Raw genomic sequence first — 288,358 nt, 5'->3', positions numbered from 1 at the left:
CATGAACAGGTTCCAGTGCCCCTTCTGCCCTTTCCTCACCATGCACCGCCGCAGCATCTCCCGGCACATAGAGAACATCCACCTGTCCGGCAAGACGGCGGTGTACAAATGTGACGAGTGTCCGTTTACTTGCAAGAGCTCGCTCAAGCTGGGGGCCCACAAACAGTGTCACACGGGTACGACGTCCGACTGGGATGCCCTGAACTCCCAGAGCGAGAGCATCGCCGCCTCCATGAACGAAGGGGTCGTGTCCTACGACAGCCCGAGCATCAACGGCAGGAAGTCGGGAGTCATGCTGGACTCCCTGCAGCAGCAGCCGCCGCCGCCCCCACCACCGCCACCACCGCCGCCTCCATCGCAGCCTCAGCAGCTGCCGCCGCCGCATCAGCTGCCCCCCCAGCCCCAGCCCCCGCCGCCGCCGCCGCCCCCCGTGCCAGCCCCGCCCCTGCACCCGTACAAGTGCACCATGTGTAACTACTCCACCACCACTCTGAAAGGGCTACGCGTCCATCAGCAGCACAAGCACTCCTTCTGCGACAACTTGCCAAAATTCGAGGGGCCGCCCCCCGGCCTCCCGTTGGAAAGCGAGGCGGACGGCCACCCCTCTTCCAGCAACACTGTGAAGAAAAGCCAGACCTCAATCCTCGGGCTGTCCTCCAAGAACAACTTCGTGGCCAAGGCCCCCCGGAAGCTGGCCAGCGACTTCCCCCTCGACCTGTCGCCCGTGAAGAAGCGGACGAGGATCGACGAGATCGCGAGCAACCTGCAGAGCAAGATCAACCAGAGCAAGCAGCTGGAGGACGCCGTGATCAACGTCGAGGACGACGAGGAGGAGATGGAGGAGGACCACGAGGTGGAGATCGAGGTGGAGCTGGACCGGGAGGAGGAGCCGCCGGAGCCCCCGGTCCTGGAGGTGCCCCCGCCCTTCGCCGCGCAGCCCATCTGGGTGCGGGACGCCGGCGGCGAGCCCCAGAAGGAGCCCCCCGGCTTCCGAAGCGTCAGCCACGACTACAGCGCCACCAACGGGGCCGAGATCGAGCTCACGCTCTCGGAGGACGAGGAGGACTACTACGGCTCCTCGGCGAACCTGAAGGATCACCAGCTCCCCGGCACCGCTCTGCTCAACGCCCAGGTCCCCCTGTACGGCCCCGAGCACAACAGCGAGAGCACGGACTTCGGCGACTCCGGGAGGCTCTACTATTGCAAACACTGTGACTTCAACAACAAGTCCGCCCGGAGCGTCAGCACCCACTACCAGCGGATGCACCCGTACATCAAGTTCAGCTTCAGGTACATCCTGGACCCCAACGACCACAGCGCGGTGTACCGGTGCCTGGAGTGCTACATCGACTACACCAACTTCGAGGACCTGCAGCAGCACTACGGGGAGCACCACCCCGAGGCCATGAACGTCCTCAACTTCGACCACTCGGACCTGATCTACCGGTGTCGCTTCTGCTCCTACACGAGCCCCAACGTCCGGAGCCTGATGCCGCACTACCAAAGAATGCACCCCACGGTGAAGATCAACAACGCCATGATCTTCTCCAGCTACGTGGTGGAGCAGCAGGAGGGGCTGAGCGCCGAGTCCCAGACGCTGAGGGAGATCCTCAACTCGGCGCCCAAGACCCTGGCCACGTCCACGCCCGTGGCGGCTCGCAGCGGCAGCGGCCTGGCCTTCGGCAAGGGCACCCCCCCCAAGACCTTTCCTCCAGAATGTGAAAACCAGAAGGACCCCTCCGTGAGCACTGTGGTCGTCTACGACTGCGACGTGTGCTCCTTCGCCAGCCCCAACATGCACTCCGTCCTGGTCCACTACCAGAAGAAGCACCCCGAGGAAAAGGCCTCCTACTTTAGGATCCAGAAAACCATGCGCATGGTGTCTGTGGACAGGGGCGCCGCCCTTGCCCAGTTGTCGTTTGAGGTGGGTGCCCCCATGTCTCCCAAAATGTCCACCATGGGTTCCCCGCCTCCCCCCCCGCCGCCCCCGCCACCAGACCTCAGCACTGAGCTTTACTACTGCAAACACTGCTCCTACAGCAATCGGTCCGTTGTGGGAGTGCTTGTCCACTACCAGAAAAGACACCCCGAGATAAAGGTCACTGCCAAGTACATCAGGCAGGCCCCCCCGACGGCCGCCGTGCTGAGGGGGGCCGAGGGGCCCCAGGGCTCCCCGCGGCCGCCCGTCCCCATGCCGCCCCTGGGCGGCCGCGGCGGGGGCAGCTCGGAGAGAGACGGCCCCCTGGCGGCGGCGGAGACCGAGATGTTCTTCTGCCAGCACTGTGATTACGGGAACCGGACGGTCAAAGGGGTACTCATCCACTACCAGAAGAAGCACCGGGACTTCAAGGCCAACGCCGACGTGATCCGGCAGCACACGGCCACCATCCGGAGCCTCTGCGACCGGAACCAGAGGAAGCCCGCCGCCGCCGCCACCACCGCCGGCGGCTGCATGCTGGCCGCCCCCTCGGGCGCCGCGGAGCGGGACAAGGCGAAGCTGCGCGCCCTCAAGTGCAGGCAGTGCTCCTACACCTCCCCCTACTTCTACGCCCTGAGGAAGCACACCAAGAAGGACCACCCCGCCCTCAAGGCCACGGTCACGTCCATCATGCGGTGGGCCTTCCTGGACGGCTCCATCGAGGCCGGCTACCACTGCGAGTGGTGCATCTACTCGCACACGGAGCCCAGCGGCCTGCTCCTGCACTACCAGCGGAGGCACCCCGAGCACTACGTGGACTACACCTACATGGCCACCAAGCTGTGGGCCGGGCCGGACCCCTCCCCGCCCTCCCTCCTGATGCCCGCCGAGGCCAAGACCTACCGCTGCCGGGACTGCGTCTTCGAAGCCATCTCCATCTGGGACATCACCAACCACTACCAGGCGTTCCACCCGTGGGCCATGAACGGGGACGAGTCCGTGCTGCTGGACATCATCAAGGAGAAGGACGAGAACCCCCTGCCGCCGTCCGACGACCTGGCGGGCCCCGTGAACTGCGAGGGCAGCCTGCCCGCCCCCCTCGCCGCCGAGCAGGACGCGGAGTGCCCCGAGGACGCCCGCCTCACCCCCGAGAAGGGGCTCCAGCTCTCCTCGGCCAACCCCGCCATCAGCTCCACGCCGTACCAGTGCACCGTGTGCCAGTCCGAGTACAACAACCTGCACGGCCTGCTGACCCACTACGGCAAGAAGCACCCGGGCATGAAGGTGAAAGCCGCCGACTTCGCCCAGGACGTCGACATCCACCCGGGCGCCGTCTACAAGTGCCGGCACTGCCCCTACATCAACACCCGCATCCACGGCGTCCTCACCCACTACCAGAAGCGGCACCCGGCCGTCAAGGTGACCGCCGAGGACTTCGTGCACGACGTGGAGCAGCCGGCCGACCTGGCCCAGAGCGACGTGGAGGAGACGAGCCGCATCTTCAAGCAGGGCTTCGGCGCCTACCGCTGCAAGCTGTGCCCCTACACGCACGGCACGCTGGAGAAGCTCCGGATCCACTACGAGAAGTACCACAACCAGCCCGAGTTCGACGTCTTCTCCCCGTCGCCCCCCAAGCTGCCGCTGTCCCTCGCCGAGCCCGACATCACCACCACCACCAGTGCCGCTGCCACTGCCGCCGCCGAGGCGAGCCCCTCCCAGGTCTCCGCTGCCGAGGAGGAGGTGGGGGGCGAGGAGCCCGTGCCCGCCGCGCACTTCTCTACCTCGCACCTGGCCTCGCACACGGTGTTCCGGTGCCAGCTCTGCAAGTACTTCTGCTCCACACGCAAGGGCATCGCCCGGCACTACCGCATCAAGCACAACAACGTGCGCGCCCAGCCCGAGGGCAAGAACAACCTCTTCAAGTGCGCCCTGTGCTCCTACACCAACCCCATCCGCAAGGGGCTGGCGGCCCACTACCAGAAGCGCCACGACATCGACGCCTACTACACCCACTGCCTGGCCGCCTCCCGCACCATCAGCGACAAGCCCAGCAAGGTCATCATCCCGTCGCCGCCCAAGGACGACTCCCCGCAGCTCAGCGAGGAGCTGCGGCGGGCGGTGGAGAAGAAGAAGTGCTCCCTGTGCTCCTTCCAGTCCTTCAGCAAGAAGGGCATCGTGTCCCACTACATGAAGCGCCACCCGGGGGTCTTCCCCAAGAAGCAGCACGCCAGCAAGCTGGGGGGCTACTTCACGGCCGTGTACGCCGACGAGCCCGAGAAGCCGGCGCCCCCGCCGCCTTTGCTGCTGTCGGAAGAGGAGGAGAGGGGCGGCCCGGAGAGAGCCGCCGAGGTGGAGGGGGGAGGAGGAGGCGGCGAGGCGCAGGAGATGGAGTGGCTGCCGTTCCGCTGCATCAAATGCTTCAAGCTGTCCTTCAGCACGGCCGAGCTGCTGTGCATGCACTACACCGACCACCACAGCCGGGACCTCAAGAGGGACTTCGTCATCCTGGGCGGTGGCGGCGGCGGCCCCCGGCCGCAGGGCGCCGCCTACCAGTGCAAGCACTGCGACAGCAAGCTGCAGAGCACCGCCGAGCTGACCTCGCACTTGAGCGTTCACAACGAGGAATTCCAGAAGCGTGCCAAGCGTCAGGAGAGGAGGAAACAGCTTTTGAGCAAGCAGAAATATGCAGATGGTGCTTTTGCAGATTTCAAACAAGAGAGGGTAAGGATATGTTTTGATTCCCCTTCCCCCAGGAGGCCTCTCGGCGCTGGTGCCCACACGCACGTCTCCGCTGCCAGCCAAGCTGCCACGGGCTTCCTCTAGTGACTTAGCTTGCCAGAGAGCTCAATAAGTCAATTAAACATTTCGAGCTTGATTATCCCCATTCCGTGCTCACTCTTCTCCACGGTCCTGTGCCCTGCCCTCTCGCTCCTCCGGAGGCTTCCTCCCACCCCCCCGGGGGAGGGTTGGGGCGGTTTCTCCGTGTCTCTCCTCTCTGCCAAGCGGCCCTGTTGGAGGCCCAGGTCCACGGCGACGCCCGCCCTCTTTTCCCGGAGGCCGCCGTGGGCTGGCTCTCGGCCTCAGGAGCGCTTCTCGGCCGTGTCTCACCCGGGTCCGCAGCGTTGCCACGTGAACCTAACATCTCCAGGAGTAGAATTGAATTGTGTGTGTGTATGTGTGTCAAGAAGCTCACTAACGGCGTAGCTATGCAACGTTCTCACCTGCCGTAGTCGAAACGGGTTTGCAGACCAGATCCCCTTGGTGGCCGTGACGATGAGGCTTCTCTGCACAGGAAATCTTCTCTCACAAGTCGTAAATGCACGCGGGTTCCAGAGACTTTGCATAGCAGGCAGTGTGCCACGACTCTGACGAATTCGTTATGTGTTAAAAAAAAAAAAAAAAAAAGTCCTCATTCTCTCTCTCCCTTGGTTTTTTAACCCGCTAATCTGCTTTAAAAAAAAAAATAAATAAAATCTGCTATAGTAAGCTGCAAGAATAAATGCCGACCGTTGCGGGGGGGGGGCTCCGAGTACTGACGGCTACCACTGTATTTTGCCAGCCTTTTGGTCACTTAGAAGAGGTGCCAAAGATCAAGGAGCGGAAGGTGGTGGGCTACAAGTGTAAATTCTGTGTGGAAGTGCACCCGACGCTCCGGGCCATCTGCAACCACCTGCGGAAGCACGTCCAGTATGGCAGCGTCCCCGCCGTGTCCGCCGTGAAGGTGAGCGAGGGGGAGCCCTGGAGGAGCGTTCCCCTGTGTGTGAGCCGTCCGGGCGCGTTACTCATTAACCCCGGGGCTCCGAGTGGCTCCGGGGAGGGCGGCCCCGGGCTGTGTGCAGCCGTCGGTCCGCCTTGGTTTGGTTTCTTTGCAGGTTGGACCTCCCTCGTCTTGCGTGTCTCTTGACCCGGTCGAGTTCCGATCTGGTTCCCTTCCGCGTGGGTAGTTGGGCGGAAACGGGAGATCTGGGCCTCTGGGCTCAGGAGCCTTTGGGTCGCCCTTCTCTTCCGCGCGTAGCGCCACTAGGTGTAGGCTCTTCATTGTGGCCTGAGCCCCTGAGAGCAATGGAGTGTGTTCTGTCCTGTCCTCTTGGGCTCCTCCCACTGGCCTGGCCTCTCACTGTTCTTTCTCGCCGGGCTGGCAGGTGCAGAGAGGACTGGGAGAAGAATCTGTCTTTCACTTCTTATCCTGGGTCCTCGAAGGAGTGGCAGAGACATTAAACCTAAAACGAAAAGCCTTACGTCACAGTTGACCCTGAGAGCCTGTGGCCTGATTTGTCTCCCGCCTGCCCCCTCCCCTGTTACTGACACGTGCAATCCCTCCCCCACTCTCACCCCCCATCCCTTAACCTAGGGGTGTCGAACTCAATCAGAGAAGGGGCCAAAATCTAAAATCCAGCCTAAATTGCGGGCCGAATGGTTTACTGAACAGTCATAAACTGTCATTGTGATGGAAACGCAGCGGAGTGCAGTGATGACAGCGCGGTGCGGGCCACATTGCAAGGCCTGGCAGGATGGATTTGGCCCGCGGGCCTTGTGTTTGACACATGTGCCTTAACCTTTCATAGGCTGCCTATTGCGAGCATCATGGCCAGAATAGATGCCGCTGTTTGGATAACCACACCGCCACCCCAGCCTTCAGGGACAGGGCTAGCCTGCCGAGACAGAGAAGTTGGCTGAGGGCTTTGTGCTCCTCTCCTCCCTGGATATGTGACGGTGTATTTGTCGTCAGCCCCGTCTGATCTTGTCCTGCTTTGCCCACGTGGCGTGAAGGCAAACCCTGTGCTCTTCTCCTCTGAGACTAAAACTGCCTGGCTGCGGGCAGTGCAAGGGCAGCGGTGGTTGGCGTTGTCCCAGCCTCGGACTCCCTCAGGGGAGTCAGCGGCTCTTCTCATAATCAGTAATCCAAGGAGCCACCTGGAGACATGAGTGACTTCAGACCAAGCTGCTGCTTAATTTCTTGAATTGATTATTCATCAGCCTTCAGGCAAGGGCTGAAGTCCCCGTCTGCGGGGCGGGCTGAGCATGAGGGACAGAGGGCAGGCTCGCTCCCTTTCCTTGATTTCCCAAGGACGCCCAAACGACTCGGCGTGGTATCCCTTCCTTTCCTGTTGCTGCTGCTGGTTTTCCTCTGAGCCGTAACCCTAACCCTGCTTTATGTCAGTTTTAGGTGAGACCACAATTTTAATTTTCTTCTTTTTTAAAGATGGGTGATAAGTGAGCAAAACCGTCTTCCGTGTGGGAGAACCCCTCTCTCAACTTTTCCCAGGCCCTCGCCCCCTGGGACTGCACACATTGCCCTAAAACCACCACCAGTGGCCAGCAGGTTTGCCATCTCCTCTAGGGGGAGCTGGAGAGGCAGGGAAGGAAACTGTCAGGAAGGGAGAGGAGGAAGGCCCGGACCAGTGGCATGGATATTTATGTTGTCGGTGGGGCCTGTGTGTGTGTGTGGTTCTCTTAGCAGGAGGCTGAGGACCCTGCCCACTTGTTCCTGGACGGACTGGACGCAGCCAAAGATGCAAGTGGCGCCCTGGTGGACCGGGTGGATGGTGAACACTGCTTGCTTGATGGAATGTTGGAGGATGATACCCGGCCGGGGGGATACCATTGTAGTCAATGTGACCGAGTGCTGATGTCCATGCAGGGGCTGCGTTCTCACGAGAGGAGCCACCTGGCCCTGGCCATGTTCGCCCGCGAGGACAAGTACAGCTGCCAGTATTGCTCCTTTGTCTCCGCGTTCAGGCACAAGTAAGTGCTCAGGGAGTGGTCGCGTGTTACCTGGGGGGAGGGGACCTCACGGAGGGCAGCTACGTGAGGGTGGGACAAGCTTGGAGGAGTCAGCAGGCACCCCTCGTGGGTCACGCCTGCTGTCTAGTTGGCAGTTACCTTCAACTTGATCTGTCAGATGGGGCTAAGAGCAGGAGTTGGCTTGGTTGATAGAAGATTTGATTAATGCAGGCTTTTTTTCTTTTTTTTTTAATGACAGTTTTGGAGGTATGGCTCTGATGTACACAAAGAAAGATCAGAGTCTCGATAAGTTTACTGGTACCTAATCATCATTTGAGGAGTAAGTTCCATTTGGGAAATGGAGTGACTGGGAAGGTAGAATTAGGACTGTTAACCCATGTGACCAAAGGCTTATTCTTGATTCTTTTAAAATATATATACATATATTTTTTATTTATTTCAGAGAGGAAGGGAGATGGGGAGAGAGATAGAAACATTAGTGATGAGAATCATTGATGGGCTGCCTCCTGCACACCCTCCACTGGGGGTGGAGCCTGCAACCCGGGCATGTGCCCTGACCAGGAATCGAACTGTGATCTCCTGGTTCATAGGTTGACACTCAACCACTGAGCCATGCCGACTGGGCATCATTGCTTGATATTTTTAAAAAGACCTTGAAAGGTAGATAAGTTGCTGGAACCCAGAGAGAGGCTTGCAGTTCAGAGTGGTTGAAGAGTGGGAGCTTTCCATCGTTCGTCCCGGCTTAGAAATTGTAAACTTGGAGTTTTTACGGAAGGCTTTTTGGGGTGAGGAGAAGAGGGATGGTTCTGAGACGGAACAGCATTTTGCTCCCTTTCCCTGTTGAATGTGCGCCAGAGAGAAATGTTCCGTAATGTGTTCTGCGGTCTTGTATGAAGGTGACTAATTGTAAGACTATGACATGCTGTTTATTTTTATGGTAATTGGAAATAACTGATGGGCTGTTTGCTTCTTTAAACAGACAAAGTGCTAGTTAGTGGAGGTGGAAAGGCGGGAGGAGGCAGTGCTTCTGCAGCGTTTGGGATGCCTAAAACTATTATCATTATTCGGAGTCAAATATCTAATCTTTGTTGTCGGATCCAGGCATCAAATTTGTTTAGTTCTCATCAATTCCAAAACTATTTTTTTGTTGTTGTTAATCCTCACCCGAGGATATTTTTAATTTTTTGGGGGGGGGAGGGGAGGAGTGTGGAAAGGAAGGGGAGAGACAGAGAGAAACATTGATGTAAGAGAGACTTTTTTTAAAATATATTTTTATTGATTTTTTACAGAGAGGAAGAGAGAGGGATAGAGAGTTAGAAACATCGATGAGAGAGAGTCATCGATCAGCTGCCTCTTGCACACCCCCTACTGGGGATGTGCCCGCAACCAAGGTACATGCCCTTGACCGGAATCGAACCCGGGACCTTTCAGTCCGCAGGCTGACGCTCTATCCACTGAGCCAAACTGGTTTCGGCAAGAGAGACATTTTTAAAAAATATATATTTTATTGATTTTTTTACAGAGAGGAAGGGAGGAGGACAGAGAGTTAGAAACATTGATCAGCTGCCTCCTGCATACCCCCTACTTGGGATGTGCCCGCAGTCAAGGTACCTGCCCTTGATTAGAATCGAACCTGGGACCCTTCAGTCCACAGGCCAATGCTCTATCCACTGAGCCAAACCGGTTTCGACGTGAGAGAAACATTTTATTGGTTGCCTCCTCCACGTGCAACCTGACCAGGGCTTGGGATCGAGCCTGCAACCAAGGTACATGCCCTTGACCGAAATCAAACCCGGGACCCTTCAGTCCATGGGTTGACACTGTATCCAGTGAGCCAAACCGGCGAGGGTCCGAAGTACATTACAACAGCACCTGTCATCTAGCAGAACCTCAGGACATCGTTGTGAATAAGCAAGTTTGCCCTTGTGCTCGGCAGTGTCCTGGAGACTTCGGGGCATGTGAACATGAATGGGACGTGGTCAGTGTTTTACAGGAGTTTAGGGTCTAGCCGGATGCTAAATAAAGCAAGCACACCAACGACTTGCCATAGAAGGCACACTTCTTTAAAAAATGTGTGTCAATAAAATGCTATGAAGTCTCAAAGAGAGGGAGATGTTAACCTCACTCTGAAAGAATCAGTAAGGTTTTATGGAGTCGGGAGCACTTGAGTCCGATCTTAAAGTAGGAAGATAAGACCTGAGTGGTTTGGAAAGGGTGTGGGACGTGGGGTAGTGATACACATTAGGGCTTTTCCCACATCTTGCTTGGTGGATGGATTTATTTTCTTTAGAGTAATAATGATGTAATGCTGGGAACGCATATCATTAAATAACATCCTTGTAAGATGCTTCTGGAAGACGGATGTACAGTAGACGTTGTTGTGCTTGTCAGAGGGATGACCAGCCTCTGGACCACGGGGCTTCCCGTAATCACACCTGCGTGTTTACAAAGGCTTTGGAAACAAGCCGCTCATTGCAAGTAGTTCAACACTTTGAAACCCTTCTCTGCTCAAGTGTTATCTCCTCCTTCCTTCAGCTTCCCCTCCTTTTAGAGTAGGTGGCACTCTTGGCCTTTTTTTTTTTTTTAAAACCATCATCATTGGAAAGTAGCAAAATGACTTGGAACAGCGTAGAAATGGGATTTCTGAGAAAACGTCACACGCAGTTTTTAACCCTGTCTTTTTGTTTGTTCGTTTTTCTCCTACGTCAAGTTTGGATCGCCATATGCAAACCCACCACGGACACCATAAACCATTCCGATGCAAACTCTGCTCTTTCAAGTCCTCCTACAACAGCCGCCTAAAAACACACCTACTCAAGGCTCATGCTGGTGAGTTGACATCGGGGATGGCCACGTCTGCTGCGTTTGAAATCCTGTGGTCTTCACTGAGTAAACTAAAAGTCTCCTGTCCCACACATGAGTATAAGTTATTCCTGAGACGGTTGCACATTTAGTTTTGTTTTAATCGAATAAAGAAAGACTAAGGAATTGCCTAAAGCCAAAATAATACCAAGCCCGGTGTCACCCACGTCACAGTTGATGCATGCTGATGGTTTTTGCTGGTGAAGAGAAAGTTCTAAACTCCCTTGCCTTTCTAATGGAAATGCAAGAATTGTTCCATCCACTAAGGATAATCCCCAAGTAAAGTAATGTTGTAGTCTTGAGGAAGTTCAAAGGAACACTTAAGAGATCTCAAGACAAGCAGTGAGATTCTTGGGGAGTTGCCTTAGGTACCTTTCCAGATACAAGATAAGCAGGGGTTTGGGGTCATGCATGGGTCTCTGACCCTGTATGGTCCATCTCCCTGTGCTTGCTTCATTGAACAATTTACCTACAGTGCTCTTTACTGAACATGTTATATTCATCGTTGCATTCATCCTCATGGCAGGCCTAAAGGGCAAGTTATCACCCTCAGTATCAGGTGACCTGCTCAAAGCCATGTGGTTTACTCACTGAACTTGACTCCAGAACAAGCACATCCCTGTCACTGATGGGATGCTACCTCCCTCCCTCCCTCCCTCCCTCCCTCCCTCCCTCCCTCCCTCCCTCCCTCCCTCCCTCCCTCCCTTCCCTCCCTCCCTCCCTCCCTCCCTCCCTCCCTCCCTCCCTCTCTCTCTCTCTTTCTCTCTCTTTCTCTCTCTTTCTCTACTTTGCATATGATAGGGGATGCTCACAGGTAGATAATCTGAACTCGAAAGAAAAGACGCCTGACGTAGGAAAGGCAGTGGGGAGGGGACTGGGGATGTCTCCATAAGCTACTCAGTCACTCTCGGAACCCCAACTCGGCAGCAGCCTGGGTGTGACCCTCTCAGAGCTTTTGACTACCTCAGAGGAACTCACATCAAACCCAAAGGGAAACTGGGAAATGGGGGCCTCAGGACACCCAGCTCTGCCACCAGATTCTTTCAGAAGTCATCTCCTCCCTGAGTTTCCTAGGCTGAGAGATTTAGATCCTAGTTTAAAAATTGGCAGACAGCTAGAATCCTCCTCATTTTTTTGGCTCCCCTTGGGTGGTTATAAAACCCACCAAGAACCTGAGTCCTTCCTTCCAACTCTTTGCTGTCTCCTCATTGTCTGTGGGAATACACTTGTCACTTTGCTGTCTCCTCCTGACTGTTGGGTCCCGTTGAACTGGCTCAATGCAGTGAAGCTATTGAAGGCTTCCAGATGCCCTGGGCCCCACGGCGGGCAGCAGGGTGGGGGTGGGAATGGGGGACCTGGGACAGGGGAGATTAGCCCAATGGGCTTGTCTCTCTCTGTAAGTATTTTTATATCTCTAGGAAAATTCCACTGAATTTCATGGAGAGGCTCCGGGGTTCAAGCCATTCTTTCCTAACTGTATATTGTAAATGATTCAGCTGGGGTCCCTGCCTGGTGTTTTTCCCATAGGCCTCCACCTTGTCAGAAGCGCTGTCGCAATGGGAGTTGGGTAAAGATTCGGCCTGTAGGAAGGGCTTTGAGGGGGTGCCAGAGGCTGCACACTGGCTCCAGGGCACTGAGCGGAAGTGTAGGTTCTTGGAGCTGGCAGGCAGACTGGCCTTCAGTGCCCACTGGTTGGAGGGAAGGAAGCATTCAGATGGGGAGCCAATGGGAGCGGTGTAGTTCAGCTCTGTGTGCACCTGGGAGCTCTGGTGTCCACAAATGGCCCTCAGCCACTGACAGTGGCCCGGCTAAGGGAGAGCCAGTACATTTTGCAAAGGACTGTTGACTCATCTTGTCTATTGTATATGGATTATTTTAAAGGATAAAGAGTCATGTAGATGAACCAAGTGACCTGGATTTGAATTCTCTCTCCAGTTGGACTATTTACAACCACTAAACAAAGTTCGTTAACCAAAGGACTTGTATGCATATATGCTTAATCCATGGACATAGACAATAGGGTGGTGAAGGCCTGAGGTGGGGATGGAGGCACACTACAAGAGGTCAAGGCGGGGGAGCGAAGGAGAGGGGGAGGTGGAGAAGGTGGAGATATAAGGGAGAGGGGGGACATATGTAATACTCTCAACAATAGATTTTTTTAAAAATAAATTTTACTGATTTTTTACAGAGAAAGGGAGAAGGATAGAGTTAGAAATATCAATGAGAGAGAAACATCGATTAACTGCTTCCTGCATACTCCCACTTGGGATGTGCCTGCAACCAAGGTACATGCCCTTGACTGGAATCGAACCTGGGACCTTTCAGTCTACAGGCTGACATTCTATTCACTGAACCAAACCTGTCAGGGAATAAAGATTTTTTTTTTTTTTATTGAAAAATGGAATAGGGAGAGCCGTGGTATTATATATAATGTAATATAATAATTATTGTAATAATACAATGATAATACAAAAGTAAACTCCATATTTTGAGTACTCACAATTATAAACCTACTTTTGCCCCACCCTGTATTTGTAACAATATGCATATAATGTGTATATATTATATATGTACATATATATGTGTGTGTATATATTACTTATATAGGTAGTAGTAATAAAGCGCATTGCTCGTGGCCCAGCATTACCTGTAACTCCTAGGTAACTATGGGGGACCATTGATGGATGTTGTTTGTTTGGATCCTCTGACCTCTTTGAATGTCTGTTCTGCCTCGGGCTGTATCACGTTGCTTAAATCCAGGTTAGTTTCAAGACTTTCTTGGAAATGCAAGCTCTGGGGTCATCAGTGGTGAAAGGAGACTTATGTAGAACTTGGGCTGGAGGGTCACCTCACATGTGAAACCATTGGGTGGCAGGCGACAGCCCTTCGCTGCATGAAGCGAGGACAGTTTTCCCTTCCAGTTCCTGCTTCACTTACTAAACTGGATACATAAGCTTGGCCCTCAGCTCCGCCCTCAGCTCTTCCGACTGGCCCAGACAACCTTCATAACCATAAAGCCATTCTTCTCTCATTCCTTTACTTCCTCCTCTTTCATCTCCTCTGGCTTTTAAATTTCACTTAAAAATAAATTTTAAAAATACATGTTGATTATAGAAAATTTGAAAATGAAGGTAATATAGTCAGTCCTCTATAATCTTGTTATCTCAAGACTATGGTGGTTAACTTTTTTTTTTTTTTTTTAAAGGATGTTTTCATTGATTTTAGGGAGGGAAAGAAACATCAGTGATGAAAGAGAATCACAGATTGGTTACCTCCCACACGCCCCCTACTGGGGATCAAGCCCACAACCCCAGCATGTGCCCTGAGTAGAAATTGAACCGTTACCTCCTAGTTCAGAGGTTGCCAACTGGTGGTCTGTGAGGTCCGAAAGGTTGGCAACTCCTATCCTAGTTCATTGGTCAACGCTCAACCACTGAGCCACACCAGCCAGGCAGCTGTTGTTAACATTTGATAGTTTTTCCTTTCAACTGTTTCCTCTATAATTATTTTTAACAATTGTGGTTATAATTTAATCTAAAAGATATTATGCTTTCCTATCTATTTTTCGAGTATCTTATTTTCCTATGTTGTTATAGACTCTTTAAGAAAATGACAATTCATCAAGAAGATAGGGCCACATTTACTGAATCATTTTCCCATGGTTGGAAATTTAGGTTGTTTCATCTTTTTCAAGCATAATTGCATGTTTATTTCTAAATAAAGCTTTCTATATACTAAAGGATATTTCCGTAATGTAAACTCTCAGAAATGGAATTACTGCATTATAAGCATGAACATCCAAAGCCTATTGTGCCAAAAAGCAGAATTGCTTTCTGAGTTGATTGTACTAGGGTAACATAACATAAGCTTGCCCATTTCACACCCTCGCCTCTGAAAATGCAGTTAATTGAAAAACTGACTTAGGGCAAAGGTAAATCATACTCTAATTTAATTTAGTCCTAGTGATTCGTCCTGCATTTCAGTGGTATAAAAATAATTAAAAAGAACATTCTTATTTTAACTGAAATATCCTGATAATTGAAGAAGGTGGAGATATAAGTATAGCGATACCTCTTTCGGTTAAAAAAAAAAAAAGGACTTGTTTTTACCCATTTCTGTATTATTGATTACATAGGGAAATGGGGTTTTATCCTGAGGTTTGTGAACTGGTCCAGAAAGAAAACAAAGCCCCCTGAGATGAATGGAGTCGGGAGGTGTGGAGTCAGCAAGGAAGTGGTGAATGAGACTAGCACAGTGGACTGGCACGGAGGGACGGGTGATGGAAAGCCACCGAAAGGTCATGAAAGGAGAATTAGGCATGTTTTTTCCTGATGACCATATAAGGGCAGCCTTGACCGGGAAGCATTTCTGGCGGGGGCATCTTAGACATTTGGTTTGGCTCCCTGAGGAGGAACAGCCCATAGGCCCCTCCACGTCAGCAGAGTGTGAAATGGGGAGGAGCCAGGTCATTTGAATAAGGAGTTCCTCCAGGGTTTCAATCCCGGAGGAGAGCAGTGGCTGGGGAATGGGAGGGGGTTATAGACCCCGAAGCTCAGGATGCTCCTTCATCGAGTGATTAACCGTGTTCTGGTCTCCACCCCACCTGTGCCCTCCTTCTCCCTTTGTCCCTTGCCCCACCTCCCAGGTGAACATGCCTACAAATGTTCTTGGTGCTCCTTCTCCACCATGACAATCAGCCAGTTAAAGGAACACTCCCTCAAGGTCCACGGGAAAGCCCTGACGCTGCCCAGGCCTCGGATCGTCAGCCTGCTCTCCTCCCACAACCACCACGCCGCCCAGAAAGCTGCCCCGGCAGAAGAAGTGGAAGACTCCAATGGTAACATGGGCTGCCCGGCCAGAGCTAACCGCCGTGGGGTGAGGGAGTCTGGGGGTGATTGCCAAGCCTTCTTTCTAGAAGGAAACCTTACGCAAACACGTGGAGGTTCAAGTGAAGGAAGAAACGTGAAAGGGTTGAAACTATAGAAATATGGGAGTTGGGCCCCGGCCAGTTCTTGGGTAGTTAGAACATCTGGCCTGCTGACCGAAGGGTCCCGGGTTCGATTCTGATCAAGGGCATGTACCTGCATTGCAGGTTCAGTCCCTGGCCTGGTCAAGTTACATGTGTGAGGCAACCCATCTATATGTCTCTCTCACATCAATGCTTCTCTCCTTCTCCCTCTCCTTTACTCTCTCTAAAAATCAATTGGGGGGGGGGGGTAATCCTCAATACTAACAAAAGAACTAAAAAAAAAAAAATGAAATTGGAGTTGGAAGGTGTTGGGAACTCGGGGAGCGTGTGTTGAGTGCTGACGTATGTGAGCTTTGCTTGTGGAAAGAGCACGATGTGAGGGATGGGTTAGTGTTGGTTCTTTCACTGTTTGGGAGCCAGAAAGAGGATGGGCTACCAGACAGATGTATTTCTTGGTTTACTTATTTATATTCTGTCTTGTTCTAAAACAATATACGTGTGTTTTGAAGTGGTTGGGGTAGGAGAGAGGTATGTTAACGACACAGAATTCAGGGTAGGAATGGAAAGGGTGAGAGGGTGGGACGAATATGTCCGATTGGATCACAAGCTGCTTTCGGGGTAAGGCAGTGATTGTGATGTAGCTGAAGGGTGTTGAGAATGCATCATTTGGGAGGAGGGTTTCGACTGCCCAAGTTTGGAGGCCATGGAGGGGTCTCCTCACTGGCAATGTCACCAAAGCTGCAGGGGAGGCAGGGAGGGAAGGAAGGAGGGAGCAAAGGGATCGATGGTGGTTTTGGTCACGACAGGAAATAGAAGGGTCTTGATGACTCAGCTCCCCTCAGGTGAGTGAGAATCGGGTACTTAGGAGAGGAGGATGTCGGAGCAGGGCAGGAGCCTTAGAGCTGCTCTCCCCCAGATCCCTCTAACGCCCAGATTCTTCCCACCCCACCTCTAGTACCCAGTTACCCCCACCAGCTTGAGTACCAGATCGGGGAGAAGGTGTTTCCCAGCGTCTGCCGTGGCGTTCTGGGGAGGAGCTCGGTGGACTGGAAGGAACATTCACGGGGTCTCGGGGACAGAGGCTTGGCTTTGAATCTTCCTTCTCCCGATGCCAGTTGTGTTTTCCTGGGCCACCTTGGTGTGCTGTACCCACATATAAAACTGGGTCAGAGAGTAACCGTTGGCCTTGAGAGATTCATGAGAAAAGGTACACTAATGAGAATGAGGTGGGATGCCTGATTCAACATCAGATGTGTGATTTGTATTTAACAAGTGGCCGTTTTGTTTCCTGTGATTCTCATCCTTTGACTGAAATGCTGGCCTTTGGGACCTTCTGTCAGAAGCATGAAGTTGGGGTTATTTTTCATGTTAAGGGTTTAAAGATATTGACCCTTTGGGTAACGTGAGGATCTGACGGCCCAGCATGTCCACACGGTCTAATTACCAGATTATCAAGGAGGTAAATGAGAGGTCTTTATTCCTGAGGTCTACCAGAAGGCCGCTGCAGGAGGGGGAGGAGAGGTAAGCCCTGAGACTGGCAGCCGCCCCTCTTGAGTTGTAGAACCCGGGGGCCTTTCCTAGGCAGACCATTAAACACTGTGGTCCCCCAATAGCTTCTTCCTGGTATCCTGCCTTAGAGGACTTCCCTTTCATAAAGCAGGTTTGTTAGGACGATTGTGGCTTGCAGCGTGGTGAGCATGCTCTCTCCTCAGCTGCTGTGTGGTAGTTTGAAATGCAGGAGAAAGCCTGTGTTGTTGTTTTCCAGGCAAAACTTGCAATCTCAATGCCAGGGGCAGTGGCTAGGGCATGTGAACGGTACAGAAAATGCTCCCCTGGCACCTTGAGGTTCTGCGCGTGGGGAAAGACTGGTATGTTGCAACAAAGGGCAAAACACAGTGTCAGGTACCAACCCTTTGAGTGCGTTGTTTTCATCTGAAGTAGAAGCTGCACCCGTGGAGCCATTAGGGTAGGGGTGTCGAACTCAATCAGAGAAGGGGCCAAAATCTAAAATCCAGCCTAAATCGCGGGCCGAATGGTTTACTGAACAGTCATAAACTGTCATTGTGATGGAAACGCAGCGGAGTGCAGTGATGACAGCGTGGTGTGGGCCACATTGCAAGGCCTGGCGGGATGGATTTGGCCTGCGGGCCTTGTGTTTGACACGTGCATTAGGGTGAAGCTGATCCAGCCAAACACCATTTCCAGCAAAAACTTGACCCAGGACACTTCTCTCGATGTCATAGCTTCCTTTTCCTTCGTCTTTCTCACTTGAAGGGTGCGTCTCCTCACAGGACACAGGAATCCCACAGACCACTCACTGCATGGGGTGCACTAACAAGGGTTAAGTTCAGGCAACTTCTGAGTCTGTTACTCTATACCAGTGTTTCCCAAAGTGTGGTACGCGTACCCTCAGGGGTACAGGAAGAGTTTGGTGGGGATATGCACTGCACCGTGCTTAGCTACGCCTAATTCTACGTTCTCATGAGTACCAGGGGTACTCAGCTTTACGAAAATTATAGAAGGGGTACACATATGTCAAAAGTTTGGGAAACACTGCTCTATACTGATAGCTACACTGTGCACAGAAGAATCAGAAACGAATTGAATGCTGGGCTGGCGTGGCTCAGTGGTTGTTCATCGACCTATGAACCAGGAGGTCACAGTTCCATTCCCGGTCAGGGCACATGCCCGGGTTGCAGGCTCGATCCCCAGTGGGCGATGTGCAGGGGGCAGTCAATCAGTGATTCTCCCTCGTCACTGATGTTTCTGTCTCTCCCTTCCTCTCTCTGGAGTCGCTGTATTTTTTAAAAAGAGAGGAAGAAAGTACTCGAGTACCAGTTCCATTCTATTCCTGCAACAGCTTAAAAATTCAGATGTTTAGAAGGAAGTATCAGTACCTACATCTGAACTAATCACAACCCTAAGCCAGAGACTTAGCCTTTTTGTGGGTGATTTCAGGTTCTTGGAAGCTAGACTAGGTTGGGACCTTGGGGAGGGTGGTCACAGAGTCACGATGGCACGGAATTGAGTCCCTCACTGCGTGGCACAGAGAGTCTGCCTTGACTCGGCCGCAGGAGGGTCGTTTGCAATCAATAGAAGTGGCGGGATTCTTTTTCCTTTAAAAGAAAGAACATAGTGAGTGTGAAAGCCCTGGGTGGCATGCATCTACGTGGGGAGGCCCGTGCTGGTTTTAACATGTAAATAGCCACTATCAATGGGTCAGAAGCGATTTATTTAATTTGACGAAAAAAAACAACACTTGAAAGTGGGGGGAAACAGAAAGAAGGCATCGAATCAGCTCTTGTGGCGAATGAGAAATTCCGTGGAAAGAGAACTTTCGTTTATTTGTTCAGTAAATATTTTCTCGGATGCTTACTGTCAGTCTCGCATAGTTCTGGGTGCTCAGGGGCGATGGAGGAGGTCCAAGGTGAGGAGGCTCTGTGCTGGGGAGCCAGTGGTGGATCCCTGTCAACAGCTAAGCCTGGGGGTGAGAAAACAGCTGCGGGGCTAGACCGTAGCCAGTAAGTCACGCCCCGGATGGTGTTTGCAACGTGAATGTGAAATCCAACTGCACATTTTAACGGGGTGAAGCTGTGGGGCTGTTGGCTCTCAGCTGAGGTTTCCCACACTGGATGCCAGGACGCTGGTGAGCTGCTGGTGAGCTGCAGGCCGGGGGGGAGCGGCGGAGACCCATAAAACCAGGGAACTCACCACTGTGTCCTTGGCTTTCTGGTTCCGGGTGAGGGATGTGAATCAAACGAGCTGACATGCTCGCTGCTGTCTGCAGTTGTCAAACGCTTGCTGTCTTGAGCACGAGCCAGCCTTCCCTGGCAGAGGAAAGCCGCCTGAGAAAGCGGGTTCTCCCGAGGCCGCTCTCCCTCCCCACCCAGAGGGAGGCCTGCAGGGGCCGGGAGCTGGGAAGGGCAGGGAAGCTGGAGGGGAGGTTTCGCCCCAGCCGCCCGGCCACACACCTGTTCTGTGCAGACACGGGGCTCTTGGGCTCTGGGCTGTCCACCTTGACGGGTTCCAGCAGCACATGATGGTCTCGTCTATTCCTCCCGATGGGTGGTTGGAAAGGAAAGCCACGGCCGTGCGGTGCGGGTCTCGTGTAGAGGATAATGGGAAATGACACGCCATCGCGATTCCAAACGGCGCGTTCAGGGGAAATCATAAGCTTGTCAGCCAGAGGAAGCGCTCTGCTCTGTTAGTGTTTACGGGCCCCTCCTCCTGCCACATAAAACACGGGGCTGGGTTCTGTCAGGGTTTTCCCACAGGCCTCTGCCGGCAGCACAGAGAAGCACACACGCACACACGCGCACACACACACATCTATAAAATAACAAAGAAAGCAGAACATGCAGTTCGGTCGGGAGGTTTGTTTAAATCGGAGAGGCAGTGCAGTGCACAGACAGTGGATCATTAACTTAACCGTCAGCCGGGTCATTTGTAAGAAGTCAGGCCAGTGGTGACGTGCCACCTCCTTACTCCCCGCCCCCCCCCCCACCCCTCCCCACACACCTCTGGAAGGATAGGCTGTTTTATTTCTCTTACCCACTTGTGCCTGTGGAATTGTCTGCTCTAGGAAACAGCTGCCGTGATGTGTTTAAAACAAAACATGAGAGAGACCCTAAGACCAGCTGCAAGTGAAATAAGGTGAATGAGGGCAACAGTTTTTTCATCCACATCCTGGGAGGACACAAGAACCCTCTTGTGATGCCCTCCCACGTTACTTGTCGGTCTCAATCCTGGCCACCCAGTGGGGGTGTCTTTACTGTTGTGGATTAACAGGCAAATGTTCTAAGGAGCATTAATTGTGTGTGTGTGTGTGTGTGTGTGTGTGTGTGTGTTTCTACATGTGTGAGACTTTCTGTTATCCTCAGTTGGCTTTTCTATTCTGAACTCTAGCATAATATTTGCTACCAGCACTTTTTATCAAGACACCTCTCATCAAAGGACCACAGGCACTTGTCACCCTATCAGAGCCGAAGCCCTCCTCTTGCACTCAGAGTTTGCCATGCAGGCACACCTCCCCCATTCCAGAGCCTCACTAGCAAACCTGATGCCGCCAGCCATCCCAGTATTTGCTGCCACCAGCATCCTCTTACCGGTTTCTCCTCCTGGACTTCCGAAGGAGCACTGCTGGGCGTGTGGGAGAATTTCCTCCCTGTCGGCTTCTCTCTCTGAGACTCTGGCTTTCCCTTTCTCGGAAGAACAGCTTTTACTGCCTCTGCTCGGTTACCCTTTCCCCTCCGGTCTCTCTTCCCTGTCTGTGCTTGTGAGTATGATATTGTTCCTGTCCCCTCATTTGCCAGTGGGGGCAGTTCGGTAGGGACTGACTCAGTACTGACTCCTTTGGACTGGCCAGCGAGTTCTCGGAGTCAGCACCGTTTCTCACACGGTTCGTTGCAGAGAGTGCTGCTGGCGTTTCTGAACCCACAGAACCCAGCTGCACCAGAGTAAGCTTACTGCATTTCCATGTAAGTGACAGGTTCCAAAGATGACCAGTCCCAAGACGGAACTTTGGGGACTGTTCTAACAGAAATCTTCTGACACGTGATTCCGCCAAGAGGGAAAGATCTTTCTTGATGAAGAACATTGTGGACATTGTCATTGTTCCTTGCATCCCGGGGCCTTCTGAGGAGCTGGGAGACGGAAGGCCGCGATGGGGTGGAAGTCTTCGCCGCTCTCAGGAGACAGTAGGTGCTGTGGGCACGGCCAGTATGGTCCCCTGGGGGCAGAGCCCTTCTGGAATGAATGCACACGGGTCTGTCTTCATCCAAAATCCCACAGTGTTTGGTTGCAGTTCAGTCCACATCGATAGAAGCTCTTGTGTGAAACTGAACAACAAAACGGATAGATGAATGAAATTTCCGATTCTGCCTGACAATTTTACCGACTGGGATTTTAACTTGATAATATGTAGGTTAGAAGGAGAACTGCTTTGTGAGATTTATCCTGGTCAGTTTCTGCAAATCCCAAGTCAAGGATTGGGGGAAAAAATTTTCTGTAAAGCACATGTGTCAAACACAAGGCCCGCGGGCCAAATCCGTCCCGCCAGGCCTTGCAATGTGGCCCGCACTGCGCTGTCATCACTGCACTCCGCTGCGTTTCCATCACAATGACAGTTTATGACTGTTCAGTAAACCATTCGGCCCGCGATTTAGGCTGGATTTTAGATTTTGGCCTCTTCACTGATTGAGTTCGACACCCCTACTGTAAAGGATCAGATAGAAAATATTTTCAGCTCTGTGAGCCACATGGTCCATGTTACAGCAACTCAGCTGGAACTCTAATGTGAAAGCTGCCATAAGCACAGAGCGTGGTGGCGTTCCGATAAAACTTTATGCACAGAGACAGGGGAGGCCACATTCAGCCCCTGGGCAGTGCGTCACTGACCTTTGCCGAAGATAATTGGAGGGGGGAAAAGTGCAGTGATAGCCACAAAACTAGTCCCGTTTTAATCAATGTCATTATAGACCTTTATATTTGACATGGTCACTACTCTCTTTTTATAATACTCTAGTGACCTGGTGCACGGATTTGTGCACATTGAAAGGAAATTAATTAGAAGGTGGCAGGCAGGTGGTCCTACCTACCCCCCAGCCCCGGCCAGCCATACCTGGGGTGGTGCCGTGGCTCCAATGTGTCTACAGAGTGAGCGGGGTCCCTCCGGCAGGTGGGGTCCCTAGGCCAGTCCTGCAGGGATCAGGCCAAAACCAGCTCTCCGACATCCCCCAGGAGGTCGGAGTGCAAGAGGGCACTCTGCAAAGTTGCTATTGTACAGGGTGTGGAACACAAATGCAAGTGTGCAGTAAACCAGATTTGGGGTGACAGTGCCCCTAGCAACAACATAACCCACGGCCGAAGGTGGAATCGTGCAGCCCCAATCAAGCTCCCTCCTCTCTGGTTTCAGGGTGGGTCATCCGAGAACCACTGTTGCCAAGTCACTGCAGCTTGGCAGCTCCTGCGTTGAGTGTCTGCCTCCTGGTCAGTGTGAACCATAGTGACAGGTAGAAGGACACTTAGCTTATTAGCTTTTTATATATATTGATTTTCTTATTGATTTCAGAGAAGAAGGGAGAGGGAGCAAGAGGTAGACAAATCAGTGATGAGAGAGAATCATTGATCAACTGCCTCCTGCATGCCCCTACTGAGGATCAAGCCTGCAACCCAGTCATATGCCCTGACCGGGAATTGAACCATGACCTCCTAGCTCATAGGTTGACTCTCAACCACTGACTGGGCACATGTGGACGGACCACTCTTATGTATCACTCAACATATAGCTCGACCTGAACATGTTCTTTATTTTACATATGTAGGATATGAGACTTCAAAAGCGTTAGCATGTAAATTACATTTAAGCTTAAGAGAAACTGTTTTCTAAGAATCACATTGTGTCTAGCACTGAACTGTCAATTCATTTAACCTTGACTCTGGCAACTCTAGACACTTAAAAATCAAGATCTGAAGTGCCTGCTTTTCAAAGAGAAGCTTGTTCGATTCTAAATGGGTCAGACCTAAAACTCAGCCTTTACAAGGAGCCAATTAGTTGCCGGGGCATCAGACCTTCCACACAGGTGCCCACCGCAACCAGATTTCTCTTGGGTGAGAGAAAGGAGAGGTGGTTTCTCTAAAAATGACAGTAATGAAATGGAAACTCTTGAGGTGAATAGTTGTATAAAGAACAAAGATGTACATGTTTAGAGCACGTAGGATACAAGGCATAATTTTAATGGCCGGACCAAAACGTTTAATGGGTTCTGCTGATCTCCAAATTATCTGACCTGAGAATGCTAGCCTCCTCTTTACAACACCCGAATTTCTACATTAAAATATGACCTGGAGTTTATTTTCATGCTTATTGTGAAGGTGGCATTTCTGCTCTCAAGACTTCGAGTTGGTAACTGCAGTGGAGCAGAGTGGTACAGGTGACTCTGCATCCTCTGTTAGATGCCTGGGTGTCTTTCAGAGGTTGCTTTGTTAGAATTTGTCTTCAACAGCAAAAAGGAAGCTTCCACAATGACCACCACCCTGACGGTAAATATCACATTCTCTCTCCTTCCCAAGAAACCCACCCACCTGAGATTCCTGGGGCTTTTTGAGTTAGCCACAGTTTCATGTGCCGAGGATTAAAAAAACATTTCAAGTGTAAGCTTTCCATGTCCTGGGAACTTAGTCAACTAACCATCTCCCTCTTCCCATGCCAAGAAGAACATTTGTTAATCAGAAATATAAGCATAGCCTTAGTTGGTGGATAGGGCACCAGCCTGCGAACTGAAGTGTTCTAGGTTCGATTCTGGTCAAGGCCACGTGCCTGGGTCGCGGACTCAATCCCCAGTTCTGAGGGGGGGCATACAGGAAGCGGTTGGTCGATGATTCTCATCATTGATGTTTCTGTTTCTCCCTCTCCCTCTCTGAAATAAAAAGTATACTTAAAATTCTATATAATAAAGAGGTAATATGCAAATTGACCATCACTCCAACACACAAGATGGCCACCCCATGTGGACACAAGATGGTCACCACAAGGCTCTCAGGAATTGGATTGTTATGATGATGTTCCAGAAGATGATGACATGATTGTCATTGAATAAATGAGTAAATTCTTGATACTGTAGGATTCACAGTTTGTCTTGACAACTACCATACTACCGTACCGTATACAGGTAATAAATTTCCTTTATTTTCATTTAACAGTAAATGTGTACCGTATTCTTTTTCATGGAAAAATAAGAGATCCCCTGAAAATAAGACCTAGCGCATCTTTGGGAGCAAAAATTAATATAAGACACTGTCTTATTTTCGGGGAAACAGGGTATTATGACCCCCCGGTCCTCTCCTTGCTTTCAAATACTGTTCTGCATTAGAGGGTTTTACACAAGCAGAAAGGAGGTTTGGATTCAAGAGAGCGAGCATGCAGGAGCTGACACTGACAGGTATAGACCCTGGGACGGCCTTGTTGCAGGAGAGACTGTGTCCTGGGCAAGATGACTGACTGCGTAAAAGAGGTTTTTAAAAAATGTTTTACTGATTTTTAAAGAGTGAGGGAATAGAGAGAGAGAAACACATTGATGAGAGAGAAACACCAAAAGAATTTCTTTTTAGTGCTGAGATGAGAAGATGCCGGGAATAACCTTTTAGAAATAACTTACCATTTTTTTTTTTTAAATAAGTTCCATGAGGTCTTACGGTTTTGCCCAGAAGAGCATGTCTAAATCATGTACACATTTCGTTGTTAATGTATTCATAATCCTAAACAACATCCTCTGGAAAAAATCCCACTGGTGGCGGTTAAGGAAAAATAGCGAGGTGAAAGAATGGCCAGGGTTCGGGTAGGAGGATCCGCTGGCTTGTCTTCTGCTGGGTTCAGTCCCTCACTGTTTACGCCCAGAACGAGAGAGGCTCCTGCCGTAGGGGCTTTTCTCCTTTGCAAGCCGTTTCAGAGTCCTCGTCAGGCTCAACCCAGAGGGCATGTTTGGCCGAGAGGGCAAGGCGAGCTAAGGTTTTAGTTACCGGCACATTGCTGTCCGAGAAGTCATCCCGGGGCTAGGTTCCTGAGCTCCCTGGGAGCATATTCTTAGATGGCTGGTGCAAGCCACGCTCCTTATGTCATCTTTATTTTCATGCGCCGTGAGCCCTCCAGAGCCGCAGGGACAGCCACGGGAAGCAGAGCAGGACCTTCTCAACCCTTCCTCCAGCCCTTGATATTTTTGGCATTGCTAGCTAGTTTTTTCCTCCCTGACCAGAGTGAAACTCATCCATTCTGGTTTTTTACAAGAATGCTGCATCTGTTGAATTCCTGAGTGGTAAAACAAGCATTGGTGGTGGTGGTGGTGGTGGTTTTAATTCTGCTGATTGCCTTAAACTTGTCATCTGGATCAGTATGTCTCATAAATCAGAGGTACAAATTATCGGTCACATTTAATAGAGAAGGAAACGGAGCCCCTGAGGAATGAGGCGATGAGTCCCAAGATCACAAAACGTGTATGTGGTGCAGCTGGTCTGAATCCAGAGCCGTGTTGGGAGTGTTTGTGCTATCCCATTGAAGACTCTGAGCAGAAACACACACCCCTAAATGATCCATGGCAACTAGGGCACAACCTCGTCTTTTATGTTTGGGGATCCTGGAATTTTCCTTAGGAAATGAATGCCAACTTTTTGTTGTGGGTCGATAATTCTAGAGCTTAAGTTAATAAACCTACAGGTGGTGTTACGTTGTAAGAGCAGAGTAGACTGAAGTGAGGAATTGGGCATTTGGATTTTAATCATTGTAACCTTGGAGGAGAAAAGGGCTTGGTGAGTCCCGGAGGGCTTCTTGGAAGAGGTGGAGCTCAGGCTAGGCCTTGGCAGGTGAGTGGGATTTTTACAGGGGCTGAAGGACGTCCATAACAGGTGGAAGGAGTATCATAAATGAGCAAACTTATAGGAGAAGGGGTCTTGGAACAGCAAGGAGACCAGTCTGGCTAGAGGGGTGGGTGTGTAGGGAAGTTAGTGGGAGGACAGTGGGGGTGAGGAGAGGTAGAGCCAAACAACAGGAATACTTAGTACCAGGAAGAGGCCCTTAGATCTGTTAAGCCGACTGAACAAGGAAGAACAGCAGCAAGGTGCCTATCGCTTTAAGAGGCCATGGGGTGCTTTTGAGCTGGTATCTACAGGTCTTCAAGAATGAATTCATCTGAATGACATTCTGGAAAAGGCAAAACTATTGACAGTAAAAAAAAAGAAGTGATTGCCAGGAGGTTGGGGGTGGAGGGGACAAGTAAGAGGACTATGGACGATTTGGGGAGTATAGACATCCTTGTATGACATTCTAATGATGAATATATGTCGTTACACATTTATCCAAACCCATGGAATGTACAACATCAAGAACTCTTATGTAAACTGTGGACTTTGGGTGATGATGTGTCCATGTAGGTTCATCAGTTGTGACAAATATACCACTTTGGTGTGGATGCTGACAATGGGGGAGGCTGTGCATGTGGGGGGGACACGTCATCTGTGCGAAGTCTCTGCACCTTCTGCTCAATATTATTGTGAACCTAAAGTTGCTCTAAAAAATAAAGTCTATTAAAAGTAAACAAAGAGACAAAAAAAATAGTCATGGGTGGTAGCTACCCCTTTTAAGATGCTTGCTTAGATTTTCCTTCTGATTAGAAAGGTAATCCCCTTTCATGATTAAAGAACAGCTCTATGTCCATGCCTAATAAAATGTAAGGGCCACCCATAATGACAGCCTCTCTCTGAGCACCCAACCACTCCCGAAGTCACCTCGATTTCTTCTGTGCATACACACACAGGGTCTGTCTTATTTAAATTTTTTTTTTAAACTGGGACCGTAATACACAGACTAATTGGTTCAGGTTTTTGCTCTCCCTTGAAAAGTTCTCTCACTATTGGACTCACTGTAGTTTTAAAACATGAGGGTCCATATCTCAAAACAAAACAAACGATTCCCCTTCAGGTAATAGATATTGAGCCCTTAAAGGCTTGCATGTTTGTGTATGTGATGCCTACGTTTAAGGCGAGAAGTCACTACTTTATTTCATTTTAAGGCTCATTCATCTCCTTAAAAAATTACTTAAGCAGCATGTCTTTTCTTACTGCTTCAGGCTTAATACATTTGAAAATATTGGCAAATGTTCTGTAAGTTACATGACCAAATCAGGATTTCAGACTGTCTAGACTGTGCAGAGTAATGAGCTGACAATGAGATTGTGCGAGGGGAAAGGCATGAAATAGGCTGGGTGGCTTCTGGCCCTTGCATTCGCTTCCCTTCCTAGTTGTGCCAAGCAGTCTTAACGATTGGCGGTTCTCCTGTCTGCCTCCCCAGCTAACCTGTGTGCTCTCTGAGGTCCAGGGTTGTTTCAGAGCCCTAGCACTTGGCAGGCCGTTCAGCAAATGCTCCCGGGTTTGAATTGGGGCAGCAGACTGAACCACACCCAAGGAGATCCGACAGAGCAGTAGTTTCAGTGTGACAAAGCCTGAGAATTTCAGCGCCTGGGAGCTCAGGTGTTTCATGGATGTCTGGGGAAAGCCAGCGGATCGGGGCTGCCTGGGTACCGAGATGTGCTGTCCCTCACTGTTGTAAATGTCCTGGATCACACCTCCCTCCTGTAGGTCACTTTGACCATACACCCTCCACCCCATCCCACCCCCGATGGCAACACCATAGCCCTGTCAGCTGTTTGCAACCAAAGTGACTACTACTTTCTTCCTGCCATGCAGCCAAGAGGAGGGGGCATGTTCCTTCCTTTCTGCCACCTCTTGAGAGTATTTCTGCTTCCCTTTTCAGATACTTGCTCTCTGCTTACTTCCTCCTCCTTACCTCCTGGAATCTTCTCTTACCTTCCTCAGTGAACTAAGCACCAGCCTCACCGTCGGCCCTTTCACGCCAACCATGACCACCGTGCTCTGGAATTTCAATACCAGACTCGGGGGTAATGACCCAGCAAATGGCGTTAACCCTTGAACGATGCAGTTTTGGACTGTTTGGATATCTTTACACGTGGATTTTCTTTTCTTTATTTTTCAGTAAATGTGCAATTGGCCTTCTGTATTTCCAGGTTTCCTGTCCACAGATTCAACCAACTGTAGGTGGAAAATTCTATTTTCTATCCATGGTTGGGAAGCTATGGATGCATTGGTCTGTGCCATTGTCCACACAAGGGACTTGAGCATCCGCAGATTTTGGCATCGGCCACCATCCTGGAACAAATGCCTCAGATGCTGAGGGAGGACTATACGTGGTCTCTTCTGCTAGACATTTACCTCCTTCCCAACTCTGCACCGACTGCCATTCACCGGGGGCTAAGTTGCGTAGAATCGCTCCACCTCCTGCATCTCCAGCTCTTCAGTTCTTTCTGACCTCTCTCTACCCCGTCCTCTCTCCCACCCAGACTCTGGAGGCAGCTGCAGCAGAGGGGTTTCCGCCAGCATCCTTGTGACCCTAACTCCCTCGTCCTCTCCTTTACAACTTGCCAGGCCCCAGCTCTGATGGGCCCTCACTCTGCACTTCTGGTTTTAGCCGCCTTCCTGGCTCAGTGTGTCAGGCTTTTCCTGTTTTCAGGGTTATCCTTGTGAACCACAGATCTGGTTTGCTTTCAAAAAATAAATTTGAGCTGATTCAGATTTATCCCTCTCAACAGTTAGTTTTCTTATACTAGTAAGTATTCCAAAGTACCTTCTAGAGTGAAAAAGAGAAATGGAGCCATATCAGGTGTGCTAGAATGTGCAGATTATTGCTGATTGCAAAGAAACAGAGGGAGGAGCTAGATGGGTAATAGCCATGGCAATCACAAATTATTGTGCTTGTGAGTTGCTATTCCAGTTACTACAGTTTTACAGTATTTTAAAACTTTGCCCATGGGTAAGTTTTTAATTAAGAAGGTAGAGAAGGAAAGATGAAGAAGTCCACATTTACCTTGCATGCAAGCAGGAATGAAGCCACCAACATGTCTTTCAGAAAAGAAACAATAATGATGATAACTAAGTCAGAAGTGGACAGTAAAGTGTAAATAAAATTCCCAACTAACGCATTTAAATCGGTAAATTCTGTATATTGTTATGTTAGCAGTAAAATAAGACCATTTCTGTTGCATCTTGGTTATGTTACCTACGTAATGGAAGACTGAGTCTTTAAAAATAAAATCTGATACTTAAATAAAAGATAGATTTATTTTTTCCTCTTTAATTTATATTTTCCCCAATGGTTTCATTAGTATGCCTCTATCCTGTAGCTTTTTAAAAAAATCCTCATCAGAGGATATGTTTATTGGTTTTCCTTTTCTTTTTTCTTTTCTTTTAGAGAGAGAGAGAGAGAGAGAGAGAGAGAGAGAGAGAGAGAGAAACAGAGAAACATCGATGTCGGAGACAAATATCGGTCGGTTGCCTTCTGCACGTGCCTCGACCAGGGATCGAACCTGCAACCTAGGTATGTGCCCTGACTGGGAATTGAACCTGCAGCCTTTTGGTGTACAGGATGACGCTCCAACCAACTGAGCCACCTGGCTAGGGCTCTCCCTCTAGCTTTTTTTAAAAAATAAAAAGGCTTACAGTACTTTTCACTATATTTCTCCCCTAATGTTTTGAGCTATTAACTAAATCACAGCCTGCCGATGGGAGAGTCCTGAGTACATAGACGACCACCCATTGTGTTTTTGCTGGAGCAGAAAGGAGTGTGGGAACTGTGGGGTGGAGGGATGGTGGTCCTCTGTAAGCCCAGGGCAGGCTTGCGGTTTGTTTATTTATTTACTTCCTATTTATTTATTTGCCATCTCCAAAATTGAGGGATGGCAAAATCAGTACCCAAGCACTTTTAAAACTATAATACATGGAGCAAATTGGAGGTGGTTTTTCTACTGGTTGTCATCGTCCCAGTGAAAGGAGGGGACTACTGGAGCTGGCCATCTAAGGCCGGAGGGAGTTAGAAAGTGCTGAGACCTACCCAGGCCCACAGCACCAGCTCCCACTCAGGTGGAGCAGCTCCCACTCAGGTGGAGCAGCACCTGTGCGCTTGGCTTTCTGTGTCAGAAGGGAGGTGCGGGGAATTGACAGCAGCAACAGGGCTGCCACATATGCCCACACAACAAGTCCTTCCTAGCTCTGGTGGTGGTGGCTTCCCTGGGGCATTCCCACTCAGGAAGCATCCAAGTGTTTTGTGGAACCACTTCCTCCACTCGTAACCCCTTTCCCCCGTGGAATCTTGGAGTCCCGCCGCAGTACTGGCCTCGCTTCCCGTGTATGGTTGGGTCCATTTTGATTGAGCAGATGCCAGTAGGAACCCTTTCGCCCAAGTGGAGCTAGTGAAAATTAGGGGCAAGTGATCTTTTCCAAACCTGTCTCTGTGTGGATCATCTTTCCTCAATAGTCTGCACAGGCGATATTGGACCCCTGGGTTTGAGTTTTGGCTTGAGAGCGTCTGCAGGCCCCAGTCCAGGCAATACCACCCACAGGGCAGGCCATGAACCCGCCGGCCTGGGCAGCCTCAGGCGAGGTCCGGCATTGCCCGTGCTGCCCGTGAGTGAGTGAGTGCGGAGATAAACCCTTTCCCTTCTCTGAGCCTCTGGTTCTAATGCGTAAAAAAGCGATGCCTCCTTTATGGGGTTATTTCCAGGATCAAATGAAAAGACCTACAGAGATGCTTTCATATTCTAAATTACTGCAGAAATATTCAGTATTATTAAAGTAGGATAGTAGGAGCAGATTTCTTGTTAGTTTATGAAAATTTGTCATCAACCAGAGGTTGATGTGGATTATTTTTTTTTAATGAAAAAGGAAGAAAATTTCAATCTTGTGTTGCAAGCTGAGTAAAATCTCTATATCGTGAGCTGTTAATTTCTTAAGAGTCTAAAATAATTCAGTGTTTGGAAAGTGATTCTTTATTTGGATCCCTGATCATCTAAATTCTTTTTACCTTTGGGGCTAATTTGAAACCACCCACATAGAAACCTCCTCAGCACTTGATGTCCTACTGGGTGTAAGGCATCGATAGACCTAGTGTCAGATGTCCTTAGTGTTGTTGTTATTGACATTAATTGATATGCATTTTACATTAACTATCAATTATTGCTTATCTTCCAACTGACTTACAAACATTGTCTCATTTCATTGAATACAACAGTCACAAGAAGCCAGTCAGCAACCTGTGTAAAACTCGGCACCTAGCGGAATAACCGAACGAGTATTTTATAATCTTGAAAAGTTACCTTTCACTTCAAAAGCCACCTACCGTGTTTCCCCGAAAATAAGACATCCTCCGAAAATAAGACCTAGCGCATGGAAAGATAAGACATCCCCTGAAAATAAGACCTAGCGCAACTTTGGGAGAAAAAATTAATATAAGACACTGTCTTATTTTGGGGGAAACAGTGTAATTATTTCCCAATCTCAAGAATCAGGGATTTACTTTTGTTTGTTTGTTTATTGTAAGAATGCTCCACTTTTTACCCAGGGCATTCTGGGAACTCTTGTAAGGAAATGCAGTAATGTAAGGCCCGCCCCCGTTTTCCATTTGGAACGATGTTGTAATTTAAGAGATTACATTCCTGGCCAAATACTGGGCTCTAGATCAGAGCCAGTGACTGACCACATGTATTAGGAGACATCAGACAATAACAACAAATGAGTAACATCGTTGGAACCAGCAAAGGTATATTTTTAATCTTACTGGATGGATCCAAAATATGCTGCAGAGGTTCACGTTCTCATTAGGCGTGCGGTCATTTTGTTTACTCCGTTAGAACTTGGGAAACTTGTCTGAAGATGAGCGGGAGTGGTCCAGCTGAGCACATCTAAAACGTTCTGGCTGATCCCTTTTATTCTCCGTATGGTGTCATCTGAAGTAGGCAGACGATTCAGAACGACTCCACCGATGTTATAGCATCAGGCTCTGTGAAGGGCTTCAGGCTGTGAATCTGCTACTGTTGAAGCTGCTGGTGGTGGTGATGGTGGTGGTCAAGAGTTTTTTTGTGTGTGTTTGTGTTTTGTTTTGTTTTTTCACTAAAAACTAAGGTGTAACTGTTCCCTCCCTGCCACTCTCTTCTTACCCGCCCTGTTACTACAAAACCCTCGCCTTTGAGCTGCTCAAGGGGAGGGTGTACTCCTGGTCTGTTGTTGGGCCCTCCCGGGGCGTTGAAATGCCTTACACACAACCAGGGGGCCATTCACAGAGCGTCTCCGAGGAGATTCGGAAACTCTCTTTGGAAATGGCCAGGACCCTGCAGGCCGCTTGTTATTTATTGCTGTTTGATCGCAACAGGCCAATCGCTTCCCTGAGTAAAGGCGTTAATATCTTAGAATCGGTGGACCCGAGCCTTCTTAGGGGAAAACAATTGGAGGAAGGAGAAAGAGAAGGCGCCTTCCATAGCTCCTTAACCAACATTTTAGGTGCCTCCTTCAGACCTGAAAGAGAGACTCTCCACTTTTCCCATCCCAGTCTGTCCCGTAAACCCATAGAAAGTACTAGTAACCAATTCGTTATTGGCTTAACCCACTTCTTAACTCTGTTAAACACACACACACACACACACACACACACACACACACACACAAAATTTAACTGAGTAAATTTTAAAGCTCTTACTGGCTTTATTCAACGGTTGATGAATTAGTCGGTGTCCAGTCATCCGAAAGGAGCTCTGAGGGGCTGTACAAAACGAAGGACTCACAGGCCGGAGGGAGTAGGAACAGGATGTCACACTGGGCGGAAGAGGGGGTTAGTCATTGCAGAGTTACTTCTTTGCTGGTGACGGGTCTGAATTGATTTCCCACTAGTGCTGATCAGGACATTGCCGATTGACAGGTGGAAGGTTCCATTTCTGGGAGAGCCGAAGCGAATGAAGTTAAGTCTCAGTTTGGTGATGTGGGACTTAGCATAAGTGGCTCCATTTTTTAGCCTTTTGTCTTATTTTTTTAATAGCTCAGTTAGGAAAAATTATAATTAAAAAAAAAAAACTTTCGATCTATATTTGTGGGTGTCTTGATTAGCTTGCCCACCTTTCATTCTCGTCAAGCTATTTGACAGCCCTTTAAGTGGTAGAAAACTGATATTTGTGCAAATGGTTCTTCCCATATTACAAATCTGTTGTGTCTGTTAGACTGCGATTGATCATTGCCTGTGGAGAGGTAAGTTTTTGCATCTGGGCGTAAACTCATTTAAACACGTGTTTTTTTAAAAAACCTTCTCTGACCAGTGTGACGTCGTATTGGCTCTCTCGTTGATGAGTGAGTTAAATAAAAATCTTTGATGATTCAACATAAGCATCCCATGAGACAGGACCTTTTATCCATGCTTAGAAAATGGCTCTGGGTTGAAATAGCCCATCACGTGTATATGTACCTTTGGTTTACAGGGTTAATAAATAAGAGGCACTGTTGTGTTTTATGGGCCCAATAAATGTACCATGACCGTATGCCAGGAACTCGTCTTGCCTCAGGAGCCTCGCTGGCCATGGCCTGTGGGGTCGGGTGGGTGGGTCAGGATTCGAATCTTACAGGAGACCGAGGTTTACACATCAAGGACATTTTGACACGGACCAAATGTGTCCCTGGCCATTTTGGACAGGCCCAAATATCCAGGACCTGTGGGCATGGACTGAATATCTCATGGACATTTTGGACAGGACCAAATGCTCTGCCAGGAGCGAAGGGAAAACAGGCTTCAGAGCGGCCACAGTCACTCTCTCCCCCCGGCAGAGCTGCAGTTACGGTGCACATCACTTGGCTCCAAAGTGCTGTGTCCTACATCACTCTGCTCCCCCAAACCTCAGTTCTCAGAGGTGTTCTTTTCCCCTGGAAAGTCTAAGAAAAGAAGCTATAGGAGCCCCAGGAAAGTGTTCTGGGTTCTAACTATCGGAACCATTCTCGGATAGGACCTTCCGTCGTCCTGTTCCTGCGATTGCAGTTTTCGCCTCCAAATCTCTTAAAGAGACCGGTATCCCAACTTATATGTCCTTGCCATTTGCCCTTACCTTGAACTGCTGGCATCTGTCTTGTCCCATTGGCAACCTGCAGTGGCATTTTCCCAGCGAAGGAGTCATTCCTGGCCTGTCTGCATCCGACACCACCTCCCTTTGCTCCTTCTCCTTTTCTGGAGTCCCCCCACTTAATGAAATGGCTTTCCCGAGCGTTGACAGCAACTTCAGACCAACACGTCCATGGTCTTTGCTCCTGCCTCATCTTTTTTTGTCCGTGGCATTTAAAACTGCTGACCTTCCTCCCAGGGAAATCCTCCTCCCTGGGTTTGGGGCCTACGTGTGCTCCGGGCTGTCCTCTGGCAATACCGTCTCTCTACCTCGTTCTCAGCGCTCTTCCTCCAGCTGCCATCATGCCAGACTGGTCAGGGCCCCTGTCCTCTCCTCTGCTCCCCCTTCCCATACACATGGTTCCACGCTCGTCTGATGATGCCAGAATCTCGCCCTCTGGCCCGTGCCTCTCAGCTTCAGCCCCAGACCCTTTCTTACATTTGCTCCTCGCTTTCTCCACCTGCAGGCCTCCCTCAGCCTTTCCATCTAAGGTTCTAAACTGGAGCTCACTGACTTCCTCCTGAAAGTCCTGTGCCCAGCTGGATCCACTGGGATCCTCGGCGTCTTCAGGCCTCCCGGGGCCCGCCTTCCACCAGCCAGTCGGTTCCCTAGTCAGCCCAGTGGTGCCCATTCCTCACTTCCTCCCAAACTGACACCCTCCTTCCCATCCCCATCTCTTGCCTGAGCCTTCACCGTATCTACCCCACCTGCAAACGCCTCTCTTCAGTGTCTGAGCAAGGTTAAGAGTCATACTGTTCTCCTATTCAAGAGTCTTTTTTTTTCCCCGTTAATTTTTGGGGTGACACTGGTCAACATGAACTTACAGGTTTCATGGCTGGATTTCTCATTTACAAAATCTGTATATGGGACCATGTGCCCACCACCCCAAGTCAGATCTCCTCCTGTCACCTCATCCATGGACCCCCTTTCCTCCCCCACCTCCTCCCTCTGGCAACCACCACGTTGCTGTGTGTGTTCATAAGTTTTAGTTTTATATCCACACGAGTGAAATCATGTAGTCCTCAGCTTCTTCCGTTGGACTTGTTTCACTTTGCATAATGTTCTCAAAGTTCATCCATGTTGTCGTAAGAGATGCTATGTCATCCTTCCTTATGGCTGTGCAGTACTCCATTGTGCATATAAAGCACATCTTTATCCAGTTCTCTATCGTAGGGCACTGGACTGTGTCCAACTCTTGGCCACCATGAATAATGCTGCAGTGAACATAGGGGTGCATATATCTCTGCGTATGAATAATTTCTAGTTTTTCTGGTATATACCCAGCAGTGGGGTTGAATGGCAGCTCTATTTTTAAATTTTTGAGGAATCGCCAGGCTGCTGTCCATAGTGGTTGTACCAGCCTACATTCCCACCCTCAGTGAATGAGAGTTCCCTTTTTTTCACAGCCTCTCCCACACTTGTTGCTTGTCTTGTTGATAATGGCCACTCTAACTGGTGTAAGATGGTATCTCATTGTATTTTTAAAAAATATATATTTTATTGATTTTTTTACAGAGAGGAAGAGAGAGGGACAGAGAGTTAGAAACATCGATGAGAGAGAATCATCAATCAGCTGCCTCTTGCACACCCCCTACTGGGGATATGCCCGCAACCAAGGTACATGCCCTTGACCGGAATCGAACCTTTCAGTCCGCAGGCCGACACTCTATCCACTGAGCCAAACTGGTTTCGGCTCATTGTATTTTTAATTTGCATCTCCCTGATTGCCAGTGAGATTGAACATCTTTTCATATATCTCTCGGCTCTTTGTCTTCTTGGGAGAGATGTGTTTTCAGGTCCTCTGCCCACTTTTCTACTCAAGAGTCTTTACCAGCTCTCCACGCCAGTTAAATAACTCCAACCCGTCGTTCCCATGCCCCTCCAGGGCTTCGTTTCCACAGGTCCAGAACCTGTTTGTCCTTCAAAGGCACGTGCTGAAGCCTTCACTCTCATGATGCTTCTCATAACGTCCCCGATAGGAGTCGGCCCTCCCTTTGCAGTTCCACCGTGCTGTGCGCTGCCTCCCCTGGGGACATGGCGTCCATTCTGCCAGAAAGGAAGCTCATGAGGTTTAGGGTTTTGTCACGCTCATGTTTCTATTCTCACCATCTGGCACAGGGCCGCTTCCTTCCTAGGGTAGACATTCCTACAAATGTAAAATGAAAGTTAATTGTGTCCTGTAAATAGTCATCGCCATCAAAATAAATTCTGTGCTCAGCATGGGAGGCTGGTATGTGGGCCCCACACTTCTCTGGGATCACTCTCACCCTCCTCCCCTCCCGTGGACGCCCTGTCCCGACAGTCCTGCCCTCTCCCACTCCAGGCCTGCTCTTCCTTCTTTCCGATCACGCTTCTCCACTGCACCCTCCTCACTGCTCCGTGCACTTGACTGATGCCTACTTGTCCTTGGAAACGGGAATGCCATCTCCTCTAGAGGCCCTCCCAGTCTTCCTGTCTGGCCGGGGAGCCTCCTTTTTGCTCCTGCAGATCTTTGAGCTCATTTTGGGAATCATAGCTCTGATCACACTCCGTTGTAACTGTCTGTGTGTCCATCTCCTCCAAGACCACCCATCTTGAAGTTAGAGGCCATCGTTTAACTTTTGGGCTACCTTGCATGCCAGAGGCAGTGAGACGGGATCTTTGAGTAACTGCATCTGGTCTTGAGTGCTGGTGTTGATGGTGCCACACACTGGCCATGGCAGTCACAAGGCCGAGACATGCATAGACTTCCAAGGCAGGTGTAAGGCGTAGGCTCTGAGGTTTCTCACTCTGAGCATTGAGGAGATGCTTCACGCTCAGCTGCGTTTAACCAGTTAACTGTCACACGTCCAAAGCGGAAACCATCCTTGTGGTTTACAGACGCTTATGGCATACAAAGGTTAAATGCCCTCATTCGTCGTGAACTAAAATCCAAAAACCCGTGCCAATCCCTCATAGGTAATGGGGGAAACCAGACAGTTGGCCAGTACATATCAGATCAGGTGGTGAGACGTGCTATCGAGAGAAAGAAAGCCCTAACTGGTTTGACTCAGTGGATAGACCATCAGCCTGCGGACTGAAGGGTCTCAGGTTCGATTCTGGTGAAGGGCATGTACCTTGGTTGCGGGTGCATCCCCAGTAGGAGGTGTGCAGGAGGCACCTCATCGATGTTTCTCTCTCATCGATGTTTTTAACTCTCTCGCCCTTTCCCATCCTCTCTGTAAAAAATCAGTACAATATATTTAAAAACAACTAGCTGCCATTTTAAAAAAAGAGAAAAACAAGGGGAAGGGGTGGCGAGGACAGGGCTGCAGGAGCAGGTGGGGGCGGGGGAGAGGGTCATTAAGATGTGGTGATTGACACAACTACCAGTTGGATACCCAGTTACCTTGCTCGTCAGCTGGAGGTGATCTTGAAAGAAACTTAAAGGGAAATACTGTAGACCTCAGAGGGATTGCCCACAAAAGCCCATAAGGTTTTGAGAATTGAATGTGCTCTCACCAGCCCTTTTGTAGCAGGTTGACTTGGGGCCATGCCGTGCACATTGTTACCCAACAAAACGGAGGTGACTCATTGAATCCGGGGTGTCATTTGGGTGGAGCCAGTCCCCTCCCCTTTGCAGCCACCTCCACCTCCAGGATAAGCTGGCGAGCTGCTGCCAGGAGTGGCAGTGCCGTTGGCTTTGCCCAGAATCAATCACAAACTGCCGCGCACCTGCCATGGGCCTGGTGCCGGGAGGGACGCCGGCGGCATCTGTTTGAGCGGCGGCATAAGAAGTGCCGCACCTCTCCATCCTGCCGTCCCGCCAAGGGACCGAGTTATTTCATCCGTAGGAAATGCAAACCCCAAAAGGCAATTCATAATTCAGTGCAAAATCGTACGGTGCGGGCTTCACCTGTGGCACTGAGACCCTTCCCGCACCCCCTGGGCTTCCCGCAGCACCAGGGGAGCTGCCAGTGGTATTGTCTTTGTCCTACAGGTGTGGAACCAGAGGTCCGCTTCGCTGAGTCTCCACAGGGTGAGCAGGAGAGCTGAGAAATGGCCCATGTCCCTGTCTGTGTGGTGGGACGTTGTATTTCCATTTCTTAAGGTCCAGGTGAAGGTCAGCGAGTGACCTTGTAAAAAGCACCTGACAGTCGCTAGACATAGACCTGACGAAGGTGAACCTGGACTCACTTCCCAAGCCCTCTGGCTTCCTGGAGGCTTACGCCCTGCACCTGAGCCCAGTGCCACTGAGCGGTATTCCTATGGGTGAGTTTGGAGTAGGAACTGCCCTAAAGGAAGCACCTAGAGCAGTGATTCTCACCGGAGTGCCGCAAGCATTTTTAAAACATGCAATGCCAACTACAATAGTTAGTCAGGGGCACTGACTTCTTTGAGATTGTCAAAAGAAAAAAATGATGATAGCCAACACAACAATAGCCATCTGGTGTTAATGAATCAAAATTATACCTTTTTTTTTTTTTTTTTTTTTTGTCAGATTGGCAAATATATAATACAGGCCCGATGCAAGAGTACCCTCCCTTCCCCCTTCTCCGCGCACCCCAGCCTTTCCTCCGCGCACCGGCTTCTCTCAGTCACCTAAGACCCGGGCTTCCCTCGCAGCCCTGGCTTCATCCGGAAGGATGTCCGGTCTAATTAGCGCTAATTAGCATTTTATGCTGTTATTATCATAGATATTTTTAGATGTGCTGCAGCATTTTAGTAATTAGTTTATGTGTGCCGTGAGAGGAAAAGGTTGAAATCGCTGAGGTAGTGTTGAACGTGATTAAAAATATAGCGTAATTCATTGCCAGGATCTTCTCACACTGCATGGGAATGGGTGACAAGGAAAGAAAAAGGGTCCACAACCCCCTCGGTTCGTTGGTTCAGACTCCCGCTGCCGGGGGACAGTTGCAGAGAAAGTTGGCTTTGAAGCGTGGCTGTTTGTTCCTGATCCTGACGGACCATTGCCTTTCCCATCTGCTTCCCATGTCATCACTTTGAGCTGTGTGTCTAGGTATACATGCGTGCCTTCATATGTGTTCTTTCCTCCTGATTGTCTGATCTTTCAGAAATCTCTACAGCGACTCCCTAGCTGGGCCCTCCCTGTACTACCATCGTGCACCGTGTGCTGTCACCATCTCCTGCAGTCCGTAGGCGTCTCCCTTCCTGTTGGGTCTTGAGAGGAGGAAGCACTGTGCCCTTGGCCGTGGCTTCTGAGCTCCAGCTCTCACCTGAAGTTGCTGGCAGGCTCTCTACGGTGGAGGCCAAGTCACTGACATAAAGAGGCCTTTGTACCCAATGGTTTGCCTGGATTGTCAGTGCGGTCAGAACATTATACAGTCTAAACAAACAGCAGGAAACCTTACTTCCTCATCCCTCGATTCAAAAGAGTCACCGTGAATTAAGCATTTGGTATTGTAAGAGCATCTCAGTTCACAATGGCAGATGCCACCGAGCTTCCTCCCAAAAACGTGAGAAGAAGGCACCACAGTCACTTGTGTCCTTACAAGTCTCCAGCCTGTGTCACGGAGGATACTTAAGTACAGGCACTTTGGGGTCCAGATACTGTTGGGTGCAGAGGGAGTAGGCCTGCAATGCTCGCTGATGACTGTGGCAGGACAGGGGCGGGCGTTGGAAAGGGGGCCCTGCAGGCACCCCAGGCGTGTTCTGTCTCCATTGCCGGGCTGGACAACCTGAAGGTTGTCCTGTAGAATGGATGGTCCGAACACTGCAGATCTGGGATGAGTGCTTTCCTGGCAGAGGGAAACGGGTAAAACATGTTATACGGTGAGAGTGCAGTGCTAACCATCTGCAAGGAACCCGAGAGGACCCTCTCACAGTCACCAGGGCTCCGTACTCACGGCCTGAGGAGATGACTAAAGGCAGTCCTGGTGCCTCAGGTACTCGGCACCTGGTACACCTGTGCACTGCACAAGCCCCTGTACCTACCAGTGGGTACAGAGGGAGGGATAGTTGCATATAGGAATTTCTAACGTACCTACCAGATGCCTAATATCCATTGCAGAGTTGAGTCAGGGTCAAAACCGGAAATTATGTTTTTGGCTTTTTTGGATAGCCAGGGTTATGAATGTTGTTCCATTCGGGTTCTCAAATGGTCTAGAAGCTATTCTCCAGGCAATTTAAAAAGTGGGTCAGTGTTTCAGTGGGAAGGCTCTCTTAACCTCAGCATCCAAAGAGAAAGAGAGCTTGGCTAGTTATGTTTTTCTTTTAAATCTGGGTTTCCCAGAGCACTTTTTTTCCTGTTTGAACTTTTCGGATCTGTGGAATATGTTTATTGACCACATGTTTTGGGCTAGGCCCTGAGCAAAATTCTGGGGGATATCAACTTCTAAAGTTTCACATGCCCCGGCTAGTGTAATTCTCAGTTGGTTGAGAATCATCCCATGACCAGGAGGTAACCAGTTCTGTTCATGGCACATACCCAGGGTGCAGACTCAGTCTCCAGTAGGGGGCAGGCAGAAGGCAGCCGATCAGGGTTTCTCTCTCATCCATGTTTCTGTCTCTCCCTTCCTCTCGCTCTCAAATCAATTTAAAAAGTTAAATCAGTGCAATGAAAAGTTACATGCGGATGGATTGATGGATGTCCTACTTGCAAGAGATCATAGTCCGGTGGAGGTAAACTAAATGGGCCCACAGCCTATGGGGAGCTCAGAGAGGGACTAAATGGGCATCTGAAAAGATCAGACAAGATCTCCGTAGAGGTTGTAAATTTGAACTGACAAGTTTTGAAAGATGATAAGAGTTTGCCAGGCTGAAAAGTAGAAGAAAGGCCTCGCGAGAATGTCCAGAGCGGCCGTGAACAGAAGCACCCGGGGTGCCGTTCGGAGCTTTCCCCGGGGCTGTGGTCAGCGCAGCGTGGGGGCGGTGTGGGTGTGGAGTGGGGCTGGGGCTGGGAAGATGAAGAGCCACTGGGGCTCAGCTTGGACTTCCTCCTGGAAGAACGGGCGGGTCCCACACTCACATTTGCTTTTAGGAAAAAAAGGAATCTTAAAGGAGAAGAAACTCAGAACTAGAAAGCCGGTTAGGAAGGCTGTGCCATGGGGTCCAGGCAGGCAACCGCAGGGGCCCGGACAAGGACAGTGCAGCGAGGGGTGTGCGGTGTGCACTAAGCTGCTCAGGAGGTTGGACTGACAGGGCTTCCCCCACTGACTGTAGAACAAGAAATGGGTCAAGGATCTGATCTGATTTCATTGGCTGGTGGATGGTGATGCTATTGGGGGAAAAGTATAGAGGGACAAACGGGCTTGTCCCCACAGACAGGACTAATGAATCGCAGGTCCAGGAACCCTCTTTGTCCTAGGGCAGACTTGCCTGCATTCCCTCCAAATACAAGGAGAACAAGAACACGGAGCTTCATAAAATAGGCCTTTGAGAGACCCTTTCAATGAACTTAATCTACGATGGGACACTCATCTCAACAAGAGAGCCTGCCATGCTGTGTGTTTATCATTTTGAAGACTAACATTTTGTTTGGTTTGGGGGTTTTTTCCTCCTCTGTTCCCTGATCCTATGGCAAGGTTTTGTTTTCACTCATCAGAATGACAGGAAGTTTTTAGTGTGTGTTTCCTTCAAGCTTGGCCTCAGCCTTATTTTGAGGATTAGGCGTTTGTTTTCCCATTTGCTTCCATGACAACCAAGCCCAGAATTCCTATATATAGTTGCCCAGTGCCCATTGTCCCCCCTGGCCATTGTATCATAATCTCGTGTATCCAGGCCAGAGAACTCCGCTGATGACACGAGACAAAGAGGTGCCAGAGTCCTTGGCCTGGAGAATTTCAAGGCATAATCAGGAGGAGGAAATAAAATAACGTGGCTGCCTCTAGAGATTTATGTTCCCTTCAGACGCTGTCCAGAAGGAGTTGGAATGGCTTGTGATCCATAGCTTCACTTCTAATATAAACTTCCTTTTGGAATGTCCCATGGAGAGAAGAGGACATGTTGAGACTCTTTAACGGAAATACTTGGAACGTTGCGTTGGTGATTTGTTCTTGGTGGTTTTCTTGTGCACGCCAGACTTGGTTCTCTATTAATAGTACACGGGGAACAACAGGTATCTTGAGGAGGAGGAGAACTGAGTCGAGTTTCAGAGGAATTCAGATGGAACCTAAGAAATCTTGCTATTTAAAAACGGCTTGAGTGTGAATCATCTTGATAATAGTATGCTACATACTATTTTCATAATCTAAGATAGGTAGGTGATAGATAGATAGATAGATAGGACTGGAGGTGGGGGGGGGGGGGGAAGTAGTCCACAACCTGGCAAATCTATTCTTTAGTAACCTGATGAAAGAACCATGAGTCTTGAAGGCTATATAAGCACAGAAGGTACTGTTCCTGTCCCATCTAAAATGTAAGCTCCACTTTGTTGTTTGTTTTCACTGATATATCCAAAATGCTCAGAATTACTAATACTTTCTGAATTAGTAAAAAATGGGGGACAAACATGCAGAGAGATACAGTAGAAACTTATTTGAAGAGGCCTAGAGTTTCTACATTATGTTTGAAAGCCTCTCAACCCAGGGAATCCTTTTTAAAATGTCTTAAGCATGTTATTTGCATTGAAAACATAAGTATGTTTATTCGCCTGTATTGTGTGATGTAGGGTTGTGTGTGTGTTGGAGTCTGGGTCCTTGGGTTGAATTTTCTCGGCCTCTCGCATAAACCACAGTCACCTACATTGCTTCGTATGCTGCTTCCAATTTTCGCATTATTTAAGTGGAATGATAATTTAGACATTCATGGAACAATCTGAGAGAGGAGGAGTCCTAGACTTTTATGTTCTCCTCAGTCTCTCACAGTTGGTCTTGCCAAAACATCATTTGACAGTAATTTTTTTTTTTTAGCAACTTGACTTTTCAAAGCATTCAATGTAGCTTTCATAGAAATGACACCTTTTATACCTACATTTCATCATTGTAGATGATATTAATTAAGTTGAAGAAGCTCAGTAGCAAATATAACTGGCACAAAGAAGTTTGGGAAGAAATAAAACTGATTCCTTTTTTTTGTTGTTGTTCATCTACACCTGCCGTTATTTTTTCCATTGATTTTCAGATAGAGTGGAAGAGAGGAGGCAGCGGGGCAGGGGAATGGTGGAGGGAGCGGGATGGATAGAGGGAGGGAGAGAGAAACATCTTTGTGTGAGAGATACATCGATTGGTTGACTCCCACATATGCACTGACCAGGCCAAGGATGGATGCCCTTGACTGTGACCTATCAGTGCTGGGGCTAATGCTCTAACCATGTAGCCACACCAGCCAGAGCAAAACTGGTTCTTGATAACATTAACTCAACTGCTGGAAGCAGACATAGATGCACCTGCTCAGAGACATACGCCAGCAGGGACACTGTCAGCATGGTCTTTTGTGGTCAGGATGTTTGAAGGTCGAAGGCATTGATCTGGCCATGTGGTGGAGGTTGCTTAAGAGAAGGTGTCAGTGTCACGTGAAGTTCCAGGAGATGAGAGTGAGCATCACAAGGCGTGGGGAGGGGGGGGGGGGGCAGCACGGAGGACAGCAGAGTTCTTCCTGGCTTGTTGGGGAACATCTTCACAGGATGGGTGACGTTTCAGCTGAGTTTCGAAGGGTGGCTAGGAATCTGCCAGGCAAAAAGCAGAGGACAGGCACCAGGCAGCCCTGATCACAGCCTCGCGGTGATGGCACGTGGAGAAGGTGTGAGAAGTCGGGAGCTGGCTGAACATGTGAGGCTGGGGCAGGTAGCCTAGGACCAGGCTGAAGGGCTGTATGTGCAGATCTAAATGCTTGAGCACTGAGATCCTAATGGTAAAGGTATGTGTGAGGTGTCTTTGATGTATATGCGCGGCCAAACTAGAATAGACCTCAGAGGAGGGAGGGCCAGTTAGGCGGCTGTTAAGAGTCGCCCCTCTGGGATCTGAGGATCTGAAGGAGCAATGGGAAGGGAAGGCCGGGGACCCGAGAGGAAATGATGGGGGCGGGGGGGGGGGGGGGGTCAGGCATATGTCTCTAGAACGAGATGGCTGGTTAAGTGTGCTGCTGCGGGAGACGTGTGGCTCTCTAAATGAGGTGATGAGCCATTCGCAGACGTTTGGCACGCAGGTAGTGATGTGTGGGCAGCGACGGTGACAGAGTTCCACGCGTGGAATGTAAGGAGCCCATCAGACATGGAGCTCGAACGGGTCTCAGCTTCGGATGCAGGCGCGGACCATCTCTCTGCGTTTCCCATGGCAGCAGGATCCTCCGGCTTGTCACTGCAGACACCTGGGCCCCTGTCACAGGCACGAGAACGCTCAGACCATTTCTGTCCCCTGCCCGAGTGCATTAGCAGCTGTGTGATAGAAGTTACGCGGCATTCCGGAATCCTCCTGGCGAATGGCCGGAGTATGCCGTTAGCTGCCCTCTTGTCATCGTCAGCGTGCTGTTCTCAGACCTCCTGTGATTTCTCCACCAGAAGCAGTGGGCTGCAGTCCCGGCTCATGCGGCTCTCCCTCCCTCTCCCACCCCCATGCTTTGGCCGTATACAGTGTTTGGTTGAATTATCCACAGGTAATATTCTATTTCGGGTTCCTTATAATACCGGCCTTGAGTTGCCAAATGGCCTGCTTTTCTGAAGAGAACTGCCGTCTATGCATTCTTCTTGACTTCCTGTGCTGTTTTAGAACTTGAAGATTTAAGAGTCTCCCTTCTGCCGCCTCTGGCCCCCTCTGATGTACACAACGTTTTGTAAATACTCGTCCTCGGGTCTTCATTTCTCCTCCGTGTCAGAATTGAGCGCCTTTCTAGTCGTTGTGATGAGAATGCAGTTGTTTTAACATCTGTCTGTGTCGTAAGGTATGGAGAATTGAACATTTAGGTGTCTTCATGTCTAGTGTGGATTCATTAGGTGACACGCTAACACAGTTAATTTACTCATGGGCACTCAGGTGCACTTGACCGGGTCCCTCCATCCCCCTTATGCCCACGTCCCATCATGTCACCGGTGCCGCTGCTTTTTCTTTCTTTCTCCTCCACCAGCTCTTTACAGATGTCTCTCACAAGACTTTTTTTTTTTTTTTTTTTTTTTTTTTTTTTTTTTTTGCATTGTATCACAACCAGTTGTTTACACATCTGTCTGAGACAGGGCATTGCTTGAAGTCAGGGGCCAGGTCTGACTGCCCCAGAACAGTTGACTTGGATGCTCAGTAAGTATTTGCCGAGTGAATGGGTGTCATTGAAATCCTTTGCCCCGTGGCCACCCCTAAAATGGGCTTGACTTACACCCCTTTTTGTCTTTTTTTTTTTTTTTTTTTTCTTTCCCTCCTGGTACTTGATTCACGCTAACCAGAGAACCTGCCTCCCAAGTCTGCCCAGACATCTAGCCCAAATAGAGCTAACTGTGGTGGCCGGCACCCAGGCCCCTCGGCTACCCTCACCAGCCGCCGACGGTGGAGAATGGGACCTCCGGTGTGGCCTCCCTCCTGGATCACTGGGTGTCCTCTGTGGCTCCCACCACACACGGCCCAGTAGATTCTGACGCTTCGAGTGTCTTCCTCGGTCTTGCCGCAGTTAGACCCTCCTGTCACTCGGTCCGTTTGTTCTCGCTGCCTCTCTCATGCCTTCGGTTGGTGGAGGTTTGCTGGATGGGGAGCAGGCCCGTGTTTTCCTAGCAGCCGGCCGCTCTGCACTCTCCCTGGGAGATCCGAGTTCCTGGAAGGCTCCCCTCAGGTCTGCTCTGACTTTGAACTCGGAGAGCCAGCACGTGGCCCGGCGCCAGAGGGTGCTGCCTAGATGGTCAAGGAATCAAGATATCCAGGAAAGCTTCCCTCTGCCGTGCTCCTCTCCTCCCAGGGTTCTCGGGGTGTCACTTGCCTTTGAAGTCATGTTCCCTTTAGCAGTCAGTCTCCGTGCTGGCCAATTTCTGGAGAAAAAGGAAGTAAAACCTTCACATTGGTTTTGGCGGGTGTTCTGGGGAGCTGGGATTAGAGCAAGAAATCTCCCATTTCTCCGGGAAGATGCCCACGTGAGAGGGTGGGAGGCCTCATCTGGACTCAGCCCTCCCCTGGTGTGAAGTCCTGGGCTGTCCGAGCCCAGCCTGAAGCATCCTCTCCCAGCCACACTCCGGTGCCTTTCCTTTTCCAGCCAGACCCCAGCCTACAGCTTGAAGAGCATTAGTTTTCTAGGTCTGTGGTCGGCAAACTGCGGCTCAAGAGCCACATGCAGCTCTTTAGCCCCTTGAGTGTGGCTCTTCCACAAAATACCGTGGCCTGGCCGAGTCTATTTTGAAGAAGTGGCTTTAGAAGAAGTTTAAGTTTAAAAAATTTGGCTCTCCAAAGAAATTTCAATCGTCGTCCTGCTGATATTTGGCTCTGGTGACTAATGAGTCTGCCGACCACTGTTCTAGGGCACCTGATCACACATCTCAATTCTACGTGCAGTGGGCGGGTGGACACCCAGTTTTGGGTGCTGTGCCTCAGACTTGTAGAAATGTCTCCTGTGTGATCCCCCACCCAACCCCACACACCTTTTTAAAAAAACATAAGTCATTTTGAAATTTTGAATGTTTTCCTTTCCCACAAATCTTACTGTGTGTATCCCCGTGTGCTGTAAACTACTGTGTTTCCCCGAAAATAAGACATCCTCTGAAAATAAGACCTAATGCATGGAAAGATAAGACATCCCCTGAAAATAAGACCTAGCGCAACTTTGGGAGAAAAAATTAATATAAGACACTGCCTTATTTTCGGGGAAACAGGGTACTAGTTTTAGTGTTTGCTTTCGTATTTACTTTAATGTCATTTTTTTTATCTATTCAGTTATCATTTTTATCTATTCTAATGTTATTTTCTCACGTATTTCAGCCTTTCTGCCACCTTCTCTCTGCCCTCTTCTTGTGTGTTATTGATGGCGAGGCACTCAGATATTCTTCCTCTTTCTTCTGACCTGCATCACGGGACCCTGCGTTGGGTACAGATGCCCAATAGACACGACTCAGACTTCAGAGTCGGACAGGTCTTTGTACACGTTCTACCTCTGGCCTTAACTGACGTGGCTCAGTGGATAGAGCGTTGGCCTGCGGACTGAAGGGTCCTGGGTTGCGGGCTTTGAGATCATTGGAATAAGCAGTGGACGCCAGAGAGAATACCGGGCTAAGTCTAAGGAGACATGGATAGTGGACTGCCTCCTGGCCCCTCCTTGGCCTCGCGGGCCACAGAACTTTTCTCTGAGGAGCCGAGAGGGAGCCAGGACAAGCGCTGCCAGGAGGGATGGGCTTGTCAGAGTGCCAGCGGGACCATGTGGAGCCCGCAGCTCCAGCCGCGCTAACGAGAGAGGCGGGGCACGTTTTGTGCTTCATTGTACGCGTGTTAAGCAGAAGCTGGTCTTGAGGGTGTACGTAGGAAACCTCTCGAACAGTCCCTGAAATGGTAAACAAGCCTGCTATTGAGAGGGAGAATGAGGAGCTGACAATTGCATTGTTGTGATCCTGAGTGGGTTCACCGGGGAGGTCGAGGACCGGAGAAAAGGGAGAGGAAAGAATGGGGCGGGATGAATGCAGCGTGTCCCGTCTTCCCTGCACACCTGGTCAGGAACCAGGGAGGCGCCGGCATTGTTCACGTCTCCTTTTGTTTCACATCTGTGCGTCTGGCAGGCTCGTGTACCGTTTCCGAAGGGCTTTCTCTCTGTCGTGAGGAGCACAGATTGGGGGAGGAGAGGAGGGCGAGACAGGAAGAGGGAGGCTCAGTGTTTCGAAGGCAGGAGGTGCCTTCCCAGGAAGCCAGGCTGCTCTGGGTTTGTTGTTTGGGGCGAAGAGGCCAACGGGATGGACGGGTTTGGAGAACCCTCCTCGCCTGCCGGGGCACCGTGCTCTGGAGCAGGAGGTGTCCGTCCAGCGGGGAGGAGGCCGGGGCAGCCTTGTGCCCACTCCCTGCTCCTGAAAGGCTGTCAGAGAAGAGCCACGCGTGTTCTTTTGAGGAAAGTTCCACTGAAATTCACCGGCACGGTTGCTGTGAATTCCCAGCCTCAACATGCAACGTTGTGTGTTGGGAAAGGTTCAAGACCTTTCTCTTACTTTCTTTTTTTCAAAGAAATTATTTAGTAGTAGTAGTTGTTGTGGTTATTATTATTATTATTATTATTATTACTTTAAAGAAGAAACTCCGATTTTCCCAGCCATTGAGGCCACATCTCTCCACCCCTGGCCTCGGAGGCTCCTGGGATTGAGATGGGTGCCTGTCGCTTCCCACATTCTCGTCCGAATGGCAAACTTCAAAACCTCTTTCAGGGAGACCTGTTTGTATTTTATTTTAATGGGATTTATGAATACACCTTCCACCTCCATGCTGACTCAGCTCTGAACATCCATTCCAGGGGAGCACTGTCGGATTTTTATATTTTAAAATTTAAACCACTCGACTGTGAAGGCATAAAACATGTTTATATTGGCGAGTGCCGTGTGCCAGAGCCCCTCTGCTAAAGGCTTTTTTTGGGGGGGACGGGGGGGGGGAAGGTTTGAATGAGTCCAGATGCAGAGCGGGGGATGTTGCATCGCCTCCTTACCTGCGTCTCCCACGGGGCATCCTGGGCTCGTGGTGCGGTTTACGGGCGTCCTGCAGCAGCCTGTGGCCACACTGCCGTTCCCTTTCTTCCTTCACTTTGACACTTTTAGCCTCAAGAGTTTTCTTGTCACGTGGGATGGGCCCTCCAGGTCAGAGGAAAGAGAGTGACTCTTCCTCTGCACCCCCCCCCCCACCTTTCCCCAGAGAAGGGCCGAGTGTAGATGAAGATGAAAGAGGAGCTCCTCCCTTTATAAGGCGTTAGCGGAACCAATGCCGGGGGTTCCCGAGTGTCTCCCCACTGTGTTCTCCATGCCCCTGTCATGCCCCCCGTCTGTCCACAGACTCGTCCTACTCGGAGCCCCCCGACGTGCAGCAGCAGCTGAACCACTACCAGTCGGCCGCGCTGGCGAGGAACAACAGCCGCGTCAGCCCCGGGCCGCTCTCCGGGGAGCAGAAGGCCGAGGCGGTGCTCCACTGCGAATTCTGTGAATTCTCCTCGGGCTACATCCAGAGCATCCGGCGCCACTACAGGGACAAGCACGGCGGCAAGAAGCTCTTCAAGTGCAAGGACTGCTCTTTTTACACGGGCTTCAAGTAAGTGGCGTGGAGAACGGCCTCACAGAACAAGGTGGCTGCCCCTGCTCGGCTCCTCGCCACACGCTCCTTACACCCTCCTACCCGGAGCTCAGGGAGGCCCTGCCCCCCTGAGGGGGAGGGGACAGGGTGGAGATGCAGGGGCTGGGAGCAGTCTGTACCACGAAAGCCTCGTTCCAGAAGACTGCTCTGGGGGTGTGGGAGGGATGAAGAGCTGTGTCAGGACAAATGGGTTTAAAAAAAGTCAGAGCATCCCAAAGTGGACACCCCGTGCAGGAGGCAGCCGGTCAGTGATTCTCTCTCATCGCTGATGTTTCTGTCTCCCTCTCCCTCTCCCTTCCTCTCTGAAATCAATTAAAAAAATATTTTTTTTAAAAAATAAGTGAACTTCCAAAAAGGCTGAAGGGGAGGCAGCAATACTCTTCCGCCTCCGGGCTGTGCCACGGCCCTGCTTGTAGTTAGCCGATGGGCCAGGTCTTGCTTCCTCACCCACTTGCCCGCCCCCTTACCTGTGAAGAGTCATGAGGCAGGTGGTCCGTCGCCCATCTTTAAAGCAGCCCCTCTCCTTCCAGGCGCGATGAGAAAGGTGTTCTCGTAGGGTTTTTGTTGTAATGGTTTCAACAAACAATCATTTTCCAGAATCAAGTGTTTCAGGTAGACTCATAGAAATGGAAACCAGAGGCGTGCGGGGATGGGTGAAACCGGGAGGGGAATCTAGTCAATAATACTGTAAGTTTGTGTAGTGACAGTTACTAGAATTAGTGAGGTGGTCATATTATCCTATATAATAAAAGGCTAATATGCAAATGGCCCCCTCCACCAGGAGTTTGACCAGAGGGTGGGACCATCCGGCCAACAGACCATGGCCCCGCCCCCTTTCCCACTCCCAAATGGCCTCCCCTTATCCCGATTGGGGTGGGCCAGCCGGACCCTACCGGTGTGTGAATTCATGCACTGGGCCTCCAGTAAGGTATAAAACTGTGAAATCACTATATGGTACATCTGAAACTAGTATAACTAATCTATATCAACTATACTTAAAAAAAGAAGAATCACATATTTAGGGGAACCCACTTGTTTTTATACTAACTTTGAATCCAGCTGAGGGGCAAAATTCCCAGAAAGGAGTGACTCCTTTGTGACCACGGTCCGTGGTTGGTTGGGCGGTCAAGGAGCTCCTGCTCGGCAACCCTGAGCTTCTGGGCCCTTGAGCAAGGGCATCGCCCAGGGAAGCCTGCAGCCAGGTTGCAGGCAGGGGGTGTGTGCACGAGTGAAACAGTCCCTTGTCACGCTGATCGCCTGCCTGTCTCCTCTCCCCCAGGTCTGCCTTTACTATGCACGTGGAAGCCGGGCACTCGGCCGTGCCCGAGGAGGGCCCCAAAGACCTGCGCTGCCCCCTCTGCCTCTATCACACCAAATACAAGCGCAACATGATCGACCACATCGTGCTGCACCGAGGTAACCGCCTGGCGCGGCTTCCGGGGCAGGGGAGGGTGGCATAGGGTGCCCGCTCACCGTGGCAGGGTCAGGGGTGGCATTCTAGGGATTTTAATAAGGAGTTTCTCGTTTTCAAGAATTAAGTGTTCGGTTTCTGTGTAGGGATGGGGGGATGGGTGAAAAGGGGAAGGGACTGCAGTCAGTAATATTGTGATGAGGTTGCATGATGACGGATGATTGGTTACTGAAGTTAGTGGGGTGATCAGAGTGCAAGGTATAAAAATGTTGGATCACTATATCGTACACCTATACTGTTAACTAGTAAAACGAATGTGGGTCAACTATACTTAAAAAAAAAAAAAAAAAAAAAAAAAGAATGAAGTATTTGGGGGAATCCATTTCTTTTTCTACTCAGTCTGAATCCAGGCTAGTGGCGCCCCTGCAGGCTGGGAGAAGCAGCGCGGGGACATTTAGATGGGAAATCTTGGCCCGCGGGGGTCCTGCCTGGCTTCTGGTCCGGGGCCCCATGTGGCAGGGCGGCTCTGTGCCCCCTCAGAGCGTGGGAGGGGCTGTGGTTGTGCTGCTGCCGAGCAAACAGGAACAGTGGGACCTCCCCTCTGCAGCTGACTCCCTCTTCCCCCGTGCTGCCACCTGGCAGGGTCAGAGCTTCCGTCCTAATGAGCTCCGTGACTTTCCCTCCCTGCGCTGAGAACACAAGGAAGGCGGACACGGAGCTGGCTAAGGAAGGGGGGGCGGCGCAGAGCGAGATGAAATGCTAATGGGGAACTCGGTTGGTTGGCCATCCCAACTCGGAATGCAGCTCAGTGGGAGGCTGGTCTTGACAAGTCAAGAGACGGTTGGGTGTCTGCCTTGCTGAGCTGGGCTGATCTCAGCACAAGATGTGGCTCTCTGTATCTATGCCCCCCTCCCTACCCCCCACCCCCGACTCCCTGGATGAGAACACGTCTTTGGTCTCTGGGGCTCGTGTGAAGACTAAGACGTGTTTCTGGAGCCCCGGTGAATTAAAATAATTGCAGCAAAAGGCGAGGTAAACAGCTGCTGAGCTGGTCCTGAGACGGAGCTACTGCTGCCAGGACCGAACTTTCCTTAGCGTTGTGCCCAGACACACAGGGTGTGTTTAAATGGGGAGGAAAGAGAGAGACGATCTGTTTCGCTCCCGGGAAATCTGAATGAGAAATGCTCCTGGTTTGTGTCGGCTGTGGCGGGAGAGAGCCTACTGCTCATTCGTGCGTCCGCAGGCGTTTCTTCTCTCCTGGCCACACGCCAGGCTGTGCGGGGCTCCTGGGGGACGATGGGGCCTGTGAGACCCAGCGCCCGCCCGCCTCGAGGATAAGGTAGTGAGTGACGGGTATCTCGGGAGATTCACAGTGGCCGATAGGCTTCTGTTTGGGGGTCCAGAAAGGTGGAGCGGGTGGCTTTCAAACAGCCATGACCACGTTTCAGGAGGCAGTGAAGACGTAAGGTGAGGTCTGTTCCTTTCCTGGGTGACTTAAGACCACAGAGGAGTTTGTCTCACCGTTCTGGAGCCTTCAGAAGTCTGAAATGCAAGTCTCCCAGGCTGTGCTCTCCCTGAAGGCTCTGCAGCAGCGGGCGCCAACCAGCGGTCCCCGAACCACTGGCGACCCAGGAGATCCGAAAGGTTGGCGACCGCTGCCCTGAAGGAACCCCTTCTTGGCACTGGCTCCGGGCAGCTCCTGCCTCCCCTGCCTTCAGCTGCAACATGCCAGTCCCTGCCTCTGTCTGCACAGGCCTTCCTCCTTGTGTGGGGGGCCCTCTGTGCCATTGACTGAACGCTCACAAGGTGCTGCCTTTGTGTTAAGCTCTTGGGACTCATCCACACTTCGGGAACTTGAACTTGAATGGGAGGAGCGGCGATGAACAAAGGGATTGTTTCCTGAGTGTATTTCCATTGGATTTATGGTCATAAGCAGGATGCCTCATGCGTAGCTCTGCCTGTATGTACTTTGGGCACCTGCAGTGGACAGATTGAATTATGGGATGAAATACAGGGTGTTTTTTTTGGTATGTGGGGTTTTTTTTGTTGGTTTTTTGTTGTTGTTGTTGTTGTTGTTGTTTTGCCAAATATTTGCATTGTAGTTATGGAGCTGTGTGATTTGCCATCACTGCTCTCCAGTTGGCATGTGAGCATAAAGTGTCTGTTTCCCAGCCTGTAACCCCAGTGCCTACACAGACACTGACTCTAGCTGACACTTGTAAGTGGGCGTCTCTTTTGGACCAGAACTAATTTCCCTTAATTTATTTGATCAGTGTCGTTCTTCTTGAGGGGAAAAAAAAATGTACAGTGAAGATGGCCAATCTTCCATCTTATTCAGCAAAATGACATGTTCCCTTCCATCCCCATCAAATGTGTTTGCCTGTTCAAGTCAGAAGTGCGGTTTCCAGCTCTCTCTGGCTGAGGGTGGGGACCTGGCTCACGTCGGAACTTAATAACTTCTCGCCAGTAGCTTTTGTGCTTGTGTTTATGTGTCTCGACATGGTTATGCTAAGGGATGATGTTGCTGTAGTTCATCCTCACCTGACATTTTTCCTTTGCTTTTTTAGAGAGACAGTGGAAGGGAAGAAGAAAGGGAAGGTGGGAGGGAGGAAGGCAGAGAGCTAGAGAAAAACAATGTGAGAGAGACTCATGCATCGGTTGCCTCCTGAACACACCCTGACCGGGGCAGGGATCAAACCTGCCACCCAGGTTCGTGCTCTTGACCAGGAATCGAACCCAAAACCCTTCGGGTTGGTAGACTGACACTCTAACTACTGAACCACACTGGCCAGGGCAGGGAATGACTTTTTCTTCTTTTAAAGAATCTTTCGTTATATTCCTAACAGCTTTCTAGGACTCCCCCTGGTTGCTTTTCGGCTTCGAGGGAGTATCGGGTGGGCCTTTGGTCTGGGCGCTCCGAGTGTGATGGTCTGTGCACGGAGTTTGTGGAGTGAATGGCTTCCAGCTCTCTCCCTGCTTCCCTCGGACCTGGCACGCTGTGGGCGGAAACCCAGGCGCGTGTGGTCTGTCTCTCAGGAGGAATTTTTACTGAGATGCTGGACTCCACAGGGAACTGACTTTTGCTGTTTTAAGCAGAAGGGACTCCACTTTGCAACGGCAGCTCCGAGGGCTTGTCCACGGGATGTCCCAGGAGCTGGCAGCATTCCCCTTCCTGGGCCTTTAGCACCCCCGCACCCACCGTCTCCATGCGTGTGTCCCCGAAGTCAGCCTCTCGGGGTCTGTCCAGCCGCAGCACCAGAGACATGGTCTGTCCTGCAGTCGGACCGCTGAAGTCATGGTCTTTTCGCAGCCAGCGCTGGAGGCTGAGGCACAATGAGTGCGATTCAGGCCCCGGTTTCTCGCCCAGAGTGCCTGGGAGAGGTGTGAAGTCAAGAAAGGCCCACAGTTGTCGCTGCCCCGCAGGAAAAAAAAAAAAAAGCCCCGAGCGCTGGGCTTCTGCAGCCAAGAAGGTCTCCGTCCCTAGAAACACCTAGAAACGGTCCCGCCTCTCACTTTATGTCCCCCGCTCGCCTCAGGAATGAATAACCTCATTCAGAAAACGCCGTTGCTCAGTGCCCGCCTTTCAAAATCTCTCCTGTTGGTGCTTTTTCATCTCGGTCATGTTAGCTTATATTTTTCCGAAAGGAAAAGCTAACAGTTTTCTAAAAGTGACGCTAGTGAAGATCCATACAACGAAGAGCCTTGGGATGCTGGTCACGTCTTAGTTTGGAAGTGGGAAGCCCTACCTTTCGGGGCAAGTAAGCAGGGAAACGTCCCTTCTAGCAAATCCAGAGGTTGTTGGAAAGAAATCCAGATTGAAGTGGCTGCCTCAGAAGCCCACAGCGTTTGCCTTTTCACACGATCGGGAACGAGAGGCTTACACGTTGGCTGCCTGCGGACGGGACGTTCCCTGTGCTCGGGGGTGAAGGAGGAGGGAGGAGGAGGAGGGCGCCGGCCAAGGTCAGGCAGCCTGGGCTCCCAGCTCCCAGCTTGGACTGACCCAGGGGAGGGACGTGGAGGAGGCAGCGGACAGGTCGGTTCTCCGGTTCCCCGGCTGTCACCGGAGGCAGTAAGACGGGCTCCGCAGGGTGTTAGGAGGATGAGAAGGAGCTGTGGGGGCAGGGAGCACTTCATAGATAACCTGTTTCCCCGAAAATAAGACAGTGTCTTATATTAATTTTTGCTCCCAAAGATGCGCTAGGTCTTATTTTCAGGGGATGTCTTATTTTTCCATGAAGAAGAATACGGTACACATTTATTGTTAAATAAAAATAAAGGAAATTTATTACCTGTATACGGTATGGTAGTACAGTAGTTGTCAACACAAACCAGACAAACTGTGAATCCTATAGTATCAAGAATTTACTCATTTATTCAATGACAATCATGTCGTCATCTTCTGGAACATCATCATAACAATCCAATTCCTGAATTTCCTGGTGAATTTCTTGTGACTCCATTTCTTTCAGAATCAGTAGACCAAATCTCTCATGTTTAGCCTGGGGGGGGGGCTTATTTTCGGGGGGATGCCTTATATTTCACTCAGAAGGAAACCTGTAAGTAGGTCTTATTTTCGGGGAAACACGGTAGTAGCGGTCGCTCGCCTGAATCACCGCCGTTTAAATGCCATGGCATTGTCCCGGGGGCTCGGGACTGAGTAACATTCACTTCGGCACACAGAGCGGAACTGGACACTGCGAAGGCAACGAGCGGAGTGGTAGAGGGATTCAAACAGGAACTTATGTAAACGCGTTGAAAGGACCCATTCTTTTTTTTTCTTTTTTTAATATATTTTATTGATTTTTTACAGAGAGGAAAAGAGAGGGATAGAGAGTTAGAAACATCAATGAGAGAGAATCATTGATCAGCTGCCTCCTGCACACCCCCTACTGGGGATGTGCCCACAACCAAGGTACATGCCCTTGACCAGAGTCGAACCTGGAATCTTTCAGGCCGACGCTCCATCCACTGAGCCAGCTGGGCTCTCTTAAGGCTCCTGGTGTATGCCAAAGCGTTTCTCCTTCCTTTACACTAAACCACACCAAACCGCGGAGCTGAATGGTTAGAAGGCTGGTAAACATTTGCCCTCCTGGGAAAATGTGTGGATTGCATCATAACCATGTGTTTCTTAGCTGTCTGCTGTCCTCCGTTTAAAAAACAAAACAAAACAAACTTATATTTCTAAATGAGCGGCTGACTCTTTGCTTCGGGAAATTAACATGTGCATCGGAGCCCCGGGGAGGTCACGGACCCCACCTGCCAGCTCCCTCTGCCCGGCTTCTCTGCTGGCCAATTAGCAGCTGCGTTCACGGCTCCCACAGCGGCGCTTGCCCTGCAGGGAGGACGTCATGGCTGAGACTCAGGCACAGCACGGGCTGGGGAGACCTCCCTTGGGGGGGAAAGGGGGGGTGCCCAACACACCCCAACAGCAAAGGGCGGGCTCCCCCACTGAGTCCCCCCAGCGCACCACATACCGCCGCCCGGGGAACCTCGCTGCTCAGCGGCTCCGGGGATAAATCACGCTCTCTTGGCTTAATCACACGCCGCTGTTTCTAAATAACGTAAGTACATGTTGTGTGCGTCCGTTTGTAAACCTACGGACGGCCTTCTGAAATGCAGACGGCGTGGAGGCGCACGCTGTATGTGATCCTCGCATAAATAGCACAGATTTTAATTTTATCCCGGGCATGGGTGTCTGGCTCGCGTGCCGGCGCTCTGGGCCGACGGGTGTGAAATTTAATTTGGAGCACGAGGGCGAGGGTGCAGCGAACACAAGCACGCATGGGTTCCGGGGGAAAGCACCCAGATCCTCTGCTTCTATTTCCCACCCCCCACCGCCTCGTAACAGTCAGATTAGCGATTGAAAAGGCACAAATCCCCCGCGTCTCCCTCGCAGCCGCCCCCTCTGCCCGCAGCCTTTCTGTTTTGTGGGCGCTTCACAGCTGGAGCTGGAGTTTCGGTGGATGAAAGTGTGCTTCGGGCTTCTTTATTTTCAGATTTGATCTTAGACTAGACATGCCACTGGTTTCAGGGAGAGGAGAACTGTCTCTTGGAGAACATGCAGGAAAGGGGAAGGGGAATGGAATTGGAGATGATGGTGGCACGGCTCCCAGCGTGGCCGATGTCAGTGTCTGTGGGTTTTGAAGTTCTGAGAGCTCTGTCCCTCACCTTACCTGTTTGTAAGACTCGGGGATGACATGGGGATGTCTCGAGCCTCGTTGAGTTGCTAGGAAGGCGCACAGTGGGGGCGCAGAGGCACTTGGGGGATGTCCGTGTCCTGCCCCCTTTTACAGACATCCCACAGGAGAAGGAGGAATCAGTCGCTGTCAATCATCATCAATGTTGATAGAAACAGCCGCCACTTCCCATCTCTTTTTTTTTTTAAATATATTTTATTGAGTTTTTACAGAGAGGAAGAGAGAGGGATAGAGAGCTAGAAACATCAATGAGAGAGAAACATCGATCAGCTGCCTCCTGCACACCCCCTAACTGGGGATGTGCCCACAATCAAGGTACATGCCCTTGACCGGAATTGAACCCGGGACCTTTCAGTCCGCAGACGGACGCTCTATCCACTGCGCCAAACTGGTTTTGGCCACTTCCCATCTCTTATCCCTTCTTCCCTTTCCTCCACTCTGAGCCTAACAAGCACCGTCCAGCCTGCCCACCCCTGCGTGCAGAGCATTCTGGATAGTAACACACAGAAGTTTTGGTCTCAAGAAACACGGTTTGTGTCGAGGAATACGCGCGTTCAGAAGATGGAGGGGAGGGGAGTCTGTGCGGGTGGGTCACGGGCCGAACGTCGTAAGAAGCAGCGAATGGAATGTGCGAGTTTCCTCTCGTGTGTGTCGCCGTCAGTAACGGTCCCCGTCTTCCCATCGCCCCTGTCCCCGCAGAGGAGCGTGTGGTCCCCATCGAGGTGTGCCGGTCCAAGCTGTCCAAGTACCTGCAGGGCGTGGTCTTCCGCTGCGACAAGTGCACCTTCACCTGCTCCAGCGACGAGAGCCTCCAGCAGCACATAGAAAAGCACAATGAACTGAAGCCGTACAAGTGCCAGCTCTGCTACTACGAGGCCAAGCACACGGAGGAGCTGGACAGCCACCTGCGGGACGAGCATAAGGTACTTGCCGGGACTCGCTGCCCCCCTCCCACCCTCAGCATACCTGTGCGTGGGCCGAGGCGGGCAGGGGGCTGCCGGGTGTGGTCACAACCGCTGTGTGCAAGGCAGGCGTGAACTGAATTCATGTGCACAGGGAGGTTCGGTTTTTTTCTATCATAATAGAAAGGTAAGGTCATTCCAGGTGGAGTCAGAAAAATCACCCGTAAGGCTACCACCCCAATCCAACTGCTTAACACTGTGGTCTCTCTCAGGCCCACTTTTCTGTGATTTTCATCAGTTCTTTTCAACCCTTTTTGTCTCGTGGCACCCATAAACTAATTACTAAAACCCTTTGGAACTCCAAAAATATATTTTTTGCCGATCTGGCAAAAAAAAAAAAAAAGTGTAATTTTGATTCATTCACACCAGCTGGCTGTTGTGCTGGATGTTGTCCTATCCTATTTGACAGTCTAGGGAAAAAAGGTCAGTGCCCTAAGTAGTCAGGTATTGCATGTTTTAAAAACTCTTGCAGCACACTGGTTGAAAATTGCTGATGTACCCTTTTTTATTTTTTTATTTTTTTACTTAACATTTTAACATGGGTATTTTTCCATATTATTTTAAACATAGTATCTCAAAGGTTAACCAACTTTTCCTGTAAAAATGGGAATCGTGACACCTTAGTTATTTTAGGCTTTGTGGGCCAGACCGTCTCTGTGGCAACTCTGCCCTTGTAGCAAGAAAGCCACCATAGATAAGACCTCCATGAATGGGCATGGTCGTGTTCTAATAAAACTTTATTTACAAACGGGCCGCAGGCCCCTCCTCTGCCCGGTGGCCGTGCCACCGTGTCCCTCGGTTGTGTAGGCTGTTTCTTCTAATATTGTGCTAACTACGGAGCTTTTTCCAGGGCGTCCCACTTCATGAGTGGACACTAGATGGATTGTAAGATGCGTGCATTACTTGGGGAGTGGGATCAATGACCAGGTTCATGCAGGAAGTAAAAGAAAAGGTTGGCGGGGGGAGGTCTCTTTCAAAAGGGCTGCTGCTCAGAGGTGCCGTGATGCAGCAGAGCTTCCTCACTTCTCATGGGGCCTATTTTTTCACCTCGGGGATGGAGATGGTGGTTTCTGGTTCTGTGCTTGTTTCTGGCTCTGTGTGTTGCCAAGAGCAGGGGGCTCTGTGATGTGTATTTGTTCCTGGAAAGAGCCTGTTGAAAGGCTTTCTAGTTAATTAACCAAGAAATCCACAGCCCCTAGTGAATGTGTTCTTAGGGCACAAGGAGAAGCACTTGCGCTGTGGCTTCCTTCTCTCCCGCTCTGTGTCCTCACCGTGGAAATACAGCCTGAGCCCCCTCTCCTGGCCCTGCACGGCCACACTACCGTAAAGACTTCAGTCTGAGTCATCTGCACCCAGGGGTTAGGATTTTCCTGGCAGGGTGTTGAGAGAGAAGGCTGACCTCTATCGCCCGGCCACAGTTTAATGATTATTATGGTAACGGTTTTTGCATTCATTTTTTAATGTGTCTGCCCAAACATAAAAGCAGAGAAGAAAAGCCTGAATTGCCTCACTTAAAAACGTTAATATCCTTTCTTAGTCCAACTTTTGGGCATTTCTGCCCCAAACTCAATGGAAAATCACACACTGATTTCAAACCCAGCTCTCAATTTATGTCCATGTATCTTATTTATGTAACCACCTCACATATTTTTATTTTATTATTTACTAGAGGCCTGGTGCACAAAATTCGTGCACGGGGGAGTGAGGGCAGGCGGGTGTTCCCCTCAGCCCAGCCTGCACTTCTTTCCAGTCCGGGAGCCCTCAGGGAATGTCTGACTGCTGGTTTAGGCTCGAACCCAGGGATCGGACATCCCTCTCATGATCCTGGACTGCTGGCTCCTAATCGCTTACCTGCCTGCTTGCTTGGTCACCCCTAACTGTCCCCCCTTCCCGCCGGCCTGATCACCCCTCATTGCCTCTGCGTGCCAGCCTGATTGCCCCTAACTGCCCCCCACTGCTGGCCAGGTCGCCCTCAACTGCCCCCTCCCTGCCAGCCCGGTTGTCCCCAGCTGCCCCCCCTTGCCAATCTGGTTGCCCCTCACGGACCTCCAGCCGACCTGGTCACCCCATGCAGCCTGGTGTTCAGTTGTTTGGTTGTTCCTCACTAAACCCCCCTGCTGGTCTAGTCATCAGCAGCCATCTTGTGAGGATGTGAGGGCTAATTTGCATATTGCCTCTTTATTATATAGGATTGTGCTTAAAACTCAGGCTGGTGGTTTTAGGCTAGAGCAAGCCAGGATGATCATTCTTCCCTAGTCGTTGCAGGGTAGCCTGTGAGTCACTGGGGAAATCCTGGCGTCAGAAGTCATGTAGATGTGCAACCAGAGGCTCCCTGCATAGGCGAGCAAGGCTGGGCTTGGGCATCGGCACCGGGGAACTGGGTTGCTCAGGAAAACAGGCCTCATTTAGAGCATTTGGAGCCTAACAGACCTGGGTTTGAGTTTTGTCTCCCCTATAACTTAACAATAACTTAGGCAAGTGACTAACATTTCTGTGTCTGGTTTGTGATTTCTAAATGGGAATCGTGACACCTTTCTTGGCAGTTTTGTGAGATTAAAGGAAGTCCTGGTATTTCCCACATTTTGAGACCCAATGTGTTCTTCAGTGTGTCTGTGAGCTGATTTGTGTTCAAGAAGAACAATGGCTGTACGTGTCACAAAGGCAGTTACGTTCCTGGAGACCTAACGTGTATGATAAAATCACTGAAGGTACCTTGCATTTCAGACACGACTTTGATGTTATATGTTTAGCTGCCAAGTTATACTAGTTTTACTCTTTCTTGTGCTTGACCAGCTTGTTAAGTCCGCTGACCACCCAATTGATGCCACAGAATTGCCGCTTTCACACGGCTAATGGTTTTCATCTTTGTCTCAATTGCCCTTAAGTTTATGAGACTCCTGCTTATTACTGATGGCAGCACTATCTTTTTCCCATTTCTGTTCCTTCTTAATGATAAGTGCAAAATGCAGTTCACATTTTTAAATAATTATCCAACACTATTTCATAAACAAAGATAGCAGTGCTGCTGAAATAAAATTCTTGACTGGCAGGCATTTATGCACTATTAAAAATATTCATTAGGGTGAAGGATATACAAAAATCTGATTTCAACATTCATGAAACAGTCTACAATGTACTGCAGAAATGTTTGCTAATAATTCAGGTACAAAAGTCAAGGACCATAAGACAAGAACAAGAAATTAAAGGCATAAGAATTGGAAAGAAAAAATGTTTTTGTTCATAAACAATGTGATCTTTGTAGTAGAAAATCCTAAGTACTCCACTTAAAAGTTACTAGAATATTAATGAGATGAGTTTAGCAAAGTTGCAAGATATAAGGTCAATAAACAAAAAATCAATTATATTTCTATATGTTGATGATGGAAATCTGAAAATGAATTTTTAAACAGGTCAATTTCATTGCTAAAACATCAAAAAGAATAAAATGCTTAATAAATTTTAACACAAGAAATGTGAAAGCTATACACTGAAAACTACAAAATATCATTGAGAGAAATAAAAGAACTATGTTAATGCAATACATACCATATTCATGGACTAGACTCAATATTGGTGGTCTCCCCAAATTGATCTACATATTCAATGTAATCTCTGTCAAAATCTCAGTAGGCTTTGTCCTTTGGTAGAAATTGACAAACTGAGAATAAAATGTATATGGAAATGCAAAGGAACAAAATTGGAGGACTCACTCTTCTTGATGTCAAAACTTACTGTAAAGTTACAGTAACCAAGAGCATATGCTGTTGGCATAAGGATAGATGCCTGGATCAGTGGTGTAGAAGGACAAGTCCAGAAATAAATCCTCAGATATGTGCTCTATTGATTTGCACCCCAGTGCTATAGGCAGAGATGATTTTTCAACAAAAACAGTTATTCACAGCTGCTAGAACAGTTAGACTTCCATGTGCAAAATAATGAGCATTGACCCTTACCATTACTCCCAACACAAAAACTAAATCAAAATGTATTGTGAACCTCAATGAAGGAGTTGAAAGTATAAAACATCTACAAAAAGAGGAGAAAGTTGCCCTTTGGTTAGGGAACATTTTTCTTAGATAACAATACAAGTTATGGATAGTAAAAGAAAAAAAATAAATTAGATGTCATCAAAATTAAATTTTCTTCAGAAATAAGAAAATAAAAAAGAAATTAAGAAAATAAAAAAGAAAGCAACAGATGTTAAGCAAATATTTGCAAAGTGATTGCTGAACAAAGGACTTTAACTAAAAAATATAAAGAACCTTTACAACTCAGTAATAAGATAATTGAATTAAAGTGACAAAGATAATCTCACACAGGGCTGGTTGGAGTATAAAATGGAACATCCATTTGGTAAAAAGTTAAACATAAACTTATCATCTGACCCAGCAAGTTTCCTCCCACATAAAGTTGACCGGTAAAACATGATACATATATCCACACCATGGAATTATACTGATTATCAATAAATTTAAAAAAAAAAGAATGATGGACACATGCGCCAATGTGGGTAATCCTTTAAAATATCGTGTTAAGTGTACAAAAGCCAGGCACAAAAGACTACAGATTACATGACACCATTTATATGAAATCCCCAGTAAGGCAAAACCAGAGATGAAACAGGTCAGAGGTTGTCTGGGCTGGAGATTGGGCTCAGGGATTCATTGCAGAGGGTGTGAGGGAACCTCTTAGATAGAAGGGGTCTTAAACAGATTGGTTGAAGGATGCACAAGTGCATGAACCCTGAAACTTGTTGAACTGTTCATTTAAAATAGGTGATTTAAAAAATATTCCATAGATTAATTTTATAGTAAAGAAAGCAGAACTCAGCCCCTAAAAGATGCACTTTTCCCAGGACCCAGCACCTAACGGCCCTCGATAAATGTTAATTTCCTGCAGCTTTCGTAAAGTTGATCCTGGGCAGATAAGTCTATAAGATGCCTGAGATCCAGGTTTATGTGTAAACTGCCAAAAACAGAAATGTGCAGGAGACTTCACAATAGATTCTAAGCTAAGGTTTGCTTCTTTTCCTCGGCTTTAAGATTCTGTGTTCCACAAGTAGTTTTAATAGCTGATTTCGTGTGAGGACAGAATCCACAGAGGAAACTAGAAGACACTGTAGGATGTATTTTCAGTCAGAGGATTCCATGACTCAGAACTGGACATGGAAAACTGGAGTTCTCCATTCTGCCTGCAAAGCTGATAAAAATGTCTCTAAAGACCGTTACGGTTCATGGGACCAAAAACTGGTTCCAGCAGGAGGGGGAGGCATTGAATGCAGCCTTCCTTTTAAGAACCAGTTCTCAAGTGGCCGCAATGATGCTGCCATGTTTGTCCTCGGAAGCCAAGGCGGGGTAGCAAACCAGCACTCCTTTCCTGGGTGTCACAAAACCTGGTCCTCACAGCTGTCTCTGTGCTGGTGGACAAGGAAGCACTTGCATTGTTTTGGAGCCTAAAGCAAGCAATGCAGTGTCTATTTTTTTTTTTTTTTATCCTCCACTTCCTGTCATTTTTTATCTTACTAGATTTCCTAAAAGACAGACTATTCTATTATTTCAACCCTTCCATTCTCCATCCTTCCATCCCTCCCACCCCCAATACACACACACACACACACACACACACACACACACACTCACACTCACTCACTCAATGAAGTCATATATCTACGGTACCATTTACTAGCAATGCTGGTAAAAGTTAAAATGTAATGTTTCTAGGAAACTTGAAGTCGTGAAAAAAAACAAAACCCCCAACCCACAATCCTTGTACTCTCATTTAAAAAAACAAAACAAAACACATTTTTTAAAGAAAGTTTAACTCTATTCAATACCTTGTTAGTGTTCTTTATGGTTCTGAAGTCTCTTCGCTACTTTAAGGAACATAAAAATATATTATCTCTAACTAAGTTTGCTCATAAAATTGTCATGTTCGGTATATTAAATTTAGAAGGATAGTCTATTCAGGCAATGCACAGTCACTAATTTAATTTACTTGGAAATGTTTTTAATTTTTTTATACAAATGGAGCCTCAGGCGGCTGAACTCTAAGGAACTCGTATCTCTTCCTTTTCGCCAGTTTGGCAAACGCAGCAGAACACAGAGCTCGGGAGGAATTACAGGCAGTTTAGTGATTCCAATAAAATTGTTCAGCTTTCAGGACCAGTGAAATCCACAGTGGCAAAAAAAAAAAAAAAAAAAAAAAAAAAAAAAAAAAGTCACATAGAGCACTTGTTTCCAGCAAAGTAAAAGAGAAGAAACAAAACAAAAGAAGCACCTTCCCCAATGCCAGATCATAAACACGTTTGGCCACTTTTATTATTTTTTTATTGTCTAAAGTTTTACATGTCTCCTTTTTCCCCAATTGATCTCCCCCCACAAGCCATTCCCACCGCCATAGTGTCTGTGTCCATTGGTTATGCTAATATGCATGCATGCAAGTCCTTTGGTTGCTCTCTAACCCCCCCTCCCCTACCATTTGTCTCTGAATCTATTCTTGTTCCTCCAATTATGTTGATCATTATATCCCATATATGAGTGAGATCATGTGATATTTATCTTTCTCCGACTGGCTTATTTCACTTAGCACAATGCTCTCCAGGTCCATCCATGCTGTTGCAAATGGTAAAAGTTCCTTTTTTATAGCGGCATCGTATTCCATTGTGTATATGTACCACATAAATTGTGCTGCTATGAACATAGGGGTGCATATATCCTTTCTGATTGGTGTTTCTGGTTTCTTGGCATATAGCCCTAGAAGTGGGATTACTGGGTCAAATGGGAGTTCCATTTTTAACTTTTTGAGGAAACTCCATACTGTTCTCCATAGTGGCTGCACCAGTCTGCATTCCCACCAGCAGTGCACAAAGGTTCCTTTTACTCCACATCCTCACCAGCACTTGTCGTTTGTTGATTTGTTGATGATAGCCATTCTGACAGGTGTGAGATGGCATCTCGTTGTTTTGATTTGCATCTCTCGGATGATTAGTAACTTCGAGCATGTTTTCATGTCTCGGGGCCTTCTGTATGTCCTCTTTCAAGAAGTGTCTATTTAGATCCTTTACCCATTTTTTGATTGGATGGTTTATCTTCCTTTTTGTTAAGGCCACTTTATATTTTATTTTATTTTATTTTATAATTATTACTAGCAGCTTTAGCTTTACAAGCCCCAAGGATTTCTGCCAGCTAAAGGTTTCTCTAGAAGGTTAGGTCGTTTCAGCTTTGTTTTCCCTCATGCTAGTCTTGCTTCTTGATTTATCAGTTCTAGACCTGTTTATTCATGTATTTAGAAGAGAGAATTCATAGATGAAAAGGAGGTGAGACCATTTTTCAAAGAGACTTGCCAGGCAGAACCTGAGATGATATTTCCCAAGGAGATGTTCGACGTTCTCTATATCCTTCGAAACTATCCACTGAACTCTCCCATCAGAAGTAATTGCTCCTGCCGAAACCAGTTTGGCTCAGTGGACAGAGCGTCGGTCTGCGGACTGAAAGGTCCCAGGTTTGATTCCGGTCAAGGGCATGTACCTTGGTTGTGGACACATCCCCGGTGGGGAGTGTGCAGGAGGCAGCTGGTCGATGTATCTCTCTCATTGATGTTTCTGGCTCTCTATCCCTCTCCCTTCCTCTCTGTGAAAAATCAATAAAAAATATATATTAAAAATATATAAATAAATAAATAAATAATAAGTAATTGCTCCTGCTTCCAGGCATCCATAGGACTTTCCTTCTCCCTCTCTAAAGGGCCTTAGTGCATGCTGCTTGACCTTGTACTTGGCTCTCAGCAAGTCCCTGCCTTGCCATTGGATGTACTGTTCTTAAGTCATAAACCCCATTATTTACTTGTCTTTCCTTCCCAAATCTGATCTGGTGCCCTGCATGCTGTAAAAGCTCCAGTAGCCGTTTGCTCCATCAATCAATGAAATCACTCCTCAAGCAGGAAACGTTAAGTGTCCTGTTTGTTCCAAGAAGCAGAACGTGGCGGCAGCATCAGCATCTTTGCCTCTGATTTCCAGCCCGGGAGACTGGCCAGGGCTCCGCTGGCCAACAGCAGCGCTGTCTGACGTTGCTAATGGTCCTTGCACTTGGCTCTCTGGAGAACTTGGGACCGGAGTTATGCCGAGATTCTCAACATGAGCTGATGCTCTCTGCTTTGCTAGGATGGGTCTGGCAGGAAAGTAAGTTTTCTGATTTGATCAAGTGTTTGCAAAAGCAAGCAGCTGCCTTCTTGACTTCCGTGCTCCATATACCTTTAAGGGAAATTGACCATCTTTATCCTGTTTTTAGAAAGTGTTTTCTTCTGAAGAAAAATTCCCAAAAGATTCTACTCCTCTAACTATCCCCTCTAGTTTTACAACAGAGCATTACCGGCACAGTACTTTTTCTTTCTTGTATTCTGCCTGTTGGGTCACATTGACTATTTGGTAAACAATTTTACATCTCTCCAGATGATTGGCATTATAATAGGGAAGTGGGCACTTTATCACCTGATGTGAGTGCTAGCCTGGCTTTAGCAAGCGCTTTGTTGTGTTTTCCTCTTCTACAAATAGGGGGGATAACACATATCTTGCAGAGTGGTTATAGGAGTTAAATGATACATAGAAAATTACCGGATTAATTTTAGCTTGTAATAGCTATTTGGTTGGAATTGAATCAAAATCTTTTAGAAAATGTCCAATTTTATTCTCTCATTAGCAAACACGGGGACGCACATCTTAAGGCAATATTATGAACTTGTCTATGTTTTATGATCTACCATGAGTGTTTATGTTACTGGTAAATTGAAATAACATTTGCTGGGTGTCAACCACACAGCTGACCTTGTCCTCTGCCCGGAGCATGGAAAGCTAAGTAAAGAACACAGCGCAGCATGTTAAGTACGTGATAAAGGTTCCCACAAAACAGGGGGCAGATGTGCTGGCCCTGCTCTCCACCCCAGGAACCTGACACTTGGGTCGCTGAATGTCCTTCTAGAGTAGGGGTGTCGAACTCAATCAGAGAAGGGGCCAAAATCTAAAATCCAGCCTAAATCGCGGGCCGAATGGTTTACTGAACAGTCATAAACTGTCATTGTGATGGAAACGCAGCGGAGTGCAGTGATGACAGCGTGGTGTGGGCCACATTGCAAGGCCTGGCGGGACGGATTTGGCCCGCGGGCCTTGTGTTTGACACATGTGTTCTAGAGGCTTGAGGAGCGCTCTGATGGGAATGCTCTTACCTGAGAATTAAAGATTCTGACCTGACCCCTTTGGCCATCGTCCTGTAAGGAACCGCGGAGACACTGCCTGCCGAAGGGTCCTCCCACTGCTTTCTCTCCCTCCTCCCCATTCCAACATCCCAGGTGGTGCCGAGGGTTGCCTGGTAACTCCCCTGCTGTTGTAATCAGAGTGGCACACTCTGGCCCCTGGACCAGATCCGGCCGCCACCTGGTTTTATGTGGCCTGCCAGCTAAGAGGGGTTTTGACATTTTAAATGGCTGCGGGGGGGGGGGGGGGGGGGATAATCAAGAGTAATATTTTGAGACACGTGGAATGACGTGTCATTTGGATTTCCTTGTTTAGCACAGCAGTTGGGTAGCTGTGATGGGGACTGGAGGGTCCTGACAGCCTAAGACACGCGCTCACATGGGCCTCCCCGAAGACCTGCCAGCCTGTCCGAGAGTCTTTGCCGATGTGCGCCGCACGCCGCGTTCTCTGCTTGTGATGGGAGGCCTTTCGGACGAGAGAGGCGGTTTTCCCGTGCTCCCCGGTGTCACGTCCCCTTTGGCCTTCCTTCGTAGTGGGAACATGGAGTGTTAGGTGACGCGAACACCTGGCTGGGTGGCCCTTTCCGAAGGTACCAATGTTGTGTCGGTAGGAGGGAACTATGGATTTCCCCACTCCACATCTGCTAAGTCATCTGCAGACAGGGTGTCCAGTTGCGCTTTTTGTTAACCAGTTTTATCAGTTCTTCCTGTGAGACTGGGTTTGCCACCCAGCACTCTAGGAAAACTCATGCTCACCTTGGTAACGTGTGTAAATCTTAGGTGCCTCTCCCTTAGGAGTAAGCCTCAGTATGGGATTCCTCTCCTATGCCAGGGGCAGTCCTAAGCCGTCGGCCCAGTGGCTGAAGACCAGCAAGCAGAGACAAGTGTAGTTGTGAGGCTTGAACACTCGTTGAGAGTGTGGGACAGTTGGCAGCGTCGTCAGTGCGAGCTTAGCTTTCCTCGGAAAGCATCTGCTGGCCGATGCCCCTCATCCCATGTGCCCATTGGATGGGAGACTTCACCACGACTGTGGGTCAGTGGCTTCACAGGAGACTTTGGGGTTTGGGCATTCACAGATAACTGTCACAGGATATAAGGATCTGTGTATAGTTTTGTTTTGTGTTTTAACATTCACCTGAGGATAGGTCTTTCGCTGATGAGCGGGAGAGAGAGAAAACATCAATTGGTTGCCTCCAGTACACGCCCCGACCAGAACTGAACCCGCAGCCTGGGTATTGCCCTGACCGGGAATTGAACCCACCACCCTTTGGTGTATGGGACGATGCTCCAACCAGCTGAGCCACACTGGCCAGGGCTGCGTATAGTTTTATAGTCTGAGTGAGAATGTATTTGAACACTCCACCCTTCAAAGCCATGTGTGGCTTTTGCCTTCAGAAGGCTCCTAAATCTTAAACTCGCACGCTTCTTTTTTCTCCCTCTGTTGTGGGCCTTTTAGAAAACAGGTAATAAGTTACCTTCATCTCCAGAGGAAAAGGTGAATTTCCCTAAGTTGTCCTCTGCACTGTTAGAAAGGGGGTCAGATACCCTCCAGCCTCCAGGTCTGGAAGTGACGTGTATGCTCTTCCAGAAACCAACTCACACACATATTGGAATTTCAATAAAGTCTAAACTCTTTGATTTTGACCCTGTAATTTCACCTCTGCAAGTTCAGCCTATAAAGTTAAAGCTAAGCAGGAAAGAGAGGATTGCATACAATAAGGTCTATTACTGCATTTTTAATAGTGAAAAGCCAAAGGTAAACTTGCATGGGAACAGTAAACTATAACACATCCCCTAATGAAACGTTATACGGCGATTAAGAATGCCGCCGATACAGAGAATGTGTGTGCCACGCCAGGCCTGGCCGGTGAGATCCCGCAGGGAGTCGGATGCAGAGCAGCGTGGGTGGGAGGTGGAGGGGAGTGTGTGCAGGCCATAAACAATTAATTACTGAGCGGAGCGAATCACCAAAGGCGAGGGCGGGGTGCTGTGAGAGTGCAGAGCAAGGATATTTAACCACGGAGGAGTCTGACACTGAAGCGAAGCTGGAAGACAGAAGTTACCATGTGGAGGAGGCAGGCCAAACAGGAAATGGCAAGTGCACGGGAGGGAGGGGACGGGAGGTGGGGAGTGGGAGCAGGGAGGACACAGGACCAAGAGTCTGGCAGATCCCAGGAAGCTCAGCGAGTTCAGGGCCGAGGGAGCAAAGGGGAGACAGCTGGAGAGGGCGGGCCAGGACACGGTGATCGCCCACCACACAAGTCTCAGTAAGAAATGAGGATTTTTTCCTCAGGGCAAGCGGAGGCTGACATGAACAGATTTAAATTTTTTAAAGATCACTCAGAAGGCACCGGAGATTAGATGCAAGAGGAGTAAGAGTGGCTGACGGAGGGAGGACATGGCACTCATCCAGGTGAGAGATGGGCTCCAAAATGCAGCGAGGAGTCTTGGGCAGTAAGATTAATATTGGCTGGCTGACCGGGGGACTTACAGTAGAGTTAGAACCCAACTCAATCAAAACCAGGAAAAGGTCTTGCACTCTTTCAAAATTGTGCAGAATCCAAAATGTTAACAGTTTCCCAGTGAAGGGAAAGGAAAGAGGGAGGTGGGGAAGAAAAAAGGAACGTTCGGTTTGGCGGCAGGTCTGTCACTGGAGCCCTCAGGAAGCAGCGCTCTGGTGCCCGGTGCAGGGCCTGACACACAGTAGACCCTCAGGAAGTCCTTGTCCAATGAAGGAACGGATCGATAAAGACTCACTGGATGAAACGATGCGGGATTTCCTTCTGGCCATTCTTGGTTTCATCATTTTTGTTTCCTGGCGTCTTGCCACCCCTTGTGTCCCTTCCACACACAGGTGGCCCGGCTGCAGGTGGGATGTGGGAGAAGGTGACCAGAAAAGGGTGCTTTTTAAGTGCTAGTCCTTTAAAAGATGTGCGTGTGGGGGGGGGGGGGGTGTTTTGTTTTTTTTACACATAGTTCAAAGTTAGGCAGGTTGGAACCTTGCCTCCTTTTCCTTGAACACTGGCAACCTAGAAAACTTCTATTCAGATATTTTGTCATAAATGCTATTAGGTTAAAATACAGACTTTGTGGCTAAACATAACTTCATAAATATGCATTGACAATGCTCATCATAAGCCTTTTCCAAAAGCCCAAATTGGAGAAGACCACATTCCCAGCAAGGGGCAGGAAATGATGTTTGGGGGAATGGCTGTGTTTTGGGGTAGCATGCTGACACACACACACACACACACACACACACACACACACACACACATACACCCTTTTTATAAATGAGGACATTTGTGTTGAGTAACTTGCCCGGAGTCTGAGTATGGCAACCCCTGGACTTGGATTTAGGTCTGACTTCAGCGCTCTTGCTCCTGTGGCGCCCCCCCCCCCCCCGCCCCACTTCATGTTGTAAAACGAGTTAGTAAAACTTCACGTCGGTCTGTGGGAGTGAGGCCTGGTGGATAAGCCCCAGTTTAGGAAGGTGCCACAAGCAGAAGTGCTTTTGAGACTGTTGCTGTGAATGCTTATTAGACGGGTGGAATGAGAAATCGAGATTCTGAGACAGCTTCCTCCTCCTCTTCCTCCTCGCTTTAGCCTGTTAATTTTTACAGCTTTTTTAATGAGCAGAACAACAACTTGCTGTCCGAGTGTTGAGCATTAAGACAGACGCAGACCCCTCTTCCAGCCCCGTGTCTCGTTGTTTTCAAAGTGACTGCTTTCCTGGGGTCCTCGTCGTATTCCATGTGTTGCTCCTCTGGTTTCTAAAGAGCTTTTATCCCGAGTGTATTCTTCCTCCTCTGATATGCTCCCTCTTACGGAGCGTGGTGGGGACAATATCGAGCCTGTCGGAGGACTGACTGCCCGTTGGCCCTGATACTGCGAGTGTCTGTCGTGTTTGTCACAGTTGATGGTGGTGATCCCATATGCCTGGCATCTGGAGCTGTGGTGCTCAGCGAATCTGTGTTCCAGTCTGTTCCAGGGAATATCTTGGGATTGTCTTGTAAATCTTTCCTGTCCTCTCCTTGTCCTCCTCACTCTCTCTCTCTCTGTGGAGCAGCTATGGACATCTGCCTTGCAGTCTAGTGAATGATGTCTGTCTTCCCTCTCCAATTGCTAGTGCACTATGAGCCTCCAGGGCCCAGACTGCGTCTCCTCTGTGGGCCCTGCCTCCATCCCTCCCTCCAGCGGGAGAGCCCAGCGCCTGCCACAGGGGTAGCCCATGGCTGTGTGTTGCCCCGAGTTCTGTGCTAACCTGGGGCTCCTGGTCAGCATGTGAGTTAGGAATCCAGTCACTTTTGCCGGGGCAGCCTGCAGTCCTGCAGGTGGCGGGACGTGGGGGAAGAGGCTGCCCCTCTCGTTCTCGGGATACTTAGAGCCTCTTCGCCTCCAGAAAAACTGGGTGGCTTACAAAGGTCACTGCTTTGAATTCAACTAAAAACGGTTTCCCGGGCCTGGCCGGGTGCTCAGTGTTGAGAGCGTGGATACGATCCCTGGCAGGGCTGGAGACAACTAATCAATATGTGTGTCTTTCCCCTCGATGTTCCTTCCCCTGCCCCCCAACATCCTCCCTCCCTTGCATTCTGTCTGAAAGTCACTGGAAAAAATATCCTCGGGTGAGGATTGACAAAGAAACAAAAGACTGTTTGCTGGCCACCCCTTCCACTCCCCAGGCTTTGATACTTTTGCTTTCTGGCCAACAGCTCACTTTTCTAAGTGCCGTAAGGAGGGCCTGGTGTTGACAGTCCCATTGAAAACAGTGGGATGTGGGAGCACCCACCTCAGAAACAGCGTCTCCATGGAGAGGAGGACCGCCTAGCACCAGTGTCGTTTGGTTCCAAAAACAGACAGGGCACAGGTGCTAGAGAGCTCTCCCCCCACCCGCCCGCGGCCCACTCCCATCATGCGCTTGGCCTCTTGCAGGTGAGCCGGAACTTCGAGCTGGTTGGACGGGTCAACCTGGACCAGCTGGAGCAGATGAAGGGCAAGCTGGAGAGCTCCAGCAGCGAGGACGACGACAAGGAGGAGGAAGTGGGCAAGGCCGAGGACAGAGGTGAGTCTCGCCCGCCCTCCGGGCCCCAGTGGCAGCCAGCAAGTCCATGGGGAGACGGGGAGGCAGGGGGGTGCTGTAGGAGTAACAGAAGGAGCGATCCCTTTGTTCAGGAGAACTGACTGGCTCGAGAGACCTGGCAGGGGCCGTGTCTTGTAAACTATTTCCAGCTGTAGAAACTCTGAGGGAAACAGGCATTTTCTCTCTTGCTGTGGTTGATTTGTTTATTAACAATGCAGAGTGGTGATTTGTTTTTAATAAGGAAAAGGGGTGTCTGTGGGGTCTTAGTATAAGGACTGGCCAATGGCAAGTTGGATGGCACTAGAGCTATCAGGGGATGTCAGTGAACACCCAATGGGACGCTGATTTGAAATTGCTGCTGCAGGACTCACCCTGCTAAGGCTGTGAGTGGGGGAGGCTGTAAGACAAATCCTGAGCCCCACCCCCCCAGTCCTCAGCATGCCCTCCCTTAACCTAAGCCTTGCTGTTGGTTTTGACAAAACCAGTAGTTTTCATTTAGTCATGTGTTTACAGGGGAAACGGGGGAAGGTCTCATGGAATTTTTGTACTATTTTTCCAACTTCTTCTTAGTCTATAATTATCTTCAAAATGAAGTTTGTTGAAAGTATATGTAATTACAGACAGGCATGTATGTAGAGTTGTTCTCTACATCAATCAGCGTGGAATATTGTGGAAATCCCAAGACCGTGCGTATGAGCAGACAGATTGAAATCTGTTACCTTCAGTGACTGCAGACTTATCAGAGTCACATGGTACCACAGCCTGAGTAATGGACTGTAGTTGTCCCCGCAGTGCTGAGGGTGGACGGTGTTAGATGCCTTTGCTTCTTTAAGCTCATGTCATGGAGAGGGATCTGCAGTTGGCCTGTCTAGGGTTTGGCTTCCGTTTTTCTAGTACCGTGGTTAACAAACTGCAGCTCTTGAGTGTGGCTCTTCCACAAAATATCACGGCCTGGGCAAGTCTACAATATTTTGAACAAGTGGCATTAGAAGAAGTTTAAGTTAAAAAGATTAGGCTCTCAAAAAAATTTTTAATAGTTGTAGTGTTGATATTTGGCTCTGTTGACTAATGAGTTTGCCGACCACTGGGCTAGTAGCTATATGGCTGGATATCTCCCTGTACATTCATCATCAATAATAATAATAATATCACCTATCTCCTAGGGTTCTGTGTAAAGCTCCAGTGAGACAACACACAAACCAGTCCTTGAAACATGGTGGCCACCTGGTAGATGATAACCCTGCCATGGAGGTGGTATTGTCATTTGGCAAGTGGGGAAATAAAGGCCCAGAAAAGTTAAGCGCTCATGCAAAGTTTAAAAAACAAAACACTAGAGATGGAATTTTGTCTTTTGGCTCCAAAGGCAAGATCCCTTTTACAGGATGTCCTGTTTGCCAACCCTGTGGACAGTGGCCTGTTCACTGAAGGGAACTTGACCCTGAATTCTATCAATTCCGTGGCCATTAGGGTCTCACTCTAAGGTACACTTTTACATAAATAGCTATTTTCCCCCTCCTTGGTCAGTCTGCAAGCCTGAGGGGGAGTATTGGGTGACCATTTCCCTGTGAGATTCTTCCGGGTTTTTTTCCTGACCTCCTCCCACTCCCACTCCATCCCCACCCACCCCACCATGACGCGGTGGCAGGAGACCCCAGGTTTGCAAAGTGGGAGCCCCCTTTAGCCCTTCTTGGCTAGGACGGCAGCAGGGACTGCTGTTTACAGGATGAGCGAGGGAGTGCCAGCATGCCCACAGTAACCTGGAAAATAAGTCACAAAGGAAGCATCCTCACCGGTAGGTTGGTTGCCCTTGTGACAGACATCACAGCGCCTGTGAGTAGGGGGCCAGACTCCTCCGTCTCTCGCACGGACAGTGGCTGTGATCCGAGAAGCTGGGTTTTGCATTTTCTTTCTCAGTATCCCATAGATAGGTTCTTGGTGATGGGATCGATGCACTGCTCCCCGAGTTCTCTGGAAAGGGGTCCTCTGACAGAGGGCCTCCTGCGCCTCCTAAGGCCCCAGGCCCTGCCCTCCCACCCCAGGTCCTGTGACTTCTGAGTCTTTAAAGCGAGCACACGTGAACTTAGAGGTGATAAGCGTTCCAGAGACAAGAGCCCTCGTGAGGCCTCCCCAGTGACTCCTCCACGTAAAAGCAGAGACGGGGGAAGAGGTGGCAGCTGGAAGTGTGGGCACAGGCAGGTTTCCCGCTCGTGCTGCGTGGCCGCCCCCTCACATGAGCTTCAGACCTGCTCGGTTTGGACTAGAAAGAGCTTCACTGCGTCTGACCGCCTCTCACTGGAGGGCAGCCTCCCATTCATGAGCCTTCACCACGTGGGAAGAGCCTCGGGCTGGAGAAGCTTGTCTGTCTCTCCCTGGGTAGGAGATTTACAGGAGCCGCTTCCAGAACTGTTCATGGAAATCATCAGCCTCACTTCCCGTCCCTCCCGAGTTTGTCTCATCTCCTTCTAATCCAACTCTCACCATGGAGGTGGGTTCCTGCCAGCGAGAAGAAAGGACACACAATAGCCTGAGGGTGTCTGCCAGCCGGCCTGTCTTCCAGGAGGAGAGAGGGTGGTGGCTCTAGCGTGGCTGATGGAGAGCAGCTTGCTGGGTGACAGGTAGTGGCTGGCCGCCTCCTCTGAGGCCGAGCCACAGGAGCCTTGGGAAGGATAGATGAGTGGTTTCGTGTTCCTCCGGGTAAAGGCACGCGTGTGCCTGGAGCTCTCCCCTCATTGGCAGGGCGGACTTGCATCAGGCCCTCGTTTAGGGGGCCCTTGTCCTTGTGGGGACCCCACTCCCGGCAGCCTCTTCCAGCACCAGATCTGGAGCCAGGGCTGGCGTGGCCACCCTGCAGGTGCCGCCTCGGAAGCTCGGAGGGAATCTGAAAGAGAAGAAACCAAAATTAACCGAGGCAGGCTCCTCCCCGCCCCCTCTCATTATGCAGTTGGGAGGAGTCAGGGAGGCATTCTGTTGATTTCTTGCCCAAGATAATCCCTGCTAAGAAATTAATGCACCGAGCAGATGGTGCTGTCTCATTTCCAGTGAAAAGAATCAAGGGAGATAGTCTGTGCAATTATTTTTAATGGCTGGTGTGGTGATCTTCTTAATTTGTGAGGAAAAGGCTTCGTGCTTTTGTTCACACTGGCCCGCTCGCATGGCTTTGTGAGCTGAAGATTAAGGCCTACCCTGTGAGCGCCGTCCTACAGTGTGAGGGGCTGGAAGCTTGCAGCCAGGAGCCGCCTCCCCGTAACGTCTTGTACACTCAGGCACCGAGGGATCAGGTCTGGGGAGGTGGTCAGTCCTGCCCTCCTCTGCCGCGTGGCTGCAGATCTGTGCTCGTCCTATGGTGCTAGCCCGGGAGAATGTGGCCTGCTGCAGGGTCATGAAAGACACATGGGCTGGGGACTCGAGATCCCACAGAAGCTCCTGTCTTGGAAGTTGCCAGGAGGAGTGGCCTATAAACAATTAGCCGCCCAACTCGCGCTTATCAGACCCTTACCATGTGTGCAGCACCACGGAGGAGAGAAAAACAATGACGGTCCACGTTGGGTGTCTACAACAGACCTGTCCAGAGGAATGGGGGCGGGGCACGCCTTTTCACACACCGGCCTCCCGTTGTCCAGCACGCACCTTCAGGCATTCGGTGCTTAGACCCCGTGAGGAGTTGGTTATGCCAGTGTGGCAGTGACCGCCGTTGGAGTCAGGACGGCGTTCCCACTGGAAGGCATCAAAACGCCACCCCGCGTCTGCCTGTTACCTGGGCTATGCTTGGGGGATCCTATGTTCTTTTTAGTGAGCAAACTTGTGTCACATAGAAAATAGTGCTAAATAGTGAAGTACTACTAGACCATCAGGGGTGAGGAGATTTTATAGGAAACCTGCTGAGATGCTGTGGGAATGGCCCCGGTTGTTAGCGACAGAAGCAGCTGGAGAGGTGGGGATGGGCACGTGTGGGGCCTGGGAGCCAGGGACGGTTCCAGGAGTGCCGTCAGGCGAAAAGCCGGTGGGAGAAAGGACAGGAGGTTTGAAACTTGCTCTCCCAAGTGGTGTGACAAGGGAGGGGAGGAAGGCAAGGAGGTCTCCTCCTAAACGCTGGCTTACCTCTCCCGCCGCCTCCCGCCACTCGCAGGTAACGCTTGTCCGGCTCTCTCCTTACAGATCTGATGAGGTTTGCTGACCGCGGGGCTGCCATGAACGCTCAGAAGCGCTTTCCGTGTGAATTCTGCGGGCGGGCGTTTTCCCAGGGCTCCGAGTGGGAGAGGCACGTGCTGAGACACGGCATGTAAGTTGAGCCCTCCCCAGGCGCCTTTGCCCAGCGGGAGGCGGTAGGGAGGTCAGGTTCATTGTTTTCTGGTCCCCCTGCCGGCACCCAGCCCCCTCTGTGTCACATATCTGGGCATGGGAGGAGAGGCAGATGTCAGGAACTAGGTTTCTCCTCTCTTTTCTGTTGGTGTTTTAAATGGTCACCCAGACACAAGTCTAACCAAAAAAAATCACCTTCGATACGATGGCAAATCCCACTCAAGCCCTCGCGTACAAGTGTCGCGCTTTCTCCAGCCAGTGTCCCTTCAGCTCTCATTAGCGTGGCGTTCTCTGATAGAGCGTGGACCGAGGTCAAAAGATCTGGCTTCTGTTCCTGCCTCTGATGACTCATTCCCCAAGTGGCCTGGAACATTCCCACGCACCTCTTGGTGCCTTCCATGCTCTGCCTCGGGGACAGAGCCAGCTTCTGCCTGCCTCCCAGGTAGGTGGGAGCACACCTGTAAAACACCTGTAAGCTCTTTGAATATAAAATTGTCCTTAGTCTTCCAGATAGCCTATGAGTTGGTCCTTTTAGCAGAAAATACCCCTGACACCAGAAGCATCTAAATTTCAGACTATAAGCTTCCCAAGGTGTGGGTTCGGTCTTCGGGTTTTTGCTTTCCATTTATTTCTATGATTTGCTTCTGGGCCTGTCCATTAACTCTTTTGCTACTGGGGCTGTTGCTCTTTTTAGTCTCAATAAACTCAGCCAACCTCCTACCTTCTGGGTTCCGCTGATGAGGTTGAGCATAAGACAAGACTTGCTCTGACCACTTACAACCTCTCTCTGTTCCCAGTAGAGGCGGGGAACATAAAACCGTTATATTAATCTGACGTCATCAAAGCATGATCTCATCAAACCATAGTATGATAATGGATATTTCTGAAGGTCCAAGTACCAGGAACACTTGTCCTAAGCACAACGTGTAGCAAGGATAAGTCGCTCACAACTTAAGTCATCCTTTCGTGGCATTGGTTCCAAGGAAACCCCAAGGCCTTTTGTTAAAGATGTGAGTCTTTTTTTCATTTAACTAGGAAACAACACACACTCACCCGTCACTGCCATCCATGTTTCTCCAGGGCGTTGAATGACACCCAGCAGGTGAGCAGAGAAGAGATCCAGCTGCAGGAGAGCGTACAGGACGGCGTGAAGATGCCCTGCATAGAGGAGAAGGAGGACGACGTCGAGGCGCTCGGGATGGACTTTTCCCTCAAGAGCGAGACAGTAGCCATCTGCGTAGTCGCTGCCGACAGATCCCTCCTGGAGGACGCCGAGGCCGAGAAGGAATAAAGCGCGGGGTGGAATTCTGGATCCCAACCTTACTTGAACTGTGATGCGAAGTGGGAGGGCCAGCTCGGGCTGAGACCTGGGGGACAGAGAAGAGGAAGACAGAACAAAGCTGCTTTTTCGGACTGAACAATCTATTTTCAAAGCACTGGTACCTGTGTGAGTGAGTATGTAAATTAAAGTTATTTAAATGGTTGGAATATGTGGCTCCTTTTCCATCACTACACCTTCCCTCCCGGATCTTCAGCGTGGAAGTGCCGCTGGCTTGCGGGACGCGCAGGGCCTCCCGGGCACGGCGTGCCTTGCGGCGGCTCGGACAGTGCGTGGAAACAAGCTCCGAGGCGATAGAAGACTTCTTAGGGGAACAACATTTTTCTGACGCACAACTTTCCGTGCGTTTTTCTAGTTTTCATACCTTAAGCTTTTTTCAAGACCTAACTGCCGCTTTGGGAAAAAACAAACAAACAAACAAAAACAAAACAGAAAACAAAAAAACTGCTTTGCCTAAAAACAGTCACCTGTTTCCTAGTACCTCAAACTTAACCAAGGGAATTCTCTGCATTTGTCAGTACTACCTGTCGTCGCCGTGGTTAAATGTAGAGAGAACTGCTGGGCAAGATGGTGAATGGAGAAAGAAAAAGAAAAAAAAAAAAAGAGTTTTAAAGAAAGGAACACAAATTGTGCTTAAAATCCCCATGTGGGTTTTATTTCTTAAAATACTGTGATTTTTTTAATTATTTTAGTAAAAAACAAAACAAAAAAAAGAAACAGACTTTAATTATTAGATAACTGTTTGTGAATTGTCATCCTTTATCCCAGGTAAGCTGTTTATTAGTGTTCAGCTATGATTTAAGACTTTGGTAGATTCATACAAGCTAATTTTACAGTGACTGTGGAGTTCCGTTTGCCACATGTTCATTTTTCTATCAGCTTGAGTGTTACAAACACAGCACAATTCAGTTTTTCATATAAATTGTTTTTCTTTGTGTGTGTGTGTGTGTGTGTGTGTGTTGATATTGTTTTAATTTGGGGCAAGGGAGATTTAGGGGGTTTTTTTGTGTGTGTGTGTGTGTGAATAGGAATGTTTTTATTTTAAACATGGAAATAACAAAGAACTTTTTTTTTTTTTTTTTTAATTTAAAGAACCAAACTTTTGGCACAGCTATGCAGCTTGTGGGCCAGACGAGGAAGTCCTCTTCACCCTTTTGTTGCTTGTCAAACTATCACATTATCCGTCTCACACAAGTACTTCCTGTTAGGATGGGCTGGCTTTTGTGCGTGATTTCAAATCTGTTTTGCTTTTGTTTGCAATGTGTTGTGTTTTTATTTGGGGGGTAGGGGTTCTCATTTAATTTGCGGGATAAGGGAACCCCATCCCTTTGGTGAGAATGGACAAGAAATACTTGCATCCTACAAGGAACCTGGAGAACTACTTTTTTGTTGTTTGTTTAAATCTAGCTGCCAGCTGCTCCGTTTCCCCGTCTTAGCTTTTTCAGGAGGGAGCAGCATAGACTAAATCTAAGTCTACATTTATAATATGTTCTGATTGTGAACAGAGAGTTTTTGTTACAAAAAGTAGAAAAGAACTTTCCTTGAAGCCTAGGTTTTAGAAGCCTGTGAGCTTGCGTGCTTGGATGTCTATGTTCTCGTGCGTGTGTGTGTGGGTGTGAGAGAGAGGAGTGTGTGTGTGTGAGTCCTTTGGTTTTCATGTTTTTTGTTTTTGTTTTGTTTTTTTACTTGGAAGGGTTGGGGGAGGGGGAGGGAAGAAAGGGAAGGGAATTGCGGAGATGACAGTGTCCCACATAGCTTCAAATAAAATCCATGGAAAGATACTGCATTTGTGGAATAAGTGCTTACTTGAAAAGCATGTTCTTTATTTTCTTGCTATTAAGATTTTTTTTTTTTGTAGGGCATTTTTTTTTTTTTTTTTAGGGATGAGGGCCATCATGTGGAAACCAGAAAATGGGAAAAGTGTGAACTATCTAAGCAGAGATTTTGTTTCGTGTCCATATTTGTTTTTAATTGTCCTCATTTCAAATGCATTAAAACAGTTCCATACCTGGATGGATTGGGTATTTGTAATGGTTACCAAAAAACAAACAAAGAAAAAAAGGCAAAGAGAGAAAAAGGAAAAAAAAAGAAAAAAAAAAGAAAGAAAATAATTGTGACATGCTTTTATCACTACTTTATTTTTCAAATAACATGTAAATATTGTAATCCATTGGATTTTGTTTTGCTAACCTGTTAATAAAAATATGGGACCATTATCCTTGTAACAAGGCTAGAATGTCATTTTTTTTCTTTTTTTCAAACATATACCTGATATTTTGTGGCCGCACATTTTGGATGCATTATTATAATTCTGTTGACTGTAATGACATAGACTTTACAACATTTTTTTGTTTAATTTATACAGAGGACATTTTTTTTTTCAGAGTTTGAGAGAAGAAAGTAAATAGCAAAATGAGAACCTATTGACTCCAATAATCAGTGTTTCCCAATACTTGATGAAAAGATAGGGAGATCCTGAGTTCTTGAAGCCAAGGGTTTAAAAACAAAACAAAACACAAAAACACACAAGTAGGTTATTCAAGTTGTTTGCAACATACATTTTGTAATAAAATGTGAGAAATTAATAAAGAATTTTTTTCACATGTGTCTATGTGCATCTGTTGTAGATCATTGATAAATATAATGGCAGAAAATGTAGAAAGGATGTTGCATTGCTACTAAATCTACACAGGTCTGGAAAGCAAAGGTAAAAAGTAATGTGAGGTGTGAGCTGAGATTTTAAAATGTTCCTATTTTTGCATTTGGTAATGTATCATCAGCTGGGGAATGTTATGGAGGGAATGTTTTCCATCAAAATTGTGAATCAGTGTGTGTGACAGTTCAGAAGGAGGAAGTGCCAGTGATTAATGGGGACCCTGAATCCATGAGCATAGCTATTTTAAACCAACAGCAAGTTACACCCACTGCCACAAACTCTCTCACTGTGCATCCCGCACCAGCAATTATCCTCATTAACTCTGTGAGCTATGCTGATAGAAAGCAAAGGAAAAATTAAGTCATGAAACCCAGAAGAAAAGTCAACATCAACAACAACAATCGTTTGACTCAGAGCTGACTTACCCTGTCACAGGCCTTCAGTGTTAGGAGACAATGGCTCATGGATTCCTTGTTTTGAGTTCATCCAAAAGTTTGGTTCTCACCCTTCATCATCATCATCTTCCCTTCACAAAAGAAAGTTTTACTTATAAGAGCATATAAAACACAATGAGAGAAAAGAGATAAATCGGGATGCCAGGGAAATGATTGAGGAGCAAAGTGATTGATAAAAGAATTGGCAAAACACATTCCACGAGGTTATATTTGGCTCTGAGCTTCCTGGTTAGCAAGGCAAAAAGTGACCAACTAAGCAGCATAATTTTATTAACTTAGCAACTGGTCAAGGGATACTCCGCCTTTTCTGGAACTGTGGGTGGAGAAGTTTCTTCTGTATATTTTTCTAAAGAAGTAAAGTTGACAATGGACTTGTCTGTTGGAATGCATACCTATTCTCATTACCTCCATCAAATAGTGAGCCATGTTTTTATTGAGTTCTGTGTAATCCATATTCTCTCTGTCTTATAGAGAGAAAGTGAGATGTATATATTAGTCAAGGTAGGCTGCAGCAAAGCAAAACCTTAGCACAAGAGAGGTTCATTTAATTCTTACATATTGTCAGTGGGGGGGCTCCCTTTCATCTGGCAATTCAGGGATCCAAACTCCTCCATCTATATCCAAAGATGCTCCCATCTCAACTAGTGAGTCCCAGGGTCATTGCTGAGAGCTTGCAGGTGGTCTACCACTCAAAGACCTCATCCAGGAAGCGGCACCCATCACTTCCTGTCTTGCTTCATGGGCTAGACCTGGTCCCACAGCCCCCTGCCCATGAGAAAGGTGGTCTTGTCTACCTGTGAGCCCAGGAAGAACATGAACTGACAACCTCCACCACGGTCAGGAACTTACACTGTGGAAACAGGAGGGGAGATAGAAACCCTATTCTTTAGAAAGCACAGGATGCTGGTCCCATTACCCATGCACTTAACCAGCATTTTGGAGCAACTAGTTGCTGCTCTCCACTGTAACAAATAAGACGCAACACCTGTCTTCCCGTAGCTAGTGAGGGCAGAGATGCACCCTGGGAGAAATGACTCCCATGAAGGCATGAGTTTGCTGGGCCCTGAGCTTCCTGTTGTGAGGTGTTGCCCCCACCTCGGTGTGATGCTGACAACCCTGGGGGAAGATAACCTTGACTGTGAATGCCTTTCCTCTGTCTGTCTAAAAGCACACCTTTGATTTTGGGAGAAATGTGAGAAATTGGGTGAGCCTTCAGCCCTTAGCTTAACAAACATTACGCTAAGATACAGTCCTTTCCCTGCAGCTATCTGTATTTCAGGCCAAGAGAGTGATGGGGACTGGATCCCAGGAGACTGTAGACACTTCGAAGTATGGTACTCATCTGAAAATGTTCCTTTCCAAATGCCCTGCTCTGCGCGTGCTTTTCCCTCTGCCTCAGTGTGAAACCACTTCTCTTCACCAGAAGTTAGGTCCCCTTTAAGATTCAGCCTAAATATAACTTTCTTTAATCTTCACCTCAGGATATTTTTTCCCTATTGATTTCCATAGAGTGGAAGGGAGGAAGGAGGGGAAGAGAGAGACATCAACAAGAGACACATGATTGGTTGCCTCCCCTCTGCGCTTCCACCAGGGCTGGGGAGCCAGCCACCCAAGTATGTACCCTTGACTGGGAATTGAACCCATGACCCTTCAGATCACAGGCTGACGCACTAAGCTACCGGCCAGGAACCAAATAGAAGTTTTGATATGAAGCCTTCCATGACTTCCTACATGTCACATGATGGGAGCTGTCACCCCGCTTATCACCTGTGCCCTGTATTCATAAAGGTTTACTGAGGACTCCTCTTCCCACCCCCCGCGCCTGCTCCTGCTCCTCCTGCTCCTGCTCCTGCTCCGACTTGCTGCAGCTGAGACTGCTGTCAGATGCAGCTAGCCTTTTAAATTCAAATATATTCCTGTTGATACCAAGTGTTAGTGATCTGCTTTGGCATCGATGCTACATTTTCTTCCCGAGCTTGAGATTGCTTTTTTAAATATCTAAGTAAAAATATGCAGTTTGGTAGATGAAAAATGTCTTTGAAACTCTAGGCTCTCTCTCTGAAGAAATGTAGAGAATTGAACACCACCCTCCTCCTCTCTTGCCCCGTGAATAGGAAAGGGGACAGAGAGGACCACTGGGTCTTAAGATTGGGCGTCAATGGTGACCAGCTGCACAGTGGAAGGGGAGAGGGGAAGGGGAGCAGAAGCCAGAATTGGCCCTGATGGCGGTGGAGACATGTGGCTGTGACAAGTGGGGTAAGAGGACTGTCAAGATGTGGAAACAAGCAGGCACGGCTGGGGGATGGTAGCCTGAGAGGCAGGTGGAGGGGAGACTCCGTAGAATGCCAGAGATGTGGACACGTTCTCCACTGGAAAGAAGGAGCATGCAGCGTCAGGGCAACTGACAGGCGAAGCCACAGAGGGTCCAGGGCACCACAGAGCAATGTCTGTGCAGGTGAGGAGGTCCCTCTCCACCCCTAGCCCACCCCCAGGGGAGGAGGGAAGTGCTCCCAGGTGCATTTGCAGGTGGAAGATGCCTGGGGTGGTTGGAGTTCATGCTGATGACCCCCCCTCCCCTTGAGGTGAAATACAAAGTGAGAGGTGGGGGTGAGTCAGCAGGGGGTGAGATCTGGAGTTGCTGAGAGCCCTTTGGCGGGAACTGAGTGGAGGGGATGGAGAAGTGGAGCACAACTGAAAACAATTAGTTACTATTATGGTCTCCATGTGACACAAATGGCTTATTCAAAGGGTTCAGGGCAATCATTTTTTGTTAGGACTTCCCTTACAACACCCCCACACGCACACACTCCACCACCACCTAATAAAGAAAAATATGGAAAGAAGAGAGAAAGCTCTTGGAATCAGAAGGGACACTTCCTTTCTCCGCCTACTTAATTATCTGGCTTTCTGAATTAGGGGTGGAAAGCAAACTTGCCTTGTTTTTATTCAGTTTCTCTCTGGAGCTTGCTCCCATTAATGAAGCAGCGTGGTTCCGTTTAGCTAACTGCGAGCATGATTTCCAGAAGCCGCCTCACAGTGCCTCACACTTCGGCAGGAGCCCAGCCTCTGGCTAAGCTGAGACAGCTTAACCGCACTGTTTGGAGAGGAGCAGGGCGGCCAGTGCCTCTGAAATCCATTTAAGAGTGAAATCACCGAGGGCCGCTGCAATCCTGGCCCCACCCAGCCACGCTTCCCCAGACTCCCTCACTGGTGGCCATCAAGTGGGAAGCCTGCTTCTGTGTGTCCTTCTGTCCCTGATGGGCCACCAGCCTGGAGGCTGCTGGACATTTTGGAAGGAGAGAGAGATGCTGCTTAAGGAACAGTCATCAAGACCAAAAAAGGGAGGAGGGGGCATCCAAGGGCAAAGAGAGGAAAACCTTATGGAAATCACATGGGTCTGGCCTATGGTCACGCACTGCCTTCTCAGATCTGGGTCAGGGAAGAGACTGATAGATCCTCCCTTCCCCCAACTGATGGACGGAGTATGACGTAAACTGCACCTGCGGCCTAGACATTCCTGAGCACCTAACCAGGCACCTTACATGGACTGTACATTATACCATCAACCAGCACCTGCCAAATACCCTAGGCCCCCAATTCCTAAGTCCCTAGGTCCCTAATCATGTGCCTTACATGAAACCACCAATCAGCGTGTGCTGAGTGCCCGAAGCCCCGTCCCTTCCTTTTCCTCCCCTCAAAAGGCGTGTTCACCCCTGCACGTGTGCTCTCTTCCTTTGCAAGGCAGCGTGGCAGGGTCCTTCTCCTCTAATAAAGCCTGTGGTCCTGGTCTTCGGCCCTCTGTCTCATCTTTCAGAGACTTCCCCAATGGGCTTTCTGATGTCAACCGGATGCCAGACGGTTGGAGGTACCGTGGGGCAGAAGGAAGGTAGGGAACAGGAAGAGCATGACTGAGCCTTCATTCTGTGCGTGCAGATGGCGTGTGGGTATAACACGGCTGGTGAAGGGCAGGGTATGCACCCAGGCTGCCTCAGTTCAAATTCTGACTCCACTCGCTGGGTGGCCTTGGGCGAGTAACCTCACCTCCCTGCATCTCAGTTTCCTCATCTGTGTAACTGAGGATAAATGTTACCTAGTCATGCACTTTATGAGAATTAAACATGTAAAGCAGTCAGCATAGTGCCTTTCCCACGGTCTGTGCCCAACTGGTCTGGTCCATCATGATGCTCTCGCTACTTAAAGTTAATTATTTAAGGATCTGGCACCTTTGTTTCCCCATCTGCAGAGAAGAGACAAGGGCCCTTCAGTTAAAAATAGATTAGAGAGAATGTGACATATCTGGCCCATGGTAGGCACTTGATACGTAGCCGCGGAATCTACACTGATTTTTGTCTTGCTGGGCCCTACAAAAATGTAAAGGACTTGGCTTCTTCAGACAAAATGTGTAGCAACAGGAGATATTCAGCTCCCAGGATGGGCTCTGGGTTCAAAGAGAACTCAGTTTGAATGACCAGTCTTCTGTTCGCTTTAAGCCCTTGGACAGGCTACTTATTCTTTCTCTGCCTGAGTTTCTTCATTAAATGGAGAACAGTAGTATCTTCTGTGAGGATGCACTGAGATAAGACAGAGTCTGGGCCAGAGGGGGGCCGCAGTGGGGAATGCGCGCTTCTTGAAGACAGAGGCTTCCCGTGATATGCCACACCTATGAGCACACCTGGCCCAGAGAAGGACTGACTGAGAGGCAGGCAGGAGTGCACCCGTGTCAGTTTCTGAAATGAGGCATGGCCCAAGGGAAACTCATGATTTTATCCTAGCTCAGCTGGGTCAAGCTGGCGCTCATATCTTCAAAGAGTTCAGTATCAGATGGTCAGGTATCACTGGCACATGAATCTTAATTTTGTCAGTTCGGTTATCTTCCAGTCTTCCAGAAACATACGTAGTGCTCTGCCAAAAGCTGCTCTGCAGGTATCCAGGGGGCACTTTCAATGTCCTAATTGTGACTGCCAGGAAAGAGGCTTCCCCACGCCATAGATGGCCATGCTTTGGTGACTGACATGAGTAGATGTCTGGTTTCCATGAACTAATCTATTAACTTAAGTCTGGCCAGAAACAGAAATATAGTCACTGCCCTGATTTAAACATACAGGTACTACAGGACTCTTGCTTATGATTAGCAAAGATGCTGGAAGCTCCTAATTGGCTTCTACATCACTTTGAGAACCATTAACCCAAGCTTCCAAGTCACTGAAGGATTAAACAAACTGCAACGATAAAGACTTAAAAAACTGCAACGATGATGAGGCCAATTACTATCTGTTGAGCACTGGCTATGGAATAGGCACTGGCTAAATGCTCTACGTGTTCTAGTGCCTCAGCACTGCCTGCTTTCTTGTTCACATCTAGAAGAGAAGCAGAACTTCTCCCCTAAACACAGCCTGTAAAATCGTCCTTATAATCTGATTGGGTCAGCTTACCAGGGGTCTTCAAACTTCTCTCATTATGAGAATCACGTGGTGGAGTTGTTAAAACACAGATTCCCGGATCCCAACTATAAGAAGTGCTATCAGGAATCTGTGTTTTAACTCCTCCACCAGGGGATTCTCATAATGAGAGAAGTTTGAAGACCCCTGGTTAGGCCCACACATACAGTCCTGGGCCTCTGCCAGGTGATCACCATCATCTGATTGTTTGGGGTCAATCGGGATTCGCATCTGGTATAGGAATGGGTTGTGGGGAAATCTGGGTTCCATTAGGAAGGAGGAAATGGAGGCTAGATGTCGGCTCCACAACCAGCAGTCCCCCTTACATAGGTGCTGAACACGTACTTGGTGAAAGGATGAATAAAAGTGAGTGGGTGGCCTGGTGCTCCTAGGAGTTGTTCCACTGGGGAAGTCCACCCATAAAGTAGGAGGGCTGGGCTCTCTCTGATCTAGGCACAACCTGGTCCTTCCCAACCTGAGGCTTCCACTCCTCAGCAGTCCTCTTGCTCAGAAAGGTTAACGGTAAACTTCTCCAGCCATGTGTGAGTCAAGACTTTGCAGGTGGTGTCCGGGTCTCCCCGTCTCAGACCACTTCCTTGACTCTAGACTCTAGAGTAGGGGTGTCGAACTCAATCAGAGAAGGGGCCAAAATCTAAAATCCAGCCTAAATCGCAGGCCGAATGGTTTACTGAACAGTCATAAACTGTCATTGTGATGGAAACGCAGCAGAGTGCAGTGATGACAGCGCGGTGCGGGCCACATTGCAAGGCCTGGCGGGACGGATTTGGCCCGCGGGCCTTGTGTTTGACACATGTGCTCTAGAGTCTAGAGCGATGCTACTTCTCTTGTCTGCCTTAGGACCCAATCAGCCTCCATTCATTTTCAAGAACCTGAGTCTCTCCTTGGAGATAGTCAAGGAATGACAGCCCTTCTCCCCAAGCCTGTGTCCCCTAATGAACCAAACTTGCTTCTCAGGGAGGTGGGAAGGGCAGGTGGTAATCTGGGCCGGTAGACTATGGTGAGTGAGTCTATCTTACAACACCAGCACCACAACCGACTCTCCTTGGAGGACCATGGGAACCTCTCTGAGTCTCATAAATAAAGCAACACCTTCCCTGCCTCAAAGAATGGGCTTTGGAAAATTGCCAGAGGAGTGGGAGACTTAGGGTGTGGGGACATTAGGATCTTACAGAGGCTTGGGGGAGAAGGGAAAAACATCAGTAGTAAGCCTATGAAAGGTCTCATGAATACATATGTTCAATTTTTCCTAAAATTTAGTAAAATATGACATAAAATGTCAGTGCCACTTAAGGCATATTAAAACACTAATAACAAGTGCTATCCAACTAATTTTTATTTGCCATTCCTGGCTTGTAACAATATTTTAGCATCTCTCTCCCCTTACATTTAAAGAAAGATACTGCCGAAACCGGTTTGGTTCAGTGGTAGAACGTCGATTTGCGGACTGAAAGGTCCCAGGTTCGATTCCGGTCAGGGGCATGTACGTTTGTTGCCGGCACATCTCTGGTAGGGGGTGTTGCAAGAGGCAGCTGGTCGGTATTTCTCTCTCATCGACATTTCTAGCTCTCTAGCTCTCTCCCTTCCTCTCTGCAAAAAAATTAATAAAAATATATATTTAAAGGAAGATATTGAACATGCAGACTGTCGGTAAGAGGGAGACTAAGAGTTTGTGGGTTGGTTGGTTTGCTCTCGGGTTTAGGTCTCCATCCATGTTGTCAGTGTCTTTCTGCTGGTTTGCTTGGGCGTTGTTTTCTCCTGCTCCCCAGAGACCCGGCTCAGGCACCTCCGAGAGCAAATCCCATGCACCACCTGTCTACGGGGCCTGCTCCACCCAGGGCTCCCAGGCTCCAGGAAACACTACGCTTCCCTAGTCAGCCAAGGAGAAACCTGGGCTCCGGCCCTGACACCTTCCCCACACCAGCCCCTCACCTGTAACAGATCCCCAGGTCTAGTCATTTACTTTGAAACACCCCATGAATCCACTCCCTCAGGGGCTGCAGCTTAGCTTTCATTATTTATCAAACCCTCTCCAGCCATGTCCTGCCCAACCAGGCTTACACGAGGCAGCCAGAATGGAGACAAATTTGATTCTGCAGCTCCCTTTCTGAAAACCTTTCAGCGCTTCTATTCCATCCTCCTAGGCCCCTGCCCCAAACCTCCTCCACCACAGAGATACCCTGTGGCCCCCCAACTATTGAAGCTCTATGGATCCCCCCTGCCTTTCCACAAGCTGCTCCAATTGCTTGAACATTTCCCCCCACCCCCAACCTGGCTAGCTCCTCTTTGCCTTTAAATACTCAGCTCAGATTTCACCACTTTGTGCCTCGGTTTTTTCACCCCATAAAATGAGCACAGTCTTGGTTCTTACCTCATAGGTTGTTGGAAGGAAGAAATGAGTTAATCCCTGTAAAGCCTGAAGAACTGTGCCTGGCAGTTTGGTCAATGTTAGCTGTTACTGTCCTGTCCAGGGATCCTTGACGCTGAGCCATATTCCCCCACACTGCCCCGCACTGCCCTCACCACGCCCCTTGACAAACGGAACTCAGGTGAAATCACTGGACTTCGCATTCCTTAAGAGCCTACACTGGGTCCCGTTTTACCTCCGTCTCTGCTCAGAGTAAGGCCAGGGACACCGGAGGGACAGAGTGAATGTTAGTTGAATGAATAAACGTTCAGGCCACGCTGCCCTTTGTCACTCTCTGAAAGTCGTTTCAGATGACTTGTGGGCACTCTCTCTCGCTAGGACTTCTGACAGCATAGCCCGAGATGTCTGGATCTTTGCCCCGGCTCTCACTAACCAGAGCCACACAACCCCATCAACGCGCTTGTTAGAGGCATGACAGGCGGAGTGACTCTCTCCTTCACTTTAAAAAGGAAAAAAAAAAAAAAGAGGAGAGAGGAAAATGACTTAGTCCTCACTGTCAACTGTGGCAAATAAACATCGCTATTACATACTCCAGAACTCAAGGAGCAACACGTAATTAGGCACAGGTTCAATCAGGAGTGAGAGGCAGGGAGAGCGCGCCGAGCACGAGTGGCTCATTTGCACTGCAGAAGAGGGATGTTGATATTCATGCAAATGCTGTCTCTAAGATTCCCAATTAAATAAACACATTAATATTTTTAAGGCCCAACCTAGGTGAAATGCTCTTCCCAAGAAAAGGAGCGGGGAAGCTGTGTAGATGTGTGTCTGAGTGGCAGCAGCACATGTATTATGACTTGACTTGTTTTCTGATGATAAAACTAATATATTTTCATTGTGAACATCTTGGAAATAGAAAACAATAAAGATGAAAATAAAAATCAGTAATAATCTTATCATACACTTGGTCCTGTTGCCCACTGGATTTGCTCTTCCAACATTCAGCAACTCACTCGGTAAATGACCTCATCCAATCCTGTGACTTTAAATGCTGTCTTTATGCTCATGATTCTCACATTAATATCTCCAGTCCCATCCTCTTCACCAGGCTTCAGACTAGATGTCAAGACACAGAGCCTTGTGGAACTTAATAGCATCAGGAACTAAGTTTGACCACAATAAATCTCGTGCTTTCCACCCTCTCCCCACAAAACTGTTTTCTCTTCTGATCTTCTCTTTTATTAAATGTCACCACGTCACCCAGTTGCTTAAGCCAAAAACTAGAAGTCATTCCCTAACCTTCATACACATTTGATTCATCTCAACTCTACCTTCCAAAGACATTCCAATTTCCTGCATATCCTCCTTCTCTGCCACCATCACCCAAGTGCAAGAGGCCAATATTTGTTGCTTAGAATTTTACAAGGCCAGTCCCCCTAGCCCAGTGGTTGGCAAACTGTGGCTCGAGAGATGGTTTGCTGCTCTGTTGACTGAGTTTGCCGACCACTGCCCTACCCCATGTCCCTGCTTTCTCTATTCTTTGTACTAGGGTCAAAATGATATCTGGTTGTCTTCTTAAATTAACAGCTAAAACATTGCAAAAAACATAAATACTTTCAGGTCTTGTTTCAAGTAGAGTTTCAGAAATCAGCACCTATTATGGACTACATCAGCAATGTCTAAGTGTCTGGGGCAAGATGACCAAGAGCAAGCTTGGAACACTTCATTGGTTTACCTTTCTATCTCTACTGAATGAAGTAATGATTACTTCTTTTATTATTTCACTAGAGGCCTGGTGCACCTCTGGGTGGCCTACAGGGATCGGGCTGAAAACTGCTGTCCAACACCACCTGCAGCTCCTCATACCTGCCAATCCTGCTCATCCCGGCCCTACTATGCCTGCTGAGGGCTCACACCCAATCAGTCCTAATGGGGAGAGGCTCACACTGCCACAGCAGTGCTCATCAACCATGAGCCCTGCACCTGGTCTCCCCCGCCCCCCCAAGGGGAGTGGTCTTCGGGATTGGGCTGAAACCAGCTCTCCGACATCCCCCAATGGGTCTCAGATTGCGAGAGGGCACAGGTCAGGCTGAGGTACCCCACTGGTGCACAGTCAGGCTGGGAGGGATCGTGGGAGGGCTCCAGGGTGTGTCTGGCCCATCTTGCTCAGTCCAGATTGGCCAGACCCCAGCAGCAAGCTAACCTACCAGTTAGAGCATCTGCCCCCTTGTGATCAGTGCACATCATAGCAACTAGTCAACCAGTTGACTGTCTGCCCCTTGGTAGTCAGTGCACATCATAGTGAGCGGTTGAACAGCCTTAGTATTATCATTAGTATATTATGCTTTGGTTGGTTGTTCAGTTGTTCTGCCATTCAGACTATTTGCATGTTACCCTTTTATTATATAGGATACCATGAATTTCCAATCTATGATTCAAGTGAACCAAAGGTATAACTTTAAAAATATTTTTTCTCATAATTAAACTTAGTATTTGTCTGGAAACACATGTTGTCTGGTGACAGAAAATTTAATCTATTTAATTCTGGATACACTTAGTCATTTAAGGTTTGTTTTCTGTCTGCTCAAGTCTAAATTCAACCAATGTGGATTTTCTCTATGCCTTCCTTCTGCTCACCACTTGAGATTTATTTAAACTGATGGAGGTAGTTGGGTGGGAAAGGCCTTTATAGGAGCTGGTTCACAGCTGTCACCTGTCCTTGCTAAAATCTAAGAACTTTGGGTTTTTATTTTTGTGGTCTTTGGTTAATCCCACTTTTATCAGGTGAGATGGAGCCTACCCCACCTTCAATCCCAGTTGTCGATCCAAATGATCCATGCCTGACCCTCTATCAATCATTGCTGGACCCTTTTGGGACGACAGTAGGGTTCCAGATACTCTTCCATGACAGTCTGGGGCCACGCACAACAGAACGGTCCATAGTGGATGCTCCTTGGACTCTGCTGCCACTCTTGGGTTGCACCTGGAAAGTTGTGTTCGGGTCCTTTCTGCAGGCTTTCCAAACCTATCCTAGTGCTCTGTCATTTCCTGGCCCAGGATTAAGCTCATCTGGGTGGAGAGGATTAGTGTGGTAGACATGCAGCCACAGAGCGACCCAGATCCCTCTTATGGAAGGCCTGGTGCCCAGCTGCCGGGAGCGAGTGCAGATGGCCTCCAGCTGTCAGCTCCTCCCAGATGCAGAAAGCCACCTTGCCCTTCCCAGAGCTGCGAGTATCCGAGAAAGGATTTTGGTGGATGTAAATGTCCAGCCATTCCAACCAACACAGAACAACTCTGGTGGTAACATTTACTCCAGTTTCCTACTGGCCCAAGCTCTGTCAGGCTTGCATCCCAATCCATCTCCTCCCTCACCCAATTCCGCTTTCTTTCCCTTCCTTTCTTAGGTGTTAATTCTTCCCCAGCATTTTGCACCCAAACCTCATCTCACCATTTACTTGAGGAGCACCTGATCTGCAACATTTGTGAAGCTGAGCCACGTTCAGGATCCCTTCTGAGGAACACTCACTGCAACTCTCGCTTCCCTGGGGCCCTCTCCGATCAGCCCCTCCACTCAGCCCCTTGGAGGCCCCTCAGACTCAGCAGAACTAGACAATCTGCTTTAAAATGCTCAATATATTTTTAAACTTTGTATACTTCTTTATATTTCAAATACAATAGTTTTAATATATCCTCCTGCAATCTCCCCAAACCTACTGCCAATAGCATGGCAGCTGGCTCTAACACAGGAAAAGCCATGCTTTTGAAAACTTTTTCTATCAACCTGGGTTTTTGTGGGTTTGTTTTTCACCAGGACTTTGAAGAGGCTCTTTTGAAACTCAAGATTGAGAATTGATGCCTTTGTTCTCTTTTGTTTGGCTGTGGCCTGCCTTCCTTGAGGCGATGAGTTTAGATTGCTCTAACTGCACAGGAGAGATAGCAGGTTCCCAGGGTCCAGTATAAAGGTGGAGGTATGTGTGTGTGGAATATGGAAAAGGCTTGGGTTAATAGAAAATCTTATCCTTGTCTGCCAGATACCTGTAGCCTTCTAAATACCACTGAAAACAGATAGAGCTCAGATCTATTCTGGTTCTGAAACCCAGGCACAGGAAGGGCGAGCACTCTAAAAAGATATGCAAAGTCACCTGAAAGAGAGAGCAGCACAAACAAGAGTAGGGCTCTACTACATCTCAATAGCTATATGGCCCAGAAGATGGAGCTGAAAATGTTAAGGGATATCAAGAGAAAGAGTCTCAGAAGCAGGTGTGGACAGTTCTACTGGAAAGTCCTTCCCCCCTGTGTTGATTGATAGATGCCAAACATCTGTAGTATTCTGTGACTACAGTAGCTCTCAAGGAACCACACTCTGTTTAGCCCCTGTGACTTGCTTTAACCAACAGATTACAGAGGACTAAGCCTAAAAGGGCATAAGCCTTAAGAAGACCTGTCAGCTTCAACTTTTGTGCTTTTAGGAGTTCTGAGCCCCATGTTAGGAGTCTGGCACCATTGTGGGGAGAACCTATGAACAAGCCATGTGGAAAGAGAGGTCTTGAGATTATATGGAAAGAGAGGAGGCACAGCTATCCCAGAATCCCACCTGAGCCCAGCCCCCACTGGCCCACCAACACAAGCAGCCACATGAGTGGTCTTCAGTCAGGCCAATAGAATTAACTGCCCAGCTGAATGCAGCCCATTATGAAGAATTATATGAATCTGTTTTCTGTTTTAATCCCACTAATTTTGGTGGTGCTTTGCTATACAACTGTAGTCAAATAAAAGGAAATTGTAGCTTACAGACTTCAAGTCTTCAGGGCAAGCCCTCTGAATTATGAAATGAATTCATCAGACATCTTAATTAATGCAAATAAATATTCAACTCACCTTACTCCCTCTGTGCCAATTCCAGGCTCATGCAACAACCTTCCAACCCAGCTACCCCCCCCCCCAACTTTCACACCCCAGCCCCTGCCTGCAATGCTGTTGTGACTTAAGGGAAGGAAGGTACTAGTAGAAGACTGTGGAGAGCTTTCTTCCTGGCTGGCAGAGGCTCACTTCTCACTGTGTCCTCACATGGCCTTTCCTCAGTGTGTTGGGGCCCAGAGGGAGACCAGACACCAATCCTGATGCATCAGTGCCCTACCCTATGACCTCATTTAACTTCAATCACTTCCTTGTATGCCCTAACTCTAAATACAACCACACTGGGGTTTAACCTGTGAATGCTGGGGAGACACATTCAGTCTGTATCAATGGTAAAGATTTAGACCAGCTAGGTCACAGAGAGGCAGAGTGTTGAGGAAGGTCCAGTTTAGTGGCCATTATTTTCTGTGACCTAGGATACAAGACCATCTACTGATGATGAGTGGGATCTGCAGAAGGAGGAGGCCAGAGGAAAGGAACAACGTGTGGGAACAGAGCAAGGGAAGGAGGCGGCAGTGGAAGCCTGGGCAGGAAGGCTTGAGAGCCCTGCTTGCAGGTGAATGCACAGATCTGAAATGAAGCTTCTTCAGAGCATGGTTAAGCACTTTCATTTGGGAGCCATCATAGTTCAGGAGCAGGAGCAAAGAAAAGAAAGCAGTGAATTTATCAGAGAGATAGAGAGAGAACATGTGTTAGGGAGGGGAGAGGAAGCTGAATGGGGTTGAACAGTCCTTGGAAACAGGCAAGGTTAGTAAAAGAGCAAAAATGAGATGTGATTTTATGGGAGGAGAAATTTAGATGGGATCAGAAATACTGGGATAAAAGTAAAGAGAGGGCTTGGGAGTATCTTAAAAATAGCCTCTCATTTCACAAGGACTCACAAAGGTTAATGGTTCCATTTGAGTCTAAACCTGAGACTTTGGTTTGGTAGCTGCTTGAGCGACCCCTGCCCCCGGCTTAGCTCACACACTCATCTGTCGCCGTCTTTGTTACAAAGCCATGGAGCTGATGGGAGATGTGTGTGAAATTGTATTTATAATGAGAGGCTCCTTAAGGAAGAGCCATTCCTGAGACTTTCCCCAAGTCAAAGAGACCCATTTCTTTAGCAGAGAGAGGTGATCCGCTGAGGTGTTTGTAATACAATAATTATAGGTCATGGTGGGAGAAGTCCTCCTAGATTGTCCCCAGTTATGCCCATATCCCTGGCATAGTTCTGAGGCCACTGACTCTGCCACTTTTACAATAGATATGTGACCTGGGGCCAGTGAATGAACTTTCCTGAGTCTTTTTCCTTATCTGGAAAACAACTTCCTTTCCAGGGCTACAGTGTGGGCAGAATGAGATCATGGACCTGAAGTAGTGCTAAGGTTAGACATAATTACTGTTGAAGAGGGTTGGGAAGAGGGTTGAACCAATCATAGGCTTCTTTGAGGCTGATCTTTTTAAGAGCAGACTTACCTAAAAGGATGATCTGGGATGGGCCTACTGCTTCCAGTGAAGTTCCTCTGGTTCCCAGTCAAATCCGAGGAAGAAAACAGACAGATGCCTGAGACCACGAAGCAACATAAGCTTGGTACCACGTCAGAAGCCTCTCCTGGGTCTAAAGCAGTGGTCCCAAGTTTTGCGTGCTTCTGAGTCACCTGGAAGGCTTGTTTACACATTGGTGCTGCCGTCCAACACCAGCGTTTCTGATGCAGCAGTTCTGGGTGGGGCCCAAGTATTCGCCCGTCGAACAAGTTTCGGGGTGCTGCTGCTCTCCAGGAGCCCACCCTCCGAGAGTCACTGACCAGAGTCCTCACGCAAACCTTCGTCACAGCCGAGTCAGCTCTACTTCCTGTTGGCAGAGGGAGGCATTTCTCATTTCACCGATGAGTGAGGACCCTGTTCCTTTCCCAGTCAGTGGTCAGAAGTGACAGTCCCTTCCCTGGCCCCAGTGGTCCAGGGAAGAGGGCTGAACCACACACTTGGATGGATGGGTTGGATCCATCATTAAGCAGCTGTTTCTGGAATGACTGCCATGAGGAAGCCATGGTTATGCCGCTCGATGTGGGAGTCGCTGAGGGGCCGTTCTCACGGGGCTTCAGGGAGCTAGAAACGGAGCCAATCAGGATAAATGTTGTTTTTACTAGAAACAGAGCCAATCAGGTTAAACGTTATTTTTAAAGCAGGGACAGCTGCGCTACTGACAGGTCAGAGATCAGGGAGTGTAGAGTGTTGCCACCTGGCTTCCAAACCTCCGTCTCATGCTTGGTAATCACCAAATTTGTCAACTTGAGTCCAACTTCCTCAAAAGAATCTAAAACTAGCGGGCACTCGCCTCTCCCGGCCTTCCCTGGATTTAGGGGACCCGATGGAGACTCTGCCAATCAGTGCAGTGGCTTCAGACTCCCCCAGAAGTTAAGGACCTGAGAATCGTGAAAACCGACCCACCAGTGGGTGGTGGGGCAATTCCATGGAGCTTCTGGAAGCCTCCAGGGCAGCTGTCTAAGACCATGGTTGACAAACTGCGGCTCGACAGACACATGTGGCCCTTTGGCCCCTTGAGTGTGGCTCTTCCACAAAATACCACGGCCTGGGCGAGTCTATTTTGAAGAAGTGGCTTTTAAAAGGAGTTTAAGTTGAAAAAATTGGGCTCTCAAAAGAAATTTCAATCGTTGTACCGTTGATATCTGGCTCTGTTGACTAATGAGTTTGCCAACCACTGGTCTAAGAGACATCACAGGCCTGTTGATGGTTTCAGGTACATAAGCTGCGGTATATGAGGCCCTGGGAAGGCTGCTCTATGCTTCACTAGGGGTATTTTTTGTTTTTGTTATTTTATTAAGTTTTGCTCACAGCTAAGAACCCTGGACCATTGAGAATAAGTACAAAATAAACTCTAGAATCCAAAAACCTAGTTTGGAGTTCTGCTCTTCCATTTTTGGGTCATTTTGTGCAAATCTCTTAACCTAACTGAGCATTAATTCCTTAAACTGTAAAAAGGAAGAGTAATCTATATACATATAAAAGCCCAAGTGACTGAACAACCAGTCAACTGGTCGCTATGATGCACACTGACAACCAGGGGGCAGATGCTCAACACATGAGCTGTCTCCTGGTGGTCAGTGCACTCCCATAGCCAACTTCCCCCAGACCCCTCTTCCGGCAGGATGGCCCTGATCGGCCCCCCATTGATGGCCTGGCCGAGGGACACCCCCCTCCCCCGTGTATGAATTCATGCACTGGGCCTCTACTTTCTACATAAAGATAGTGGGGGAATTAGATCAGATAACTGTGCAGATGCGTTAAAAACCCTATTGCCCTATAAAATTGCCAGTTACTATTTTTATGTAAATGTGGGCTGACACACACGGCTTCTTCTCAAAAATTAGTGGGCTTTTCCCTTGAAGGGTTGCAGGTTCAATTCCAGGGCACCCATTGGGGTGAGTGCAAGAGGCAACCTATCAATGTGTTTCTCTTCCATCGATGTCTCTCTCCCTCCCTCCCTCTTTCCACTCTCTCTCTTAAAAAAAAAAAAAAAAGAAAAAAGAAAGAAAAGAAAAGAAAAAGAAAGAAAGAAAGAAAAAAGAAAAGAAAAAGAAAAAATATCTTCCAGTGAGGATTAACAACAAAAAAAGTATCCCAAAATATGTATATACACTGTAACAGCTGACAACTCAATTTTGAAAATGAAACACTGCCTTTATAATTATCCCAAGTGTGCGTATACATTTTAGGGGAACAACCTATATTTGCTGGAATCTCCATGAATGTCACAGGAAGTTTCCAGCTCGGGTGCAACTCTCACATTCTGAAACCTTGTTGGACTGTAGCAAGATGCCCTAGTGGAGCAGGGAGCCATCAGAGGGAAGGCGCTCCTGGCGAGGCTCCTGGCTGTCTTGCAGGTGCGAGTGATGGACACGGAGGAGGAAACGCGTCTTAATTGGTAGCGTGTGAAACACCTCCCGGTGCTAGGCTGGCTTGTAAGTGCCATCTGTGCTGCCACAGAGGACCGAAGGAGGATATCGCTCTCTGGGCTCCAGAGGCAGTGTCGGCGCCGAGACGAGCTGTTGCTATTAACCTGTCTGTGCTCCACCTGGGTGGCTGCAGGCGAGGGACTCGGTCTGGGGTTTCCACTTGGACATCTAACGGATGATGCAGCCGCAGGTCTCCAGTTCCCAGGTGCTCGGCTGCATTGAAGGGAATTCTGGGGAGAATGAGAAGTAAACTTTTTTTTTTTTTTCCTGGAAGGTGTACTCCACACTATTTGATATTTGTTCTCCCAGTAGCAGAAGAAAAAAAATGTACTTCTTTATTCTGGCCCTTGCCTGTCTTAAGCATCTTCTTGTTATTCACGCCACAATCACTGAATTCCCATCAAGAGGCCAAGCCCTGTGTTGCTGGATCCTGGGGACACCCAGGAAGATGTGGCATTGCAGGAAGTCCACGATCTTTGATGAGGGGTGGAGGAGGGGAACATGGAAGCAAAGTCCAGCATATGTGGTGGAAATATAACAGAGGTATGTACAAGGCATTTTGAGAAATTGGGGGGTGGCGGGGGGTGGTGAGAGAGAACCTCCAGCTATGTTCAGGGGTCGCAGTCCCTGTCTGCTGTGTTTTCTGTCACTCCTCCTTCACTCTGTATGATAGCTGTCTCCACCACCGTTAAGGCCCAGCCATTCCCTTTGGTCTAAGCTAGTTTTACTTTCGGTTTCAGGCACATACCAGTACATGACGCAGTGCATCCCTCCAGAGTCACACAAGCCCATTCAGATGGTGCCACATCTGAGTTTCGGTCTCTCACCTAAAGGAGGGCTGGGTGCTGCCGATGAGCACGGCACATGCAGTACCGTGAGAGCCAGGCCTGCCTTGAGGGTGCTGAGATGTTTGATACAACTGCCTGCTTATCACACAGTCCAGATGGTTCCAAACATGCCCAAGTCTGAGACCCTCGGCTTTGACGAATACCCAGCTTGTCAGATGGGCGCCGGGCTTCCTGGGGATCAATCACTTCATAAGGCACAGAGATGTCTAACCACTATGCTGTACACCTGAAACGAACATATTGTATGTCAACCGTCATTGAAAAATAAACTTAAAAAAATTTAAATACCCCATTAGTCACATCTCAAGAGCCTCCCAACTTTGTTCCTTCATTAAAAGGTTACTCCAAAACCTTCATGCCTCTTACTCATCACGCTGACCCTGTTACATTTAAAAGTCTAACCCTATGTCTTAGGGTTTCATTAATTTCTTAGTCCTTCCTTGACAGAAGGACTAAGGAATTAATGTATCTAATAATTGTTACCAAGGGAAGGGGCTTCCTTTCCTGAGATAGAAGCTGGCCCTTGTGGTTGGGGTGAGGGTCTGTTCTGACCCCAGCAAACTAAGTCAGTGAATAGACTCCCACACACAGGAGTACTGCTAGCTTGTTGCTTTTTTTAGGGTGGCATTATACACTTTCATCATGATGATGAATGCCCCTTTGCCTAAACCAGTGGTCGGCAAACTCATTAGTCAACAGAGCCAAATATCAACAGTAAAACGATTAAAATTTCCTTTGAGAGCCAAATTTTTAAACTTAAACTTCTTCTAATGCCACTTCAAATTAGACTCGCCCAGGCCATGGTATTTTGTGGAAGAGCCACACTTAAGGGGCCAAAGAGCCTTATGTGGCTCATGAGCTGCAGTTTGCCGACCACGGGCCTAAACCAGGCATGAACCTCACACTTTAAAACAAAATAAAACTCAGTGACTAAGCAGCCCCATTGCAGTAATAGTCATAAAAATGATAACACCCATGTATTATATAACTTGTCTGTGTCCAGCTCTAGGCTGGGTGCTTATATGCTTGATCCAATTTTCTTTTCAAAACACCCCTGTGATAAGTGTGGTCAGCCCCGTTTTAGAGAAGAAACAGAGGCCCTGGAGAGTTTAAATAATTTGCCTGCAGGAAGTGGAGGCAACAGCTGGATTCCTAGGTACCACACAGACATCTCCACCACCGCCCCCCCCCCCCCATCCCTCCATCTCCCCATTCAACACCCCCCTTCACCCCGGCTGCCGAACCCAGTCTCAGTGTTCCCTTCCGGGGGAGTGACTTTCTTATCTCTTCAGCCTCCACACTCGGAAGTGAGCTCTGGCGAGGAAGCCAGGGAAGGGAGGCGGTGGCTGTTAGGAAGGTGGTCAGCAGCGGCACCCTGTCTGTGTCACGTGGGAGAGACAAGGTTGCAGAAACTGGAAGGGAGACTAATGAAGGGGGCTGGTGACTCTTCACACATCTCTCACATGGGTGGCTTTAGAAAGTCAGCCTTGGATGATGTCGAGGTTTCAATAAGAACCTCCTAACATCACACTCAAAAAGACGGCTGGACAGAGGGGCGGCCACTCACGTGTTCAGACCCGGTGGGAGGTGCTGGCCGGGGAGGTGGCGGCTTTGGTCTCAGACAGACCCGGGTGGACCCAGCTGTGCCACCTCGGAAAGCGGAGAAGCGGGACAGATGATTTCAACTTCAAGTCTCTCTTTCCTCATTACAAATTAAGCCTAATAAAACCTATCCCGCCGGCTGATTATAAGAATTAGAGGTAATCCATGTTCAGAACTGCCATAGAGCAATGGGAAAAAAAAAATAATACTATAATCATAGCCATAGCATGGACATCTCCCTTAGCACGGCTGTTGCAGATTCTGGAATCAAATGGGAAATGTATGACCTGGGGAGATAAAGGCCTTTAATAAACACAACTTTCCAAAACATGAACCGATTTTCTGGGTGATTCCAGGACACTTTCAAGAACAGCACCGATTGGTGGGTGGAGGGAGTCTTTTCACGGGAACTTTTTCCTTCCTGGGTGTTGTGGGAGGGGCACAGGTGCCCACGTTATCTCCAGTAAGTTCCTCCTGGATGGAATCACCGCGAGCCTGTAAATTCTCACCCCCTGAGTTTACAGCTGATTGATTGTTCATTCCACATACTATAATTGCTTCATTAGAGGCTTCAGATGGTTCATTGTGTTGGCAACTTCCTGTGAAACTGTCTGCACAATCAGGGCCAGACACATGCCACTTGAGTCATCAGGAACTGAAGCGTTTGTTTGTTTGTGTTTGTGTGTTTGTTTGTTTTCAAAAGGCAGCATGTTACCCGGGGCTTAATCTGAGGCTGGGCGAGCCTCCGCCAGATGGGGGCACCATGCGGATTGACAGACCTCCCCCCAGTGATCTCAGCGCGGCAGGTCCTCAGTTACCATCCTTTTATTACTGACTTCCCGATTTCTCGCGCCAGCCCTGCCTCTCTCATGAACTTTGAGTGAGATAAGCAAATGCCTCAAGATACTTGGATTAACCCCCAACCCTCTGACCCACTCCTACCCCTCTCCGCATCTCCAAGTCAACGTCTACAACGCCAAATTTCCAGTCCTGTTGCACCCTCACTCCCCTGAGCGCTGTATCTTCTCCTCCCCATTTCAGCAAGCACATCACCACCTCTGTCACTCCTCTGCCCTTCATCCTGCCTTGTCTTTCTCCTCGCACGCATCACTATCTTAACCAAGCACCCCTCGCTCCCAATTGATCTTGTTGATCGTCTTACCCACCCTGGAATGTTAGCTACATGCAGGAGTGGACTTTTGCTTTGCTCACTGCTGTAAACCCAGAACCTAGAAGGGCATGCAGCACACAGCTAGAGCCAAGCAAATAGTGAACCCAGCCTAAGCCGAGCGCGTCAAACTCGCGACCCGCGGGCCACATGACTTGTTTATTGGGCCCGTGTTAGCCTTGGAGTTTGACATGCTTGCTCTAAGCCATTCACAAACACTCAGCACAGAGGAGATCCTCAGAAATAAAGAGTGTGGATGAGCAGAGGTGAGGGATGTATGGCATCTCTCCCCTGGCCTCGTCCTCTGGGACTGGTAGGCAACTTCCCTCGCTTTCCATGGACTTGGTACAGGGGCAGGCCTTGCTTTTCTCCCGGGCACCCCTGTCAGGCAAGGATCTGTGCTGAGATTCCTCCGGGGTGGACTCCTGACCCGGCTTCTGGGGAAGCGGAGCTGCAGGCTCTGGGGAGGAGGCAGGGAGGGCTGCGACGCAGGCGAAGCAGGCTCCAGCCTCAGCCGGGAGCAGCAGATGGGGCTGGGAGCAGTGTGGCAGGGGAGCCGGGATTCTGGCAAAAGAGGGACGAGGTGTGTGCCAAGGCTGGTGAGAGGACGGGCTTTTTGTGAAGTTAATTGAGGTAATTTCTGCTGCCACCTTTTGGAGAGTAACAATATTCTCCTTCTACCAGCCACTGCTCATATCTCTACCTCCCGCCACATCGGCAAAGAGGCAGAGCTCTAAATTTAGCTGCATTTATTTAGCTATTCCTTAAAACTCTGTCACTTAAAACGTAATTATAGGATTTCTCAGACAGACCATAGTGCATGGAGTGCACCAAATTACAGGTATGACTTGGAGATCCAACTGGGGCCATCAAATAAAATTGACAACAGCGGCCTAATTCTAGAAAAATCCACATGGCAGCTGAAGACATTGTGTTCCTTAGGCCCCTCTCCTTCATCTGCATATTGAGCCAAAAGGCGAAAGGAACCAAAAGAAACTAAAGAAAGTGACCTCTAGTGGAAACCGGTTTGGCTCAACGGATAGGGTGTCCGCCTGCGGACTGAGGGGTCCCAGGTTCGATTCTGGTCAAGGGCATGTGCCTTGGTTGCGGGCACATCCCCAGTGGGAGGTGTGCAGGAGGCAGCTGATCGACGTTTCTCTCTCACTGATGTTTCTAACTTTCTCTCTCCCTTCCTCTCTCTAGAAAAATCAATAAAATGTATTAAAAAAAGAAAGAAAGAAAGAAAGAAAGAAGGAAGGAAGGAAGGAAGGAAGGAAGGAAGGAAGGAAGGAAGGAAGGAGAAAGAAAGAAAGAAAGAAAGAAAGAAAGAAAGAAAGAAAGAAAGAAAGAAAGAAAGAAAGGAAGGAAGAAGTCGATCTCTAGGTCAAGGTACAAACCCTGGGGAGCCCAGCCTCCTCCTGCTCTGCAGAGCTGGGAATACAACCAGGCCCCCCAAAGCCAGGCGTGCTCCCCCAAGTTTAGTGTTCTCCCTAGCCTCCCTCTATCCTTCCACCCAGCCAAGAGTCTGACATGATGAGTGACCTCTAGGACAGGACAGTTGTTTTTTTGTTGTTGTTTATTTGTTTAATATATTTTTATTGATTTTAGAGAGGAAGGGAGAGGGAGAGGGGGAGAGAAATATCAATGATGAGAGAGGATCCTTGATCGGCTGCTTCCTGCATGCCCACACTGGGTGTTAAGTCCAAAACCGGGGCATGTGCCCTGGCTAGGAATGGACCATGACTTCCTGGTTCATGAGCCAGGCTTTTTTTTTTTTTTCTTTTCCTTAAAAAAAAAAAAAAAAATTCTGCCGAAACCAGTTTGGCTCAGTGGATAGAGCATCGGTCTGCGGACTGAAGGGTCCCAGGTTCGATTCCGGTCAAGGGCATGTACCTTGATTGCAGGCACATCCATAGTAGGGGGTATGCAAGAGGCAGCTGATTGATGTTTCTCTCTCATCGATGTTTCTAGCTTTCTATCCCTCTCTCTTCTCTGTAAAAAGTCAATAAAAATATAAAAAAATATATATATTAAAAAAAAAATTCTTTGAGTCTTCTGTGATTACAAATGCAGAAACCAAAGTTAGCTTTCCAAGGGAAAAGTGATGCTGGGAGGAGGAGAACGGGTCCCTCTGCGAAGTGATGACCCCACTCAGCAGAGCCCGGTGGACATAAAAGCCACGGAGAGATGAATAATTGTTTCTGATTCATGCCACACACACAGCCCGCTCCTGCCTGCTGAGTGCCCGCTTTGGTACAGTCAGCCCCTGGGGACACAGCAAATCAGAGGGAGAAGGGAGATCTGTTCAATCTAAAATCTTCTGTGGATACCACAGTAGAAGGACCCGGTGGGCAATATCTGGGAGGACAATTGGGCCCAGGGGCAGGGAACTGCTGGGAGGTGGCGCCGCCCTGCTGGTGACCAGTGATGCCTGTGGCTTTCCCCTCTCTAAATCAGACTCCTTTCTTCCCAGATGGGTCATCATGGCTTTCAGGCCAGAGTAAAGGGCTCTCTGGCCAGGTGTATTTCCCTGGGGCTCTGGATGGAGTCCAGGGTCTGGGGCTGTAACTGAGCCTCCCCAGTTAACCCTGGCATGTCTGGTGACCTCGAGTTCCCCCAGCATGAAGACAGCTAGTCGGTCCCATTGAAAGGGATCATCTATGCCATATTATGCCAACCTCTGTGTTTGTGAGAGCTGCTGACTCAAACCCAGAGCAGTTAAGCGGCTTGTCTCAGACTACGTGGCAAGGCTTTAGCCTGTGTCTTGGTCCAGGGCTACCATTTTCCAAGCCACTCCTGGGCCTGTGGCAAGAGCGCAGGCCCTGGAGCCAGCTGTTCTTAGGTTTGAATGTAGACTCGGCCACACAGGCTCGGCACATCTCTCCGAGCGGCTGTTTCCTCTATACAATGGGAGGATCGTGTCTGCCGGGCCCCCTGGACTGTATGGTTTTAAGAATCCAATGATCCAGCCAGAGGGAAAATGCTTTGTAAACTGTTAAGTGCTGACCAGATACTGCTTTCTCAGACGTGGCTCAGATCCCAAATGGGCCCAACCTTCTGACTTCAGCTCCACACAGAATAGCATGGAGTGGTCACCAGGTGACTGTGTGTGGCCAGAGCAGCAGGAGGCAGCAAGCAGGCCCTGCACCTCACACTGTCCGCCCCTCCCTCTGTGCCCTTCAGCTCCTGGAACCGGTTAGGGCTATCCCTTTACTCTTGCTGTTTTCTGAACTCTGCTCAGTCATCTACTCTCACCGTGCTCCTCCTGGAAGAGCTCATCCACCCATGGCCTCAGCTACCACTTCAGTGTTGGTGACACAGATCACCTGCCCAGAGCTCCCCTAGAGCCCAGGTGGCGCTGCCTCTTGGTCATGTCCACCTGCGGGCTCTCAAACAGGGCGGCATGGCCTTCTTGGGACACTACACCTCCACCTGCTCCCCAGCACCTCATCTCTGCGAAAGATCATTCATGGTCACAGAGCCCAGTGGCATGAGGGGCAGGACATGTTCCTAACTCCTCCTATGTCCTGTTATCACCAAGATACAGGGATTCCGGCTTCGAACCTCCATCTCCGTGGCCACTGCCCAGGGCTTCCTCCCTCTGTGCCCGGGCGCATTATTCCTGTGTCTTCCGGGCCAGGCTTTCATCCCCCCAAGACCCTCTCCACCCAGAAGCCAATCAATCAGGCCACGCTGCTTCCTTACTGAAAACCATTAGGCATTTCCCTACTCCAGTCCAGCATAAAACCCCAGCCTTTCGTCTCCTGAAAGGTGCTCCCCGAGGGACAGCTTCCTTTCCGGGCCGTCTCTTGCACCTCCTCACCCAACAGCCCCACCTGGGCTCCGATGCCTCTGCCTGAGCACAGTTCCGGGAAACTGAGGGGGTTTGATATCTCTGCACACACCGTCCCCTCTGGCAGGAGGACTACTTGGTTTTTCATGTTCATCCTCCAAGTCTCCATAGGCAGGCACCCCCTCTGGAAGCCCTCTCACCTGTGGCTTTGGGCAGATGTCCCTCCCTCGCCGGCCATAGCATCCTCTGATCCCCTTTCCCAGCCCTCGCCGCCTACCCTGCACCATGGCAGCCTAGTGTGCATTTTCCCATCAGCCCACAAGTCTCCACCTCCTTTCTTCGGGTCCAGGATGGCACAAGCGGCTTTAATAAATACCTGTGGTCTAAAAATGATTAAAATAACAACATGCACCAAGCATTTATTGAGGACTTAGGACAGACAGGCACCATGATAAGTACAGCTATTGCATCAGTTAATACCGTGGTCGGCTAACTGCAGTTCTCAAGCCACATGTGGCTCTTTGGCCCCTTGAGTATGGCTCTTTTACAAAATACCACGGCCTGGGTGAGTCTATTTTGAAGAAGTGGCGTTAGAAGAAGTTTAAGTTTAAAAAATGTGGCTCTCAAAAGAAATTTCAATCATTGTACTGTTGATATTTGGCTCTGTTGACTAATGAGTTTGCTGACCACTGTTAACCCATCCAACCACTCTAAAAGGTAACTAATTCTTATTCCCATTTTACAGGTGAGGAAACTGAGTCATGGGGGTGTTGAGTAACTTGTCCAAAGGTCAGCCGTTTAGTCAGTGGCAAACTGAACACCAGAGCCCACAGCCCAATTGAATGAATGAGGACATTGGAGTGACTAGAGCTCCACTCAGAATTTAGGTAGGGCCGTAGCTAGGCAGTAATGTCAACCTGAGGAAATGTCCCTGGGAAATGAACTCTGAATTCACCCTGGGAAAGAGAAGATCATTCGCTCTGTAGAACCAACCAGCCATCCCACCATTCGGAGGCTCTGAAGTCCCCGTATTCCTGAGAAAAACCAGGAAAGAAAGGTTTGCCTCATCACTCTCCCTGTCCCCAGCCCACCCTCTGGCCTTGCCACTGTGCTGCCCACTGAGCAGTTCTCAGCTCCTTGCGGCTTCCCTGGCAGCAGTAGGGCTGAGGGTGAAGAACCCCAAACCCCATCGCAGCCCGCAATGACCCCCACCAGCTGTGCCAGGCACCCGAGAGGGCAGAAAACCGCTTGCAATCTGTGCGGAGTGGCTGGGAAGGCTGAAGAGAGCAATTTCTGTTTCACATCACCCCTTTGTGTAATGTTGTGCCCTCGTGACAAGTCCGCATAATACAGCCCCGCTTCCCTGATTGCCGCCGTAAGAGAAAACAGTGGAGACCTATCTTTAATGTCAAATGAACAATGGGCATCCTTCCAGAGGAGGAAAACAACTCGCTTTGAAAGAGTTGGAGGAGAAGAGTGCAAAATGTTCCAGCTTAACGTGAGGGGGGATGAAAGTCGGCAGCTGTGTGTGGGCCCAGATGCGGACCAACCTCTGCACAAAGGCCTGTTTAAACTCATTCCACTTTTCCGTAGCCTCTCGGCTACCTTTCCACATCCAGATTCCACACCTGCTGCCTCAACCGTAGCAAGCTTCTTGCCGCCTCCTGACCGTGCAATTCCACGTGGTCCTGCCTTATGCCCCAGTGCCTTTGTACATGCTGTTCTGCTTATCTGACAGGCCCCTGGAAAGACTCATCATCCTTTGAAACTCAGCTCAAATATTTCCTCCTTCTGGAGCCTTGTCTGGCCTCCCCAGTAAATTTACCAACCTCCTGCTTTGGGGCCAAGCTGCCTCTGTTACATCAGACATGATCCTTTATGAAATGTATCCATTTACATGACTTCTCCCTTATTAGGTGGTGACTTCTTCAAGAGCAGGGGTTTTGTCTTATTCATATATGTACATGTATATATGTATATGTACATATGTATGTATGGATTCACATATACATTCCGATCCCTGCCCTGGACCTATCTCAGGATCTGCCATATAACATGTGCCCAATAAATACTTGTTAGATTTGAGGGTGTAAAATGAGGTTCTTAATCCTAGTTGCCAATTAGATCGAGGAGAGGGCAATGAACTCATTCTGCAGAAGCCAAGCAGGTCTTACAGAAGAGATGAGATTGGAGCTGGTTCGTAAGGATGAGCAGGAGGTCACAAACTCGAGGTGCTAAGGGGTGCATTCTGCAGAGAAAATGGTTTATTCGGAGCTCTGGAAGCCTGAAGGAAACTGGTATATGGAAAGAGCAGCAAATATTTCCAGAAGCCTGGTGTATTGGTGGGCTGGTGATAGGAAGGGAAATGTAGGAAATGTTAACGTTCGAGGAGAGAATAAGGATTCTGGGACTTGTTTGTCCAACGGGAATAAGAGGCACCTGGGAATAACCATAAATCATTTGCCTCCAGGTGAGTGGTGTCAGAACAGCCATTATCTCTCATGTACACACATTACGATGGTGCCTTTCAGATGGACAGAGAAGTTGACGGTCCATTTACAGCTCCTTCCAAATGACTCGCAATAAATCACAATATTCATTATTTAGAATCTGGTTCGGATGCAGCAGGGATGGCGAGTTGGCAGAAGGGGGTGGCGAGGGGAATGGCTTGACTCTGAGAGGAAAGGTTGAGGGATTTAATGAGATGCTATCCATACAGCACTTTGGTCTCCCTGAGGGACCGAGATCCGGGGAGTTAATGTTTCTAAGTACAAATGCCAGCCTACAGGAAGGCTAGACAGAATGGAGGAGGAAGGCTTGCTCCTAAGTAACTTCCCTCATCAGCACCACGGGTAGAACCATCCATGACAGTAAGCACAAGGAAAGGCCAGGCTGCCAGTCAGGGGTCCACACACTCAGACCCACGTGGCATCTTTTACCAGGAACAAACCCACCCTTTCCACGCTGTGCCCCATACCAGCCCACATCTGAGAGTGCCCAGGCTCCAGAGCCTGCCTCACAGGTTGGTCCTGAACCTTGCACTCTAACTCCTTTGTCCCACTTCCCAACCTCATTCAGAATGCCAGCTGTGACAGAGGAAACGAGAACCAGGAGCCAGAATTAAAAATCCGCAGATAGCTGCTTACTGATTCTACAGGCCCCTCACACATGGAAAGAACATGCATACTTTGTCCACCACCAGGATGGGGGCAGAGAGGCTTGACTGCACTGTGAGTGAGGTCACAGTCACTCTTGTCACCCTGCTCAGAGCCTCCTTTACTCTGGATCATTCTCTCATTCCTACCTGGCATTACGTGCAGACACAGGAGGAGGCCCAATCTCATGAATGAAGTACTCCCAAGAGAAACCCAAGAGGGCAAAACTAGAGAAAAGTACCCACAAAGGAGAGAGAACTTGCATTCCCTTTATTCCTCTTCACTGTGACCCAGTTCTATCCAATAGGTCCCTCGTGATTGTACTTGAACGTGATCCATTTTAGAATGCCTTCTTCTTACACATTTGAATTAGGATGAAAGTAACTGCTATGGCAAATGAACTCCAAAATTTCAAAGGCTTAATTTTTAGAAAGCTTGGTTTTATTCAGGGACAATGCACATGTTTGCCTTCAGTCAGGGAGCCGGGAGAGAGGGTGCTATGGACTCGGTGTTTGTATCCCCTCAAGTTCATGTGTTGAACCTCTAATTCCCGTGTGATAGTGTTAGGGGTGGGTCTTTGGGAGGTAATAAGGTCACAACAGTGGAGCCCTCAGGAATGAAATTAGTGCTCTAATGAAACAGGCACAAGGGAGAGGATGTCTCTCTCCAACATGTGAGGAGAGAGCCATCTACAAGCCAGGAAGTGAGCCCTCAGGAGGAACCAAATCCACTGACACCTTGACCTTGCATATTTAGCCTCCAGAAATGTAAGAAATAAATATCTATTGATTAAGCCACTGGGTCTATGGTATTTTTAATATTTAGGCAGCCTAAACTGACTAAGACAGAGGGGCTCGTGTCCCATGCAGGAATTCAAGGTGACTGGTCCTGCCATCTCCATCTGGTGACTTTCCAGGTCACCCTGGGCATCAGCATTCACTTTGTAAAGGGGGAGGAACATGAAGGATTAGGTGTGAGAGACTACTGAAGGGGCATGTCTCCCCCCACTCACATACCAGGGACTAGAATGCAGTCATACTGGCCTCATCACACTGTGAGGAAGGCCAGAAATGTAGTCTTGCTAAAGGAGCAGAAACAAGAGTCAACTGGTTTGACGAACAGCTAGCCAGTTGCCATGATTTGAGGCTCCAAGGTCCAAATTATGAAATCTTGTGTGAGAATTTGGCGTTAAGAGCACAGAGTTGAGGTTTTGGAAGAAGAGCAGCAGCACTCTCTGGTCTGCGTTAAATCAGTGGAAATCCCTGAAGACCTGGTGAGGAGGATTCAGTGTTCCCTGTAGCTCTGGAAATGCTGCTGGGAGGAACCTTAGGAGCGGGGCTGAGGTCCCAAAGACCCAGGGCGATGGATGGGGAAACACCACAAGCTGGTAGTTTTGGACAGACATGGCCATTGAGAAGTCACACAGACAGTGGGACAAGCCTAGGGGTAAATGAAAGAATTTGTTGAAGAGCTCATCTCTGCATATTCTCAGTCTTTGGGAAAGATGACAGACATGTGGGAGGAGAGGAGGTCTGTGAGTAGGCCAGAAATCCTCTGTAAGGGAAGGGAAGTGGCCCAGAGGCTGGGGAGTACCACCATGAGGTTTGGAAAAGAACAGTGGCGTTGCCTTAAAGGAGACCTCGGGAGAAAGAGACAATAGCCTGGACAGTGAGTGGGACAGGAGGAGGATCCCAACCCCACTGAGGTGAAGTGTCGGGGGGAGAGCAGCCTTCTCTTGAGAGGGTTGTGCAGGATACAGTGGGTCAGGTACAGCCAGGTCTCAGGTCAGAGGAAGTGGTGGAGGGCGCACACCAGGAAACCTGAGAGGACAAGCCAGAGTCTTAAAGGGCCGAGTGCAGAGGAGGTCCAAGGGGAGAAAGGCTTGCAATTCAACCAGAGCTGATCTGAGTGGGACTTTGAGAAGATGGAAAAGGACAGCTGACCCTAAGCTGGAGGGGACAGTGAGCCCCATTTTATGATGGGTGCATTTCACTGTGTGTAAATTATACCCCAGTTTATTTATTTATTTTTTAAATGGAATGAAAGCCCATGAGGGCAATTTTTAAAATGATGTGAATTACATACAAAAGTATCACCCATTTCTTGCCAATGAGGTCTGTGTGATTCACACTTTTAAAGGCATAAAGTAGGATGATAAAATTCCTCTTAAAAATGTATATAAATGGCTAGTGAGTGAGCAAGGAGGACTTATTTAAGAAAGACCCCTAAGTCAAAGGAAAAAAAAAAAATCCTCCTGCTGCTTTTTTACTCACTTACACCAGGCTTCCCTGAGCTGGCAAATGCTTCCACTCATGTTGGCAATGCCTGCGGAGATGTGGAAAGTTCGTTTTGTTGGGCAAAGGAGAAGGATGAATTCTACTTTAAAGGTTAAATTTTTGATCTGGGAGTTGTAACAGCCCTGTCAAATAAGTATTATTGCTATTTTTACAAATCTATTTCACTTTTAAACTAGTTGGGACATTTCTGACTTGGTGTAAATGAGACCTCAATTCTCCCAGGCCCAGTGGGCCACCTGGAGGCAGGGTCTCCTGCTGAGCGGCTCCCACTGAGAGAAATAAGGGAGCCAGACCCTCAACACAGAGTGGCTGAACAGCAATGGGAGGGAGGAGGGGGGGAAGTTCATGATTCCAGACAGATCTGAACACTTCTTTCTCATGGGCACTGTTAGTCAGTATTTACCTATCTATTCAAAGAGTTATAACTAATCCTTTACCTCTTTTGCCTTTCTGTTGTATTTCTCTGCCTCTGAACTTGGGCAACAGAGGGAAGTCCTAGCCTCTTCATTGCAGACCTTAAGAGGTCAGAAGTAAAACTTGACCCTGCTGTGATTCTCAGCGCGTTGGCCTAAGACCTATGAAAAATAGGGCGCTTTCTTCCAGGTGTGAATTTACTGAGTGCTGTGCTTCATCAGGTATGGTTCTATTTCTGGAGGCTTTTTGTATTTAGGTTTGCCATGCTGCCATTTTGGGTGATTACTGACCCAGGCCTTCTCTGACATACTATATTCCCTGACTTTGGACGTTATAATAGTTTTCCTCCAAAAAGAAATGTTGTTCACCACACAGCGGGACACACAGTAGACGTCAGCTTTGGGCTAAAAGGCCCCAACTTGCTCTTCTGTAATTGTGGTTAGAACAGGGAGGAGCCGGAAGCCTTCTGCCAAGCCTTTGGAGGAGGACACTGAGGTGTCTGGTCCCAGTCCCTGGAGGACAAGAAGCAGGGGGCGAGAAGTCACAGTGCTCCTGGGAATGGTGGTTTGCGTGCAGGTGTATTATTAGGGAGGAGGTGAGGGAGGCAGGGTTGGGCAGAGTTGAAGGGGAAGCTGACCTGGATGCGGTTCCAAGGGGCCCCAAGGAGTCTGGAAGTTGAGGGGACTTTTCAGAGATGTCCAAGCTGAGATGACAGGGCTGGGCCTTTCTAGCCCACACTGACCAGTGACAGGATGAAGGCTGTCCCCAGAAGGAGCCACCTTGGAAGAGGCAGCACCCTTGGGCTAAGGACGATCCCGTAGACAGCAGGCAACACCCCCAGTAGCTGGGAGCACGTGACTTGGCTCTGCAGGAGGATCTGAGTGGCACATCACAGCAGCCCCTGGGTCACCCCTAAGTACACGAGGTTTACTGCTGAAGCCTTTCTTGAAACACAACCGATAAAGTAGAAGTGACTCTACTTTATCAGTTGTGTTTGAATTTATCTTTTGCACAGCCCTTTCAAATCTATTGTCTGGATTCATAAAACATAATAAAATGCTAGAGGGGAAAGTAATATGATCTAATTCAACCTCATTTTTATTTTTATTTTTTAATATATTTTTTGATTTTTTTTTTATAGAGAGGAAGGGATAGGGATAGTTAGAAATATCAATGAGAGAGAAACATTGATCAGCTGCCTCCTGCACACCCCCGACTGGGATGTGCCCACAACCAAGGTATTATACATGCCCTTGACTGTAATCGAACCTAGGACCCTTCAGGCCACAGGCCGATGCTCTATCCACTGAGCCAAACCAGTTAGGGCCCAACCTCGTTTTATAAGTACCGCGCGCTAACCGATTGCGCCACTGGAGCCCCCCAACCTCGTTTTATAAATGGAGAAACTGAGGCCAAGAGAGTAGGAATAATTTACTCGATGTCATGTTGTCATTGCAGAGTTAGGACGGGAACCATGGTCTTCTGACTTCCAAACTCCCAAGCCCTTCCCACTCTCTATGCATGCTGCCTCCAGTTGACCCGGACAGTGCCCCTGGAGAAGAGGCTGGAAACGTATTTCATACAGACATGTCTTAAAAGGTGAAGAGACAGCAAAGCTCTCAAAGCTAGAAAGTGAAAAGGTTCCAGCTCAAGTCTGTCTGAGGACACAATTGTGCTCCGTCAACCACACTGCACTGGGCCTCTCCCAAGGAGCCCCATCTCTACTTCAACAAACATTAATTCGACACCACATGAACTTGCCACTTAAGTGGGATGGAAAAGTACCGATCAGTTCAGTGTCACTCAGCAAATGTTCTGAGAGAACGAAGCAATGCCATCAGGCTACAAAGGAGGACCCTGACTCCACCTGACAGCTTCCTGGAGGGGGCAGGGCCTAAAGCTGTTTACATGGAACAGGAGATCCAGTGCCTCATTCTCCCTCCATCCCTACCTGATTTTCCCTCGCTTAGGTGGTGGCTCCAGCATCCACTCAGTGACAGCAGCGGACACCTGAAAGAGCCAGAGCAGGGCTCTCCTCCTTCACCCTACCCACACCACCCAGCTGTCACTGCGGATTCATCAAGCTCTCCTGCCCCAACCCATCCCATCTTTGACATGTTCATTGGATGAGTAAAACCATCTCTTAACTGGTTCTTTGCTCCCAAGTTTGCCCCACCCTTTCCTTTCTGCCTGTGCCATCTTTATCCAGGGCAAATATGACTCTGCCATTCCCTGTTTAAAAGCCCCTGTGACCCCACACTAAGGTCTTGACTTCTATGACTTCAGGTACTGAATCCCCTGACCACCCCCCCCCCTTTTTTTAACATTGAAAAGTCCTGCTTTTTCTTCAAAACTCAGCTTGGACACCCACCTCTTTCAGGAAGCCTTCCCTGATGTCCCAGTCTGATAGAGACATATCCCCACTGCACACTGTTTAACCCAACTGAGCCCTTACCACACAGTTCCATACTCATTGGTATAGATGCATATCTTTCTCACTGAGTTGTGTGTGAGCTCATGGAAGGTAGGAGGTTGTGATGGATGGGGCTTATTTGCTTTGTATCCCAAGTACCTGGCACATGGGGGCTAGTCAGTAATTGTGGAATTGAGGCATTTCAAGGAGCAAGAATAATTTGAGCAAAGGCATGATGAAGTGCAACAAGGGGGTGTTTGGGGATACTGTAAGGCCAAAAGTATCATGATAATGTAAAGCAGGGGACAGTAAACTTTTCCTGGAAAGGGCCAGATAGTGTTTTAGGCTTTGCATCCCAAGAGGCAAAACTGAAAACACTGGTACTTGTATGACAATTTAATATGTAACCATTCACAAATAGAAAAGCCATTCTTAGCTGGTGGTCTGATCTGGCAGGCCAGATTTGGCCCTCTCATTGCAGTTTGCCAACTCTTGTTACACAGGGTGAGTGGATGACGCCCACAGTGAGAGAACAGGCTGGAGAGGTAAGCCGTTGCCTGAGCATGAAGCACTGAAATGGCAGGTGGGAGATCTAGGACTTGATTCATAATCAATGGTGAGCCATCAGAGGGTTTTAAGCATGGGAGTGAGCTGATTTGATCTGTGTTTCATAAAGAGTCTGTTGGCTGTAGTAGAGAAGGGACTATTCATCTGGGTAAGCAAAACTACTCCCACCCAGTTACCACCAACTGATTCCAACATGCAGGCATCCCAAATGAATCCTGACACACCATCTACTTTTCCAAGTGAGGAATTCCTGGATGAGAGCCTCCAAGACTATAATCTTTTATATCTTCCTGCATGAACAAGGGGCCTTAGGTTGGGGAGAACATTCCTAGGGAACAACTTTCCTCATCCTTTCCAAGGACAATGAATCAGGTCATTTAGAACCAATGGAACAGGACCCACAGAGACATTCCCTGTGGATCTGCAGACCCGTTTCTGCCTGGGTTTCCTCATGACAATGGCTATTTATCTGACCTTGACTTTAACATCAGTCCAACTCTGACACTTAGTTCCAAAACAGGTCTTAAATCACTCAGAAGCCAAGCCAAGCTAGGCTAAAAGAGGAAGTCACTGTGGCCAGGTCTGTGTTCCAGCACACTCTACAGGCAGCAAAACAAAGACAGGGTAAAATCTAATGAAAACACCTCAAACAATGTAACCAAGATGTTGACATCTTCTTCAGGGCCTGGCTCAAATTAAGATTTTAATGTCCATGGATAAGACAGGCAACTGAATCATAAGGCTTTCCAGGGGGAAGTCTTAGTAGCTAAAGCAGATGATGACAATTACTGGATAATATAAATTGTCCATTGAGCTAAATGGACACCTGCTTTTGGATGCCTATTTTGACTCCGTGAGGCCACCTGTAGAAGGATTAACTTAACACATGCCTCTAGAGCAGTCACACCCACTTTTACTGCCTATTTTAACTTTCCTTTACACACTCCCCCTCCAAGAAAGCAACCTTTAACCAGAGTCTACTGATCAGCTGAAGGGTGGTAAGCCAGCTTGCTATTGTCTTTCTGGTTTGACATCCTTACTCAATTTCCTTGGAGAGGAAATGTGTTTAGTGCTGGTATGAGATCCAATCTGTTCACTCCAGGCTACAATAAGACCAAATTAGTCATTTAAATGCTGAGTCTTCACGGCATCAACCCTGCCCCTCCCATCTTTATTCAGGCGAGTGGCTTCCTTAGGGTTCTGAAAAAAATCCTCTGCAGATTAGGTCCCCAAGGAAGGATAAATGTCAGACTTGACCGAAGTAACCTCAAGAGCCTTTGGTTTTATTAGTTCCATTTGGAATTGAGCTAGTGTGGATCAAATAACTTGACACTGGCCAACGTCAAAAGTTTTTAAGTTATCTTAGAAAGACATCATGAGACATACACACAATTTCCCCAGATTAACCTGCCTAATATTCTTATGGCCAAATATTTCAGATGGAATTTCATAAGAAGTTGTGCTAGGTCCCTAAGAATCTTATAGTTCAAACCTTCATATTTTAAAAAATATCTATTATCCTGGTGTGGAGAATGTGAGTGAGTTTGAATAAAATGGAATCTGAGTAAAATACTGAGACTATAGCACGTTAACTCACCAAACCCTTGGCAACATTTGGCTTGCAGGAAATCTATTTTCTGTTGCAGCCACCACATTTAGTTGGGGAGTCTCTCTGAACCACAGGGCTCTGGAAGGCAGAGGCATTATAGGACCTTTGTAAAGGGTTATTTCTGGCTTACTAAACCACTGAGTGACCTATTTTGAAGGTATCCAGTTAAGACTAGGGCACTATCTAAGAGGAAGAGAAAGCTCCAGGAGTAACTATAACCCAGATATATCCCCACCACTGCTGCCAGCCTCTCAACCCTTTTGATACCTGGTGAGGGAGGCCTGTACTACGTATCAGAGTTCTGCCTTCACAGGCTTCCACAAAGTCCTTGTTTTATACAGAGAGGTCATCTTTGAGGACCTGGACTTATATTAGAGCAAAGATGAAAGGCCTAAATGTATGAGGGACCAGGGGCCTAACTCACAAATCAGAATTCCTGGCCTTAAAATAAGCAATCATTTGCAAATTTGGGGAATATGTGCAGATGGTCACTGGACACAGCGATGAAAGAAGGACCCGTGTTGTTTTATACGTCCAAGAGAGAACTGACAACTCCTGCTTACACATCCATTGGCCAGTAGAAGCAAGCAGCCTAGGAGACCAGGGTGGCATTTGGTTTATCCACTATGCAGCTTTATCTCACCATCCAAAATCACCCCGATTATAGGAGAGAGGTTGTTTTTAGTGTGGGTTCTCCACTAGAATTCACCAACTGAAGGGGAAATTCTGAAACTAATTCACTATGAGAAGAAGGCCCTAAACTAGCGGAAGTGCAGAAATCCAATAAGCTCCAAAGTGGAGACTGTGTGTGAATCTCTCCCACCCCCTAAATGAGGCAGGAGTCGAATGTCTCAGATTCCTTTCTGCTGGCTCCCAGCTTCTGCTTGGCAGACTCAACTGGTTGGGCTATCTGAGGCAGTTCTCTTAACCAGATCCCTGGACAATCAATTATTTCACAGAGCCCCCATGCCTCTCACTGGGCCACTCATTTCCTGTACTTTGGAGGGGCCTGAGTCTCTCTGGCCTCAGTAAAGAAATTGTCCTCGGTGATCAGCTCTTTGGTGCTTTCTGTGTTGCCCCAACCTCTGAGCAGCATTAGGTCCCCTTCAGGTGTCTCAGCTCGGCATCATAACATGAATGAGGGTCATAACCAAGAGCTCTGCTGGACTGAGGCAATGACCACAGCCCCACACTCTGACCAGGGTAGATTGGCCCACAGTTTGAGTGTGGTCATCACTTAGCTTTGCAACTCTGCATTCCGACTGAATGATCGCCATCAATACCCAACCTGTGCTTCAGGACCTCGCAAGACAAAAATCTAATCACTGTTTGAGGGTATCTCCCAGCTACGCCACCACACAAGCATCAGCTCCAAGGACACTGCATAATCTCTTGTGTAGGAAAGAAGCTTTGGAGCTGGACAGGTTCATAAACTGCCCCTGAGCTTGGGGTGGAGGGAGTGGACACACCTCTGACACATCATTAACATGACAAGGTAGGGGGTGAACAGGGAAGTTCTGCCCATTTGCAATAATGACAAGAATATGCCAAGCGATTACTATGCAGTAGGTATTGTCCTAAGCACTTTGCATGTATGATAAAATCATTTAAGCCTCCCACCACTCAGACGAGGTAACTACTGTTTTCAAGAGAAAAGTTGAGTTTCAGAGACATTAAGCCATCTTTCCATAAATCAGTTACTACCCAAGCAAGGATTTCAACCCCTCCCTGCAAGGTATACACTTCACCCCAAATAACACTCAAATAGGTTCATTTTCCAAAAGTTTTGAAACCTCTGAGGATAGGAGATTGAAAGAGGAGATGACAGAGCAATTCAGAAGGGAGGGGGGAAATATGGCTATTTAGGGAATAATTAAATTAATGAAATATTTACTTTTTACATTTGTTATGGATCTAAAGTTACATCATGTGAGGTTTGGAACTTAAAATATATACCACTTGGTTTGCAAATTAAATGTGCACGCATTGTTCATTTAGTGACATGTAAGCTAGGAGAGGATTAAAACAAACCAGGGCAACTAAAAAATAGACAAAATATAAACAGGACCCTTAGGGGATTAAAAAAAAACAACACACACACACACCCCAAAACATGTTTCTGCTAACTTTGAACAATTGTCACAGTCTGGTTATTACAGGGCTCTGCAGCAGTCACACACAATTTGCAGTTGACCATTTGGGAGAAAGTCTTTTGGCTCAACTGTGCAGCCTCCTTGCCTCACCCACTCAGGGTGGCACACTCCAGAGAGCGGCTGCCATTCACCGAATGGGCCCGGCTCTTAGACTCCGCTTTTACAGCCACCCCACGGGGAAGGGCAATTGTTCCTCCTGGTCCCCAGGGAAGATATCAGTTTGGCTGTGACAGTCCCCGAATGGCAGGCATAATTGTTCCGGGGGAAGTATTATAGGACCAACAGAAAGAAATCTGGGCTGTATTATTTCGTAGGTTCCAACTGGTTGAGTGTAAAACAAAACAAAAAAAGAAATTACAGACTCGATGCGAAATTAGAGCATTTAACATTTCTATTTCTTTCAGACGTTTTAATCTATTCCTCCGTGAGGATGGCTAATGGTGGTCTGAAAAGCTCTTGCCACTTTTCTGCCACATTTTCAGATGCCTATTTTCTTCCGCGGGTCTTTCCAACAAAACCGTGTTCATTTTGTTCTTGGGATTTATTGCCAAGGATACAATTCTTAGAGTCATTTAGGAATTATGTGAAGAATTATTAGAGGATTTGAGAGTCTTAATATAGCAGTATTCATCGACAAAGGGATCCTTCAGGAAATTTTTTTTTTTTTTTAATGTCTGGTGGTGAAGAAAAAGTCGTAGAAAAAAATATTGAAGATGGGTTTCAAAATGATGAATAAGAGATGGAGAAACTAGTGTAATTGTTATAAAATTCTGCTCATATATAAATGTATATGTATGTGTGTTATTATATTTATATCAGGCAAATTGCCTGGATAGTGTTGTGCTAATATTTCCCCCATATGCATTCCATTTCTCCACCATCATGAAGAGAGGCACACAAGTGTGTCTGCTGATCTGCAAGGAAGGATAACGTGCTTGCCCACGAATGCCTTTCCTAGTCACAGTTCTAGTCCTAAAGCGAATTAAGTTTGCCTTTGATCTAGGCTTAATAAGATTGATTTGGGTTTCCAAAGTCATATCTAATATCAGCAAAGCAGTGGTTTATGTCCTTGTGGGAGCTGCTGCTAAATGAACCAGATGGTCTTAACTAAGCTATCAACCTTGAGCATGGACAAGAACACAAAAGCGCGATTGGTGACTTTACCAACTCTTCCTTCCCCTGTGCACATCAACTATATGTTTTCATCCATAACCTGAGAGGTGCATCGTCATCTTTATTCCCTTACCAGCCCAATAACCAGGAGGGAATAAACATTCTCTCCCATGGAGCATTTCTACGATTTGTGGGAAAATGTTGTGAAAGTTCCATAGGTGGGAGCAAGAGTCCAAAAGGCAAAATCAAGTGCAGAAAGGGTTCCTTGCTTGCCTTCTACAGTGGGGGGTCTGTTTCCAGGCCAGTCTGTTTTTCACTTAGCACCAGTGGTATTTGGGGGATGGTGTCTGGGGTGGAGCTGAGCTGTGGGAAAGGGAAAGGGAAAGGAAAAGGAGAGTGACTTTTCTGTTGGTGCAAAAGGAGAGAAAAGAAGGACCCCTTGTGGTTGGGTAACAGAATAGGAACTGGGGAAGAGGAATGTCTGAACTTGGGATTCTGAGCCCAGCCCTGTTTAGTGTATGCCGAAGATGACTAAGGCTTATGGAAGTGGACTTACAGGTGCTTTGTGGCCAGTAAATCTCAATTAGCCCATAGCAAGTCTGTATTACAGCTAGAAATCAGGGCTCATAACAAAATCCCTTGGAATAATTGTGTTTTGTGCATTTTGTTAGCTGTAAGGTAATGGCAAAACAAATGAATTGGCAGCTTTCCTGACATTTATTGACTATTATTTAGGATGATAGGAAGAGAGGAAATGGAGGCAATTGGCAGGGACTTGCTTCTTTGTTCTAATCCCATTTTTGAAGACTCTTTTTCTGTGAGCTTTCTTTATGGATCCTGAACTTCATGTGTAATTAAAATTTCAAGAAATTGAATTACAATCAGCAAACTGCCACTCTAGAAAATATAATTGATTGAACAGCACATATCCAATTGCTCTCCCTGCTTCCACACTTTTTCTCTTCCAAGCTAAAATAAATCCAACTATCAAAGCCTAGTTACATTTTTTTTTTAAAAACTGAGCTGAAGTTTTAAAATTATTAGTTTGAATTGTGATAAAAACAGACATAACATAAAAGTTACCATCTTAGCTACTTTTGAAAATATTTATTTATTATATTTTTATTGATTTCAGGGAGATAGGGAGAAGGAGAGTGAGAAAGCCACATCAATGATGAGAAAGAATCATTGACCAGCTGCCTCCTGCACACCCCTTATTGGGGATCGAGCCCGCAACGCAGGACTCCTCAGTCTGCAGGCTGACACTCTATCCACTAAGCCAAACAGGGCCCATTTTAACTACTTTTAAGTGTATAGTTCAGTGGCATTAAGTACATTCCACATTGTTAGGTAACTATCACCACAATGTACTTTCAGAAATTTTTCATATTGCAAAACTAAAACTCTACCTAATTCTCCATTACCCTACCCCATAATGACTCTTTTAAATATGGATCTTATCACAACTGGCTGATAATTGAATTGCATTATTTTAACAAGCTTTTGATTTTATTTTATACACATGCATTAATTAAAAGTGAAAAAAATCCTTTATAATAAAAGGCTAATATGCTGCTGAAACCAGTTTGGCTCAGTGGATAGAACGTCGGCCTGCAGACTGAAAGATGGAGATGTGCAGAGACTACCATTACAAGAATAGGTGCACACCCAAAAAACCCAGATCAATATCCCATATTCCAAAGCCTGGATTATCATAGCTGTTTCCTAGAGAGTAATTTTGGGTCCTTTATTTGACTTTGGGTTTTAGTAACTATCTATGGCTAATAATAAGAGAGAGAAAAGTCTTTATGTAGCCTGTGGAATTTATCAATTTTGACTTCCCATTACTTTTCAATGTTGAAAGAAAAAAAAGCCAGCAGGATATGAATTCCCTAAAAGAGCTGATTAAATTGGATGATGTGCTTGTTTCTGGGAAGATCTTGGTGAGATACATTACTGGAGGTGCTGGATTTTGAAAGAAAGTATACCTAACATTGCTCTTTGATAATTATCAGTTCCCTTTGAACTCAGTAAATGATGTTGAGTATTTGTGTCAAAAGTAATATATCAGACTCTACTCCTCCAATTATAGAAATGTAAAGATCCTCTTGAAGTTCAATGGCAGTGAAGGAAATTTTAAGAAATTATCCCAAAATTATGCAACCATAAATGAGTTTATTCAGAGCTATCAGGTCAAGAACCCAGAAGCAATGAGGTCCAGAGCTCCGGCCTGAACATCATTAGAAGGGAGGATTATGATAAGGCCTTCATCCTGATTTGATTTTAGTGGGTACATTCCTTTGGGATGATCAAAATATTTTGGAACTAGACAGAAGTGCTGGTTGCCAGTGAATTGCCATTTCTTTGCTTACTTAAAATGGTTAATTTTATATTGTGTGAATTTCACCTCAATTACAATTTTAGAAAATCTGGCAGTTAATAATAGTCAAACTCTCCTCTTCCAACAACTTCCTATTCTTTAGCAATGAATTTTAAATTCAATACCATGTGTTACAAGACTCTTCCAATCTGGACCTGCCTACTTCTCACCTTTGTATTCTCACTGTTGCTTTACTGTACACTAGTCACAGCCTTTGGTTTCTTAAACACACCAAGTTTGTATTCACCCCAGGACATTGACATTTGCTTTCCCTCTACCCAGAATGCCCTTCCATTGGCTTTGAGCAAGACCATCATTGTTTTTTCTTAATCACTCAGGTCTCTGAACAAAGCTACTTCCTCCAAGAAATCTTCCCTAATAATTGGATCTGAACTAGTTTCCCCTCAGGCCCCATCATTCTGCCTCAATTTGTTTCCCTTAGAGCATTTATACCATATAAAATTTTTATATCCATTTTTAAATTTAATACATGTTTCTCTTCTCTAGAAAGTAAATTTCATGAGAAGAGAAATTTTATAGATTTTGTTCATTACTCCATCCCCATTATCTGAAACATGAAGGCACTCAGATTATAAAAGATGCATAAAATATAGGGAAGAAGAAAGGAAGGAAGGAAGGAAGGAAGGAAGGAAGGAAGGAAGGAAGGAAGGAAGGAAGGAAGGGTGGGACAGAGGGAAGAAGGAAGGCTGGGTTGGACCAGAATTCTGTGATTGATTAGCAATGTCTGCCACGAGTATAAAACACCATACAAATATCATAAAGGCAGTGGTGTGCTAGTAAATGTTTAATAACTAGTCCTCAGAGTTGGGGCCGGGGGAGTGTCCTGATTTGCCACATTTACCAGTTTGCATGGTGTAAACATTCCCACTATGGCAGATTTCAAGCAATGAATAAGCTGTGAACTAGTTCACAGAATTCCTGACAATTTAATAATCATCTGGTAAGAGCCAATTCCAGCACACCACTGGAATAAATGACACGTACTTGCTGCCCCTGAGATAGCCCTACACTTTTCTTTTACGGATAGGAAACCTAAAATCCAGAGAAGAAAAAACTGGATGAAGATTACACAGCAAGTATGCAGCAGAGGCCGGTTCCTTGTTTAAAGGCCGTTTTTCTGTGCAAAGACTTTCAGAGGCTGTCAAAGGGAAGCACCCAGAGGCACACCGCAAGTCGCTGCCTTGAAAGGGGTTATTAAGAGCTGTGAGCTGTGAGCAGTGTAGCGAAGGCTTCTGGCAAGGACCCAAGCAGATCGAGAAACTCTTTGCTTGCCAGAAGTTTGGCTGGCCAGAGGGATTTTCTCAACACTTTCATTTTGCTGGAGGAACGCTTTGCTGTAAACTGTCAGCTTCCCACCACCCCCAACCTGAACTCAAGTTGCTTCATCAAGCTCCATGTACCTCAGCCAAAGGGCTAAGGAGCTTATTGGCTGTAAATGCAACTTTCATACCTCAAGGAGTAAAATCTAGGGACATCATTAACATTTGGTTTTGTTATTCAAAACAGAATTTAATTCAGAATTTAAAAGAACACCTAGGAAAGACACACACACACACACACACACACACACACACACACACACGGGATAAGCAAACATTTGGTCCTGTTTAAAATATCCACCAGGACATTTGGTCCATGACAAAAGGTTTATGAAATCTGGTCTTGTCCCAAATGTGCATCATTACTATAAATCCCACTCTTTTGCAAGATTCGAACCCTGACTCATCTACCCAACCCCCTGAGCCAATGACCAGCTGGACTACGGAGGCAAGAAGGGTCCTTGGCAATGCCACCACAACACAATTATTGGGCCAATAAAACATGATAGTATTTTTAATGTATTGATCCTGTAAATCAAAAGTAGAAATGAACATTATGAAGTATTTGAACCCAGAGATATTTTCTAAGCATAATGCTTTAGACAGGACAAAATATCAAGGACCATAGGGCATGGACCAAATATCTGTGGTTGTTTTGGGCATGACCGAATATCAAGTACCTTTGGCATGAACCAAATGTCACCATGATCATTTGTTCCTTACCCAGCTATATGTCCTTCTCATACAACACTGAGCATGCTCTGTCTACATCCTGGGATGTTCCTGCAGTAGGCTGTTGGCTCTTTGAGAACAGGGAACTTTCCATACTCATCTTTGACTCTTTCCCCAATTTGAACTCTCACAACCTCCAAGGCATTTCACACTGAGCCTGGTTGATGTACTGAACTGAGAAACAGGGAATCCAAGCAGAAGGAAACAGAAGAAGGAAGACTGGGTTCTAGCCCCATGTCGCTCATGATTGCTAGGGACATAGACAAACCATTTCCTCTCTTAGGGCCTCAGTGTTCTCCTCTATAAAATGAAACAGTTAAACTACAGAATCATCAAGGTCTCTCCTATCTCTAAAAACCTCTGAGTAGCCGAAACACGTTTGGCTCAGTGGATGGAGTGTCAGCCTGTGGACTGAAGGATCCTGGGTTCAATTCCGGTCCAGGACATGTACCTTGGTTGCAGGCACATCCCCAGTAGAGAGTGTGAAAGAGGCAGCTGGTCGATGATTCTCTCTCATCGATGTTTCTAACTCTCTATCCCTTTTTCTTCCTCTCTGTAAAAAAATCAATAAAATATATATTTTTTAAAAAGAGATGTTAAAACAAAAAAACAAAAACAAACTACAACAACAAAAAAACCTCTGAGTACAGAACAGTTTTCAGATTACATATTTCACTCCCTGGGATGCATACTTTAATTCTCTATAAAGTTGGGTCTTTTAGATATGGTTGTTAATTATTTAATCAATATTAATTTTGATTTGTTTTTGAGACTTAAGGCCATTAGTTGATTTTTTTCCCCCTAACTTTTTCTAAAAGAAAAATTAGTAAGCTATTTCGGAATGCAGTTCTGTTGACATTTGTAGCTGAAAACATATGGTCTTTGAGAACTGTAAACTTATACTTTTACTCCTGCTCCTCTCTATATTGTGCAACACTGAGCAAATTACTGCATCTTTCTGAGCTGTGCATTCCTCTTTTGTAAAGAGGGGTGATTAACTTTTTTATATGGGTTGTTATAAGGGGGAAATGAGGAAAGACAGGTGAAGTGCTCAGCATCTAGTGAGCATGCCCCAGATATTAATTTCTTTGCTGCTTTCCTCCACATCCAATTTGGAAATATATATAAGCAGAAGAGGTAATATCACTGAAATACTTTTAGTAATTACATCTAACACTTAGGTTGGATCTGTAATAATAAAAGATGATAGAAATCTCCCCCCCCCCCCCCACGCACACACACACACATAATATGGCATGGAAGCTTGTTCTAAGGATAAACCACATCCTTCTCTTGGTTACTGAAATAGATTTATCCATTGACATCTTTAGTAGTGCCTTTCCCACCAAGGGAGGCTTGTCTATAAAATGGAAAAATTTGTAGATTATAAAGAAGATGAAGGAAGAGGAGGCAGCAGGGGAAGGAGGAGAGAGAGAAGAAAGAGGAGGAGGTGGGGGGGAAAGAGGAGGAGGAGACAAGTGGAGAAATGGCTGCATCTGCCCTCTTTGAGTGGGATTGAACACATAAAGAGCAGAAAGGATTTCTGGGTCATCCAGTGCCATTAATTAAGTGGAATCTGGTCACTTGAGTAATTGGCTTCAAAATCAATAGCTAGAGACTTCATCTAGAACCAGTATTTTAAGGTTCCATTGCATGTAATTTTAAAATTATCACACAATTCACCAATGTGCTAAACTTGCTTCCATGTTATATTTGCTTATAATATTTATGATGCATTACACAGCATTACATTTATATTAATGGGATTAATCTAGACATTATGCTTAAAAGCTTTCCTTTCCTCACTTATTTATAAACAACAGCAATTCCCCCATTTCCATTATCATTTTCGAGCTGGTTATCATGATGGTGTATGGGTGTAGAAACAGTTATTTTACCAATCCCTATTTGGGGTCATTTTGGTGTTCTCCATACTGTGCAAACCTGCAGAACCACTTTGAAAGAAATTAGCCTGCCTTGAAAAGACAGCCCTTAAATAAGTTGAAAGAACACACTACAATTGAAGTCAGCTTTGGGATGCCTTTCTTCCAGGTTCATGGCACTCTTTCTAATCATAATAAATGTGAGAGAAGGGATAAGGGAATTCCCACAGCTGCTGAAAATTTGGCAAATTTTTTCTCTTTTTAGAAAAAAGAAAAGACCAGTGTGCTGGAAAACAAATCAGTTTCACTAAAAAGAGATGTTGACAGGAAGTCAGGAAGGCTGGTCAACAACTTTAATTGCTCTAACCACTCACCCTTTAGTTGAGACATTGTTAGCTGAAGCAGCCTCCACCTTATTTGTCCCATGTAAGTTTCTGTTATTTCCTGCCTAATGGCTACATGTAAATTTCTATTTATGTTGCCTAAGATAGTTTCTCCAAAGCCTCAATAAAAGGGATGGCAGGGCCAGAGCAGTGAGTAGTTCTCCCACTAGAGTTGGACTACTGCCTGGTCCCCCCCATATCGCCAAATTGAATTTCTTCAAGTCTTAAGTCTTTTCATTTGTGTGTGGCCCTTCTCCAGAACTCACTCGAACCCTGAATTGGAACTCTTTCCACAAGGGTTGTGAAAGAGATTTCTATACCAGTGGTCGGCCAAATCTAGCTCATCGCGTATTTTCATATGGCCTGGGAGCTGAGAATCATTTTTACGTTTTTAAATGGTTGAAAAAAGATCTAAAGAAGAATAATGATTTGTGAAACATGTTAATTATCTGAAATTCGCATTTCAATGCCTATAAATAACTTTTTTTTTCTTCACCTCATAGTTTCCAAAGTTATATTAGAACACAGGCATGCTCATTTATGTGCATGTTGCCTAGGGCTGTTTCTGTGCTCTAATGTTAGAGTTGAGTAGATGTGAGAAATACTGTATGGTGTCAATAGTGCCTAAAATATAGCCCTTTATATAGAAAGCTTGCTCATGCCTTCCAGGGGCTATTTGCTACTCACAATTAGGATTTCTTGTGTTCACAATTATACCTACCTAATCATTCAAATCTGGGGTTTATAATAATTTCTAATCCTGGAGAAATCATGGGCCTGTAGACCTGCTCTTCACTGATAAACTTATGTGACTTATTTTTCTTCTCCAAGCCTCAGTTTCCCAATCTATAAAATAGGCAAGTTGAACTGGATCTCTAAGGCATCCATTGATTTATTCATTCAACAAATAGGTCCTTAGTGCCTACTACATGCCAGGCTCTGTGCAAACTCTGGAGCTTACTGATTGTTTGTGACATAGGACAATATTCTATGATTTTCATCAGAATGTAAATTACTGTGGACTAGAAAAGGAAACATAAAGAAGTCTATCAGTAATACACTCAGGAGGGTCCCCAGCAATAATGCAGGATAAAATTTCTCCCCTAAAATGAAATCTGGAGTCTTGAGGCATCCCAAATTTAGGAGAGTTTGAATCGAAAAAAAGTGTGTCTTATGCCAGCACCCTCTCCTCTCTTAACCTTACACCCACGCCAATCTACCAGAAGAGTCTTTCCTGAAAAACACATTCATGAGATGTCACAACTCATCTGATGGAGAGGAACACACACCTCTTTTTGATCCAAGTTTCTGATTTGTGTGACTCACTGGTTCAATAATCACTAGTTGAGCTCCAGCGATTACGCACATCTGTGGCTGGGGATATCCTGTGTCTGGGGGAAATTCCTGATATTACTTCAAAGCCTAAAGTTTCTAAAACTTCTTTAGCTAATGGACCAGCTCTCAGAACCCAAATAGGGCTCCTCAAGTTCACCTTCTCTTTTAGCTTACCATGCTGGCTTTTTCTAGACTTCTCGGGCATTGTAAAGCATGGACCATTGAGGCTATAAATATATACTTATAATCATTAATATAATAAGAATATGAAAGCTAACATTTATTTATTTATTTATTTATTTATTTATTTATTGTTAATCCTCACCTGAAGATTTACAATTTAATTCAACTAATATTTAAGTTTCTACCTAGGTTCCAATAAACAGCCCACCTCTAAGTATTTTGAACAATTTTTTGCAAAGCCTTTTTATATTCATGTCTTCATTAAAAACAGCCGGTTTACAATAGCCACACAAACATCATCTTATCTTAACGTCTGATCTACTGTCCCACAGCCACTAGACTCTAGGCTTCTCTAACCTCAGGGGATCTTTGATCTCTATCTTTAGGGGTGAGCAGGTGGACTGGACAAGAAAATCATTGTAGCAGTCACATCCTTTAACCCCTCCTAATGGCTCCTGGACCTACCACAGCCCCTGCTAAGGACTCAGCCTTAGGCAACCATGTTTATGGCACTGGTGGGCTGCTCTCTCTCAAACAAGAGAAATGTATTCCTCATTGTTTGAAGGCTGGCTGATTCAGTTCCTGGAGCAAACCCTCTTCCTGGTTTTTAGATGGCTATGTTACTGCTCTAGCCTCATGGGAGAGAAAGAGCATCTATCTTCCTCATGTCTCTATGATCCTCTCATTTTTTAGCACTTGACCCAAGAGAAGCCAATCCATGCCAATAATTTACGAATTAATCTAGTTGCTAAAAAAAAATAATAATAATAATAAATAAACCCTACCAAAATAGAGACAAATTTGCTAATTGGAATCTAAAAATTTCAAACCAGGAAATGCAGACAGATTTACCCAATTGGCAATGGAAGTCAAAGCTAAAAAGTTACAAAGAAGGGAAGTCCTGGGTGTTGTGAATATGACAAAGGTAGGAGTAGAACAAATAAATGAGGTAATGGAAGATGTGCAGAGCAGGGTGTAACAGAATTGGAAAGGAGACTCAGTTGCCCTTAATGTACCTGGCCAGGTACAGAATAACAGCAATGATACTTGCAGCCTTGAATTCTCAATGAACTTCCAGACAGTTTTCATGGTTTTCCATGAGCTTCACATCTCTCTTGTCATGTATATCTTTTCATTGGACTTGCCAGAAACACAAGTTCAATGAAAAGATATACATGAGCCTAATAATTTACAACATCAGGAGCCTAAGTAACACAGGAAACATAAAAAACCATTGGATGATTGGCTGATTGAAAGACTGGATATTGAGTTGTCTGCAGTCCCTTGCTTGGCCTTTGTAGAGAGGTGGATTTTTTTTTTTCTAGCTGAATGCATAATTGGCACTAGAACCCTTGAGCATCAGGCAACCTAAAAAGCCTGTGTGTTAGTTGTGGGCCTTCCAGCATGAACCATCTGCAGTTCTGCCACAAGATCACCACAGGCCTTTCACGCCAGGCTAAGGAGCATAGAGTCCATCCTGTTACTTTAGCAGTTGCCAACAAAGATTTGCTAGAAAATGGAACCATAATACGAGCAACTTCTTTATTAACAAATACTGTCCTGGGGTCTCTTCCCAGGTCTGCCATGTCAAACTTGGGTCCTTATTGTTGTCATCTCCTGGTATAACAAAAAGGCAGGGCTGATGTTACTTTAGCAAAACATTAATTTCAAAATAAGGATGAACCTCTATCGACCACAGTTGTCCTCAGGAGGTTGATATCCTTTGCAGCTGGACATTGTTTCATTTCCTTGGTTGTATTCCTGTTATTAAAAGCCAGTGAGCCTAGCCAGTGTGGTTCAGTGGTTGAGTGCCTATCAATGTTTGAACCTGGAGGTCATGGTTTGATTCCCGGTCAGGGCACATGCTCAATAGCAGGCTCGATACCCAGTGGGAGGAAATGCACAGGAGGCAGCTGATCAATGATTCTCTCTCATCATTGATATTTCTCTCTCTCCCTCCCTCTCTGAAATCAATAAAAATACATGTGGGAGGGGGACAGGGAGAAAGCCAGCAAATAGCTGCTCCATGGTTTTACATATCACCCATTCCTAACTGTCTGTGCTAGAAACATGTAATGTGGCTTGGTGAGGGCTGATAGGATTCTGGGAAGTGAGTTTGTCTCCAGAGAACTTTAAGAACAGCTCTATTCTTTTTTAAAAAATATTTTTATTAAATTTTTATCTGTGTATATATCTTACCATTGCCCCCCCCCCCCTTCCTATACATGACCTCCCTCCCCAGAGTTTTGTGTCCATTGGTTGTACTTATATGCATGTATATAAGTCCTTCGGTTGATCTATTATCTCCCCCAGATCTCCCTACCCTCCCCGCTGTAATTTGACAGTCTGCTTGTTGCTTTACTGTCTCTATATCTATCTTTTGGTTCATCAGTTTATAATGTTCTTTATTATAGAACAGCTCTATTCTAAGAATTGGCTACTTCATATCATCCTCTCAGAGTCTCCAGCAGGGTAGGTAATTAAGTTTATCTGTTATGCTGACGCTCCTGGGAACAGTTTGCCATCACTTCCTAAACTGTTGTGTAGAGAATTGTTAACTTTTGAACATGCTCAGGGGAGAGAGTGCTATTGTCTAAGAATAACATCTGACAGATACACGGAAGGGGAAAAGGCAGCATGAGTGCCATGGACTAGAGTTGAGCACAGGTTCCTCCATATTTATAATCAGTCCTTGCTTCTGAGTCATCTGGAGATGAAACATTTGAGTCTTTCAAGAATAGTTTGCTACTTTTTTCAAGTTTTCAAGGATGAGAAAAAGTGATAGAAAGAGACTGCTATTATTGAATAGATCAATAACAAGTAAAGAAGTTGAATCAATAATAAAAAAAAATCTCCTAACAAAGAAAAACCCAGGATTAAATGGTTTCCCTAGCAAATTCCACCAAACATTTAAAGAATAATGAATGTCAATTTTCCAAAAAAATTTAAGAAGAAGGAACACTCCCTCATAAACACTTTACAAGGACAGCATTACCTGGATACCAAAGTCAGACAAGGACATTACATGGAAAGAAAACTACAGATCAATATCCCTGATAAACACAGATGCAAAAATTCTCAACAATATATTAAAAAACCAAATTCAATACCACATTAAAGATTTATTCATGATGATCAATTGGATTTATCCCTGGAATGCAAGGATGGTTCAACATAAGCAAATTAATAAATGTAATACACCATGTTATTAGAATGAAAGATAAAAAGCACGTGATCATATCAATAGATTCAGAAAAAGCATTTGACAAAATACAACATCCTTCCACATAAAAACTCTTAACATATTTGGTATGGAAAGAACACTTCAACATAATAAAGTCTAACAGTATATATGACAAACTCACAGCTAACATCATACTCAAAGGTGAAAGCTTTAACAATTTGCTTCTAAGATCGGAATAAGACAAGAAGGCTTCTTGCACCACTCCTATTCAACACGGTACTGAAAGTACCAGCCAGAGCAATTAGATGAAAATAAAGTAAAATAAAAGTCATTCACATAAAAAGAAAAAGTGAAATTTGTTTGCACATGATATGATCGTATAATATAGAAAACCCTAAAAACTATACCAAAAAACTGTTAGAGCCAAACCGGTTTGGCTCAGCAATAGAGCATCAGCCTGCGGACTGAAAGGTCCCAGGTTCAATTCCGGTCAAGGGCATGTACATTGGTTGCAGGCACATCCCTGGTGGGGGTTATACAAGAGGCAGCTGATCGATGTTTCTCTCTCATCGACGTTTCTAGCTCTCTATCTCTCTCCCTTCCTCTCTGCAAAAAATCAATAAAATATATTTTTTTATAAAAAGCTGTTAGAATTAATGAATGAATTCAGTAATTCAGTAAAGTTACAGGATATAAGATCAGCATACAGAAATCAGTTGTGTATGCGGATATGCATTAACAATGAAATATCTGAAAAGGAAATAAAGAAAACAATCCCAAACACAAAGCACCAAAAACAATAAAATATTAATACTTAGGAATAAATTTTACCAAGGAGATGAAAGATCTGTAAACTGAAAACTATAAGACTTTGATAAAAGAAATTGAAAAAGACACAAATAAATACTAAGATATCCTGTGTTCATGAGTTAGAATTAATATTGTAGAAATGTTTAAGCTACCCAAAGCCATCTATAGATTTAATGTAATCCCTATCAAAATGTCAATGACTTTTTTTCACAGAAAAAAAAATCTTATATTTTGTATATAGTAACAAAAGCACCAAGTAGCTAAAGCAACCCAAAAGGAGAACAAAACCAGAGGCATCACACTTCCTGATTTCAAATTATACTACAAAGTGATAGTAATTGAAACAGTATGATACTGGCATAAATATAGACCAATGGGATATATTTAAAATCCCAGAAATAAACCTTCACATATAGGATCATACAGGGTGGGACAAAAGGAAGTTTACAGTTGTGAGTACATGAAACACAAAGTTTATTCTTGTATTATTATTTATTAATTACTATATTATTTTTCATGTGAACAACTATAAGTCTACATTTGCTCCATCATGTATATGATAAGGAATCCAATGATACTCAATGGAGGAAAAGTTCAGTCTCTTCAATAAACAGTGTTGGGAAAACTGGATAGTCACATGTAAAAGAATGAAATTGCACTCCTATCTTACATCAGTCACAAAAAGTAACTTGAAATGAATTAATTATTTAAATGTAAGACCCAAAAATATAAAACTTTAAAAAAAAACAAAACACCTCCTACACATTGGCCTTGACACGACTTTTTGGATATGACACCAAAAGCAGAAGTAAATAAAATTATAAAAGGTAGAGAAACAATAGGAGGTCATTTTCATGATCTAGGGCTAAGCAAAGTTTTTAGACGTGACACCAAAAGCACACTCTATAAAAGGGAAAATAGAAAAGTTAAACTTTATTAAAAGTTAAAACTTGCTTTGTGAAAGATCCTGTTAGGATAAAAAGACAAGCTATAGAGTGGGAGAAAATATTTGCAAACCATGTGTTTGACTAAAGGTTAGTATCTAGAAGAGTACTCAAAACTTAACAGTAGAAGAACAAACAATCCTCTTAGAAAATTTGCAAGACACATGAGACTTTTCACTGAAAAGGACGGACAGCTGAAAAATAAGCACATGAAAAGATGTTCAGCATCATTAGCCATTAGGGAAATACAAACAAAAACCACAATGAAATATGACTGCACACCTAAATGGCTAAAGTAAAAAACAGTGACAACACCAAATGCTGGCAAGGTTGTGGAGAAACATACATTGCTGCTGGGAATGTAGAAGTGGCACAGCCACAGTGGATAACTTGGCAGTTTCTTAAAACAATGAAACCTGCAACTAGCACATGACCCAACACTCATGCTCTCGGCATTTATCCCAGAGAATGAAGAGTTACATTGACACAAAAACGGAACATAAATGTTTATAGCAGCTTTATTCTCAAACGCCAAAAATTAGAAACAACCCAGATGTCCTTCAATAGGTGAATGGTTACATAAATTGTGGTATGCTCCTATCATGGATGATTGCTCAGAAATTTTTTTGGAAAAGACAAACTATTGAAACATGCTACAACCTGGATGAATCCCCAGACAATTATGCTAAGTGAATGTTACATATGGTATTATTTCACCTATATAATGTTCTTGAAATAACAAAATTATAAAGATGAAGAATAGATTAGTGGTCCTTTGGGGTCGGGGATGATGGAGGAAAGCATGTTGTGTCTATAAAAGACAACGTAAGACATGCATGTGGTGGTGGAAATCTCCCACATCGAGACTATATATTTTTTTCAAGACTATATTGATGTCAACATCCTATAATTTTGCAGATCCATAGGATGGAAGCTCCTGTGCCCACCATGCTTCTTTTACTAGATCCCCCCATTGGCTTCCCTTGCAATAAGGCTCTCAAAGATGGGCATGGAGGGAAAGAATCATGGGGGACTATGAGGTGGGTCCTGAAACAAGACTCTCTGTGAAACGAAGGAATAAGGCGATCAAGACCAAAGATAGTAGAGAAGGAACACAGCTCCAAAGAGGTACATCTGAATACAAAGGAAAAAATAGAAGAGAAAACAGGAGGCAATTTCTGCACAGCTGAAAGGTTTAGAGAGCAGTGCTGGGGTAGTGGGAGAAGGGTAATTTCAGTTTCATTCCAGGTTCTTTGATGCAAAAAGAAGTCCTGGTGTCCATGGAAACCAAGGACTTCTTAGTCAGACACTGATGTCTCCAGAGCAAGGAGAACATTTTGACTTCTTTCTTTTTAAGGCAAAAAGAGTCCATGGGTTCTAGTCGGTTTGGCTCAGCAGATAGAGTATCAGCCTGCAGACCAAAGGGTTCAATTCTGGTCAAGGACACATACCTTGGTTGCAGGCTTCTCCCCGGCGGGGGCCCTGGTCACGGAACATGCAGGAAGCAACCAATCAGTGTGTTTCTCTAACATCATGTTTCTCTTTGTCTATCCCTCTCTCTTCCACTCTCTCTAAATCAATGGAAAAATATCTGGGTGAGGATTAAAAAAGGAGTCCATGGGATCCCACCCAAATCAAAGACTACAAAACACTGAGGGAACCATGTGTGTATGTGTAAGAGAGAACATGCTTGCTCATGGATCTTTATAACCTAGTAAATGATAATTTATAGTAGACATTATGACCCATCTACACCTATATCTACACCTAGAAAACCAAAGCCGGTGCCACCCAAGAAAGTGTATAACAGTCTGAAAGCACAGATGTAGCAGCATCTATTGATAATAAAAATGGATGACAAACTGGCTTGAATCCAAGAAGCAGGTGGTAACTTTTAAGTAGAGACTGGTCAGGATTAAGACGTTGCTCACCTTATGGACAAGCCTCATGGACATGTTGGTCTACCTATATAACTAACTGTAATGGGGGTGTAATTTCAAAAATGAATGCCTTTGCTGACAGCATAATTGGAACAGGGAGGGTGGTGCATGCACGCAGATGGAGCTCTCTGGGTGTGAGGGTGTCCTTGGGGTGTCTTTCACATCAGACTGGGTGGGGCTCAGCTCCTCCTGGGTAAGCGCTGCTCCAGAGCAAAATGTCAGCTTCAGTTTAAAGAGGAAACATCTCTAAAACTGAGCCCCTTAAATTGTTTATGGAACATGGAAGAGTATAAATGAAAATAAATATAATTAATAGAAAGGAAGAGAGAGAAAGAGAAAATCCCTTCTAAAAGTCAAGAGCCTGGTGGAGTAGGGCTTCCAGAATCATAATCACCCCAACTTCATGCCGACAATATCCTCCCAGAGGAGAGACCCAGTCTCAGATACACATAGTCCTGTAAGGGGGGATAGGAGGGGTGTGAGTGTGAAAAGCAGGTATTTGTAATGAGAAGCCCTCTGTTTAAATTTGCCTTCTATCATTTCAGTGCAGAGACTTGTTAAAGTCGATGGATATCAGTTCCCTCGTCTGTAAAATGGGAATATCAGTTTCTCCCAGAACTGTGATCTTGCAGGTGCAGTGCTGTATAATGAACGTCACGCTATAAGGTAATGTTGTAACTTGTCCCATTAAGGGATGCCACTGGCTCCCCATCTCACCTTTTTAGGAAGCGGCCTGATTCCTTTAGAAAGTGGTACCTCCTGCCTGCCTTTCAGAATCTGTAAGAGGGTTCTAGCATTATGTGCTATAACAGGCCATAGTCTCGCAGCAGTTGGTAGAAGTACGGCCTGGAAGACATGAATCTGAGATGTCAGGCGTTTCTCAGCTGCCCAGAGGGCCCTGGGTCACCACCCATGGGTCAGCCATGTCCAGTTTTGGGAGGTCCCACAAGGTCCAGGGTCACAGTCCAGAAAGTATCAACAGAGGAACGGCTTTGCCACAAAGCTGAAGGAGCTGTGCTGAGACTCTTAGGAGAAACAGAGGTGGCCTATATGAGCTGGTTCTGTTCATTCTCAGGTGGAAATGGCCAGAATTTCCTGTCCACCCACCCCATCTGCCCCAGAGGCTGAAGGTGCCACCTATGAGCCCCATAGTGAGTACTGAGGATGACCCCAGGCCCAGGACATACTGGTAGTTGCCCTGACCTCCTCGGGCTGGCAACCACTTTTTGTGCTGTTTAACTGCAGTGAGAGGAGCGTGGCCTGCCCTGGGGAGTGTCTGCAGTGAGAGCCAGCACTGAATTGATTTTCAAGATTAGCTGTCGTCCCCAGCTGGGAAGCAGCACACACTGAAACTGAGCAATCTTCCTGGGTTTTCTCCTGCTTCAGAAATCACTTTCTCTACCAGGTACAAAGTAAGGTTGGGCTGGGGAGAACTAGGAGGTGTTTTCTCCTAGGAAAAAATAAATGCATGAGTGTGAGGGGGCACCAAGAGAAACTCAGTAAGGAGTGCTCACCTGTTCTGGCCATATGGCTCAGTTGATTGGAGCAATGTCCCAGTCACCAAAAGATTGCAGGTTTGATTCTCAGGACACATACTTAGGTTGTGGGTTCGATCCCAGATCTGGGCATGTATGGTAGGCAACCAATGGATGTTTGTCTCTCCCGTTAATGTGCTTCTCTCTCTCTTTCTCTCTCCTTCCCCTTCTCTCTCTCTCTCTCTCTCTCTCTCTCTCTCTCTCTCTCTCTCTCTCTCTCTCTCTCTCTCTCAATAAAAGCATATCCTCAGGTGAGGGTTAAATAAAAGGTGGGGGGTCGCTCACCCTGGTCATTCATCCTCTTTGCTGGGAGGTCCTATGCAAATTACTTAACCTTTCTGAAAATTCCAATCCTCATCCAAAAAACAAAGGCGTTTAACACCTACTTTATCATGCGCTTGTGGAAATTAGACATAATGTATAAAGTATCTGGTCCATAAATGCACTCAATAAAATGAATGGTGGCCGTTATTCAATTCCCCCCTCTCCAGAAACTGACATCACTCAGCACTGTTCCTCCAAACTGAGTGGAAATTTTCAACAGGAACTATACAAAATATTAAGGGAAGTCAAAAAGGAACTGAACCAATAAAAGTTTATTTGAAAGAGAAAATCGTTAAGTTTCCATAGTCCAAGTTCCTGATGGTTCCAGACCTTGGTGGGAGAGATGACTTTTTCCCCACCAAGCTCATCTGCCCATCTCACTTCTAGGTAGTTCCTAGGCCATTCTGATCTCCAGAATAGAACCAGAGATTTAGTTTATCCTGTTTCTTGGACCAATGCCAAAGGTCTTCCGTGTTAACTTCAACCCATTCCACTTGAACCTTCCATGCCCCAGGAGTGCTCCTTTTGACATAAGATCTCTAGCGTGCATGTTACTTGTAGGACTCTGGGTCCATTTGCTGAGATCCAATGACTGTTCTGAGCTGTTAGCCATGCCAGCTTGGATATCACAGGTGCTCACTCCCGTAAGAACCTCCTGCACTGTTCCTAACCCAGCACTTGAAGTTTCTCACCTAAATCAGGATCAGACTGTATGCTAGTTAAAGATGCAGAGTCCTGGGCCACACCTATACCCACCCAAGCAGAATCTCTCAGGGTGAGGTGAGGAATATGCCCATATCGGAAGTCCCCAACTCATCATTATTCCCATGGAAGTTTGAGAATCACTCAAGTACTGTAACTGTCAGAGTCCCCTCTGGTTTTGTCTGTTGGGAATGGGTGCAGATATCTGAGTGAGGCAGTCCACCGTGCAGAAGAATCCACTCTCTGAGTGCCCCACGTGTTTCAGGAATTTGGATGAGGAATCTGAGTTCCATATCCAGTTGGTCTATTTCTCATTTCTCAGCTGGCCAAAAGATGGTGTGCACTGAATGTGGAGTTTCTGTCAACCTTCATATGATGCAAAGGGGACAGAAGCATTTTATTTTTGATTGAATGTTGCCAAAATGAATATAGTTTTATGGTATTATGGATTACTTGATATTCATAGGAAAAGGATTTGTGTACACACACACACACACACACACACACACACGAATATGACTAGCAGAAACAAGTCTACTCTATTAGAATTATGTTGACACGGGAGGAAAAAAGTAATATTAAGGGCCTACTATGTACCTGGAATTTTTATATAACTATAAAAATCCTCCCATTATTAGTTCCATCCTCAGATAAAAAAATTGTGATCAGGCCTGTGTGGCTCAGTGGTTCGATTCCAGGTCAGGGCACATGCCCAAGTTGTGGGCTTGATCCCTAGTAGGGGACGTGCAGGAGATGATCAATCTTTGATGTTTCTCTCTCATTGATGCTTCTCTCTCTCTATCCCTCTCCCTTCCTCTCTAAGATAAATAAAAGCTTTTTTAAAACTATGACACAGAATTTAATCCTTTCCCCCAATTTCCCTTAGTTAGTAAGAGGCATAGCCATCTTCAAACTCATGTCTGGCTGATTTAAACCCTGCACCCTTGGTCTTTATCCTTTGCTTCTTTCTTAATTTATTTATATGGACTAGTCATATTAACAAAGTATGTCTCAGGAGATCAGGGTCTTAACTAGAGGATGTAAAAGAAGTGGACAGACATCTATATTAGGAGATGACCTGGATTTGAAGAGAGAGATGGTGTTCTAATAGGAATTCTGAAAAGGTGGCATTTTTGCATCTCACTGTGGGAATTTGGGCTTGGCCTGGAAGGATGGGAAAGAGTGCTTTAGGGGAGAGAGAGAGGGCATACCAGCTGGCAGGAAGAGCATGAGTAATTGTGTGGAGGTGGAAATAGCAAAGATTTTAGATTGACTGGAGCAGCAGCTAAGACCAAGGAAGAAAGAAAGCATGGACTCAATATGGCCAGTGGGCATAATTTTATACTTCTTCAGCAATACTTTTCAGCCCTGGAGATGGGGTGAGGGGAGGGGTGAAGGATCAATTCTAGGATTGAAAGATTCAAATGTCAATGCATTTAGTTGGCAGGAAGTGTCCTACTATTAGAATAGCTTGCCCTGGAGTCCAATGGGCTATAAAGCAAGGGAAATAGCAGGAGGATTTTGGAATGGACTATGAGAACATAAAAGATTGATGAGTTAAGAGTAGATTCCCATAATGAGAGGTTTAGCAATTTGGATATCTTCAGCTGAAAGGAACAGAAAACCCTAAATCAAAAACCCTTTTAAGTAACAAGGAAATATGTGATTTTACCCAAGTAACAAAAAGTTCATAGGTAGAGCATCACCAAACGAGGACTGGGAGGGCTCTGACCTTGTCTGTATATTGGATTCATCTCTGGCCAATAGCAAAACTTCTATAAGAATTAGAGGTCACCTTCAGAAAGCACACGATCCAGAGGAAAGCAGGGACTGTCTCTTCCTTGTGGCTTGTATTAGAAGAAAGAAAAGAGCCCCTCGGCAGACTTCTTCTCATGTCTCATCAACCAGAATTAGGTCACATGCCTATGCCCATGTCTAAAGCTAACACAGCAGAAGGCAAGGAATTCTCATGATTGACTGCTCTGGGAGGGAACAGAGGTTGGGGACTCACCTAAATGGCCACTACAAGGGGAAAGGAAGGAGCCCCTATGTTCTTTCTAAGACTTAGCTTATTTCCCAGACATCCCCTCTTTTAATCCTCTCATCCACTGTCCGGTTATCTGCCTTCTCTTGGCCACTGCCCAAAGTACCACATCTCTACTTTACTCAAAGCCCCTGCTCTTTTCATCACTCTACACTACAGACTCAGAGTTCAGTGGAAAGACAGAAGCTGTGCTCAGAGAGGGGATTTACAGTATTAGATACCTTACATGTGGCAACGTTTCTTTTGAAGTGTTACACGCTTGGTTGGCTTCAATGGAGACCTCTAGGACTGAGAACTGTGACAGCAGCAGTTGAAAACATCATCAAAGACAGAGACTCCACAAACATGCGGCCTTCCCTGGGGAATAATCCTGGAAACAGCCAGGGTAGTTGAGGAGGGTGGGTCAGGTACCAGATGCTGAGGGTCCCATGACAAACCACACCAATGGAACAGCAGGTGAGGGAGGTTGGGTGTCGAGCCAGCCTGCCTGAATGGGTTGGCTCAGGCAGCATTATTTTTCTTACACTCCTCCTCTTACATCATACCCCATACAGAAACAGACACCTGCATGCCATCTGTCCCTGAAGAGCTGCGGCTCCACAATTCATCCTCTGGAAGGCGGGAGCCAGATGGGGTGGTGTTTTCTTTTATCCTGGGCATTCACAGAATGGGAAATGTATGTGCTGGAAGCAGTGTGCACGATCTAGTCACTACTAAATGGAGAAAAATCCCAAGAAGCCAACTTACTCGTCCTGGGATGGTAGCAGAGCTAGAAAGGGACCAAGTCTCTTATCTCCCCAACCAATTGCCCTTTCGACTGCACTGTGCTACTTTCCATCATCCAGTTGACAATCAAACCCGAGAGCAGACATTTTCTCCCTTCCAAAGAGAGTCCCAATCCCATTGCATTTGAAGTTCTAGTATGGGTCAGCATTCTCCTAGAGCCCCCACTGAATTGGCCATTGACTGTTGTCAGGGTTGATAACAGCAGAACATTCTCCTTCTCTCTGTCTCAGCCTTTATAAAGTCGGCATAGAGAATGGACTATGTTTCACATTTTATGGTTATTTTCTGTGTTGTACCAACAGTGCCACCTCATTTCTTGGAACTAAATGTAATTTTGCTTTTTAGCCATTTAGCCCCCTTTCTATATTAATTTTAAAAGGTCAAAGCATTAGGAGTTATTGGAGTTGAAGAAATGAAGGTAGAAGTAGCCCGGAATGTCAGCTGCTCTTTATTTAGAGCAAAGGTGATTGTAATTCCTAAAGAGCAACAAGCTAGATTTGGGACTCACAGAGTCCAAAGAATGGGAAGATCTGAAGGATCTCCGATCTTGGATTCCAAACTTAGAAAAATCTAGGAATTTCTCTGCATCCTACTCCCATCTCAAGCAATTGAGCTCTTAACTAGTTTGTCTTTGAATCCTAATGGATCTTGGTGACTAAAGATGGATCCATTTATGTTGTAGGAATTTCCACAGCGAGCCTCCAAGGCTGGTACCTTGTCAACAGGAACAAGCAAACTGAATTAGTTATCTTTCTACCAGGACATGGACGTAGTTAGGTTCTCATCTTCTCCTACAAGAACATTGATACTGTACAATATTCCTACAGTCACTCCTTCATTCAGTGCCCTGCATTAGTGGTTAATTGTAACTCTGTCTACTCTTCTCTTCCCCATAGTTCATCCTGCTAAAAGGGTGGATATCCAAGTTTTATTCATCTTTCACTTTTCCAAAAACACCCTCCAGGGCCTACATGAGGATAAAGCAAGCCAGGCAGCTAGGGCACAAAACTTGAGGAAGCACTTACTCTGAGAGTCCTTAAATTCTAAACACTTGACTTGCCTCACCATATTCCCTACACTTTTATCCTCTTCAATATCTGACATGCAGGAGAAGGGCAGTGAATATATGTTTATATAATGTTCACTCATTACTTGAAATCTTCAAATGTCTCCCCATCACCTGTGGATAAAGCATACACTCCTTGCTTTATCCTAAGCTAACTCCTGTCCCTTAGCCTAGTATCAGAGACCTCTACTCTTTGCCTTATTTTACTCTCCATCAACCCCACACTCCTCGAGGTCCCTTCCCATGGAGTTTAGAACAGATTTGGTACTCAGTGAAAGACTGCTTAATGAACCAATGCGTGAGATCTGAAACATTATGAATATATTCATGCCAAGTGATGGAAAGAATAGAAGACCTCAGGAAGATGTGTGGTGGTAGCTAAAAGGGCAGGCTCTGGGTATGATCCTGTCTACATCAGGAGCTGTGTCCATTGGATAACTGATTTTTCCTATGCCTCAGTTACCTCCTTTAAAAAGAACAAAGAAAAATAAAACAGAAAACAGTACCTATTCCACTGGTTGCTGTGTAAATTAAAAAAAAAAAAGTTCATGTAAATCCTTAGTACAGTGGCTAACACATACAAGTACTCAATAAGTGGTCATCAATGTTCTTACAAATTGGAAACAAATCCACTCTTAGAAAAATATGTATGAATCTACTGACTGCAGGTGAATTTCAGGAGGTAACAGTGACATAGAGCTAGCACTTAGATGCAGCCAGTCTTCCAGAGTCCAAGTTCCCTCTTTAAAAGGTACCTTCTAAGACTAAGCTAGATACCTTTCTAAACTACAGATGTGTGCTGGAAGAAACCACAGAAGAACAGAGGTACAGAGTCTGGGTTTCCATGTATCAGTAACAAGACCCTGCCCTAGAATTTGTTACCCCCTTACTTAGCGTCTGAGCCTTGAAGAAAACATGTAAATTATGCAGAAAGGCACCATATTGTTGGAGGCAAATGAGACCTTCATTATCCCTATGTGAGTAGGGCTTAGCCAACAGAACAGAGAGAAACAGTAAACTCACGAAGGTCTGGTGGCACAGATGGGTGCTCCAAAAGGTTCCAGGGACCCTCCGAATGGGGCCAAATGCTGTCATTACTCAGGCAGTTAACACATGGCTAGGCACGTGGTAGGTCCCTAATGATTCTGCTTCTCTGCACCCTTCTTCAGGGGAGACTTCTCATCTGCCCGCAATCCTCAGCACCATGTCTTTAAAACATATACCCCACAACCAGCAGTCTCCCACTGCTGTTTATAAAAATTCCTATTTCTGTGCGATTCAAAGACCTTCCTATTTCCATGAATCATAGTATCAGGCTATCCCATTGTCTCCTACCCCCATCCCTCTTACACATTGACTATATTCAAATGCATCCCCTGTGTTTACCAGAGATCATGGCATCCAGTGCCTGGCATTAAGTAAATATGTAACATTTGCTGAATGTTGGCATTGGTTCACAGCCTTACTCTTCACCCCCAACCCCTGCTGCCATCTCATATGCCCTTAAGATCTGTTGAAGGATTCTTCCAGGATCTCAACTTCCACAGTCTTGCTTAACCTATTTCCACAGCTTTTTCTTCCATTTCAGGAACTCACATTTATGCCCTCCAATGTCTACTTCTAAAATCTTGACCTAAAAGAATCACTAATCTGACCTCAATCTTTCATTCCTTTCATTTCTCCCAAACTTGACCCAAATCATCAGCCCTGTTCTCTTGTACTTCATCTGTCCTCCCATTGCCCCAGTCATCTCTTTCTTCACATGGTAAAGGTCACTACATGTAAATTTCCCCAGAACCCTTCCCATTCTCCTTCAAAATTGAATATACATGGTGTCCCCCCCCCCAAAAAAAAACACGTATTCATACTTTAACAGCTGAAAGTTCAATTTTAAAAATGAAATGTATTTGAATAAAGACTCCCTTTAAAATTATTCAATGTGTGTAAGCATTTGTTGAGAAACCCTATATTTTTATCTATTATTATTTCCTCACTTGTGGCCCCTTAGGAAGAACAGTTTCTTTTAGAAGTTATCCCTCTACTCTTTTTTTTTTTTTTAATATATTTTATTGATTTTTTACAGAGAGGAAGGGAGAGAGATAGAGAGCTAGAAACGTCAATGAGAGAGAAACATCGACCAGCTGCCTCTTGCACACCCCCTACCGGGGATGTGCCCGCAGCCAACGTACATGCCCTTGACCAGAATCGAACCCGGGACCTTTCAGTCTGTAGACTGATGCTCTACCACTGAGCCAAACTGGTTTCGGCAATCCCTCTACTCTTAACATTACCTTCTTGAAACAGTGAACATTTCAACAACCTGTCTCTTCTATCACTCCACCTCTAAAGCTATTTCCTCTTTGTCAAACCCATTGAAGTTTTAGCTGACATATGTGAAGCATTTGACAAGGTTGGCCACATCCTTCCTGTTAGAACACTCTTCTTTTTCTCCAGAACTAGCACTCACCCTGGTCTTTCTCTTCGTCCACATTCACCATTGCTGGTGGCTTTCCCTAGATCCTTCACCTTTGTTCGCTCTTTAAATTCTGATGTTCCTGGGGACTTTGTTCTGGATCCCCTTTTCTTCTCATTTTATGTCCTCTTCTTGGGTTATGGTACCCACCCACATGGCTTCTAGTAAATCTGTGCCCATATCATGATTCCCAAATCAGTTTCTCCAGACGAGATATCTCCCTTCAGCTTCAGAGCATAATACAACTAACTCTACATGGAAACCTTCACCTGCATGTCAATCAGGACCCCAATGTACTCAAGACTCGGTGCAGTCTCTTCCCCAGCAGATTCACTCTGCTCCTGTATTTTCTATCTCATTTAGTCTCCCCACCATCCATCTAGCCAAGACTCAGACATGTGATGACCAGGCCACGACCTAGACTAGTGTTTTTTTCTTCTCTCACTGAGATTGGGTGAGGAACCACAGGATTGACTGCAACAGTTAGTTGTAAAATGTATGACTCTCAGGTGTGAAAGAGCTTTCACCTGAACAAGGAGGTACTTGCAGCAAGGAAAGAAGGGAGATTGTTACTAAGAAACTGACTAGAAAACAGGGACATTTGGGATCTTGAAGAGAGAAAGAAAGAGAAATTGAGAAGTGATTCCTGGCATTTGCCCAGCAGGAGGCCCAGGTAATTGACCAACACCATGAAAGGCTATGTAATTAAAAGAATGTCTATCCAGCTTGGAAAAATACTTTGAATTGCTTTATATTGAGCTCTGAAATGGGAAAAAAGCAAATCCTGGTCCACTCCATACCCTCCCTTCAATCTCGTCCACTTACCAGATATGACTTTTGAAAAGTAAAGAGAACTTTTATGTTTGTAAATGAAGCTCAAAAGTATTTAGGGTCAAGAAGATCTACAGAAAACTCATATCTTAGTTAGATCAGCCCTAAAGTCTTCACTTCTGTGTCCTTGAACAGCTGATTGGACTGTTCTGCTTTAGTCCTATTGCAGATATTTCTATAAGGATATAACATGCTTGTCATATCATTATTATTTTAGTAATGGCTAAACAGAAAAAAGCCATTAGAAATAGGTAATCACTTCTTCAAGTGGCCAACATTGCATATAAAGTGACACATCAACACTTAAGGTGGCCAGGCGAGAACTCCGAGCCTCTATATGGTAGCTGAAGTCAGTAAGTTCTGATGGAACTTCCTCATGGTCTGAGCGACCCAAATAGCAGACAGATGTGCATTTACCAGAGTGCAGGTTGCAGTGACTACTTCTGCTGTGATGTCCTGGTAGGAGAGTTATATGTGGAACAGATCACAGACGTTTTACTCTGCTTTAAGCAAATAGCCAATGGAACAGATTATGCAAATGAAATGTGCCCAAACACATCTCTGAATAGATGTGCGGCATGAATGCATTATAACTGAGGAGGTAAGACTCTCATTTCACACATGCAAGGGTGCACACATTTAAAATTTCCTTTTAATCAACAGTCTTAAAACCAAGTCCCCACTCTTCCAGCTGTGAAGAATTTGACCTCAGTCTTCCTGGGGCTTTCTCCATAAGGCCAGGTACTGGGGTTTTGCGCAGTGTCACTAAATGTGGGAGCCTCTCTTGCCTGAAATCATTAGTTATCAGATTATTCTGTTAGCTGGAGATACCCATTGTCCAATGGCATGTAGTCCCTTCAGGTCCATGACTTTTGCTGCCTTGGGGCAGAACAACCTTTTTCATGACTAGAAACCATGCAGGCATTCTTCCAAGGCCTCCCAGGATCCGGGTGCTGCTGCCCATTCTCATGGAGCCCACTGGCCTCCCTCTGTCCCTGATTTCCAAAGATCCCTGTTCTGGTCTCTCTTTCAGAGTTTCCCTTGATAATAGGATCTCTTTGTCCCCTCCCTCAAGCACACCAGGAAGCAAAGTTTCTTGGAGGCCACTCCTTGGTTTCTATTCTATCACAAACTCCTTTGAGGCAAGAACGCACAGAGCTTTCTCCTGGCCTACAGGAAGGGAAAGAAGAGAACACAGAGGAGAAAAATATCAAATTGCATCTCCAAAGCTGACTTAACCATTTAGTTTCCATCAGGGTGCTCTCTGTGTGACTGCTCAGTTGTCCACAGGAAATGTAAGATGAAATCCTTCAGAGGCCAGCCCTTCGTCGGCAGCACAGTGGGCTGTTACCACTAGTCCTGCAAAACTGTAGGCTGGCAATAAAAGTGATGTCCTGGTTTCAAGATCTGTCTTTGGGGGGATTTGTTCATATATATTATTTCACCTGAGCTCCCATAATTCGTCTGTGAGAAAGGCTGGATTATCCCCATATTACTGATGGAAAGACAAAGGCTCCAAGAAGTAAAACCATCCAGCTAGTGTGAGGTGGAGATGGGATGTGAATTTCTGTCTGGCTCCTGCATTCTCTGTTCCTTACATTCCCTGCCCCCTTCCTCCCTTCTGTCTCTATCTCAACAGGGCTGCCCACAGCAAGGCTCAGAGCTCAGGTAGCCAGGTGGTCTTCCTTCTACCATGTGAGGCCAAGCAGCATATCTCCTCTGAACTTCGTGAGTCTTTTAGCTGTGCTGGTAAGTCCCTTGGCACCTCCCTTCACTACCTACCTTATCTCAATGTCCCTCCCTCATGACTCCCCTTCTAGACAGCTGAGAGCTCTGCCCCTCTGTTTCTTCATTAACCATCCTTCTAGAGTGACCTCTGTACACATGTCATCTCCTTCAATACACTGTAGATTCTGGAGTGACTGATGCATTGCTATATTCCCAATAAATAAGGCCTAACACCAAGGAAATACACAAAAATGTTTACAGGAAAAAAGGATAATCAAATACATGGGGGAAGTGAATAAATGTATGAGTAAGGGATGAGTCAACAAACTAATGGATTGGTTTGAAAATTAAAACCCACAGATTATGGCAGCCATAATGGAGAGTGTTGAGACAGAGATGGGAGTCACTGCAAAGCATGATGGAGAGGAGAAACACTCTTCAGGCCCAATAATCCATATTTCACACGAGGTTCCTTTTACTGGGAAGTGAGTACTGGTTTTCTTGGAACTGTTCAGTTTTACAAGGCTCTAATCCTTCTTCCTTCTCATTAATAAATAGTCATGATACAACAACTAGATGATGAACAATAATTCTGGTGCACTCACAATGTGCCAGGCATTCGAGTATCTCATTTAATTCTTACAACCACAAAAGAAGACATGTAAAGTTATTTGTAGCATTTCATAGATGATGAAACTAAGGCTTAGTAAAGGTAAATAATTTTCTAAAGGTCGTTCATCTAATAAGTGGCTGAGTCAGAATTTAAACCCATGTCATCTGACTTCTGAGCCATCCATCCTCTTCACTCTCCTGTTAACTCTCTGGCAACACATTCCTGTGGCTAAATTTCCATTCACTGAGCATTTGCTTTGTGAGGCAATGGAAACTCTGTGGATATTGAATCCACAATAACCTCAAGGCTGAGGCACCATTTTGCTTCCCATTTTATAAACAAGAAGGCTAAGGCTCGTGTGACATCACTAGAAAATGATGACACTGGAACTTGAACCGTTGCCTTATTCCAAAATCTATGCATTGACCACAAAAAACTTACTATATCCCAGAAGCAGCACTCAGTTTTCTCCCTGGTTTAACCAATGGTTATGGGGTCATGGAAAGTTCCCTGTATTTGAAACTGAGGTGTGTCCTAGTCTTGGTTCTTCCACCTAAGCCTGTCCCTTGGGCGAGTCATTTAACATTTCTGGGCCTCAGTTCCCTCATCCACGAAATGGAGCCATCATGCCCCGTATAGAATTATAGTGAGGGTTAAGTGAGAAGTCAGTGTTGATGAAAGCACTGCGCCAGCCTTTATTTCTGTGAGGTAGAAAGGGGTTTGTAGATACGATTATACTTGTCCTGGGAGTGGATAAAATGAGTCTCACAGAGATGAAGTGTCTGATCTAACAATCTCACAGAGGGTCCATTCATTAGACCAGGAAGAAAGCCCAGAGTCCCTAGGCAGAAGTCCATGTGCCTTTTGCTTGGTGGCCAAGGATCATTATTTGCAATAGCGAGATTCTGCCAACCCCGCAGTGCGTCTTCGGTTTCAGCGTGCATCGTTTCTCCCTCCCACACCACCCAGCTCTTTCGGGGCCCCTTGACATTCAGGGTAAAAGTCTTTTTCCATCTTTCCTTGGTTTAACTGTTAAATTAAGTGGCTTTGTTCTGTTAAAGAGTTCCACCCAGAATGAGCAGTTTTGAGAGAAGGCAGCGTGAGCTGTCTGGTTGGGCATGCTTGCCAAGGCCTGCAATCCTCCGCTAATGAACATCATTTGGAGCTGCTTGGGATTAAGCCATTATCTGTATGATCTTCACCTGACCCTTTATGGACCAAAATTCATTCATTCTAATTCTGTACTTAACTAGGAAGGCTTTACAACTCCTTTCTCCCCTGGTATCATTTCCCTTCAATCTCCGGGACCCAATATGCAGCAATTTTGCTTTCTCCAATTTCATTTTCACTTTCAAAGTGAATGTCATTTGTCAGGCAAACCACATATTCTTTGGATCCCTATCTGTTAAATTATTTCTGAACTTGACTTTTTGGGGAGCTCCATTCTGGCTGACCTAAATTCTTCTCTGTCTTCTACAATTTCCCCCTTCTCTTTGAAGGCAGCCTTTTGTGGCTTCATTGCCCAAAGAAGCTGTTTCTGGAAGCACTTATCTGTTACCCCAGTTGGAAAGTTATCATTCCTATCTAAATTAGCTGGTGTGACCTTTTATCTGAACTCCAGACAGAACTGATCATGTGTATGAGAACTCCCCATCGGGTTTCAGGCACATCGGCAGCACCCTTCTTAGATGATTCTCTTTGGAGCTAAGATTCAAGTCCTCGATGTTTTCAATGCAAAATTGTCTCTGTAGCCACTTTTCAAAGGAACATGCCAGTCTTGCAGAGATGATGCCTGGAATCCCAATTAGGCCATCTCTTATCACAAGACCATCTCAGACATGTCATCTTTTCTGTTCTGTGTTGCCAGTGGTAGAGAGAATATATGACAAGGATGGGGGGGGGGGGCAGTAGCTCCAGAGTAGCAAAAAATAATTTCATACAGTTCACCTTCAAGGTAGAGAAAGGAGATTCCACAGTGAAACCATGGCCGCTAACATATGTCAGAAATGATCTCACAAGACAACTGGAGACCCCATTCCTACCCCAGGTTGGGCAGACCTTGGATAGAGTATGTTAGGCTGGGTCTGCAAATTATCCCAGCTCCAGAGGACCCGACCACACATAAATTCCACCGAGAATAACCAAGCTTGTGAAGAGACCACTGTGTGAAGGACGGTTAAAAGAGCTGGAATGTTTAACCTGGAAAAGAGAGCCTTTTGCGGGGATAACAGGATGGAAAATTCTATCTCAGACTCCTGTTTTACAAATTAGAAAGCTGAGACTTAGAGAACACAGACTTACAGAATAACCAGAAGAAACTTTTTAAAGAATAAATGAGATCATTTTGCTTTGCTGCTTGAAATCTGCTAATGACTCTCCTACTGCTGTTAAAATAATGGGCCAACCCCAACCTCCAAGACCCCACATAACGATGCTGGCCCCATGTACTAGGTGAGTGTCCCGACCCGCGGGACAACAACGGGGGCACGCAGGAACCACCTAAGAGAATGAATCAAACAAGGAACGCGAAAGAATGGAGGCAAGACAAGGTTCTGATCAAGCCTCAGTTTTATTCTCTGAAATGGCTGTATTTATACAGCAGAGACAAAGGGGGGCAGGGTTGCCTATGCAGGGGGGTCTTTGGTATGGCAACACAGGATTGACTAATTGCCAGAGGCAGTGTGACATTCCAAGGTGCAACATTCCAAGACTGGGCTATCTAGGGGGGGAGGATCAGGAAGGGGAAGAGGCAGGAAGACAGGAGATGCTAAGCCCCAGGTTAATCTTATCTTCTGGCCAAGCCCTCAGGGCACCGCATAACTTCTGCTAGAAGGAACTTAATTCTATTTCCTTAAGACTGAGTTGCTTGCCTCAACTCTGCTGGCTCCCAACAGGTGAGGACCAGCCAAGCTGGTACAATCAAGAGACCACTCCCCACCCACTCCAATACCATGGCTTAGACAAGGAAGCAGTTTATTTCTTTACCTTTTATAAACAACACTGCAAGCTGCAGGCTTCAACAGGGGCTAGTTAGTAGAAATTGTCAGCTGATATTTCAGGAGCATATCTGTGAGTGACAAAGAGATCCTTGCCTCTATCCACATGCTAAAGAGTAACAAGAGTAGACTGGACCAAAAATTTTTCACATCCAGAGTGTCCATGGAAAAGTGACGAAGCCCATGTATAAAGGGTCAGGGTGAGAGGAGTGATACAAACTAGACAGGAAAATCAAGGCCTGGGAGTGAGAGCAAAAGGGGAAGAGGTTTTTTAATAGTTTCTTTGTATGGAATGCAAGTATCTCTTTCTTTCTTTCTTTCTTTCTTTCTTTCTTTCTTTCTTTCTTTCTTTCTTTCTTTCTTCTTCAGGGGCTCTGTGTGTGTGTGTGTGTGTGTGTGTGTGTGTGTGTGTGTTTAGCTGCTTCTGGTATCCAACTGGGAATTTGATTCACTTAACTTGTTCAGTCAGTTGCAATAAACCAGGTGGTTTTGCATTGCTCATGCAAATCACTTTCTCCTCACACATGGCTATAGTCCCAGCTGCCAAAATGTTGTCATGTTCTTGTCTCCAGAGCCTTAATAAAAAGAAAAAATACAGTCTGTAGCGTGTATGTGCTCAACACTCTCTCTAGTTATCACTGAGCCTGTGTGGTCAGTGAGCCAGTCAAGCCAAGAGAAGAGATGCATAGATGCCGATGGGGCTGAAGAGCCTGGGCTCTGGTCCTCAGGTCACAGATTCTGCTGACCTACTCAGTGTCCCTTATTAGAGCTAACACAGCCTTGGGTAGAAAGACTAAAATCCCAAATTCTAGTTTTGCCTTTTTTTGTTGTTTATTTTTTAATCCTCATTATTGAAAGTATTATATAGGTCTTCCTCTCCCCCTCCTCTCACCCCATTTGTATTACTGACTGGATTTGAATTAATAGTGCCTAGTTCCCTTATTCTTGTGAGAATTGAGATAAAGTCAAGATTCCCAACTGTTTTACTTCATGGTACAGAAAAAGATAATATTTGTACAGCACACTGGAGTAAATATAAAAGGTTACTTGTGCCAAAGAGGACCTCTAGAGGGTTCTGATTTCCCAGCCTCTGCCCATCCACCCTCTGGCTAAGGAATCAACATTGCATGGTAAACTGACTGACTGTTCAGTCAAATCAGTGGCCTTCCCAGATTATACTTCCTCACCCTGTGGACTCATACATGGCCATGTGTCTTGTTTTGGCCAATGAGATACAAGCAGAAGTGACATACCACTTTCAGGCAGAATCTTTTTTTTTTTTTCTTTTCTTTTTTTTTAATGATAATTTACTGGTCTAAGGGAACAAAACCCTTCCAATGTATTAAGAGGCCAATCCAGTTACAATGCACTAAAAGGTCTATGTGAAGAAGTTCTGGTTAGTAATTAAAAACAGACTGCTATTTACAAGATACACAAGCAGGTGGGGTGCACCTAGTCCAACACCGGCCCTCACAAGCAAAATGTGTTCTCTCTACAGTAGGCCACATGCAAAAATCCATCTTTACCTTTTTCCTTCTCATAAAGTTATCCCGTAGTTAGGCTGAACTGTGAGACTGTCTTATACACAACAGGAAGACTGCCTTTTCAGAAGGAAGTTGGATCCTTTTCCTGATGATCCACATGAATGAAGCCACAGTGATGTCAGATGGAACCAGATACTTTCATTTATCAGTGTTGACAATCTGAGAGCCTGAGACTTTCCACGAACCCAGTCCGGATATTTCACTCAGATCTTTGCAGATTCCATGCATCTGTGTTCCAGCAAGTGGTCCTCCTCAAACATCCACTTCATGGTGGTGGTGGAGAAAGGATGCAGGGAAGGGATGCAGGTGGGGAAGAGATGTAGCCAGCTCTCAGAGCCATGTGGCTCAGAGCACCATCCACAACAACTCAGTCAGAATCTTTAAGAGCCACTATGTACTCTGCCTTGCTCTTTCCCTCTAGTACAGAGACCATTCCAGATCACCCTGTATCTCAGAGTGAAGACTGTATGGAGCAGAGCCACTGCCAACTCACAAGGGCCATCTAGCATAAGCAAGGAATAAAATTCTTTTGTCTTAAGAGATCTGGGAGTCATTTGTTATTGCAGCAAAGCCTCTCCCATCCTGATTCATGCCTGGAAAACCCAATAGGATCCTATGATCACAGAGCAAGAAAGAGTACTGAAGAGTACCAGACAAATGTTAATCATTTACATACACAAGCACCAATGGAGTATAAATAATTTTTATTTTATTTTTAATTTCTCAGCTCTGTCTTCTGAGGGTTTCAGCTTTATCCCCAGGCTCATAAATAGATAGCTGAAAACTAGTTATCATAGCCATACAAAAAAAGAGGTCATTTCTTTCTCTGTCTCCTCCATAGAGAACTAAACTCTCCCAGAAACTCTGTGGAAGCTTCTATAGAATATAATCATTATAATAATAAAAAGTATGGGCTATGCAGTCACACAATCTGGTTTTTATTAGAAATCTTCTAATATTATGATCCCACCTTAATCTCCCTTGTAGCAAGTTTATCTGTGGCCAACACAGAATTAAACAGGAAAAGGAATTCTGGGAAGTATAGTTCCAGTTTAGTTAGATTAAAACAAAGCACAGTTATCACTGTTTGCAAGGAAGGTCTCATCAGACTGTACTGCCAAGCTAAGGGTTTAGAGGTGGGAGGGTCAGAGAAAAGTCATAGAAAATGTTTGTTTTCTCTTTAAATAGATATGCTTGATCATCTTTGCATTTAAAAATATCTTTTAGCCCAACTGGTGTGGCTCAGTGGTTGAGCGTTGGCCTATGAACTGGGAGCTCATGGTTTGATTCTAGTCAGGGCATATGCCTGGGTTGTGGGCTTGATCCCCAGTAGGGGTTGAGAGAGTGTGTGTGCAGGAGGTAGCTGACCAATGACTCTTATCATTGATGTTTTAATCTCTCTCCCCCTCTCCCTTCCTCTCTGAAATAAAAAATATATATTTATAATATATACATATATTAGAAAAAAATCTTTAGGTGCCAGGGTGGAGAATGATTGATGGTGGGAGACAGAAAGCAGGAAGAACAGACTGTTATAGTATGCTGTAAGATGTTGTTTCCAATCCTTTCTGGAACAAGGTAAGATAATAATGCACAAGCAAACAATAGCTAAGGTAATTTTAGTTCTAATTATCTGTGATACAATAAAAAATAAAATCTATGCAGATACACCAGATTAAGATACTTTTCCTCCCAAGAGACATTTGGTACCTCTTAATTAGTCTCTCAAAATATGGTGTGTTATTGATTTAATTCCAAATATTTTTCTCATGACATTGTGCATCAAATGATGAGAATAATTCACTTATATTTCCTCCTCATGTACAATTTGGGAAAAAAAGAGATGAAAGTTACTGAATCTACTTACCTAAAACCAGAGCTTACTATTAACCCTAGACTTATGTGTGAATTTTAGTTCTGAAAAATACATTTGGAAGTAGAAATGCTCACCTCAGGGGACATCCCTCTACACTGAACATACAAATGCTCCCCCCTCTCTCCCAACCTTTCTTGTGACTGTTTGGGCTTGTGTGTCTAGTTCCGGTCAGTGAACTATAAACATAAGTGACAGGTTCCATGCTGGACCAGGGCAAATTAGAGGTGGGTTACAACTTGGAATGACAGATGACAGAGCCACAAGATGAAGAGGACTGCCTGACTGGGATGGGACTTCAGGTGAGTGAGAAATGGGTTTTAATTATGAAAAATAATGAGGGGGTTGCTAGCTCAGATGATCTAGCATAACCTGATTAATACATCTGTGTTAGGCACTTCATACTTATTTTCCTCATTGATCATCCAATTGAGCCAATGATACATGCAGGGGTTGGAACGGTTATGTAGCTTACAAAAGCCCACACAGTTTATAGGTGGCACTGGTAGAATTTGAACCAATCAGTATGAATCCTAAACCTGTGATTTTTTTTAGCCTGCCATACCATAGCACATCCCATTACCTTCCCACTAAGGACTTTAAAAGATATGGCCATGGATGGAATAGAAGCATAGAGAAGTATTGGGAGGGGCACAAAGTTCTAGCTGGTTCAAGGCCCTCACTAAGCCTCCAAATGTCCAGGTTTGCTCTTTGACCTCTCCTTCAACTTCTTTTTCTTTCTTTTTTTTTATTTTTTAAAACGTATTTATTTATTTACTTATTTTTAAATGTATTTTTATTTATTTCAAAGAAAGGAAATGAGGGGGGCAGAGAGATAGAAACATCAATGATGAGAGAGAATCATTGATCAGCTACCTCACCAGGGATTGAGCTAGCAACCTGGGCATGTGCCCTGACTGGGAATCAAACAGTGACCTCCTAGTTCATAGATTGATGCTTAACCACTGACCATGACAGCTGGGCTCTTTGTCCTTTTTATTCTGGAATCAAAGTAGCACTGGATTAAGAGCCTAGATTTTTGGCGCTCGCTCTGCTGCTCATAATCTGTGTGACCTTGACCAAGACATCCACCTCTTCAAGCTTCAATTTCTTTGTTAGCAAAAATGAGGATAAAGAAACTACCTCAATGGGGTGGTGGTGATGAGAATTAAATGATATGGTGTCTGCTCAGTACTCAGTGTGGAGTCTGGCATACTGTACTTGGTGAATAGTAGCTAATAAATGTAATAGCCCAAAGAAACCATTGATTTCAAGGTGAAATAGAATATTTTTCCATTAAATGTTTTTTTCCAGGAGCTAACTCCATAAATGGCCTTGGACCACTAAGGGACCATAGACCCAACTTCAGAGGCAAGGGGACATTTTGTCGGCTTGCTCTCCTCTCCCATGCTTCAATTTAGGCTGACACTTTATTCCCATTTCTAGTTGTTGGCCTCCTGGAGAGCTCTGGACCTGGCATCAGCAGGCTGTTCTTCTAAAAGAGCAGAACCTGCCGAAACCGGTTTGGCTCAATGGATAGAGCATCGGCTTGGGGACTTAAAGGTCCCGGGTTTGATTCCGGTCAAGGGCATGTACCTTGGTTGCGGACATATCCCCAATAGGGGGTGTGCAAGAGGCAGCTGATTGATGACTCTCTCTCATTGATGTTTCTAACTCTCTATCCCTCTCTCTTCTTCTCTGTACAAAATCAATAAAATATATATATATATATTTTAAAAATTTTTTAAAGATAAAAGAGCAGAACCTGCATCTCAGGACTCTCAACGTCACTTGCTCACCTGCCAGTGGAAATACTAATTTCTGCTTTACAGGGTTTATAAAAGGAGTAAAGGAAATCCCTGTGGGAAAACCTACAGCATGTTTTCAGCATTTGGTAACTGAGCAAGCAATATCAGTCTCCTGGCCACAGAGGGGAAGCAGAGGCCAGTACCCTGTAGATAATGGTGGAGGCTCAGCTGTGGGAAATTGCCCTGTGAGCCACACAGGGCCTTTATTTTATATTGTTATTATTTTTAAATTGTGATAAGAACACCTAGCATGAGATCTACCCTCTTACCAATTCCTAGGTGCACAATACGGTAATGGGAATTCAACACATCTCTAGAACTTGATCACCTTGCTTACGGGAAACTTTATGCTCATTGAGTAGCAACTCCCCATCTCCCCCCCGCCCACCCCCACCCCGACCCCCACCCCCGGCCCCTGACAACCACCATTTGACTTTCTGCTTCTACATGTTTAAGTTCTCCATGTACCTCATATAAGTGGCATCATATAGGATTTGGCTTCCTGTGACTGGCTCATTTCCCTTAGCAAATGTCCTCAAGGTTCATTTTTTTCAAATAGAAGGTAGGATTTCCTTCTTTGTTGATGCTGAATAACATACAGCCTTTTGATAGTGGTGAGAGAGAAATTAGCATTTTCTTCTCTCTGATATACTTAATAATTATTCATTTAAAACTGTCCATATATTTTACATTGACTAGAAAACAGAAAATGTAAGTAAATCCAAAAAGGGGGAAATGAAAAACACTCATAATTTTTACACAGAGATACTTAGATACCTTTCCAGACATTTTTATAGGTGTACATTTTTTAAAATATATATTTTGATTGATTTTAGAGAGGGAGAGTGATAGAAACATCAATAATGAGAGAAAAATCATTGATTGGCTGCCTCCTGTACACACACACACACCCACACCCACACTGGGGACTGAGCCTGCAACCTGGTCATATGCCCTGACCAGGAATCAAACCGTGACCTCCGGATTCATAAATCCATGCTCAACCACTGAGCCACACAGACCAGAGTAGGTGTGTACTTTTTAAATATAATAATGTATTTTGCTTTATAACCTGCTTAACTATGTTTTGAATCTATCTTATGACATCAGTAAGTATCTATAACCAGTTACTATAGTGGCTAAATAGTATTACACTGTATAGATGGAACTTGGACTATATATGGTTTCTAATTTTTTGTTATTGCAAGCAACTCTGTGATCCTCAATGTTGGAATAAACACAAGGCAAAGCTTTATTAGCTCTGCTATCTAATTCCTGTCCCCACTTTTGAATCCCTTCCTTGTCCCTATTATAAAAAATTAAGATGTGTTCCAGTTAAAACTACCTAATAACATATTAATAACTCTTAAGTCAAAAGATCATTGCTGAAAATAATTACATAAGAGTCACTTGTTTATAAAAACCCTATTCTTATTTCATATCAGAAACAGCAAAATCTACAGACTGAACTTCAAAGACCAGAATACTCTTTTACAACAAAAAAGCAGGGTCTCCTTTGGTAAGGCAGAATTTACATCACTACTTAATAATTCAAGCAGAGGGCAGATAGTTCCAAAATAAGGGAATGTGGTTGGGAAAGCAGTTTCTAAATTATAAGTAAGGTTGCAAAGTGGGCAAGGAATGAGATGGAGTCAGACAAAATGAGGGTAACGTTGGTACTGATCCTTGTGTGCTGTGTGCTCTTGAGCACGTCACTTTACTTCTCTGAACCCCAGCTTCTTTCTCTGTAAAATGCATAGTATCTATTGCAGAGTTATAATAAAGATTAAAATGATAATAGATAACACCAACTTTTTGCCACAAACTAAGAGAAAGAATAAATTTCTGTCTTGCCATGCAGAAAGCAACAGAAGGGCACCGGGAGTGAAATTTCTCCTTCCTTACTGTTAAGACATGGAGAATAGCTAGAATCAAGGCTCTCTCCAGCTTAAAAGAAACTGTCTTAGTCTAATTCTATCTGTGATATGTCAGGCTGACAGAGTTCTCCATTGATTGGGTGGCCAAAAAACTACACCCACATTGGGATACTTCTGAGACTTAACTGGGGCGCTATAAATAGCAGGGTCAACAGGTACAAACTGGAGTTCCCCCAGGCAGACTGGCCACCTTAGTGTTAACTGAGTGATGACTACTCTAAAGTGAGAAAATCAGGTCATTTCATTTCAAAGTACTCATCTCGATTGTCTCAGTGTTTCCCTATGTGATTGAGAAAAACAATTCTGTTGCAGACTGAAGGTTTATTTGACCTGTCCAGAATGACCCTTTGGCATCATCTCTGAATTGTCAATTCTCTCATGAGTCCTCTTGGAGCTAAGTAACCTTTATTCTCTCCCCCGTAAGTCTTGGTGTACAAGTTTATAGGAGTTGTGGTATAGTTTTCCATTTACTCGACAGTTTTTATACATGCGCTGGACCCCAGGCCTGCTGCGCTGCCTCAGGACCCCGGCCCTGGGACCCCCACCCACCATGCCACAAGATCCATCAATGTACCTCCCGGTGAGTCCGGTCGTTGGTTGTTACAGCATTATGGCCACAGGCCTTTTATAATATAGATTATATGTCAAGGGTTAGGTGAAATTACAGGAACTACAAAGATGGCTGAGCCATAGCCTGCTTTCAAGGAGCTCACAGTAAAGCCAGGGAGATGGACACAGAAGCCACTCCCACAAATTCCAACATGTGCAAAGCACTCTAGGACACAGCAAAGAGGGTGATTAACTTTTCTCTAGAAGACTTCACAGAAGTGAGCTTTGAAGCATCTCAAACAGTATTTTCTGTTTTTAAATATATTTTATTGATTTTTTTAACAGAGAGGAGGAGAGAGGAATAAAGAGTTAGAAACACTGATGATAGAGAAACATCGATTAGCTGCCTCTTACATACCCCCTACTGGGGATGTGCCCGCAACCAAAGTACATGCCCTTGACTGGAATTGAACCTGGGACCTTTCAGTCCGCAGTCTGACGCCCTATCCACTAAGCCAAACCAGTTTCAGCTCAAACAGTATTTTCTAAGTGCAGAAATGTGGGAAGTGCTTAAGGAAGTCTGAGAGAGTAGAATATGTGGCTCAAGGAACAGAGTGACTGGACCTGCTGTAAAAGAGGGAGAGGGCTTGGCCTCCCAGCCCTGTCGGTTCTCTGCAAGCCTCTGCCGCAGTGGCAATCGGAACTGCGAGGTCTTGGCTCCTGCCATTACTTCAACCAAACTCCTAGCGGTTCCACAACTCAGAAAGCTTAATGCATTTTCTTTGAACTTCTCTAATAGCATTGCTACTGTCTTTTCCAATTTAAGTGTGTGTGTGTGTGTGTGTGTGTGTGTGTGTGTATTTATACCCAATAAGCTCTATCAGATTTTTGCCACAATTTTGTACTAATGAAAACTTTGTGAATAGATGCCACAGTCCGACTTTTAAAACACCTATAAGTAATTGATTTTTAGAAGAATGTTTCCTTATAGAATTCAAAACTAGTCTATTCATATAGGAAACCAATATGAGAACCAGGCATACCCTATACTGAGTTTATGGCCCTTTAAAAGTGTTTTTCTGCTATAATTTCTATGGGCTATGAAAATGCCAATATGAGTCTAAACAATTCTGACTTCTTTAGAAGGCAACAAACACTGCATTTGATTGAAAACAATCTCTGTGTTAAGAACTAAGCAGTCCAGCCACATGGAGGTGGGAGGACGCAAAGGTAGCCTGTCTCAGAGGGCCACCAACAGAGGGAGCTCTCATGGAAAGCAGAGCCTATGCTCATGTCATTGGATCTGAAGATGGGAGAGTGGGGAGAGGGTGTTCTAGAGTTTTGCAAATGGGCTTCTCTAAGGAACTCTAGCTTTAAAGGACATAAACTCAATACAAACTGGGTTTAAGAATAACATGCCTGAATACTATAGAATGCAGACATTAAAATGATACCATTGAAAAGAATCTCCTCCTGTCTCTGAGCTCTTTCTGATTTGTTGGCTTCATTCTCAAGCAGGCTCTCCCCTCATGCTGACAAGTGGTTGCCTTGGTTCATATCTTTATACCTCAGCAGCCCTAGTGGAAAGGGTCGCCAAAAGTTCCAATAAAATCCTAAATTTAATTTAAATCATTAAATCAATGTGGGTTAGTTACTTGTCAATATCCAAAACAATTACCAAGAGCAGGAAGTAAAATAAGCTGATTTCTCCAATATTATTAGCCAGATTGAATCATCCTGGATCTTACATGAGAGTGGAGAGTAGAAAGCAGATAACTCCATTTGGGCCTGATGGACAGAGAGATTGGGAGCCATGGTTTACTACTTCTATGGTGGTGGCTATCTCACTTGCTCCTCTTCAGTTTTCTCTTCTTCCTAGATACTCATTCTAATTATTGTTTTCAACCCTCTTAGCAGTTGAGTGTGTCCATGTGACTGAGTTATAGCTAATGGAAAATGAGGAGAAGTAGTAGGTATTGCTTCTATGCCCATTAAAACTTCTTAGCCAGTCGGGACCGGTTTGGCTCAATGGATAGAGCGTCGGCTTGGGGACTGAAGGGTCCCGGGTTTGATTCCGGTCAGGGGCATGTGCCTTGGTTGCGGGCATATCCCCGGTGGGGGATGTGCAAGAGGCAACAGATCGATGACTCTCTCTCATCGATGTTTCTAACTCTCTATCTCTCTCCCTTCCTCTCTGTATAAAATAAATAAAATATATTTAAAACAAACAAACAAACAACCTCTTAGCCAACTTTGGAGGCCATGAGTAGAAGATGGTAGATACACACAATGGAAAGAGCCTGGTCCCTGAATCTTTACCAATTGGAGGAAAGCTGCCCACCAGACAGGAACATCCACTATGAACATTCTGTCATGTTTGAAACATCATGCATTGTAGGATTTGTTTGTTACAGCAGCTCACATTATCTTAATAGAGATGCAAATGTCCAAAGGGGGGGGGGGGCGTCTATAAACTGTACAAGCAAAAATAACTGTGTCTACTAAAAAGCTTCTTTGTGTTTGATGTTGGAAATTTCAGACATCTGGTGGGTTTAATCAGTCAGTAAGTATGGCCTGATGGAAATGCTAGCCAAGGAGTCAGAAGGCATGGGTTTAGGGCCTGACTGTGCCACTGATAGCTGTCTGACCCTGGACATGTTGCTTCGCTCTGACCCTGTTTCTTCATCCACAAAACAGCTACCTGACTACCTCAATGTGAGAACCAAAGACAATTATGAAAGCCTCTCTCCTTTCTCCCTTCCTTCCCACTCTCAATTCTAATCCATTACCACTACTCAGAAGATTGTTTGTTTGCCAAAGTCGCCCTTCCTCATGCTTTCTTCCATACCCCGCTTCTCTCTGGGACTAGTAAAATCCAGTCCAGTCCACCTCCCACAAGGTTGTTTAATAAGCCTTTCAAAACACAATGATGTCATTTTTCTTGGCCCTATTTTTAATCCTGAATCCAAGATGCATGAAGCCCTTTTAGTATGACCCCTCACAATCTGGTCTCAACCACCCTTTCTCATCTTGTTATCTCTAGTTCAGGTCAAACAGACCTTCTTTCCATCCCCTGATGTGTCAGCCACTTTTAAGACTGTTACCTCTGCCTGGGAGATGGAGATAGAGATGCAGACTGGGAAGATCTTTTTAGAAGTTAGAACTGAAAACCTGAAGCTGGGGGATCAGTAGATAATGTAGGTGGAGAAGAGGAGTGGAGGGAAAGAAAAGTCAGGGAGAAGTTTAGGAAGACCAATGTTCAAGTAGGACTGTGACCTACAGGAAGAACTCCAACACAGAAGACAAATAAAAAGATGATGGTGTGAAGGAAGATGCAGAAGAGAGAAACAACACAGACCAGAAGGAAAGAGAAAGAGGCAAGAAGGAGGGAAGGGTCGCCAGCATCAGATGGGGCAAGGAGTTCAGAAGGGCCAGTGAAAGAGAAGAGAGAGGTCACTGGGTTTGGCCTGCAGAGTCAGAGAGGGTTTTCTCAGTGGAACAGCCAGGGGTGGGGACCAGCTTGCAGCAGGTTCAGGAATGAAGAGGAGGTAAGGGAAAGGAGGCAGTGGGAGGAGCCGATGGTTTTGAGAAGAATGACTTGAGGTGGAGCCAATTCCCTGTAAAATAACCCATTGTCCCTGACCACTGTCGGTGGGGGAGTGGCTCTTGGCCTCACCTGGTAGAGATTTCAGCAGCCACCACCTGTTTCTGGTGGCCCAGCCAGGCTGCTGTAGCATGAGCCTTTTCCCACAAACGTATGAAAGGAACCGAAAACCAGATGCTGAAATCCCATGTACTTCAAAGCTTCCTCTTTCACTTACCTGCTTCCCAAATACCTTCCATCAGGAGCTCCTGGAGATCATACCCCACATCTTGCTAACAAAGAAGCCATACCCAGTGCTTACCATCAACAGGATATACACTGAGCACAAGATTTAAGGGAATCAAGCCATGTTCCTCTATAGCAGCTCTGTGACCTTTGGCAAGACCTGCCTGAGCTTCAGTTTCTTCATCTGTCTAATGACAACAGTTCTTACTCTAAAAGGTAGATGTGAGGATCAAGTCAGAAAACAGATGCTAAGCCTCAGTGTAAAGCTTTCCGTGAGGGTTCATTGTTAACAGTTTTCTGATTATGAGAATGCACATTTGTCTAGAGCTGTGTTTATACCCAGTAACCTCTACCAGACTTTTGCCACAATTTGTACTAATGAAAATTTTGTGAATAGATGCCACAGTCTGACTTTTAAAATACCTATAAATAATTGATTTTTAGAAGAACGTTTCCTTATAGAATTCAAAACTGGTCTATTCATATAGGAAACCAATATGGACCCAGACACATCTTATACTAAGTTTATGGCCTATTCAAAGTGTTCTTCTGCTATGTCATCTCCAATTCTCTTCTCACAATCCACATTCAAAGTATCAAAAGTCCTATCAGTTCTACCTTCTAGTTATACTCTGAATCTGACCATTCCTCACCACCTTCACCACTGTCGCCGTGGTGCAAAATGGCATCCTTGCTCTCTTGGGAATTTGCAAGAGCCATGCACTTGGTCTGGGCCTGCCAATCCTGCCTTCCTACAATCTCTCTTCTCTCAAAGCAGCCAGAATGGCCTTTTCCAAAATGCCGCCAGGTCATGTCACCCTCCCCTCAAACCCACTGATGGCTCCTCATTGTGTGTATAAACTCCCCCACCCTAGATCCCTGCATGCCCCATGACCTGCCTCCCACTATCCAAGACCCTGGCTGCTCCCTGATCACACCATGCTTGTTCTCACTCCAGGGTTTCTGCTCTCATATGGGACTTACCCCCTTATCTGAGTTGGGTCTTTGTTCAAACAGCATCTCCCCAGAGATGCCTCCCACACTATTCTATTTCAAAGAGCCCCCTCCCAGTACCCCAGCCCCATCCCTTGCTCTGCTCTTTTACTCATTCCTAATCGATTGTTGTCTCACCTACAACCAGCCTCCTGCTTTATTCTTCATCATGAAACCAAGAGGACCAAGTGGAGGATGTGTGCCCTCAAGGAAAATCCCCTCCACATCCTTTCCCAGAAGGGAGAGGGAGGGCCTTTTGTGAGGCTGTCTGCCTCCTAGAGAAGCCATTCACAACTGTCCCAGGTTGGAGGGCTGCCTGGGCTTCTCTGAGCTCTGCTCTGTCCTGGAGGAGCAGAGAAGGGGAAAGGGATCCTTCAGAACCTGTGTGCACAGCCAGAGGAAGCAAACCTGTTCTTGGTAACAAAGGAGACCCCAAGATGTCTTGATAGCTTTGCTCTCAAGTGGCTAAAAGAAAAACAGAAAAAACAAGGAGGCCAAACATGCACCCATGAAGACATCCACAGCTGCGTGTGGGGGGGACAAAGGGCATTTAAAGGAAAAATCTCAGAAGTGGCCAAATATACAGCAGCAGAGGCCATGGAGTGCGAAGGTCCCAGCATGGCATTGCTAGAAGCAGCCTGAAAGGTCTGCCAGTCCAACTTCACAGCCAAGCCTGCAGGTCTTTGCAGCTTCCCTGCCAAGAGTCTGGCCCTGCTCTGCACTGCTTACCTACCTGGGGCGTGTCCCTGCCCCAGCACCAGGGCCCGGCTCTGCACATCTCAGTGTGTTAGAGAGCTCTCCCTTCCGGTGTTTGGAAACCTACCTTTCCTCTGCTTCCACCCACTAATTCTTGCCCTCGAGACCTCACAGAACAAGTCCAGTCCTGCTTCCTGGAGGCAGCCCTGAGAAATGCCCCAATTCCACAGCGTCTGTGAACCCTTCACAGCAGGTCTGAAGTGGGCTGCAGGAGAGAAGCCTTCTCTTAACAAACAGGTCTAGCCTTTCTGGTTAGGAGAGCTGTCTGGACAAAGAAAACCAATCCTGCTTGTCTTTTGAATCTGCAGCCTGATAGGAAGGGAACAATAGCCCTGGGAGAGGTGCGGGGAGGACCTGACTCTTCACATCTTAATGAAGGTGTGAACTTTGAAGCTTTATTATGAACACTTGAAAGCTTACCCCTGGCTAAGCTCCTTTCAGCTGCTCACAGTCACCTGGATAATGAGGCCACAGCTGTGTGGGAAGCTGCTGGGGCCCAGGAAGGGGAGGACCAGGGTTATCTGGGCAAGAGCCTGGCTAGGGCTGGCAGAAAAGCCACCTTTGGCTGCAGGTTCTGCCCCATGACCAGGCCCTGGTGGCTTTCAGGGACAAGGAATTCTCTGTTCCAGTGGAAGGAGAACAATTACCCCATGAAGGATAGGAGAAAGGCCTGGAGAGTCCCTTTTAAACAAAAAACAAACGAACAAACAAAAAAATGTAGGCAAAAAAATAATGACTCATACCTGATGGTACCTTCCACTATCACGTCATTTCGATTCACACTAAAGGTTCTATGAAGCAGAACATACAGTGGCTCACAGAAGTCAGTGCCCTGCGTGAGGTCCCTTAGACAGCAAATGGTAGGTCCATTGAACATAGACTCCCAAAGATGTCCATATCCTAAGCCCAAATCCTTACACAGCAACAGAGATTTTGTAGCTGTGGTTACGAATATGAACCTTGAAGTGGGGAGAATAATCTAGAGATCATCTGGGTTTGCCCAATCTGATCACATGAGTGCTTATAAGTAGATAGATATTCCTTCCCAGCTGGGTCAGAGATGGAGATGTAACTATGGAAGAAGGGTCAGAGAGATGCCGTGGAACTAGAATTAAAGGTATCAAAAGAAGAGGAGCAACTGCCAGCACAATGGTTGGGAGAAAGCCAGATTTGGGATTTAAATGCTAACTCTGATGTCCTAGGTATGTAACCGTGGGCTGCTCGTTGCTTAACCTTTCTGAGCCTCGGTTTCATCATCTGTAAAATTTGACAGTAATGCTCATTTGCAAAGTTGTTGTGAAGATTAGGCAAGATAATGTATGGAATGTTCCTAATAGAGTACCTGGCACATAGTAGGCTCATAACCAATAGCATCACATAGGAGTGGAGCATAAATGAACAAAGGATGTGAATTTCCTGTTGATCACACTAGGGAGTGCTCAAGACCCCTCCTTTACTCCATCCCCAGAAGAAGAAACTAACCTGTGATACTGAGAACACAGTAGGACATCAAACTAAGGGATGAAGTTTTCAAAGGCAGGAATGGAAGAGGTTAATGCTTCTATGTCAAGAGCTACTTCTTAGATCTCACATTGTGAGTGGCTTTTCTCTCCTTCCTTCCACATGGCTGGCACAGTCAGATGGACCAGGGGTAGTGGTGTGCTAGAGCCAAGCCAAGTGATAAATTTTCAGAAATTCTGCAAGCTGGTGTCAAACAGCTATTATTTAATATTAAATTATATGAACTTACAAGTAAATAAATCAAACAAATTAAAAACAAAAGTAATTACTCAAAAATCATCAGTTCCTAATTATTTTACAGCAGTTTACTTGAGGTTATTTACATCTATTATATCTTTATGGTAAAAATGCTATCTAGCCGAGACCGGTTTGACTCAGTGGATAGAGTGTAGGCCTTCGGACTGAAGGGTCCCGGGTTCGATTCCAGTCAAGGGCATGTACCTTGATCGTGGGCACATCCCCAGTGGGGGGTGTGCAAGAGGCAGCTGGTTGATGATTCTCTCTCATCGATGTTTCTAACTATCCCTCTCTCTTCTTCTCTGTAAAAAAAATCAATAAAATATATTAAAAAAATATTTTTTAAAAAGCTATCTAATGGTGTACTACTACCCTGTTTCCCTGAAAATAAGACAGTGTCTTATATTAATTTTTGCTCCCAAAGATGCACTAGGTCTTATTTTCAGGGGATCTCTTATTTTTCCATGAAGAAGAATACAGTACACATTTATTGTTAAATGAAAATAAAGGAAATTTATTACCTGTATACGGTATGGTAGTACGGTAGTTGTCAACACAAACCAGACAAACTGTGAATCCTACAGTATCAAGAATTTACTCATTTATTCAATGACAATCATGTCATCATCTTCTGGAACATTATCATAACAATCCAATTCCTGAATTTCCTGATGAATTTCTTGTGACTCCATTTCTTTCAGAATCAGTGGACCAAATCTCTCATGTTTAGCCTGGGGGGGGGGGGGCCTTATTTTCGGGGGGATGCCTTATATTTCACTCAGAAGGAAACCTGTAAGTAGGTCTTATTTTCTGAAGATGTCTTATTTTTGAGGAAACACGGTACGCCATCTCTTCCCATCCCAACATCCACAACATTCAGTGATATCATATTGGTAACTTGGAATTGGCCATGGTGGGAGAATTTGCACCACAGAAATTGGCAAACACTAGAAACCAGGGCCTGATTTATTATTTTGTTGATTGTCTAGAGCAGAGGCCAGTAAATTACAGTGCATGGGCCAAATCCAGCCCCTGCCTGTAATATCTTTCAGATTTTGTACAGCCTACTGTGAGCTCATAGACCAGCACTGTGAGCTGCAAAAACCAAGCTGGGCATTCCCCTCTGCCTTGTATTACCCTCTGCTACATGCACCTGCTTCCCTGGCTGGTGGCCACACCTCACCACTGCCCAGGATCTGGTTGCCACCTACACACTGGAAACTCTGCTGTTGGCAACTGCTGAGAACTGAGCAGTTGAATCTCAGTCCAGGAGTTGGAGACTTGGCAAGTCATTCGGCCTCTTGTCAGCTTCCCAAGTTAAGAGGGTTAGGCTCTTTAGAAGAGAAAAGTGTACCAGGGTGTGGGTGTCACCTGGACAGACAGTAAAAATGACGTTGGCAATCAACATGAGCTGAATGCTCTTCTTGTGGGCAAAATCCTTGTGAGAAAGCATGGCTCCTTGTTGGGGGATGGCCTCTGGCTGGGAGAAATGTGGGGCTGGCAGTGGTAACAGTTGGTTTCTCACGCTCTAGGAGCAGCTCAGCCTAGCAAATAAACAATTATAATCCAGTTAGTGAGTACCATAGGATTGAGGCATGTAGGTAGCTGGCTGGATCCAAAAGCAGAGGGTGAGGGCTGGGCTGGCAAAAAGAAAAATTCATTAGGGAGAGTAAACAGCAGTTCTCCATTGAGTTCTGTTCTACCTTAGTTGGGCCAGACCCAAACATTCAAAGATGAGCACCATCTTAGAAGGATTGTTCTTTTTCCTCTTTGTGGGATAGCACGTTATACTGGAATTTGGCCAAATCCTGGCTTGCCTCATCTCCCAGGATTAATTTTAATGGCCTCCCAGAAAGATTTCATACTACACTTCTTGGACAGAAATGTGTGAAGGTTCCCAGCAGAGAAGTAGAAACAGATGCCTTCCTTCCATCAGACGGTTTGTTGGCCAGGAGAAAGAAACTGGGCGGGTCCACATTCCTTTTGATTCTGAAAGGCCCAGGGCGAACCCTAAAAGACCCAAGAGGTAGAATCTATGCTATCACATCTCAGATAAGGGAGTAATTTATTTCAGGTTTGTAATATCTTTTAGATTATACTGCACTTGCCTGGGTATAGCTCTGCTTACACAACTTGGGTTTGAGGAAGGAACATAGATTCCAAAATTAGATCAATTTTTCTCCTGCCATTTACCATGAGACCCTATACAAACCACTTCAGATCTCAGCGCCTCATGTTCTTCATTTGGAAACTGGAGTTAATTATAACTATATGGGAAGTAGCTGTGAAGATGAAATGACCATGTGTGAAACCTGATACATACAAAGCCCTTAATGAATGGTACCTATGGTGCTAGAGGCAGCAGGCTCACAAGAGCCAATTAGTAAATATTCAGGGATATTGAGTGGTTAAACCTTTGGTAGCCTGAAATGATGTATTTATACCATAGAAACTGGCAAATGCCACCCAACATTTTCCTAGACTTACCCAAAGTCAATAAGTCAGACACATCCAAACTTTTTTGTCTCAAATCTACTATAATCTCCTCTCTACCATGGCAGCAAAGTCCAATTTTGATCATACACAGATCCTATTGTGGCTTCTGGTACCCCTTTCCCAGCCATTTCAGAAGAGATGTGACCTTTCAGGATCCCGGTTCCCCCTTGGGACCTTGGTTCTATCTTTGTATAAGAAAGCCTCAGCTGTGTGCCAGCTATAGGAAGCTCAACCACATCTCCAAGGGTTCACACTTGTTCATTTCACTTAGAAGCATTTCTATAGACACTTCACTGTCTGCAGAGCATCCTTATGCTAAGTGGCTTCAAGAGCTCCAGAAACATTCTCTCTGTCCTTCTACTATCCCAGTGGGGAGGGTTGGAGACCAGGACCCTTAGTTTACAACCAAGAAAAGTGACTTGGCCACGTTGCCTGAGGAACTGGAGGCAGCTGCAGTGACTCTCCTTTCTCTTCGGCCCAGGCTGCTCCATCCACGAGCAAAGAGCAGAGCAGCAGCTGCAGCCTCCCTCCTGAAGGCAGAAGAAATGTCAAGGGCCATTAAGGTTCTAGCTGCAGGGCACAAATTCATTACCTGGTATGGTTAAGGAATAAAAAAAATTTTTTTTTAAATCTCCTGTATGATATACTACCATTCAATTACGAACTTCACCCAGGCTTGACGTGGTTGACAAGGTCCACAATCAAGATTCTAAACCCAGTCTGGGTGAGGACATAGTTTGCATTCTCTGGCTGTGGGGTGAACCTGAAGTAGGGCTGGAAAAAAACAAATAGCATGGAGAGAGGTTCATGCCACTAGATTATTCGAGCTGACATTATTACTATCACGCCCAGTGATTACGCAGAAAATAAAGGCAGAGTCCCACTTGTCTAATTTGATTATCAGACACGCTCTGTGTTGATTACTAACCGCAGCTTGCAATTGGGGGCAGAAAAGAGGTAGCCAACCAGCTGAAAGCCGGGAAATCACACCCAGGGGCCTCAGGTCTGTAGTAAAGGAAATTTAATAATATGGGGGATGTGCTTTCAGATAAAGAGGCAAATAACAGGCGGAGAAGGAGGAGGTTCCAGTTATATAGGTGGGAAGGGGATTCTGGCAGATCTGGAGTATGGCCTGTGTTGAGAGGCTCAGAGCAAGAGTAAAAGGAGGCAAAGGAATGAAAAGAAAAAAAGAATAAGGAAAAAAAGGCAGTGAATTAGAGATGAGATTACAGTGTTGGCCTCAGGAGAGGTGATTATAAATACTGTTGGGGGCAGTGTACAGGAGGCTTCTGTGTGTACAGAGAGAAACGTGGCCAAATAAAAGGACCCCAGAGGCAAGCAGGGAAAGAGCAGAAGATGGAAAGCTAGCATCTGCTTGGAAACCACTGTGATCGCACAGGAGAGAAGGCCGGCTCCGAGGCTGCTCTGCCCCAGCATGTTAGCAAAGACCCCGGCAGCCATATTGACTGGGCACCTAGCAGTTCACAGTCTGCACCAAGACTCCAGTGGTGGCCATGCCGTTGTCTAAAGATATTCACGTGCAAACCACAATCAAATAGCCCGAGTAAAAGCACTTTGAACTGTTGCAGTGGTGTTGATAATAGGGGGGACATGCTACGCTTTTGAAGTCCGGAGACTGGGCTCTGTTCCTCCTCTTCTGTAAAATGGGGATAATAATAGAGTTCGTACTTGGAGGGATGGAGGAAGAAGACTATTTAAAATAAGGGGAATGATGGAGCTCTCTAAGGATTGAAACTGTAAAATCAGCATGTTACCAATCAAAGCAGAGATAGGCAAGGTCACATTAAAGAGACAGAAAGACCACCCACAAGAGTTTGACTAAAAGTATTAACATCTTCAAAGAATAAAATTGTGTCACTAACGGAGGCTTATGGGAGATGGAAGCATGACAAGAAAGTGCCTCTCCTAGTGAATTCAGACTTAGAAAATTATGGTTCCATGGACAAGACCGCACCTACTCTGATAATCTTAGGATGAGGCTGTTCAAGAATCCAACCATCTACTTCTATGCCTTGGTTGAGTGCTCAACAGCCAATCTTTAGTGTGGCTTGTTCTGGGGAACAGCAAAAACCATTTGTTCACTGAGCTTTTCCCAGGTGAGTAGCTAGGGGAGGAGCCCTGTTGCCTGAGCAGTGTTCTCTGACACAGCAGGAGGGTTTCTGTTAGGCCAGGAACCGGCTAGGCTCCAAGGTACAAAGCTGCACCAGACACTGTCTTTGCCTTTAAAGGGGGAAGCCAGGCATACCAATAATAGAATGTGGTAAATGCTGAATAGAGACCTGTTGCGAAAGGACTCTGTGCCTCTGCGTCCCTCAACTATAAAAAGTGGTAACGGCACAGATAAGTTTATACATGTAAAGCATTCAAAACAGAGCAGGCACAGAGTGAGCTCTCCATAAAGGTCAGCCGTGAGTAATTCCTGGGCACAGCAGCATGTGTCCCCACTTCACTGTACCTGCTGTCCCCTCAACTTGAAACTTTTATTTCTTAACGTCATTTCTACAGTTGTAATGTGCTTTATCATTATTAATATTATAGGATTGTCAGGCTATAAAAACTATGGTACACACAAAAGAGAAAAAAAAAGTTTTGTTCAAGACTGAAATAATAATTTATATAACAGGGAACAGAAAGATCTTCTAACACATTCACAGTTTATTTTAATACTTTCCAAATACATGCTAAGGAAGGCAGTGTTTATAAATAGCATTCAAAACAGCCCCTTCCACTTTCTGGGTGAATGTGCACCAGCTTGTCAATGTCCCCATTGTGCAGAGCCCAGAGCTGGATAGAATTAAAAATCCTCTTACCCAGGAAAACTTGCAGCATAGTTGGTCTGACACATACAATGATTTGTTAACTCAATCTGCAAACATAATTAGAGTAACTCTGAGCCTGGAAGATGGGGAGGAATGTGATGGTAGGGCCTTGTTTGCCCTTAAAGAGCTTATAATCAAATGGAGGGGTAGATGTGGGAGTGGCTAAATATAGTCTCAAGCAGAAATACATGAATGCTAAGGAAACATTCAGCAGCAAGGAACACCAATGTCTGAACTCTTTGAAGGCAAGATTTTGCCTGTGTCCCTTTATTTATAGTGAAAAGAAGTCCTAGTATGGTAACTAGAAATCTAAACTCTGGAATCATACAACATGAGTATAAATCCTACCCCAGACTCTTGACTGGGTGAGCTGTTAACTTCTCTAAACCTCAATTTCCTCATCTTTAAAATAAGGATGCTAATAACTATTCTCATAGGGACATTGCATTTGGGATAATAGCTCTATTATTTCATAATAATAGTAACTGTCTTATTATTTCATAATAATAGTAACTGATGAAGATTGAGATAATGGACATAAACACATATCACAATACCTGCCACATAATAAATTAGTAGTACATTTTACTCTGCTCACTTTCCCTACCACCTAGCATAGAGTTAGCCCACAATAGGTACCACTAATACATATATGATGAATAAAAAAATTCAAGAATAAACGAAATAATAATGAGACAAATTATTGTGTGGAAATAAAAGTGTAAACATAATTACTCTTTTTAAAAATATTTTTATTGATTTCAGAGAGGAAGAGAGAAACAAACATCAGCGATGACAGAGAATCATTGATTGGCTGCCTCCTGCATGCCACACACTAAGGATTGAGCCCGCAACCCTGGCATATGCCCTGACTAGAATCGAACCGTGACCTTCTGGTTCATAGGTCAATGCTCAACCACTGAGCCATGCCAGCTGGACCAAACATAATTATTGTTGCTTGTGGAGACAAGGAGGTTTCTCAGATAAGAGACACCTGAAAAGAGACGTGAGCCTTCATGGCATGGGTGGAGCTGTATAGATACATATGAACTGAGGTTGGAGCCTTAAGAACAATTTAAATCTGGTGGGCTTCTCTTTGGGGAAAGAAGGGTCAATGGAGATTTTAGTAGAGGGATTTGGTGTCATTTCTGTCTGTTAAAGTGCCATCTGGCCACACACCAGGAATGAAGTCATGGGGGAAGAAAGTAGAAGCGGGAAGAACAATAAAGAGGCCAACATAAAAGTTCAGGCAATAGATAATGGAAGCTGTTCTAGGGCAATGGCAGAAGGGATAGGAATGAGAGGGCCTGTAAGAATGAATAGAATGAGATAAGTAGGGGAGAGGGGGAGTAAATGAAGATTTTTGAGGTTCTCACCTGAATGATTGACATAGCCTTTATTATAGAGATCATTACTAAATCACAGGGAGAAAATGGTGCATAATAATCAGTTACTTCTCCTGAATCATATAATCCTAGATTATCATGGTGGATGAAACTAGACCCCAAACATTCACCATCTGCTGCATCCATTTTGCTCATCTGTGTCCTCATTCCAAAGCAGATTTAGGACATGTCTTACTCTTAAAAAGGTCTGACTTACAATGATTTAAAATCTGTGTTCCCATAATTTCCAACCGTTGGTCCCAGTTTAGCTTCTGGAAACACTGATCAGATTTGGTCCTTCTTTCTTGGACCACCTTTTGGATTCTGCTGGCTAAACAAGAATACCATCTTCATTTTTCTAATTTGTCCACAAAAAGTACTTGTTAAATCAAAGTATACTGTGTCTATCTCTCTGCCCTATTATTCTATTAAACCTTCTCCTTCCCCAAATGTGGAGAGGTTCTACTTATGTTTTGGGTCACAAACTAGACACTAATGACCATCAAATTCTGTACAGTTGCAAGAACTATTATTGGCCGAAACAGGTTTGGCTCAATGGATAGAGCGTCAGCCTGCAGACTAAAAAGTCCCAGGTTCGATTCCAGTCAAGGGCATGTACCTTGGTTGTGGGCACATACCCAGTAGGGGGTGTGCAGGAGGCAGCTGATCGATGTTTCTCTCATCGATGTTTCTATCTCTCTCCCTTCCTCTAAGAAATCAATAAAAATGCCGAAACCGGTTTGGCTCAATGGATAGAGTGTCGGCCTGCGGATTAAAAGGTCCCAGGTTCGATTCCGGTCAAGGGCTTGTACCCTGGTTGCGGGCACATCCCCAATAGGGAATCTGTAAGAGGCAGCTGATTGATGTTTCTCTCTCATTGATGTTTCTAACTCTCTATCCCTTTCTTCCTCTCTGTAAAAAATCAATAATATATATATATATATATATATATACATATATATATGTATATATATATATATATATATATATATATTAAAAGGGGGAAAAAAGAAATCAATAACATTTATTTTTTTAAAAGAACTATTATTGAATAATCTGTTGTAGAATTTCCCCTAAGATCACCAAGTTAAGTGCCCAAGTTAAATTGTAATGGAAAAACTCCTCTGGAATCCCTCAGAGCCACCATTACTCCAAGGAAAAGCATGTGCTACTTCTGTGTCTTTGACCACAGAGCTACCCTGCAGACTTTTATGCTTACTAATTCTTCTCATGACGTGCTCTTTGTATGGTTGGTTCTTCCTTATCACTTGGATTTCAGCTCAAATATCTCCACTCACCAGGGAGAGCTTCCTTGACCACTTGATCTAGACTCACCCCATCCCATCACTTTTCAGTTACTGTTTGTGTGGCATATAAAAACTATCTGAAGTGATTTTGCTAATTTGTTCGCTTACTATAAAATAGAAGCCTCCCAAGGGTAAGGATGTTGCCTTATTACATGTTGTAGTTCTAGCACCAAGAATGCTGCCTGGCACACAGCCTGTGCTCCATAAGCTTAATGTGTACGAATGGTTACTGGCTCAGCATTCTAGAAGCCCAGCCTCTAACCTTTTCAGCTTTCACACACTCCAGGATGACGTTGTTGCTTTCTCCCAAGTTCCTGTCACATCCTCTTTGCCAAGCAATTTTTCCTAGTTGGTCAGAATTAAGTCCAGAACAGAAGTTCCCCAAGTCTCTTCCGCTTCTGGCTGAAAGATGAAATTACCAGCCAAGTCGAGCAAGGCAAATGAATCAGATGCCCTGTGTGAGGCTGAAGGAAGCTCCCGGCAGTGGCTGCCTCCACACTGCTCTGTGAGTGGGGAAGTCTCGTCCCCCAGCTGTCTCCCACCATCATACATGCTCCCCAGCTTCAGCGAGAGGCTGGATCTGCTCCAGCACTGTTAAAGCGGCTTCGCAATGACTGACCTCCTTCTCTTCCCTGACTCTGGTTCTTGATTCCTGGCCTTAGTGAGTGACATTAGGCCATCCCCTGTTCGCAGCTCTAACATATAGCTAAAAGCAATGGATATCATTGGTTGCATGAGTCAGAAACCACTCAAACTACACAAAATAAGAAAATGACCAATTGAAAGTCAACAGGCAGTTTCATGGAACCCAAAAGTGGTAAACTATTGTCTCTCTGTCCCTCCCCGTCTCCCTGGAGCCACTTGCTCTTGCACCTCCCCTTTCTGCTGGGCTGAGCCGTGCTCCCATTTCACAGCTGGCTTTCTTTCCTGGATCCTGGTTTCTCTGCTCTCCCAAAACGAGGACTTTCATGTGCTGTGGCTTTCCCTTTGTCATGGTGCACTCTTCATCTCAAGTCTATAGATCCTTTCAGCTCAACATCCACCACCAGTTGCTAGCCTATTATTCATGTGCTCAACAGAAAAAAAAAAAAAAAAATCTGAAAGGTCACCAATCAGCCAATGAATTGTCTTATTTCAGGTGTTTATATTGGGTTTAATCAGGTGTGGGTGAGGGCTATCATGCTTAGAGGGATGCTTCTCACAAGAGCGGCAAGTGAGATTTCCTAAGAGGGTATAGGAAAGGAAGAGGTCTCAAAACATTCTAATATGTATAGCATGATATCTTTCATTAGGTGACTATTTCTGATTTGACCCTGCTTTGTCTCTCTAAATTGGAGCCCGGAACCTCTATAACATAACCTCCTAGACTTAAACCTCACTCCCTAGAGAGGAAGGGGTCCACATCTCTACAGAATTTGTCAGTTCTCATTCTGCTCTTGATGCTAGATTTCTGCTGCTTCTGGCATCAGCCAACCACAGTCAAATCTAGATGCCGACACCCACTTCATTGGTTACAGTTGGTCTCAACCATGGGCAGCACCACCACTACAAGGAGTATTTGAAAATGTGTGAGGGTGGCTGTGGGTTGACATAATAACTGGAGAGAGCTGCTTGCCTTTAGTAGAAAGAGGCCAGGGACACTCAACTTCCTGCAGCATGCAGGCCAGTCCCTCCAAACTCCTGGCTTCCCTCTTCGAAACTCCCATTCCACATTTTTTACCCATTTCGGAAAAGAGATAACTCCATTTTTTCCCCAGGCATCCAAACTTGGAATCATCCTTGGCTCCTCTTTCTCCCACATATAGCCCATCAGCCAATCTTGTGAGTTCCACCTTCAAATTGTTTCTTGTATCTGACCATCCAACCTAGTCAGAGCCACTATTATCTCCACTTGGATTCCAGCTATAGGTCCTAACTGGTCTGCTCTTCCATGCTCCTTTTCATTCTGTTCTACCCCCATCATTCTGTTCTACCTCCAGCAGCCAGAGTGGTCCTGTGAAAATAATTTATTTCCTTAGTCCAATAACTCTGCATGGTTTGCTCCATCTGTTCAAATGCCATCTAATCAGAGCCCTTCCCTAATCTCTCCTCAAGTCACTCTAATCAGGTTTCAAGTCCCGCCCTTCTGCTGGAAGAATGACCTCCACATTGCAAAACTCCACTGTCAGTTCTCAGGTCTCCATCTACCCAATGGCATCTCCATCTACCTACTGTACTCCCTATGTCCTTTACCCAACTTTTCCTTTATAAACATTTTATATTTATTTATCATATATATTTATTTGTTGTCTCCTGTAAGCACCCAAAAATTTGCTTTTTATACTCACTACCTTATCCCTGGCACCTACAACTGTGCATAACTCAAAGCAGGTCAATAAATACTTGCTGAATGAATGACCTCACCACAAGAAGTGCCAAAATAGAAGTGTGATCCCAGTGTAGGACGTGATTATCTGTCTGGATAAGAGGTGATCAGCAGTAGAAGCAGCCTCCTTGGACAAAATGATATGACACTGAATTATTTGGGCAAAAGTTTGAGAACCATTTTCCAATAGCAAGGGAGAAATAATGCCCGTTGAAGCTTGACCTTAATTCCAATTCAAATATCACCATTCACTAGCAGTCTTTCCTTTGGCAAGAGTCAAAGGAGCCTCACATCCAAACTCCTTTCACATAAACCGGATCCTGCCTTTAGGGCTTCTTCCCAGTGTCCAGTGGAAATGGAGGCTTATAGCTGTCAGCACAGGGCAACCAGTGTCTGTGGTTCAGCCCACATAGAAGATGACCCATAAAGAAAATTTGCTTAGAGATTTTTAACGAGCATATTTGACCAAACCAGATCTGTAGGAGGTTCAATGTTGCTGGGGATGTGCCATTTTGTTGGAACAGCTGCAACCTATAGTGCCTTGAAAGGAGTCATGCTCATTCACACAGCGGGCACTCTCTTGCCTCGGGAGAGACCAGGTTGATTTCAGTAGCTGCCACTAGAGGTCTATTCACAGCTGGAAATCACTCCTGCAGCTCAGGGCTCTGGGAAGGCACCTGGCCCAGGGTCTGCCCCAAGAGTATACTGAGCTCACGTCAGAGCTACTAGTGGCCTTTTCATCCCCTCAGGGACCCCCTTTCCCCAAAACCATAGGAGAACAATTCCTTGGAAGTGCAGGCTGTTCTGAGCTGTGGGTTAAGGGTAGAGAGAGATGAGGAGGTGGTTTCTGGTCATTAAATGAGCTTTTTTACATTAAGTAGTAGCATTTGCAATTATCCACAGCAGGTCTTCTTTCATGTAAAAGTATTTCTCCAGAGGTCTATGTAGGAATCAAGTAGTTTTTATGCAAAAGAGACAAGTGCTCACAATCTGAAGGAATCCTTCAAGAATCCTGAGTAGTGAATTAATAACTCTGAACAATAAATCTATTTGGTAAATTCATGCCTCAGAGTTGATTTACATGGTTCTTTGATTTGTCTGCAGATGAGTTTGAAGTATTAGCCCTGTGTGCTTTAGAGTCCAGCTATACTTCATATGCTAATCCAGTCTATCTCCTTTTAAAGAGGTAAAATGTATATAACATAAAATTCACCATTTTAACCACTTTAAAGTGTGACACAACTATCACCACTAATTCCAGAACATTTTTGTTCCTTTTTTTTTTTTTTTTTTTTTATAACCCTAAAGGATATGTTTTAGTGATTGAAGAGAGAGAGAGAGAGAAATATTGATTGGCTGCCTCCAATACACGTCTTGACCAGGGATGAAACCTGCAACCTAGGTATGTGCCCTGATTAGGAATTGAACCTGCAATCTTCTGGTATACAGGAAGATGCTCCGACTAATGGAGCCACCCAGCTAGGGATAATTCCAGAACATTTCATCATCCTAAAAAGAAATTTGTATTCACTAAGCAATTATTCCCCATGTCCCTTCCTTTAGCCCTTGCTTTCTGTCTCTATGAATTTATATATCCTGGAAATTTCATATAAATGATATCATAGGACATGTGGTTTTGTGTCTGGATTCTTTTACTTATAACATTTTCAAGACTAAGCCATGTTGTGATCGGTATCAGTACTTCATTGCCCTCATGCCTGAATAATACCCCATTATATGCATATACCACATTTTGACATTTAGGTCGTTTGCACCTCATGTCTACTATGAGTATTGCTGTTATAGACATTTCTGCACAGTTCTCTTGGGTATATACGTGGGAGTGCAATGATTGCTTGTTTTTGCATTCAACATTGAGTGCTTATTCTCTACCAGGCTTCCTGCATGCTGTTCATTCATTCAACAAACATATACCAGGTAATGGAAATACAACCATGAACAAACATGGAAAGGTCCCAGCTTTCATATAGGTCCCAGCAAAAGAAACAAACAAACAAACAAACCCACAGATAAGCAAATAAAGTAATTTCAGATGAGGGTTAAGGACTATTTTAAAGTGTGTGGCAGGATGGAAAGAAGAAACTCATGAAAAGTGGAATGAGGAAGTAGGAGCCGACATCATAGGATAAGTCACTAGGTCTATTCACCAGGATCCTCACTTCCACGTATGATCATAGGGAAACAGTCAGGCAGGAATCCCCTGCAGGGTCATGAAGTCAACAGCAACAAGGACTAGCTAAACCCAGATCCATCCAAGATGGAGAAAAAATTTGTAAGAGACTGACCTCACAGTTCATTATACTATCATTATAATGAAAACTGACACCACAAGTACCCTGTTTCCCCGAAAACAAGACAGTGTCTAATATTAATTTTTTCTCCCAAAGTTGTGCTAGGTCTTATTTTCAGGGGATGTCTTATCTTTCCATGCGCTGGGTCTTATTTTTGGAGGATGTCTTATTTTTGGGGAAACACGGTAGTAGGGGGGACAGAGGAGGAAGAACACCATGATACTTTTAGGACAGACCATATTAGGAACAAGACACACACACATCCAAACAGAAGGCCGAGTCAGAATTCAGTGCCACAAAGTTCAGAAACAACTACCCCTTGGAAACACACAAAATCCCAAGAACTGACTGACCCAGCACACAACTCACTCTCGAGTTCACCCATTCCACCTGGACATGTACTTTTGCTTCTTTCACAACAACACCCTGAGAGACTTGCAACCAAAGGGGCAGCAGGCAGCTCAACCCCTGATCCTGTCTCCAGGAACCCCATCCTAACTCTTTTTCTCTACCTGAATAAAATTGGCTTTCATTTACACCATGACTCATTCTTTATATATATATATATATATATATATATATATATAGAGAGAGAGAGAGAGAGAGAGAGAGAGAGAGAGAGAGAGAGAGAGAGATAAAAATTCCTTTATTCCTAAAATGTGTGCTAACAAATTTTGAAATTGATCCTGTAGCTTGTAGTAAAACCCAGCCAGTGGAGGAACACTGTGTGGTCTTGCTTCTAGGCACCAAAATGTCACTCCTCCAGCAACTCAATCTTTAGGTTTTCTTCAGCTGTTTTTTGTGATGAATGGAGAGTCGTTTTGGATTCCTCTGCATGACAGAGAGGTCCGACCTTGAGGAAGACCGGTAGCCCACATCCTCTGCTTTTATAGGCTTAATGATATGTCCTGGCTTGGTGACAACCTTGGGGGTAGTCAGCTTTTGGGAGGCTCTCTGGGTGTTCCATGTAGCTCCTATAGGGGTCTGGATGGTCCTCTCAAATTGTCGATGGTGGGTAAATGGATATGGAAGCACCCGCACCTGGTGAGCTGCTGCATGGATGTTTTGCTTCTCACTGATAATCACATTTGGTAAATTCTTGTCTTTTCTTGGAGGACCTTCAGGTGCTTTAATGAGAAACCGGCGTCTCTTCTTGGCACTGGGCTTCAGGCCCCCACCACCCCACTCACCCCAGCCAGGTAGAGTCAGGTCCATGTCCTTTGGCTTACTCGCCTCCACAGTTTCTCTCTTCTCTTTCAAGAAATCTCTGATGACATCATCACCAGCAAAAGCTTCCTTTATCATTTGCTTTTGCTCTCTCTCTTGTTCATCTTCCAACTCCTTTATCGTGGGGACAGCCAAAGACTTCACGGAAGGAGATTTTGTGGTTAGGATGTTCTGTAGGTCAATCATTTGCTCCTTTGTTTTCTTCTTGGGAGCACTAGGCTGATTATTCCTCTCCAACTGCTGCCCTTCTAACGCAGGTCTAGGAAGCTCCTCATTTTGAAAGCATCCTTTGCTCAGTTCCTTTAGCTCCTCCAGAGTCTGTGCTCCCTCCAGCCTCTGTAGCAACAGGAACTCCTCTTCTTCCCCAGCAGGTCCCTCTCTCTGGACAGTCCTCACTGAACCCATGTTTTGCTTCCTGCACTGATGGTTGTCTTTCTTGAGTTTCTGAGACAGTGCCCTCAGTTCGGATAGCACCTCCTGGGTGCTAGAATCTTTTGTTTCTTGTCTGCCCACTGGCTTGGTGTCCTGGTTGAGCCCTGACTTTTTCCTAAGCAATTGTCTTTCCTTAAATTCTTTCAACAAAATTTCTTCCTCTGCCACTGGTCTTTCTTCTTCCTCACTTTCAGAAGCCTCATTGGCCATGGGCTCTGGAAGTTGTTCAGAGTCCTTCTGGATTTCAGCCTCTTTTGTGTCATCAGAGTGATTCCTGACCATCCAGGGATTTGGTCCATCTGCAGTCATGTGTGCCTCATTCACTGCATCAGAGTCAAGGAGATTACCCTCTTCTTCCTCACCTCCCTCCTCTTCCTCACTCTTGGAGGCTACCTGGACTTTCTGCGTCAGTTCTTTGTTTCTGGCCAACTGATCCTGCATAGCCTGGCGAGCCTCCAGATCATATTTGGCCATAATTGCCTTTGACTTTGCCCATTTTCCACTGTTCTGGTGCTTAAGGCTCATTCGCTCCATCATTCTGGCCTTTTCGAGTTCTTCCAGTTCTTCCAGTGCAACAGCAGGACTGGTCTTCCACAGCTTCTCAAACTCTTTTAGGGCTTTCTTGGCCTTTCCTTTCTTCAGAACTCCGTGATACTTTTTGCTTTTGATTTTCCTCTCTCTTCGAGCCCTGGCCTCATAGTAAGACTGCAAGGCCCTGGCCCTCTGAAGCTCTGCTCGGCGCATCTTAGCCACCTCTAGGCTCATGGCTTTGAGAGAGGCCTTTCCCACAGGAGTCAATAAAGGGTCTGTCACTGGCTGCTTGTTCTTACAGAGGAGATTAAAAATCTCCTGCTCCAGGGGTGTTTTTGCCTTCCAGCCATTGAGCACATGCTCAATGGGAGCAAAGGCTGACAGCTCCTTTACCAGGGGGAAAACCAGCTGCTCTGCTTGTTGGTTCTTCTGAACGATGGGATCCCATTTGGAGAGCGTCTGTGAGGTTTTATTGAATGCCATTTCTCTGTGGACCCGCTCAACCTCCTCTTTGTTAAGGGGTAGCTCCACAGTCTTCTTTGATTTGACTCTATGCAGTTGCTTTTTCACAGTGGCCAATGAGGATGAAGTTTTAACGGATTCAAGCAGATCTGAAAGGACCAGCCTTTCTCCCGATCCTTTAGAACTAACCGTGAACTCTGACACCTTCAGAGTAGCCTCAGATCTCTCAGCCAATTTCCGCCTATTCTTTCCATCAAGGCAACTGATTGCTTCCAAAAGCTTTTGATGCTTTTGCTCTCCACCACCTTCCCCCTCATCTTCACTGGTGCTTGAGGGGTAGTCATTTGGCAAATCTTCTGGTTCTTCTTGTTCTCTTAGAGCCAGAAGGCTCTTCGCAGCCCTTATCTCCCACCATGACTCATTCTTGAATTCTTTCCTGTGAGAGTCAAGAGCCTGGAGGTCCTGGGCCATTCTGGGACAGGGCTAGACCCAGATTGGAACAGGTCTGGGTGACAGGTGAATGGTCAGGGAAAGATTCTGTGAGCAGGAGACCTTCGAGCTGAAGCCTGAAATTGAAAAGGAAAAAAAAAAAAAAAAAAAAAAGACCATCATGTCGTGATCTACAGGAAAAACCATGAGACTATGTGGGGAAAGCACTTGAGCAGAGGGGACAGCAGTTGCAAAGGCCCTTAGAGATGAAGCTCTAAAATGTGCTCTCATCCACAGCCCTCCCTTCCTGCCTCCCTTGTGTGCATTTGAATTCTGATCCCCATGCCTGTGTTCAATTGTGGACCTTATTCATCTGCCACACCCAAGTTCTTCTCCATCTTCTACCTCTCCCTCTCTATTGTCAACAGTTAATTCAAATAAGCCTCTGGCATTTAAAAAATATTTTTAATCTACCTTTCAATCCACTGAACCATAAAATCCCTTTACATTGCAGGAAGAATTCCTTCCACCACCTAACTGTCGCCTCAGCTTCCCCCCAACGCTTCTATCTTTCCATTTATGACAACACCATCTAAGCACTCAGGCTCTAAATTCCTCTTTTCTCCATTTCTTCCCTACTCATTTGTTATAGAGACCTGCTGACTTTTCCTATCATAATGTTTGTAGCAACAACACCTCCTTGTCCATTTCCAAAGGCACCCCACCCTAGTTTAAGAACTGATGACCTCAAGTTTGGATTACTTCTTTCTAGCCTCATTGGTCTCCCTGCTCCCACTCCTCTCCTCCCAACACCCCACCCTCTGAGAGCCTCCCTGTGCTGCAGTAACTTTCCCAAATGCACAGCTGCCAAAAGCTCTCCTTCTAGCTGAAACCGGTTTGGCTCAATGGATAGAGCGTCCGCTTGGGGACTCAAGGGTCCCGGGTTCGATTCCGGTCAAGGGCATGTACCTTGGTTGCGGGCATATCCCCAGTAGGGGGTGTGCAAGAGGCAGCTGATTGATGACTCTCTCTCATCAATGTTTCTAACTCTCTTATCTCTCTCCCTTCCTCTCTGTACAAAAATCAATAAAGTACATTTAAAAAAAAAAAAAAAAGCTCTCCTTCTACTCATGCACATACAGGGTGAAATGTGGGCTGGTTAAGCATTCTGAAAAGAGACCAACAACCATATCAAAAGAGTGTTGCTGGTAACTAGCTGAGGCTGGAAAAATTCTGTCCTTCCAGGTATACTGTTCAATTTTTGGTCATTGTTATGAGTGAAGTGCAGAGAAGAGACACTAACCAAGTTGCAAATGACAAAAAGTCAGAGCGATGGCAAATATGATAGGTATTTGTTTCCAACCTTCTAAAATGTTGGGTAAAAATGAGCAAGATGTTGGAAGGATAAATGAGATTTTTATTCAGATTCTAAAAATCAATTGCATGCATGCCAGGCGAGGGGTACACTTGCTTAACAACAGTTCATGTGAACAATGGGGTAAGGGACTCCTGGAGGAAAAGATGAGTCACAGGAAAGTGGTGATGCAAGCTCAGGAAGTAATTGACTCATTGTTCTTAGTTCCATGTAGATGAAATCAGGTCCACATTTGAAGAGGAATACTGACCAACCCCAGAGTATCCTTGAATGAGCAATCAAAATTAAAATACCAATTCTAAAAACAGATATCACTATTTCCAGAATGGTAGATCGAGCCTCAGATGAATCTATGTAATATAATTAAACTAAGGGCCAAATTTGTTCAAAGTCAGTAAAAAGCAATTGCCCAAAAGACAGATAAAAGGTCACTTTGGCAGGTTTAAAAACCATTGCAATTGCTTCTACATTTGAGTAACATTAAATATTTATTCAGCGATTTTTTTTTTCAAATTTAACTGAAAAATTGGAAATAAATCCTGTCATCAGTTAGATTGTGATAGTTTATATCCAGACAAGGGGAAAGACATACTATACCTTCCACCAAAAAAAAAAAAAATAAAAATAAAAAAATAAAAAAATTTCTGAGTGATTGTTGCTTTCATGCCAAAGACATCCTCAGCCTCATTTTGTTCTAATTCCTGAACAGGATTTCTGAGATAGCAAGCTGCTGAATTACTCCTACTCCCTAAATGTATCTAATACAAAACTAGTTCCTGTTTCTCTAGCCCTTCCTTACAATCACCCCGTCAAAGCCCAAATCCTTTAATAACCCCCTCCGACACTCTCTTAACAAGACACCATGATTATCTCTCATTGGAGCAAGCTAAATAAACCTACATTTGTTTAACTGTAGGTATGTTCCTGGAAGTCTTTGGCTGGTGGACATTGAAACAAATATTTGTTGAATATGTGCTATGTGCTAGGCACTGTACTAGGTGATGAAGTAAAGAGTTAATTACAGATAAGAAAATAAAGAAGGCTGAATCAATTCCAGTGCTACTGATGATGGGATTGGGGGTGAGGAAAAATTAGGAACAAAGTCAAAGTAATAGATGTTGGACAAGTTGTGTACCAGGATACCTGGCTCACTCACACCTTCTACCGCAGGTCCCTGTTGAACAGGCATAGTCAGGCTCTGTACCAAGTGGCACACATAAGGGTGGACCCCAACCTCCAATGGGGTCTCTCCTACAGACTAGGAGCCCATGCCTTGGTGTGGCCTTGCTCAAAGAAGACATGTTAAGCCAATTATATTCCCACCTCAGGATGCTGACCTAAAATTCACACAGGCCAAATCCAGCTGTCAATAAAGTCAAAAGAATTATCAAGAGTTCCCCCATTGTAGAGGGAACTGGGGGGGGGGGGGGGGGGAGAGACACTAACCACATGTGGAAACTGTGCAGGTGAAATACAGCTAGCCACTGGACTGAAGTTTAACATTTGTATTTAATTTTCAATTAATTTAAATGTAAATGTGTGGCTCCTGGCTATAGTGCAACTCCAGTATCTCCTCCCTACTCCTCCTAGACTCCAACAGCCACTCCAGCCTCAATGGCACTTGTTGTAGCTTTGTTTTTATACTTTGTATTTGATTTGTTTATCCCCCTCAATAGATTGGAAGCTCCCTGAGATAGGCAACATCCAATTTGTTCACTTCCCTATTCCCGAAGCCTAGTACAGGGCCTGACACAAAGTAGCTGCTCAGTGTATGTATGTCCACAACCAAGTGATGAATATCCAGTTAGGAGGTGCATTTGTCAGAACAGAACCAACAGGAGATATATAGATACACACATGCATACACTAAGTGGCCAGATTATTATAATCTCTGAATGCATAATAATCTGGCCACTCAGTGTATATCTAGTGTATATCCTATATAATAAAAGACTAATATTCAAATTGTCCCCTCAACCAGGAGTTTGACCAGCAGGCAGGCCGGCCAACCGCCCATGTTACCTCCCCCGGCCAGGCTGGCCCGACCCCACCCATTCATGAATTCATGTACCGGGCCTCTAATATACATATACATACACATATACATATATATATATATATATATATATATACACACATATATACATATACATACACACACACACACACACACACACACACACACACATACACACTGAGTAGCCAGATTATTATGCATTCAGAGATCATAATAATCTGGCCACTCATTGTATTTATGTGTTTATATTTATATAAGGTGCCCCCCAAAAAGTATATATACATTTTGAGTAATTATAATGGCAGTGTTTATTAACATACACTTCATTTTCAAAATTGAGCTATCAGCTGTGAAAGTATATATACTACATTTTTTGGGATGCCCTGTATCTAAAGAGATTTAGTATAAGGACTTGGCTGACATGAGGATGAAGGCTGACAAGTCCCAAGGTCTGCGGGATGAGTTTCCAAGCAGCAGGCGCAGGAGAGTCTGGTGCACATCCAGTCTAAAGTCTGGCAGGCTAGAGACCCAGGAAGAGCCAACATTTCAGTTCAAGTCCAAAGGCAGGAAGAAAGCCAACGTCCCAGTTAAAGGCAGTTAGGCAAAAAGCATTCTCTCTTATTCAGGAGAGGATAAGCCTTTTTGTTCTATTCAAGGCTTCAACGGATTGGACGAGGCCCACCACATTAGGGAGGGCAATTTGCTCTACTCAGATTTAAATGTTAATCTCACCCAAAAACAATTTCACAGAAACACCCGGAGTAATGTTTGACCAAAAATTTCTAGGTGCTCCATGGCCCAGTCTGCTTGATACATAAAATTAATCACGGATGGGTACCAGGGGAGATGGAATGTCTATTTCTGAGTGTGTGTTTAAGGAAAATTATATTGTAATTAGGCAAATAGTTTAAAACATAATTTAGGAAGTTGTCCCAACTTTGCCTGAATGCAGCCCTTATCTCCTTCCTGGAAGGAGAGAGGAAAGAACAAAAAGAACAGGGTAAAATCCATCAACTCTGGCTCAGCACATGATTCTCTTCATGGGACACTGAGTACTGCAGGTGCTGCTGGGGAGATGGGCGTCCGAGCAGCACCTGCAGTACTGATTTATCCCCAGATAAAGAGAGAGGGAAAGACCACCAGGAGCTGAGCTCTGGGGCCCTCAAAATTCTGAACTACATAAATCGGGGTGCCTGAACATTCATTCCTAGATATGGTCCCTGCTAACCCTGAAACTGTTGTTTTGCCCAAGACTAAGTGTTTGCTATTTCAAAAACTCAAAGACTCTGGCCTCCAGTTTAGAAAGCTACTATCTTAATTCAATCTCTGTTAAAATGCTCACGCTTTGTGCTTGGGACAAAAGGACTGTGGCACGCGCCTGCCACCTGGTGGCAAGATGTTGAAAGATGTGCAAAAGGCTTTCACCCTAAAGTTCTGATTTAGCCAAAATACAAGACAGAAAGGGCATGCTTTGGACTTGCATCAGTGAAACAGAATTATGTCAATAGAGGCACTAAACCTGGAAAGTAACTTAGTCAAATACCCCAATTTCCAGATGAGAAAACTAAGGCTTCGAGATACTTTGTGACTCACTCAAAAATTTATAGGCACTAAGAGACCAGAGCTATCTTGTCATCTCCAATCAAGTGTCATTGCCCCTCCAACCCAACTCTAAAATATAACTCTTTTTTTTATTTGAAAGCCACTAACGACTTGATTAACTGGTAGAATTGTTAGCAATTGAAAACAATTATAAACCAAGCAAAGTGCCAATTTCATGATGATAACTCTTTTGTAATGAGCACAGGTCTTTTTGTAAAGAGACTGTCTTTTCAGATGTGACAAAACCTTGCCAGGGTTGAATCCTGAACTTGCTCTTTCAGTTTAAATAAACAGAAATGGATGTGCATTAGCAAAATCAAGCGAGTTATCAATTCCCTCTACAGGAAGGGCATGCCACTTTTTTATTAATGCTTTCATTCATTAAATATGCATTAAACATTGCTATGTTGTGCTAGGTGCTGGGAATACCATGAGGAAAAAACAAATGAGATTTCTGCTCTCATGGAACTCACAGTCTGGTGGAGAAAGACCAACAAGCTAACATGCAAGTGCTGTGCCAGGTGGTGAGGAGGATGCTACAATACGCATGTGGTCAGGGAGCTAGGGCTGGAGGAGGCAGCTGTCGACGGACCAGCTACAGCCCCTGGTTCTGGAAAGTCAGCAGTGTCTGAGGGGGCCAGATTCCAGACATGGTGGGAGCCAGAATAGCCAACAGGAATTGCTAAAAGGCAATCCTGCCAAAACTGGAGTCATGTGAAAGTGGGTATTAAGAAGATCCAGCCCAGCCGGAGTGGCTCAGTTGGCTGGAGCATTATCCTGTGCACCTTAAGGTTGCTGGTTCAATTCCCTGTCAGAACACATGCCTGGGTTACAGGTTTAATCCCTGGTCAGGGCACATCTCACATTGATGTTGCGCGCTCTCTCTCTTTCTCTCTCTCTCTAACTTGTTCTCGGGAGAGGATGAAAAAGAGAAGATGATCCATATGGTCCATTACGCTTACTTGGCTGTGAAGAGCTCACCTTTGGAATGCTAAAAGCTGGATGTGGTTGTCAGCGGAAACACAAGGAAGGGCAGAAGGAGGCAGTAACCGAGGTTGGACCCCTGAGTCCCAGATCTGGGAAGCTGTCGACTGGGCTAAGGGAAGGAGAATATTAATACACATCTTGCCTCTGTCTGGATTGGTTCAGGGACTGGCATCAGGCTGAGCCAACAAGGGAGGGGGTGCCAGCTCAGGCGGCTTCTGTGGTGAGGGTGCCAGCAGGGGCCAGATGGAAACTCTCACCGTAATGTTAATTCATTCCTCTGTGGTTTTTTGTTCAGACAAATGTTGGTCTCTTGTGGGTTTAGCTTAAAGCTATTGGCTGTGTGGGGTGAAGGCCCCACATCCTTGATTTGCTTTAATTTCCAATTCTTTGGTCAGCTGAGTTTAAAGGAAGAGATGATCAAGGACCTGGCTACTAGAAAGAAACGATAATGCTTTATAGAGCTGGGGAGACGCTGCTAGTTCCTTCCAGAGCTGAGGCACACCCTAGCCTGGGAAATTCATTCTCTCCCACTTCTAATGCAACACCAGTCTGTGAAGTTTGAGGGCAGGCAGCGAGCCTCTGTCCTTGAACATGTCTAATACAACATCTCCTTGGGAAGAACACTGACTCCTCCAGGTGGGAAGTTGGCTTGGAGCAAAGCAAGATGAAAGATAGACTGTTTGACTCATGGTGTCACAGTGTCTTGTCTGTCCATTGGACTGGGTCCCCCTGAGGAATTCCCCACACCCACACCTGCCCTGGGACACTGAGCTGGACCCTCTGAAGTGAACTTTGGTCCAAGCGGCAAGAGAACTGCTTCTACCAGAGCTTGGCCACAGACTAGCCCTGCGACTCTGGGCTAGCTCTCACTCACTGACTCAGTTTCCTTAGCTGCTTCTGAGATAATTTTCAATACTGGGAATAAAAACTAGTGTCATGGCCAAGGATGAAAACATTATGCTAGATATTACATGTCGTCCAAGAGACAGTAAATTTAATGGCCCCAGAGTGGTTTCAGGCCTTGGCGAGGATTTTATTTCCCGAGCGCTGAAGAAGCTAGTGCCACCTTCTATTTCTGTACTGCATCCGAAAAGTCATAAATAGTTAACTGCATGAGTCCTCCTTAAACACCTACTTGGAGCATCTAGAAATAGCCTCAGGGGGCTCAGTGCATATTTCCTCAGGTCCTCCTCTTAATCCTTCAACACTGGTGGGAACAATTTACTGTTACTGTCGCCCATGGACTTGCAGAGACAGAAGCAGGGTCCCCTGGGAGGTGGAGCCTAGCATCGATTCTCTATATAAACAAGGGGGTGAGAGATGCCACTGCTCTTTGCCTTGGTTTCCCTACTAGTAAAAGCAGGGAGCGGGAGGGAAGCTCCCCTCCCCAAGGTGCACAGCAATCTACCTTGATTGGGAAGCTTCCACGGATTCTTCGGCAAAGCAGGGCCTGCAGCAGCCAAGAGCTATTATGAAAGTCAAGTCCACACTCATTATGTGCTTCTGCAGTGCATGTCACCTCCACCGCTGTTTCCTATCTCCAGGCCGAGTGGGGCTCTCCTGCATGTTTTCCAGCCCAGTGGCATGACCTGAGGCTGTCTATCCATCACACTTTTGATGGACAAGGGGCAGAAACAGCAAACCCAGCTCAGCGGCCTGCCTGCCCATCCCAGCCATGCCTCTGCTTTCTTTATGCTTAACTTCTCTCTGACTCCCAGCCCATCTCCTTCAGGAAAACAGCCCTGCAAACAGACCACCAGCCCAGAGTGCTACTGTCAGCCCAGACAGAAGGGCAGGGCAGCAATACCAGGCAGCCTCCGTGCCCTCCGCCTTCTCTCCAAACCCTCCCAACAATGCATGGTGATTAGCTGCATCTCGGGCCCCCTGAAACCCCTTAACCTGGAAAATCAGGCAGACTTTTCACGACAGCAATCAGCTCCCAGACACATCGAGCCATAATGTGATTACGCCATTTACCAAAATGCAAAGAGAGATACTTGAGGCGTTTCTGATTAGGGCTGACATTATCCCTCTAATGGGCCACTGCATTAATCAAAGCTGTTGCTATGACTATGGCGATGGTGGGGAAATAACCCCAGCTTGATTCTGGGCCTACCAAACACCACCAAAGGAAGAGGTCAGCTTTTGTCAGGGACACACCAGAACTGTTTCTTCCTGCTTGAGAAGGGCTCTCTATTGAAATTGCAACAGCAGCGAGAAAGAGAGGCCTCTGTTTTCTTTCACTACATTAGGGTGTTCTGGTTCCTTTGCTCGTGATGACTTGATAGCATTGTCTTGGGACGGTTTGGGGGTGGGGATATGGAGGCTGATTTGTGGGGCCATCAGAGTCTTCTGCTTTCCAGAACTGTCTTCACTGCTGGTGGCCCCCTGGGAATTGGGGGCTGGAGGGTAATGAGAATCCGGGGGTGGGTCCAGGGAGTGATGCATGGAAAAGCCCAGCTCTCCCCTTAGAATGACCTCTGGGCTCCTGCTGCTCTCTCCATTCCAAAGCCACTAAGGCCTTTGGCAGAGACAAGCCCTTACCACACGCCCTATTACAGGCAGATGGAAAAACTGAAGCAGGAATGAAACAGACCTGAAGGGCCCGGTGGAAAACCATTCCACCTCTGCTCTGTGCTGCAGGGAACCCAGGAACCGCAGTGGAGGAGAGGGGAGACCAGGCGGTGGGCACCAGGTGGGACCCTCGGAATCTCCCCCTGGTTAGTCAGAGGTACACAGCTCTATGGGCCCAAGGCAGCTGGCTCGGGCGCAGGGGAAAGGGAGCCTGTAGGTCAGAGACATGGCACACCTCCCCCCACTCCAGGGACAGAGCACTGGAGCTGAACCAGGAACTTTCAATCCCACTCAAAGCCCGTCTAGTTTCCTCTGGAGCCTTCAGAATGGGGGCAATGGCATCTGCTCTGCTGTCCTCCGGGGAGAGTAAAAGTTCAAATCACTTCACTTGGGGGACAGTGACCTGTAAACGCTAGAGCACAGATCTTCAAACCTGGCTGCGCTGGGAGCCACCAAAGAAGTTTCTTAAAGTTCTGGTGCCTGGGCCCTGTATTAGACACTGGTTTCACTGGCCTGGGAGGCGGCCTGGGAGTGGGAATGTTTCGAAGCTCTCAGATATCTCACCTGTGCCAAGGTTGAGAAGCATTGCTCTCAGAGCTGTGGGGAGCTGTTCTCCTTCTTTGAGCATCATTCCCAATGTTTTTTAATGATAAGAATTCTAAAAATAAAAACCTTTTGTGAGGATAAATGGAGAAGATATACCTGAAAGTGCATAAGGTGTTACATTCCAGAAGCCTAATTAATGCTTACGTCCCTCATTAGAGGCCACGGTCTCTGTTTCAGGGGAAAGAGTTTTGTCCTCAGACTGAGACCCCGGACAGCACCTCAACCCTTAGCCGTCTGATTGCAGGCAAGTTACTAGTTAACAGGGTGCGTCTGTAACACCCGGAGCCTTTCACATGCAGTGACCTCTAATTACAGCGATAACCCAGTGATGGGCTCTCTAAAGCAACATCATAAGGGATTCAGGCCGTTAACGAAGGAGCTTGGGTTGAGGAGCTTGGGTTTTAGTCCAAATTTGTCTTGTTCCAAAACTGGAGTTCTTTCTATGACCTGCTTGGTTAGAACTGACCCCTGTTGGGAGCTGCCCTGAAAACAGGGGACTTTTTCCTCGGAGCTGCCCTGAAAGCAGGGGTCTCTTGGTGGACACAGCTCTGGTAGGACAAAAGTCATAGCTCTCCTGAGAACGTGCTGTTCAGCTTGTTTTGCATCTTGTTAATGTAAAAATACTACTGACCTTTGTAAAGAATAACATATACTGTTTAACCTGCTGCTTGCGTATAGATTAGGAAACAATTCTCTGCTTATATACAGAAACAAAGATGTGCTGTTGGGTAAATACTTAGCCTAAAGGCCAGCAGATGTTTATCTGCTGACCTGTATCTTGTACCTCTCTGCTTTTGCTATATAAAAACGAGCTAAGAAATAAACTCGGGACTGCAGACTTCAGTCTCAGTCCTTCCGACCCCATCTTTTCTTGTCTTTCTTTTTTCTCATCCTCACCCCCTCAATCAGGTACTGTTCGTTGCCGGCAGGTTCCGGCAGACCCCAATCAGTTTTGCCATTCACTCTGTACATGCACGAGGTCTTGAGCCACGGTCTCCGTGTGTTATAATGAAAGCAAGTGTCAGAACTCTGCACACAGACTCTCACTCATTAGCAAGCAGAGGCACAAACAGGCCTGTGGCCTGCGCTGCGAGCCCGGCAACATCCAGAACCATGGTCTGTGGGTGTCCAGCAGAGCCCTGCTCGGGAGCTTCGCTCAGGGTGGAGGTGACACAGTTTAGCACCAGGATGCAGGTGACCTTGTAGTCAGGCCAGGAGCAACAATCCTCTGGTGATCAGTCTAACAAATACAGGACCCGTTTGGAGTCACAAGTTCATAGGTCCAAGGTTCTGGTCATAGGTGGAGACAGGAGTGTGAGGTCTGAGAGGGGCTAAAGGGGACAGATGAAGCCAAACTGTTGGACAAGAGCAGGTCATGTGCCAGTTTAAGAAAGTTGTAACTTAATCCTGGAGAGCTCAGGGAGCCTTTGTCAGATTTTCAGCAAGGAAGAGATGTAGCAATATTTGCATGTTAGAGCAATTACTGTGAAGCTATAAAAGGATACACTGGAAAGGTTAAGATTGGAAATGGGAAATCTAAGTGACAGACAAGGAATGATAAGGTTCTGGCATATGGCAGCCACCATGGGGATGGAGAGAAGGGAACTGATTTAATATTTATTCAGAAGAGGGAATCAGCAGAGTTTGTTGACAGATGGAATGTTGGATGCAAAACGGACTCGGTAATAGCATTCAAGGTGGTATGTCTTTTTGTTTTAATTCCATTTCTTGAGGTCATCCGTGACCTATTTGGGAACGGACCAAGGACAGAATGCTGGAGTGGGTCAATATTTCAGGAGCATGAGGAGAAAAACCAGCTAGGAAACAATTCAGAGAACAAAATAGTCAAGACAGGGGTGCTGGAACTACACACGGGAGCCTTAAGCAGACATTGCCAGGACCCGGTTGGAGCTGATGCCCAGGTAGGGGTTCTAGACTGAGGAGAAGGATTTCTGGGGAAAAGGACCCAGGAAGGCTTGAAAACCCTTGAATGAGATGGAGTAGAGACTAAGACTAAATGACTTTATATTGGGCGACTTGCTCCAAGAACAATGGGGTCAGGGTGGTTTATTCGTTCAGTTGACGAGGGTGACCAACTGTCCCTTCTGGGTTGCCCAGGACAGTTCCAGTTTTAACACCGAAAGCCTGATGTCTCAAAAAATCTTGCTGTCCCGGGAAAAGTGGAATGGTTGGTCATTCTGGTTAACAAACATTTCCTGACCATCTGCCACATGCCATTTCCTGAGTTGGATGGTACAGAGATTAATAATGCCTGGAGGGGTGCTTAAAACTGTCAAAGGGAGGTTGAGTTTCCATCTCCTTTCTCTTACTGCCAAGGGCAAGTTAAAGGGGGGTAGTCTGGATATAAACTGGGACTGAAAAACATTCCTAGCAAAACAAAGCTGTGGTGTGAGTTCATAGGAGAGTCTGTTGATAGGAGAAATACTGCCTCTTATATAAAATTGAGAGGGGCAAGAAGTTATGCTTAGTCTGTGTCAGTTTTCAAAATAATTGTGTTAAGAGGGGAAATAATTTTTCTTATAAAGCTAAGGACCACCTGCAGGATAAAATATGCTTGGTTTTAGAAGGCGCTCCTCAGCTGTAACTGGGAGAGGGAATCCCTGGCCAGCCCCTGTGTTAGTCCCTCAGGCTGTTGTAACAAGTGACCGACCAGTCTAGGTGGCTTAACACAATAGAATTTGTTTTCTCCCAGTTCTGGAGACGAGAAGTTGGAAATGAAGCTATCGGCAGAACTGCACTGTGGGTGTCATTGGGTGCTCCTTGACTGACATGACCCCGATCTCTGCCTCTATCCTCACATGGCCTTCTTCCTTATGTTTCTCCACATGTCTTCTTCTTCTTGGTAATCTTCCCATGCTTTTTCATATAAGGACAGCTGTGGTTGCACTTAGGGCTCACCCAGGTAATCCGGGATGATCCCATCTCCAGTTCCTTATGTTAATAATTGCATTTTGAAGACCCTTTTTCCAAATGAGGTCACATTCACTAGTTCGAGGAATTAGGAACTGGACATTATGTTTTTGGGGAAGGGGAGTCACAATTCACCCACTACTCCTTCATTAATATAATCTGAGCTCATCCCCTCTTGTGTGATACAAGGGGCAAGGAGAGGCCTCGGAGCTGACAAAGACACCCTCCTCCCCAGCCCCAGCTGCACATGAGCATAAAGCCACAGACAGGCCCTCGTGTGTGGTTGTCCAGCTCACACACTGCACAAAGCCCTGGCTAAGGGGTAATTGGAGAAGATACTAAGATACAGCCTGCTCTCTGCAGGCCAAACCACATGTCCTGTCAGCACTGCACCTCTGAGAGAAAGGGACTTCCCAGTCCCAAGTAGGGCGCTTGCTCAGAAGAGGGCTCCTTTTTCTGATTTGAACAAAGGTGCCATATATGCTCTGGGGGAACCTGGCCACTGACATTCATTACCCCAACTGTGTTGCAGTGGCCAATTAGGGGTGATGGTATAAACTAGTTACTAAAATTATCCAGGACCATGCAAAACCTGCCGGACATCAGTAGAGGCTGAGGAGGGACCAGTGGTTTATTTGGGAAGCAGTGGCATGAAGAGGGAAACGAGGGGAACATCACAATAGGAGGGAGTCAGAGGAGGGAGCTGCTGGAAGCAGAGGGAGGGAGCAGTGATCTGGGGACAGCCTCCATGCCAGCAAACCCTCTATCCTTACCCACTGCCTTCCAAGCAGTGAGGCCTCAGGCCTTCTGTGATAGGTGCTGAGAGGGGATGTACCTAGGCTGAGACCTGCTTCCCAAACCCATCTACCTCTACTCCATGGCCTGTAAGATTTTGAAGTGGTAACCAGAGGCTCCTGCAGTAAACACCTGCTTGAATGTTCCCTGGGCACCATATGCCTTTGTTTTAAAAAAAAGCTGAGTGCTGTAGCATCTGAGCCAGGTGGAGAAGAGCAGCAGCATCCTCATTGTGGCCAACTGTGTGCCCAGCAGCAGATACCCACAGGCAGTGACCCATCTGGAAAAAGAGTAAGACCAAACCCCTCTACTGAACCTGCTCAGAGAGCAGCCAGACACCCATTCTACAGGACAATGGGACAGGGAGAAGGGGCCTCTCCTTTCTGCAACCTCCAAACCTTTCTATACCCATTCTTTTATTGGATCCTCACATCAATGTCCCATGACAAGCCCATTTTACAGATCAGGAAACTAAGTCTTAGAGAGGCAATGGTGTTGCTCAGAGGTAGGGGTCCATTCTCTTGATCAGTTTTTGCCAGTCAGAGTCGTGGTTTTCTGACTCCTGCCTTTCTATTAAAGACATGCTGAGAACCTAAAGGCTGAGTTCCAATTTAGACTCCCCCTTGCAGAGGTCTGGGGCATGCTATTTAACCCTGCAGCAGCACTTACTCTGTAAATAAAAGGAATAACAATTATCTCCCCCATGATGACACAATGGAATAAAATGATTAAAAAGCAATTGCTAATAATTGAAATCAAATACATAAGGAGAGCAAATAACTGTGTTCTAACTTCCCTGGGAATTTAGATATAATTTTAAAAAAAGACCAATCCCTGGATATCCATAAAGTTAGAGGGAGTCATTAGTGAGATGGAAAGAAGAGTGGGTTTTCTTGATGGTTTTGCTAATAAGAAAAAGAGTCCAGGTGTATTGTTTGTCAAAAAATGATATTTTCAGAAGCATGTGGAAAATTAATCATTAAGACTCTCTTACACCCAGACCCACTTACTATGTTCTCTGTGGCATGTATACAACAAACTGCAAGATGACATTATGGTGACTACTCAGTGACTCATCAGGGTCACTGCCCCAGGAGATTTAGAATCTGGTGCTTATTCATGTCTTCCCTCAGAAAGCTTTATTATCTCTTGTGTTTGCCAGTGGCTAATGAGAAGTGATGGCATAACTAATAGTTAAAATTTTTCAGAACCATGTGAAATACTTATTTTGAGAAGAGGAGGAAATTACAACTCTATCTTTGGCAGAAGGGATGCATTGTGATTTTAACAAATGCTGTGGCTGCTGGTCCTTAAGAGTTCAGGAGCAGATCAACATAATTTGATGAACAAGAATAATCCAGAGACAAATGGCAGGGGGGTGGGGGGTTAGAGAGCAACCAAAGGACTTGTATGCATGCATATTAGCATAACCAATGGACACACACACTGGGGCAGTGGGGCTTGCCCAGGATAGGGATGGCTGGGGAGGTGGGGGGGGGGGGGGGGGGGGGCGGTCAGCCAGGGAAAAGGAGACATACGGTATGTAAAACTTTAGATAATTAAAAAAGAGTTGAGGATCAGTTTAATATGCATCTCAGCTCTGGAGGCTGATAGTGGGCCTCCCGAGCTGAGATGCTCATCTCACTCCCATCCCCAGGAGCATGCTGGCCAGAGCTCATACTTTGTGGCTTTAAATTTCTGTGGCCTTGGTTTGGTCCATGAGGACTTTTTCTCTTTCATAATCCTTAACCATAGCAAGATGGGAAAAACCATGGGCATGCCAAATTGAGCAAGGCTCACCGGGATGTCAGAGACGGAGAGCCCAGAGCAGATGAGCACTAGGGGACAAGAAAAAGTGCAACCTGTAGGTAACACCAGAAGAGGCGATGCTTAGAAATTTAGACTCGAAATCCTGAGAAGTCTGACAACACATACCCAAATCTCAGAACCTAGAATGGGGGTCAGATTGAGACTGGTCCCTAGGGAGAGAAAAAGGAGAGAAGGCAGAGGAAGAAATAGTCAAGGCTGGGTCTCAAACACAGAGTACCCAAGCAGCACCGAGGCAAATGCTGCATCCTAGAGACTGGGAATTGGATAACTCCCTCTCGATGCAGCAACCTTCACCTTCATAACATTTTGTTGGACTGAGCAGCATCAAACTCACTCAATACCCATTCCCACTCAGAGTGGCTGGAAACAGACATTATAATCCGAAGCTCACTTGCAGCTAGGGCTTCCGTCCAAGTTAAGTTCCACCAATTAATGTGCTCATGCCAGAGTTGAGTGGGGAAGTGAAGTGGAGACCATTCTCCAGGCAAGAAACATCATGAGGTCAGACTGTGGCAGCCATTAGATGACCCTCTCTGTTCATCTGTTCCTCCCTGCTCGTCCTCTGAAATCCACCCTCACATCCACCCCAGAAACCATGCTTCCCACTGGCTAGGAATTCTCTCATTTTCCTTAATTCTCACAATGAAACAGGTTTTATTATTGGCCCCATTTTGCATTTGAGGACGCTGAAGTTTAAAGCAATTATGCAATTTCCCCCAAATCAAGTAAAGGGCAGGCTCTCCTGCCTGATTTATTGTGCATGTACCATGTGCCACTTGCCAAGCTAAAGACCCACACAGGGGCTATTTCACACATTCCTCACTATAAAGGCAATGCCAGAAGCAGGAGGTTTTCAGGGATGGGCTTGGCTTAGATGGATCTGATTAAGAGAGCTTCGTCATTGGATTTCTTTTTTGATTGTTTATGATATGCTTTAATTGATTTTAGAGAGAGAAAGGGAAAGGGAGAGAGAGAAACACTGATATGAGGGAGAAACATTAATCAACTTCTTTCCACATACACCCCAACCAGTGATCAAACCTGCAACCTGGGTATGTACCTGGACCAGGAATTGAACTGGACCAGAAGAGGATCACCAGCTGATTTCTTTTCAATGATGTTCTATTTATCTCTAATAATTAGAATTGCCAGATAGAAAACAGAACAAGAATAGAAGTTATATTTATATATTCTTAAAAAATATATTGATTTTTGTACAGAGAGGAAGGGAGAGAGATAGAGAGTTAGAAACATCAATAAGAGAGAGTCGTTGATCAGCTGCCTCTTGCACACCCCCTACTGGGGATATGCCCGCAACTAAGGGACATGCCCTTGACTGGAATCGAACCTGGGGCCCTTCAGTCCCCAAGCCGACGCTCTATCCATTGAGCCAAACCAGTCCCGGCACAAGTTATATTTAAATTTGAGATAATGAATAATTATTTAGTGTAAGTAAGTCCTAGGCAATATTTGAACACTAGAGGCCCAGTATACAAAATTTGTGCACAGGTAGGGTCTGTAGGCCTAGCTGGCAATCAGGATTGATTCGGGCCTTCCTTCCCCTGGCTGCTGGCCGGAGCCTTCCTTAGTTTTGCACCACCCCCTGGTGGTCAGCACACATCATAGTATAGCAAGTTGTGGAACTCCCAGTCTGTCAAACTCCCAAGGGGACAGTTTGCATATTAGCGTTTTATTATATAGGACACTTAGACTAAAAAATGCTATAGACTGAATTCTGTCCCCACAACATTCATATGTTGAGGCCCTAACCCCGAGTGTGACTGTATGTAGGGGAAGGAAGTAATTAAGGTTAAAAGAGGTCATAAAGTGGGGTGCTAATCCAATGGGATTAGTGCCCTTATAAGAAGAGATACCAGAGAGTTGGCTTGCTGCTCACTCCGCCTCCTGAGGACACAGCAAGAAGGCGGCTCTCTGCAACCCAGGAAGAAAAACCTAACCAGAAGTCGACCCTGCCAGATCTTCATCTGGGACTTCTAGCCTCCAGAGCTGCCACAAAATAAATTTCTATTGTTTAAGCACCCAAGTCGTGGTGTTCTGTCACGGCATCCTGAGCTAATATAGAGTATGTGAGGTGATTTTTTTTTGATTTTTTTTTTTTTACTATTCCATCTGATGTATATAGAACATTTACTCAACACATTCTCTATTGCTAACTTTTCAAATTGCATCCAAATTTGCACTTTCACAAGTAACACCTATTAAAAGTATTAGAAGTAACCTTTCCTGGATCATTACCTTAATACAGATTAGAAAGACCCACATCCCAGGAAACCCCTCTGTTCTGGCAAACCAGGGCAGCTGGTCACAACATCCCCGGTCAGAGGCAATGCACTGCCCAAGGCCTTCTTGCACACACTGCTGATCACCCACCGGACATGTGCTATTTCCACACCCACCAGGAGTTTCTTTTCCAGGTACAGTACCTCATCTGTAATTTACATGAACTTGCTTCAGCATACATAGTGAATTAAAATATTCCCTACAAATGGTTCATTAATATGTGAAGTGCCCTAATCAGGAATACACATTCCAGAGGTGGCTGGTTAGCATTTGAAAGACCCTAATCAGGAGCCCCTACTCTACGTAGTGCCTGCACAAGCACCGTGACAAGTGCTTGCCTTAAATAACCACTACCTGAAGCTGCAGATTGATCTTGTTAATTAGCACAAAGGGTATTAGCAATAATGATTCACTGGTGAAATGTGAGCTATTCCGGAACCACTCTGACTTGAATTAACGGAATATTTTTAAAAAGCTGGTATCAAAACCAGCAACCTAACACCTTTGGATTAATACTTGAGGTGAAGAATTTCATTTAATCCTATCAGCCCTACATTTATCAGAGGTTTGAAAATGGGGATAGCAGTTGAGGGAGGATGGTAGCAGATTTCAGCACCAAAGTCCAGAGTTGATAAATACCCTACAATGCCTCGGAAAGCCCAGCACCCAAAATGCCAGGATGCCAGAGAAGTTTAGCCAATGATCAGGATCCTGTGGCATTTTTGCCTCCAAGTGAGCCTTCTGGGTTAGAGAACCCCAAGAGCAAAAGGTCTGCACTTCAAAACAGATCCGCAGTTTTTGTGTCTGTTTTCTGTTATTGTGTTGGGCTTTGCTTGTTTTTCTGTTTGTTTGTTATTTTGTTGTTAATGTGGCCGAATTTGGTTCAGGACTTGCTTGCATTGTAACACATCACCCAGAAGTGAGGTTTTAAGAAAGGAGACTAGTTGCCCTCACCTATCTTTAATCATTGGAAAGCATGAATATTCAACAAAAAGAAGCTGATCCTTCTGAACAGGCAAATCACCTGGGTCAGGACAAAACAATGGGTATCTTTTAAATTTGCTTTATCATGTTAATATCCCTTTCAGTGCTATTAAATAAATAAAAAAGAAATGCAGTGAAAATGAAGCTAGTAAATTCCTCTGTTTTATTTAAAACAATGTGTAAACAAAAATTGTCTGATGCTACTGTTTGCTGAAAAACATGCCTGACAAGTGTGACAGCGTGTACATGCACATTCGATCCTCGAAGAGGCAGGCTGAAACTCAGAAGCAGTGCCACTGCCGGTGGGGAAGAGACTCTCCACACACACACACACACACACACACCCCACACACACACCACACACACACACACACACACACACACACCCACACACACACACACAAAGAAAGGCCTCTTCTTTTCCTCCCTTCTCCCTCCTCCCTCCTACTATCAGAGAGAAGCTTGTGTGGTAGAGAGCAGGTGCCCACAGCACAGGATCTCAAACTCCATAGGACATCAGAATCCCTTGGAGGGTCCTTAAAATGCAGATCACTGGGCCCCATTGCCAGGGTTTCTGATTCAGGAGGGCTGAGGTGGAGCCTGAGAATTTGCATTGTTAACAGGTTCCCAGATGCTCCTGGGCCTGGAAATACACTTTGAGAACCACTGCTTTGATTCTCAACCTTGACTGCACATTAGAATTACTTGGGGAGATTTTAAAAGGACAAAGACTTGACCTTACTAACCTAATCACAGGAGTAATATTCCAACCTATTCGTTGATCCCACTTAGATTGGGGGTGGGGGTAGATTACATGGGATATGTCCACAAGGGGGCAGGAATCTTGGGAGGCATCTGCCTACCACACCAAGGAACCTAACTCTGTAAGTTCGTTCATGGTGATCTCTGACTTCAAAGGTACCAATACTGTTCAGCTATTATTTTCTACCACAATGAGCCTGAGATTTGTGCATAATTAGACTATGTGTCAAGTCAGTTCATAACACTAGGATAGGAAACCAAAGGGGCAGACCTGCCGAACAACTTCTGAGCGCCATCCTAACCATTTGGGTGAATCAGTCCCCTTTTTCAGTAACAAAGACATTTGTAAGCCTCTCCAACCAAGACAGGTGGTACTTGATACCCAGAAGAGTAAAAAGAAGCCCATTTGCTCAATGATCTGTTCACCAAATTTGAACTACTTGTTCAATGACCTATTCCCAAATTATACCAACTTTACCCACTTATTAAAATTTATCCTAAAGAATATTCTGCTTAAATATATTCAACAAATTTAATATATTCTGTTCTACAGAGAAATTACTAACATTTTCCCCTTTTTATGAGAAGCAAAAAATACTTGCTAAGTGAGCAAATGAAAGATATTTCCATTATCTATACTTTTGAGCACCTCCTGCCTCAGGAGTCCAATTTAAATTATCCCTTCAGAAGAAATTATCAGAACAGTTAGGAACCTGGAATTCACACCCAACTGAAATATTTCTATGAACTACAACAGGTTGATTTGTACCCTGAGGAGGTGTCTTTACAACTGCATTATCCTTTAATTTACATGAATCTTCCCATTATATTTTTATTTTTTTATTGATTTCAGAGAGGAAGAGAGAGGAAGAGAGATTGAAACATCAATGAGATTCATTGATTGGCTGCCTCCTGCTCTCCCCCTCCTGGCAACCCAGGCATGTGTCCTTGACCATAATCAAACCTCAGACCCTTCAGTCTACAGGCCAACACTCTATCCACTGAGCCAAATCAGCTAGGGTTCTTCCTATTATTTTTTAAAGTTTTTACTCAAATTATGAGGATTATTCAGTCATTCATTTGTTGAATAAATATATTTTGAGTACCAATTATATGCCAGGTGCTCAATATGGAAAGACAACAGTAGACCTCATAAATTTCCTTTTTATGGCATTTTCAGTAAAGCAGAGACATGGATAGTCAACAAATAACCCCAAACAAATACATAATTGCAAGTTCTGATGATTAATAGGAAGGGAAAGTAGAAGAGAAAAATAAAACCATGTGGTTATGATAATTAAAGAATGGAAATCATGAGTTCAGACATTTTCTCTTTCCTTCTACCTCTAAAAAAGGAAATTAAGTCATTGTTTTGAAGACATATCTGCACTCCCATGTTCACTGCAGCATTATTCATCATAGCCAAGACATGGAAATAATCTGAGTGTCCATCAACAGGTGAATGGATAATGGAAATGTGATACAAATATTATTCAGCTATAAAAAATAAAATCCTGCTGAGACCGGTTTGGCTCAATGGATAGAGCGTCAGCCTGCGGACTGAAGGGTCCCAGGTTCTATTCCGGTCAAGGGCATGTAACGTGGTTGTGGGCACATCCCCAGTGGAGGGTGTGCAGGAGGCAGCTGATTGATGATTCTCTCTCATCGATGTTTCTAACTCTCCCTCTCTCTTCCTCTCTGTAAAATATCAATAAAATATATATTTTTTAAAAAATCCTGACATGCCTGGTGTGCTCAGTGGTTAGAGTGACAGCCTGTGCACCAAAGGGTCGACAGTTTGATTCCCAGTCAAGGTGCTCAGTTGCAGGTTTGATTCACACATGCAGGAGGCAACCAATTGATGTGTTTCTCGCACATCAATGCTTCTTTCTCTCTACCTTCCTCTATTCCTACCTTCCACTCTCTCTAAAAATCAATGGGAAAAATATCCTCCAATGAAGACTAACAAAAAAAATAAAATAAAATAAAAAATAGGTGGGTAAGCCTTAAAAAAAAGAAAAAAGAAAAAAAATTCTGTCATTTGCAAAACATGGATGGACCTTGTACTAAGTGAAATAAGTCACGCAGAGAAAGACAAATACTGCATGATATACTTATATGTGGAATTAAAAAAAAAAAAGCCATATTTAGAGAATCAGAGAGCAAAGTGATGGTTGCCAAGGGCTGGGGAATGGTTGAAATGGGAAATGTTAGTCAAAGGGCACAATCTTCTAGTTATAAGATGAGTAAATTCTGGGAATCTATTTTATAGTATGGTGATGACAGTTAACAATACTGCATTATATGCTTCAAAGTTGCTAAGAGAGACCTTACATGTCTCACCACTCACACAAAAAATGTAATTATGTGAGTGATGGATATGTTAAGTGACCTTACTGTGGTAATCATTTTGCAATACATATGTGTATCAAATCATCGCACTATATACCTTAAACTTACCCAACATTATTTGTCAATTTTATCTCAATTTATTATTGGGGGGGGGAGGAGGGAAGAAGCACCTACCTTCTGGAGAAATGCAAATAACAATTAGGAATGTGTCCACCTCTCTGAGGGATAAGGAATCTACTTAATCAAGTTTATTTCAGGAGTAAAAAAAATAAATAAGTAAATTAAAAAAAACCAAAAAAACAGGTCAGCTGCATGACTATGAGCTTCCACTCGCCTCCTTTCAACTAGAAAAAGCAGAGCCCTGGCAGTGCCCTCGGCGGTCCCACGTCTGTCTCCAGCTTCAACAGTGTTTGGACGGAACAGACCCAGGGACGCCCCTTCCTCCAGCCTCCGGCCACTCTCCTCTGTCTTATCCAGTCACCACTTCAGAACCACCTCCGGGACCAGCCAACACCCCGGGTTTTTGTCTACCTTAGCTCCTTATTGCCCAACAGCCGTGAGCTCCCAAACCCGTCACAGTTATTCACTGAGGTGGAGGCTGCGGTCAACCGCCTGGCCAGCCCGCACCTGCGGGCCTCGCGCACCTGCCTCTCTCTGGGCTTCTATTTCAACCAGGAGAGGTGGCTCTCGAAGGCGTGGGCTGCTGCTTCTCAGAGTTGGCAGAGAAGAAGTGCGAGGGCACTGGGCATTTCTTTTTTTTTTTTTTTTTTAAGCACTGGGCATTGCTTAAAGGTGCAAAACCAGCACGGTGGCCACATTCTCTTCCAGTACGTGCTGAAGCCTCCCCAGATGAGTAGGCAAAACTCAGGTTGCCATGGAGGCCACCCTGGCCTTGGAGAGGAGCCTGAACCAGGCCCTTTTGGAGCTGCAGGCCCTGGGTTCTATCTGCACAGAACCTCATGTCTGTGACTTCCCAGAGAACCACTTCCTGGGTGAGGAGGTGAAATTCATAAAAAAAATGGGCGACCACCTGACTAATATCCGCAGGCTGGCCTGCCCCCAGGCTGGGCTAGGCAAGTATCTCTCTCTTTTAAAAATATTTTTATTGATTTCAGAGAGGAAGGAGAGGGAGAGAGAGACAGATACAGCAATGATGAGAGAGAATCATTGATTGGCTGCCTCCTGCACACCCCACACTGGGGATTGAGCCCACAACCAAGTATGTACCCTGACTGGGAATCGAACTGTTGACCTCCTGATTTATAGGTCGATGCTCAACCACTGAGCTAGGCAAAAGGCTAGGAGCCTTTAGAGACCAGAGGCCTTTGAGAGGCGCCTCTACATCCCCTGGTGTCTGGCTGTTACCTGAGCCTCTCCCCGAAACTACTACTAGCCATTTTTTAACCACTCTGAAGCTCTCTTCCATGCATTGGATCAAATGAAACAATAAAGCTTTATGCTTGGGGGGGGGGGGGGGGGGAGGGGAGGAAAGAAAAACTAGAGCCCCACTAACTTGCCCCATCAATCTCTGTTGTAAAGTCAGCTACATAAGAAATGCTAAAATCCTTATAAATAAAAAAGTAGGGAAATCTACTCTGATTATATTTAATGCCCATTAAAACTGTGTATGAAAATCGAGACTCCCTCATGTTTAAATATTTACCAAACACAGATAAATCCTAGGTCTGAAATAGAACAGTATAATTTAGTTCAATTTCATTCACTCTAAAATAAGGATTCTCCACTGTAATTATCCAGGTAAAGTCAGTTACTCTCTAAAACCTTCCTTGATTCCCCCAGGCATGGTTATTAATAGTTATGTCCTTCCCTGTGCTCCCACAAGACTTCCATTACAGCTCTTTCCAGCATTGTACCATAAATATCCTGAGGTCTTTGAAATTACTTTTCCTGCTCTTACTCAGCTGAGGCCCATGAGAACAGCTTGGTCCTATACATTTGGGTAGCCTTCATACCCAGCAGAGTGCCAAGTTCACAATAATAAGACTCATCGAAAGTTTGAGTAAATAAATAAGAGGTCTCACATACATCAAATCTTATAACAAATGGAGGAGGGTGACATTTGACCTTCACTTGGGCCCTGAAGGAGGAATCGGCCATGCAGAGATCTATTATAGCATTCAAGAGAGAACTGCAAGTGCCAAGGTTTTCAGGGGAGGGGGGAAAAGATACAGAAAGAAGGCTACTGGGGAGAATGAAAGAGAGGGGAGAAGAGGAGGAGAGGAGAGCATGCAGAAAGTGAGTGAAGGCACATTCCGAGGGAGGAAACAGTGTGCTCTAGAGAAAGGGAGGAAATGTTGGTGAAACTGGCTGGAGCAGAAAGAACAATAGGCAGAGAGCCTGTAAGGCCACCCTCACAGGCTCATGCTTGTTGAGTGAGCCCTGGGGTTTTTTGACATGGACCCTGACCTGACCTTTAGAAAGCCTGTGGTGTGAGGGTTGAACTGAAAAGGGTGGAGGGAGAACCCCAAGTCAAGGGAACCAGGAGGGAGGCTATTGAAATGGTCACAGGGCTCCTCAGGCAGAGGCTGGATGAGAAGGAGGGGAGAAGCACAGAGATGAAAGTGCACAACATTTTTCAAAAACAGCATTAAAGATAGTCAAACCTATGGCTCAAAATAAATAGTTATTTTTTTGGAGCAGAGGCAGCAATGGGCCTACGCTGCTTTCATTTAAACCAATACTTGTCAGGAGGCAGGGACAGCGGCTGGCCAGTTGTACACTGCCCTTTATCTCTAGATCCAGGCCATTTCATTCCTCTGCCCAGAGTCTGAATAATAAATGTCCTCTTCCTCCAAAGAAAACAATGCCACTGAATGAGGTGAAAACATCAGAAATAGAACGGTTTGATTTTTATAGGCAGAGTTTCAGACAATGGATTAGAATTCATCTATTTCTTTCCCAGTTGACCCATCAGCCCAACTACCTGACCTTGAAAAGTCATTTTCTTTCTCTTTTCAGTACAATTTTAAAAATCGAAGTGTTTTTAGAATGGGAAAGCAAAACCTAGGAAGGAGGCTTGTAGCAAAGAAGAGTAATCCATCTGTTAAAAGAACCAGTGTTCTCCTGAAAAGACTGAAGGGGAATAGCGGAAGCCCACCCCGTGATGATTACGAATTATGCAGTGATGGGAAGGGAATTAACGTATTGGCACCTGTTACTCTTCAAATACTGAACCTGGTGTTATGGATTTAACAATGAATAAGATAAGTCAATCCCTGCCTTCAGGGTGCTCACGAATATATAGAAAAAAATCCCATATAGCGTGATGGGAGCAACAATATGAATGGCATAAGTTTGGGGAGCCAGAGAAGGTTCCCAGAGGCTTGAGTAAATAGGCATCATCCAAGGAAGAATATATCAGGACTCAGAAATCAGTATCTTTCAAGCTTCCACATCATGCTTCCTGATTTCAAACTATATTACAAAGATATAGTAACCAAAACAGTTTGGTACTGGCATACAAATAGGCACACAGACCAATGAAACAGGTTCAGAGCCCAGAAATAAACCTTCATACATATGATCATCTAATATTTGACAATGGAGCCAAGAATATTCAATGGGGAAAGGATAGTCTCTTCAATAAATGGTGTTGGGAAAACTAATCATTTGAAGAAAAATGAAATTGGGACCCTATTTTACACCACTCACAAAAGTTAATTTGAAGTGGATTAAAGACTTAATCTAAGATCTGATACCATAAAATTCCTCAAAGAAACATACAGTAAGAGTTCCTTGATATTGCCTAAACCGGTCTGGCTCAGTGGATAGAGCGTCGGCCTGCGGACTGAAGGGTCCCAGGTTCGATTCCGGGCAAGGGCATGTAACTTGGTTGTGGGTACATCCCCAGTAGCGGGTGTGCAAGAGGCAGCTGATCGATGTTTCTCTCTCATCGATGTTTCTAACTATCTATTCCTCTCTGTAAAAAATCAATAAAATATATTTATTGGGTCGGCAGATAAGTAATTGCGGGTTTCACACATATATGGCTTCAGTTGAATTTTTAGGTTTGCAGACGTAGTACAAATGTAAAACACATTTTGTTATTTGATAGTTGGCTATTCAGCTGTTAATCAGTAAAAAACGTTTTTTGATCTGTTTTGTAGTTTTTGTTTGGCGTTCGTTGAAAAATGGAAAATCAAAAGGAACATTTTTGTCATATTTTGCTTTTTTATTTCCACAAAGGGAAAAATGCATCCCAAGCTCATAAAAAGTTATGTGCTGTTTATGGTGACGAAGCCTTAAAAGAACGGCAGTGTCAAAATTGGTTTGCCAAATTTCGTTCTGGTGATTTTTCACTCAAAGATGAAAAACGCTTTGGTCGTCCAGTTGAAGTTGATGACGCCCTAATCAAAGCAATAATCAATTCGGACTGTCACAGTACAACACGTGAGATTGCAGAGAAGCTTCATGTATCACATACATGCATTGAAAATCACTTAAAACAACTTGGCTATGTTCAAAAACTCGATACATGGGTTCCTCACGAACTGAAAGAATCACAGTTAACGCAACGCATTAGCAGCTGCGATTTGCTAAAGAAACATAAGGAAAATGATCCATTTTTAAAACGACTGATAACTGGCAATGAAAAATGGGTTGTTTACAACAATATCAAGAGGAAAAGATCGTGGAGCAGGCCAGGTGAACCAACTCAAACAACATCAAAAGCTGATATTCATCAAAAGAAGGTTTTGTTATCAGTTTGGTGGGATTACAAAGGAATTGTCTACTTTGAACTCTTACCACCCAACCAAACGATCAATTCTGATGTCTACATTGAACAACTAACGAAATTAAACAATGCAGTTAAAGAAAAGTGGCCCGAATTGACAAATCGAAAAGGTGTTGTATTCCATCATGACAATGCAAGGCCACACACATCTTTGGTCACTCGGCAAAAATTAATGGAGCTTGGTTGGGATGTTTTGCCACATCCACCATATAGTCCTGACCTTGCACCATCTGATTACTTTTTGTTTCGATCTTTACAAAACTCCTTGAATGGTAAAAATTTCAATAATGATGATGATGTCAAATCGTACCTGATTCAGTTTTTTGCTAATAAAAACCAGAAGTTTTTTGAACGTGGGATTATGATGCTGCCTGAAAGATGGCAAAAGGTCATTGATCAAAATGGGCAATATATTACAGAATAAAGTTATTTAGTTCCATAAAAAATTGTCTTTGATTTTTTTAAAAATCCGCAATTACTTAGTTGCCGACCCAATAAAAAAGAGTTCCTTGATATTGATTTTGGCAATTTTTTTTTAGATTTGATTCCAAGACCAAAGGCAACAAAAAAGCAAAAACAAACAAGTGGGACTACATCAAACTAAAAAGGAAACCAAACTCAAAAGTACTGTTCTAAAATGGGGGAAATTGTCTTGAGAAGATGTGCATCCTCTTATTTATGTAGATGTTCAAACTCAGGGGTGTGACAGAGGGGCTCAAAATGGCTGTCATGTGGAATGGATAACTTAAAGCTTCCTGTCAAGCCTGACATGCTGTGACTCTCCATTGAAGATACCTGTAAGGCTTGCTCCAATGCTCTCTCTATCCCTACGAGCTCCCTGCCCAGGGAGTATATATTAAGAAACAGCAGGCAGCATCATAAAAAACAACAACCCAGGACTTGAGGAATGCAATCAGATTGCAATTTTGTGTCTCACACTTTTCCTTCAAACTGCATTCAGTGAGATAAAACTCAGGCAATCTCGTGATTTTCTGACTACTCTCTGATCAAAAGTCTGATGAATATGTTGAGCTGCTAACTAAATAGTATCAATCCAGTGATTAAAAAGTCCAGTCTCCTGTAACAGTAACCAAAGCTGCTAACTCCTTTGAAAACAAGACTTTCCCTTTCTTCCCCAGGAGGGCAGGGGCTGGAGGAAGGGGGAAGGAGTGTGGTAGCTTGTCAAGGTCAGTCTTCGATGCCCTCAGTGCAGGGAAAGGCATGATCAGGTGGATAGGGAAGATAAAAATAGCAGAAACATTTTATCTATCAGGTTGGGAAGGTATTTTGTTTGTTTTTTGGGGGGAAAGGCAGTTAACATTGTTTTCTGGGGCAGTTCACAGATAGCTCTCACAGGCCATGACCTTGACCCTGACGAAAGCCTGCTGATCTAGTATTACTCTCTCCTCTGCCCTTGGGAATCCAGAAATACAACTTTGGCTTATCTTTTATTGAGGCCACTTCTTCCACCTTAATAATTCTACTCAGAGTGAAGGCCAATCCCCAAGCAGAAACAATTCTCCTTTGTTTTGCTGCCCCATCAACTAGACAGCCCAGGTTTCACCCTCTGATATGCTGGTTGGAACAGTAGTGTGGTGTCAGACAACAACAGGTCTGTGTGTTCCCTAAACTCCTTCATTTGACAAGGTGAAGGAGAAGCTCCCCTCAACCTTCCTCCTTAGATAGGGAAGGACTCCCAGCACAGCCACACTCTCTCTAAAGAAATTCCCTAACTCTCCATCCTCTCCACCTTACTATAACCTTGATCTGGTTTGGGGTCTGGTGAGCTGTGCCTTTCAACTTATCTTCTCTGTAACTTCTGCATATGGCCTAGAATCTCCTTTAGAATGTATGTTGTTGCATTAATAGAAACTTCCCAAATAAGACTCTGTTTAATTTTCAGTGACCAGGTAGGAAAGAAATGACAGAATTTATTAATAGCTATGTAAGTGCTTGATGCTCCAATGTTCAGCCCCTGTAAGAGAATAAAGAATTCAGAGCAGGCCTGAAGCACCTTGATTCCTCTCCACCGAATCTCTTCCTCCTCCGCTCCCCAAATGCAGAGGTGGATGTTCATCATCACAGTGCAAGAAAGACCAAGGTGAAACAGCACCCCACAATGACCAGAGGAAGTGGAGCAAATCAAACCACTAAAAGACCTTATTGATCCCAAACCTGGTGCTGAGTATCCAGGCATCTTCCTGTGGGATGAGGACAGTAGACAAGGTCAGGTTGTCATCTGACCTTTCAACCATTCTTTGGACCAGGAAGTGGAAGAGGAACAGGTAAGAGGACCCACCAGGCATAGATTCAAGAAGTGAAAGAAAAAGAGGATGGCTTGGTTCCTGCCACTGAGTAATTCAAAGCTTCCCAATTGGCCAAGTTCCGTGCCAAGAATGGGCTACAGGTGTGCAAGAATGGGCTCAAACCCCCAAGCCTTTGGGGCTGCTGGAGATCCCAAACTGGTCACCTCTGGCCTAAGCAGCCTTTCTTTGGGCTCTGCAGAGGGTGGCCAAGATGAGCGAAATCTGTCAGGACATCCCACAGTCCCTGCAGGCAGGAGTATCACAAGCACCACTGAACACTGATTCGGCTCCAAGTGCTGGGCAGGGCCAAGGAGAAGCCCTTGCACCTGAACAGCCAGCCATGCTGACAGCTGGACATGAAGCCCAGACTGCCCAGTGAAGACAAGTGGCCCACGGGTCCTCCGGAGGAGCACAGTGCACACACAGCCTAAGGTGCCACCTGGCTTTGTCAGAGGAGGGGCAGCAGGAAGGCTAAGCTCCTGAGATGGCCTTCTCATGGGGATTTCTGCCTGTTAATAATGGATGTGTCCTTTCAATGATGACTGCTCTAATGATATGCGACAGTTTGCATATTAGTCACCTTAATGTTTTAAATGATAGATATAAAAAAGTTCAATTAGATTTTAAAAACATTTGCATTATCACAAGAAATTTCAACTGTAAATTTATCAATAAGAGAAAAGGATAGGCTGAAACCGGTTTGGCTCAGTGGACAGAGCGTTGGTCTGCGGACTGAAGGGTCCCGGGTTGGATTCCGGTCAAGGGCATGTACCTTGGTTGTGGGCACATCCCCGATGGGAGTGTGTGCAGGAGGCAGCTGGTCCATGTTTCTCTCTCATCAGTGTTTCTAGCTCTCTATCCCTCTCCTTTCCTCTCTGTAAAAAAATCAAAATATATATTTTTTTAAATAAGAAAAGGATGAGCTGCTATAGTCTTCAAATATAACTGCAACTAGTATGAATTTTGGAACAGTTGTAAAACAATGTTTAAATATGATTTAATGTAAAGTTACTCACTGGTGGTGAATGTCCAAAATTTGAAGAGATCATAATTAACAACTTTTGATAAGGACTGAGTATAGCCATTTCAAGCATCAACTTGATTTTTTTTAAATATATATTTTATTGATTTTTTTACAGAGAGGGATAGAAAGTTAGAAACATTGATGAGAGAGAAACATCAATCAGCTGCCTCCTGCACACACCCTACTAGGGATGTGCCTACAACCAAGGTACATGCCCTTTGACCGGAATCGAACTGGGACCTCTCAGTCCGCAGGCTGACTCTCTATCCACTGAGCCAAACCGGTTTCGGCTTGATTTTTTTTTTTAATAAGTTGCATTTTCAGAAGCACACTTATTTTTTCATTTAAAACATTGACTCTGTTTGGATGTTTTACTAGTATGCAATCCTAATATATTTCTCAAATTTTAATTTCCCTTGTATTTACATGATAAGAAAAATGATTTTTTTTTCCCACTCTCTTTTTTCATAGATGCCCCAGAACTCCTTCAGGTACCTATAATGTGCTGTAAGAACATTCTCATTTTCTCTATGAGCCATGACACAGCGGTAATCCCCTGCATCTGAGCATATGGTGTAACAATCAGCTTAGGTAAGGGCTCCTTCCAGCACTATCTTGAACTGGGTAAGAAAGCTTAGGGAAATTTCACTTGGAGGAAATCGCATCAATGTGCATATTTTTAAGTTTGCATACTTTATCAAGAACATATCCACTTACATATTGTGTCAAGGATGTTTCCTAAAATATCTGATCCTCAATTATGGATCTCACTCTCAAGATTCTTGCAAGAATTTCATCTTGAGAGGACTGTGTGTAGATACTTCAAGCCTCAGGCTCTGCCCTCCAGTGGGAAGACACAGAACAATCTGGGGGCCCAGCACTCTCCCAGGTGTGGATATGACCAAACCACATTTTCCAATCTGGGCATTTGGCCACTTTAAAAAAACAAAAACAAGTTAATCTAATTTTAGCATATCTTTTAAAATACATTCTCTACTAACTCTTTTAACTTATTTATAATGTTTTATCTTTTTCCTCCTAATCCCACCTCATTGTAGAATGGTAGATGGGAGGTACTCAGATTTTCAGAAAAGACATCACATAGATGACCCAGGTCAGAGGCACTGTAGTAGGCTCAGTCCTCAGGAAGCCTTGCTGAGGGTCTCGTTGTCCAAATGCTTGGTGCCAGGCGCTCACACATGTTACTGCTAGTCATTACTCTGACCCTCTAATACAGGTATTAGCAGATCTAGCTTATAGATAAGGACACAGGCTCAAAGTGATTTAGCAATTGCCCAAGGCCACGTCTCTAGTGATGGGTATGTCAGGAGTTATAGTCAAATCTGGCTGTGAACTGTGCTCTTTCTATTCCTACAGTGCTTCTAAAATTTTAACATGCTTATCAGTCTTAAAATGCAGATTCTGATTTAATAGGTTTGGGATGGGGCCCGAGAGTCTGCATTTCTAACAAGCTCCTGGGTGAGGTGGTTGCTGCTCCCCAGACCACACTTGAGTGAAATGTGCACAAGGCCTTGGCCAGGCCCCTCCGGGTACACTGGAATCCAGGAGGCGCCCCAGAGAGAGCTGTCGAGGTTATCATTTATGCTCATTTCGTTTGCTTTCGCTGACTGGCTTTTGATCAGGGTTCCAATAGATGGCTAGCAAGAGCTAATTACAATCCCAACTAATACACTGTGTCAGTGTTATTCATTAACAAATTATGTTCCTGACAAACTGCTCTAGTGTGGTACCCTAAGTACTGTAATTAAAATCTTAGAAAGTTGCATGTGGGCCTAATTGATTTCCTTAATGTATTACTCAGACTAAACATGCCATTATTTTTGTGTCTTGATGTTTATGAAGGGGCAAACTACTGCTGCCACCCAGGCAGCAGAGGGACAGCCTCTGGGTGAGCGGGGGAGCTTGCCAGCTCTGGGGGCCTGCTCACTTCCCCAGCAGTGCCACACGAACAACGTTCAAATGACAGTGGTGGCTGCTCTCTGCCAGAAAAATTCACACAGAAAAGAATGGAGGATAATTGGATTTGTGTGTTTATAATTTGTGCATCCTCCTTGGATTTTCAAACTTTGGGAATGCCATGAAGACTCTCTAGAACCCATGGAGAAATGGAGAGGCGCTTCCCCAGGAATTCATGGCCCCATGGCACAGAGGCTCTCCCTTTCGGCACCAAGCACCAGAGGGCAGACAGGGAGGGCGAACTGAGGACAATGTCTACACTTTATCTGAAGTCCTATATGATGCAGACAAGTCCAAGTGTATTTGGCAAATCTGGAATAATAGGGACAGCCAATACCTATACTGAAAGCCACTGAATTAGACTGTCTGTAGTCATTCCTTCATGTGTTTGACAGCCTCTTAATGAGTACCTAAGATGGGCAAGGCCTGGGTGAGGCAGTGCTTGGCATAAACAAACAAACAAAAAGCATGCAAAATAAGCATAATCATAACAGCAGAAAACATGTATTACCTGCAGGCACTGTTCTAGAAACCTTAAACATATTAATTCCTGCTCAGTTCCTATGAAATAGGTACTCTTATTATTCCTGTTTTACAAATGAGAAAACTAAGACAATAGAGAAGGTATGGGACTTGCCTAAGGTTGCACAACCAAGATTTAGATCCAAGCAGCGTGGCTGACTCCTTACTTGAACCATTGTGCTATCCTGCCTCTCTTAAGTATAATAATGATAGTTGATGAGGACTTAGCATGTTCTTATGAGTGATTCTATACTCACAGAATCCTAATGATGTAGGTACTGATTTTATCCTCATTTCACATTGAGGAAACTGAGGCACAGAGAGGTTGCTTAACTGCCCCAAGGTCTCATGGTTGTAAGTGGCAGGTTCATTATTTGAGCCGAGGCCCTGAACTTGTATTTTTAACCTCCATGCTTCTTAGATAGAACTAGCAGAGATCTGAGGAGTCATATAGGGATTTGGGGCCTGCACAGGTCAACCAATGTAAGTAAACTCCAGGTGAGCTTGCTCCGTATTTCGAACAGATGGAGAGGAAGGTCCAGGTAAAACGTGCAGAGCTGGGACGTGAAGGCAGATGGTCTGATGCCCAAGGCTGCCCTGATCTCTGTATCATCATGCCTCTTGTACACCTGCAGTTCTCCAAGGCTGTTTCCCTGCCCTCTGCCCCACTGATCCTCCCTCAGCCTCCAACACAACAGGATGGATCACAGTGTTCCCGGACCTTCTTAACAGCTTAGTAATACGTTCCATTATTTACTATGCAGTACATGTTGAAAAAACTGAAATGTGATTAATTCTGGAACTTCCCTTTCACTTTTTATGAGGGCACACATCAAAAAATGCAAATTATAGCCTGGCTGGCATGGCTCGATGGTTGAGCATCGACCTATGAATCATGAGGTCATGGTTCAACTCCTGGTCAGGGCACTCTGGGTGGCAGGCTTGATCCCCAGTGAGGGGGCATGCAGGAGGCAGCTAATCAATGGTTCTCTCTCTCTCCCTCTTCCTTCCTCTCCGAAATCAATAAAATATATTTTTGAAATGCAAATTATAAAAGGCAGACATTTCTCACATTTTCTGATTTTTAAAAATTAAAGTGTCAGTTGTGTGGTCTTTTGGAAAAATTGGGCTATTGTGTTTGCTGGCACAGGAGATGGGGCTTTTCAACAGGTTGTATCTCACACTGAACAGCCACACTCCATGAGAACGCCCATTACCCGCTGGCTGCCCTATGCATGATGGGCCTCCCTGGTGTTTTCAAGCTCTCGCCTTGGTTCCTGAACCACAACTTATTATGACTCATCCCCACTAGCCTGAGTCACTTCCTATGTCGCTGGTTCACCAGCTCCTTCATCACAAACTCCACAATTTCTGCTTCTCTCAGAAGAGTGCCTTTGTGTACCCCTGACATAGGCCTCCAGATCATTCCACCCTGAGACTTCTGCCACGGGCATCATAAATTCCCTTCCTCCAGTTTCTGGGAATGAGCTACCCGCCATCCTTGGTGAGCTCCTGCTTTGAGCTGTTTCCACTCATTATTAAGCACATTTTCCTCTCGGGTAAACCAACTGGCTTTTCATTCACCCCTTTTTACATATAATATTCTTTAACTGTTTTTAATGCTTATATAATATATACTTATATTTTAATATTAGCAGCCAATACTGTAAAAATTTTTATCACATTACTAAGCAAAAACTGAATTTAAATTCAAAGAATCATGTAGACAGACTATTCATCCCTGCAAATTCCATTGTCAATTCTTATGCAGGATCTTGGCATACCGATGACTTGGCTAATAAAAATGCCTTCTGAAGTTAATAATCGCTCCCGGGCAGTGGTACCTTCCAACAAGAGAGTTCTTAAAAACACCTGACAGAACTCGGTTACCTATGACAGATTTTCCCCTCTATCAAGTCACCGTCTGCAAGCAGAGATGGAGGCAATGCAATCATCAGAAAAGCTTCAGCCACTCTTTTCAATGCATTTGATATATAAGAAAACATCTGGTTTATGGGGGGAATTTTCAGATACAGAATACTTGTGAGACAGACATGATGCCAGTACCTAATAAAGACAGAATTTCTTTGTTCTTTTCTTTCTTTTTTCTGGAACTGCCGTTGGGAGGTTTCTGGCAGTTTTTAGTTTTGGGAGGTTGAGAGAGCTCTCGGAATCTTTGGAACAGATAGATTCCTTTGGTTTGTGCAAAATTATTAGAATTGGTCCTGTAGTTATTCAAATACAGGGTGGGGCAAGAGTAGGTTTACAGTTATTCATATGGAAAATAATATATTAATTAATAAATAATCATGCAAGAATAAACTCTCATGTATTCACAACTATAAACCTACTTTTGCCTCACCCTATGTAAAGCAAGTGCCTACCCATTGTCCTTGGCGACTACAATGAAATCACCATAAACCTGAATGATGCTGCAGATTAAGATGCCAAGTGTCCTGCCCACTGATGTTGGTGGGCCATGTTCAGCCAGAACCATGCCCAGAAGCTCATGCCTACATGGGAATCTAGAGTAGGACCACTGTTATCTAAGGGGTATTTAAAGAGTAAATGTTACCAACCTTTTGAAATATATTATCAGCTACTTGAGTTTGTTCACAACTTTCTTGGCACACATTTAAAAAAAAAAAAGACAACTTAGAGAATATTTCATATTTTACATAATATTCTAGTAAACACATGCCAAAAAAATCTAATACAAAAGTTTCATGAAGGAATATTTATCCTTATTACATATAATGCTGATATTTCTATATATGTATATATACCATATCATTGTTTTAACTTTGGTCGTGTCCTACTGAATTCATATTAGGACCTCTTAATGGGTCATCATTTGCAGTCTGAAAAACATCCAACTATTGTGATTGCTTTACCTGGGACTCAGAGTCAATCTGTGGCATCCAAGAGATCTGTGGCCTTCGGCTTTGAAGTTCAGGGACCTATAATAATGTTAACAGTTGACTTTAAAAGTTTCCAAATAGGCCTGCTAGCTAATTCCAGCTTTAACTCTGGGGGCACCTGGGATGGTTGGGGGGCACTCTCATCTGCAGTTCATCCTCCGCTGCTTCTGCCATCTATATCTCAGCCAATTGTCTAAGCTCTGCCAATTTGCACTCAGAATGTCAAAAATGAGTTTTTATGGTGGAAAGTGCTGTCCTGTTGAGCAGCAAAAAAATGTCAGAAATAGGCTCCTATTAGTGAAATTAAAAGTATTCTTTGTCAAATATAAAAAGAACATTCGTAATGAAGATGTTTCTAAGACTACTTAAAAGGAAATTTTTAATACGTGAACTGGCTAAGGTATCTCTACCCTTGTACAATTAGGGTGTCAGAATCCACAGAACTGGGCAGCTAACAGCCTCAGGGAAACATGATTGTGCTAAAAGGCTCCACATGCACCCACAGCATAGGACCACTGAAGTGAACTATCCTTGTCTGATAGCGACAGAGAGGGTGACAGGATCCTGCCTCTGTAGACTTGGCTTTTGTCTCCAGTGAACCATCCGAAAGGCCAGAGGCTGTAACTTCAGCAAACTTCCAGAATAGATAGCGTGAGCTATTTTGTGCCTGCTTGCTAGTGAATGTGTGTTCAGCACATGTTTGCCACATGGCAAAATCTGGTCTGAGACTGGCTTTCATTATAACAGAGTAGGGAGGTTACATGGAAGTGTCCAACTATTACCCACCTCAAACATCCTTGGGGTGACTAGTGTTATTTAAAAAAAAAAAAAAAAAAAAATCTAAGGGCTGTGATTACCAAATGGATTAAATTCAGTTCATAGCCCCCTTCTACACTTGCAAATCTATGTGGAGATCAAGGGATGCAGAGAATCAGGTTACTGTGGGAATGGATGACAAACACGGCCAACAGAACAGATATGTAGAGCAAGTGAGTGTCCTCTCAACTCTCAGAATTCATTGGTGAGGAAAGCTCAGCAGAGGACGAATCTTCAAAGGATGGGGACTTTGGGCCATTTTACTTTTGATCATAAAAGGGAATATGACCTTATTTGGTAAGCAGAGGCTGCTGAGTCCTGAAAACCATAAGACACATTTGGAATCACAGTATATAACAAGAAGGATTTTGTTGACGTTCCATTCTATTTAAAGGTTGGTGTTTTAGTTATGAAGTTCACTGTCTCAGGATAATAATGTGGCAGGGAAAATGATAGGACTCCATGTAAGTCTAAGATACATCCACTGATGAATTTCAGACCTTCCTGATGAGTCAGACGAAGGGACAGGCCATATCTGAATAACCATAAGGAAGGGGCTTTGTGAATTATGGGGCTATTTGGACGGGAGCTGGTGGAAAAGGCTTGACTACTGATATCTAAGGGGTATTTAAAGAGTAAATAATACCAACTTTTGAAATGGAGAGCACAGTGCTGCCATCCCAGGCCCTGGCATCAGGAACGGTCCTGAGGCATGACCACTGAGGCACTTTTCAGTCAGTGAGCACTGACTGTGTCAGCCAGAGAGACAGGATTTGAGATCAGTGTTTGCCGACTCATACAGTTTGGGGCAAAAGCCAAAAACTTTTGGTCATTACCCGCACTGAGCTCCACCGTGCCTATTTATGGAGCAAGAGTTAAGAAAACTTGGATTAAATTTGGGAATCTGGGAATCACATTAGAATCGTGGTGATTCTGGATTATCCTTTTAAAACAGAGTCTGTGAGACACTGCCCCGAGGCTGGTGCTGCCCCTGGCCCGTGGTCACCCTGCTTCTCCACCTCGGGTGGGACTTAGCCAGCCAGAGTGCCACATCTCATGCACCGACCTTCCAGGCAGCTCCAGGCCCTGGGGACCCCTGTCTGGCTGCTTATCCAGCCCACCAGCCGCACACATCCCCAGAGCCAGGCCTAGGGTGGGTGGCTACTAGGTGTGGCAGAGGTGAGCTCGGTGGCATCACCATAGCCATGCCAGCTGGTGGTACAGCTCGGTCAGAAGTACCAGATTGTGGTGGTTGGTGGCGCAGTGTGGGCAAGTCGTTGCCCACCATCCAATCCATACCGTCCTATTTTGTAATGGATTATGATTCAACCATCAGATCCCTACACACAGCAGTGTGTGATAGATGACAGAGCAGCCAGGCTAGGTATTCCAGACAGAGCAGGACAAGAGGAGTTGGAGCTCTGAGAAACAGCATATGAGAAGGTTTCCTATAGGTCTTTTCGGTCACAGAGGCAGTATTGAAGAATTCTGTAACTTTCAAAGACAGATTGTCAGAGAAAAGGATTGTGATGAGTTTCCAATGATTTTAATTGGTAACTACGCAGATGTGAATGATCAAAGACAGGTGACACAGGAAGGACAGCAGTGAGCACACATCTGAAGGTGACTTACATGGAGGCATCAGCAAAGGTTAGGATGAATGCAGATCAAGCTCTGCATCAACCTGCCCAGCAAAGAAAGAAATTTCAAAATCAGGAAAGTCCTCTTTCACCAGAACCAATGCGAAAAGAAAAAGACAAGAAAGGCTGCATTGTGTCATTTTCTCAGAATCTCTTGATTTTTAGCTACCAACTGCCAGGAAAAGCCCTCATCTTCTCCTTCTCTCCGTATGGTTTATGTCACGTTGGTACCTTTCTGGCCTTAGATAAACAGTCCCTCTGGTAGCCTTAGACCAAGAAGCTGACTAATCCTTTCCATGAACTAATTCCCCATGGTCATTTCAAGACAGACATAAAGGGAACACTAAGACAACTCCAAAGATCACCTGATTATTTTAATACATTTATCTATATATACAGACACAGCCTTTTTCAAGGACTCACATTTTAATAGGGAAGAATAAAAATTGGAGTCTGAGCTGTTTGCCAAGCTGAAGTCATAAGTTCTGAAATCATTTTAACTTCTGGAATCATATTGACCACTATTATTTTAAATAAAGACATAGGAAGTTTCTTAAATGTGAATTTTTGCCTATCTCTATAACTCTTGCTGTCACCTTCAGTTACCTCCAATACACTAAACTGAATCCTCAAAAGTGAGACATTGCAGACCTTTACTGATGCTACAGCCTTTGTTTTCCAGTAGCCAAAATAATGCCTATTGTATTTATAAATTAAAGACTCATTTAAAAGCCTTATTACTCCTACTCTTAAAGATGATTATATTCTCTGTGGCCAAATATTTGAACTCATTCTGGACTTAGGCATTTCAATATTCTTGGTTTTCTAATTTAACTCTTTCCACAACCATGTTGAGAGTAAAAATAATTTATTTATGGGAGGCAAGCTATCAATGTATCTCTCTCCCTCTCTCTCTAAAATGAAAAACAAATAAACAAACAAAAAAACATATCCTTGGGTGAGGATTTTTTTAAAAGGGAATCCATTGGATCATGTAACTGAGCAGTTTAAGAGTATACATGGATTCAGGTAGGATTTGATGCAAAATTTACATAATATTGTTGCAAAGGAGCTGAAGAAATTGATGCAAGGCAGGAAAAAAACAACACCCAGATATATATCATGCCAATATTTAAAATGTTTTGTCTATATGATAAATGGAAAAAAAAATTATTTTCATTTCTCTAAGCAATTGGTTGAAGTGGGATTTGAACACAAGTCAGTTGACCCTGAAATGCATATTCTCTTACCAATATCCTTCCTATACCGTATCTTTCACATCAGTTTCATTTGGAATGCTGAAGTATAAAAAGGCAGAAACATCAAAGAAAATACTGTCTATCCGATCTATAAAGATGGCAAAAGACTTAGAAATTCCACCTGGGAAAACTTAATGGAAATGGGGATTGTTTTTCTCATTGCTAAATTTGTAAAGGCTATGAAATAATGTAACTTCTCAGGAATCTTTAACTGTTTAGCTGTTGCCTTTTATTGAGGAAGAATCATGAAAGGATTCTGACCAGCTGGTAGAGAGGAAAAGGATTGAATCGAAACTAGAGGGAATCACAATTACATTTCTCAACAGATAAAGGTACAACACAGGGATGGGTGAGTAGACATATATTGTCTGCCTCTGCATCTCCCCAGTTCCTGTGGTCCTGATGGATCCGTAAAAAACGATGCTTCTCTCCTCCCAGTGCGAAAGTGGTCAGGTGGCCCAGGCTGACCAATCAATATTCTCATCACTCAGGTCCTGGTGAAAGGCTCAAAGACATGCATGTGATAGGAGCAGAGCCATGATTAGTGAAAAAGGATTAGAAAAGATATTATATTTAAGAATATTTAAGGATAAACACCCAGATCCCAAAAGAGAATAGGAAAAGCAGAAAACAATATAAAATATTAGTTACCAAGTAATTTTAGTAGAAAATAATAGAATATGACATGCAATCGTGCAATTCTCCTTTGCCAGTCCATCAATGCACATGTAAGTAGAATCTTCCCTGGGACTTTTCTGCCAGAGTAATCAGAATACCTCTTTTCCCTTGGGGTTGACATCCAGTGGCATCCCTGAACTTCCAAGTCATGTGAACCAATAATGTCTATTTTGCCTGAGCTGATGTGTTCAGAGTTCTGTTTTCTAACATGAAATTTTCACCAACACACCAGCTCACACTCATGTTTGTTGTAATTCCTTTTGTGAGTCTATTTATGTGAGATGCCTTGTGGGCAGGAGGATGGCCAGCTGAACTCCTCTAGAAATCAGTCCCTTTGCACCAGGGAACCCATAGTGAGTGTAATAGAAATAAAAAGAAATGCAGGGCGAGTGTGATTCTCACTTCAGATTCTGGGACGTGCATTCACGGCCCCCACAGTCCATAAATATGACCCCAGAACTATTAGGAGAGAGACATCTAAGTGATTTACAATGTGCAATAGATAAAACCACAATCCTTTTTCCTTTGTTGCATGAGAAATCAAAAGTTGATTCCTATTTACCATCCTTCACATAAGCCCGATTCTGGGCCACGTTATCCGCTGTCATTTGACCGGACAAAACAGTGCTTTTTAAATGTTCTTTGTAATACTCATCCAATAGAGCAAATTTATCAACCTAGATGTGAGTTGGAAGCAAGGTTGTAATGAATAAACACTAGCTGCAGCAAATTGAAGCCTTTCTGAGAGCCTTTATAACTTGGGGCTTCGGGGAACAGACAAAGGATCTGAGCCGAGTCTCTAACCTGGATTCCACGGAGAAGGGGAAAGACCACAAGCCACAGTACAAATGCCACCGCCTGTGGAGCTGCACGTTTTATCCCACTTTATCCTCACGACTGTTTTGTAAAGAAGGCATTTGTAATTCGTGGATATTCACACAGAAAAATGGAGACTCACAATGGTCAAGGTTTGTCCAAGGTCATAAACTGGTACTTGTGGGATCTAGGAGTCAAGCTCAGGTCTGGCTTGTCCAAGGCCTGTGCTCTTCTCAAAAGCCCATGTTTTACCCCACACGCGATGTGGCCATCTACAGCTGGGTTTATTAACAGGTTTGCATTTAAGGCATTCCTTTAAGAACTAGACTTCTAGGCAAGACCTCTGAAGAAATCAAATCACCCCCACAATTTTTACAGTATGGTTTGGTTTTCTTTTCTACAAGGATGCTCTTCTACAGAAACTATTTACTGCCTTGAAATACTCTCTTATCAAATCTCAGTTCAAAGGCTGTGTATGACCCAGCAAACAAACATCTTTCTTATTCTTCGCCAATGGCTCAACAATGCATTCCTCCTGCTCACAAAAAAATCATATCCTCATCTATGGTATAACGCATGATACACCCAATCCATCTTATAGTTCCTGCCCTAATTGTATGTATCCTTAACTAAAATGTTTACATAGTTGTGACAGGATCCATTTTGCTACTTTTGCAGTATCCACACATTCCCCCTCTCCATGAGTCTGCCAAAGATATCCTGTAATTAATTACCTGCCCAGCTTCCCTCCCTAGGAGACACAAGAAAATAAAAGAATTCCTCTAATTATTTTGTGCTTGTTTGTGCCTCTATTAATCTGACTCTTCTCTGAGACAGAACCACCTGGGACCAGATGCTATAGAGCTACACGGTAACAGCTGTGAAAAGCTAGCAGTGCACCAGGTACAGAGGCACACACGCCTGGTGGCTGCAGGGCGGGATGATTCCTGGAGCCACAGCGTCCCTGGTGTGTTTTCCACCGTGTTATCAGGGGGGATTACATGAAACAATGTGCATGAAAATTCCTTCTGAACTACAAACACTGTGCAAATATGTGCTGTTAGAACCAGGTGGTGTGCGCAGTGGAGGGTACCTTTTGCCGGGGGGTAAGCATTTCAGTTTACATAACACTTTTCATTCCGGGAACCCCAGGCCCTTGTGAATATTATCCTGAGAAATATCACTTAAGCATGCACATAAATAAACAGTCTAACAAATGCAGGCACTGAGTATGATGACAATGATGAAGATCTTAAATAAGAACGTCAACGGTTTGACACCTCGGCTCTCAAGGATGTTGCCACTGTAGTCACAACAACATTCTGAGGGGGAAAACAAGTCTCAACATGAATGTTTCCCCTCAGTGTGGACTGTTTGGATGAGGAGGGAGGAAGAGGGGAATGGAAGTGGGAAAACATTTTAAAATGTGAATTTTATTTCCCTAGCAGGACACCGGAAAATTAAATATAACTGCACAACTCTTTTTAAAAGTTTCTTTTTGTTTTCTGGTGGGAAAGGGAGAAGTAAGCTGTCATTATCAGAATGATCAAACGCAGAGAGAAAAGAGGCAAAGGCAGGTAAAACACCAATTACAGCACTGCCAATCTGGGTGGGCCGGGCTCCTTCCAAACTGTAATACGAATGGACTTGAGGACTTGGGGCTGGGGACGGCAGGGCTGAGGAAGAGAAGAGCTGCCAGAACACAAGACGCGAGGCTAGAGATGCCGCCCCTTGTGCGGTGGGAGCAGTTCAATCGGGCACAGCCCTGCACATTCCCATGCACAGCTCCACCGTGGTGTGCTGGTACAGACCTGGCTCCGGGCTCGCTGCCTGTGCCTGGGTAGCTAGGCATGAAAAAGGGCCATCCGCAACCAGAGCGCAACTTGATTCCCAATTCCTCTCTGGAAACCATCCGTTGGCGTCATGAAATATTCTGGGGAAAGCCTGTGCTTTGGCTGGGCAAAAAAGGAATTTCAGACCCTCCATCAGGGTCTTCGTGGCTGAAGCTAAGCCAGCTCTTGGAAACCAACAGAGGAATCGTACCTCTGGAATAGTTTGTGTCACCCCGGCATCTGAGTGTTCCTGCCAATGACAAACAGAACCCCCTGACAATTTTTCCTCTCTCTCCTGGCAAAGGCAATGATGGCACAGCTGTTTTCTCACTATAAAAGACAGTCACTCCCTCTGTCACTCCAGCCCATGGCAAAAGGTCAACTTACACCAGTGATTGAACTGCCATGAGTCCTGTGAAGAAACGCAAATCCACCAGGAGAGGCTCTAAGACTCCTAATCGTTTTATCCTGTGCCAGCACGAAGCCTGAGGGTGGTGCTCACTCAATTTTGAATGAATGCAGGACAGGGAATTTGGATAAATATTGCATTGTCTGCTGTTTATGGAAATCTTTATGCAGGGTAACTTGGGTCAGGGAAGCCACTTTATCATGAAATAACTGCTATGCTTTTGTACTGAGTACCTTCTGGGTTCAAGACACATCTGAGAAACATAATAAAAACTGAAAGAAAGAATAAGTAGGCTTCCAGTAAGCATGAAAGACTATACACAAATGTGCCCTCCCCTTCCCAAACTCTCTAAAAAATTAAAAATAAAATAAAACTTGAATCTACAGAAACAAAGAAAAAAGAACAGGAGACGACAGCCACAATATTTTGGAAATGGAAACCCAAGGAGAGGAAGGAAAGGGGGTACAGGAGGAGGATCAACCAGAAGAAACCAGTTCATGCCTCAATCCCCAGAAAGTCTCAGGAATTAATGCTAGGTGCCTCTGAAGGCAGAAATAGGTTTGAAAATAGGACAACTGATTGCAAGTTTTGTAAGAAGTGAGCAATCTCCCAGGTCCCTTCACCAGCTCTTTGTGGCCAGGCTGCCACAATCCCTACCCTAGTGGAACATCAGGGGGTCCCCTGTGCTCCCGCTGAGCAGATGTGTTCTGGACTCTGGAACACCAGACACAGCCACAATGGAATGAGTCACCACAATTAAATGGGAAGATTGAGTGGGGGGGGGGGGGATCACATTATAAACAGCAAGTCCGACCCAACCCCATTCCCTTCTTTATGTTAGTTCTCATAAATATTGCCATTCAAGCTTAAAACTGCAGACAGGAGAGAGAGAACTGGTCACAAAGAATGAGGGAATAGAATGGCATCAGCTTCTCTGTAGCAGCACTAGCAGCTTGACCTTGATTTGCTCTCTACATGCTAGGTTCTACAGCTTTGACTTCATACTTAGGCTCTCACAAAATATTGGTGTTTGCCTCTGTAAGTGCTTGGTATGGTGTATCCACCCAGCCCTGGCTTCTCAACTTACAGAGTTATTGAGGGCCAGCGTGGATTGTTCCCTGGACCTTCTGTTCTTTGCATAGTAGTCTCAATCCCCTGTTCTCCTCTTGTGATTATAATCTAAAATGCAACTGCAGCAGCCAATCCCAAATATATTTCTAACTCCTGCAATGCAGCCAAAGATTGATTTCATCACATTTTCCTTTTTTGCTGATGATGGAAGGAACAATTGGATCATGGGTTGTTTTGATGAATAAATAAGTGGCCTGGTGGCATCTGGAGTGTCAGCCTTCCAGATCCGCAATCGCCATAAAACTGCAGACACAGATACTGAACCTGGGGTGGAGACCACAGGTTCAAGGACCATAGATTTGATGTTACCTCACTACCCAAACATCAGCCTTCATTTCCCTTTCTTGGCTGCATTCAGGGGACAAATGCCAACTCCTCATAGACTATGTAATGGAGGCGAGAAGGTGATGCTCAGAAAATCCACCAGGGTCTATGGAGCCTGCAGCAGCCAGTATGCTTGACATACTGTAAATCCTGTTGTTAAAAGTGTTCTTTTTAAATAAATAAAAAAATCTTCGTTGTTTAAAGTATTAAACATGTCCCTCAACCCAGGCCTTTCCCACCCTATTGTCTGTGTCCATGGGTTATGTATATATGCATACAAGTTCTTTGGTTGATCTCTTCCCACCCTCCCCGACCTTCCCAAGGATTCTTCCAATGTAAAAAGAAGGAAAAGAATAATCTCATCTTTTTAGGCAGCTGATGGTGAAAATGATCACTTTTGCTCTTGGCAAACCAATGGAGGAGAAAGTCAATCCCCATGGTCTAAAAACAAAATTGAAAACCTCATTTTTATACTTGGAAGAATTTAAGATAAACAATCTGTAGAAACTTGAATGGACACAACTCTATTGTGCCTCTGATTACTGGGTTTTGGGTTTGAACTTGGTCTCTGCCATTGAGCATTCCACTGATAAGGCTGGCCCCCTTAACACATGAGGGAATTGGCACATTTCCAAGGTTCAAATGCAGTGTGAATCTGGAAAGATAATGTTATTAACTGAAATCTGCAATAGAGGAGAGGAGCAATCAGCAACTAAGGAAAAGAAGATGGTAAGTTAGAGGGCATGGTGAATTTGAAATACCTGTAGGATATTCAAGCTGAGGTTCTTGTGAGCACTGAAAGTGTCACAAGGAAACCAGAAAACTGAGCTCAGGGGATCAATTAAGCTTACTTCAATAGATTTGGAATTCCTTTAATTAGAGCAGTGATTGTGACTGGTATATTGCAAGAATTTTTAAAACACGCAATAGTCAGAGGAACAACAATAGCCCTCCAGAGTGAATAAATCAAAATTATACCTTTTTATTTTTTATCAGATGAGCAAAAATATATTTTTTGGCATTCTGCAGAATTTTTGATTAATTTATATGTGCCATGAAGTTAAAAAATAAAAATAAAAAAGGTTTGAAAATCATTGGATTAGAGGATAAACTTAAAGCCATAACCTTGGATAAACTCATTAGGAGACAAGGTGAAGAGTTTGAAAAAAAATAGAAGGCTGTTTCAGTCAGGATAGAGGTAGGTTATGCTGCAGAACAAACCACCCACAAACCACAGGGACTTAATATATCAAAGGTTTCTTTCTCATCCAATTAATGTCCAGAGTTGTGTGGGAATTCTGTTCAGTGTCATCTCACTCTGGCACTTTGACTACAGAGCAACCACCCACCTGGAGCATTGCTGGTCTCTGTAGCGGAGAAAAGAAGGGTCTCATACCAGCAATTAAGTGCACTAGCCCAGAAGTGACAGGTATTGTTCCTGTTCATAATTCAAAGGCCAGAACTCACCATTTAGCCCTACCAACCTCAAGCACAAAGAAAGCAGGACATGTCATCCAACCATGCATCTGGAAAGAAAGGAGTGCAGCCAGAAGGAGCCACATTAGTGACTACGCCAAGAACAGAATTTGTATAAACATGTTACACCACAGATGCAAGAACTGAGTCAGGATGGAAAGAAGACAGAGAAATAACAATTAGACATAGGAGGAGGAGAAGGACAGCAGGAGCCATCGTTGGATGACCTGAAGGAAGGAGAGTGAAAAAAGAAGCAAGCTATTCATGCAGAAGTTTCTAATAGAATGGTGCACTGTGCATAGTAAGGCAGAGGTATTTAACAAGATGGCAAGCTGGCTATCATACCACAGGCACTTCCCCATGCCACTCATTTGCTTGATGAATTTCTCAGAGTCACAACTTCTGTCCCTCAGCCTAAGCTGAATCCCACATCTAGCCTTAATTATAAAAATGCGTACATAAGGCTGCCTTAGCCTGTTACCACTCAACGACATTCCTGCTCTGATTTCATTCTTATTAAGCAAACTTCTGCTTCTGACTTGGCTTTCCTTAAAGGTCTATTTTAAGTCAGAGAATGCGTTAGTCACAGTGAAGCATTTCAGACCACATGACAACTCCATGGCTCACTGGGTAAATTTAAAAACTGGTATTCTGGCCATCAGTGTGGTGAATTCGGTATACAGCAATCTCTCACTAGATGGTTCCACCCTTGATATGCAGGTAAATGTATGCTATGTAGGCAAGCATAAGGCCTACAAGCTTTATGTGTAATATCTGATATTTTCCTAATATGAGCATTTAGAAGAAAAGTTCCACCCTCTGGCAATGGGCAAGAAGACACCTGATTGGTGGTGTTGCTCTTATATCAATCAGAGGCAAAGCAGATGTACAGTCCTTAGTTCATCCTAGCTTGATACTGTGATGGCCAGAGCTGTTTCATACCTGAGGCACATAAAAAAAGAAAGAAAAAAAAAAAAGCTCCAATAAAAATTAACTCCATGTTGAAAAGAGCCAAAGGAAGAAGTAAAAAATAATTCAATAGGGGGGGAAGGGTGGATAACAAGCAATTAAGAAGTAAAGGTAAAGAGCAAAGGATTAAGAAGTAAAAAAGAAAGCCTGAGGAAAGACTGCAATTTCCGAAACCTAACAGTTTGGTGGCCTTTTCATTTTTGCTGAATTTAAAACAGGTTTGCAATTGTTTACAGACTATGAAGTCTGCAATTTGGCAAAAATTTAAGTTAAGGTTACTGATGGTGTGGAATGGAAATACCAAAACTAAATACTACATGCATACTTGCCTGAAGCCAAGTGTATACTAGTTTTTCTATTTCTAAAAATAAGCATGTTAGGAATTGTTAAATAAATTATAATAGGACTGGATTATATATTAGGATATTATATACAATGTGAATTATAATATAATAAACTATAACATTATAATATGATGGAATACAATTTGGTCTTCAAAACTACACTGTTTGAGTATTAAATAGCTCAGGAAAACGATGGGCTCAACACAATGTTCAGTGAGAAAACAGCAGGATTTTAAAATGTGTCTGCATTTTTACAACATGTTTGAAAAATAGAAAAGACTGGAAGATCTCAAGATTGAGTGTTGAAGAAGTGATGTGATTAAGGCTGTTTTTATTTTAGTCTTTATATTTTCCTGTGATATCCAAATTTTCTATAATGAACTCAGACTTCTTTTAGAGAATGTAAATTACTTGTATAGAGAAGCATTCTTCATTAGCAACTCAGTTTTTCAATTATTTTTGTTAGTTATACTGGAATTAAAACTCATTAGATACATTAAATGTAACATTTTTAAATGTTCAGGGTATATATGCTCCCAACTGCTTTTAAAATGAAATTGTAATTAGACAAAACAAGAGAAATGAGACTAGAAGAGCTCTCTGAGGGTAATGGCAGAGGCATAAAATGCTCCATTTCAAATATTGTGAAATATTTATCATACAAATGATAATCTTGTCAACATATTTTGCAGAATGCAATACATATAAATTAAAACTTGATTTTAGAGCATCTCATTGATTTTAATATAAACAAAAAGTTTCCAAATTCCAAAATGAGTTAAAAGTTTATTTTTATATTATATAAAAGTGAAATAAGCAAACCAAGATTGAAAATAAGATTGTGAAAAAACCAGTCCACCTGCCTACAAGCATATACCATTGTCAAATAGTGGAACCATTCTTTACATACTTACAACCTATATATATAAAAGCCAAGCAACCGATGGTAGAATAACCAAAATGATCAGAATGACTGAAGGCTATGACAGGCATTGTGGCGGCTAATCGACCTGATCAGGGGTGGGACCGGCCAGCCAACCAACCACCCACAGCCCCAGTCCCCTGCCGGCCCTGCCCCTGATTGGACTCCCTCACCCGAATCACTGAAGTGTGACCTAAATGCTCTCCAGCCTTCATAGACCAGGAACCTGAATGACGAATGATCAGGAGGAAAGGAGAGGTGCTCAGCACAACCACCATCTTCCTGTGTTCTCTCTCCACTGCTACCCTATTAAAGAGGCCAGCCACATCAAACCATATCCACCCTTTAGAGCACATGTGTCAAACACAAGGCCCTCGGGCCAAATCCGCCCCGCCAGGCCTTGCAATGTGGCCCACACCGCGCTGTCATCACTGCACTCCGCTGCGTTTCCATCACAATGACAGTTTATGACTGTTCAGTAAACCATTCAGCCCGCGATTTAGGCTGGATTTTAGATTTTGGCCCCTTCTCTGATTGAGTTCGACACCCCTACTTTAGAGGGTTTGTCAACAGGAAACTAAACAATATTACCTGTCTAGGGAGGGGCTTAGAAATAGAAGCTGTAAGTATCCCTGACACTAAAGCACTTTTGAAGCTTCAATTCATCCAAAAGCCTATAGCAAACATGAATACACCCTACAAAGATCTTTGACTCTTTGACACTAATTTGTACACGGGGGAGCCTGGCCCGTCTACACCTGATTAGGGGGGGGCTGGTCAGGGAGAGGGGCTGGCCGTGAGGAGGGGCTGTGGGCAGTTGGCCAGCCAGGGGGAGGGGCCGCAGTGAGTTGGGAGGAGTTATTAGTGTATGTGTTATTTAACAACATGCTAAGTATAGTTCTAAGGTCCATTTGGTGATGCAGATGAAATGAAAAAAAGTTTCCTCTCATCTGCTTTATTCTACTTTTTCTGCCGAGTCTGAGGCAGGATCATCTGAGAGGAAAAGAACACTGGGAAGTTCAAGAATCAGGAAGGTAGAAAGACTTAAGATAAGTGTGCAGGAATAGGAGACTGTCTACCAGAAAAATGCTATATTGCCATGGCTTGAAGGTTGAGATCTAGTTGTAGACTGAAATTATGTCAGTGATACTAATTAAATGATCTCATTGAGCAAGCTGGACTCCTAAGATGCAAAGAGAGCACAATTTAATCTTCGCCCTGAACTGCACATCCTTGGGCTTCCTTCCAGACCAGCAGGAACAATTCTCTCTGATTTCTTTCTTTGCTACCAGTCGGAGAAAAGTCTGTTCTTACAGGACTCATCTGATTAGAGCAGGCCCATCCATGGTACTCTCCCTTTGGCCATAACGTATCATAATCAGTAGCTGATCTCTCTTCGTATTCACATAATCCACCCACCCTCAAAGGGGAAGGGGTTGTACAAAAGCAAAGATCATTGGACATGATCTTACAAATCTGTGTATCACATTTACTTAACAGAATAGCAGTTGTGTTTCAGGCACTGCACAAAGTACAGTGGGCACGAAGATAGATTAGATGCCTTTGAGATGCTCATCCCCTCACTCCACACTGTTCAATATAGGAGCCCTAGCCATGTATGGCTTTTGAACACTCAAAATGTGGCTAATCCAAGTTGTGATGTGGTATAAGTGTAAAATGCACACTGGACTTCAAGAAATTAGTACTCCTCCCCCAAAAACTACAAAACATCTCATTAATATTTATATATGAATTGCATATCAAAGTGATATTCCAGCCTTAGCCAGTTTTGCTCAGTGGACAGAGCATTGGCCTGCAGACCAAAGGGTCCCAGGGTGGATTCTGGTCAAGGGTATGTACCTGGGTTGCAGGCTCCTCCCTGGCCTGAGCCCTGGTTAGGGCTCATGCAGGAGGCAACCAACGGATGTGTTTCTCTCATATCGATGTTTCTCTCTGTCTTTCTCTTTCTCTTCTACTCTCCCTAAAAATCAATGGAAAAGTATTACTGAATAAGAATTTTTTTTTTTTGAAAAGTGATAGTCCACCCATTCCTTTTTACTTTTAGAAAGTAGAAAACAACTTAACGTAAAAAATGTAGCTCATACTATTGAACAGTACAGGTCTAGACCACGAAAAAGACAAGTGCTTTCCAAGTGTAGCAGGTACCGTGATAATTGAGAAGCCAATTGCATTTTGGGTACACACACAGGGAGTGGTCAATTTAGCTAAGCAAAATAGTGTGAATAGGAAAGGCTTCAACTGCTTGGTTTCCCCTTCATAGCAGACAAGGTAGAGTACACCTGCCCATGCAACAGTCCTTTTCCAATAGACAGGAATCCTTTATATAAAAGAGCAAAGCAGTTAGAACTGACTTTTTATTTTAGAAGACACAATTCAGGTAAGATTCTAAAACTGGGCTCTCTCTGGAGCACACCCAGACCTTTCTTTCCCAAGTATGTACTGTTACCTTTTCTAAGGTCCCCATGAGACTTACAACCAGGCAAGCAGCAGGCAGTGGCAGCTTGTCCAGGGATAATCCCCTGTACGTGTTTCCAAGGCCCTCTTTTCTCTGACTTTTTAGGAAGCTAACAGCAGCCTCACCTTGGCTCACTTCTCTGGTATAACGTTTCTAGAGTATCAAAGCAAAGCATCGCCTAGGCCAGGGAGGGAAACATCCAGCCCTTGGGCCATATTAGGCCCTTGAAATCATTTGGTCTGGCCATGCCAAGGCATTAGGGGTGAATTAATGAAATGTTTGACCAAATATAGCAGGCTGATTTTTAAATTGATAATTTTGTATGGCCTGCGAATGATGTGATAAATATTCAAATGGCTCTTGGCAGAAAAAACATTCCCTACCTCTGACCTATATGGTCTCTCCTGTTGCTCCTTCTACCCTAAGCCCTTCCTTTGTTCACTGTCCCCAGCTTTAATAAAGTATTCTCAAAATAAAAAAACTAAAACAAATACAAATGGCCAAATATAAGTGAACATTTTCCTGACAAACCCTTAATTGTTATCTATCCACCTACCAGGGGTCTTCAAACTACGGCCCTCGGGCCACATGCGGCCCGCAGAGGAGTCTGATCCAGCCCGCCAGGTTTTTTGGGCAGTGAGCGCAGCCGAGGTGTTACAGTAGGAATTAGTAGTTCATATAGTCCGGCCCTCCAGCTCTCTGAGGGACCGTGATCTGGCCCCCACTTTAAAAAGTTTGAGGACGCCTGATCCTAGACCTTTCCTTTCTTTCTCTTGGACTCTGAAAGAAAGAGCCAACTCTCTCTCTCTGTGCTACTTTGTAGGGTCAAAAACTTCAAGGCTGTCATCACTGAGAGCCGCCTATCTTTCTCTGGCTTTTGATCCCTCAAATAGAGGGCAGCTATTACCAGCTTAATTAGAGACTAGTTAATTACCTTCTTGGCCCTCCCAATTAGTTCAAAGAGCTCTCTTGGCTTCCTCAATGTATGACAAATAAGAAAAAGAATGTTGAAATGTGATCTATAAATTTTTTTCTATAATTGTCTTTTTTTCCATTGGGATATTCTTTGTCAGTTATCTTTTTAGATTAGATCCTACTTCCCATAATGACTCATATGAATAATGTTTACTCATTAGATAAACATTTTCATATGCAAATAATTAATAGTTGTTAAGCATATGCTATGTATTAGATGTTGTATGAAATACTTATGTCATCTCATTTAATCTTTACAACCCAAAAAGGTGATGATAATAATAGAATACTAACAATTATTCAGTGTGTGCTACGTACCAGATACTTTTCTAATCTCTTTGTATTTGTGAAAAAGTTAATTTAAGTCAGACCTCAGAGGGAGGGTGGGGATAAAGGGTGAGATCAACCAAAGGACTCCTGTGCATCCATATGAGCCTAACCAGTGGACATGCGTGGGGGTGGGGGCATGCGTGGGGATAGGTTTGGGATGGGAATGGGGGGGGGGGTGAGGACAAATATGTGATACCTTAATCAAAAAAAAATTTTAAACAAAAAAAGGGTTAATTTAAGGATTAAATGAGATAAAACATGAGAAGTGCTAAGGATAGAGCCTAGCATTGGGAGAATTGTTCAGTAAATGTTAACCTACATTGAATCCACACAAAGATCCTATGTCATAAATAATATTATCACTTATATTTTACAGATAAGTAAACTGAGACTTAAGAGGGTTTAAATTCCTCACCCTAACCCTAGCCCTAATCAATGTGGCTCAGTAGATAGAGCATCAGCCTTCAGACCAAAAGGTCCCAGGTTTGATTCAAGTGAATGACATGTACCTTGGTTGCAGCCTGCTCCCCAGTGTGGGCCCTAGTCCTGGTCAGGGCTGGTGCTGGAGGCAAACAATGGTGTTTCTCCCATATCAATATTTTGCTCTGTCTTTCCCTCTTTCTTCCACTCCCTCTAAAAATCAATGGAAAAATGTCCTTAGGTGAGGATTAAAAATAAACATATATAAAAGAAAAAAAATCAGTGTTATCTTGTAAATCCCAATTGAATACAACATAGGTGTTTTCAATACCTTTTATAAACTAGATTATATAGAAGGTAGAATTTCTTAATTGCTAATTTTTTTAAGACTGCAATGTCGCCAAAACTGGTTTGGCTCAGTGGTGGAGCGTCGGTCTGCAGACTGAAAGGTCCCGGGTTCGATTCCGGTCAGGGGCATGTACATTGGTTGCGGGCACATCTCCAGTAGGGGGTGTGCAAGAGGCAGCTGGTCGATGTTTCTCTCTCATTGACGTTTCTAGCTCTCTATCTCTCTCCCTTCCTCTCTGTAAGAAATCAATAAAATATATTAAAAAAAAAAAAAAAAAGACTGCAATGTCTTAAAAGAGTTGTCTCCTTGATGAAGGGTATAAGGCTGAATCCTCTAGCGTCATTGACAAAGGGCTAATCTAATATCCTTTATAAAATATTCCTATATGATTCATTTACTGCACAAAATAAAAGTGAATGGTGGCACACACTTGGGTGGAATATAGTTTGGAATCTCTCTAAGGACTTGTTATTACTTTAAAAACACCCCATTACAATAATTTATTGTGAAATCTTTATTCATTCATGCTTGCATCAAGGGCTGAAGTTGGAGCCCCAAAGAGCTACCCAGGGGCCACATGACCATGAATTAACCATATTGCTCTAAAAGACATTCTACATTTTTATTACAAACATGAATTTTCACACCTACCCAAAATTAGGGAGAATAATAAAATAAATTACCATGTATCCGCCACCTAGCTTCAATAATTACTCATTCATTCCCACACTGAATTCTTGAGAGCTTTCAAAGGAAGTCATGGAATCTTACCCTGTGGTGATAACAATTACTCATATTCTCTCATAGAGATTAGACTTTCTTATAACTTTATAGTCAGCACAGCCATCAAAGAAGGAATAAACACATTTGCCAAAGCATTCTATCTACATACTGAGGGTTTTTCATCAGTCATATAAAAGAAGGTAGCATTTCAGTTCAAACTAAAGTGACACCTCCAGCCAGAGGGGTGAATCATCCTATATAATAAAACCCTAATATGCAAATAGACTGAAGAACGAACAGTTGCTATGATGCACACTGACCACTAGGGGGCAGAACTCAATGTAGGAGCTTCCCCTTATTGGTCAGTATGCTCTCACAGGGGGAGCACCACTCAGCCAGAAGCCAAGCTAACAGCTGGAGAGCACAGCAGCTGTGGCTGGAGCCTCTCCCACCTCCTCAGCAGCGCTAAGGACCCTTTGAGGGATATCCGATTGCCAGCTAAGGCCCAAGAGGGTGCAGGCCTGGCTGAAGAACTCCCCACCCCCTAATGCATGAATGTCATACACCAGGCCTCTAGTTAAGAAGATATAGCACCTTCCAGTTTAACCTGCTCCTTAACTGTTAACAGCTACCACATCTTGCCATACACTTCTCTTTGATCCTCTGTAATGAGAGAAATTGTGTGCTAAATCCTGAACCCTTCTGGTATAGAAAGAAATGATTTCAATATTTTTGCAGGAATGCTCAGTTTTTGGAGAACTTAAATTTAAATCACATTCAAAAGCAAGTTCATACCTTTTTTAAAAAATATATTTTATTGATTTTTTACAGAGAGGAGGAGAGAGGGATAGAGAGCTAGAAACGTCAATGAGAGAGAATCATCAACCAGCTGCCTCTTGCACACCCCCTACCGGGGATGTGCCCACAACCAACGTACATGCCCTTGAGCAGAATCGAACCTGGGACCATTCAGTCCACAGACCGACGCTCTACCACTGAGCCAAACCAGTTTCAGCAAGTTCATACCTTTCTTTAGAAATACCACTGGAAAAAGCATTGGGGGAAAGAGAGCGAGTCTTTCAACCAGCTACTCTGCAGCTATTAATTTTTTTAAAATAAGTAACAAGTAAGTCTCCAGAAATATATGTGAGTACTTATTGCAATAGATTGAATATCAGGAAAATATTGGAAACAATTATAGAGAATTAACAATAGAGAATTGTGCAAATGAACTAAGGAGCATCCTCTCAATGGAATATTATGAAGTCTTGAAAATGATGAAGAAATATTTGTGATATATTAAGTAAAATGAGTTTATCTTTATTAAATTAAATAAAATAAACTTATTAATTTATCTTTAATAAATAGTAAAAAAAATTGGCAGGAAAACCTATAGTTTGAAATTTAAGAGACATATTAACTAATTGTAATGTATTTTACTGTCTGAGACACACATCCACACCCAAAAAAAATTGAGGAAATTTAAACAATGAACGATACCATACATTTTTAAAATTATTTTTTAAATGTGATGATATATTATTTTTTAACTTCTATATTGAGAGATGAAACACAATGCTGTCAGAATTGTAAGACTATAGATGAAACAAGATTAACAAAGTTTGAGGATTCATTATATTTTACTTTGTACTTCTGCACGTTTAAATTATGGACTGTAAAAATCTTTTAAAGTTATAAAACTATGTATATGCTGATCCTATTAGTTTATTTTAGATATCTTTTTTCTTATTCTTCTGTATGAAACACAGTTGTTTTTTAACTTAGACATGTGGACCAAAAGGGACTAACCTGACTAAAACTTTGATCTTTACTGAGCCCATTGTCTTTTTGCATCTAAGATAATATACCTGTGGAAGGTCAGGGTAACTTGTAACTTCCCTTTTTCTGGACCCCTCAGGGCACAACTAATGGCGCCAAGGCAGAGAATACATTCCCTCATTGTTTTTGTTTTTGTTTTTGTTTTTGTTTTCCCCCTCATTGTTATTGTTACTTGAGAATTGTATTTATTTATTTGTTTATTTATATATTTATATCTGTTAACTGTTGACTGTCAACTATCCTGCACCCACCTAAGAAGAAAAAAGAAGTATATGTCTACCATTTTACGTTTTATCCAATCCTAGAAGTTTCCCCACTTTTTGCTTTCTCATGGCTCCCTAATCTAGGACCAATGAAGTTCATGCAACCCACTTACGTCTCCTCTCAAGAGCATTATCTCAATACTTTGAGATTCTACTTCTTGGCAATTGTTGACAGTTTGGCTCAAATAAACTCACAAAAAATTATTTACAGATTTGAATGTTTCTTAGGTTAACAGACATAATATACTTTTTGTAATAAATAATTTAATAACTTTAATTAATTTATGCTAGATATCAATCAACCCAAATTTTTTCTTTTCCCATTATTTCTAACATACCACTGAATAGCATTTCATAAACGGTTAAAAATAAGAATGTAAAATGAAGTCACACATATTCTCAAACTAAAATTTGTTGTTCTATTAATCTAAGACCTATATATCAGTTATAAAGTGACTTTTAACCTGCTGGCAAGGGAATAATTCATGCCTGAAGCAAGCAAAGAGAGATAAGCACAAATCTCTGAAAATCTTGGGCTTTCCAGTTTCAGTACAAAGCTGGATCTTCATAAACGAGGAAACAAACTAAATCTCCTATTAGGTAAGTGTAGAATAACAAACAAAAGTCTACTTTATATATATGATTTGGATAGTGTATACAACTTTAGGGACAATTCTATTTTATTTTTTTAATATATTTTTATTGATCTCAGAGAGGAAGGGAGAAGAAGAGATAGAAATATGAATGATGAGAAAGAATCATTGATTGGCTGCCTCCTGCACGCCCACCCCTGGGGATTAAGCCCAAAATGCTGGCATGTGCCCTTGACTGGAATTGAATCCGGGACCCATCACTGTGCAGGCTGACGCTCTATCCACTGAGCCAAACCAGCTAGGGCTAGGGCAATTTTAATTAAATTAGTAAGAAAATGCAACTTTTCTAGCATTTATGCTTTTACTCTGTTAAGGTAGATGGATTTACCTTAGATAGGGAAAAAGTAAGTCACCAAGACATTATATTATCAAACTCCTTAAGAGGCATTTTAGCCTTAAGTGGGCCTTCCAGAAAATGACTGTAAGCATATAAAATGAAATAGAGACAGTAAAGCAACAAGCAGACTGTCAAATCACAGCAGGTAGGGTAGGGAGATCTGGGGGAGATAATAGATCAACCGAAGGACTTGTATATATGCATATAAGTACAACCAATGGACATAAAACTCTGGGGAGGGAGGGTATGTATGGGAGGGGAGGGGCAATGTTAAAATATGTACACAGATAATAATTTAATAAAAAGAAAAAGAAAAAAACAAATTAGGATAAATTAGAGCATTTAAAATACGGGAACCTGTGTTGACAGTGGGTGTGTTGTGCTATATAATCTACTCCTGTTAAAAAACTCATCCATAATTCCTATGTGCAGGAAAGAAGTGTTTGGAAATTGGATTTCTGTGATTCTGCTTATGTCCTTCAAGCTCCAAATTATTTAACTGAGCAAAAAATCCTGCTTTGCTTCTAGTGTTAATCTCCCCTCCCTTGCCCTTTCAACTACAGGCCTGAGCCCCATTTCCAGTAAACTTCTATCTCACCCTTGCTCCTGAGCCCAAGTTCATCCTTTGTCTAGAATGAGTTCTCGCCCCAACAGAAGGGGTGTTAAGAATGGATCTTGCTGCACTGTCCATAGCCAGATGGGTATGGGGAGCAGGAGACTTCTCCCCTAACCACTTCTCCAATAGTACCTCAGGAGTTCTGTTTTGGTTTCCAGATTGCTCAACACCCAGAAAGAATCCCTGAGTCTCAGCCCTCTGCCCCCAGATGTGGCCCTTATCCATAATCATCTAGTAACCACAGGCCTGGCCCTACATCTGGGACCACACTGACCCCTGGTGGAGGCTGTTCTTCCTGCCCGGAGATCCTTGCAGCCTTCCCACCCCTCACTTCACAAGTGCCACCAAAATCTCTCTGTAGGTGGAGATTGAACAGTAATTTGCCACTCCTGTGAAAAACATAACTAGGACTGTGAAATACCCCTCAGCAGTGTGCCGACTAATATATGTTCAGGCTTTTTACAAGTTGGATGTTAAACACAGTCATTATTCCAATTTAAATGACATAACTTATAGTTTATTTATATTAAAAGCAAAGATCTTAAGTACACAAAATTTGTCACTTCTTAATAATCTTGCTACATTTTACTACTGTCTATGCCCATGAGTTATTTTCATATATATATATATATATATATATATATATATATATATTCAATATATATATATGTGTGTGTGTGTGTGTGTGTGTGTATATATATTTTTTATTTTTATTTTTTTACAGAGAGAAAGGGAGAGGGATAGAAAGTTAGAAACATCAATGAGAGAGAAACATCAATCAGCTGCCTCTTGCACCCCCCCGCACCCCCACTGAGGATGTGCCCGCAACCAAGGTACATGCCCTTGACCAGAATCAAACCCGGGACCCTTCAGTCCGCAGGCTGACACTCTATCCACTGAGCCAAACCTCTGAAAATTATTTAACTGAGCAAAAAATCCTGCCACAGGCCCATGAGTTATTTTCATCTATTGCTATCTAGATAGTGGAAATTACTCCACTTGTCAATCATGGTTGAATTGCAACCCTTATGTTGGCTATAGATATGAATTCAGCAAAACTCAGTGAAAGTAATCAGTCAGAATCAGGCTATATGAAATTTAAAAGAAAAAATATCATATATTTTATCATTTATAAATTGTGTGTATCAGTAAAGTGTATAAATTTATATCATTTTTTCCCCAGAGAGCTAATTGTTAAACAACTTTGCAGCACACTACAGTATCCTTTCTTTCCTTTTTTAAAAAAAATATATTTTTATTGATTTCAGAGTGGAAGGGAGAGGGAGAGATAGAATATCAAATGACGAGAAAGAATCATTGGTTGGCTGCCTCCTGCAGGCCCCACCCTGGCATTCTAGCCTACAACACGGGCATGTCGCCCAAACCCTGACCTCCTGGTTCATAAGTCAGTGCTCAACCACTGAGTCATGCTGACTGGTCTACAGAATCCCTTCTTTTCACTCCAGCCCCAGTTCTATGATCTCATTAAACTCTCCTGATTCTGGTTACCTCCCATTATTGACTTTGGACCTGTTGGAAGTTGGAAGCTCATACCCAACCCCCTCCTGATTTATCTTGTCCAGGTGGAAGGACACCCACTAGCATAACACACCTGGCTTCTTTTGCTCCCTCAGACATTCCTCCCCCAGGAAGGTGAACTGACTTACCTGGTTGGTGTATTTAGGAGAAAAATCATGCCGGGCCTAAATCCTGCCTCTGTTCCTTTTCTTAGGAGCTACCCACAGGGAGCATATTTCTCCACGTGGGGAAGCCTGCCCTGTTCTGGTGTTGCCTGAGGTTACTATGTAAGTTGGTCAAATTTTGGGAGTTCATATTAAGAACTCCACTTGTTCCAACATAGAAGCTACACTCTATGAAGTAGCATTATTAATATAAGTGCCATATATTGGCTTACATCTGCTGACTCCTTTGTCTTATTTCTCAGTTAGTTCATATCTGAATGGAGAAAGGGGTGCTATTTATTGGGCCCCTTAGAAACTACAAAAGGATCCTCTGTCGTCAGCCTTTGTTTTTGGGGTCCCAGGATGTCTTGTGGCTATGCCTATATGTACTGGTAAGCACAAGCCTTTTCTAAGTTAAGAAAACTTTAATGGCAAATTTATTTGCTTAGAATTCTTCTTATTACCAACATGTGTTGATAATAATAATGCTTACACAATTTAGCTTCTCTCATGTGCCAGACATTATACAAACACAGACCTTGAAAAACAAGCATTATTGACCCAGAGTGTTTTAGTAATTTTCCCAAGGTCACAAAGTGACAGAGCCAGTTGTCTGATTCCAAGGCCCTTGCTCTTTCTGATACATTTTTTCTCCTTCCCCTTTTCTTTCTCTTTCCTCCCACCCCATCCATCCAGTCTTCCCTTCTCTTCTTTCTCTCCTCTTACCAGTCCTGCCATGATCTTCTTCATTTCCACATTTTCTAGGTTTTGACACATCAGAAAATGAAAACCGTATTTGTGACCTGAGAGATCGTAGTATATATATATATATCTTACCCCAACAGTTGGGCTCTCAAGAAAGTTGGCAGCAGGCAATAGGAAAATTGTGGCTCCTGAATAGTACGCACCTCAGATTTCTCATAAGGAATGTTCAGCATCCATTCAAGGTCCTGGGGGAAGAGGTCACAAAGAAACTACTATGCATCAAGGGAGGCCACAGGACTTCATCAAGCTGGGGTCTGTCTAGGTTTGACCTGGGGCGCTATGTGCAAAATGCAGCCTTTCCTCAAATGGAGTGTTTGCCGTTACCTCTGGATCAAGGTTTCTTTGCTGGTGTCAATAGTTGTGTAATATATTCAGGAATTGAGCAAACAGTTTAGAGATTACTTGGGGAATGATTGAGGAGGGAATAATAGAAAATATATACAATTAATATATTGTTTATATATTACATATTTAATATACTTATCTCACTAATAAAAAGATGTAAAAGGCTGAAAGGTCAGAGCCAACCACTCCTTATCTAATTGAGACAATGGTAACTGAGGCAACTCCCCATCAAATAATCATGTAAATCCTTACTGATATGATAATCTGCTTATTACCTGCCTAAGGGTTATGGGTGCATCCCAAACCTGCTTAAGGGTAATGGGTGTATCCCATAGTCTCAATAAAAGGAACAGCAAGGCCAGAGGCTAGCAGCAATTCCCCCACTAGAGTTGGACTACCTCCTGGCTCCCCATATCACCAAATTAATTTTTTCTAGTCTCTTCATTTCTGTGCGGCCTTCTCCGGGACCCAAACGAATCCTGAACCACGCAGGATGTGAAAGGGGTTCTCACACTTATATATGATTAATATCTATAATAATATATTTCTATATCATATGTAATGAATTCTCAATGGGGTAATATTGCCCCCAAAGGTATGAAAACTGGTTCTTGGGGCTGAGGGTGAAAAAAATATCACTCTTTTTACATATAAAGCACAGGTAGAACCTATGTACATATAGTACCTAAACAAATACACGGCATGGGTGTGGTATTAAAATTCCATGGAGGGAATATTAAGAAAAATATGTCTAAAATGGTTTCTTAGGGGAGCAGTAATTTTTTTAAATGATTGAAAGAGCTTAGTGGAGTATGTGACATGTAATAGGGATTCAATACCCAACAACATTTGTAGTTGCTATTTCAAGTGGTTAGTTGATATTACTGCCCTACAAACCAAAGAGAGAACCATGCCATGCCATCCTGGTTAGGGTAAAGAAGGTTGTACTGCGGCATGTTCCCAGATGAAGTTAGCTTATGGTGGATCCTGTAGGAGATACAAGTCAGAACTCCCCACAGTTCTAAAAAATAAGCTGATTCTTACACATGGCTGGGATGACCTCTGGGATGCCCAGGAACACTTGTGCATGGCGTATTAAAATCCAAAAAACACGCAAAGCATAGATGTGCGTGGGCAGTGCACAGGCTACCACAATGTCCACTTTAATCCTCTGGGGAAGGACATGCTCCCAAATTCACTTTCCTCCCACCTGAGAAGTCCACCACCAAGTTTCCTGCACACGCCTCTGCTTCTTCTTACAGAGGATCTGGCTTCTAGAAGGCACTCAGTAAATGAGTTAATATGAGTTAGAAGAAACTTCTCATGAAGCGGCATGTGCTCTGCTAGTTGGAAGAAAAATAATCCAATGATTACTTTAAAAATCTAAGTTTGGCCCTGGCTGGGTGGCTCGGTGGCTCAGTTGGTTGGAGCGTCATCCTGTACACCAAAATGTTTCGGGTTCAGTTCCTAGTCAGGGCACATACCTAAGTCCAGGCCTATATGGAAGAAAACTGATGGGGTTTTTTTCACATTGATGTCTCTCTCTCTCTCTCTCTCTCTCTCTCTCTCTCTCTCTCTGTCTCTCTCTCTCTGTCTCTCTCTCAAATCAGTAAAAATACATCCTTGGGTCAGGATTGAAAAAGTAATAATAAAGTCTAAGTTTGTGTTAACTTTCAGCATACAAAGTGGTTTCATATATAGTATCTTACTAAATCATCATCATAACCCTGTAAGGTCAGTATGACATCCCCACATGAAAGATAAAGATGCTGAGGCTTGGCGAATTCACTTATTGTCCTCTCTACCTACCTAGTAATAAACAGCAGAACAAGCCTCCTTCCTAGTATATTACACCCATAATATTCTTTTCCCACAGAGGAGGAAGGCACATGAAATGGTAAAGCTATGGAGGAAAAATAACATGCTGGGACATGCGGACTCCCCTTGTGAGGGAAATGGTAATGTCTGAGAATTGACACAATCAATGAATGCAAGAAGGGGTGTTATTTTCATGGAGTATGAATCTAGCCTATGGCAGAGACTTCTGAGGAAGGTCGAAGCTATTAATTGTCAATTACAGGGAATTGAAAACCAATCAAAATAGAAAACAGTACGGAAGTATCCTGAGATACTGTGAAGTCTGGGGTATAAAATAAAAGACTTAGAAAACAAACAAACAAAAAAAAAGACATAGGGGCACAAATGTTGGGAATGAAATATGAAATGAAATATGAACTATTCGATACGCATTGGTGTAATTTTTTATTTCAGGGCCATAGTTTCAGACGTAGGAATGACAGATATTTGACTAAGAATGGAGAGCATTTTTCAAAGATTGAAAAGAATGTTTAGTCAGAGACCAACTCCTCTGGCCAAAAGGGCTGTAAATGGAAAACAGATGGGAAGGAGAAAAAAACACCTAGACAAAATGGAAATGGGTTTCCATGGATGACATTCAAGAAGGCTGGGAAGAATTTCAACAGGAGGGAGATGCTGGGTAATTTAGTGAGAAAACAATTGGAAAGGACATCAGGAAACAAACACACACAGCAGATATCCAGATATCATGCACAGAACATGAGCAACATAGTAACCTTGAGATTATAGCACAGGGTGACAAACAAGACCTCAGAGATATCCCCGGGGGGTTGGCGTGATGGAATGGATCCATGGGAACATACTGATAGAAGGGTGTGCTGTGCGCAAAAGACCTGTTGGGAGGAGATGGAGCAGCACTGTAGGCTGTGATAACAATAGAATCAGAGGAATTCCTGAACACTTGGATGAAGATGAAAGGAAAGAGGAGCAGAAGTAATGTTGTGAGGGAAGCAGAGCTGAGCCACTTGGAGGAAAACCACACAATTGGCAGAACGCACACAATGGAGATACCATTCTGGGAACTTCATTCAGATAAAAGCTGATTCTTTTACTTGCCTTCCTAACAATTTCATGTCCTATAAGGTAGAGGAAGGAATAAAAATAACTGTACTCTGACTGATTCCAACCAATGGGAAAAAGTAATTTGTTGGAGTGAAAGGGATGAGCACCTTTCAAGGGAGGGAAAGGTTGAGCTGGATAAAATGTATACAGAGGACTTTAGGAAGCTAGATTTCAAAATATTTTAAGAAAATATAGGCCTAATCCCACAAGTTTCCAAAAGGAGACAGTATCAGAAAGGTGCTTAGAAACATGACTATGGGCAATTCCAATGAAAAGAAGAGAGGTGAGAAGATTCTTAAAGAAGTTAGCATGATAGCACATGGCACTTTAAGCGAGGGTATAAGATGAACATTCAAAGAGATGGAGGCAACCCTGACTGGTTTGGCTCAGTGGACAGAGTGTCAGCCTGTGGACTGAAGAGTCCCAGGTTCGATTCTGGTCAAGGGCATGTACCTTGGTTGCAGGCACATCCCCAGTAGGGGTTGTGCAGGAGGTGGCTGATCCATGTTTCTCATCATTGATTTTTCTATCTCTTTGTCCATCTACCTTCCTCTCTAAAATAAATAAAAATATATTTTTAAAAATTCCTTCATTTTTAAGACTAGATAATATCCTATTGTATGTATATGCCATATTGTGTTTACCCATTCATCCGCCTATAGATATTTGGGTTGTTTCACTTTTTGACTAAGGTGAGTTATGCTGAGTGAACATGGTGTAAAATATTTGTTTGAATCTGCTTTGAATCTTTTTGGGTATATAAACATAGTGGAATTCCTGGATCAAATGCTATTTTCAAGCTTAATATTTTTTGAAGAATAGTCATGGTGGCTACACCATTTACATTCCTACCAACACTGCACAAGAGTTGCAATTTCTCTGCATCCTGGTAACCTTTTAATGGCAAATATTTGGAGATTCATTGACATACCTTAGGTAGGAACAGTAATATAATCGCTTCCCAATAAATATGGAGAACAAATTATAATAAACCAGTTAACAAATAAACATGACTATCAACAAAAAGTCAGCTATGACTTTTAGTTCAAAAGGCAAGCCTGGTATGCTTGAAATAAATTCATTAAAATCAGTTTTAGCCAGAAATGAAAAACCTGTTGAATGAGAAAAAGAATGAATTGGGGGGAAAAAGAAAACAAAGCAAGAAAAACAATCACAAAACTATTTAAACACATTGAACTTTAGCAAAAGATATATTTCACAATTTATATTGCTAACAATTTTTCTATTCTTGCAAAACTAATGAGAAAATCAGGTCAAATGAGAAAAAGGAATGTTGGGTTGTGTAAATGATACTGTTTAAACATAAAACATGTGAATGTCAGGCCTTTGCCCCACTGGCTGGCTGACTGCACCATAAAACTAGCTTTTCAAATTGTAATAGCTGAGTAGAGAAAAATTCTTTTAGGGGTATCTATGTGGTATGTACAACAGTTGAAATTCTAGAGATTAAGAACCATCTGCATGTCTCAATGACTTTTCAAAAGATTGCAAAAAATTGTAAACTCACCAGTAAACTATGAGAACATCATTCCCATACCTTTCCTGGGGACAGAAGTTCCTGCACTCAGGACAATTCCAAACCTTGCCCTATGTATTTCATCTGGCTATTCAGCTGTATCTTGTATCATATCCTTTATTATATACCCTAGAGGCCCAGAGCATGAATTCATGCACAGGTAGGGTCCAACTATCCCGCCCACAACTGGGGTAGAGGGGCTGATAGGGGGCAGGCCAGCTGGGGGGAGGGACCGCAAGCGGCTGGCTGGCCCCACCCCCTAGTCAAACTCTCAGTTGAATTCCTGGCCAAGGGGACAATTTTCATATTAGCCTTTGTTTATATAGGAGGATAAACTGGTAAGTGTGTTTTCCCAAGTTGTGGCAAATCATCAAACTCAAGAAGGGGGTTGTAGGAACTCTAGTTTATAGCCAGTCAGCTGAAGTACCAGTCACAAGCTGGCATTTGTAACTGGCATCTGAAGTGGGGGCAGTCTTGTGGAACTGAGCCCTTAGCTTGTGGGGTCTGATGCTATCTCAAAGGTAGATAGTGTCAGAATTTAGTTCAACTGTAGGACATCTAGTTGAGGTCTGTAGATAATGGAATAATGCTCAGTGTGTGGAGGGGGAGGGAGGGGGCGGGAAATCCCACACATTTGGTGACTGGAAGTATTCAGAGTAATAACTGAGTAGAAAGTATAATAGGAGATACAATAGAGGATCTTTATTCCATTGGTAGCCTTATAGGAAGAGGCACAGAGGGACAGACATACAAAGGGAGAACATCATATGATGATGGAAGCAGAGATTGAGATGCTGCAGCTGAAAGCCAAGGAAAGCCAATGATTGCCAGCAAACCAACAGAAGCTAGAAAAAGGCAAGGAAAGATTCGCCTTGACAGGTTTCGGAGAGAGCGGAGCCCTGCCGATGCCTTAATTTTGGACTTCTAGCCTCCAGAACTGAAAGACAATACATTTTTATGATTTTAAGCCACCCAGTTTGTGGTACTGGTAATGGCAGCCCTAGGAAACCAGGAAGATTCAATAAAGGGAATCTACAATGATGCAGGCAAAGAGTAAAGGACAGGGAAACCACAGGGAGAGTGCAGTACCCTGGAGTAAAAAATAAGGGTTCTCTAGGCCTGAAAGAACAACATAGAGAGCAGTTATTAGAACCTGGAAGGACAATTACCTGCAAGACGAAAGTCACCTGGAGGGCCGCCCTATAGAAGCAATGACCTTGTATCAAGAGCACTGCCAACCATAAAGAGAAATAAATTGCCTAATTTCACTCTCCTCCCTCCCATCTACTGCTAGGACTCCCTGGGAAGCCAACTCTGGTAACCCATATAGGTCAGCCTTCTTGGAGCCAATTGCTGGGTGAAGAAGAGGAAAGACAGAATGATGGAAGAAGAATGAAAGATATCTGGCACATTCTCTGCAGCAACTCTATTTTTTTTCTGAGCACTATTGATCCTCTTAATGTGCTTTTCCCCCCATTTCATGTGCTTTTAAAAATATTTTTTAATTGATTTCAGAGAGGAAGGGAGAGGGAGAAAGATAAAAACATCATTGATGAGAAAGAATCATTGATCAGCTACCTCCTGCACACCCCTCCTTGGGGATTGACCCCGAAACCCGGGCATGTGCTCTGACCAGGAATCGACCTATAACCTCCTAGTTCATAGGTCAATGCTAAAACACTGAGCCACACCAGCTGGGCCTCGTCATGTGCTTTAAAAAGAACAATACTTATTATCACTGATATATTGTAAATACCGTATTTTTCGGACCATAAGACGCACTTTTTTCCCCCCAGAAGTGGGGGGAAAAAGTCCCTGTCTTATGGTCCAAATATAGCCTACACATATACTTTTAAAAAAAAGTTTTTTTACTTGCCCGGCTCTGTGTGGTCTCTGTGTGCTTGACCGGCTCTAAAATGGTTCTAAATGCTGCTGTTCACTTTACAGGGTTGATTACATGTGTTTATGACTGTGATGTTGGGTTTTAATGCACATAAAATATTTTAGGACACTATTTGTTTCAGAATCTTTTTTTCTTCATTTCCCTTCTCTAAAAACTGGTGCGTCTTATGGTCCGGAACGTCTTATGGTCCGAAAAATACGGTACCTTTAATTTTAGATTATGTGTTTATTATCCCACTAAAAGGGCAATTTTTTCAACCTTTGTCATGTCATGGCACACATAAACTCATTACTACAATTCTGCAGCACACCAGAAAAATGTATTTTTTGCCTATCTTACAAAAAAATAGGTATGGGGTGATAAGTTTATAGCTGAGAGGCAACCGACATTTGCAGCTAGCACCTGCTGTATTCCAGGATCCCATCTATAAGCTCGGGAAAGAGCTGTGAATAAGGCAGTGAGTTCCTCTCCCCAAGAAGAAACATGGAAAGTGGGGTAATCATGGGAGATAGATAATAAATAAGTTTAAAAATAATAACTTCAGGTAGAGTCATGAAAAAATTTAAATCAGTGTTGTGTTGCACCTATCTCATGGAATTTTGTGGGGCTCAAATGAGGTTATCCCTGTAAAGTGCCTAGAATTTTGCCATGCCTAGAGTAAAGGGCAATATACTAGGTGTACTGGTTAATAATGCGGATTTTTTTTTCAATAGATGGAGTTGCACATGTTGATATATATACGATTTGATTTGTGTGCTATTTTGTTGTATTGACAACAAGCTTCAAAACTTCATATGTCAAATTTTCTGAAGTGTTAACATCATAGATATTTTTACGCTTAAAAATGTTGAATTCAGCCGGGACTGGTTTGGCTCAGTGGATAGAGCATCGGCCTGCGGACTGAAAGGTCCCGGGTTCGATTCCAGGCAAGGGCATGTACCTGGTTGTGGGCACATCTCCAGTAGGGGGTGTGCAAGAGGCAGCTGATCGATGATTCTCTCATTGATGTTTCTAACTCTCTATCCCTCTCTCTTCCTCTCTGTGAATAAGTCAATAAAATATATTTTTTTTAAAAAAGTAGATTCTTGCTATTCTTAAAAAAAAAAAAATGAATTCCATGCCAAAAAAAAAAAAAAAAAAAAAAAAAAGCATTTGCAGGAAGTTTTAATTCATTACTTTATTTTGAAGAAAAGTGCTGCTGAAAGTTATGGTTTACTTCGGGAAGTTTATGATGAACATTCTCCATTTCAAGATACTTGTGAACACTGATTTAAATGCTTTAAAAGTGATGACACGGCAAAGTAATTTTGCTTCATGATAATTAAACATCACATACTTCAAAACCAGTTAAAGACATATTAAAAGATCTTGCTTGGGAAGTATTAAACCCACCCACCATATTCACCAGACCTTACTTCTTCAGATTACTACTTGTTCCAATCGATGGCACATGCACTTTCTGAGCAGCACTTCAAAACGTATGAAGAAGTGGAAAATTGGGTATCTGAATGGTTTGCCTCAAAACAAGAAAGTTCTATTGGGAAGATATCCACAACTACCTAAAAGATGGGGGAAATGTGTAGCTAGTGACGGTTATTACTTTGAGTAAAGCACTTTTACTGTTTCTCTTGAAATTATCCTGTTTTCTTTGATCACAACATCCAAATTATTAACCGGTACACCTAGTTATGTTTATTGTATGTTATGAAAGTTGTTGGAGAAGTCCTATCTAAGGAAGTAAAATTTAACTTGGAACCTGAATGATAAAAAGGAGTTAGCTATTTAAAGATACAGGAAGACAGTTTCAAAATTAAATAATCTCAACTGCAAAGACCTGAGGCCAGAACCAGCTTAGCTTGTTTGAGGGGTGAAAGAAATGTGGTGCAGAAGGATGACAGTGAATGAGAAAAAGATGAGGCCAGAGATAATACGGCAAGAGTCAGATCATGGAAGTTGTCCAAGGATAGGTAAAGAGGTTGAATCTTATCCTCACGTGTAATTAGTTATTAATATATGTGACAAGATTTGATTTATTGTTGAAAAAAGATCACTGACTCGCAGGCTGTTGGGGGGAAAGAATGGAAATGGAGAGACCAGTGGGAGGTGGATGAAGGATGATGGATTAGCCTAGGTTAGTGGTCGGCAAACTGCAGTTCTCGAGGCACCTGCGGCTCTTTGGCCCCTTGAGTGTGGTTCTTCCACAAAATACCATGGCCTGGTTGAGTCTATTTTGAAGAAGTGGCGTTAGAAGAAGTTTTAAAAATTTGGCTCTCAAAAGAAACTTCAATCGTTGTCCTGTTGATATTTGGCTCTGCTGACTAATGAGTTTGCCGACCACTGGCCTAGGCGATAAAAGGAGAAATGGTGAGAAATGGTTGAATCTTGAAATACGGTTTGGAGAATAAAGTTGATAGGACTGGATGATGGATTAGATGTGGTGGTTGAAATGGAGGAAGAAGACCTCTAAGAGATGATGTTTTGGTATGACCAACTGGGTAAGATGGTGGTGCCAGGAACTATGCTGAAGGAAACTGGGAGAGGAGAAAGTTTCAGGGAGAAGAGAGGCTCTGAGGGAGGGAAATCAATATTGGGCTCTGCTAAGTTTCAAAACAAGGGACAAGATGAGACCACCTGGTAACAAATAGTAGATACAGGAAAACAGAAGACAGAGGGTTAGATATTGAATTACAAAATGGGTAAATACTTGCTGTGAAGGGGAAATACTAAGTTAGTGAAGAGGGAGGGAGGTGAGGGGAAATTCCACAAAGTCCTATCTGAACTCCTAGTGTCCATGGAACACCAAGCAGTGACAGCGTATCAGGGAGGGCTGCTGTCCCACAGAAATACATTGTGGGTCTCATAGCTAGTGTAATCTAATCGTGTCAGCTTTTTACTTGAACCACTTAAAGTCAAATGTGCCACAGGGAGTACCTTCATGTCCCCTATTAAGACACAGAATAACCAGGCAGCTAAGAGCAAAGGCTCTGGGGCCATTCCGTTTGGGTTCAAATTCTGGATTAACCATTTACTAAGAGGGTGTCTCCAGAAACATTACTCAATATCTCTATACCCCAGTTTTCCTATCTGTAAATGGGCATCCTATTCCTAGCTAACTACTATGGACTGCTTATTATGTTCCTTGTTACTAAGATTTTTACATACATTATCCAACACCCTCCCTCCGCCCCCAATAATCAATAGAGTTGAATGCTATTAGCATCCTCATTTGATTGACGAGGAACCGGAAGCCCATTCACCCATTCCACAAACCTTTGTGTGTCTATGTGCCAGGCATGTTTCTGTATCGGTTAACTAAACAAGATCCTTGCCTTTGTGCGCTTTCAGTCTGGGGTTTAGAGAAGAGAGGTGAAAAACGTAAGATGATAAATGCTATAGATAGAAAATAAAATAAAAGCAGGTTCCTGGAGCTAGGGGAAATTGCGGCTTTCAGTCGGGTATCTAAGATCTCCCTGAGAAGGTGACATATGAGTAAAGATTCAAAGGAGGAGAGAGACTGGGCCACCCAGGTGTCTGGGGAAGAGGGGACTCAGGTCGGGAACAGTTGGTGCAAAGGCAGCCGGATGCCTACCACCCACCATCCCCACCACCCAGAGCTAGCGGGGAGAGGGACACGGCGAGAGGCAGGAGCTAAGTAAGGGCCGAGTTTTGACAACTTTTTCACTCTGGGTGAGATGAGGAACACCACTGGACAGTTGTGCCCAAAGGGGTGAAAGAGCTTGACTGTTATGGTAAGGTGACCAGACGTCCTGATTTTGAACAATTTGTCCCGCGTCCCGCGGCGTTTTCAAAAAGTCCCGATTTTAAAAATCGGGACCAAAAGCAGGACGTCTGGTCACCTTATTATGGGCCCTTTTCTTTAGGCTCAAGGTACACGCAGGGGGTCGGCCGCTAGTCCGTGCTCTCAAGATGAGAGCACCAGTCACCCCCAAACAGGCTCAGCTACACAGCAAGCATCTGGTAAGCGCCGGGCTCATGTCGATGGTAACCGTGATCCTTTCACTTAACTCGGGCCCCGACCTACCGCCCTCTAGTTCCCCAGCTGCAGAGCATGGGAATCCACCGAGTCGGGTCTCCACGTCGCGCTCCCGGTTACGCCAACGGGTTGCGCAACTCGGGCCGCCGGGGGCGGAGCCTGGACGAGGGCGGAGCGGCGGCGAGCGGCAGAACCGCCCAGGTGGCGGACGCGACGAGGCATCCCTGAAACCCACGAGACCCGGGCACTGCTGCGCCTGCGCACGCCGCGGGCGTGCCGCAGCCGCGCTCGCCCCGCCCCAATTCCGGGGCGGAGTTCCTGGCCGCGCCGGCGCACAGCCTCGCCGCAACCTGCGCCTGCGCGCTGCGCCGCCCGGCCCCATCCCCACCCCCCCACACACAGGTTTTTCGGGTGGGGGAAGGGGCACCTCTCGGCGAGTCACGATGATGGCGGCCACCAGCCCGTGGTGAGCTAGCGGACTCTCTTGCTCGTCTCGGAAGAGCTTCTCGAGCTTCCTGCACCACTCAGGGGGCCGGTGCTTTTGAGGAAGCGAGGCGGGCCCGATCTCGCGGGAGAGGCCGCAGTCGCAGGCAGCCGCGCGGCCCGAGGCCACGGCGGCGGGGAGAGGCCGGCCCCGCTGGGCGAATGTGACAAATCCCCACCCCCACCGTCTTCCTTCCGAGCGCACGAGGAGGAGCGCGGGCGACCCCGGGGCCACGCCAGGCCAAAGACCCGCCCAGCGGCCAGCACCTGGAGGAGCAGGCGCGGCGGCGGAGCTGCGCGGCGGCACCATGCAGGTCACCCTGAAGACCCTCCAGCAGCAGACCTTCAAGATCGACATCGACCCCGAGGAGACGGTGCGAGCGCAGGGGCTGGGGCTGGGGCCGCGGGTAGCACGAGGGGGTCGGCCGGGCCGGGGCCGGGGCCGGCGCGGCAGTGCGCAGGGCTCGGCGGCGCGCCCGAGCGGGGACAGCCCCTGGTGCACCAGGGAAGCTCCGGGTGCGTGGGCCCCGTGCCCCGAGCGCTGGGATGAGGCCCGAGGGCTCCTCCGGGTGCTGGCCGGGCCCGGGGGGGTCCCAGCGCCCCGGCCTTGGTGGCGTGCGGCGGACCCGACCCTTCGGCCTTGGCCTCGGAGGGCTTTGTGGCAGGAGTAAGAGGAAGCAGTCAGTGGCCGGGCGCCGGAGGCCTTGGTGGCTAATGGCGTGGAGCACGCGCGCGGGGTGCTGCAGGCCTTGGCCTGAGAGTCCTCAGTGGAGATGGGGTGGGTGGGTGGGTGGGGCCAGGGCTTCCTTGGCGGGCCCTCTGGTGTGGGTGCTGAGGTGGGGGAGGGAGATGCCGGCGTCGCCACTACCACCGCTGCGTGGCCCTGGTTAGGCGCTTAAGCTCTAGGGAGATGGTAACCGGAGATAATGAGCTTTTCAAAAAAGGGGTGTCATGTTCCGTCTCTCTCAGGGTGAGGGTGAGGGGTGGAGAAAGTGAATTCCGTGCCTTCTTCTCCTGCCCCCCCAGAATTGGTAACTTTTTTATTTTATTTGCCTATATATCTTGAATCCTTTGGCTGCAAGTTCTCCCGCCACCGAATCCACACCCATAGGTGCACTTTGAGACCCTCTGGTGATGAAGATTTTTCTTTAGAGCCCCCTTCAAATCCAGGCTCAAACTCAAGTCCAGGTTAACGAACGGGTCCTCGGAATGGTAGAACCCTGCCTCCCCCTCAGCCCCAATCATAGCACTTTATGGGAGAGAAAAAAAACCCAAAAACTTTGACTCTCTTCTGCAGTTAAACCTTTGAACACTTCAGAAGTCCACATGGCAAATTATCATGCGGACTTGTATGTGTGACTGCAGAACAACTTTACACCAAGAATCTAATAATGCCACAATCTTATATTTGCTGCTTATGTTTTGGAATTGCCATTATCTACACCAGTTGAGGTTGTCATAATGCTAAATTTAAACCAGCAACTTTCTGTCCATCTATATTTTAAAAATAGTAAATGTTACGTACCTGCTTTGCAGAGATGTGAAAATTGAGTAGTATTTAAGTTGGTCGTCACTAAATGGAATTGATTTTTAATCGGTGGCTACCTTTGAGTGAGATTAGAGTAGTGTATGTTTATCTGTCTCATTTAATGTAAAGTTTTCTACATCTTTAATTATTTAAGAAATATTATTTAAGAGGCATAGTTTCCGACCTTTTTGGAATTGTTTTACAAAATGATTTTATTTCAAGATATGTGCAGAAGTATGCTGTGATTAAACTTTCAAAGGTGCAAAAGATATCAGTTATAGATGAGAAACTTCAGTGTCCTCAGAAGTAATTGACAATACCCTGGGATTTGATACTACTAATAGAAATCAGATTCTTGAATATTCCTTTACTGCTTAGTGTCTAATAAGTTACAGGGTAAAAGTTAAAATGCAGCTGTCTTTTTAATGTTTTCAGATAAAACTTTATTAAATGTCTGATTTTGGTTCAAGGCAGTGTATTTATATGAATTATAAACTAGAATATTATGTTTTCGGAAAGCTCATTGTTACAAAGTGGCTTCTCTACCTTTTTTTGTTCTACTTGTAGAAATGTAAAAACTTAACACTCTGGGGCAAGAAATGAAAACATTTAACCTGCTATATGGGACATTTTAATTAAAGTGAATTGTAGATTTTCATTTAATGACTTTAAATATTTAAAAAAAATAGAACTATTTTATCGTTAGAGTGGTTTTTAGTTAATATTTTCAAAACAATTTGAATGTAGAATTAAAATAAGAAAAGTAGTGAAGACCATGTGAGTATAGATCAAGGATAAGGAACCTTTTTTCTGCCAAGGGCCATTTAGATGTTTATAACAACATTCACAGGCTATCCAAAATTGTCAACTTAAAAATGAGCTTGCTATATTTGTTTAAACATTTAATTAACTCACCCCTAATGCCTTGTCAGGGCCATAACCAAATTATTGATCTGGCCTTATACGGCCCCCACCTCTGGTATAGAGAGACTAATAAGTATCCTGTTTCTAATCTGTTGAGAAAACTAGGTAATCAAGGATATCAGAGATAGATGTATATATACATATTTTCCCCCCTATCTAATGAAAGAGTAATATGCAGATTGACCATCACTCCAACACACAAGATGGCTGCCCCCATGTGGTCAAAGATCCTGCCCCTGTGTGGACACAAGATGGCCACCACAATATGGCCAGCAGAGGAGGGCATTTGGGAGGGATCAGGCCTGCAATGGAGGGCAGTTGGGGTGATCAACCCTGCAGGGGAGGGAAGTTGGGGACAAACAGGCTGGCAGGGGAGCAGTTAGACATCAATCAGGCTGGCATGGGAGTGGTTAGGAGGTGATCAGGCTGGCAGGCAGAAGTGGTTAGAGGCAACCGGGAAGGCAGGCAGGTGAGTAGTTGGGAGCCAGCACTCCTTGATCGGGAGAGGGATCCCAGATTGGAGAAGGTGCAGGCTGGGCTGAGGGATTTTGTGCACCGGGCCTCTAGTGTGTGTGTATATCTCCATCAACCAGAATGCTATAATCCCTGGAATGACTGGTTGCTATGACACCCACTGCTGCCATTGAACTGGCCCGATCCAGAGGTGTGTCCTTGGCCCCAACTGTCAGCAGCCCTGCCCCTGATCATCCACTCCCATCCTGATTGAGGATGGGAAGTCCTGCAGCCCTTCTCCCCTCCCCCTGCACCCCCCCTCCCCATCAGCCCCACCTCTGATTGGTCCGCAGCCCCTCCCCAGCCAGCTCCACCCCCATCAGCCCCCTAATCCAATGAGGGGCAGGGCCAGCTGGCCAACCATCCATGGCCCCCCCCCCCATGCTACTGGGCCCCCCCTGCAGCCCCTCCCCACGGCCGGCTGGACCTCACTCGTGCATGAATTAGTGCACTGAGCTTCTAGTCTAAAATAATAATGGAAGTTAATTATAGTGAGAATTGTAGGGAGACCCACATTAAATACGCATATTTTGGTCTTTGAGACCTATTTTGGCTGCTCAAAGGTTTGTCCTTGTTTAATTTTTTTATTAGAATGAACTGAGGGAAATAAGTAACTTCAAGTTGCCAGTAGATAAACTTATGGGGGACGAGCAGGAACAAAAATCAGTGAAAGAAAGAATTGAGAGATAAGAATAACTATGAGAGCGATTCATTTGTGGAACAAATGTTGAGTGAGCTTTGACTGGAGCAGTATAGGGACTTTTAGGACCTGGTTTGGGTCTTCGGAAACCTAGTTGACCTAGTCCTGGCTTAGGGCTATAAAGGGAAAGGCAGGAGAATTTTGTTCTGTCTCCTGCATGCACCCCACTGGGGATTGAGTCCACAACCCAGGCTTATGCCCTGACCAGGAATGGAAATCATGACTTCCCAGTTCACAGGCTGATGCTCAACCACTGAGCCATGCTGGTCAGACTGACAAAACACTTATTAGCCATTTTGAACCATTGCAAACGTCTTTTTTATTACAAAAGTAATACATTTTGTCTTATAAAATATTCAAACAATGTAGAAAGAAAGTGAAGAAAGCAGTCTTCATTGTGTGGAGTTCTATTTTAAATAGATGACACTGTAAAAAAATTTAAGCTATATAATAAAGCATTCTGAAATATCTAATAGACTGATACTCATACAAAATTCTTAAAAATTCTAAAGGTTGGTGCTGTGATGATATTTAGAGGGAAATGGAGCACACAACGTTTTTTTAAGCTCAGATCCATAGTCACTTAATTTTTTTGGTTGCCATTATTTAAACCCATTAAGGGGGAACAGGTGAATTAAAGAAGAAAAGTTGATATTCTAATGCCGTGCAGATCTTATTATATCAATGAAAATGACAAGAAAGAATATGTAGTATATAGATTTAATCCTTCAATCTTCTAACCCCTGCCATTGTGTGCTTTCAATAACTTGACAAAAAATAACAACCCAGCTGAGATGAGACTTTAAATGCACTAGCTGAAATGTAATTATCTATACTAATAAAAGGGTAATATGCTAATTAGGGTGGGCAATTTCCAGACATCCATCCGGACAAAGCCACAGCAGCTTTGAGGCCCAGGACTCGGGTCTCACGGCCGCCAGTGGCCTCCTGCAGAGGGAGGCCAGACTGCAGCTTAGACCCGCTCCTCACAGGCTCACGAGCAGTGGCGGGAGCCTCTCCCTCCTCTGCAACAGTCAAATATCTCCCAAGGGCTCCCGGACTGTGAGAGGGAACAGGCCGAGCTGAGGGACCCTGCACCCCCTCACCCCAAGTGCACGAATTTCTTGCACTGGACCTCTAGTCCTATATAATAAAAGCATAGTATGCAAATTGTCCCCTTGACCAGGAGTTGTCTGGGAATTCGACAGTAGGCAGCCAGGGCAAGGGAGGGAGTATCTGGCTGGCAGCCGCTAGGGACCCTACCCGTGTACGAATTTCATGCACTGGGCCTCTAGTTGTTGAAACATTCAAACCTGTAAAGAATTTTTGTGAGTTTACTTGAGCCAAACTCAACAATTGCTAAAAGCAGAATCTCAACAAATTAGTATAATGCTACAAAGAATGGTAGTTTTTCACCTATTTTTATACATTACAATCAAAGGAGGAGGCAGAAGTGGGTTGGTTACATGAAATCTATTGGAGATAAATTAGAGAGGCAGAAGAAATCAAAGCAGGGGAAACTTCTGGGATTGAATAAAATAAAATGATAGACACATACTTTTTTTACTTAGGTGTATACAGGACATTTAAGTAAACAATTAACATAACAATAATGAAGGAATTTGTGGTATCTGTCTTCAGGCAGTCCCTTGGTTGTGTCCTGAGGAGTCCAGAAAAAGGGAAGTTACAAGTTACCTTGACATTTCAAAGATATGCTATCATAGATACAAAAAGACAATAAGACAATAGGCTCAGTTAAGGTAAAGATTGGCCTAGGCCCTAGGGCATGACTACCCACCATAACTGCTTTTAGTTAATGTTTTAATTTCAGACAATCTTTGTGGTTCCTTTAGGTCTTAAGTTTTCAAGACTGCCATGCAGGCCTTTCCTGAGCTTGTCAGGTTAGCATGTGGCCCCTTTCATCCCCATAATGTTGATTATGCTCTTGCTCTAGTACTTGTATGTGGTGTTTGCCAGCCATTTTTTATTAATGACTTTTCCTATTGTGGTTTATTGTATTTTAATACAGTTGTCATGGAGATAATGCCTCATTGTAGGTATTTCTTAGATGATTAAAACATCAAGTAGTAAATATATTAAAATCTAAATTGCAGAAATGAAACTAAGGCTTGTTGGCATATTGGTAAAACAAAATATGGAGAATACCTGGGAAATCTGCCAGACTTCTGCTCATTCTATACCTGGCACACAGTAAGCATTTTATAAAGATCTTTTGAATGAATTCGATGCATTCTTTGGTGAACTTGTCAAGTCAGTGAACCCTCATGTTTGCATGTCGATTCATTCATTTACTATTTGTTAAATACTTATTAAATGTCATGACCTGCTGATATGGTGCATACATTATAGTGGAATAAATCAGTCAAAAATCAAAACTTTAAAACCAGATAATGGTTATGTAGAGAATTGAAATAGGGTGAGGTAATGTGTTAGTGCAAGTCAGGGTGGCTACTTTTAAATTGACTGATCACAAAAAGCCTTTTTTAATAAGGTGACATTTAAACTGAGATCTGAGCAATAATAAGCACTCAGATAGGGAGAGTATTTTCTTTTAAAAATATATATATATTTTATTGATATATTCCAGAGGGGGAGGGGGAGGGAGAGAGAGTTAGAAACATAGATGAGAGAGAAACACCTTCACACCCCATTCTGGAGATGTGTCCACAACCAAGGTACATGCCCTTCACTGGAATCGAACCTGGGACCCTTGAGTCCACAGGTTGACGCTCTTCCCACTGAGCCAAAGCGGTTAGGGTGGGAGAGTATTTTCTATAGGTAAAGATCCTTAAGCCCTGGTGGGAGTTTAGTTGTTAAGAGCATCATCCCTATATGCCAAGGTTGTGGGTTTGATCCCCAGTCAGGGCACAAACTAGAAGCAACCAATGGCCCAGCCATTGTGGCTCAGTGGGTTGAGAGTAGTCCCGTGGACCAAGAGGTCACTGGTTTGATTCTGTCAGGACACATGCCTGGGTTTTTGGCTCGATCCCCAATAGGGGTGTTCAGAAGACAGTCATTCCATGTTTTCTTTCTCCACCTCCTCCTCCGCCTTCCTTCCAATCAATGGGAAAAGATCCACAAGTGAGGATGAACAAAAACAAAAAAGAAAATTAAAAAAGGCATAAAAAATTAAAAGGCTGTATTGCTGATCTGGTAGGTGGGGTGTAGGGAGCAGGGCAGATAAATTAGAGATTGGATGGAGGGTTAGTTTAGGGGCCAGAATCTGTAGGACTCTAATCAACTAAACTGGGGGTTCTCGAGATAGAATAGGAAACCGTTGGGGAATTTTAAACAGAGGTGGAAAATGATTTCTTGTATGATTTTTAAGAGTTACTTGGACTGCTATATGGAGAATGGATAGTAGAATAAAGAGAAGTGAAAGCAGGGAGACCAATTAAGAGGCTTGCACAGTTGTATTAAACAGTGGATTTTTTGACCAAGGAAGTAGAAATGGGGCTATGATCAGAAATGGATAGATTTGAGATAGCTTAGGATTGTAGAGTTGAGACTTTTTTGATGGGCTGGCGGTGGGGTGGGGGGGGGGGGGGGGGAATCAAAGATTAAACCTAGATTTTGGATGTATAAATTATGTGACTACTTAAATTCTTTTCCTGAGATGTGAAGTGCTGGGAGAGGACCAGGTTTGGGAGTTGGTATGGGGCCTCAAGACTTAAGTTTAAGATGCCTATTAAACGTTTAAGTGGGGATGTTAAGGAGATTTGGTATGAATCTCAACTCCAAAGAGTTTGGGCTGGAGATAGATAGTGACAATAGGCAGGCAGCATAGGTGGTTGACTTCAGTTCATGGGACTAGATGAGGAATCACCCAGTATTTTTTAATGCCTAGTCTTTTTTTGAGCCCTAATGCCTAAAGTATTCATCTAATGAATTTAATTAACATCTATGCTACCTTTTTCCCCGAAAATAAGACACCCTCCGAAAATAAGACCTACTTACAGGTTTCCTTCTGAGTGAAATATAAGGCATCCCTGAAAATAAGGCCCCCTCCCCCCCAGGCCCTGTCTCAGAATGCTATTGCTAAACATGAGAGATTTGGTCCACTGATTCTGAAAGAAATGGAGTCACAAGAAATTCACCAGGAAATTCAGGAATTGGATTGTTATGATGATGTTCCAGAAGATGATAACATGATTGTCATTGAATAAATGAGTAAATTCTTGATACTGTAGGATTCACAGTTTGTCTGGTTTGTGTTGACAACTACCATACTACCATGCCAGATACAGGCAATAAATTTCCTTTATTTTTATTTAACAATAAATGTGTACCATATTCTTCTTCATGGAAAATAAGACATCCCCTGAAAATAAGACCTAGCGCATCTTTGGGAGCAAAAATTAATATAAGACACTGTCTTATTTTCAGGGAAACAGGGTATTAGAATTGAGGAACCTTGATGAGAGTATTGCTGGGTAAGAAGGCCTATAGCTAAATTCTGGGATGATCTAACATGGTGAAGATTGAATAGTAATGAGGTCAAAGAGCAAATCTTTAAGGTAGGAAGAATCCAAGAGAAGAAAATATTTCAAGAAGGAGGAATGCCCTTACTGGTTTGGCTCAGTGGATAGAGAGTCAGCCTGTGGACAAGGGCATAGACCTTGGTTGCAGGCACATCCCCAGTAGGAGGTGTGCAGGAGGTGGCTGATCAATGTTTCTGACACTCTGTCCCGCTCCCTTCCTCTCTGTAAAAAAATCAATTAAAAAAAACAGTATAGCCGAAACCGGTTTGGCTCAGTGGTAGAGCATTGGTCTGCGGACTGAAAAGTCCCAGGTTCGATTCCGGTCAAGGGCATGTACATTGGTTGCGGGCACATCCCCGATAGGGGGTGTGCAAGAGTCAGCTGATCGATGATTCTCTCTCATCGATGTTTCTGGCTCTCTATCCCTCTCTCCTCCTCTCTGTAAAAAATCAATAAAATACATAAAAATAAAAAAAATAGAAACTATATATATATATATATATATATATATTTATTTTTTTTTTCTTTTTTAAATGAAAAGGTCAAATGTGTCTAATAATTTAGAAATCAAAAGTAAGATTTAAAACGACATGACCTTTGATTTTGGCAACTTGGGGATCATCATTGACCCTGATGAGTAGTCTCCATGGAACGGTGGGGCCAGAGTTAGATTTGAGTGGATTGAGGAATGTTTGGGAGATGAGGAAGTGAATATAGTACATGTGGACATATATTGGTAATTATCCTTGACATCCCCCCTTTTCCTGGTATAGCTATTTTCATCAGTGGGTTAAAAACATGAAATTGATTACAATATTCTGAGCTTCACAGCTGGTGGTAGGCATTGTTTTAAAAAGAAATCCACAGGAGAATAATTAAAAATATATAGTGTTTGCTTTAAAAATAAGTAATCACGCCCAGCATGATTAGTAACTTGCCTGGGGTCACATAGTCAATAACCTTGGCATGTAGTTTCAGTACCCATGATAGATGATCCTGCCCATCCTCTGGCCTATTCTATTCCTTAAATTTTCATCCAGTGATCTTTTCTTCTACTCTACTTCGATCCCATTGATTAGCAACTAACACCATTATTGTTAGCTGTAACAATTTCCTCATCCCCACTATCTGGTTTTGGTATCTTACTTTACCTTCTCTCAGATTCCAGTTCTAGTGAGATCTATAATCCATCTTTCCATATTTCTTTTCACTCCTTCCAGCGTGTTACTGCTTCCACCCATGCCCCGCTACAAATAGGGCTGGTGATTAAAATCACCTACATGAAGGGTCAGCATAGCATCTCTCTTGAGCCAGGCTACCAGAGTTTTGGTCCTGTTGTAGCATTTGCTATGTGACTTTGGGCAGGTTACTCAATTATGTGCCTGTTTTCATATCTAAAATGAGAGCACTGCCACTGGAATACTAATTTCATAGGGTTGTTTTGAAGGTTGTATGAGTTTGAGATAATATACAGAAAGAGCTTAGAACTGTGACAATACTTGGCAATATGGTCCCACTCCATTGTTCTTGCTTATAAAACTCCAGATGTGATTAAATTCAGCCCTATGTCTGTGCTTGCATCTGTGCAACTGGAAGATAAACACATTGACTTGTCTCACTTAAATTCATGAATATTGGCCTTTGTAACTTGCTCCCTGAGCCCATGCAGCTCAGCTGGGTCATTTCTACCTCTGTGACTTTCTAAATAAACTTTCTCTTATAGCCCAGTCTTGATTCTAAATTCTTTCTTAGTCAAAACTCAAGTACCAATGTTGTTGAACAGATGTCTGGTTTGACTCCACCGCTCTAACACCTGGTGCCATTTTCACAGCCAAAAGCTATCTCTGGATAGTGGAAATTGGGATAATTTTGTTTTCTTCTTTTTACTTTTCTATGCTCTCCGGATTTTCTTCATTAAAGATACTACTTCTCAACCTAGGGGGGAAAATGATAAAAATAAATTCATAAACATCAGCCTTAACTAGGCCCTATGTATTGCCTGTTAGGCATATGTTTCCTTATTACATTCACTTCCACTGCCCTAGGCAGATTTCATGTTTCTTATCCTTATTTTCAGCTGATAACCCTAGAAATTCTTGCACGCCGGTGGGGGAGGGGGGTGTCCCTCAGCCCAGCTTGCACCCTCTCCAATCCGAGACCCCTCGAGGGATGGTCTAAACAAGCAGTTGGACATCCCTCTCACAATCCAGGACTGCTGGCTCCCAACTGCTAGTCTGCCTACCTTCTTGATTGCCCCTAACCGCTTCTGCCTGCCAACCTGATCACCCTAACCATTCCCATGCCAGCCTGATTGATGTCTAACTGCTCCCCTGCCAGCCTGTTTGGCCCTAACTTCCCTCCTCTGCCGTCCTGGTCGCCCCTAACTGCCCTCCCCTGCAGGGTTGATCACCTCCAACTGCCCTCCCTTGCAGGCCTGGTCCCTCCCAACTGCCTTACCCTGCTGGCCATCTTGTGGTGGCCATCTTGTGTCTACATGGGGGCAGGGTCTTTGACCACATAGGGGCAGCTATCTTGATCTTGTCTGTTGGAGTGATGGTCAGTCTGCATATTACTCTTATTAGATAGGATAGAGGCCTGGTGCATGGGTGGGCCCAGCTGGTTTGCCCTGAAGGCTGTCCCAGATCAGGGTGGGGTTCCCTGAGGGGCCTGTGGTTGCTTGCAGGCCAGCCACGCCCCCTGGCAACCAAGAGGAGGTCCTGGTATCTGGAATTTATTTACCTTCTACAATTGAAACTTTGTAGCCTGGAGCGTAGCCAAGCCTCCTGCTTGCTCTGTGGCTGCCGCCATTTCTGTTTGGATATGTTTACCTTCTATAATTGAAACTATATCCTTGAGTGTAGACTTGGGCCCGCCAGTGTGTGTGGAAAGCTTGGCTTCCTCTGTTGCCAGGGAAACCCAAGCCTACCTTCTGGTAGCCATCTTGGTTGGGTTTATTTTCATACTCTAATTGTAGCAGAGTGATGGTTAATTTGCATATTACTCTTTTATTAGGTAGGATTGAGAATATAGAAAAATTGAGACATCTTTTACAAGGGCCTACCAGAGCTACCCATCTGCTAGTCTCCTTTTTTTTGTGGACTAGTGGTCTGGTGCACAAATTCATGCATGTTGAAAGGAAATTAATTAGAAGAAATACCTTAATATTACTGTTTGCCCTTTCTCTATAATGGAGTGTCAGTCAAGTTCACGATCGATGATGACAGATGGAAACACATGCATGTGATTGGTGCTGGTGAGAGCTTTATATGTATCACACATGTGTGAGTCAACTTAGCCTTTCATAGATAAAGAATAAACTTGCTTAATTAGACCCGCTTTTTGATGTAGCTAAACTTTTTCCAGCCCAGTGAAGCACCCAACTTCTCTTTCAGGTACACAGGAGTCAGCAACACAGGAGTAAATATCAACACGAAGCAGATTTTTATAGATTACACAAGAAGAACAAAGGGTAAAATATTTAACTGCAGCAGTGTTTGACTCTATTCTGCATAGTGAAAAAAACCTGAAGTTGTTTTCAAGGTCCACCATTTCTTTTCAGTTGGGTCAAGTTTCTAATCTTTCTAAATCTCTATTTTCCAGCTAATGAAAAGAAAATGGGATTCCATTGAATTTCCTATCTACCTATTCCAGGACTTCTGTAAGGATCAAATGAGATGAGACACGGGAAAACGCTTCACAGATATTTGGTTAAAGTGTAAAATGTTTCCACCTGCATTTCTGTGGAGGCTAGTTGCTAGGGAGAAGAAGCTGGGCATTGCTACGTGATATGACGTCATTACCTGGAGCCCACAACACCCATTTTCAGGCTGCGCTATGGGCCACATTTTGTGCCATTGGGTCTTGGCAGCGTTGGCTGCAGTTTGGTGGGGTGTTGCTCCAGAGTGGTGGCGGGACCTGTGTCCCACTTGGGGGAAGCCGAGTGTTGGTTTGTTGGTGCCAGATCCATCGTGCTGGCCTGTGCGTGTCATGGCAGCACCTGCATTGAGTGTCTGTCCCTTGGTGATCAGTGTGTGTCATAGCGACCAGTCAGATGATAGGAAGGACACCTAGCATATTAGTTTTTTATATATATTGACTAGAGGCTGAGTGCACAAATTTGTGCACCAATGGAGTTCCTTAGCCTGGCTTACGGGATCGGGTCGAAACCAGCTCTCCGACATCCCCTGAAGAATCCCAGCTTATGAGAGGGCACAAACCAGGCTGGTTTCCAAAATAAAAATCTTTATTTTTCCTACAGGTGAAAGCACTGAAAGAGAAGATTGAATCTGAAAAGGGAAAGGATGCCTTTCCTGTAGCTGGTCAGAAGTTAATTTATGCAGGTATGGATTGAACATTGAAATTAATGTGCCATTTTCTTTCTCCTGTGATATTCTTTTAGTTTTAGAAAAGAAAATGCACTACTAGCCTTATAGTAACCAAGAAAATGTTCATTAAAAGTAGACTTGATATTTAACTTTTGTGGAGAAAATGCTTTTCCTTGTTCTTTAAAATTAGCAACACATCATCATTATAGATGTTGGATGCCCATGGATTCTTAATCTCTTCCTAGATAGGGATTTCGTAATATTTTCTTAACTTAGATAATTTAAAGAAAACACCCCAAAATTAGGAATCAGCAGCTTAAAGAGGCAGGTTTTTGGTGGCAGATATAAAACTACTAATATAATTTCTGGTTCCTAGTCTTGGACTGTATTCTCAGTTCCATAGAGTGGAGAGACTATTCTTTTTTGTTTTAATATCTTTAGCTTTTATTTAGTAACTTTCTTAAAATAGAAAATAAGTTCAAGGAAAAGGAAACCTGCAGGAATCCCTATCTCACATTTGACCTTTAGCATTACTCATCATGTTTTTTATTGTTTAAAATATTATATGTCTCCTTTTTCCCTGATTGATTCACGCCCTCAACTGCCCACTGAAGTCTTATGTACTTCTTTGTGTCTTACCCAGCAGCTCTATATCATCTTGTCATTACTATATACTAAATCATTTTCTGAAGTACTTTTAAAATATATACGTGTGTGTGTGTGTGTGTGTGTGTGTGTGTGTGTGTGTGTGTATAGTTTTATTGATTTCATAGAGGAAGGGAGAGGGATAGAAACATCAATGATGAGAGAGAATCATTGATTGGCTACCTCCTACACGTCCCCCACTGCAGATCCAACCTGCAACCCAGGCGTGTGCCCTTGACTGGAATCAAACCTGGAACCCTTCTATTCGCAGGCCAACACTCTGTCCACTGAGCCAAACGAGCTAAAGCAGAAGTACTTTTTATTGAGTATCATTTTTGTAGCATTGGAACATTTCTGTCTTACCAGGTATCTGGTATTTGTGAGAGCAGAAGTTTGTTTTTTTCTCCTTCCCCCTTGAAGAAGGATTATAAGTTGTTTCCCAGGAGGGATCCTTATGCAATCTCAATATTAAATTTTACTTGTCTTTATACTTTTTTTTCTTAGGACCTTGTTAATATTTCCTTAACCAGCAACTATTTTTATTATAAGTAATTTTTAAGAATTGTTTGGGATATCTATATACTGTTTGATCTTAGTCAAATGCTTTTACCTTCTTAACTGTGTTAAATTGTGTTTCCTTTTTATTTATCCTCATCTTGACTGATTGGTAAATGTTTTTCTTTTGGGAAAGTATTTTAATTGATAGAATTGATGTTGATGATTGTTTTAACTTCAGTTAAACAGATAACAAAGGTTACTGTGCCTTAAATAAAATTTTTTTCTTCATTTTACTAGGTAAAATTCTCAATGATGATACTGCTCTAAAAGAATATAAAATTGATGAGAAAAACTTTGTGGTTGTTATGGTGACAAAAGTAAGTTTAAGCCTTGTTCTTTTTATTTTCATGTATGTGAGTTTTTAAATAATGATGCCAAGTCCAGTCATTATACCTTTGAGTGAATACAGTTATGCATATTCATAGTAGTGTGCACCTATTTTTTTAACTTTACTAGAGGCTCAGTGCATGAAATTCATGCACTGGAGGGAAGGGGTCCCTTAGCCAAGCCTGCACCTTCTCCAATCTGGGACCCTTCGGACATCCCTCTCACAATCCCAGGACTGCTGGTTTCTAATTGCTCACCTGCCTGCCAGCCTGATCATCCCTTAAGCACTCCCCTGCCAGCCTGATCAATGCTGAATGGCTCCGCTGCTGGCCCAATTGCCCCCAACTTCCCTCCCCTGCAGGCTTTGTCCTCTACCCCCTCACCACCACCCCCAATTAACCTCCCCTGCCAGCCATATTTGACTACGTGGTAGCAGCCATCTTGTGCAAGGGTGTTAGGGTCAATTTGCAGATTGCCTCTGGATTATATAGGATTATTTTTTATTTCTCACCTAAGAATATTTTCCCCTATTTTAGAGAGTGAAGGGAGAGTGGGGGGTGGGGGAAAACATCATCATGAGAGAGGAACATTGATCAGTTGCCTCCTGGACATGCCCCTGCTGGGGATTGAACCCACAATCTTTTTTGTGTATGAGATAACATTCCAATCAACTAAGTCATCCAGCCAAGCCTAAATATGGGTTTTTAAGTCACAAAATAATTGATATATAGTAGGAAATAGAGTTCAAATAAAATTTGACAACTAAATACTTTTGTACTAAGTAACAGTTTATTTGGATTGGACTTGAAAATTTTTTAATCCATTAAGAACCATATTGATTTTACATTGTTCAAGTACTTATTCATTAAATGTTAAACTTTAAATACAAAGAAAGAAATCAATGAGGAAACTTTGCCTCATTTAGTGTTTAAAAAATATAAAATATACATACCCCAAAATTTTCCACTTTAACTATTTTTAAAGTGTACAATCCAGTATCATTAAGTACTTCCATATTGTGCAACCATCACCACCATCAGTTTCTAGAACTTTTTTCATCTTCTCAAGCTGAAACTGTACCCATTAAACAATAACTTTCCATCCACACCTCTACATACTTAATTTAAGTGGAATCATACAGTATTTGTTTTTTTGTGACTGACTTATTTCAGTTCATGTTATAGCTTTATCGTCCTTTTTAGGGCTGAATAATATTTCATTATCTCACCTAGTTTTATCATACATAGTCCATATGGAAAATGTGGTGGCAACACATTTGGATATGTATTTGTTATTGGTCTTATTACTGTTAGTATTTAGTAACCTTAACTATCTACACTAATAAAAGAGAAACATGCAAATTAACCATCACTCTGCTATACCCACAAGCCATCATCACCAGCCAATCAGGAGTGAGTGTGCAAATTAACCCAACCAAGATGGCGGCCAGCATCTGTTTTAATGCTGGCTCCCCCCCCAACCCCCCCCTATTACCTTAATATGAAAGCTGAAATTGTTTGGCTAAGCTAATTGAGATTGATAGTTAAGATAATGTACAATATATGCTGCCATCAGCTTTGAAAGAGTAACGGTGATTCAGAGTCTTAATGTTGTTATTATAATAGTATTGGGTTTGTAGCATCCTGTAACAATAAAATCTAATTAGAGATCAGGTAATAATGTTTTATTTTATCATCTTTCATTTTTTTGCTTTTTAATGTGTTTAGCCCAAAGCCGTAACAACACCAGCACCAACAACGACGCAGCAGTCAACTCCTACCACCACTACCACAGTTAGTTCTTCCACAGCTCCAGCTGTGGCTCAGGTTCCAACCCCCACCCCTGCCTTGGCTCCCACTCCCACTCCCACTCCTACTGCCACTCCCACTCCCACTCCTACTCCTACTCCTACTCCTACTCCTACTTCTACTCCTGCTCCTACTCCCACACCTACATCTGTCACTCCAGCATCAACGACAGCATCTTCTGAACCTGCACCTGTTAGTGTCACAAAACAGGAGAACCCTGCAGAACAGCCAGCAGAAACACCAGTGGTTATTACTAGCCCAACATCAACTGATAGGTAAGAACTGGATGCTAGAAAATTATATCTTAAAATATGTTCATAACACGGTCTTCATGCATGCGTTTATTTTTATTTTGTTCAAATTAACTTTGAACTTTGATTAAAATAAATAAATAAATAAACACACAAAAAATGGTATCAATTCTGTCTGTTTAACTTTCCATAATCCAGATTTTTGTATGCTCTGCATTGTTTTTCCAGAGGGAAAAGGAAAGAGGACTAAAGTCATTAATTTGTGTAGAAAAGTCTGGAAATAACAAATGACCAAAAAGAAGAACTATAAAATAATACTATATTATAGCATGACATATTATAAATAATTTGCATGAGTAGTAGTATGTCCAGTGTGGTCTTTGGAGCTGTTTCTATTTTGTGCCTTTAGTGCAACTCAGGACCTCAGTGGCAGTAGTTAAGAGTCCTTGGAATCAGAACCAGTCACAATGGAAACTGCAGCAATTTACTCTTATTTCCCCAAATTACGCATCTCAGAGAAGGATAATACAAGAAGGGGAAGGGTGAGAGCTCAGAAAACAAGCTGCTTAGCTGTGCTTTAATCCCTACATTTGTGCCTTAAACATGTAGTGGGCCTGTAAAGCACAAAACTTAGTGAGATGCTTCTCAGGAGGTATTCTGGTATGAATTTGAAGGGCATAAGAAATTTGTTTCATCACCACTGGCCTAACATTTTATTAATAGGGATTTGTTTCTTAGGTCAGTTTTGTTCTTCAAAAACTATCATAATGCAAATTCCACTCCTAATTGTTGATAGCTGACTTAGAGAAACTGCACTTGTGCACAAGAACTGTATTGTTGCCCTAGCCGGTTTGGCTCAGTGAATGGAGTGTTGGCCTGTGGACTGAGAGGTCCCAGGTTCGATTCAGATCAAGGGCATGTGCCTTGTTGCGGGCACATCTCCAGTGGGAGGTGTGCAGGAGGCAGCTAATCAATGTTTCTTTCTCATCGATGTTTCTAGCTCTCTGTCCCTCTCCCTTCCTCTCTGTAGAAAAATCAGTAAAATATATATATTTTTAAAAACCGTATTTTTTTAATTGAGGACAAATTTGATCACACTAAATGTTCATTAGTAAGGAGATGACTTGATTTGTGACCTGTTCATATTAGAGAGCACAGCACTACTCAAAATGCAGTGATGAGGAGATAGCATCAGCATCACTGGGAATTTAAGTTAATTAAGCTTCACCTCAGATCTCTAAATCAAAATTATCTGGGGATTGGTCCCAGAAGTTGGTATTTTACCAAGCCTGGTGAAAACTTAGGCTTACTAAAGTTTGGGAAACTCTGAAATCCAGTACCATAGGTCAGTGAAAATATGCAGTATATATTTGCATTAAAAGAATATGGTTTTAAATATAAAAAGCAGATCACAAAATAATACAGATCATAACCATAAAGCAAACATAAGCCACAAACGACTTTGTGTATTTCTATGGGTATGCATATTAATGTGTAGGAAAAAACAGTACCAAAGGAATAATACGTTGACTGACTGATAAATGGTTTTCTCTTGGAGATAGGGAGGAAAGAAGTGGTGAGGCAAAATCAAGAATGAAGAATGGTAGTTAATGATACCTCAATCTTAGCTGTAATGTTTAAAAATAAATTTTAAAACAATGTGCAGCCTGACTGTTGTTGCTCAGTGATGTTGACCTATGAACCAGGAGGTCACAGTTCGATTCCTGGTCAGCGCTCATGATCTGGTAGCAGCTTGATCCCCAGTGGTAGGTGGACTTGTGGGAGGCAGCCAATCAGTGATTTTCTCTCCTCATTGATGTTTGTATCTCTCCCTTCTCTGAAATCAATAAACATTTTTTTTAAAATAGAACAATGTGCAAAAAAATAGCACACATTATTCTTTTTTTATAAAATTGATTGTTTATTTAAATCTTCACCCAAGGACATTTTCTATTGAGTTTTAGAGAGAGGGAAGACAGAGAGAAACACATCAATTGGTTGCCTCCTGAACAAGCTTCAACCAGGGCCCGGGCCAGGGAGGCGTCTGCAACTTAGGTACGTGCCCTTGATCAGAATAGAAACCAGGACCTATTGGCCGCCAACACTCTAGCCATTGAACCAACCAGCCAGGGCAGCACACATTATTCTGTAAAAGAACAATAATGAAGGAGGCTAACCCTACGAGATAGTAAAATGTATTATGCACAGTAACGATTACAATTTAGAATGGCTCTTATTAAAAAGATTGCTCATGAAGTAGACAGTAGTCTAGAAACAGACTACCGTATTTTTCGGACCATAAGACGCACTTTTTCCCCCCCAGAAGGGGGGGGGGGAAGTCCCTGCGTCTTATGGTCCAAATATAGCCTACACATATACTTTTAAAAAAAGTTTTTTTTACTTGCCCGGCTCTGTGTGGTCTCTGTGTGCTTGCCCGGCTCTAAAATGGTTCTAAATGCTGCTGTTTACTTTACAGGGTTGATTACATGTGTTTATGGCTGTGATGTTGGGTTTTAATGCACATAAAATATTTTAGGACACTATTTGTTTCAGAATCTTTTTTTCTTCATTTCCCTTCTCTAAAAACTGGTGTGTCTTATGGTCCAGTGCGTCTTATGGTCCGAAAAATACGGTAAAATACATAGGGACTTAATATACCATAAAGATGTAACTTCAGACAACTATTGGGAAAAAAATGCCTAGTCTTCTGGAGGATGGATTACAGACCTTACATTCACAAAAAATAAATTCTAGATGGGTAAAGATTGAATATAAAGGTGAAACCATAAAATAGAAGAGAACATAGAAAAACTAAAATAATCTTAAACAAAAAGTCATAAAGGGGAGCGATTGATATATGTGACTACAGAAAGAATTTAAATGTTGGCAATCAAACTAAAAATTCCTTAATAAAAGCTTGATTTGGTCAATTAAATGGAATACTGCATCTGTTGGAAAAACCTGCCATAGTTATGGTTGTGCTGACATGGAATAACTTAAATGAAAACACACACAAAAGAGGACACAAGTGATTGTTATATAGAAACTGGTAGTGGTGGTTGTCTCTGGGCAGCGGTCTTGTGCAGAAGAATTAGTTTCTGGGTACATATTTCTTTGGGAAGTTTTGCCTTCTATACGTTAGTTTCCCTGTCTAGTTAATGGAGGTATTTTAGAAATTATACCAAAGAATTATAATAATCTTATTGGGTATTACCATACCAGACATTCTGCTAAACACTTCACTGGCAATAGCCCTACACACAACATTTTGGGATATATAGATACTATTGTTGATCTCATTGTATTGATAAACCAAGGCTTAGAAAGTTGACTTCAAACTTAAGTAGTAGTTCCCTTACTTTTGCTATGCTACATACAGAGCTGAAGTATATTGTGTTTGTTTTTAAAACTGGGACAGAGGTGTAAGTGTGTGCTGTCTTATTGTGTATGTTTTAATCTAAACTGCTAACTGCTACCTTTACCACTTTTGTAAACTTAGGTTTATTTTTCTTTGGCCTACTCTTCGTGGTCTCTTATGATCTTGTTTTTGTCTACTTTTTTTTCAGACTCCTCATCAGCAATTGCCCAACAGAAACTTAGTCCCTTTAAATTGGTTTACTTTCCGTTACAACTTGGATTTAACTCTCTTTTGCACTTTTTGGTTATGTTGTGTTTCTTTACTTAGATGCCTTCTTCTTCCAGTTTTTGTGTTCAAAACTTACCTATAAGATCTAACTAAATTCCACTCTGTAAAGACTTTCCAGGTCTTTCTAGCTTAATGTAGTTTCTATATGCGCTAGGTATCATGTACTGCTTTTAGTATTTCTACTGTGATTTGACTTATAGACTATTTAACTCCTTATGTAAATTATTTCAGGGAATAGTTGTTCATTATCTTTATTATATTCCTTAAATACTAAGCTATCTCTGAGGATGCTATTTTTAAATCTTTGGACATTTAAAATGATGGATTTGCAGAATAGAATGAGTATTAAGGTGAAAGTTCTCCGAAGTTATAGATAAAAAAAGCTTTGGGGGTTAGCCAGACTTGAGTTTAATTTAAAAAATCAAAGAATCTCTACAAATTAGATAGTTACTAAACTTTAATATAAATTTTACATTCTTATATATTTTCTAAAACCTTTTACAGTACATCAGGAGATTCTTCTCGGTCAAATCTTTTTGAAGATGCAACAAGTGCACTTGGTAAGTATCTACATTGTAAGTAACCTTATAAGAGATAGGGAAGAGGTTTGTTTAATTCTCTGAATCATGATAATGTGTATGTTATGATTGCTCATAATCAATCAAGTTGATTTTGATAATTTAGTTGATAATAATTTAATAATAATAGCTTTGTAAATTAATGTTTCATACATTGATTCCTTTTTTTTTTTTTCAAGATGGCTTGTTTTAAATTTTTCAGTTAGATTTGACATTCAATATTTTGTTATTTTCAGGTATACACATAGTCATTAGACATTTATATAACTTACAAAGTGATCCCCCCAATAAGTCTTATACCCACCCTAAGCGACCAGTCTACTGATCAGTCGACCTTTTAACCATTTGCATTGACAAAGACTGACCACCAGAGGCAGATGCTCAATACAGGAGCTTCATTTTGGTGGTCTGTGCTCTCACACAACAGGAGCGCAGTTCAGCTGACCAATGTGTGCCAGACACAGCGGGGCTGGTTGGGGGTTGGTAGGGACAGTGAGCAGGAGCAGCGTGGCCATCCAGGCTCAGCTCAGGCTCCTTCCTGGCCACCTCCTGCTTCACATACTACTACATCCCTCTGGGGATGTCTGACTGCTGGTTTTGGCCTGCTCCCTGGTGTCAGTGGACGTCATAGCAACTGGTGGAACGGTCGGACACTTAGTATATTACACTTTAATTATATAGGATGTCCCTAAGCTGTACTCACATTCCCATAACTATTTTGTAACTGTGAATTATACTACTTAATCCCTTCACCTTTTGACCCAACTCTTCAATTCCCATCCCATCTGGCAACCATCTGTTTATTCTCTCCATCTAGGAGCTTGTTTCTGTCTTGCTTGTTCTTTTATTTTGTTTTTCAGATTTCATATCTAAATGAAATCATATGGAATTTGTCTTTTTCTGTTCAACCTATTTCACTCATCACCATACAGTCTAGATCCATTCATATTGTCAGAAGAATACATTGAATCCTTTAAATTGTACTGTTAGAGTCAAGTGTACTTTTTTCCTTAAAGCACATAATTTTTATTTTCCAAATGAACTTTAAATATTATTTTAACAAAGCTTGAACTGTGTATTATAAAATGTTTTTGAAATAGGTATAAACTGTTACTAAAATCTGTCTTACAATTCATCTTTATTCACCTCTAGCCTTTATTTCAGCTTATAACCTTGTAGGTTCCCATTTATACCTTGTTGCTTAAATTGTATTTGGAGTTTATTCCAACTTCTAATTTTACATACTGAATAATATCTTTCCATCTTGTCTCCATACCTATTCTAGCAAAATTAGTTTTGTTTTCCCGTCATTTTTCCATTCTTTAAACTGCCAACTAGAAAAATTGTAATCTCCACCAACTTCTTAGTTTCCAGTTGACTCATCTTTTATTCTGTCATCTGATTCCTCTTTGTTCCCTTACTTTCTTGTATTATCATCCACCCTCTACCAAAACTTTGGCATCATCCTTGGCCCTCTGCCTTTTGGCCTAATGAGACCAGGAGTTTTCGTCCCAAAGTCTCTGCTGCCATTTATTTGCCATAGTTTATGCCCTTTCCTCACTGATATTCTTGAATTATCTGCTAATAACTGGCCTATTCTCTGTCATAGTGAACTTTCTAAAAGGTAAATCTAGTAATGTCATTGTTAGTTCATTTCACAGCTCATAGTGACCTGGAAGATAAGTCCAAAGGTTCTTCATCATTATTTTTTTTTAATTAAATATATTTGTATTGATTTTAGAGAGAGAGAAACATCAATAATGAGAGAGAATCGTTGATTGGCTGCCTCTTGCACATTCCCTACTGGGAATCGAGCCCACAACCTGTCCCTGGGCATGTGCTCAACCGCTTAGCTACCCTGACTGGGCCATCACTACTATTTTAGCTTTTGTCTTGTGTTATCCATTGTTCCTAATTTTGTTGAGTCATTAGCTTTTGTACCTTTTTTCTTTCATTGATTTCAGAGAGGAAAGGAGAGGGAGAGAAATATAAAATTAATGATGACAGAGAATCGTTGATCAGCTGCCTCCTACATGCCCCTACCAGGGATCAGGTCTGCAAACAGACATGTGCCCTTGACCAAAATCAAACCCAGAACCCTTCAATCTACAGGCCAATGCTCTATCCACTGAGCCAAACCAGCTAGGGTAGCCTTTGTACTTTTAATATCTAAAAAGTATCAAAATGCAACTTGATTAATTAGGAAGTATAATTTTAAGAGACACAGCATGCTTAGGTGTAGGGGCTCTCGAGTCTGACAGCCTGTGTTTGTGTCTCTGCACCATGACTTATCAGCTGTCCAGAATGGCATTAATTGGGTCTTTGTTCTCTTATTTTTCCCAGGCCAGGATGATTTAAACTATGTATTTTCTAATTAGGAAGGAATATATAAACCATTTGCTCTTTAGTGTCGTTGGTTAGGTAAGATAAGGTCTTGCAATTCACAGGGTGGCTGCAAGCTGCCCATACTGTTTGGCCTTGTTTAATTTTATTATCTCAGTTTCCCCATTGCAGTTGCCCTGGGATTTTCCTAGCTTCTTACTATCCTGCCACAATAGGACCTACCAGATGTGTTAATAGATTAGATGTGAAAACGGGAAAGGGAATTGAAACCATTGAGGTTTTTAATTCAAGTATTTGGATGGATAGCTGTGCTATTTATTGAAGTGGAGATCGAAGATAATAATGGGACATACTGAGGGGAAAATCTTTAGAGATCCAAAGTCATGTATTGGTATTGGTTTAGGAGTGAGTGGAATGTGAGGAACTGGACACAGTATGTGCAGACAGCTATCGCTATGAATGGGAGAGAGTAAACAAATGGACCAGTTCTTGAAAGAAGAATTGGGATATGATGAAGGGAGGCCTGTCTTTGTTTTTAGAATGACATTCAAGGACATAGTTAACTTCTGATCAGGATATTAAAGTGGAAAGGAAAAGGTGGAAGATGGACAAGAAAAATAACCAAAAGACCCAGTTCTTTGAGGAGACAAAAAAGGGAATAATGGTGCCCAGAACATGAGTAGGGAAAAAAGTGGCTTAAGTGAGGTAAAAGTGACATACTGAATGATAGTGCTTGATTCATTGTACCAGCTTTCTGTGGTACTTGAAATTCTAACTTTCTAGCTTTTAACCTCCTTCCCCTCTTCTACTTTGATAATAAAAGGTGTCAAAAGAAAACTTTTATGGCAGAGCTGATTGCTTGAAATGGTCCTCTTTTTTCAAAGTCATGTTGCTGTCCTGGGCAATCTGCTAATTCTATCCTATATTTGTGTTACATTTATACCCTATATTTTTATTGTACTTATTAAACATACTGTATTAGTTTTCTATTGCTACTTATTACTTGCAATAAGTTACCACAAACTTAGTGTATAAAATAATACAAATTTATTATTACTTATAGTTCTATTGGTTAGAAGTCTGACATGGACTAAAAATCATAGGACTAAATTACTGGGCTAAAATCGGGGCTGCATTAATTATTTTCTGGGGACTCTAAGGGAGGATTTAATCTATGTCCTTTCACCTAGAGGCAGCATAGCATTTCTTACTCTGCTTTTCTCTCCTTTTCTTTACACCTGTTTCTCTGATCCTCTTATCTGCTTCCCTCCTATTTTTAAGGACCCTTGTATTGGGCCCACTCACATAATCCAGGATAATTTCCCTATTTAGCTGATGAGCAACCTTACTTCCCATTTGCCAGGTCATCTAACATATTTATAGGTTACAGGCATTGGCATGGGTGGAGAGGCATTATTCACCTAGCACATTGTAGTTCCTACTGTTATTCATCTTTGTATTCCCAGCACTTCAGTGCCTAAAACATTGTATATATTCATGAAATATGGAGAGTGTTTGGCATTAAGTGTTCTCTTTCTTTTCCCTCCTCCCTCCTTGCTCTCAACTTTTTGTAGTGACAGGTCAGTCTTACGAGAATATGGTAACTGAGATCATGTCAATGGGCTATGAACGAGAGCAAGTAATTGCAGCCCTGAGAGCCAGTTTCAACAACCCTGATCGAGCGGTGGAGTATCTTTTAATGGTAAGAGACATTGATTTGTCATTCCATTTATATATGTATTCATTGATTGCTCCTTATATGTGCCCTGACTGGGGATTGAACCTGCAACCTTGGGATATCAGGTGCTCTAACCCAGTGGTCGCCAACCTTTTGGACCTCTCAGACCACCAGTGGACCACGGGTTGGCAACCACTGCAGTCTAACCAAGTAGCTAGTCTAACCTAACCTAGCTAGGGCTTGAGCCTTTACTTTTAATTGAAGCTTTTGGAAATTAGACAAGGATATTAAATATGTTAGTTAAGTCTTTTACTCTGTATAATATTGGATATTTTTAATGATGGGATATTTTAAAGCTTGGAAATTGTATTATAGGGAATTCCTGGAGACAGAGAAACTCAAGCTGTGGTTGATCCCCCTCCAGTAGCTACTACTGGGCCTCCTCAGTCTTCAGTGGCTGCAGCTGCAGCAACTACAACAGCAACAACTACAACAACAAGTTCTGGAGGTAAAGTGTAAGCTTTTGGATGGGGAGGAAATGGTCCTGAATTTGTACTGTAAAATAATTTAATCTGAAGTATTTTGAGGTGAGGTTTATTCCCACAGCATTTGGATAAATCCTAAGATATTCTTGCTTGTATACCACATCATTGCTGTTGTTTTGACAGAGAGCATATTCTAAGGAAGAGATACTTCCCAGTTTTCCTTGTTACATTCTGAAGCCACTTTGAATGGTTTACTCACCTTGTCTCTTTCTCTCATTATAAATGTCATTGAGTATGTATAATTCCAAAACCAGTAGTATCTTAGTGGTTATTATACAACCAAGGAATTAAAACCTCAAAAGGTTTAAAATCTGTGTCTAGAGGTGAAAGAAAACTTGAATTCAAGTGTGTACTGGCCAATACCCACATTTCCATTGCCAAAAGTTTGACTACAAAGCAAAGTCTGGAGCCTGTGGTAGGCCCAGGAATTAATGTTCTCCTGCATTCTTCTGTGTTTTGAGAAAGGATTCAAACAATTAATTTTGAAGAGGTCATTCATTAATGCATATTCTTGCTCTAATTACAGCAGTCAGTTCTGATTGATAAAAATTTCTAAGCACTTTGTGTATAGTCTCCCAGAGGACAGGAGAGACTTGTCATTTCTGGAGAATTAGCATGGGAATGGAAAGAGGAGGCACGGCTTTGATTCAGATTGAGGATGCTGCCCCATTCACTAGCACTTATTAAATAACTTTGTTTCTGAGTCTCATTTTCTTCACCTATAAAACTGGCCTTACATGAGGAAGAATAAATATCTGTGTCATGTGACCACTTTAATTTCAATGATTGTCTTAAAATAAAATTTAAGAAAAAACATATAAAATATTCTCATTATTCATTAGTAACCTCCAAACAATTCTTTTGTATGTAATTTTTAAATTTTGTATAACATAACCAAATACAAAACCCCCCCCCCCCAAACACACATACACACAAGTCACAAGTTCTAGATCTTATATCTTATTTGGCATTATTAATATTATTATAAAGGGTTCTTGGATGAAAGAGTTCTAAATATTATTACTAGATTGTCTTGTGGCTTATCTCAAGATTTTATAGATTATAAGTATTTAAAATTTGATGGCAATAAAATAATTTTCCAACAGTAATTCAGTTGTGTTAAAAAACTCCCATTTGGTTTGTATACCTAAACTCTTAACTTGTAATTATTAAATACAGGGGTTGGCAAAAATGGGTTTACAGTGTGAGTATATGAAATCTAGTTTATTTTTTTAAAAAATATATTTTTATTGACTTCAGAGAGGAAGGAAGAGGGGGAGAGAGGTAGAAACATCAGTGATGATAGATGATCATTAATCGGCTGCCTCCTGCATACCCTCCACTGGGGATTGAGCCAACAACCTGAGCATGTGCCCATGACCGGAATCGAACCTTGGACCGGATCCTTCAGCCTTCAGGCTGATTCTCTATATACCGGGCCACAGTTTATTCTTTTATTGTTAATTTGTATTTTTCCATATAAACCTACTTTTGTTCACCCCTGTTACAAATTTTTCAGGAATTCAAGTTCAGATTGTTTTGGGGTTTTTGTTTGTTTTTTCTTAGTCCTGCTATATATTTTTATTAATAATTTTTGAGCAGCAGGAACAACTTTTAGTGCTTTTTATTTTTGATAGGGAACATGCAAAGCACAAGACCTCGGTATTTGTTACTTTCAGTATCTCTGTCTAAATTATGATTGAACCAATTCTTTGTATGCGTAATTAATACTTTTCTTTAACAATGTTTTATGTATATTTTAGGACATCCCCTTGAATTTTTACGGAATCAGCCTCAGTTTCAACAGATGAGACAGATTATTCAACAGAATCCTTCCCTGCTTCCAGCATTGCTACAACAGATAGGTCGAGAAAATCCTCAATTACTGCAGGTGACTATTTAACCATAGTTAATTTCTGAAGTGAGTTTAGAGTGCATCATATTTTAAGACCCCTTTCCCCTCCACCAACTCTAAACCATTCTAAGCTACTTTCAGTAGGATATGCTACATAGATAGATGTACTAGAAAAAGAGTTGGGGATGGAGGTTGGATTAATTTTAGTTGCTCATATTATAAATTTGGGAATCATCTTATTAAAGAATCTGAGAAACTCTTCAGCAAAGAAACTTTTAACTTGTCTTTTTTCCCAAACTTATTATTAGTAGAGCTTCGCCCCTTAGGAAACATACTTGCGGGCTTAATTAATGCTTAGGTCACAAAGTATTTTGAGTTTGGTACATCATTGTACTGCCTGCTAGTGTGGAAGACATATGTAAGTTCTCTTTCCTCTTACAGTCATCAAGTGGTATTTTAGTATTGCTTTTATTTTTTGACAAGTGTACATTTATGAAAAAGAATTTGAATTCTCTTAATTCTTCAGTGTTTATCTCACTCAAAAGTACCGAGCTTCTTTAATAATGTGCAAAGAATCATCCCCATAAAAACTTAATAATCTGGAATCAATCTAAAATATTATATTTGCAAAAGTTATAGTTTCTCATTTGTACTTCGAATTCTTTTTCCCTGAAGATACTTTATATCAATGTATTTTTTTCTGTCCTTCAAATCACAGCAAATTAGCCAACACCAGGAGCATTTTATTCAAATGTTAAATGAACCAGTTCAAGAAGCTGGTGGTCAAGGAGGAGGAGGAGGGAGTGGAGGAGGCAGTGGAGGAATTGCAGAAGCTGGAAGTGGTCACATGAACTACATTCAAGTAACGCCTCAGGAAAAAGAAGCTATAGAAAGGGTGAGTTTAAGTAAAACTAACATTTCAGTTCTTCAGACACAACAGTCACCTTTCCAATGCTCAGTGTTCACAGGGGGCTAGTGGCCACTGCATTGAATAGCACTGATCCATTTCCATCACAGGTGGAGTTCTTTTAGAGCGGAATAGAGCGTTGTTGCCCCTGGGGATTGCTGGAAAGACAGACTTCTCAGGCCTGCTCTCCCATCTTGTTCTTTGTGAAGCCCAGGGACCAGCAATGAATACTATTCTAGCATGAAATAGTTGTAAATATATTACAAAACTAAAAATGTCATTGATGTTCTAAAATTCAGGCAGAAAATGATCTTTAGGAATGTGCCCAATTTAAGATGATCCATTTTCAGATTTATATTTCAGATTTTTAAATTTTACTACTGTCACTAAAATCTAAAGTGTGTATAACATACAGTAAATATCAGACCCTGCTATCCTGAATCTCTTCTCATCTTACCAGGGTGACAGTGTAGGTCATGGCACTATAATAACCTGGTTTTTGTGATACTATGACTAGTCATTTATTCTCTGGACCCATTGTTAACATTTATAAATAAGGAATCACAGTACTTGCCTGTTTCACAAAGTGTTCTGAGATGAAAATTCAGTGTAGTGCAATTTAACTTAGAAAATCATCTGGACAATAATTTGTCCTTGTTTATGATATAAACATATCAAATCAAGTGTTTAAGGTTTATAATTAAGTATTTCTTAATATAATAGATACTTTATATATCAGGCTGATATTTTCCCCTTTGAGTAAATGACACTTTCTTCAATTGTTCTATAGCAACCTTTTTTTTTAGGTTAGTTAGTGTTATCAGTTCTTGATTTCTGTGTTGGAGAAGTTTTCTCTTATTGCTTGCTTTTAATTCATACTAGAGAGCCTGGTGCATGAAATTTGTGCATGGGGTGGAGGGGATCGCCTCAGCCCAACCTGCACCCTCCAATCAGGGACCCCTTGGGAGATGTCCTGCCCTAAACCAGCAGTCTGACATCCCTCTCTCAATCCTGGACCGCTGGCTCCTAATTGCTCACCTGCCTGCCTTCCTGATCACCCCTAACTACCCCTCCCCCCCACTGCCAGCCTGGTTGCCCCTAACTGCCCTCCCCCACCCCTGCCGGCCTGACCACCTCTCACACATACACCCTTCTGCCAGCCTCATTGTCCCTCACTGCCCACCTCCCCTACCAGCCTGGTCATCTCACACAGTCTGCTGTTGAATTGTTTGGTCATCCCTCACCAACCCCTCTGCCAGCCTGGTTGCCCAAGAGGGCCTGCTTGTTCAGTTGTTTAGTTGTCCCTCACTAACCCCCTTGCCAGCCATCTTGTGAGGGCATGAGGGTCAATTTGCATATTGCCTCTTCATTATATAGGATTTTCTATAATATCTTTCAGAAATACTCTATAGTCTTCAGTTTGTATTTTTTGTGTTAAATTTATTCCTAAGTATTTTTATTGTTTGTGATGCTATTATAAGTGAAATTATTTTATTATTATTATTATTAAATTATTATCTGTGTACATATTTTAACATTGCCCCCCCCATACATACCCTCCCTCCCCAGAGTTTTGTGTCCATTGGTTGTACTTATATGCATGTATACAAGTCCTTCTGTTGATCTCTTATCTCCCCCAGATCTCCCTACTCTCCCTGCTGTAATTTTACAGTCTGCTTATTGCTTTACTGTCTTTATATCTGACTTTTGGTTTGTCAGTTTATAATTTTCTTTAATATCCATAAATGAGTGAGGCCATGTGGTATTTCTCTTTCATTGACTGGCTTATTTCACTCAGCATGATGTTCTCTAGTTCTATCCACGTTGCTGCAAATGATGAGAATTCCTTCTTTTTTATGGCAGCATAGTATTCCATTGTGTAGATGTACCATAGTTTTTTGATCCAATCATCTGCTGATGGGCACCTAGGCTGTTTCCAGATTCTAGCTATTGTAGATTGTGCTTGAAATTATTTTCTTAATTTCATTTTTAAATTGTTCAGTTCTAGTTATATAAAAATATAATTTATTTGATTTTATATCTTCCAACCTTCCTGAACCTCAAGTATTGATTTTGATCATTTGGATGTGTTCCTTAGGTATCTATGTGAAAGATACCATTTGCAAGTAGGCATGGTTTTACTTCTTTTCTAATATGGGTGCATTATTTATTTGTTTGTTTTGTGTGACTAATTGCTATATCTAGAGCCTCCTCTGTATTGTTGAAGAGAAGTGACGAGAGCTAACATTGCTTGTCTTAATCTGCATTTTCAAAGAAAATATTTCAGTCTTTCATTATTTAGGTTGTTAGCTATGGGTTTTATTAAATTCCTTTTATTGGGTTGAGGAAGTTTCCTTCTACTTCTAGTTGTGTATTTTTATCACAAAATGGTGTTGGATTCTGTCAAATGCTTTTTGTGTGTTTATTAAGATCAACATGTAATTTTGTTCCTTTTCCTATTAATATCTTTTAGTATGTTGGTTGATTTTTGTATGTTGGAACAACCTTGTATTTCTGGGGTAAACTCCAGTACTCAGTTATGGTGTACAATCCTTTTTTATAAAAGTTACTGGATTTGGTCTGCTAGTAGTACTTGGTTGAGGATTTCTGAATCCACATACAAAATATAGGTCTGTTGTTTTCTTGTGGTGTTTATGTCTGGTTTTGGTATAAGTGTAATAATACTTGTCATATAGAATGAGTTTGGGAAATGTTCCCTTATCATCTCTGTTGAAGAATTTGTGAAAAATCGATGTTAATTTTTCTCTAAATGGTTGCTAGAATTCACTAGTAAAGTAATTTGGGCCCAACTTGTCTGTTCAGATTTCTTGATTCTTCTTGAGCCAATTTTGGTGGTTGTGTTTTTGTTGTTGTTTTTGGGTGTTTTTTTTTATGTGTCTGTCTTTCTAGAAATTGTCTATTTAATCTTTTATCTAATTCGTTTATAATATTTCCTTAATAGTTTTTATTTCTATAAAAATATAAATGTTTTCACATTCTTGATTTTAGTAATTTTAATCCTCAGCTCTCCCTCCCCCCTTCTTCTTCTTTTTGTCGGTATTATTGATCTAAAGAAAAAACACTAACTTTTGGATTTACTAAGTCTCTTGTTGTAAGTTTCCATTTTATTTATTTTCTCAGTGACTTTATTATTTCTGTCCTCTGCTTGCTTTGAAATTAATGTTTCCCTTTTATAAATTTTGTTATTGATTTCAGAGAGAGGAAGGAGAGTTAAACATATTTTCCAGTTTCCTTTGTGATTTCTTCTTTAATCCATTGGTTATTTTAGACTTTTAATTTCTACATGTTTATGAATTTTTCAAATTTCCTTCCATTATTGATTTTTAAGTTTATTCCATTGTGGTCAGAGAGCACATTTTGTATGATTTTAATCCTTTTAAATTCATTGAAGTTTCTTTTATGACCTAACATGGTCTTTATGGAGAATATTCATGTGTACTTGAAAGGGATGTGTTAAATGTTTTGTAAATATCCATTAAGTCTTATTGGTATATTGTGTTGGTAAGTCCTTTATTAGCTTTTCAATCCTCTTTCTAGTTGATGCATCCATTATTGAATGTAGGGATAGTGAAGTCTCCAACTATTGTTGAATTGTCTTTCGCCCTTCAATTCTGTCAGTTTTTGTTTCATGAATTTTGGAATTTTCAAAATTGATACATTTTCTTTCTTTTCTTACAGTTAAAGGCATTGGGATTTCCTGAAGGACTTGTGATACAAGCATACTTTGCTTGTGAGAAGAATGAGAACTTGGCTGCCAATTTTCTTCTACAGCAAAACTTTGATGAAGATTGAAAGGGACTTTTTTTTTTTTTTTTTTTTTTTTTTAATCTCACACTTCACACCAGTGCATTACACTAACTTTGTTCACTGGATTGTCTGGGATGACTTGGGCTCATATCCACAATACCTGTATAAGGTAGTAGATTATTGGGGGTGGGAGGGAGGGATCTAGGATAAATACAGTGCATGTCTGCTTCAATTAGCAGATGCTGCAGATCCACACAGTGTGTAAAATAGACAACCAAAAAAGCAGCTTTTGCAGGTCTCTATCTTGTATAAAACAGTAGGTAACTTCCTAGGTTTCACTCTTTTAGTGTACTAGATCCAGAAATTTAGTGTAATGCCCTGCTTTATATTTCTTTGACTTAACATTGGTTTCAGAAAGAATATTTGCTACCTAGAATCTACAGTCTCTATTTTATGGCAACACTGGATAATGGCTTTATGAAATTGAAACAAATTTGGAACAACTGCAAAGAAATGCCAAATAATTGATGGTTATTGTTGCTGCTTCAAATAAGTATAAAATTAATGTCAAGAAAGCCCATTTTTTCATGTTAAATACTTGGGTTGGGTGGAAAAGAAGGGGAACTTTTTCTTAAAGTGAAAATACTGCTATTTTAAAATCTCTTGATCGTTGAATGTGAGACCCTTCTGATATGATTTGAGAAGCTGTACAAGTATAGGCAGATTTACTTTCCTGTTTACATTTTTTTGGTTTGTTTGGGGGAAAATTGGTAGGTGTCTAATTACTGTTTACTTCCTTGTTATATTGCAGTAAAAGTTTTAAAACCACCATTGCATGTTTGCTTTTGATGTATCCCTTTATGGAATTAGCACTTTGGGCCCAATGGAGAAATGCAGCGCTCACTCTCCCTCGTCCCTTGCCTCAGCAGAACCATGCTTGTCACCAAGTTGTGAATTCAAACTGCTACCTTTCTTAAACCCAACAAGGCTGATTCAGTTCAAAATTAATGCAAATGTTTCAAATCTGGGTTTCTGATATTTGTAAGTGTTTTCTCTTATTGGATAAGAATGTATGGCCATTAAATTGCTTTCAAAAAGAGAAGGTGGACAGAACTATAATCCAGCATCTTTTATTTGAAAGACTAAGGAAATCTTTTGGATGGGTTGGGAGATGAGTCTGGGAAAGTACTTCGGAAAATATACAATCAAGACATCTCATAGCATATTAAAAGAAAACTCTTAATAGCAGTGTTGGCTTTTATCTGAATTTTTTCATCTCAGGTTTTTTGGTTGGTTTTTTTTTGTTTTTTTTTTTTTTAATCTTCTTCATTGGCATTGTTATTTGATCATAAAGAGGGGGCAGATGTCTACTTGTTTTCAGTTTTCCAAATCTTTTCCTGACTATAATCAAGACTTTGAAGAAATTTTTTCTCCCCGCCATCTGATACTGAATTAAGAAGATGAATTTGCACAGATTTCTCCCTGCGTAATCTCTTGCAATAATCCTTAGCATCGTTTGGTGATGACTTTTAAGCTTTTACATCATGCACTCATAACCTGTCTCATTTGAAAATAAATGAAATCGTGGTTTCTCCCCACAATGTTAATCATGTGACTTAATCTTCATGTGTTTATTCCATAAACTCAACAGGCCTTTGGACTTTGTATTACATGTATGTTTTATAACGAATCATGCAAAATATCTCAGGAGAATAAAATGAGAATTTGTAAATATGTTCCCTCTTTCAAGACAGGAGTTGGGAAGAGGGATGGTATTTCTGGTTGGATTATGGAATATTTTATTTTATGACATTTTTTCTGCTACCTGATTGCTCACAGAAAAGGGATAAAAAAAATAAAAAACAACAGCAGCCTCTTCCTTACTCTGGGAAGTGACAGCAGAAGTTGGTGGCATGGCGCTTTTGTCCTTGGACAGCAAAACTACATAAGTGGGATTAATGATTACCGGAGGACAGTTCAGGCCAAGTTTTGACCATTCCTTGTTTATCTGCTTAAAGAACCAGACAAGACTTTATGAAAGAAATAGGCTTTTAGAGACCTTTTGTTGTCTTTTAATTTGCAAACAGTTTTGGTAATTCTCTTAATGTAAGTGACTTATTTGACTTTGGAATTTTGCATTTGAGGTATGTCATCTTCCTTGAAATGTTTTATTGTTTAGTTGCTCTGTGGAAAATGTGAGGAAGCTTAAGTTTATATTTGTTAAAATCTTACTGCCATCCCCAAGTCAAACATGTCTTTACATTGTTTAAAAAATACTGAAGTGTTCCATCAAATAATTTTTTTTCCTGTACGAGAAGGCTAGGATTCTAGACAATTATAAAATATTTTCAATACATCCAACATTGCATTTCTCATTTTTTAAGTGATTTTGCCATAAAATCTAAGACTGAAAGTTGCCAATGCCTCTCTCACCGATCCTGTTTTCCTCAGTGAATAGTGAAGGCAGCATGTAGAAGGCCAGGCACTAGCTCGGTTTTATTGGGTCTCCTATTTGTTTTTTCAACTAAATCAATATAGAAATGGAGTGTCAGTCAAGTTTCATGAGGACTTTGAGAGATTTCGGTATCCCCATTCTTCATGCTGTAGAGCAGCCAGCCCAAGACTGCTACCAAATATTCAACCAAATGCCAGCAGTTTCAACAGGGAGTAAGGGCTTCCTGACCAAGTCGGTACTTTGGTGAGTTCCCCACCACCAGGATCAGTTGTCTCTTCAGTTGACCTCCCCTGTCCATTTTGTTTCACTTTGTTCTAAGCCAGGGGCTGGCTCGCTGCCTGTTGCATGTTCTGTAAGCTAAGAATGATCTGTCCTTACATTTTCAATTGGCTTAAAGGTTTTTTTGGTATAAAAATTACTCATTTCAGTGTCCATAAATAGTTGGGTTGAAACACAACCGTGCTCATTTGTATATATTATCTATAGCTACTTTTGTGCTACAGAGGTATGATGTTGAATGATTGGCAACAGAGGCTAAGGCCTACAGAGCCTAAATAATTATTGCCTAGTTCCTTACAGGAAAAGCTTGCCATCCCTGTTCTAAACTGCAACTAGCCCATCATGTGTTAAATTATGCCATGCTTTTTAATCCTTTTTGGTATTCTTGGCCTCTTGACTTCCGGTCTTAGCTTCAGTTTGATTTGTTAGTTACTATCATAGGCTCTTTCCAGAGGAGTGGTACCACCCCCACATCTGCACTGACAAAGGAAGGAACATTGTGTGCCTGGTGTGCTGGCCTAGCATGTATGTGGTGTCTTGAAATTATTTGCTGTTACCACACTGTTTCTTGCTCTTGCCTGAAGATAATGAAATTCAGACTGTCGAAAGCACCTGGCAGAGTGATGAACCAGTCAGAACACACATCAAAGCCAGATGAATCTTTGGGCCTTGGATCAGAGTTGGGGCAGTTGAACCGCTGGAAAAAGAGTGGGTGGAGCACTAGAGGGATAAGTGTAGCAGTTGGACCTGTTTGGGTGGTAGCCTATTTGCCAAAACAGTGTGTAGGTATTGGGAAGGGCAGTGGTGAGTAGGCAAAAGGGAAGGCTTGGACTTGCTAGGAAAAAGATCCAGCACTCAATAATGATTTGGGAACCACAGGGTCAGCAATGGTGATAATAGGTTGTGAACGGCCCTCCCTGTCACGAGGTTAGATTTGGGAAATTATGGTCCTCGAGTGGGGCTTTCACTGTGGCAGAGGACACGGGGGCATCAAAGAAATAAGTGATGATGAACTTGCTTATGTGTCCTGCTGCATATTCCAAAATGAATGGTAACATGGTCTCTGCTAGGGAGCTTGAAAATACCATTGAATACTAACGGATCCTTTAAGAGAAACTGTAACCTGTCTTACTGGTACAAATTAGAAAAATAGTCTCCTAGACTCCAGCCTTGTGTCTCACACAGTTTTCTCTTCTTGTTGACCTATGTCCTTGTCATCTACTTTTTCCATCTGACTTGGGATGAATGGGATAACAGTCCTCTCCAGTTCATGAGATGGTCTTCAGGGCACCTGAGGAACCTAGCCTCAACCCTAGCCCCAACCAGCATTATATTCCACCCCCCCACCCCCGGGTTTTGTACAAGTGCTATGTTGGCTGTGATTAGAATGTTGGGAAGCTACACATATACTAACTCTCTAGATAGGCCTCCTGCCTCTTGGTGCATGCATCTAAAATAGCCACTTTAAGGCACAAAGGATGTTTGGTATGGATCCTGGGTTTGGGTTTTTGACAATTTCCCTATTACAAAGTCCACAATGATTTCAAAATTTACTTAAAATTTGGCTATAAATTATAGGAGCAAGTCTGGGTTTTATTTGTCTGCAATAGCAGATTAGAAGAACACTAGTATATTAATTCAAAATTAATAGGTTAAAAATTGCATGAGAATGTGTGGGGCTGATGACACAATGCCTTAGAACAGCTTGGGGTTAGGGTTCTTGCTTTTGAATGATTTTGTGAACCCTGGAGTGGTTTTTGCAACTTCCTTGAATTTTTTTAGTGTACTTGATTTTTTGTTTGTTTTGGTTGTTTTCACATTTCTTTTTGGTCAGGCCTGCTCCTGCTTGTTGATAGCATTTTGACTAATCCTTATATCTCCAGTTCTCAGCAAATTATCTAAAGGAAAGTTAAATATTTTAACAAATTTATTACTGCTTTAATTGTAAAATATATCTTTAACTTTGGTGTTATAATTTTTATAACATTTTTGCAAAGAGCATTTAACAACTTTTTCATTCTTAATGTCAAGCTTACAGAAACATAGCAGGAACAGCACAAAGAGCTCCCATTGACCATCACCCCTGCCCCAAGCCCAATTAAATTTTGCAGTTGACCCAGTAATGCCCTTAATAGGAGAAGGATCCAATATCACGCTGCATTTAATTAGTCTCCTTCCACCCATACTCTTCCTCTGTCCCTCCGTGTGACGACCATAATGCTTTTCTAAGATTACAGGACAGTTGTTTTATGGGATGCCCCTCAGTTTGCTGGGCGTTTCCTCGTGCCAAGTTAGCCGTAAAGTGCTGCTGTGCTTCCACTGCATCCCGATGGGGGACAACGCTCACTTTGATTGTTGAAGGGGGCAGTATCTGCCGAGCTTCACTCGACAGTCACTCTCTGTCCCTTTGTATGTAATACTACTTTATGGGAGATGTTTTTACACTGTAAATCTTCTCATCGAAATGGTGCCCATCAGTTTTACTGTCCACTAATATTTCTTACCTGAGTTCTGGTGAAGATGGTTGCCAAGTGGTAATTTTCAGATTACGTAATTTCCACTTCTACATTTATTAGCGCATGTTCTGCATTCTGACATCCCCTTGCCCAATTACAATTTGCTTCTCTATGGATTCAGATTCCTCTTTTATTCAATCTTGCATAATCCAATAGGACCATTATTTTGATGCTCCAATTGTTCCAGGTTTTGCCAACGTGTGCATTCTTAAAGCCAGTTCTGTGTTTAGCGTGTTCTGCCAGTTTCCACCCTCCCTGAGTACTTCCTTACTTCCTGGCACAATAATATATAGGCTCTTGTACTTTCTGTGCCCCATCTCTGGAAGTCACCATTTCTTCAAGGAGCTCTTGGTTCCTTTTATGGAGATTGTGTTTGGAAACCAAACTTTGTGCTACTTGTGCTCATGGCTGCTGGTGTCTCACTGCTCCCAAGCCATCTGTCTAGGCTCATAGAATCTAATGCACACACATTTACATCTGTATTTATGTATCTACAGTTGAAAACAAGTTCACATGGGCACTTTAAATTTTGATCCAACACCAGCATGCCTGCTTGCTGCCCCTTACCATGCTCCCAGCCCCTCTCCTGGGTAGCGAAAAACTTGGCTCCCATTGTGCTGTTTCCTTACTTGACCCCTTCCCCATGTGTCACTGATCTTGGGCACTCGGCTGCCTGTCCTGTTTGAGTGCAGAGTTGCCATCCTCTTGGTACTTTTTTCACACGGCTGGAGCATTCATGTTTTAAATGTTATTTTCATGGATTCAAACGTAGGTGAAAATGTGGGGAGATTTCACCTGAATTTAGCACTCCAGGAACAGCTCCTCTGTATACGAGAGAGTGACGCCTTATTGTCCCTCTTGCTGAGCCGCCAGATCGTTCTCTAGATGCCCTAGAGCAGTGTTTTTCAACCTTTTTTGGGCAAAGGCACACTTGTTTCATGAAAAAAATCACGAGGCACACCACCATTAGAAAATGTTAAAAAATTTAACTCTGTGCCTATATTGACTATATATAAAGTAATTCTCTTGAATAGGAATCAAATAAACACAAAGAAAGTATTTTATAATTACTTTATTATGAAATATTAAGTAAACAAAATAGTGAAAAATTATAAAATTCTTGTCTTGTCTGCATCTACGGCACACCAGGCAACTAGTGTGCCGCGGAACAGCGGTTGAAAAACGCTGCCCTAGAGTCTCAGCACGTGGAGTCAAAATGCTGGGTGAGTTTTGCAGGAGGAGCAGACTGGAGGGGAACCATCCACGTGCTGCTTCCCTGGTTCATACATCCAGCACGTAGTGAGCAACCTGGTTTTCCTCCCTGTAAGGTGGAGCCCGCCTTAAACTTCGGCTGCTGATGGGGGTCGGGTGTGTGGCGTGGAGAACATCTCTGCCCAGGCCAGCTTGGTTGTGGCTGCCGACTGCTGCCCGGAAGTCCGTCGCAGAAGTGCTCTGCCCTCCAGGGATGAGATGGTTGCTGCTAGAGGACTGGGGGTGGCAGGGTTTGCCTGCTTGATCTCTGAGTGCTTTTGTCCTCCCTGCCTCACCACCTCAGCGTTCCCAGGAGACGGGTGGGCCTCCCACTCAGCTGGGCAGCACAGCTCAAACACAGCATTTCAGGTAACCCGTTTTCATTTCCGTGAATGGTTTCTGAGCAATGTTGCATTTTCTCCTGTCAGAACCCAGCAGCCCTGCTGCACAACATGCCCACTATTTCTTTTACCCAACCCCACGGGACTCTCGATGTCTGCTTTTGCTTTCTGCTGAAAGTCCTTCCCATCTGGCACAGGAACGCGGCTGTGGAGAGGCTGTGAGTGCCTTTCAGTGACAGAGCACAGCGCCTCTCATGCCCAATCTCTAGCCCCTTTTGAACACTTCTAGTGACATATACTCACTGCTGCCCGCTCAGACTTATATTTCCATTTCCAGTGATGGTCAAGTTCTCCCATCTGCCTCTCCATAGACCATCTTCAGACCTTTGTGGGATCAGTCTAAGCCAATTGTCAACCTTTCGGGTCTTCAAGAAGAGTGATTGTATTGTATATATTCCTGACCACCTCCTCCTTCCCCCCAGCCAAGTCTTCGAAAAAAGAAATCTCTTACTTGGAATGAGTTATGTCCAGTCCCTTCCCCATCCTGATGAACACGGGAACACGGTACTTAAGGGAGGGTCT

The 288,358-nt window shown here is 44.5% G+C and overlaps 3 protein-coding genes and 3 pseudogenes across 15 annotated transcripts in view; 4 read left to right on the top strand and 2 right to left on the bottom strand.

Moving 5' to 3' along the window:
- The window catches only part of ZNF462 (zinc finger protein 462), a 135,001-nt gene extending 54,717 nt beyond the window's left edge, over positions 1 to 80,284 (top strand). For 4 of the 12 annotated variants that reach the window (XM_036433102.2, XM_045579937.1, XM_036433104.2 and 1 more), the window contains 11 exons: positions 1 to 4,639; positions 5,478 to 5,639; positions 7,377 to 7,663; positions 10,374 to 10,492; positions 15,171 to 15,362; positions 48,858 to 49,110; positions 50,432 to 50,568; positions 57,460 to 57,683; positions 71,898 to 72,027; positions 76,201 to 76,324; positions 77,425 to 80,284. The exon at positions 1 to 4,639 is cut by the window's left edge and continues 1,081 nt beyond it. In XM_036433102.2, coding sequence (XP_036288995.1) covers positions 1 to 4,639; positions 5,478 to 5,639; positions 7,377 to 7,663; positions 10,374 to 10,492; positions 15,171 to 15,362; positions 48,858 to 49,110; positions 50,432 to 50,568; positions 57,460 to 57,683; positions 71,898 to 72,027; positions 76,201 to 76,324; positions 77,425 to 77,635 — 6,478 coding nt within the window. In that variant the 3' untranslated portion in view covers positions 77,636 to 80,284. Of the gene's footprint in view, positions 4,640 to 5,477; positions 5,640 to 7,376; positions 7,664 to 10,373; positions 10,493 to 15,170; positions 15,363 to 48,857; positions 49,111 to 50,431; positions 50,569 to 57,459; positions 57,684 to 71,897; positions 72,028 to 76,200; positions 76,325 to 76,642; positions 76,787 to 77,424 lie in introns of those variants that run through there. The other 8 variants (XR_006741234.1, XM_045579940.1, XM_045579939.1 and 5 more) reach the window with 8 other exon arrangements.
- A 69,927-nt stretch (positions 80,285 to 150,211) lies between these two features.
- On the bottom strand, positions 150,212 to 151,301 carry LOC118716216 (annotated as a pseudogene).
- A 25,915-nt stretch (positions 151,302 to 177,216) lies between these two features.
- Positions 177,217 to 249,307, bottom strand: LOC118716214 (U3 small nucleolar RNA-associated protein 14 homolog A-like). Its single transcript, XM_036433117.2, has 3 exons — positions 249,099 to 249,307; positions 238,404 to 238,516; positions 177,217 to 179,802 (listed from the first exon to the last, which is right to left on the bottom strand). The coding sequence occupies exon 3, from the start codon at positions 179,705 to 179,707 to the stop codon at positions 177,362 to 177,364; it is 2,346 nt and encodes a 781-aa protein (XP_036289010.1). The 5' UTR covers positions 179,708 to 179,802; positions 238,404 to 238,516; positions 249,099 to 249,307; the 3' UTR covers positions 177,217 to 177,361.
- Positions 215,235 to 217,008, top strand: LOC118716684 (annotated as a pseudogene).
- Positions 225,483 to 225,623, top strand: LOC118716794 (annotated as a pseudogene).
- A 158-nt stretch (positions 249,308 to 249,465) lies between the features above and the next one.
- RAD23B (RAD23 homolog B, nucleotide excision repair protein) lies at positions 249,466 to 281,765 on the top strand. Of its 2 annotated transcripts, XM_036433118.2 has the most exons (10): positions 249,472 to 249,907; positions 261,959 to 262,040; positions 263,466 to 263,545; positions 265,283 to 265,638; positions 269,765 to 269,820; positions 273,756 to 273,883; positions 274,235 to 274,367; positions 276,168 to 276,295; positions 276,978 to 277,154; positions 280,866 to 281,765. In XM_036433118.2, the coding sequence occupies exons 1-10, from the start codon at positions 249,842 to 249,844 to the stop codon at positions 280,977 to 280,979; spliced, it is 1,320 nt and encodes a 439-aa protein (XP_036289011.1). In that variant the 5' UTR covers positions 249,472 to 249,841; the 3' UTR covers positions 280,980 to 281,765. The 2 variants fall into 2 exon arrangements, with proteins under 2 accessions (XP_045435892.1, XP_036289011.1); XM_045579936.1 differs by lacking the exon at positions 276,978 to 277,154 and having other exon boundaries at positions 249,466 to 249,907.
- The last annotated feature ends 6,593 nt before the right edge of the window (positions 281,766 to 288,358 follow it).

The sequence above is a fragment of the Pipistrellus kuhlii genome, unplaced genomic scaffold (assembly GCF_014108245.1).
Source record: "Pipistrellus kuhlii isolate mPipKuh1 unplaced genomic scaffold, mPipKuh1.p scaffold_m20_p_12, whole genome shotgun sequence".
NCBI classification, from domain to species: domain Eukaryota; kingdom Metazoa; phylum Chordata; class Mammalia; order Chiroptera; family Vespertilionidae; genus Pipistrellus; species Pipistrellus kuhlii.
This window is presented reverse-complemented; position numbering and strand designations above follow the sequence as displayed.

Bases quoted from the DNA above. Each gene is read 5' to 3' on its own strand.
- RAD23B (XM_036433118.2), top strand. From the start codon at position 249,842: ATGCAGGTCACCCTGAAGACCCTCCAGCAGCAGACCTTCAAGATCGAC. The intron at 262,041-263,465 runs GTATGGATTGAA...TCATTTTACTAG, and splicing joins TCAGAAGTTAATTTATGCAG to GTAAAATTCTCAATGATGAT. The intron at 265,639-269,764 runs GTAAGAACTGGA...AACCTTTTACAG, and splicing joins AGCCCAACATCAACTGATAG to TACATCAGGAGATTCTTCTC.
- LOC118716214 (XM_036433117.2), bottom strand. From the start codon at position 179,707: ATGGCCCAGGACCTCCAGGCTCTTGACTCTCACAGGAAAGAATTCAAG.